At 44.7% G+C, this 251,606-nt stretch overlaps 1 protein-coding gene and 1 long non-coding RNA gene across 2 annotated transcripts; both read right to left on the bottom strand.

Annotated features, from left to right (window-relative positions):
• Positions 1-20,867: 20,867 nt before the first annotated feature.
• On the bottom strand, positions 20,868-186,720 carry CTNNBL1 (catenin beta like 1). The gene is made up of 16 exons (XM_061437551.1): positions 186,509-186,720; positions 152,167-152,355; positions 147,962-148,068; positions 137,204-137,343; positions 126,649-126,746; positions 119,928-120,021; positions 116,577-116,668; positions 107,723-107,795; positions 107,426-107,484; positions 105,773-105,921; positions 86,865-87,046; positions 47,988-48,085; positions 46,237-46,317; positions 31,789-31,926; positions 31,475-31,547; positions 20,868-21,049 (listed from the first exon to the last, which is right to left on the bottom strand). Exons 1-16 carry the CDS (start codon positions 186,536-186,538, stop codon positions 20,961-20,963), a joined length of 1,692 nt encoding a protein of 563 aa, XP_061293535.1. The 5' UTR covers positions 186,539-186,720; the 3' UTR covers positions 20,868-20,960.
• Positions 186,721-202,529: 15,809 nt separating this feature from the next.
• Positions 202,530-203,351, bottom strand: LOC133258862 (uncharacterized). Its single transcript, XR_009740181.1, has 2 exons — positions 203,143-203,351; positions 202,530-202,690 (listed from the first exon to the last, which is right to left on the bottom strand). It is a non-coding gene; the product is annotated as an uncharacterized LOC133258862 (long non-coding RNA).
• Between the last annotated feature and the right edge of the window lie 48,255 nt (positions 203,352-251,606).

The following is a 251,606-nucleotide window of genomic DNA, read 5'->3' as shown; positions in this document are numbered from 1 at the left end:
AGGTTCAAGAGGGAGGGGACCTATGCATACCTAAGGCTGATTCATGTTGATGCATGGCAGAAACCAACACAACACTGTAAAGCAATTATCCTCCAATTAAAAAGAAATAAAATTGTCAAAAAGAATCACCCACCATTGCCACATTGTATAGATCGGGAAGCTGAGACCCAGAGAAGGGTGAAGACAAGCCTAAGACCTCACAGGGAGGAAATGGCAGAGCCAGACCAAGGACTCAGGGCTCCAGGCCCAGGGCCTTTCCTCCCCATGTTGTGAGACGAGGAACCTCTGCAACCAGGCAGCTCCTCCAGAGGTGTTCCCCTCTGGGGGTTCCCAAAGGGGGCACCACTCTGAGGTCTGGAGAACCCTCCACTTAGGCCTTGGCCCTCTGATTTGAACCCAAGCCTGTAAACTGTGCTCTACCAAGGCCGGGAGAACTCACACTAGATGCGTATCTGTGTTGTCCCAGCAAGGAGCCTGATGATAATTCCCATCAAAGGCAATTAATTGCATCAGAAAGACGGGGTTCCTAGGGCCCTTCACCCTGTGAACCGGGTGCTTATTAAACACGACAGGACAACAGGGTCTCTGCCAATTTTGAAACTCTGCTTGTGGGAGTGTTTTAAAAATCCTGAAATGACTTTAATGGTGTGGTTAATGCCAGTCTAAATATGCCATGGCTGTGAGTAATTAGCTAGACCAATGCTGTCCAGTAGAAATCAAATTTGAGCTGCATATGAAATTTCAATACTCCCGTTGGTGGTCTCGTGGCTAAGACTCTGCACTTTTAGTGCTGAGAACTCAGGTTCAGTTCCTTGTCGGGGAACTAAGATCCCACAAGCTTCATGGTGTGGCAAAAAAAAAAAAAAAGCGGGTAAAGAACATGTCTGCAAAGCAAGAGACACAGGAGACACAGGTTCGATCCTTGGGTTGGGAAGATCCCCTGGAGAATGAAATGGCAATCCACTCCAGTATCCTTGCCTGGGAAATCCCATGGACAGAGGAGCCTGGAGGGCTATAGTCCAGTGAGTTGAAAAGAGTGGAACACGACTGAGCACACACACATATATGTACATGCGTGTGTGTGTGCCTGCATCCTCAGTCATGTCTGACTCTTTGCGACCCCATGGACTCTAGCCTGCCAGACTCCTCTGTCCGTGAAATTCTCCTAGCAGGAACAGTAGAATGGGTTGCCATTTCCTACTCCAAGGGATCTTCCCGATCCAGGGATCGAACCTGTGTCTCCTGCCCTGGCAGGCAGATTCTTCACCACCACATCACCTGGGAAGCCACATACATGACAATAAATAAATAAATAAAAACTTCTAGTAGTCACAATACAGAAAAGTAAAAAGAAACACTGCTCAGCAGTAAGGAATCCACCTGCAATGCAGGAGACTTGCAAGAAATGTGGGTTCAATCCCTGGGTTGGGATGATCCCTTGGAGAAGGAAATGGCAACCCATTCTAGTATTCTTGCCTGGGAAGTCCCATGGACAGAGGAGCCTGGTGGCTGCAGTCCGTGGCATTGCAAAGAGTCGGATGCAACTGAGCGACTAAAAAAACAACAAAAAGAAACAGGTGAAATTAATAATATATTTCATGTAATACCCAAGTGTTATTTCAATGGGCAATCAATATAAAACATTATTCATGAGCTGCTTTACATTCCTTTTACATTTAAGCCATTAGGATCCAGTGTGTCTCTCACACTGATGGCACACGTCTATTTGGACTGTCCCCATTTCCAGTGTTCAGTAGCCCCCCCAGAACACAGTTATTTCAGACCTTCCAGTCTCTGATCAAATGCCTCCCCAACCATTTAATATAAAACCGCAGCCCCCACCCCTCCGAAGCCCCTGACTTTTCTGTCTTTCTGAACAGTGACCATTATCTGTCACATTACATGTCTATTTCTTGACTCTTTGCTGCCCTCACTACAATGAAAACCCCATGAGAACAAGGGCAGCGGATGTCTTGCTTTCCAGCCTGGGTCCTGGTGCAGAGCGGGTGCTCAAGAACTAATTACTGAATGAACACACAAATGTGCTTTTTGAAACTTGTTCCTGCTGGTCTCCACCATGGACTGGGATGTTTCTGAGGGAGAGGCCAAGCTGCTTTTGCTCATGACTTTGCTCCTGCAGGGCCAAGCACACAGTGGGCCCTCAGCCACTACTGGCTGAATGGACCTGGACACACCACACCCCGGGAAGGGGTATAACCTCTGTGCTATCATGACCTGCAAGCTTTCGTTTGCCGAGGGTCTAGAAGGTGCCAGTTCATATGTCAAGTGCTTACCTGTCTTTCCTTTAAATCCTCCTAATGCTGAAAGATAGATATTTCATACCCATTTCGCAGATGAGGAAACTCAAGGCTTGAGAGGTGCTCTAGGTCTTCTAGCTGACAAGTGTGGATCTGGGATCCCACTCGGCTCTTCCTGGCCTCCAAATAGGAAATAACACTTGCTGTGCATGTCCTGATGGGCACAGACCATGGTCACTCTCTTCCTCGCAGTCACAGAGACCCTGGGAGGTCCCACCACGGACATCTCTGCTTTTATTTATTTATTTATTTTTGGCTGTGCTAGGTCTTCGTTGCTGCTCGGGCTTTTCTCTAGTTGCAGCGAGCGGGGTCCACTCTTCATTGCGGTCCACGGGCTTCTCATTGCGGTGGCTTCTCTTGTTGCAGAGTCCAGGCTGTAGGCGCGTGCCAGCTTCAGCAGCTGCAGCACAGCACTTGGGCTCAGTAGTTGCGGCACGTTGGCTTAGGTGCTCTGCGGCCTGTGCAGTCTTCCTGGACCAAGAATCAAACCTGTGTCCCTTGCACTGGCATGCAGATTTTTATCCACAGGACCACCAGGAAGTCCTGACATCCCTGCTTAAAGATGAGCAGCCTGAGACTTAGAGTGATCAGACTGTACCAAAGATGTCACAGCTGGTGGCCGAGAGACCTGTCTGTAGGGCCTGAATAGCAAAAAGTTCCTTCAGTTTCAAGAGCATCATTTGAGGCCAAAATCTCTGTTGACTGGAGGGGAGGGGGTCCGCCTGGCCCATTCCTGCTGATCTTGGGGTTGGGTCCCTTCCATCAGGTGGACCTGGGGGTCGAGTGTGCCTGGCCCTTGCCAGGCCCTCTTCCCCTGCATTCTAAGTCACCCCTGGCAGCCATCCTCCTCTCTGCACCACAGTCCTTCCCATCTCGAGAGCAGGAGGGTATAATTCGATCTTCACTACAGAGCCCTTCCAGATCCACACTCTAGAAGGAAATGAAGACTTGTGATTTGACCAAAGCATGCATTTCCAACGTAGATTACTTTAGATACCTGGGCTGTTGTTCTCCACGCTGAAGGAAATGCCCTTTAAAGCCAGAACTCTGGTGTTAAACCAAAGGAGTGGCATTCTAATGGTGAAATTTCAGGCAAGGATGGAGGTAGGGACAAGTCTTGACGAACTTGACCCAGGGTCCTGGGGCTGGGATGGGGCAGAGGGGCTTCCTCGGAGGTCCCTGCCAAAGTGGAAGCCTCACCAGGCACCCCGGGTCTCTCATATCAATGATCTATTGGGAGAACCCAGTGGAGGTGCCGGGTAATTCTATTTAAACGGCTGCAACCTGCTCCAGGGTTTCACGGCACTCGCCAAGGCTTGTAAATCATGCCACAGCAGCTCAGGGAGGGGATAAATTCCCTTCTAATTCAGGAATATCTTTAGCTATGATCTTGAATGCAGCGTAGCATCTAGGGGAGGGGGTGCTTTCAGCGCCTGGTAGACAGTGGCTCAGGCTTAGGCAAGGTGGCAGCGAGGCCCGATTTCCCTCGTGGCTGGTCTGGTTTGGTGGATGTTCTCCAGGTGGGCTCAGCTCAGGTGTGGAGGTGCTGATTGGTGAAGGAAGCTGACAGTCAGGCCTCAAGGCCCTCAGGGGGCTTCCAGCTCCACTGACACCAGAGGTCAGTGGACCAGGCCACGTGGCCGCTGGTAGGGCTGAGAGGAGGGTACAGCCTAGAACTAGGAAGGGGCTGGGCTGCCCTGATCTCTCCAGCCCTGGTCTCCCCCAGCCCTGCCCTGACTCTTCTGCGCCTTTAAAGAGGGACACTGACTCACTGGCAGGGAACAGAGTGTCAGGAGGGGAGCCTGCAGACCACACATTTTCTCCCGGGTGAGTTCATCAGCCTCTGGGGGACACAAATCTGGCTCTGTCAGTCCTGACCCAAGCATTTCCCTGCCTAGAGCCCATCTCCTCTTGAATGGCTCTCAAACCCAGCACGTCCCACCTTCACCAGAATTCCTATCTTCTCCTCAAGTCTTGCCCTCTTCTAAACTTCCCGTCTCAGGAGCAGTCCCCAGCCATCCCTCTATCCTGCCTCTGAGATGGGATCGCTCTCCCCGGGAGATGGGATCCATCCTAGCTCTCCCAGATGGGATCCATCCCCCCAGAGATGGGATCCTTCTCCCCAAGATGGGATCCATCCCCTTAGAGGGGGAATCCTTCCCCGAGCCCTGCACCCCAAGTGAACATCTTCTGAACCCCTTCCCCTAACTTAAAACTCTAAATGCTTCCCACGCTTAGAATAAAACCCAAACAGCTTTCTTCTGTGACATCACCACCCGTGGGCTCCCCCTCACTCTCCCTCCTAGCCACTTGGCCTTCTGGAGGTTTCTATAATGTACCTACTCCCTCCTACCACACTTCCCTCTGCCAGGAACACTCCCATATCTCTCCCAGAGTCTGGCATTAGTGCTACTTCCTGGAGGGGTCCATGGTCCCTCTTGAGGCCTCTTCTTAGCCCCTCACTCCTCTTCTTTGCAGCCCTGCCACCCCAAGTGCTCAACTGGGCTTGAGCACCCAAGGGTGTGGTCTGATTCTCCTCACTCATATTCTCTGAGCCTAGCACTTGGTGAATCTCATTGACTGAATAAGTAAGGGAGATAATGGATACATAAATGAAGAGTTGACTCTTTAGCTTGGGGAGCCAAAGACGTGACCATAGATGAGGTGGGGGGCCTGATCACTGTAGGGGAGCCTGGGCCTTGCACTGACCCCAGCTCACTGTGTCTCTGGGGTATTGGTCCCTCAGTTTCCCTGGAAGAATGAGGAAGTTGGGTGAGGTGACCTCTAAGGTTCCTCCTCACCCTGAGTTGGGGAGGGGGTCTGTGTTCTGGAATGTAGAAGGAAGCGGACAAATGACCAAGCCAGGGCCTAGAGGTGGGGCTGGAGGGAGTCAGGTCAGGCCCACTTAAGGACAAATGTTCCCACAGTCAGAGCTGTCCTACCACCAGATGAATAGCCTCAGGAGGAAGTGAGCTCACCATTGCTGGAGGTGTGTAAGCATGGGGTGCTATGGGGAAGACCCCCATACTGCCTGGGCGGTTGGACACATGACCAGGCGCACAGCCTGGAATTGGGAGAGATGCAGACTCTAGAGGTCAGTCTCAGCTCCATCCTTATTAGCTGTGTGACCTTGGGCGAGTTGGTTAGGTCTCTGAATCTCCCAGAGCACTTAATTTAGAAATACATATAGCCTTGACCTTGCATGGTTTTGAGAAGCTACGTAGAGCCTGGAGCTGTGTAAGTGTTTGGTAAGCGTCAGCATCTTCTCTAGCCCAGCCCGCACATTGAGGATTTGACTTCTGGCTGAACACAGGACAAGCTAGCTTCTTCTTCCTGAGTCCAGCAAGGCCTGGACCCCAGTTCCAGAGTCTCATGGAGTGCTCACTTGGGCCCTCATGCCGGGGGGCCTTGGTCTTGACCCTGGGGCCTAGGAGAAAGGCAGCTTAGACTGGGCACCTCACCTCCCTGGGTGCCCCCTACAAATTCACTGGCCAGTGGATTTTTCCCTCTGCCCTCCTCCTCCGTCCCCTCCCTGCAGGGAGCCCCATCCTTTCCACGCCTCCCAATCACGGCAAACTGCCTCATCAATCATGTTCTCTCTAATTAACTTCTAATTTACCTCTTTAGTCAAATCTATTTACAATCAGAGACAAGAAAACACGCAGCAGCTCAAAGTGCGGACATGGCACCAGCTCTGGGGACCATGGAGGATCCATCAGCCCTAGACCAGGATCAAAGCCCAGTGAGGGCTGAGGGCTCTGAGGGGCAGGGGTAGGGGTACCACTCGGCCCAGTGTCCAGCCCGCAAAAGCCTGGCATCCAGCCCCTGGCATCACCTTGCATCTCCCAGAGGCCTTTCCTGCTGGGCGCCCCCAGCCACAAATCACCAGCCGCCCCTGCCCTCCCCACTCTGTGTTTCCCTCTCTCTGGTTTCCCTGCCTCACTGGATGAGAGCTCCCCGTGGACAGGCATCCAGCTGCTCACTGGCTGCATGGCCTCAGAAAATGACTGGACAGCTCTGAGCTTCTGTCTCCAGTTTTGCACAGTGTGGGGCAAAACCACATCGCCCACCTTGCCGGCGGCAGCCCGGCCAGCCGTGCCTGGACCCTGAGCCCAGGGTGATGGACCACAGACCTTGTTTGCTAGTTTTTGTTTCTGTATTTTGGATGTTTTAAATTTTTAAAATTTTGAACAAATCTCCAACATCCAGAAAGTGAAAGTGTTAGTCGCTCAGTTGTGTCCGACTCTTTGCAACCCCATGGATTGTAGCCCACCATGGCTCGTCTGTCTATGGGATTTCCCAGGCAAGAACACTGGAATGGGTTGCTATTTCCTTCTCCAGGGGACCTTTCCCACCCACGGGTCAAACCCCGGTCTCCTTCCTGCACTGCAGGCAGATTCTTTACCATTGGAACCACCAGAGAAGCCCTTACAGAAAAGCTGCGGGCATGGTTTGTGATATGCCATTACCTCCAAATTTCAGTGTGTGTTTTCTAAAGACATATTCTTACATAACCACAGTATAACCTGAGGAATTGAGAGATTTGTGTGGAAATATCACTGTTGTCTAAGCTCAGCCAGGGCCTGGATTTTAAGCCCACTGTGTCACTCACTGGCTGTGTGACTCTGGCCAAGTCACAGGGCCCCTCTGAGGCCCCTTTCTGCATCTGTAAGTGGGTGGTCATGGTAACAATCTCATCTCTATCTTGCAGGGCTGCTGTGGGTGTGAACTCAACGAGCTGCTGGGTGATGGGTAGAAAATAGCATGGTAGAGGGGTGGGGGTACTGCCCCATCTCTATGCTCCAGGCAGAAAGGAAAGCTAAGGGGGACCAATAACTTGCTGCAGGTCACAAAGCACGAAAACTGAGGTCACAGCCCTGGAAGATCCTGGCCTGGAAGAGTCAGAACCCTGGGATGGAGGACCGGAGACTCAGAAAGCCCAGTGGCTTCGGCCCTACGATAAGGTGGAAAATGGTGCATTCCCTGATGGTCCAGTGGTTAGGGGGGCTTCCAAGGTGGTGCTGGTGGTAAAGAATTCCCCTGCCAGTGCAGGAGACACAGGTTTGATCCCTGGATCGGAAAGAGCCCCTGGAGTAGGAAATGGCAACCCACTCCAGTATTCTTGCCTGCAAAATTCCATGGACAGAGGAACCTGGCGGGCTGCAGTCCATGGGGTCGCAAAGAGTCAGACACGACTGAGCAGCAGAGAGTGCCAGTGGTTGGGACTCAGCGCTATCACTGCCTGGGCTTGCATTCAATCTCTGGTTAGGGCACTAAGATGCCGCAAGCTGAGCAGCCTGGCCAAAAATAATCAAAGGTGGAAAGTGGAGAGCGGAGGGGCAGGTGAGGGGTAATGATTATTAATGGTGCACCAATAATACTAACAGTAACCAATGAGCAAGTCACCTTGGAGAGGCCTCTCCTGGGGCCTGCGGGAGATGAGGGTGGAGGGGAGCTGTCCCAACACTGGGGGCACCAGGCTGGTTCGTGGGACTCTCAGAGGGGCCTGTGAGCCATACTGGGGGGGACACCTACTTGGCCCTGGCTCCCGGCCTGTTTGCTCACAGAAGACCCCCTCCTCCTCATTCACGTGTACATCCATCCACTGGCTCATTCTGTTCACGCTCCATGTTCCCTCTGCCTGGAACATTCTTCCAGCTCCACCCTTGGCTGCCCCTGCCCACCTCTCAGGTCTCGGCTGGAGTATCACCTCCTTGGAGGGGGCCCTCCAGAACCATCTCATTTCCAGTAGAACCCCCTCCCCCCAGCAACACACTGTCTAATTTGCTCTTTATCTCATTACCTTATTTTGTTCATCGCACCTATTTCTATCTGAAATTATATCATCTCATTCTCTTCTTTTGGTTACTTTGCGCCTGTCTCTTTCCACTCATGAGTTTCTTAAAAGCAGAGACGTTTAAATTCCCCGGCGCTCCAGTGGTTAGGGACCCATGCTGCCACTGCAGGAGGCACTGGTTCCATGCCTGGTCGGGGAACTAAGATCCCACAAACTCCAGGTGTGCTGAAAAAAAAAGAGCAGAGATCTTTGTTTTGTTCCTTCCCATCACCTCAGCGCCCAGCCGGGACACAAGGAGATGCTGGATAAATACGGCAGAATGAACTTGGAATTCACCCGATCATTAGTGCCTGCCCTGGTGCCTGTCGATGTGGGGAATGCAGAAATGGAATCAGACTGGGGTTCCGCCCTCACCTGCTCATAACCTGTCCAATGTCTAGTTGGGCAGCAAAGCCCAGCCTCCTGCCCCTAACACTACTGGTGGGGACAAAATCTCCTGGAACAGCCCTCCTGGGGGGTTGGTCAAAGGACAAGCAGTGCTCGATCATATCCAGGACGGAGCTTTGGGGCCACGTGAGTGTGGGGTCCAGCGCAAGCTCGGCCCCGATGACCCCAGCTGGCGACCTGAAATGACACCAGTTTTCCATGGGGCTCTGGAGGCTGAGAGAAGGGGCAATGCTCCAGCCCGGTGTGCACAGGCTCCAGTTTGTCTCTTTGTGGGGGTGGTGGTGTATGCCGGGGAGCCCCCTCCTGGGGAGCAGGGATTTTATTCAAGGACTGGGAGAGGCCTGGGGTCTGGAGACCTCGGGGGGATGGGGTGACGGGGAGATGGCCCTGTGGTCTCCCTGCTCTGTTTGTTCACAAGTCTATATTCCTGCCCATGTTCCTCATTTCAGCCTGTGTAATTAGGTGTCCAGGGGTGTCTCCGACTCTGTTTCGATAGAATTTGCCTTGTTTAATAGGTAACAGGATGGCTGCCTCTGACAGCTGTTTTTCCCAGGAAAAAAAAAAAAAAAAACAGGGCTATTTGGGATGAGGTGAGTCAGGAAGCAGCAGAAATCGGGCTTCTTGGCTTAAATTCACCTTTGTCACAGTCTTGCAGGCAACACCAGTGCCTGTCCCTTCTTCTCCCTGGGCCTTCAGTTTGCCCGTCTGTAAAACGAGGGGAGTCAGACACTGTGACCCCGCTCAGCTGGGACCCTGAGACATGGAGGCTGGAGGTGGAGCCATAGCGGGGTGGGGGGTGGGCTGAGTTCGCATCACTCGTGGGGAAGCCAGAAGAGAAGAGGCACTTAAATCCAAGGTGGCATTTTTATCTCTGTGTTCTTAATTGTAATTGCCATTTAATTAGATTAATGATAATTAATAACACGAATAATGTACTGTCCTTTGTCTGGGACAATGACAATGCCGATCTACCATCCCGAAGCAGAGCTGGACTGCACTGAGCCCTCCCCTCTCCTCTCCCTGCCGTCTCCAGGACCCCTCCTCCCAACTTTGTCTCCCTTTTCACACGTGCTTGGCACACTGGCTTGTGACCACCTCTGGGCATGGTGTTCTCCCCGTTATGACTGTGAAGTGCTCCAGGGGTCTAGGGACTGGTTCAAGCATCCCAAGCCCTCCCTCCACCCTGCAGAACATGGAGGGACCCGTCCAGAGAGGGGACTGATACTTGCTGGATGGAAGGAAGGGTAAGTGAGGGGTTGGGTGGATGGATGGGTGGAGATGGATAAATGCATTAATGGATGGCTTTAGCCTCCAGCCAGGGAGGTGATGGAGCTACCCGACCCCCTAGGGGACCCACCTCTGCTCTCAACCCCCCTTCTCTCTGACCAAGCCCAGCCCACTCTCACTCCATCACACCTTTCGGATATGTCTCCTCTTCTTCATCCTCAAGGTCACCTCCCCTGCCTGAAGCCCCAGCACACTGGCCTAGACAACAGTACCAGCAGGTCCCCTGCCCTCACAGTCTCCTGACTTAGCCCTTTTCCACCCATCGTGCCCCAAACCGGAAAGTCTTTCAGACTCACGGACGTATACGACCTGCCTGTCTTTGGTTGAGAACCCTTCCAGAGCCCCTCTTGGACTTCCAAAAAGAGTACAAGTGCGTGGCCTTGGCCCTGGAGCATTCCTTTTTTTTTTTAAAGTATTTATTCATCAGGCTGCACTGGGTCTTAGTGGCGGTATGTGGGGTCTTCGATCCTCGTTGCCATGTGGGATCTAGTTCCCTGACTGGTGGGCCAAAGGACGGGAGGGGGCCCTGGGCTGGGCACGGCAGAGCAGAAATGGGTGAAATGCGGCCTCCGCCCTCAAGCAGCTCACAGGGCACGTGGGGAAATAGGGGGGTGTGGAAGAGGAATGAGGGGGCCCTCAGGGGTGAGGGCAGAGTGTGTGGTTCTCGATCCCACTGCTTACCAGGCTCTTGCTGATGGGCATTGTATCTGCCTCTGTCTCTCCCGTGAGTCCAGGAGCCCCTGAAGGCAGGACTTGTACTCTTGCTTCCAGAGAGGGAGCTAGTCTGGAGGCTCTGCAGGGGTTTGAGACGTGGAAAGCAGGACAGATCATAGAGAAGGAAGGCCGTGGACAAGGGCCTGGGGTGGCCGAGTATCAGTGCAGGCTATAGGCAGTGGCTGGCCGCTGTTTATTCCCCCTTTGTTCCTAGAGGATCTCTGCTGAAGGCTTCCCTGGTGGTCCAGTGGTTAAGAGTCCACCTTGCAATGCAGGGGACACGGGTTTGATCCCTGGCCTGGGAAGATCCCTCATGCCTCGGAGCAGCTAATCCTGTGCACCGCAACTACTCAGGCCTGTGTGCGTTAGGATCCTTGCTCTGCAATGAGAGAAGCCACCGCAATGCAAAGCCCCCACTCACCACAACTTGAGAAAGCCCACACGCACCAACAAACCAGCACAGCCAAAAATAACTAACTAAATAAAATTATTAAAAAAAAATAATGAATCTTGCCTTGGATGTTTGTTGATGATGGATTGATGCCCTCATGGGTTTGCTCTTTCATTCTGAAAGGCAGAAGCAAAGATGACTCAGCTGCCAGCCAGTCCAGTGGGGAAGGTGAGCAAGAATGCCCAATAAGATGCGGATATAGAGAAGAATGATACGACCACTGACCAGCACATTACAGCACTTCCTGCGTATCAGTTTGTTGCCGGTCTAGACAGTGAGTTGTATTGTATAGCATGATCATTTTACAGGGGAGGAAACTGAGGCTCTGGCAGGTGAAGTGACCCATCCAGGGTCACAAAGCTGGGGCAAGCAGGGCTAGATTTGAATTCAGTTAGTCTGTCTCTGCTAAATAGCTAAGTGATACAGTAGGCATTAACCTGGCTTCCCTGGTGGGTCAGTGGTAAAGAATCTGCCTGCCAGTGTAGGAGATGCAGGTTTGATCCCTGGATCAGGAAGATCCCCTGGAGAAGGGAATGGCAGCCCACTCCAGTTCTTACCTGGAGAATCCCATGGACAGAGGAACCTGGTGGGCTACAGTCCATAGGGTCACAAGAGTCGGACATGACTTAGCAACTAAACAGCAAAAGCCTGCCTCTATCATCCTTGCCCAGTGTGGGTCCACGGGGCCAGCCTGGTGAAATTTGTTTGTACATCTTTACATTTACCCCAGTTATAGAGAGACTTTTGCTTGCAGCTGCTAAAAGCAAGAACCTGTCCTCAGGCCTTGCTCCCAAGAGGGCCAGAGTAAGGTGGGGGTCAGGGAGAGAAGACAGCCAGCCCAGGTCATGTCCTGCCATGGCTACTTAATGAGCTTAACTGATAACCATGGGCCCAGGCAGGCTGCCAGCTGGGTCTGTGCATTTGGCCAGGCTTCCTGGCCTTACACCCACTGGCTGGGGGAGGGTGGCAGGGGGCCAAGGGAGGGGCCTGAGGAGCTCCATTGTGTGAGCACTGGCAGCCAAGGCCAGCATCAGTGACCTTGGGCAAATTCCTTGAGCTCTCTGAACTTCCTTTCCTTATTTGTAAGACGGAGGTGAGCATGGCCCCTTGGAGGATGCTATAGGGATGCAGCAAGTTGCAGCATCCCAGTCCTACCACATTTGAATAAAGCAGAAAAAGGTTGCAGTGAGAGACTGGAGACCTGGACTCTCCTGACTGTCACTAACTGAGGGGGTGAACCAGATCCTAGCTCTCTCTGGGCCTCAGTGTTCTCATCTGCAAAATGGTACGATCTCTTTCTCACGGATGTCGGGAGGATTCCAGGAGTCAGGCATTTACTCAGTTCCATCATGCTGACACCAGGGTAGTTTTGGAGGGCTGGGCCTGCAGATCCCGTTAGGTCCTAGGACATTCCCCTACTTTCTGGAGCCTCTGTTTTCTCATTTGTGAAACATCTGACCCCAAAGTCTGCTCTCCCCCAGCTCTGTTGTTCCAGGAGTTCAGCAGTGGATTTTTTGTTTGTTTAATATTTATTTATTTGACAGTACCAAGTCTTCCTAAGTGGTTCACTGGTAAAGAATCCACTTGCAATGTAGAAGACTCAGGTTCAATCCCTGGGTTGGAAAGATCCCCTGGAGAAGGAAATGGCAACCCACTCCAGTATTCTTGCCTGGAGAATCCCATGGACAGAGGAGCCTGGCAGGCTATAGTCCATAGGAGTCGCAAGAGAGTCGGACATGACTTAGTGACTAAACAACAACCACCATGTCTTGGTTGCGGTATGTGGGATGTGGTTCCCTGACCAGGGATGGAACCCAGGCCCCCTGCATTGGGAGGGCAGAGTCTTAGCTGCTGGACCACCAGGGAAGTCCAGCAGTGTTGGTTACTGCTTCCACTGAAACTCAACTCATCTGCATTAGATGCGGATAGAGTAAAATCCTTGTGTCCAGGGGCGAGGGCTTAAAGGTGGGGACAGGAATTTTGTGCCTATTTCCCAGGTAAAGAGAGTAAGGCCCCTGGATTTTAGTGGCAGGTCACATAACCCTGCCCGCTGCTGCCTCGTGCCTGTTCAAGTCGTGGGGCTGGCCGGGGAAGGACCAGACTCCCCTGGGCCCCAGGAAGGCCTGAGGAGGAGGACCTGGGTCTGGACCCTCCAGGGAGTGAGGCTGTGTCTGCTCGGAGTGGAGGCAGGGCCTGGGGGTTGGGGGGGGCAGATTTATTGCAGCCATTCCTCTCCCCCTGCAGCGCCTGCTTCTAATGAAATTTTACGGCAGGTGGAAATGATATGACTCCGCCAGCCCTAAAAGCACTTCTATTTATTCATTAAAGATATTTATATACTGAGCAGCTCTCGGCCGGCCCCACCTGACTCCTGCTGGGCCGGTAAACTTGCTCCCAGTCCTCAGTGCTGGGGGAAGGCTCCACTGGGTGGGGCCCCTCCCTGCAGAGTGACCGGCTGGCTCTGCCTCGGCCACACCCCCAGCCCTTGTCTCTAACCTGCTCCCTCCTCTTGGTCCAAAGCACCAGAATCTCTTCTTGGATCACCTGCCTCCATTCTGGGTTCCGCAGCGTGTCCTCCATCAAACCTTCAAAGGGATCTCTTTGAAACCAGATCACGTCCCTTGCAAGCTCAAAACCCTTCCGTGGCCCTCCAAGAGCACCTGCCCCCTCTCTGGCCTTTTCCCGCACCAGCCTCTGGCTCACACATGGGCCACTGAGACTTCTTCTGGCTGTTTTCTGAAGCATGATGGTGCTCCCTCTCTCTGCCCCAGGACCTTTGCACCTATGTTTTTGCTTAGACCCCTCTTCCCTCAGCTCTTGGGCTGCCCCACTCCTCGGCATCATTCGGAGCTCAGCTCAAAGGCACCTCATCAAAGAGAACTTCTCAGGACACCCGTCCTCAGGATCGCCTGTTATCTAGTCTCCATCACTTTGCACTGAGTTTGCCCCTTGATAATGCTCTGTGATCACTCTGCGTCTTTGTTTACTTGTTTATTGTCTGTCCCACGAGGACACGAGCTCCTGGGGCAGGGACAATGTCTGTTTTGTTTCCGGCTATGGTGAGTGTCCAGTAAGTGATGGGGGCGGGTGGTGGTGGCTGATGAACACCCAGGTACCGTGAGCTGGTCACAGATGTGGACTTCCCCAGGCTAGCACCTCAGTCCCCAAATGAAGGAGAGCCAAGATCCCAAGAGGGAGAGGGATGTTCTAAGGTCTCACGGAGGCTGGGCTGGGGGTCCCGGTTCCTGTCCCCTGTCTTCTGGGTGTTTCCTGGATGGGCAGGATTCCTGAGGCCCCTGGAGCTGGAGCCTGGCTGCTGGAACCTTCCTCAGCTGTGACCAGACCATGGCATGGTTTCTGTGGACCCGACTCTGGTGGCTCTTCCCCAGCTGCTCCCTATGGCTTCAAGAGCAAAGCCTCTTCCCAGGGGCTGTGGGCCTCCCACAGCCTTCCCACTGCCCTAGGGGTGGTGGCCTCTTACCCAGGTCCTGGGTGCTTTCTGGATGAACCTGTGAGGTCAGATCTTGCTTGAGGAGTCAGAATGGAGGCTTCATCCCCATCCAGTGGAATCTGCTTCCCCATCACTCAGGAACTGTGGAGACTTGAACTGGAACAAGCTGTGACTCTGGACAAATGTGACCCCTGATCTCCCAGGAAGTCACCCTGCATATGGTTCTGTCAGGTTCTGCAGCAGTGAGGAGCTCATTCACCCCCCAGGGCAGCCAATGAGGTAAACGTGAAACCCCCACATGCCCAAGGGCCCCATCCCATGCAGTTCCCTTGGCTTTGAGTGATGTCCTGCCTCTTGGGCATTGAGACTCATGGCCCTCCTAGGTTCCCGTGAAAGTCACTCAAGACACAGTGATGGTGCCAGTCCCATTTCTCCCCATCTGTCCTGCCAGGTTTGGGGGCCCCTCACCTCTGCTGAAGCCCATCACTGCTCTCTTGTGACACCCTGTTTGGCCACCATGGGGGTGTTCAAACTGCCTTTCAAATTGGAGTGCACGGTTCCAGAGCCCAGCATGGGGCCTGGCACAGAGCAGGTGCTCAGCAGACATCTCCCAGGAGATGACTAGAAGGAGGCAACGTGGGATGAGGAGCGCGGAGCGGGGAGGTACTGGGTGAGGGGTGGGCGGGCAGAGGCAGAGATGGTGGGGAAGGCAGGCAAGGAGCCTCACCCAAGGGTGCCTGAAGGTGGCTCCTCCTCCCTGCTGTGGTGGGAAAGCCTAACCTTCCAGACGTTTCTCGATTTCCCTCTTTATGGGAAGGGCAGCCAGGGAGCCTGGCCCCAGGGCTCCGCATGCAGGTGAGTGTTGCCGCCACCGCTCAGATGGCACGTGAGAGACACAGGGAGAGAACAAGGGCCTGCAGGGCTTCTGAGGGCTTCAGTCTTGGGGCTGTTTCTCTGGCGTTTCTGCTTCCAGTGGTGCGATAAGGCGGGGCCCTGTCTCTGCCACATGGTTGGGGGCCAGTGTGGCTCTGGGGTTGATGAGTGTAGGCTTTGGAACCACTTTGCTTATGTTCCCTCCCAGCTCTGTCTCTTTGTGAGCCACTGATCCTCTCAATCTGCTTTCCGCATCTGTGAAATGGGTTGATGATAAAAAGTACCTACACCGCAGGAATGATGGTTCCACGTGCTCATCTGAGCATCTTAGCTCATACATAGCAAGGGCTCCATGAGCACAGCTCACATGGCACTTAATACATCCATCCTTGTGAAACACTGAATGACTTCACTCATAAGAGAAACGCAAATTAAGACAACAAACTCCGTTCCCTGTTCAGACAGGCAGAGCTGAAAATGGCTAACAGGGGCACAGAGACAGTGGGGCTGGGGGTTGGAGTGGCCCTCACGTACACCATTGATGGAAGGAGGGCAACGTGACAATCTGTATCACAGTGAAAAACGCACATCCTCTCTGACTTAGCAATTCTGCTTGGGAATTTAAACTCACACATGTGTGAAATGATGTTCTATACAAGGATGTTCACTGCAGCATTGTAATAGCCAAAGATCGAAGACAACCTAAATGTCCATTAACAGGATTAACTAAATTATCGTACAGCTCTGCCATGGAGCTCGGCTATTAAAGGAGTGGGTGGTGGGTGGGATACTCTGTGCATCGGGTGAGTGTAGAGTGAAAAGCGAGGTGCAGAACAGAGAACAGGAGATGCCACCCTTTGTGTTAGCTATATTTTTATTCACTTGCAAACACCTAAGACCGCCTCTGAAGGGCTACTCCAGCTCACTAGCACTGGCTGCTTGTGGGGAGAGGCTGGGGTGGCCCGGAGACGCAGCTGGTAGGGAGATTTATGTTCTGAATCCCCTTCTGTACCTTCTGAAGTTTATGCTAAGGGCATGTATTAGCTAATCAAGGGAAAGGTGACTGGAGGAGAGCTTGCCATTTTCCTGGCACAGATAACGAAGGCCCACTGCTGCGATACCAACCACTTTCCATGTGTACCAGGGAGCAGGACAGATTGAAAAATGTGGCTCCGCTTTTACCTCTACTGTGGAGTAAGAAAATCTAATCAAGAAGTTTTTGCCTTCAGGAAAGCGAGTCTCGTTTCCCTGTTGACACTAAATCGACGCTCTTGGTAATGGCAGGAGATGCCACCTGGGCACTGGTGCTGCTGTGGGGGTGACTGAAGGATGCCTGCCAGCCTCCCTGACAATGCCTTTTCCCCAGATAAAGAAGGAACGCAGACTGCATGCAAATCTCTCTAAATTAGACACAGCCCATCTTGCTGCCGCTGAATTCAGGCAGACCACCACAAACAGAGCAGCAAGCTGCGAAGAAAGAGGAAAATGAAATCTTCATTCCTTTCATGAAGAAATTCTGGCTAACAGTGAATAAAGAAAGTGAAAAAAAAAGTGTTAGTCACGAGGTCATGTCCAACTCTTTGTGATTCCATGGACTGTAGCCCACTAGGCTCCTCTGTCCATGGGATTCTCCAGGCAAGAATACTGGAGTGGTTTGCTATTTCCTACTCTAGGGGATCTTCCCTACCTAGGCAAGGATCAAACCCAGGTCTCATGCTTTGCAGGCAGATTCTTTACCATCTGAATCACTATTTTATTGCCAAGTTTAGATGGGAAAAGGAATACTGCTCACTAGGGTGCAATGTCCTGCACGCAGCTATGAACACAAGATGGACATGAAGGGGCGTTGTTTGAAGGGCGGAGCTTGGGAAGCCTGAGTGGTGGAAACAAGAATCAAGTTCAGAACCACAGGGCAAATGCAGCCTTTATTTGAGCCCAAGAAGCCCTCCTGGAGGGGCGAGGCTGCTCGGTGAGGCAGAGTCTCCGCCGTGAGCAGGCTCCAGAGGTAGAACCAGGCCCCAGGAGCCTAAGGGTGAAGAAAATCAGTAATGAGGGGCTTTCCCTTGCTCCTAAGTCTTAGCCCCGAGTGACAGGTTGTTAAAAATAGCCGAGTTTAGAGGTTTCTCCTCATCCCATCTCCTTGTTTCCCCAGCTTCTAGAACTCTACACTCTTTCTGATCTTCAGTTCAGTTCAGTTCAGTCACTCAGTCGTGTCTCTTTGCGACCCCATGAATTGCAGCACGCCAGGCCTCCTTGTCTATCACCAACTCCCGGAGTTCACTCAGACTCACGTCCATCGAGTCAGTGATGCCATCCAGCCATCTCATCCTCCGTCGTCCCTTTCTCCTCCCGCCCCCAATCCCTCCTAGCATCAGAGTCTTTTCCAATGAGTCAACTCTTCGCATGAGGTGGCCAAAGTACTGGAGCTTCAGCTTCAGCATCATTCCCTCCAAAGAAATCCCAGGGCTGATCTCCTTCAGAATGGACTGGTTGGATCTCCTTGCAGTCCAAGGGACTCTCAAGAGTCTTCTCCAACACCACAGTTCAAAAGCATCAATTCTTCGGCGCTCAGCCTTCTTCACAGTCCAACTCTCATACCTATACATTCTGATCTTAAGGGATGATAAATCACATTTCCCCCACCCTCCCCCCCACAAAACTGCTGGAGAAGGGGACATTTTCCTCATTTGAAAGTGAAGGTGTGGGTCCAAACTTGATTTTCTTACATGGACTTGTTGGACAAACGAAATCCCAGGAGGCAGTCCAACATAGGAAGCAGGAGGACTGCAGGAGGGAGTGAGTGCCTGGAGCCCTACCCGTCTTCTCTTCTTCTTTTAAAATATTTATTCAGCTGTGCCGGGTGGAGCTTGTTTTCGGCACGTGAGATCTTCAGTCTTTGCGGTGGCATGCATGATCTTTAGTTGCAGCATGTAGGATCTAGCTGCCTGACCAGGGATCGAACCTGGGCCCCCAGCATTAGGAGCGTGGAGTCTTAGCCACTGGACCACCAGGGAAGTCCCCACCTTCTCGTCTATGTTGGCTTCTGATGCACTTGTAGCAAGCCTGTGGCTCAGGGTAGAATACAGCAGAAAGCGGCTAGACAGAACCTCTCTGAAAGGATAATCGGGTGACCCCGGTTGCGTCCAGAGGATAGGGAGGAGGCCTGGGGCAGGGGTGGATGGGAGGGGAGACTCCTCACTACGAATGTATTGTTGAAATCTGAACTTCTGTACCATGTACAAGCATTTGCTTGTGCTTGGGCATGCTTAGTTGTATCTGACTCTTTGTGACCCCACAGACTGTAGCCTGCTAGGCTCCTCTGTCCAAGGGATTTTTCAAGCAAGAATACTGGGAGTGGGTTGCCATTTCCTCCTCTAGGGGATCTTCGAGACCCAGGGATCGAACCCGCATCTCCTGTGTCTCCTACATTGCAGGTGTATCCTTTACCACTGAGCCATCAGCAAGTGCCTTGTACAAGCATTACCTGGGTAAAAAGAAAATTTAAAAAGAAAAGCCAAAGGACTAATGATATAAATGAAAACCTTAGTTCAAAAAGTTTAAGATTCTGAACTTATTTATAAAACAGAAACAGACTCACAGATATAAAGAACAGACTTGTGATTGCTGAGGGGGAGGAGGAAGAGGGAAGGATGGACTGGGAGCCAAGAATCAGCAGATGCAAACTATTCCATAAAGGATGGATAAACAAGGCCTGACGGTACAGCACAGGGAACTACATTCAATATCCTGTAATAGACCATAATGGAGGGACTGCCCCGCGGTCCAGTGGTTAAGACCTCCCCTTCCAGTGCAGTGAGTGTGGGTTCAGTTCCTGGTTGGGGAGCTAAGGTTCCCCACGCCTTTCAGCCAAAAAACCAAAACACAGAACAAAAGCAATATTGTTACAAATTCAATAAAGACTTTAAAAATGGCCCAATCAAAAAAAGGAGAAAAGAATATGAAAAAGAAAAAAAAAATATATATATATACACACACACACACCCTGGTGGCTTGGATGGTAAAGAACCTGCCTGCAGTGTAGGAGACCTGGGTTTGATCCTTGGGTTGGGAAGATCCCCTGGAGAAGGGAATGGCTACCCACTCCAGTATTCTTGCCTGGAGAATCCCATGACAGAGGAGCCTGGCGGGCTACAGTCCATGGGGTCACAAAGAGTAAGACATGACTGAGCGGCTAACTTCACTTGTATAACTGAATCACTTTGCTGTACACCAGAAACTAACATAACATTGTAAACTTATTTCAGTAAAAATAAATTGTAAAAGGTGTAAGATTCCACAGGTTACATTCTGTGTGAATTCATTAAATCCCTTGGACAGTAGAACCGATTGAAGTGGACTGCTTCAGTCAGTGACCTGTGACGGTCTCTTGATGGAGGCTGCTGGGGGAGAGCAGAGCCTGGGCTGTGGAGTTGGACAGACTTCGCTTTGAATGTGGGCTCTGTGTGTACTGGCCCCGGGGCCTCACACAAGTTATTTACCCTCTGGGACCTCAGTCTCGGCTTCAGTAAACCGGGAATAATGACTTTGCCAGCAGTGCTGCTGCACAGGTTAGAAAGCATGGATGTAGAGGGCATGTCAGCTCTGGCCAGATGGCAGCGGCCACCAGGAGCCCCGTCCCTGGGGCCTCACTGAGCAGCCAGAGCACTCTGACTGAATGGCGGCCACAGGCACTGCACGGGGCGGGCGGCGTCCCTTGCAGTCTACCAGCTGACTCCGGGCTAACACTTCATTCTAGGTCGGCTGTCCTACTCCTCATAGTGAGGACTCTATGCTCTGGGACAGACTGAAACCATGCCAAAGGGCTGCTGACTTCCATAAAGGAGGAGACCAACTTTCTCATAGTCTCTGGGAAAGGGGTGAGACTGCAGTTCTGAAGCCACAGACTTGGGAGGGAAGGACGAAAGAAATCCCCACGTGGGGATTATTACCCCCACTTCGCAGATGAAGGAAATGAAATTCAAGAGGGTAAAGTTATTTATCCAGACAGTCCCATCTGGTGAACAATGAAGTTGGGCTCTAAAGCAGTGGCTCTTGGAACTACCTGGGGGCTTAGAACAGCGCCAGCGCCACAGATTCTGACTTCGTCCTTCTGGGGTGGGGCCAACATGGATACATACTTCTAGGTCCCCTCCCCAACCAGAGCAACTCTGATGTGTGGTTGAGTTCAGACCGCTGCTCGGAGGATGGCACACTCTGTGGCCAGCCTTGCAGCGCCACAGAAGCCCTTCCACATGAGCCACGTGCCCCATTATAGGCTCAGCCCCAGAGAGACCCCCAGTCCACGCCTGCACCTTCCCAGCTGCAGACGGGCAGCCTCCCCACGACCCGCAGGGCAGCAGAGTGGCCACCTCATCACTGATGATCACCTCATCGTCTGCTCTCAGAGCCTCTGGTTTCTCACTGGAAGGGTGAGGCCCACCATCAAGCTTCCTTGGCCGTGTCCTGTGAGCGCTGCGGGGAGAGGTGTCGGCTAAAGGTCAGACGGTACAAAGAACACCAGCCCGGGGATACCAAAACTAGCTTTAATTTGTCCAAAAGTCACATTGAGCTCCACAAAGAGTTTCCGGAGGAGCCCCAGGGTGGCCCCGCTGCTGAGCCGGCCTAGAAGTTCTCCAGCAAGGCCAGGATGCGCTTCTGCTCACTCTCCCGGAACTCCGGGCTCCGGCCGTCCCCGATGTTCTCCGCGTACTCTGGGGAGACAAAGGCAGGGTCAGGGGGAGTCTGGGGAGCGGGGGCCATCGTGGCTGGGTCATGTCGCACCTCTCCCTGAACCCTGGCACCTGGGGGTGTGTGCCTCCAGGGGCACCCACAGCGGTGGCTGTGCCCAGACTCCTTGGGTCCTGACCGCGAGGTCCATGGTAGACCAACTCCCTGGCCCCTGCTCGCGTTCCTCTCCAGGCCGAGCCTTCCTCCACTTAACACACACAGTGTTAACTATGGGCAGGCACTGCCCCAGAGCCAGTGGTTCTGAGTATGACCCCAACCACCAGCAGCAACGTCATGTAGGAACTTGTTAGAAATGCTGATGTCGGGAGCTCCCCAGTGGTCCAGTGGTGAGGACTCGGCACTTTCACTGCTGAAGCAGGTGTGCAGGGGAGTATCTGGGAGCGAGCGGCAGGGGGCAAGCAGAGCTGGGGCTTCAGTGGGGAGCAGACCTAGTCCCGCTGAAAGGGGAGCAGGCGGGGCGGGCATGGGGCAGGCGGGCCCCTGTCGGCACTTCCCCAGAGATGAGAAGTTATGAGAGCTGTAAGCAGAGGAATGACATGATCTGTCTGTTCACCAGCGCTCACTCTAGCTGCCGCAAGGAAGACACAGTGAAGGGGCCAAGGGCAGAAAGAAGGGGATGTGATTTGATGGTGGTCTGGCCCAAGGTCACGGTGGAGGAGAGATGTCTTCAGATTTCAGATGTATCCTGACAGTGCCTCCAGCAGGATGGGGTGGGAGAGGAAGAGACGTGGATACTGAAGTCACCAAGAAATACAGCAGGAGAGGTGGAGATGGTGGAGAGGGTGACAGTGAGCTCGAACTCCTCCAAGGGATGAGGGCTTGTCCACGCCACAAGGACGGGAGCTGGGGTACAGTCCACTGCTGCTGAGATTCAAACCAATGGGTGTTTTCTGGGAAAAAGGGAGGAGGAATAGTCTAGAGGTGCCCAGGAGAAACCTGGAAGACCCGTCTCCCATCTTCACCAGCAGACGGCCTGTGAGAGAAAGCACGTACCACCTGAGTGGGCCCATCCCAGGGAGACACAGTTTCAGTCAGACCAGGAAGATACAGGAACTAACGTCTAGAGAGAATGGGAATGCAGGACACGATGCTGATGACAGGACATCATCAGAGCTGTAAGGTGGGAAAACGTATCCAGTTTACCTGTTACCCCAGCACAACACGTAACACTCCTTCATTTTATTCTTGAAAGTGTCCAGGCCCCCAGGTTATGTGGGCAGCTGGTTTTAGGAGGTGGGAGGGAGTGGGATATGGCACAGACATGATGTGCGGAGCTCTGGGACGAGAGGGCAGGGCTGGGTGGTGAGTGGCGCCCCGGGCTTCCTGGGGTGACTCCCACGAGCAGGGGCACAGAGCCTGGTGGACGGCAGTCCTGCTCCTCTGAGCGCTGACCGTGCCCTGCCCCTGCCCTCGGGAGATGCTGCGACATCATCAGGTTTGAATCCTGACCCTGACTCACAGTCCCAGGGGGCCTTGCATGGTCTCCCCTCTGAAAATGCATGTAAAGAGCTTAGTGATAACACATGTTTCAGAAACACCGGCTCCCTTCTCCAGCCTGCTTTGCTCAGGCCAGTAACGTCTCTCACTGCTATCCCACACAAGTCCCACCAAGTCACCTCTGACTCCCGCTCCCCTCCTCGGGCCTCTGTCTCCCGTCACAGGCCTGACTTCTGGATGATCCTCTACTTGTCCCTCCATCCAGACTGGCAGCTTTATGAAGGCAGGGGCTTTTGCCTCACTTTCAGCTAAATTCCCAGCAGAGCCGGGCTGACAGCCAACTCCTGGCTGTTTAGTGAATAAACTCCCAGAGCAGTGAATCAGGACGAGTACCTGCGTGTCTGCCCCCAGCCCCCTGTCTGGGGTGGCCAGAGGTGGAACAATAGAAAATTCTCCTGCAAAAGGCATCTGCATAATAAAACATCTGCAGATCCAAATCTGACAAAGACTTGGGGAAAGGAGGAAAGCCTGCAAACCTCCCCCACCTCCCTTCCCCCACCCCCTTCCCCCAACCTCCTTCCCCCACCGTGCTGGGGCAATCCTCTTGCTCCTGCCACTTTTGCATGTCTCCGTCCTCTTTATGACTCTGGACATGTGCCGGAAGAGGCGATACGGGATTCAGACATGTGCCAGCTGTGTGTCCCTCCTCTCCCGAAATCATCCTCTCCTGTGAGGCCCATCCATCACCTCCAACAGCAAATGGCTGTGATTCCTTCCATGAAGGCTCCTTAAAGGGAGGGCTGGGGTGATGGGAGAACAGGAAGTGGGTGGTGGGAGAAGGCTCTGGGCTGGTATCTTTTTACTCTCATGTGAATGATCTAGTCGCTGCCCCAGGAGAGAGAGAAATGACCATTATAGCATTTAATACCCTCAAAGGCCTGCCCTGAAAGCAAGAATCTTAATGGACTGAACTAACACTTTGTTCTCCTAATGGATTCTCAGACCCAGGAGAGAAGGAAGTGAGACACAGCCTGATCCTTTGGGGCAATGCTTTTCCAAGAAAAGCCAGCTTCCCTGGAGGGACCTTATTGCTTTCCAGGTATGCGGAGAGTACAGCACCAATGTCTGTATCAGTCCCCTTGCTGAATCGCCGCTACCAAGGCTGTAAAAAAAACGCCTGCCACCACGGTACACAGAACACCCATCAACGGACAAGTCTCCTTGGATGCTCCACATGCGGAGAAGGAGGAAACAGTCAGATTACCTGCTCTCTGGAGACGGGCTGTGAAGAAGGGAGTAAAATGAGGAAGAGGGGCTGTCCTGCACAGAGTGGAATGGGACCTCACACGTGGGCAACACTGTTGATGTGCCAGGCATTTATATATGTTGTCTCACTGAATCTTTGCAGCAATCCTACAAGGCAAAGAGCACCTTCTCTGTTTACAGATGGGGAAACTGAGGCTTATTTGAGAGCTGAAGCAACCTGCCCAGGTGCAGCATGGCAGAGGGGCTGAGATTCAAACCAAGAACATGTGCGAGAAGTCAAGAGGGCACCTCCAAAGGCACTGGGGGGCGGGGGAGCTGGTCCCGAAAGTGGCATCCTTTTCTCTAGGCAGTTCCCTACCCTGCCTGTTCCCCATCCTTTGTGGAAAAAAGTCTCCAAGGCAGTCCAGCTCTGGCAGGGCATCTGGTGTCAATATCCTCATAACAGGTAAGGCTCTGGAGGGGATGTCCCGGGGTCAAGGGGCCTCAGCAATCAGAAGAGACGTGGAGTACTGGCTGGGGCCACGCTCCCTCGTGCCCGGTCACTAAATGTCAGGGCTGACAGGGCTCTCAGAAATGTACAGCAACCCAGAGGGACAGGTGAGCGGCCAGGGGCCCACAGCGAGCCGGCCCTAGAAGCAGACCTGACAAGCCCTGAGTGCTCTCCCACTGGCCCTGGCAGCTGGTACCAGCCGTGCACCTCACATCTCACCCTCCACCCCTGACCCTGACTTGTTCTTTGTTTCCAGAGTGGAATCCTATTTGGAGCAAACCGTGGTGGTGCCAGCTACCTCCGGTTATTATGGCTGCTGCAGCAGTTTATAAATATTGAACAGATCCTTCCCAGAGGTCTTGGGAAAGAGTTCTCTTTGCTGTGTGTGTGTAAGAAAGGGAGAGACTGGAGGGGAAAAAAGAGATGCTAGATGAAGGGACAACTTCGGGGTTAGGGAGAGGGAGGGGGAGAGAGTGAGTCGGTCTAGAGAGTGAGAAAGACGGGGCAGATACATCCACTCCCTTCTCTCCTTCCCCAGCATTTTCAAATGCTCTTATAATAAAGGCTTTGATTGAGCTTAGAAACAGGCAGCAGCGTTGAACGCATACATATTAAAGCAAACTTTAGACAGCAGGTTTACTGTTCAGACATGGAATCTGAGCTATTCTGTTTATGTTAAGAGGGAGAGGGAGGGGTACCCCGACTGGAAGACGGGGAAGAACTGTTGTCCAGGACACAGACTGGGACCGGCGCTCACAAGCCCGGTTCAGATCCCTGGACCTTCAGCCTTAAATGCTCACCTCTGAAAAAGTGCAGGAGGAAGGGTGAGTGGGGAGAAGAGGAATGTCAGCATTTTTACACTGATAACCCTTGAAGACATAGAAATAATAATGAAATAGAAACTAGGAGAGTAAGGCCCTTGAGGTCTAACAGAGATTCCTCAGCGACAAGGATAGATGCGGAAGGACTAACGTGGCTTCTCTGGAGGAGAATGTTGTGCTGGGGCTGCAAGTGGGGGTGTAAGTTTCATCAGGGACATCATGACAGTGCAACTTACTTAAGGAGAAACAGAAGGAAGCTTATTCTTTGCTTACGATGCTAACAGGGTCACATCCCCATGGACTGTTTTCCCACAGACATTTCAGCTGTCTGGAAAAGCACCACCACCCCGCCCGCCCCACCAGGCCTTGAAGAGTGAGGTCTGGGTTGGGCTTTCCTGACTGCCTCTGAGTCCAGGCTGTTGCCAGCACCGGTGAAAGGATGAGGGCAGGGAAGGGAAGGAAGGAATCTGCATTTACTGAGCAAGTATTCTGTCCCAGGTCCCCAGCTGCATCTCTATCTCAGCCATCCTTGGGGGCAATCTTCACTTTCCGTGTGCTTTTTACAGAGGAGGAAACCCAGGCTCACACATGTTATCTACTAACTTACCCCAAGTTACAGAGAGCCAGAATCCTGCTGGATTGTGCATCTCAGTTCTACCTCTTCCCACGTAAGCTGGGACTCAAGCCACACCAGTAAAGGTAGCTAATGTCATCAGACACTTATCATGTGCCAACATGGAAGCCCTTTACTGCAGAACCTCATCTAATTCTCACAGCAAACTTTGGAGGCGGGTTATCCATCTCCATCTTATAGATGCAGGAACTGCTTGGGGGGAGGGCACGTAGCTGCCCGAGGTTAAAGAGGCCCCTCTTCAGGATCCTTTCCCACCTCCCTAAATCCTAGAGGCTCCAGCAGCAAAGGCCTGGTGGAAGTCACACACACACGAACATGTCATCAAAGAGAAATCCCAGCAGCTTCTGTAGCTTGCAAATCACAGAGGCCAAGCTCAGGTTACCAAGTGCTCCAAATTAATACGGGAACACATGTTTAGGAGCTCCTGAGAAAGGACTTCAAGCCATAAGGAACACAAGCAAATCAAAGGGCCAGGAGCCAATCTCTGAAAGCGTTCTGAAGTCTTTGGCTCAGACTTTTCACCACCACTGAGAGTTTTTTGAGTCAGTAATCCTCTAAGCTTTCCTCTGCCAAACAGCCTACCACCACATGGTCTTAACTTTCACCAGTGACTGAAACATTCAAGAGATTCACTGGAGGCTTCCACAGTAAGCCCTGGCACAAGTATTTATACTCAAAGTATTTCCAGGTCACAGGTCCTACTCCATATCCAACGAGGGGACCACTCAGTGTACCCCTGTGTCTACCTATGGAGGTGTCAGGTTTCGAGAAGCCACGTTCTTATTTAGTCATCAGCTTCATGGGGACAGAACATGCAAGGGTGGCTGCCAGAGGCTAGGGGAGGGGGGAATGGGGAGTGAAGGGTTTAATGGGTACAGCCTTTCAATTCTGCTGAAATGAAAGTAAGTTCTGTGGACAGGTGATGGTGATGGCTGCGATGGTTAAGATGGTAACTCCTGTGCATGTTGTACAATTAAAAAACAAAAACAAGCACCTCTTCTTGTAGCCTCTCTGGGTCTTCAGGCTCTCTCTCCATCTCCTGCAGAATTAACTGTGCTTTCTTGATTCCCACTCCATCTCTTAGCACTGACTTCAGTCTGCTTTGTGTAGCGATTATTTATTCCTCATGTGATGGGACTGAATCCCCCTGGGGACAGGGTCTCCTTGGTGTGTCTAGGGAGCCCACCGAGTGCCCTGTGATGCCGCTGGGTGCTCTGAAAAGATTGCCACCCTGAATTTTCTTTCTTGAAATGCTTGAGGAGTGTATCAGCCAACTGGTTAGAGCTTTCCTTTCTGCCAGATGGAAAGACCGACTTAGTCTGGATCCAGTTTTCCTGCATTAAGAGCGACTCGGGTAATGCCGCTTAACCTCCGCAGGTCCTGGCTTCCTTGTGGGCACAATGGAGAGTGTAATCCTGCTTTTAGGGCTTTTGTGAGAACCGGAGAACAAACATTAGAAGCCTGGCACAGAGGATGTGCTTGGGAGTGACCACTCTACCTACTGTGACCCTGATTTCAGGAACACCATAAAGAAGCCTGAAGTGCATCCCCAGTAAACATTAGCCGAGCCCCTTCTCTGTGGCATGCGTGGCCTAGGCACCAGAAGATAAAAGGCAGGACCACTGTCACTGCCCGTGTGGAGCACGTGGTCCTTCTCTAGTACGGAGACCGCTGCCCCCCAGGTGGGTGCCACAGGCATCAGGCCAGAGCGGCTACCCGCTCAGGGAAGGCTGGACTTCAGGAGCACTGAGTATGCAGCCTGCAGACCGAGGCACTTTAATGAGCCATCAATTATTTCTAGCTCTCGTGGCACCCCCAGTACAAAAGGAGGGAGGGAAACTGTGAGAAAGGGGACAGAAATAAAATGGGAAGAGTCCCCTGCTGGGCCTGCCTCATCAGCGTTTTCCTGAGACCCCAAGGGATCCATCAGCTGTCATCCTGCCAGCAAAACTTGGGAAATATGTAGGCCATAAAATCAAAGAAAAAAGCTTGCATCTAATTAGTATGATAAAAAAAAAAAAGGGAAGCAACCCAAACCGAAAAACAAAATTAAAATCAAAGAGGACAGACTGATGAGCTGGTTTTCTTTATGAGGCTTTGTTTTTTCGTGCATTTTGATGGAATGAAGGCTGGGGGAGGGAGTGAAGGCTTTTAAGAGGTGGGCCTAAAAGCAGAAGCCCAGTCATCGCCCCCGACCTAGTCCCGTGGTAGCCTCACCCCTTTTCAACCTCAGCACTGTCTGGAGAGTGCTTGCTGGACCGCATTCACAGGCTGAGGTGGACCGTGGTACAGCTCTGCCACCCAACACCGCAGACAGACGGGTTCCTGGGGCCTGTGTGAGCCCTTTATTATAACCTTAGCCTTCCATCTGGAGAGAACGCTTTTTTGTTTGTTTGTTTTTTGTGGTCAGCATCCTCTGAGGACATCTTTGACCTGGGCAGTGGCATCTGATTCCCTGGCTTTAAATATCACCTCCCTTGTAAAGACTTACAGTCGTCCAAACTAGCACTTTTCCTGCCCGAATGAGAATGTCTGCTCTCTGCTGGCCAACAAAGGGGTGCAGGCACTGCCTGTCCCCCCAAACTCACCGTGTACCCAACAGAACTTGAGAGCCTTGTCCAGAAACACTCCCAACCCCACCTGATGCTCCAGCCTCCCGCATCCCTGCGTGGCCTCCCCTGATGGGGGAGACCCTGTATGAAGGCCACTGACGTCCTGTTCCAACTCAGGCCTCTGCTCCCACTGCCTGGGATATGCTTCCCCCCCACCCGGACACCCTTCCCAGTCCTGAGAGCATCCTCTCTCTTCCCTGGGATTCCCGGGTGTGGCCTGTGCCTCCATTACTGCCTCCTTATCACTCCTTTAACACTCTGTTCACAACTTCAACACAGCACTTATCACGTTATAATTAGTTTCAAGTCTTTCTCCCACTAGACCATGAACCCTTAGGACAGGGATCTTGCTGATTCTTCCCTGTCTCTCTAGTCCTGGATACAGAGCCTGGCACCCAGCAATACTGGCTGAGTAGTTGCTGAAGCATGTATTTTGTTTGGCTCAGTGGTAAAGAATCTGCCTACCAAACAGGAGACGTGGGTTCGATCCCTGGGTGGGGAAGACCCCCTGGAGAAGGAAATGGCAACCCACGCCAGCATTCTTGCCCGGATAATCTCATGGACAGAGGAGCCTGGCGGGCTAAGGTTCATGGGGTTGCAGAGAGTCAGACAGGACTTAGCGACTAAACCATGTCCCCCCAAAAGACTAAAAACTCTATGAGGGCAGGAGCTGTGTGACACCTCAGTAGTACAGTATTAGCACTGTGCTGAGCCCTGGGGAGTCTCAGTAAATATCTGCCAATTTAAATGCACACAAGGGTAGGGCTGAATTCAACAACGTTTAAAATATTCCCTGGGTGTCCACTATGCGCCTGGCATTGCTCTAGGTGCTGAGGAGACACGGGGATCAAGCCAATGGCCCTGCATCACGGAGCTTACATTTTAATGCATGAGACACACAGAACAAATAAACAGAGACATAAATAAAAATAATTACAGACTGTGATAAGGGCTAGGAAAGAAAGAAACACGCTGCTATGATGGGAAATAACAGACGGAGAGAAGTGGATTGATTCCGGATTGAGGCTGGAGGCAGGAATGGCAGATTTACTAAGGGACTGGCTGTGAAGGGGGCTGGAGAGAGAGCTGAAGGGCCGGACCTGGGTCTGGAAAGAGGGACCTGAGAGCCTGGACAGTGGGGGAAAGAAAGCGACTGGGGAGAGGAACAAGAGTGGTGGAATGAACGCAGCATCTGTGTAGGCTGTTCACCTGCTCACCCGGCCAGACAATCAACAAATGTGTACTCAGCACCCAGTACGCGCCCAGCACTTTAACAGGCACTCGGGGAATAAATCGGGCTCTAAGGGGCACTGAGGCTGGCTCGCAACAACTGAAAATCCTGAATAACCTCGGGTACACACGTTAGGATGTCAGGAAGAAAAGCATCCCCCTACTAGCTGTTAAAAACACTCTTCCTTTCTCAAAAGATCACTATTTTGATCGTGGGGATGGAGGTGCAGGGAGAAGCTTAAATGCAAGACAGCGGAGCTGAGAGTCACAAAAAGTTCTAATTGAACGTGTGGGCATTGAAAATGAATGTCCTTTAGAGGCTGGGCTTTCTCATCGCCACAGCCGCACCTGAGGGAGGAGGCGGCGTGACACCTGAAGCAGTAACTCACGCGACTGTGACACTGACGGGGAGAAGGGAGCACCCAGGATGCCACTACGGGAGACGCTAGGTGAGGCTCATGAACGGGTTCCCCCTTTCCTTTTTATCAGGGGGAAGACAATAAATTCCAGTGCTTCATAGGCTCCATCTGCAAAATGGGCACAAGATTTACCATCCCCACGCGCCGGGAAGTGCAGTGATGATCATGTGGCTTCCAGTCCTAGGTTTTCACCCACACGGTTTCTTTGTTTTGGAATGTCTAAGACCCAGCTCAATGTTCCTACTCCCACACAGCTTCCCATGGGATATTAGTCCTGCCTCACTTGTAACACTGCTGACGATAGTTATCATCACATTTCATAATACTCACAATAGCATTTACCAAGCAAATAGCAAATACTCGGCTAGCATTTACCAAGAACTTATGAACTGGAGATACTTTCCATACATCATCTCATTTAATCCTTTTACCTATGCTAGGAGGTCTCTGAGCAATTGGATATCTTGCCTGATGTAGCACCGCAAACAGAAGGAACAGGATTCACTTCCAGGAGCCAGATCCCAGAACCCAGGGCTCTTAACGTCTCCTCGCTCTATTATATATATCATTTATCTTCACATTTCATCTCCCACCTGTAATGGGAGTTATAAGCCACTTATCCGCACACCCTTCAAGTAAATCTAGCCTAATTCCTCAGCTAAGAAGTGGGCAGAACGAGGGTCAGAGAGAGACACGATGTGGCTGCGGTCCCGTCCACCATGACTCTGAACTCTGGTGTTATCAGTAAAGTCCAGCACAGGCTCCCGCTGCCACGTGGGCTGGTCTGTGCTGAGTGGTCCAAGGGCGGGCGCTGCACCACAAAGCTGACTGAGAGCATGCTCACCGACCAGGGGCCTCCCGGGAGCCGCTCCAGCTGAGTCAGGTCCAGCCAAAGAGGCAACAGTGTTTGAGGGGCCCGCTGGGCAAGGTGAAGGAAATTCACCCGAGCATTTCCTGTGTGCTGGCCACCAGGCTGGATGCTGTCATGTAGCATCTCATGAACTTTTCCAAATTTCTTCTAGATCTCGCTCACACAGCTGGGGGAAGGCAGAGCTAGCACTGGAAAGCACGCATGCTTTTTCTCCTGCCTCAAACTCACTTCTTTCTGCCTTAATTCCAGGTAGTTCTTATTAGTTTTTTTTTTTTTTCCCCTAAGAAAGCAATTTCCTTTCACTACATGCAGTTTGGACCTGGGTTTTTGTGTGTTTGTGTGTGTGTGTGTCTTAATTTCCAATCCCTAGTGCTTCTTGTTTGTGTTTTTAAAATTCTGGAAGTGGAGAATCAGAGGCAGAGATTAACTAGGTTAGTCTTTGGTATTCTGACAGGATGATCTGGACACAGACCGAACTGGACAACACACTTAAGCCTGCAGTGCAGAGAATGCTATGCACCAAATTCCAGGCATATAGACACAGATGGAAAGAAAGCATCATCTAATTAATTCCCTGGAGCCCCAGACACAAGCAACATCCAACTCACCCTTGATGACGTGCCTGACGATTTTGATGGAGCTTCCACGCATATTCAGGATCTGGTGAACCCTCTGGCGAATCTAATAAGGAAAAGAAAGAGTGGACAGAGAAAGAAAGAGCATCGTTTGTCCTGGTAGACATCAGAATACATCACATTGCAAGTATTCACTTCACCCCCCATCCCTGAGAAAGAGGCCCCACGTAGAGTGAAGGAATTCAAGGAGTGTGTGATCCACTTCCTTCTTTGAGAGACTCTCCCCTAAGCCGGTGGCAGGCAAGGAGGCAGGGATGGATGGGCCCACCCAGGGCAGCCCCTCCTACCTGGGGCACGTTGGCATTGCAGATCTCTGCCATGATGTAGCAGATGTGCTGGAGGACAAAGAGCCCAGCATCCAAGCGCCGGAGGTAGAACTCATCCTCGATGTCATTGTCTATGATCTCTCCACGCCGGACCATGTCCTAGAAAGGAATGAACATTGGGGAACAAAAGTCAGACGGTGAGTGGAGGAGGAAAGAATAGGTTTCTAGTCCTCTCACGATTCACAAAAGAATAGTAACGACAACTACAACAACAAAAGAAAACCACTCTGCCTTCATTTGCCTCCTGCTCGTCTCCTTATTCTAAAGCATCTTACGTTCTCATTGTTAACCGACTAGAGGCGCACGGAGTCAAGACTAAAGTCCATTATTTTGTCTATACAATGACTCAAGGCCAAAATGATCTCATCCACACATTCAACCTGAAAAAAATAAGCTGATGGGGACATAAATCTATATATCTGCTTCTACTCATTCTTTACTCTTTGGTTCCCGCCTCCATCAGTAACCTCTCTACAAGATATACTTAACTCTCTTATTCTTCCAAATTAAATTAACCTAGGGAGGAGAGGTCCACTTTCTCTATATCTGTTTTGGTGCCCTTCTGATGGTGCAGGTACCCATTCTACGTGTCCCTTTTGGCTTATATTTCGTTAGATACAAAACACCAACCTTTCCGTTTCATTCCACGAGTTCAATACTTCCTCAAGGTCAAAGAGCTAATCTCTTTCCTCTTTAGGGAATCTCTTTCCTAAAGTTTTGTAACCCAGACATATCAGACTTGCTCTCCCCATATATATTCTTATATAGTTGATTGTTTAAAAAACAAACCTAGGTTATCCAGATACAATTGATGTACCGTAGTATTCAACCATTTAAAGCAACAGTTCTGCGTGTAGTCAGTTATGCAACCACCACCACAGTCACTGTGGCGTATTTTCATCCCACTCCACCCCAAAGCCCCCCATCCAGAGGATTACCACCTCTGCCAAGACAGCTCTTCTTCCCGTCTCAGGGCATTTATGCCTTGCTTCCTAAGGGTTCTGGGATATCTCTCATGCCAACACTATAAAGCAACCTCTCCTACAGAGCCTTCCTTGATCATTTAAGGATAACAATATTCCTTTCCAAAATTCCGGACAGCACCCTTGCAGGCCACTCCACGGCACGCTGTCTTCTGGCCCACCATATCCACACTGATTTCAGTTACCATCAGCTCCCTGTTTCTATAACTCCCTCTGTTTCATGAGGGTGGGCTGTGAGCTCTGTGAAAGTGGGGACTGAATTCTGTCTTTACATCCCCGGCTCAGTAAACATCCACGCGGTGAATGAGAGGAAAGAGACATAACTGCTTCAGGCTGTCAAGAGTCGGAACTGGGTGAGGGACTCGTTCTGCACGACTAGCAGATTGGTCTAAGAAGACAGGTGTGAATACATGCTTCTGATGACAACAATCCATTTCTTAATTCTGTCAGTGGTTTTATGGCCATGGTTCCCTCTGACAATTCAGGCACCTGTCACTGATGGAAGCCCTGGGGACCCTGCTTTCCACTCTCCCAAACTCGAAGGACTTACCACCGTGGTCATCAATCTCCAACCAGCATCCTTCAGAGACTATTTAGACGCAGATAACGCGCTTCTTTATTTGCCCAGGGGGCCTGCCTGTAGCTACTTTTCATCTTGTTCCTAAAGGCCTCTGTCTGTGAGGCAAAAGAAGGCTCTAGGTTTGCCAGGCCCGGCGCTGCCTGGTAAAGCACCGCCACTAATTCAGAGTGTTGTGTAGTAGCAAGTTCCTTGGTGATCTGGTGATAGTGTTAATAGTCATGAGGTAGTCACGGAGCACCAGACTGATGTCCAAGGAGTTTAAAAATAGAAGGGCCTCTTCAGCTTCTCATTTGTTCATAATCATAGCTTCCTGCTCCACAACTCCTAAGTGTTCAACAGCTGGGGGCACAGGAAGGAAAATTACTCTTTGACTTCCACTCATGCAAAAAGCATTTGCGGCTAATACTTCACATTTCTATAATGCGGTGGAGTTTAAAGTGTTATTATATATATGGTCCTTATTACCAAATTTAAAGCGAGCAGGGAAGGGATATTAATCCCATTGTACAAATTAGAATCCAAGGCACACAGAGGTTAAGTAAGTTGTTCATAATTACATAATTATCAGTTCCTCGAATATGGACTCCCCAGGGACAGGAATCCTGTCTGATTCATCTCTGAGGTGGAAATGATTAACATGAAGCGGTGTGCTCAGATCCGGACCCTGCTCAACTGCCCTGTGGCAAGAACACCATTCCAAGCACTGAGTTAAGGCAGAAAAAGGAGTAAGAATGAAGCTAAGGGGATGTGCTGGTCTTAGTCACCAAGGAGCTGCCAGTCTGACTGGGAAGATCACAGCAACACATCAAATGATCAAAAAGTAAAGGGATACAGTGCGTCTACAGGTTTAAAGTAATTACAAGTGGTGGGTGCTAATCAGGGTTGGTTATAAGACACTGGGAAGAAGTGACTTTTGGATAAGGCTTCAAGGCTTCTGACCGGCAGACGCAGTAGGACAGATGACTTAAGAATGAAGGCAGGGACTCCCCTGGCGGTCCAGGGGCTACGACTCTGTGCTCCCAAGACAGGGGGCCCAGATTTGATCCCGGGTCAGGGAACTAGATCCCACACATGGCAACTAAGAATTTGCATGCTGCAACTAAAGATGCCATGCGCTGCAACTAAGATCGGAGATTCCGTGTGCTGCAACTACGACCCGGTGCAGCCAGAGAAATATATATTTAAAAAAAAACAACTGAAGGCATTTTTGTGGCCTGAAGCCTTATGCAAAATGCATTATGCTGTTCATACTTTCTGCTCGTTGGCCGTCCCCCCCGCAACACACACAGCATAAACAGGCCTGCCCTCCCTTTTCTGGCCCCCTCACGGTTGCTTGTAATGTTGGTACTCTTCCCACATCCCAATCTCTATCATAATATATTTAAAGTCTAAAATGTGATATTCCTTATAAAATTTTTCCTGAGATATTTAAAAACTTGTACCCTACAAAGCACCTTGCATATTACTTTCTGCAAAGCAGACTCTTGAAAAGCATTTGTGAATCTGTCAGCCAGAGAAGTGAGACAGGATGAGCTGCAGACTATGCTGTGCGGGAAAGTGAATGAGGATGTGTGAACACCTGTCTGACGGACACGGTGGCTTCAAGTGTTGAGAGGTAGGCAAAGTGTACAGCTCGTAGGTTGCACAGTGTCAGCCTATATGAGAAGCAGATCAGATGGAGAAGAGAAGAGGGATGGAGGGGGAGAGAGAAGAGAGACCAATCCCTCAGTGCAAACCTGGGAACTTGGGGAGAAACATATTCATCCATCCACTGGTAAAGAACACTAGCTCAGTGTTTCTGAACACTAACTATGAACCAGCTATTATATGATGTGCTGGGGGCAGCAAAGATAAATAGGACAGTCTACAGAATCAAGGAGATTAAAGGCTAATGAGGTTAACAGGTATGAACAAACTTCTTTTTTAAATGTAGTAATGGCCATTATGAAGGACCTTGCAAATTGTACTGAGTGCCAGAAGGAGAGGCTACATTTGTTTTGTTTGGGTTATCAGGAGAGTTCCAGGAAAATATAACATTTGAGCTGGATTCTGAAGAAGCATGACAAGCTGGAAAGCACACTCTAAGCAGAGGGAGCAACAACAGCATGGGTCAGCTTGGTGAGGGTGGAAGTATCCCTAACAGAGATAGAAGGGAGTGTTTCTTTGCTTATTAGATCTTAGCTCCTGGCACATCATAGTTTTTGATTGATTACTAAATACCAGGCATTGTGTGAGGCAGTCTGAATAGTAACCATTGCCACCACCATCTACCTGCCTTGCGGGAGAAGCTTGTGTTTGCTGAGGGCTTAGTATAGTGCCAAGTGCTTTACCTACACCGACTCCATTACTTCCCACAAATACTGTGAATGAGATGCTTAGATAGCATCACTAACTCAATGGACATGATTCTGAGCAAACTCTGGGAGATAGAGGAGCCTGGCATGCTACAGTCCATCAGGACGCAAAGAGTCAAAAACGACTTAGTGGCTGAACAACGACAACAATAGGGATCATCGCCCCTATTTCCAATGAGGAAACTGACTCAGGCCGAACAACCTCCCTAAGGTTAGTGGGAAGGAGGACAGGGGACTCAAACCCAAGTCTGTGCTCTCTCTTCATGCTACCACGTCTGCAGAGGCATGACAGATTTTAGAGCTGTTTGGAGAACAAAGGAAGATACTAAATTAGAGTGGTAGAATGGCTTAGGAACAGAGCTGAGCAAAATTAAATTTCTCCAATTACGTCAGAGGTGCCCTGGTAGTTTTTCCTTTTCACACTCTTCCCGATAATCTGACCCTCTTTTAACCAGACGTACTGTACTTTCCAGTTTCTCCAAATGTTGTCATGTGGAAAGGATGGACCCAAGAGAGCACTGCCAAACCCTATTTTTTCCTCCTTCCCCAGAACTTCAAGACTCTGACAACGTTCACTTCGACATTCTACTTTTAGACATGAGGCCGCATGATTTGAAAGTGAAATTTTCAAATGCAGATCTGAGACAGGATTGCAGTTCATTTCCAGGAGAGGCATCACCATAACTGCACTGAACACACACAAAGATGAAACAGAGATTGGCTTCGAAGATGGGAGTTTCTGCCCTGACAGTTTTAGAAGCATCAGAGAAACCAGCACGGAGAGATGGTGACTGCTGTCAGGACAGCACCTAATCTAGCCTGTTACAACTCTGTGGCATGGAATATTTGCTGCTGAGTGGATTCAGGGAAGGTGAGCACAAGTGTGTACCTCATGTTTAAAGGGAAATTTAAAAAAAGCAAGGTGATTATGTATTATTCTGATGGAAAATAAGGAAGTTTGGGTAACAGTTGTTTAAGGCACATCTTCTTAAGTTCTGGTCTTTTAAAAAAAAAAGTAGGATGGTATGTCACCTTTATTATCCACGCCTGTCTTACTGTGTGTGAACAGAGCCAACTTTTTATAAATGGATTAATGAATTTCTGGCTCCTTTTCTTGGTTTCTAAGATACTAGATAACAATTTGATCTTGTGATAAGACCTGATACTGTTCTTTGGATTTCTGAGTGTGAGGAAAAAGAGCTAGACATCTGAAAGAACTAAGCAAACGGGATCAGATCTCAACTCAAATTACTAGGGTCCATAGGCAAGTCATTTACATTTTTTGGCCGCGGCTTCTTTGCTTGGAAACTAGAAGCCTGAACTGTATCTGCGAAGGGAAATAGGGTTCCTGAGCGCCAACTCTAATCCACTAGAATGGCTATAGAGAACCATATTGGCAAAGTATTGTGAGGCCAAGCTGGAGCTTAGTTGGGGAAGAACACTGAAATCTACTGGCACTGTAAACTCCAGTCTCAGGCTGGGGAGTGTACAGGGCTGACTTCTGTCTTCCCTGATTTCTTTCCCTGATCTTCCTGAAGTGTCTCTTAGCTTTGACAACCTGTGGCAAATCTAGGACTGAAGCACTTTAACAGCCAGAAGCAATGGGTTTTTGCCCACATATGGGTAAATTGATAGACTAGAGCTGTTGACAGGCAGTGCTCCGAGACAGTCAGAAGAGCCACTGGGAAACATGCCTCCAGTAGTCGTCACCTCAACAGCAAGTGCTGAGCACTGACAATTAGCTCATCCTGTCAACAAAGTAACTTCCCTGTAAGAAAGAGACAACTCTTGGATTTGCTGGTATATTAGAAGGGCTATTTTAAAACAATATGAGTGTGTAAATTGAATGCTCTTAAGTGGGAACATGATTAATAGAGATTAAAGAGAAATTCCCCCAAACCAGTAGCCTCCTTAAGTATGGTAAAGATATTGTACTTTACCCAATTTCTAAGTGAAAATCTATATACATGTCCAACTATATTTGAAATAGGGCATGAGAGTTAAGATTTAAAGGATGTCTTCCACAAGCTAATGCATTCAACTTTCACGTTTGAGAAGACGGGAGGTGACCGTCTTCTCTGTGAAGCAATGACAACTCAACATCCATGTATGGCATTTTTTTACTCTTCAGAGCAGAGGACCTGCATTAACCTCACTTGCTGTAGGTTGTCTGTGCACAGGAAATACCATTTTCAGATTTCACAGATGGAAAAACTGAGATAGACATCAAATGACTGTCACTGAGTTTTGCTTAGAGACTTTAGTGGGATATGATTTCCTAGTCTCAGACCTTTTCCTGTTAGTCCTTTCACTCTGACGAAGGATGGGCGAGGGACTTCTCTGGTGGTCCAGTGGTGAAGAATCTGTCTTGCAATGCAGGGGACATGAGTTCAATCCCCAGTCAGGGAACTAAGATCCCACATGCTATGGAGGAACTAAGCCCGCATCACAGCTAGAGAGTCTGTGCACCACAGTGAAAGACTCTGAATGATGCAACAAAGATCCCACATACTGCAACTAAGACACAAACAAATAAATAAATATGGGGGGAGGGAAGGCTGGGCGGGAAAAATGGAATAAAAATGGCAAAATTTCCTGGGTCCTCACTGTTTATCAGGCACTGTGCTTAGCACAGTGAATTTCTTGAATTCTCACTTTCATGAATTTCTCACTTTTCCTTAAACCCCAAGAGGTAATAAGAATCATAACTATTTCCACTTTAAATAAGAAATTGAGGTTTAAAGAGGGGAGAATTCTCCCACGGTCACAAAGCTCAGAGCTGAGTAAGTGTTGGAGACAGGATAAAAACCCACATGAGTCTGGCTCCAAGCCTGTGATCACTTCCCTAGTTCAAAATGTCTTTGTTTTATAGACCTTTTCCAGGATTAGCCTATGAGCAAATAGATGGGGTTTTTCTTCATGCTGTATCTGGGAACCACTGCAAATGACCAGCATTAAATGTAAGGTCATCTAGCTCTTTTGCCTTTTTCTTATAAATTGAAGAAACTGAAAAAAACAAAAAAACAAAAACCGAGGAGGGATCTCTAGCTAGACTAGCAAATTCCACGTGTAATTCAGGAGAGTTAAAAAAACAAAAAAAGACAATCTGAAAGGTTTTATTTTGTTCATTCCATAAGGGAGGACTGAATAAAAACTTAGATGGTTATTCAGTGAATAGCACATTAAGTAGAACAGACTGCAATTCAGGGCAGCATAAGCCTGTTTGGGGGCTGCTAAAATAAACAGATTCATCTCCAAAGACACACACAAGGAGGTGGTGCGTGTGGCATCAAGGTGCCATTGCTGCAGGGCTGTGTGTGTGTTCCCCCACCCCCCGCCACATCCTCACTTTAAATGTTAATCTGTCTTCAGAGTGCTACCAAATCACTACCTTGCCAGGTGCCTCTATCTCTCTCCGCAGGCAAGTTGCAAGCCTCCAAATGAGCGCGTGGATGCCACGCTCTAATCTGCCCCTGACAGGCGGCCAGCTGCCCCTCGCTGATGGAAGGAGACAGTCATAAAAGAAGCTGCTATGAAGCAATAGGAATCCCTCTTTCCTTAGTAAGCGGGACATGGCTCAGAACCGCAGCGGGGGTCACTGCTACTATGTAGTCACGTGTAGTCATGGACAGGAACTGCCCTGCCACTGAGAACAGGCCAATTTCCCTTTTTCTTCCAGAGTAAAGGGAGAAACAGGAAAGTGGAGAAGGAGGAGGCACAAACAACAGCCAAACAAAATCTTCTTCCAAGAGCTTCTGAAACAGGGCAGACTGAGAGAAGGAGACGAGGGACTGCAAGTCATTTTCAGCAGGGGAAACAGGCTGGAGAATTACTGAAAGGGATTTTTTTCTTTTTTTTTTTCTGAGAATTTGCAGCTAACTGATAGCAGCTCTGATAAGAATCCAAGGATATCAGGCCAGAGTTTGCAAAGAGAAAAGAGACTATGTGTTAGGCCAGCCTTAACACATGAGCATGTGCCCCTCTAATAAAGCTACCATGAAAACTAAAACACACACATATACACACCAGGTAAGGCATTTTCCAAAAGAATGGAATTTGTGTGTGGCAGAGCTGGGATTTAAACCTGGGCTATATGATGTCAGGGTTCATGTTCCTTCTATGGTAGCATGACGCCTCCATCACACGTGGCGTCACATCAACCACCTAAATTTAAAAACAAACAAGCAGACTGCTAGACCACTCATTCACTGAATTCTGACAACATATAAGACAGCCTTGTGGCTCTGTGGTAAAATATCTGCCTGCCAATGCAGGAGATGAAATAGATGCAGGTTTGATCCCTGGGTTGGGAAGATCCCCTGGAATAGGAAGTGGCAACCTGCTCCAGTATTCTTGCCTGGAAAATCCCATGGACAGAGGAGCCTCGTGGGCTACAGTCCACGTGGTTGCAAAGAGTTGGACACGACTGAGCACACACACACTCTCCCAAGCCAGCCTCGAGAAAACCAGGGCTTCTGTGAAGTGCTGTGGGAGAGACTGTGAGCCCCCTGAGAGAGGAGGACAGAGAGGATGAGAAAAGCAAAGCAGAGTGCTCAGGGCCAGGGACTTCCCTGGCGGTCCTGTGGTTCAGACTTCACTTTCCAATGCAGGGGGTACGGGTTCGATCCCTGGTCAGGGAGCTAAGATCCCACAGGCCTTGTGGCCAAAAAAAACCCAACACATAAAACAGAAATAATACTGTAACAAATTCAATAAAGACTTTTAAAATGGTCCACATTAAAAAAAAATTCTTTAAAAGAATGCTCAAGGCCATACTGCAAGGGAAGAGGCAGAGGAGTTGGGCCAGGACCCAAGTCCCCCAGCTTCTCCTCTAACGGTAGAAAGGATGATTGTGATTGGGAAGGGGGCAAACAGGGAGGGAGGAGAGAGCAGGGAGTGGGCATTTGGCTAAATCTGCCTCTAGGAAAGAGGGAAGCAGGAGGGAGGGGAAAGCACTGCTCCATCCCCTCCCCCACCAGCTCCGGCTTCTACTGCATGTGCTGTAAGCTGTGGTCTGCCAAATTCATAGACTGAGAAGTTTGGGAACCACTGTTCAAGGAACAGCTGAGAGGAGCTCTCAGCAGGATTCCCTTTTTTTTCTGGCTTGCCCAGAAGCTTCCAGCACAGTTAGCAGAAGACCTGACTGCAGTCTCACACTTCCATTATCTACACAGCTCGGTAGGCGTGCTTTATGATCACGGACCCCACTCCTTTGCTCCTGCACTTTTCCTCCTCTGTACAAATCTATACATGAGGGTCAGATGCTAAGGAAATCGTCAAAGTCTCTCTCAGCCATCAAGTCCTGTGGATGCTGTTTCATTACAAGAAGTCCGTCTTTTTCTTTCCAGGATAAAGCCTGGGATGATATAACTGTGGCAAAATTAGCTTGCAATTTGTACGTCATTACGGTGCAAAGTATGTGGCGAGAAGGTTTTATTGAATAAACCTGCTGAGAATAATTTTCCCAGGAACTAAAAAAAGGAAAACCTCTCTCCAAGGCTCTTTCCTTCCTCTTTTAAAATCCCTGCCAGTACCTAAATAATTATCTCTTATTTCTGACATGCAGAAGCCTGGCATCCCTGTACACTGAACCAGCAGAAGCCAGAGAAGTCAGGACATCTGCCCAACAACAGGGACCTTGGTATTTTCTGGGCTTCTTGTTGCTTGGGGAGTCAGGTGAAATCTGCTGAGACAAGCACCCTGGGTATTTACAGACCACAGAGAACTGCTGCTCACTCCAAGAGTCTCAAGAATTACATGCCCTTTAAAAGTTCAGGTCAAATCTTGTTAACCAGGAAGCCCCAGGGTATGTTCAGATACTCTGTGGCCCTGGAGTCTCACGGACACTGAATATAACATGAGAAAGCAGTGGACAACTGCCCAGGATGTGGAAGTCTTTGCTAGTTAACAGATTCTTGCAGTAACGCAACTGGAACCAAGTCTGTATATAATACAATTATCAGTCTGTCCTGCAGACGCTTCTAAATAAGAGGGTTTTAATATAGGTACAGGTATGCCACAGAATGTACACAGTTGTAGAAAATATTTTTTTTGATGATGGGGCTATTCAGAGAAAATACAAATTAGGGTTAACAGTGAGAGTTTAGATATAATGTAGGAAACTCTGGACTCTCTATCTTCCTGATACCCACAGACAAATATTAATTTTAACTCACGAGTAGTTGTCTTTCATTTACCACATGTTAATCACTGAGTAGGTCCTAAGAACATGATGAACAAGAGGGATGAGAGTCACAGAGAGAGAGAGAGTCAGCAAATGTATAAAGTAATCACAGGTCAGGAAGAAGCACTGGCAGCTGGGGGGCGCTGCTTCACACGTGGCAGGGGGGTCACTCTGAGGGTCTGACATTTAGGCTGAGACCTGAAGGCGGAAGGAGGCACCGGCTTGAGAAGAGGCAGGACAGAGGGAGAAGCAAAGACTATGAGACAGGAAGCTAAGGCACAGCAGCAGGAGAGGAAGGAGGAGAAGTGGGGGTGGGGGTGGGTCTGAGATCCCACAAAACCACGTAGCACAAGGGAAGGAAGAAAATACATGTATGCGGAGGCCTGGTGGTAGAAACAGTCCTCACAGAGAAAAAAGGAAAGGTTCTCTCGCAACTCTCCATGCCAGGACCTGTGAAAGCAGCTTTCACCTGTGTGATATCTATGTCACTGAATTCTGAAATGTGTAATTCCTCACACACCCACAGGTTGAGATGTGCACCTCAAAAAAACAGAACACCAGAAAGGAAGAAAAGAAAGCTGGAGAAATGAGGCTGTGTGTCTGCAGTCGGAGAACCCGAAGCTGCCTGGCTCTAAAGTCCATGCTCCCCCATCACACCTTCTGTTCCTGGAATATAACTTAACAGTGGCCCCCAAACTTAACTTGGCCTCCCGCTGCTGCTGCTTTGCTCCTGCTCCTGGAAATGCCCTGTATGCCCCCTGTGAGGTGCAGCTCGGCTTCTGCCTCATCCGCAGGACTGTTCAGGGTGACACGAGGTGCAGATGGCTCCCCCGCGCCCTGGATTCGTCCAGCCCTCGGCAGCAGTAGCAGTGCTCCCTGGGCCCCTTTTTCTCTCGACACTTGAACCTGCGCTCACCCCAAGCCGGTGTCGAGCTGACAGTGCCTGCACAGAGCAGGTGCCTGAGAAACACGTGCCACATGACGGGATTCTTTTCGGTGCGTCCTGGTCAACTGTAAACCCGTGGACGTCTGCACGGTGCCCTTGGCAGTCTGAAGTCTGCAGGGACAGCCGTGGCTCCGAGACACTCAGACTGTCAATACCTGATCCCCCTTCTCTTGGTCAATTTATTTAAGGTGTTTTTGTTGCAGGCCTGGCACAATATATGAGATATTTATTCCTTACAGATCTGATAGTCAACGTTATCAAGAAAAACAAGGATTCAATTCTGGTCAACAAATATTTGCTGAATTCCTAGTAGGTGTAGAACATTCAAGTTTAAAGGGAGTAGGGTGGAGTGAGGCAACAAACGGTCTGTGACTTGCGGGAGGAGACCGCATGAAGGAGAGACAGGAGAGAGGCTGTTGGTTCCAAGTCCCTTTACGCCTGGGAGGCAGCTTCACCTGGCAGGAGGAGCCTGAGTGCTGGCGGAGCGCGCTGCTCACAAACGCACCCCTCGCCCCCCAGCCCGCCCTGACTCCCTGAGCAACACCAAGGCTGCTGGGCACTGACAGCCTTGGAATGTTTGCCAGGGCCCAGCTGAACGGCCTTGGCATCAAGGAGACAGATGTTTGTCAGGGAATGGCAGGGCCCCACACCTGTGGCACACGGAAGCACTGGGAATGCTGGGGAGAATGGCTGTAGTCGTTTCTCTCCATCAGTGCTAATCAATTTCATACTCTCTTCAATGCTGATAATAGATAATCTTGTGGGAAGCAGGCCAAGTTTCCTAACAGCTCCATGCAAGCTGCTCCAGAATGCTCAACAGCTTACTCTGGTCTCTCTCAGAAAACAAAACAATACCCCTTCAAAAAAAAAGAAAAAACAACAACAAGCAAAAACCAAAGCTTATTCCAGCTTAGCCTCAGACAAAGCACCGGATGGTGCCAATGCTCTGGTCTGCTAGGACAGCTCCTTCTGGGTTATTTGGGAAGGAGGATGCTCTTAGGAACAGGGGGGCCTGGCTTACTTAACAGTTACACAGGAATTTCAAAGGAAGCTAGGAAAATCTAGTAACAGCAGCAGCTAAGTACTGAGCAAGGTACTGACATACTTTATGCTTGGTCTTCATAACAGCACCGAAAGGGAGGTGTTACATCCATTTTACAGATGAGAACATCAAAGCTCAGAGAGGGGACTTCCCTGTAAGTCCAGTGGTTAAGAAGCTGCCTGCCAACATAGGGGACATCGGTTTGAACCCTGGTTCGGGAAGATCACACATGCCGCGGAGCAACTAAGCCTCTTGAGTCCTAGCTCTGCAACGAGAGAAGCCACTACGATGAGAAGCCCTCACTCTGCAACGGAAACTAACCCCAGCTCACTACAACCAGCCTGTGTGCAGCCAAAAAAAAAAAAAGGTTGGGGGAGGTCAACTCATTTGTCCAAGGTCTCAGAGCTAGGAAGCAGCAGAGCTCAAGTTCAAATCCAGGCTTATCTGGCTCCCTACGCCTCACACTTAACTTTCCACTAGACTGCTGCTCTTCTATACAGAAGACAGCAGCTAATCAACCTCTTACTATGCTTTTCATTTATTCCATTTTCAAAAAATGGCAGAGTTACCAAAGTATGTTCACCTGAACCTGAGGGAAAACATTAAGTTGGAGGGGACTTGAGAGACCCCTTTTGCTGAAGCCATGTTATAGCTAAGAACCCGGGCTACATGAGGCGTGGTGACGAGATGAGGCAAGGGGTGAATTTGAGGTAGGTGCCTGCACTCAAATCCTAGTCCTCGGACTCCCAGGTGTTCCTGCTACCAGCCCTGAAAATCTCCTTCAGCAGATAACTTGGGGGATGCCATCAGAGCTGGAGTTCTAGTTGTCCTGGGGCTGTCTCCCTACAAAAGTCTAGGGAAAGTTCAATCTGTTTCTAATTACCGTTCAGTCTAAGAAAAAGAATACATTACTCTGGCATTTTAACAATCACTCAGTATCGACCATGTACAAGCTGCTGTAAAGGGAAGAAAAGATGGAAGAGGAAAGTTTAAGCAAAGAATAAAATAGAGGGGGTGAATACAGGACTGTGTGTAGAATATGCTGGTATCTGAAGTCCAGCCTCAGAATTTAGTCTCTGCCGCTTGTCTTGTAGTAGTCTCATCATATAAAAGACGACAGTCCCAGTCAATCAATCCAATCAATCAACAAACATCTGAGGATGCACGAGGTTCAGAGAGCACAAGGAAACCACAAGAATGACACACACGGTTACTGTCTCCTGCTATTTATAAACGAAGGTATATTTTGTGAAAGGGAATGGGTAGCTAAGAAGGACACAGACAACAAGGTCACTGTCTTCCCCAAGCTCTAGTCTCTCATCCTGGCCTGAGGCACAGCTTGAGGGAAGATGCTTGTGTGATTCCCAATGCACACAGCTCTGCCTCATGGCTGGCTTGCCCCAACAACACAGAAGTGGGGGCTGCGGAGGCGCACGCTCCCACCAGTGAGGCTCCAAAGCCTCAAGTGTGTCTTTAAGGCAAGAAGAGTGAAAAAAGAGAGTGATACAGCAAACCAAGATCACAAAGAAAACGACTCTGAAAAAAGCAAGAAAAGGATCATTTTGTAGCCTGACCAAAGACTGAGGAATGTCTTGTAGGGAAGAGAATACAAATCGGACATTAACCAACAGATATGAGAACCTGTCCTGATTAAAGAGACAGATGAGAAAGCTACCGAGGCCAGAGACGGCAGAGAACAAAACAGAAGGAGGTGAAAATACAGGAGGTAGGGTATCATCCCTGCTAAGTCCGGCCCCTCAGGAAAGACAGCCTGCAGGTTTCACCTCTCCCAGCAACCATCGCATCAGACAGTGCGGCTCAGTCACTGTGACCCGGTGTGCGGGCCAGGCCGCACAGCTCTGAGTTCCCTTCTCTAGGTCTCCAGGTTCCATCTGCAAATGCAGGAAGTGGATTCAATGACCTCCCAGTTTCCTTCCAGTGCCTCGCTGTGACTACTGAAGCCAGCAAGTGCGTGTGCCAAGACACACTCTGCCAGGGTGGTACCAAGTCACAGCACTGTGCCTTGGTCAGGTTTTCAAGGAGGAGCTCTTGTCAGGGGTACTTGCGCTACCACCCAGACTCCCAGGTCAGCCCTGGCTCGACCGTACACATCCGCCCTCTTTAGGGACTTCAATCCTGTTAGAAGAGCAGTTATAACCACTGGCAGACCACCCCCTGCTCAGGATGACATGCTAACTGGCACATGAGGGCAGGTGGCATCTTTGTCCTGGACTGTCCAGTGAGAAGACACGGGGTGCAAAGGGACCCAAATGGAGTGCAAGTCAAGAAGAGCTGGCAAGAGACAGGCAGGGATACATACGTGCTTTTCCCCTTCAATCTTCTTGTCGGCCACCTGCACTGCATCCAGATATTTAAAATGCAATTCCATCAGCCTGTCAACCTGAAAGAGAGGTGTTTCACAGGCGTGAGTGAGAAGGGAAGAGAATACCAGGGCAAGAGAACAGCAGAGCTCCTATTCATCTCACTGTCGCTCTACACAAAGGGAGAGCCCCTCTACCAGTTCTCACTCTGGATCTGAGCTTTGCCTTGGAATGGATCAGGAATGGATCAAACAGCTGGGGCAGAACAAAGCAAATGCTTAGCATGGATACTGAACACAGGTCCATTCCCGAAGGACATCATGTGTTCCCAGCCCTCCTTGGACTCCCCTGAATTCAAGCTGTTAAAAACAAATAAATCCATAAAAATTCAAGACCCTTCTTGCAAAGAAGAGGAGCTTGAAGTTACATACTTGATATTCACTCAGAACTTTACTGAAACTTCTTTTTTTCAAACTCAAACCTTTCATGTTCGGATTCTGCCCCAGAGCTAATCTTTTTTTAAAAAGGTCTGAGTAAAATCTCTTTAGTTGCTTTTGAGTGAGAACAGAGCGCAAGAAAAACTCCTTCAGCAACTTAAAAAAAGCCCTGACTTTTGCTTAGCAGTAACCTAAAAACCAGTTTCAAACTTCACAAAAGTCGCTTCAAATATGGCCCAAGGAACACTCAGTAGGTTTGAAAAAGTTTCTGTTTTTTTTTTTCCCCCTTAGACTTCCAAGAGATTGAAGGAACACTGTGAAGCCAGCCTAGACTTCTGACCTCTTTTTACTGGGTTGGCACCACCACGGCTGTTGGTAACCCTGGAATTTACCCAGTGTGTCTTGTGTGTGTGTGTCCGTGTGCATGCATGAGCACTCCATCACTTAGCTGTGTCCAGCTCTTTGTGACCCCATGGACTGTAGCCCACCAGGCTCCTCTGTTCATGGGATTCTCCTGGCAAGAATACTGGAGTGGGTTGCCATTTTCTCCTCCAGGGGATCTTCCTGCCCAGGGACTGAAACAGCATCTATTGTGTCTCCTGTATTGGCAGGTGGATTCTTTTATTACTGAGCCACTTGGGAAGCCTATTTACCCATGGGCTGGTATTAATAATAGATGTTGCTTCAACATGGCATCAGACAGGAAGACTGTGCCCACACCTTCCCTGGTTAACAAGGAAGACCCTTAAATCTTAAAGGTTTCAGTTTACCAAGTATTCTCATATCCACTATTTCCTTAAACATTAGAAAAACCTGATAAGGTAGGCAGGGAAGCTAGAGAGCAATCCTAATTTTAAAGACGAGGAAACTAACACACAGACATTAGATGGTGTCACCAGGGTGACACGACTGCTAAGATGTTCTCTGTCCTAACCTGATGGCCTTTTTCTTTTTTTTCAGACAACAGTTGCATTTATTTCTATTACTTATATGGGAGCAAATGGTTTCACTGCATGTTAAGAATTTTTAAAGCACTGACTTCATCTTTTCCTCCTCGTCTTAATGATCCATAATGGTACATTAGTGCATACAGAAATGGTTTCAAAATATTTGGGGATGGGGAAATTGCATTTGGAAATGAGAGGCAGGACAACCAGAAAACTCTCTGAGACCCAGAGCAATGGGGCCCAGATGCTGGAGAGGACATTTTAGGGCAGGATCATTCTACCCAGCACTCCTCAGATCGCATTGGGGAGACAGCCCTTTTCTCCCCTTGGGTCCTGGCCCCATCGTATAGTCCACTAAACACCTACCTTCTCACTGTCATTTTCAGTGAATTTATTCAGAAGCCGGGTCCGCTGCTGCCCTCTCAGGTTCCGCAGGAGGGAAGCGAGGATCGAACAGACATGCTCTGGGTTGGGAAGGAGAAAAGAGAACATGCTGTGATCAGAGCAGTAATTATTACCTCTCTTCAAGGCTGATCTGGTTCTATTGAAGGAGGAATAAGTAGGCCTTCCCTGACTGCTGCTATTGATTAATAAGACAAGAACCTAAACTGTGTCAATGGAAAACTAAACTGATTTTCACAGACAGCACAAGAAATATATTCAAAGGGGATTACATCCCCAAGGACAACTTGAGCAACTGAATCAAAACTAAGTTAGAATTTCTGTTCTGCCTGGAATTAATTGAGTTCTATTGTCCACAACAGAACCTCAAACTAATCTCCCCATTTACAGAAATAACCTGTGAACAGTGTATGAATACTAACCATGAGGGGAGCACACGATGAACAAATAAGACACGTTCTATCATATTCTCAAATCATCTTAAAACTTTCCCAAGCAAATATCCCAGAATTAAATCAGAAATATGATGGGGTCCCAGAGCTATCACTTACATTCTGGTGCAGCTATAATCCTTACCTGTTTAAAGACAGCTGGATAGTAAGTACTTCAAAACGATAACTGTTTTTTTTCAGTTCACATAACCTATGGGCTTCTATTATGAGATACTATTATTCTAGCCAGGGCAGAAGAGGGTAATTGAAGGGTATATTATAGGCTTCAGCTGTTAAGAGGTTCTTTTCTTTAAAAAGAATTTTTAAAAATCAAGAATAATGACCTTGAAATGGAGATGGCAGAAAAACGTTTATTTTGAAATAAAATGCCCACAGTGTGGGCAACAAACATTCTGTTTTGAAAATGGAATTACCGTGAGTTCTCAAAAAGTCACTTGATTATTAAAGTCACAAGGAAGAATTCTTATGGTAGCACGGATACAATTTTGTATTTGTTTTTTTCCTCACTTATATCAGAAGCATTCCTCACTACTTCATTTCCCCAGTCTCCTAATGTGAGAGTTATTCACCTTCTTCTAGCCACATTCACCTCCCTGGGGATCTCATCTAGTCCCGTAGCTTTAAAGACCAGTTGCCTGCGTGTGTGCCCAGTTGTGTCCGACTTTTTGTGATCCCATGAACTGTAGCCTGCCAGGCTCCTCTGTCCATGGGATTTTCCTAGGCAATAATACTTGAGTGGGTTGCCACTTCCTACTCCAGGGGATCTTCCTGACTCAGGGATCGAACCAGCCTCTCTTGTGTCTCTTGTGTTGGCAGGAGGACTCTTTACCACTGTGCCACTTACATGCTGACTACTCCCCAACTCTACAGGTCAGTTCTGTTCTCTGAACACAGGTTCATGCATTCATCTGTCTACCTGCTCTCTCCACCTGGTTGTCTAACAGGTCCTTTAAACTGAACATGTCCAAAAACAAGCTCCTGACCTTTCTCCTTAGACCTGTGCCCACAGTCTTATCCGCTGAGTTAACGGCAACCATGCTCTCCAGTTTCTCAAGTCAAACACAGTGGCGATACCCCTGATTCTCCTCTTTCTCACACATCCCACAGAAACCTTGTCAGCGGTACCTTCAGTTACATCCAGAATTCCATCTCTTCTTGCTGCTGCCCCCCAACGCCCTTCATAACTCTGGCACGCAGTAGTGGGAATACTCAACAGCCTGCTGTGGGACTCTGCATCCACCCTTGCCCCCTTCGCCTTGATCTCCATAGAGCGGTCAGTTAAAACCCAAGTCACACCCTATCACTGCTCTGTGTAAAACCCTCTACTGAGCCCCAACTCACTCAGACTAAATGCTGTTTTCTAACGCCAGACACGCTCCTGTCCTGGGGCCTCTGTGCCTACTGTTCTCCCTGCCTGAGACACTCCTCACCAGGATATCTGCGTGGCTCAATCCTCAGACCCAGTCCTACTCAACTGTCCTCTTCTCAGTGAGGCTTATCTTTGGCCACCCTATTTAAAAATGAAAAGCCCCAGTGCTGCCTAGTTCCAAGTCTTACCTGCTTTATTTTTCCCTTCAGCATGCATTATCTTCTAACATGCTGTGCAAGTTACTTGTTTTGTTTACTGCTGCCTATCAATTAGAATATAAGCTCCTTGAAGGAAGGGATTTTAGTCTGCTTTGTTCACTTATATATCCCTGGCCTCACAACAATGCCTGGCACATAGTAGGTGTTTCAGAAATACTTGCTGAATGTATGGGAAGAAAGCAGGTTTTCAGTGCAAGTTTTTGGTGGTAGTGGTGGGAGGTGGGGAGAACGAGACAAACAAACCACTCTTGAATTCTTGGTATTTTTCAAATGCCTTTGTATAGCTTTCACCTCTTGTACACAGTGCCTATCCCAAGTTCAGAGTAAGAGCACCTATGCATTGGTAATATACTCATCAGTTACAAAATGGTCCTTAAAGATATTCTGCATTTGGGAATGAGTGGATGACTTTTTCCTAGGGAGCCATGAGTTTGAATAAAAGATCTCTAATTAGTAGATTCACTTTTTTAAGTATAAAGTTTTTCATAAAATACGCTGTAGACAGAGAGGTATCAAACAGCTTCTCAAGGTGACTCCTGAGTCACCCCAGTATCTTTCTGCTAACTTCTGTCGTGAAGCTGGGATTGAGGTGCTTTAATCTCCATCCTGAACAAAAAGGAAGGGAAAGGGAACAGGAGTGGGGCGAGATGAAAAAAACATCCTGAACTTAAGGTAAGGACAGTGAACCAAGACGGCTCAGCTCAGGGTGACAAAGTAGAACAAGAAACGATGTCTCTGGAGGCTCATGGCAGAAGGAAAAAAAAACAAAACACAAACGACTTCTGTGTATATCAAGGGGAAAAGATTACAGGAAAGAAGACGGGGGTATATAATCAGTTCTGTAATCTTGTGCCAAACAACCGGATGTGCCTCTGATCTCTTCAGCTGGTGAACAGATGTGGGACAGGTCATAATAAAAGTAGTGAATTTTAACAAGCTTAGTTCTGAAACTTTGAAATTACTCAGCCTGACGACTGTTAACAACCTCCATGTATGTGTGTGTGTGTGTGTGTGTGTGTGTGTATATATATATATGTATGTATGTATGTACGACAATCTGACAACCATAGAGGAAGGAAAAACAAGATCAGCCCAGAGATCTCACAGATTATCCGGGCCAAATCTCTCATTGTACTGATAGAAAAATTGAGGTTCAGAGAGAAGTGACTTGTCCACACAGCTAACTGGTGAAAGAGGTAGAACTCAAACTTCAGATGACTCACTCAGTCATTCACTGACCACTTATCTCTGTGCTTGACAAGCACTTGGTGATCAGAGCTTCCAAACAACACAATATCCCTAACCTTAAGGACGTGCTTATATCATGGGGAAAACAAAACAAGAACTACAGTGCAGTGTGACAAGTTTCATCACTGAGGTAGGCAGAGGGGAAGCGAGGAGCACAGACGAAGCACAGTGGACCTAGAGGGATTCCCACTGGAGGTAAGGAACAGCTGAAAATCATAAAAGCACACAAAACAAACAAGTCATGGCTGACAACTAGGTAGAGAAGATAGAGCACTCCGGGAAGAAGGAGCCATATATGCAAAGGCCAGTTTGGATGGAGTGTTACATACACATGAGGGAGGCGAGGCCAGTCAGGTGGGGAAGAGTCTGGAGAGAAAAGTCACAAAAATCCACAAATGAATTTTAAGCTGGAGACAGACAACTAGATAAGAGTTTAGCCCAATCCTTGGCTGCTAGATTCCTTTCAGAGATCAAGATCAGGAAAACATGTCTCTTTCCTGATGAGTTTTTTGTTTACCTGAGTTCCTGCTTTGCCTTGGCTACCAGGAAGCTCAAAGATGAGTCTATATTCACTTACAGGAATCAATTTTTAAAAATTGCTTTACTATTGATTCCTTCTGTCCTCCACCAAAGAATTTTTAAAATCAAAGCGATGGATGCATCATTAATGGTTATATACTTATGGTTAAAAATGAAACTATACAAAAAGGTATAAATGTCCTTAACAGTTATTCACTGAGCATGTACTAATACATTCCGCCCCCCTACTCCTTTCACTACCCTGTTCATCTCTTCCAAATGACAAAAAACTACTAAGTATCTTGTGTATACTTACAGGGGAGGGGAAAAAATGTATCTACACACACACACACACGTTTTCTCTTCTTTATCTTTCCGTATCAACACATTTTTTATTTTAAATAGTTATGCAGAACTTCACTTAACTTATTTATCATAATTTAACTAATGTCCCCAATCGTGGTTATTTCACATGGTTTCCAGTTTTGGGTTGTTTTGTTTTTGCTGTGAGAAATAATGCCACAATGAACATCCATAAACACACATTCCGGCGCTTATACCTTTATTTCTGGCATGGATACACTTTTGCATGCGCCCGTGTTCTTGCCTGGAGAATCCCAGGGACGGGGGAGCCTGGTGGGCTACCATCTATGGGGTCGTACAGTCAGACACGACTGAAGTGACTTAGCAGCAGCAGCAGCAGCAGCAGCACTGGAAGCGGGTGAGGCAAAAGCTACTGATACATAATGTTGAAAAACTAAAAGCAAGCACAGGTGGACTGACCTAGGGCCCCTGCGATTACAGCAGGAAGAGACATCACTTCTACATGCACAAGGTTGCGGTGGTGGGTGGGTGGAGGAAGGGGATACTGAAGACAGAAACACACTGGTCTGTTTTTACTGTATATATTGTTTCCTAGAAGCTGGAGATAACTTGGTCTACAAAATAGTTCAAAAAGAAGCCCAAACTATTACCAAGCCAATTCAACTAAGGTATAGAGATTTGCCTATAGTAAATAAAGGACTGAGGAACCCAGAAAAAAAACTGTTTTTGGAAAGACACTGACAACTGGTCTTCCAAGAAGGCTGTACCAACTGACTCTCACTCTCAGTGTGTGTATGTATGCACCGTATACATATAAGCAGCTTGGATGATTGCCTTTATTGTGCGGGAAGCATGTAACTTAGTAGGAAAAGCTTACGTTTTGGAGTCGGACAACATGGTTCACATCTAAGCTCCCACCACTTGCTCAAGAACGTGGCCTTAAGTAAGTTAATCAACCAGGATGTGCACGTGGGCATGTGCTGTGTAACATGAACACACACATATCACATATACACACCGAGAATGGAAGGATATTGTAAAAGAGTATCTGTTTTCTCATATCCTCACTCAGATTGGGTATTGTCCAACTTAGAAATTATGACAACCTGGTAGGTGAAAAATGGAATCTTCTTTTGATTAGCACGTTTTTGTTCTTGTTATGAATAAGGTCAAACTCCTTTGCTGATGTTTACTGACCATTTGTATTGCTCTCTGGGTGAAGTGCCTGGCCTTACATCCTTTGCCAATTTTGATTTCTATGAGCTCTTTATGAATTAAGAATATTACCCTTTTGTCTTTTACACTGCAAATGTTTCCCCCAGTTTGACATCTGTCTTGACAAATTCTTACTCAAAGACAAGATTTAGCATCGCCACATTGTTTTGCTGTAACTTGCTTCAAAATCCTATCTGAAAGTAAAAGCAAGCAGGGTGCAGTAATAACTGTCACCAGTTGACTGTGTATCTGTAACAGTAGGATTGAGTCTGTATACAATATTTTCAATGAATCTTCACTAGTAAGCTATGAGAAAGGTACTACTCCTATTTCTCTATCATAATGCAGAATCCAAATGTCACTGCAATTAATCAACTTACTTAAGGTCATGTCCTTCAGAGAGCGGTGGGAGCTTAGATTTGAGCTCATGTTGTCTGACTCCAAAATGTAAACTTTTCCTAATAGGTTACATGCTTCCCACATGTAAAAGGTAATCCAAAGCTTTTAAAGAAGGAAAATAAGAGATCAGAAACTAAACTGTGCAAAGCCCAAAAATGTGCTTCATGAGGGGCTCACTGAGTCCAAAAGGTAGGCACTATGCAACCGTGGATGAAGAAAAAACTCAGCAGTTCCAATGAGAGGAAAATGAAGTGAAAGGCCATCTGCAGGTAGACATGACTAACAACCCCTCTTTTCTTTTTACTGAATCACTTTCCAGAAGTAATTTCTGCTGCTGCTGCTGCTAAGTCGCTTCAGTCGTGTCCGACTCTGTGCAACCCCAGAGACGGCAGCCCACCAGGCTCCTCTGTCCCTGGAATTCTCCAGGCAAGAACACTGGAGTGGGTTGCCACTGCCTTCTCCAATGCATGAAAGTGAAAAGTGAAAGTGAAGTCGCTCAGTCGTGTCTGACTCCTAACAACCCCATGGACTGCAGCCTACCAGGCTCCTCCGTCCGTGGGATTTTCCAGGCAAGAATACTGGAGTGGGGTGTCATTGCCTTCTCCGGAAGTAATTTCTAGTAGAGTCCAAATAAAGAATGGAGCAGTTCTACAAAATACTGAACCAGAACTTCTCAGTAATTCCCTTGTTTCATCTTCCTGATTAAGATGGATGAGGAACTGTAAGTAAATGTTCCTCTTCTTGGGTGGGCCTAGCGGCCTGCAGGATCTTAGTTCTCTGACCAGGGATCAAACTCGGGGCCCTGTTAGCAGAATCCTAAGTTCCAAAGACTAGCAAGGAGAGATAAGAAAGCCTTCCTCAGCGATCAATGTAAAGAAATAGAGGAAACAATAGAATGGGAAAGACTAGAGATCTCTTCAACAAAATTAGAGATATTAAGCGAACATTTCATGCAAAGATGGGCTCGATAAAGGACAGAAATGGAATGGACCTAACAGAACCAGAAGATATTAAGAAGAGGTGGCAAGAATCACAGAACTGTACAAAAAAGATCTTCACGACCCAGATAATCACGATGGTGTGATCACTCACCTAGAGCCAGAAATCCTGGAATGTGAAGTCAAGTGCACCTTAGGAAGCATCACTATGAACAAAGCTAGTGCAGGTGACAGAATTCCAGTTGAGCTATTTCAAATTCTAAAAGATGATGCTGTGAAAGTGCTGCATTCAATATGCCAGCAAATTTGGAAAACTCAGCAGTGGCCACAGGACTGAAAAAGGTCAGCTTTCATTCCAATCCCAAAGAAAGGCAATGCCAAAGAATGTTCAAATTACTGCACAATTGCACTCATCTCACACGCTAGCAAAACAATGCTCAAAAGTCTCCAAGCCAGGCTTCAACAGTACCATGAACCGTGAACTTCCAAATGTTCAAGCTGTTTTAGAAAAGGCAGAGGAACCAGAGATCAAATTGCCAACATTTGCTGGATCATCGAAAAAGCAAGAGAGTTCCAGAAAAACATCTATTTCTGCTTTATTGACTATGCCAAAGCCTTTGACTGTGTGGATCACAACAAACTGTGGAAAATTCTGAAAGAGATTGGAATACCAGACCCCCTGACCTGCCTCTTCAGAAACCTGTTTGCAGGTCAGGAAGCAACAGTTAGAACTGGGCATGGAAAAACAGACTGGTTCCAAATAGGGAAAGGGTTATGTCAAGGCTGTATATTGTCACCCTGCTTATTTAACTTATATGCAGAGTACATCATGAGAAACGCTGGGCTGGATGAAGCACAAGCTGGAATCAAGACTGCTGGAGAAATATCAATAACCTCAGATATGCAGATGACACCACCCATATGGCAGAAAGTGAAGAACTGAAGAACCTCTTGATGAAAGTGAAAGAGGAGAGTGAAAAATATGGGTTAAAGTTCAACAGTCAGAAAACGAAGATCATGGCATCGGGTCCCATCACTTCATGGCAAATAGATGGGGAAACAGTGGAAAGAGTGGCAGACTTTGTGTTTTTGGGCTCCAAAATCACTGTAGATGATGATTGCAGCCATGAAATTAAATGATGCTTACTCCTTGGAAGGAAAGTTATGACCAACCTAGATAGCATGTTGAAAAGCAGAGACATTACTTTGCCAACAAAGGTCCGTCTAGTCAAGGCTATGGTTTTTCCAGTGGTCATGTATGGATGTGAGAGGTGGACTATAAAGAAAGCTGAGAGCCAAAGAATTGATGCTTTTGAACTGTGCTGTTGGAGAAGACTTTTGAGAGACCCTTGGACTGCAAGGAGATCCAACCAGTCCATCCTAAAGGAGATCAGTCCTGAGTGTTCATTCGAAGGACTGATGTTGAAGCTGAAACTCCAATACTTTGGCCACCTGATGCGAAGAACTGACTTACTGGAAAAGACTCTAATGCTGGGAAAGATTAAAGACAGGAGGAAAAGGGGACGACAGAGGATGAGATGGTTGGATGGCATCACCAACTCAATGGATATGAGTTTGGGTAGACTCTGGGAGTTGGTGACGGACAGGGAGGCCTGGCATGCTGTAGTCCATGGCGTTGCAAAGAGTCGGACATGACTAAGCGACTGAACTGAACTGAACTGAACTGACCCACTGGATGGTCAAGGAATTCCCAAGAGAATGTTCTTTGTATGTCTCAACAAGATGAGGTGTGGGGTGCTGGTGGCACAGACAAAGTATCAGGAGCTGTAATTTTCACAAAAGAAAATGTAATAAACAGAAGAATCATTTTTTCTGGAACTAGATAATATTAACATGCATTTCCATAACTCATCACAGCCTGGAGCAGCAGATACCTTGACCAATCGCAGTGGTGCACTAAGAACAAATGACATATACCTGTTGGCTTGGGATTTTTACGTAAAGGACAGGTTGCCCATTTCAGGAGACCTGAATCTGTCTATGTTCTTTCTGTCTCTCTCTTTCTCTGAGTGTTGTGGTTGGCTATAGGTCACTGGTGCCTGCCAGATAGGAAAATACTTCATCCACCCCAAGTTTTGTGCCTGTACATGAGCACAAACACACACACATGGTTTCATTAGCCACTAATAAATGTAGCTTCCCTAGGAATAGATTTCAGCCCAAGGTGGTGTCAATTTTTCATGGACCAAGGAGATGGGGAGAGCTGCTGGCACAGAAAGCAGGGGAGATAACAGGTTTATCTGCTGGCCAACACCGCTCAGCTGCTCTGTCATTTCGACAGGATAAAATGGAGGTGAAGGATGGCTATGGAGCTGTCAACACGGACAGGGCAGATGTGGTGGCTCCACTGCAGAGAACAATCTATACGGCAGGGCCCAGGAAGAAAAGAACATATGATTTAGAGGGGTGGCTCTGGCCCATTCTTCCCCTAGATCAACTCTTCAGGGTCTCTCAAGAGTTATTAGCAATGAGTTAGATGCCCCCTGGGTATAGTAAAAAAAAAAAAAAGTCACTCAGTTGTGTCCGACTCTTTGAGACCCTATGGACTATAGCCTGCCAGGCTCCTCTGTCCATGGAATTCTCCAGGTAAGAATACTGGAGTGGGTTGTCATTCCCTTCTCCAGGGGACCTTCCAGACCCAGGGATTGAACCCAGGTCTCCTGCATAGCAGGCGGATTCTTCATCAGCTGAGTCACCAGGGAAGCTCTGGTGCATATACAAGGTATCAGTTCAGTTCAGTTCAGTCACTCAGTCGTGTCCAACTCTTTGAGACCTCATGAATCGCAGCACGCTAGGCCTCCCTGTCCATCACCAACTCCCAGAGTTCACCCAAACTCATGTCCATTGAGTCAGTGATACCATCCAGCCATCTCATCCTCTGTCATCCCCTTCTCCTCCTGCTCCCAATCCCTCCCAGCATCAGAGTCTTTTCCAATGAGTCAACTCTTCCCATGACGTGGCCAAAGTATTGGAGTTTCAGCTTCAGCATCAATCCTTCCAATGAACACCCAGGACTGATTTCCTTTAGAATGGACTGGTTGGATCTCCTTGCAGTCCAAGGGACTCTCAAGAGTCTTCTCCAATACCACAGTTCAAAAGCATCAATTCTTCAGTGCTCAGCTTTCTTCACAGTCCAACTCTCACATCCATACATGACCACTGGAAAAACCATGACCTTGACTAGATGGACCTTAAATAACTCCAGAAAGAATGAAGGGATGGAGCAAAAACAATACCCAGTTGTGGATGTGACTGGTAATAGAAGCAAGGGTCCGATGCTGTAAAGAGCAATATTGCATAGGAACCTGGAATGTTGGGTCCATGAATCAAGGCAAATTGGAAGTGGTCAAACAGGAGATGGCAAGGGTGAACATCGACATTCTCGGAATCAGCAAACTAAAATGGACTGGAATGGGTGAATTTAACTGAGATGACCATTATATCTACTACTGTGGGCAGGAATCCCTTAGAAGAAATGCAGGAGCCATCATGGTCAACAAAAGAGTCTGAAATGCAGTACTTGGATGCAATCTCAAAAACGACAGAATGATCTCTGTTCGTTTCCAAGGCAAACCATTCAATATCACAGTAATCCAAGCCTATGCCCCAATCAGTAATGCTGAAGAAGTTGAAGTTGAACAGTTCTATGAAGACCTACAAGACCTTTTAGAACTAACACCCAAAAAAGATGTCCTTTTCATTATAGGGGACTGGAATGCAAAAGTAGGAAGTCAAGAAACACCTGGGGTAACAGGCAAATTTGGCCTTGGAATACGGAATGAAGCAGGGCAAAGGCTAGTAGAGTTTTGCTAAGAGAACGCACTGGTCATAGCAAACACCCTCTTCCAACAATACAAGAGAAGACTCTACACATGGACTTCACCAGATGGTCAACACTGAAATCAGATTGATTATATTCTTTGCAGCCAAAGATGGAGAAGCTCTATACAGTTAGCAAAAATAAGACTGGGAGCTGACTGTGGCTCAGATCATGAACTCCTTATTGCCAAATTCAGACTTAAATTGAAGAAAGTAGGGAAAACCACTAGACCATTCAGGTATGACCTAAATCAAATGCCTTATTATTATACAGTGGAAGTGAGAAATAGATTTAAGGGCCTAGATCTGATAGATAGAGTGCCTGATGAACTATGGACGGAGGTTCGTGACATTGTACAGGAGACAGGGATTGAGACCATCCCCATGGAAAAGAAATGCAAGGTATAAGCCTTGGTATATGCAAGGGGGCTAAAAGTTTGATTCTCTAGGGTCAGTTAGAATTCTGTAATTTTCAGAGCTGAAAGGAGAATCAGAAATCTTCAGTTCAATTCCTCTCGGATTTCGAGTATAGAAACAATAGCCTAGATAAAGGATGTGATTTGCTTCTGGTCAAAAGTCATTTGGCAAAACCAATACAATAGTGTAAAGTTTAAAAATAAAATAAAATAAAAAAGGAAAAAAAAAAAAGTCACTTTCCAGGCCACTGAAATCTAGATCTGCAATTTGAGGCACCCCCCCCCCCAACTCCCACCACATTTTTTTCTTCTTAAAATCATGATAAACACTTTTGAGAATCTGATGAACCCTTATGTATGCTATTGTCTGACTCTCACTCTCTCTCACACACACACACACACACGTCAGAGTGTTCTCATCTCTTAGGGTTGACTCTTTGGGTTAAGAACCCAGATAAGAAGTCTTTCCAGAATGGCACAGACTGTGGCCATCGCTCTAACCAGCCTCTTACATGCTGCTGCTGCTGCTAAGTCACTTCAGTCATGTCCGACTCTGTGCGACCCCGTAGATGGCAGCCCATCAGGCTCCCCCATCCCTGGGATTCTCCAGGCAAGAACACTGGAGTGGGTTGCCATTTCCTTCTTTACTCTTACATGCAGTGTGTGCCAATTTTGTAGAGAGTAAGATGGAACTGCATTTCCCACCCTTATTCTTAAAGAAGAATGGTCCAAACCCCAATAGGCCAACATCAGCTCTCTCTGTGCAGACAGCTGCTCAGCCACCCAGGCCTGTACACAAGTCAGTCTATCAGCGTCTACTGCCGAGAGGGATGCTGAGGGGACTAACTTCTGGGACCTCCCCCAGAAACGTCAAGTGAATGAATGAACAACTGATGTGGAGCTTTATGATCACACGGACTTGGATTCAAATCTTGCCTCTGGCACTCACTAGCTGGTTAAACTAAACCATGGGCATGCTGTCTAATTTCTGAGCCTCAGTTCTCTTATTTGTAAAATGGGGCTGTACCTTCTATCTATTAAGTCCATTGTATCAGATGAGCCATGTGCACAGTAGGCACTCAACAGACATCGGTTTGAGACCCGCTGCACTGAAAAAGAGCATCACAAGAGATTCTCTCACCTAGGCACCTGCCAAAATTGTCACCTTGCTCCTTCCATGTTGCATCCTGATCACATGTTGGCCTCTGAACATGTTTCAGTCAGCCTGGGTTATTCTAACTAGCTCCTGCTGAGAAAAATAGGAACTTGAATCACTTGACTTTCTCAGCTGGTAGGGCTATTTTCTACAACTCGAGATTTGTTCTAACCCTACAATGGAACAGGGCCAACTTCACTCAGACTCTTTAATCCCACAATAAATTAAAATAAAGAGCTTTATGTGTGGTTGCCTTTATAGAAGCCAAATAATACATGATTATGGGAGACCTGTGGGCAGCCCTGAGGTGCGTAGTGGCTATTTACCAGTAGGCTGAAGGACACGGCACATCTAAGCAGAGATGGTCCTTTCTTTTAATAAAACTAAACATACTTTGCCATGGTAATCATTTGCCTTTTGATCTTGCTGCAAGAGCTGAAAACACAACACATGATCTGCAGAGGCAATGAAAAAGATGTTCTCCTTTATGAGTTTCATAATCACAGACAACTAATCGCAGGGCACAAAGTAGTACACACACCAACCATTCCTTTACTCACACTTCTGAGTGCCCACTATGTGCCAGGCAATGTACTAAACACTGGGACTGCAGAGATGAAGGAAGATGGTCCCCTCTAGAGAAGCTGTTCTGCATCGTCTTATGAGCAAGGCCGGGTGTATTACATGGCAAGGAAACGTCTGTGAGCTCACAGCTCCAAGTGTTCTGTGCTAAAGTTGGTAGACCGAAGCTAGGATCTTGGGTTCTAGGAGCACATTTAATTCCTTAAGCACAGATCTGGACCACATTCTTGAATCCTGGGACAAATGGACTACTATTTACATTAACGAGTCTCCCAAGGTGGGGACTGGGGTGGGAAGGGAAAACAGGGAAGGAGGTGACAAGGTGAACAGTAACAATCTCCAAGGGTGACTTCCTCCTCTCTCCATGACTCTGGATTTCGCGCAGGCCCCGCTTGCATCTCTGTTGGCGTTTTGGTCCCAGGAGGCAGGGGAAGATCATATTCACCAGAAAGGAAGAGGAGGCACTAACCAGCTGAGCTGGGCCACACGACGGTCTTTGGCATAGGAACGGACACTAATTCATTTATTCATAAGACAGACTCCTACAACGTACAAGATGTAGAGTTTGGGGACCGAGACAATCAGACAAGAATTCTGCCCTCTAGGTGACTCAGGTATATTACGTCTAAAATTACTTGACAGAAAGTGACAGTGAAGGGGAAAGGGGCAGAAACTACTAGTGAGGCAAATACTCTGCCAGCGAGGATACCTGGGGCAACTGGTAGGCACGACGGCACTTGGGCTGAGCCTTGAAGAGAAGCAGGAAAGAGAAGAGCAATGGGAGCAGTGGTATTCCGAGCAGATGGCCAAGCATGATGCAAAGGCATGAAGCTGGAGTGCACGGGGTACAGGCCAAGAACTGGGACGAGATCAGCGTGGGGGGAGTGAAGGGGGATGAAAGGTAATGAGTGTGGCAGCCTGGGTGGGAGCAGGGTCGGGGAGAGGATGGATACATGTGTATGTTTGGCTGAGTCCCTTTGCTGCTCACCTGAAACTCTCACGACATCGTTAATCGGCTATACACCAATAAAAAAAAGTCGGAAAAAAAAAAAGAGGTAATCAGGTTGGCAAGGTCAGGGAGGGGTGCAGATCAAGGATAAATAGACATACTGGACCATGGAAAGCGGACCCTAACCAATATTCTGATGGCCTGGCATTTAAATGTTGGCCTAGCATGGCTCATGGGAGAATAAATTCAGGGCTGCTCTGCCTACCCAGCTTCAGAGCCTGCATCTCCTTCCAGCAGCCCAAATGGTTAAGAATGATATGGGTCAGCCAGAGTTCTATTCTTAGCATGGAAATGGTCCCTGGACTTCAACCATCAGGCCCATGTCAAGGCAAGATTCTGCAGGGCCAGTTTAAAATTCCAGGCCATGCTGCAGAGCTGCCTTTGTTTCCATGGAACATTTGAGGCCATTAGCTCTTTTGTTTTAAGGAAATCACACCGAAGTGGTCTTCCCTCATTTCTAAAATTAAAACCATCTCTGTTTTATTGCTGAACCTTGCTGCCCACCTCCCCTCTGAGCTCCCCCAGATGGAGAGACATCCTGCTTTCTGGTAAGACTCTAGATGCAAACAGGATGTTTAAAATACCCTAATTAGATCGATCTTGATTTCAGTAGGGGTGTGCTGGAATACAGATTAATCTGTTCCATGCCTGGCACTGGCAGCTGAAGTAGCAGGAGGCCCTGTCAAATCAAGCCATAACATCACACTCCTCTGTCTCTGTTATTATTTTTTTCCCTTTTTACATTTCATTATAATGGACATCTGCCTAGCAGGGGATGTGGTAACCCTAGAAGAGTCACGCGTGTGTGCTCAGCCACTCCAGTTGAATATTGATGCAAGTCAAATCGAACACTTTTCTCAAGACAGATGGATCTGTGTTAGCATCTATATATAGTCCCTTTTAACGCATACACAAAATACATACATTCCTATTCTTCACAAACTTTTGCTGAATGCTGGCAGGCACTGGGCTAGAGACTGGGGACTTAAACAGGCAACATTTACTGTAAACCTACTATGTGCCTCTGTGTGCTCTGCATGTATTACTTTATTTAATCCTCACAACAATCCTTTGAAACATGTTTATTATTCTCCCCATTTTACAGGTATGAAACTAGAGACTCAGGAAGGAAAAATTGGTCTCCCAGAGTTTCTCAGCTATTAATAACTAGGAAGTGACCTCATTAGTTCCACTATAATACAACTTGATTATTTTCCTCAAGAGTTAAAAAAAAATACCCAGTAAGAATACTAAAAAAGCACTCAGCTTTCTTAGCAGTACCAATAAAATCATGAGATAGTTTCATTTGATAAAGTTTTCAAAATACCTGACGCCTGGAAGGCTGTGGGGAGGGGAGCCCCCTGCGCTGCTGGCCCACGAATACTGTGGACGCAGGACTGAAACCACTCTTGCTGTGTGCATCTCCCCAACAGATGGTGCGCTCCTCCAGGGCAGGGACCACATCTTATTCACTGCCACACCTTCAGTGCCTAGCCTCATGCTAGGCATTCAACTAATACTGAATTTGACATCCTAACTAAACAGCATGGTAAGAGTTAGCTATCAGAGATATATCTGTATAAAAAAGAAATAATAACTGACTCCCTGACAGGGTCTGGATGAGCCAAACTGAAGGATGAGAAGGAATTTATCAGAGAGACAAAGGCAGGAACGGCATTCCAGACAAGAGATTTAAAGGCATGGAGGCAGAAATGAACATGACACAGGACAGGCTGCAGGGGGTGGGTGAGGAAATGGCAGGTGAGGGAAGAGAGGTGAGCAAGACCCTCGCAGACTCAACTAGAGTCTGGACTTTATCCTGCAGGACCTACAGAATTGACAGAAAACAGGCAGCATGACTAGTTTTCTGTCCCAGAAAGATCATCCTGGAAGACATGTAGGAATGTACACTGGAGGAGAAGCAGGATTGGATCCAGATTATCACAGAAACATATGTAATAAACACAACATATTGCATTTGGGTATATCTAACAGGTAATTCTCCCTAAGCAAAACCTGAAATAGTTAATGATCTTTCAGAAAGAAGCCCAATTTCCCTGCCCCCTTTCTGGGGGAAGAAAGGAGGTGCAACATAAAGGTCACCAGAGTAAAGAGATATAGGTTTCCAGTCCATACTCAGAGGAAAATCTTCTATGTGACATGAGACAAACCTCTAACAAGGTCTCTTGTCCACCTACTCTCTGGGCCTCAATCTCCGTGACTGTAAAACGAAAGAAGTAGCTTGGAAGATATACAAGGTTCTCCCTCAATTCAATGACAAGATTCTAGTTATCAAAAAAACCATGAATGATTACCAAATGACCCAGCAATTCCACTCCTTGGTATCTACTCAAGAGAGAATGAAAACATACGACTAGAAAGACTTGCACAAGAATGCTCATCGCAGCTCTATTCATCATCGCCCTACTCTTGAAACAGTTTGTCAACAGGAAGAATGGAAAAAGACATCCATCGTGTGTTTGGGTGGCTCTCAAACACAGTGCTGAGGGAAAGCTTTGCCCTGAAGAGAATACACTGCCTGAGGCCATGGATACGAGGTTCCAGATGAGGTTATTTGATGGTGAAAAACTCAGAACAGATACCTTTGTGAAGCGGGGGAAGGGATCTGACTGGAAAAGGGCATGAGGGAACTTTCTGGTGTGGTGGTAAAGTCCTGTACCTTGACAAGAGTATAAGGAAGGAAGGAAGTGTCAGTCGCTCAGTGGTGTCCGACCCTTTGCGACGCCATGCACTGTAGGCCGCCAGGCTCCTCAGTCCATGGGATTTCCCAGGCAAGAATACTGGAGTGAGTTGTTGCTATTTCCTTCTCCAGGGGAACTTCCCGACCCAGGGATTGAACCGGGGTCTCCCGCATCACAGGCAGGTTCTTTACCATTTGAGTCACCAGAGAAGCCCTGACAGAGTATGTATTTGCTCAAATCTATCAAATGCTGCGTTCAAGATAGGGGCGTTTCACTCTATGCAATTTTATTAAAAAACAAACAAAATGCCTGAACTCTAGGTTACTGATACTCATACTGAAGAGCTAAGCATGAACTGTACTGATGTCTGCAATTTACTTCATGCATCAAAAAGTCAAATGGATGGATGGGAGACAGAGATGGACAGACACATGACAAAGCGAATACAACAGAATGTAAACTGTACAATCTAGGTGCTGGGGACGTGAGCATCTGCTGCACCGTTCTTTCAACTTTTCTGTATACTTGAAAATTTCCTTTAGGAACTGTTGGGAGAAAGGAGGCAAGAAAAAAAAGAGAGATGTGAACTTGGAATATATTATAAATGATGAGATCCCTAAAGGCCATTTTTCCAAAAAGTGGCCTTTTAATACGTCTGTTGTTTGAGATTTTGAATGCATTTTCCACTGATACAGGCCCACTGAAACCCATTTAACCTGAAATATGGCCAAAATTAATTCAGTATTCTCATTTTCCAGTTGCAGTGAGATTCTACAAAGTGTCTAAGCATCTACTGAGTGCAAAGCAATATGACACGTGTTGCTTTTTAAAAACTTACGTCCACTTTCCCATGGGATTTCTTTCCTGCCTTTCAGGGTTCCAGTAGCACTACAGATTTAAGAAAGTGTTTAGGTGCTAGCTTAACTAATTTACAGACTTGCATCTGTGGGAAAATGGGCCTTACAGCAGGAAAGGGCTATACGTATGCCCAAGAAATGCTTCTTTCTACTATACATTCTCACTACATATTCTCCAAGGACTCAGAGTGGGAAAAAAAACCCAAAAAACCCCCGAAGGATGTGGCATCTAACACTCCTACTCAGGGCTTAAGCTGAAAGCATGAAAGCTCCCAAAGTCTGAGGTTCATCTGTCAGGGAAGGTCCATATCTCAGATGAGCTGAAAGAGAGGGCCATGAAGCTCTAAGTGCCTGCCACGTGAGTAAGCGACTATCTCCTGTGGAAATGACTCGGTCTGTCGTTCTCTATGGCTCCCACAAGGTGCTCTGTCAGTGGACCAGCCCTATCACTCCAGCAGCGGCAGTGTGGTCCGGGAAGGCAGCTGGTTCTGGGGAGCACCATGAAGGATGAGCTGGGCACCTGTGGCCTCAGACCTCTGGGGCGGCCTGGACAAGCTCTGCCCAAGACAGATGCTCTGTACCAAGCGGCAGCAACCTGACTGGTTGAGACTGCCAGCTGCCTAGCCGATCTCTCCTCTTATTTCGTACTAATAGAACCTGTATTTATTTGGTAATATGCCCAGCTTAAAGAAACAAACCACCTCTTCCCTTATAGCTAGGTATGACTGTGTGACTAACTTTGGGTTAAGACTTAAGGTGAACTAGTACTTGGGACTTCCAGGAGGGGACATGCCCCCTTCTGCCTGTTCCCTCCTCTTTTTGCTCTCCTGCGGTATGGGATACACAGTAACCAGAACTTGAGGAACCATCTGAGACCAGGAGGCAACCTTGGAAACAGAAGCCAGGCATTTTATAAAAGAAGGAGTTTGGGGCACATGAACAAGCAAACAAGCCCGGCCCTGTGATGCGGGAATAGAAAGACAGAAGGCTAGGCTCCGGATGGCACTGTGAGGGTGCAGCCAGTCCTGCAGACCTCTGAGCTGACTTTACGAGAAATAAAGCCCCATGTGTTCTGCAACTGCAGTTCCTAACTGATATACTAGTCCTTTTCCAGGAAGCCCAAAGACAGACTGCATTCTGGATTTACCCCGAGAAGCTGAGTGGACAGTCTTACTCATTTTTGGAGCCAGCCATACTAGCCAGTGGGGAAAGTCCTAGAACAAGGAGTAACTGCTGGTAAAAAGGTACATTTCCTTCTTTTCACTTCACTGTCTTGAAGAACCTCCTTAAGACACTTTCCTATTAGGTTCTGAAGAACCTGGCTGGCAGGACTGATACAACTTACAGAATTTTTTTTTATATATTAAAAAAATTAACCCTCATCCATATAATGGCAGAAATAAATGCCTGGAGTTCCAGCACCTCTGTTTTCTCTGCATTCCCCGCAATGCTCACGGAAGCAGCACTCACACCTGGCAATATTCTGAAGAACTGGGATGCGATGGAGCTCAGATGCGTGGTTTCTGACTCACAAGCCTGAGTCCTTCGCTGATCCCACTCGATGAAGCCATCTGAACCTCAGGGGTGGCTGGTTACAGTTCCCTTTCCTTTAGCACATCACTTAGAAGTATTTCATCTAAATTAAACGGACTCTGTGGCCAAGAAGCTCTTCCGGGGTTAAAAGGGTAAATTATAGAGTTCCCACTCCTCTCTCCACCCACGCCCTGCCAAAAAACCTTTAGATCCAAAAATGAGACAATCTCTGTGGATATTTGTGCTGCGACTTTTTTTTTAGAGTCCTTTTCAATGCTCAGCTTACTGTATTCTCAGATAGGCCTAGAAGGTTAGGCGAGCCCAGCAGAACCCTGTCACAGCATGGACACACGAGGGTGAGCACAAGTGCCAGAACTCTCTCCCACTCTCCCCTTCCTTCATCAGCGGTTTCTTCCCTATCCCAGTTCCCCGCTTTCCAAGTATCAACCTGCCCCGGCGCAGGAGAGCTGATCAACACAGCCCCAAAGCAAGGGAAGTGTTTTCACACTGCTCTCAGAGCCATCCCTGGATGCCTGCTTTAGATCAGAAATTCAGTTTAGAAAAAAAAAAAAAAGAAAGAAAGACCTGTTTTCAGGGCCTTCAGGGAATGATCTAAACCTACGTCAGTGCTACTTTGATCTTATTCACTAGTCCTGCCTTTGCACTCTTCAAACAGCCACCGGCTCCTCCTCCCATTCTTCCCACATTTTAGCAGCAGAGTCCTCCTTTAAGCTGCTGCAGCCTCACCAACTGTTGGGCTCCACACACTCTACCTTCAGACTCCAGGGTTTCGGCGGATTGCCACAGAAACCAGAAAAAACCTGCTCACAGACCCAAGGTGGCCTTATGTTCATTTTCTTGAAGTCTGACTTCTTAACCCTTCTTCCATCAGCCAGTAATACAGCAGTGCAAGTACAGAAGGAATTTCAGAGCTGCACTAACACAGCTCTTTCATTTCCAGTGTGAGACTAAGGAACTGAACCATTCTGCAATCTTGCACAGACCAAAAACCACTGGGAAAACATGTAGTCATCTCTGCGAAAATGCTTCAGAACCATATTCTAACTGGTATTAGACTCAAAACAGGGAGGTGATAAAGGAACCTGACTAATCCTAAAAAACAGTGCCATTTGTGAAGATTGATTCCATGTTGTTTTACGATTAAGACATAATCAACAATTGGCAGATATATGGAGTACTTTGCCATCATCATTTTCTCAAAAGTTAATTTTTCCAGATACTCAGTGCAACCATTTTGGTGGTGGTGGTTTAGTTGCTAAGTCGTGTCCGACTCATGAGACCCCACAGACTGTAGCCCGCCAGGCTTCCCTGTCCATGGGATTCCTCAGGCAAGAATGCTGGAGTGGGTTGCCGTTGTCGGACAAGTGAAGAACTAAGGGCCTGAGAGATCTACGTCCCTTTCCTAACGGGTCATTTTTATTTTGGCCATGTGGTTTGCAGGTTCTCAGTTCCCAACCAGGGACTGAACCTGGGCCACCGCTGTGAAAGCCTGGAGCCCTAGCCCCTACGGCACCAGGGAACTCCCCAAGGAGTCTTTCTTACAAGGAAAAAACACATTTATCAGCATCACATGCCTCGTTACTGCACTAGGTGCTTTGCATACTCTTTCTTACTTCATGTTCATAACCACACTGGAATGAATTATTCTCCTCATTTTATAGATGAGGAGAAAAAAAAAAAAAGGCCCAGAGAGGTTATATGTCCTATTCAAGTTCTCAGAGATAGTAAGAGCCAGAGAGGTTATACATCCTATTCACCTATTTTTAGTGGTGAACTGAATTTTGCAACACCCAAATTTCTGAGATACTGCTTAGCAAACTGAGTTGTGAGAAATAAGCAGGGAGCCCATTTTGAACAAAGCTACTAACTTACAAAGCAGAAGGCTTCTGGGGAAAAAAACAAACTGACTTCAAAGTAATTTCTGTGAAGCAAATCTTACTTGTTTACCACTACAGAACCCAAGATGCATTCCCAAGGAAAGAATCTCCCGGACTGCTTCGTCATAAATATTTGGTAAAGGGGAACGATGGGCGCCTTGGCAGATGCTGGGCACGGCTGCAGATTAGCAGTGGCGTGTCCTTGCCAGATCTCCTGGCAGCCTGGCTCTGCGGCCCTCCTGCTCAGTGAGATGCCCCCACCAGGACCACAGGGAGTCTTCCTGAGCTTGGGGGGCCTCTGACCTCACTCTGGTGGCTTCTAGAAACTGTGTGTAAGAGAGTAGGATGCATGCTGGCGTGGGGATTGGAAAACAGCTTGTCTTCTCCAGCTTGGCACGAATAAGCACAGTAATACTCAGAAAGGCATGCTTCCTTTCCGGGACTCAGTTTCCCAACTGTCCACTGAATAGTCAGTCCTCTGAGCTCTCAGCATCTCTCAAATTCTTCCCTCTTTGTCAGCGGTTCTCAATAGAGGGGTGGACTGGGAGGAAGATTCTATTGTCTGAGGTATTTGGCAGGTTTTCTGTGGGTGTTTCCCCTGGAAGAAGAAATGGCAACCCATTTCAGTATTCTTGCCCGGAAAATCCCAAGGACAGAGGAGCCTGGTGGGCTATAGTTCATGGGGTCACAGTGAGTTGGAAACAACTGAGAGACTAAATAACAACAAAAGACTGGGGCGGGGGGGAAGGTCCTACTGGCATTTAATGGGAAGAAGCCAGGGATGCTGCTGAACAACGTACAGTGCCGGAAGGACACCTCCCCTCCACTCCCGGGCAACAGAGTTATCTGGTCCCAAGTGGTAAGAGTGCCAAGGTTGAAAAACCTGGATATTAGCTACTTCTGCTGTCTAATGGTTATGAGGCTGAACTATCAACAAATATTTATATATATATATATGTATGTATGTATGTATATTCTAGCTTGAAAAATGCCTAAATCCAAGGCTCTCATTCATATACATTATTTTGTAAATTAAACATTCCATATCCGAGGTAAAATTACATGATATCTAGGGTTGCCTTAAAATATTTCAGGAAAAAAAAAAAAGGGACCTGCTCCCCCCACCACCTGCCAACACACACACACACAAAGCATAAGACACGCTCCTTGACCTGGCAGAGCTCACAGCTGAGTGGAAACAAGCCAGCCAACAACCTCCACACACAAGGGATGCTATTTGGGAGCATAAGAAAGAAGTGAAAAGTGAAGTGAAAGTGAAAGTCGCTCAGTCGTGTCCAACTCTTTGCGACCCCTTGGACTATACAGTCCATGGAATTCTCCAGCCTTCTCCAGGGGATCTTCCCAACCCAGGGATCAAACCAAGGTCTCCAGCATTGCAGGCGTATTCTTTACTGTCTGAACTACTAGAGAAGCCTGAAGAAGCATAAGAAAGGGACCACTCTAAAAACAGAAGTGGAAAAGCCAGGAAGGGATTCAAGAAGGAAGCAAGATGGGAGGAAAGTCCAGAGAAAAACTAGTCAGTCTCACAGAGACGGGAGTAAAGAAGTGTCTCAGTTAAACAAAGCAAGAGGTGTCAACACATGTGCATGCCAAGTTGCTTCAGTCGTGTCCAACTCTCTATGGACTGCAGCCTGCCAGCCTCCTCTGTCCATGGGATTCTCCAGGCAAGAATACTGGAGTGGGTTGCCATGCCCTCCTCCAGGGGATCTTCCCCATCCAGGGTTCAATCCCACATCTCCTCTGTCTCCTGCGTTGCCAGGCAGGTTCTTTACCACTTAGCGCCACCTGAGACACAGAGGGACTGCACTAGCTCAGGCTAAGGGCAGGTAATTTCAAGAGGGGGACAGCAAGAGAAAGCCAAACGGCCAGGTCTTCTACAGCATACTAAGGAGTCTAGATGCCTCCCTTGACCTGTATTAAGAAGCTCTTAAAAGACTGAGCAGCAGAGTCACATGATCATATTTTAAAGGAACTTGAGGCAGTTTATCTGTGTGTTTCAAGACTGGGGAAGAAAAGGGACTAGAGAGAGGCGAGAATTCCAGTACTGAGTCAGGGAAGAAAAATGGTGCAACCATCTGAGAAAGGAACTAAGAGGAATGAGGGTTAGTAGGGATGATAGGAATGACAAGAAGATTAAATTCAAGAGATAATTTATGATTATAACTGATGTCATCGAAAGAACTCCAAAGTAGAGATCAGAGAAGTTTGCCTATGGAGACCAAAATTGGGATTATCAGAGAAGAATGTACAAAAGGACTTAAAAAAAAAATCAAATGAATTTAGTAGATTTATAGATGATGGCCAAGGAAGAGGCTGAAGCTCCTTCCATTCTCAGATTTTGAAGATTTTAGGCACATACGATAGATATGATACTGTAGCTGGGAGTGTCTGCTGGGCTGCTGTAGGAGAAGGCTGCCCTGGTCCAGCTGTCTTGGTTACCCCTACTGGCCTTGACAAATACAGTCAGCAGTCTGGCTCACTAAGCTTAGTCTCTAACCACAACGCTGTAATTCTTGCCTTTTCCAGAGTTCCATCAAATTCTCAGTTGCCATTCTATATGCCGTTCTCTCTGGCTAAGAGTTCTTCTCTTTCTTGTTCATTTTGGACATTCCTACTCACTTCAATCTTTCTAGTCCCCTCAAGGAAGATTTCCAAGTGGACTGGAAGCCTGTTTCTTCCTTCAATGCCTCCATCTGCAACCTGTACCCACCTCCTTTATAATCTTCACAGTATTATACTGTAATCATCATGTGCATGTCGCCTGGAAGCTGAGCTGCCGCCAGGGCACACGTGTTCCCAGGATCTGACACCCTGTCTGATACTATCAGGTATTCAACAAATAATGGCTACAGAACTGTAGAGCGAATGAATTCGCGGAAGAGGTCAGGGGAGGATTCCTTTGGGCCACCTTACAAAGGTTTTCACAGAGTTCCTAAGTGACTCCTAGCTCTGGGCAAACACCTCAAGATGACCTCCTAAGTCACCAAGCTATATTCACATGTGATTAAGCTCATTTCAAAGCTTAATCCTGAGCTTATTACTTGTGACATGTCTTCTGTAGCCTGGAACTTTTGACAGAGATAAGACAGGCTGGGAATACATGTTTCCAGAAGTACATCTTAAACAAAAGCCATGTTTGTTTATGGAAGGAAAAGGCAAAAGGGCTAACATTTGTTAAGCACCTACTATAAGCCACAATGAATCCGAGAGGCAGACACCTTAGTGAGCTCGCTGGGCAGGATGTCGGTCTCATGTCCCCATTGTTCTAGTGTTTTGGAGCGTGTCTGTGTTTCTGCTGTGTGGTTTTGTTGTGAAGCAAGCCTGCTTGATTTTGTGGTTAAGCAAACCTGCTTTCTTGAGTGGATCATTACAGGGGTCTTCCATACTTCCCTCTCTACTTACAATCCCCTAGTGTGATTAACTAATTAATCACCTACTTTGCCCCTTTACTCTGTCCCTATCGGTGTTATAGGGCTTCCTTGGTGGCTCAGATGGTAAAGAATCCTTCCGCAATGTTGGAGACCTGTGTTTGATCCCTGGGTTGGGAAAATCCCCTGGAGAAGGGAACAGCTACCCACTCCAGTATTCTGGCCTGGAGAATTCCATGGACTGTATAGTCAATGGGGTTGCAAAGAGTTGGACTTGACTGAGTGACTTTCGCTTTCACTTTTGGAACTGTGAGAGAATACATTTCTGATAGTAGGGTTTCCCTGGTGGCTCAGATGGTAGAGTCTGCCTGCGATGTGGGAGACCCAGGGTCGATCCCTGGGTCAGGAAGATCCCCTGGAGAAGGAAATGGCAACCCACTCCAGTGGTCTTGCCAGGAAAATCCCTTGGATGGAGAAGCCTGGCAGGCTACAGTCCATGGGTCACAAAGAGTCGGACATGACTGAGCGACATCACTTTTCACTTTCATCAGTATTATAGACTCCTGCTCCTTGAAGTGTGGTCAGAGGACCACGAGCAGCAGCAGCACCTGGGAGCTGGTTATAAATACCCAATGTCAGGCCTCACCCACACCTACCGAAGCAGACAGTGTTTTTAAAAGATCCCAGGTCATCTGTCTGCAATATAAACACTGAGAAGCACTGTTGTAGATGCAGTATATCTGGGATCAGTGAAGTTAATTAATGTGCCTAAGGTTACTGTGATATTGTGATTTATAATAAGAATTATTATATTTGGTCTTTGTCCCAGTTTCTGGCAAAGAACTCCTAAAACCCTTGGAATTTCCTAAGGGATGAAAGTCATAATGGTGTCTCTTGTTATGTTAATATTATGTTGCTAACAGAACCAACCAAGATATTAGAGCGATTAGAGGGTTTCAACTTTCAGTCCCAACAACAGACCTGGGAGGGGAGAGGGGCTATAGATTTAATCAGTCACAAACAGCCAATGATGTAATCAATCACACTTTGGTAATAATGGCTCCATAAAACCCCAAAGGATGGGTTTGGAGAGCTTTCCAAGTGCCGAGAGAGTGGCGTGCCCGGAGACGGCATGGAAGCTATGTGCCCTCTCCCCACACTTTTCCTTCACACCTTATGTTCGGCTGTTCCTGAGTTACATCTTTTTATAATATACCAGTGTGAGTGTGTGCTAAGTCACTCAGTCATGTCTGACTCTGTGGACCCTATGGACTGTAGCCTGCCAGGCTCCTCTGTCCATGGGATTCTCCTAAGAATACTGGAGTGGGTCGCCATGCCCTCCTCTAGGGGATCTTCCTGACCCAGGGATCAGGCCTGCATGGCAGACAGGTTCTTCACCACCAGTACCACCTGGGAACCTGATTTCAGGTAAGTAAGACGTTTCACTGAGCTCTGTGAGCTGCTCCAGCAAATTGATTGAACCCAAGGAATAGGTCTTGGAAACTTCTGATTTATAACCAGTTGGTCCGAAGCACGGGTAACAACCTGGACTTTAGAGTGGTGTCAGAAGGGAACGGGGTGGTCTTGTGAGACAAAGCCCTCAACCTGTGGAAATCTGTTGTCTCCAGGTCTACAGAGTCAGAACTCCAGTGAATTCTAGGACGGCCTTCTGGTGTTCCCGAACTCCTTGGTGGTATGAGGAAACCACCCCACCTCTGCCTTGGAAACTGAGCCTCAAAGCACCTAGTTTAGTTACACAACTGGTATAAGCTGGGATTTGAACTCACGCCTGCATGTTCTATAAGCTTTCCCCATACACTGCTATTAAGATCTATGCCAAGCTTACGACTTAGAAAAACACATCTAACTTACTAGAAAATATATAGAAAAAACCTTAGGATAACAAGATTCATCGTTTCAAAAATTTAGGCTGACATTATAAAAAAATTTTCACATCCCACAATGCAGAAATGCTCCCCCTCCCACCACTCACCTTCTACTTAATACAAAAAAACTTAGTAATAGAACTTTTCTGCCTTGCCCTGCCATGCCAATATTATAAATTTTCCTATTTATTTCTAGAAATAACTAAAGGTTGCTTTGATGATTAAAAGTCACTTAACTCTGGCTTTCAGATGTCTCCTTGAGAGACTTAAAGCACAGGATCACAAACATGGGCTTTGGGTTCTGCTGCTAAGTCGCTTCAGTCGTGTCTGACTCTGTGCGACCCCATAGACGGCAGCCCACCAGGCTCCCCCGTCCCTGGGAATCTCCAGGCAAGAACACTGGAGTGGGTTGCCATTTCCTTCTCCAGTGTATGAAAGTGAAAAGTGAAAGTGAAGTCGCTCAGTCATGTCTGACTCTTAGTGACCCCATGGACTGCAGCCTACCAGGGTCCTTCATCCATGGGATTTTCCAGGCAAGAGTACTGGAGTGGGGTGCCATTGCCTTCTCCGCAGACGTTCGTTTAAACTGTGCATGATTTGAGAAAGTACTTTACTTCTTGGGGGCTGTTTCCTCAGCAATAAAGCAGGCTAATGATACGCCACACGGAGCTGATCGCAGGGATAATGACATCATGGATAAACTGAACACAGCAAACACTTAATAAATGTGAGGCACCATGGCAGCCATCATTGTCCATGGTAACCTCAGACTGGCTGGTACATCATCAGGAGAATCAGCCTGCTAACGAGGCAAGCAAACATTGTTATTCCACAAGTTCGCCAGCCAGCAGGCATGCTTAACAGAGACATGATTTATTAGTAATCAATACATTTAAGAAAGTTGTAGGCATATTTTTAGTGATTATCAAAATGATACGCTTAATTTATTTTATGGTAACCCTGCAGCAAATATGGAATAAATTAACCATCATTTTCTTTCTATTTTGGAGCCAGAGACAAGGGAGAAAAATGTTACAAGGGGGAAGAAAATGTAAGGGATGTAGAAGAGACAAGGGAGAAACACTGATTGTAATATATACCAGTACCATGGCCATATTGTACAGGGGCAAAATCTTCCAGTATACGAAGCACTTCCCCACGCCTTATCTTATCCAGTTCTCACACACTGTGAAATAGTGTAATCTCCCTCTTTAAAGGTGGGGAAACTGAGGTTCAGAGCGTAAATGACTTGCCGAAGTCACAGAGCTGTGGTATAAACACCCATCTAGACCTTGTGAACCCAGCCCAGGGCTCCTTTGTAATAGGCTATGCAGACAGAGGTGCTTAGCCTCAGAAAATTACCCCATGATGGTTCACTGCAAGGCTGTCTGTCCAGCCCCAACCCCAGGCTGACCTCCCCAGCTCAACACAGAGATCCTTTAATAAACCCACATCTTAAAGAGAAAAGATCTGCTTCTCTATAACCTGATACCTGAGAATAATTTGTGTTTGGGGATCCTTTGTTTGGCTACCAGAAAAGAATATTCAACATCTTTTCAACCTCCTTCTTATGCTAATTACAGCTCATCAGCATCTGGACACCCACAAGCAAAAGCAATCTGACTATAAAAGAAGCCAAAGACATTTTCTTACCATAAAGAAAACAAACAGGTAAGGCTGCAACATGATTAAATACACAGAGCCATTTCCCCAGCAACCTGCAAGCTGCTGTGTATAGAAATCACATCCAACATCACAAGAATCCAGGAAGGTGGACATTAACAAACATTTCACATGTGTATTCTTTATGAGCAGTGAAATGTATACGGGTCTATTTTCAGTTTATCTCCTTCTACACTATATCCGCTGTTAGATGCCAACATGTATAACACCTTAAAATACTCATATGTTTAAAAAAACATTTGAAAGGCATCTTCACTTCTCTTAGAACCAAGTGAACTGAGATGCATTAGCCTTTAGTCCGCACCTCCTTTCCGTGCCATACTGAAGTCCCAGCACATTCACAACTTGGAAGAGCCAGCCTCACCATCCAAGCCCAGCTCACCCCTTCCAAAACGCTATCACCTCTATAGCCTAATCATTTCACCTGAAATCTATCCTGCCTTCTAAAAATATACAGTCCAGTTTCCTAATTGTATTAAAAGACACCCCTGTCAAGTATGCCCAAGACACACTGAGTAAAAACAGGTTACAAAATAGCATATACACCATGCTTCCAATTATACAAAATTATATTCACATATATTCAAGCCCCATCCCTAATGCAGAAGTTTGAATGGAGAGTGTCCACGATACTTCTAGTGATTAACTCTGGGTGGTGAAATTGGGAGCAGATTTTTACTTTCCCTCCTTTCTTTTCCACAATGCTTGACCTTTCTACACTAGGTTAATTATTCATACTCAGAAAAAGTATTAAGATATATCTAACAAGCCTTCCCCTAAGATCCACCATGTCAAGGATCTTCTCTTGGCCCAAAGAGAAAGTCAAAATATGCTCACCAAGGCTTATGCTCTGAACATTTTAGCCAGTGAGTCTCAGCACTAACTGAGCAACAGGCTCTGGAGCTTCTAAAAATTACAGAGGTTTGGAGTTTTGATCCTTAGAATTCCTGGGGGTGGGGCCCAGGCATGTGTATTCTGTTAAAGCCCTTCAAGCCTTACTCACCATCGGTGAGGGTTGAAAACTACACATTCATGTCTCTTTCTCCAGGAGTCAACAGAGGGAGAAAACAGGCCAGAGTGCTGAGTGAAGGGTTCAAGGGCAGACAACTGCAAAGGAAGCAGATTGCAATGTGTAGGAACAGAAACTGAAGGCTGAAGCGGTGCTGAGCTTCAGGCCTGAGAGGCCTGAAGAGAAGAGACTATCAGGGGACAAATACCCCCGAAAACTGGAAGCCAAGAAGAGGTGAACAAAGTGTGGCAGGACGAAATGTTTGGAATTGACAGAGTTTATGCAGTACTGGATGCAGGACTACTGATGACTGAGAAGAAATCAAATAGGCAAAGATACCACAGAGCAGTTTAAATCAGGCCCACTACTACTGGGCAAGTTCTGATTTATGATTAAAAGAAGAATTAGAAGAGCACTGCATAGGATTCAATTTTCAGAAACCATGGAAAAATCTTAGCTTAAAATCCTAGTAAGGCCATGTACTAGCTGTGTCTTTGGAAAATGACAACTTCCTTATGCCTCAGTGTTCTCACTTGTAAAATGTAGGTAATAATACATGGCTCACAGGGCTCTTGTGAGATTAGGTAAAACAATATAATGAATTGTTTTTACCTGATAGGCTTTTGCCTATCAGAGCACTCAACAAAAAAAGCCCCCAAATAGTAAGATTAAGAAGCATATCATGGTAAAGATGTGAAGAGCAAACTCATTGGAAGAGACCCTCTCTGATGCTGGGAAAGATTGAAGGCAAAAGAAGAGGGCAGCAGAGGATGAAATGGTTAGAGAGCATCACCTTTCAATGGACACGCTGTTGTTGTTCAGTCACTCAGTCGTGTCTGATGTTTTGTGACCCCATGGACTGCAGCACTCCAGGCTTCCCTGTCCTTCACTACGTCCCGGAGTTTGCTCAAACTCACGTCCATGGAGTCAGTGATGCCACCCAACCATCTCATCCTCTGTTGCCCGCTTCTCCTCCTACCCTCAGTCTTTCCCAGTATTGGGGTCTTTTCCAATGAGTTGGCTCTTTGCATCAGGTGGCCAAAGTACTGGAACTTTAACTTCAGCATCAGTCCTTCCACTGAATATTCAGGGTTGATTTCCTTTAGGATTGACTGATTTGATCTCCTTGCTGTCCAAGGGACTCTCAAGAGTCTTCTCCAGCACCACAGCTCGAAAGCATCAATTCTTTGGTGCTCAGCCTTCTTTATGGTCCAAATTTCACATCTGTACATGACTACTGTAAAAATTATAGCTATGACTATACAGACCTTTGGTGGCAAAGTGATGTCTCCGCTTTTTAATACGCTATCTAGGTTTGTTATATCTTTTCTTCCAATGGATATGAATTTGAGCAATCTCCGGGAGAAAGTGGAGGACAGAGCAGCCTGGCGTGCTACAGTCCATGGGGTTGCAGACAGTCATACACGACTTAGCAACTGAACAACACAGAAAAGATTATGTGTTGAATTTTAATAAACCAGGTTATTATAAGCCAGGTTTAACAAACCACTTAATTACTGTCTAGCTTCTAAGTTATTCCTCATTTTGGCACCACCCAACGCTAAAGAAATAACCTATAAAGGTTTGGCTGTTTCTTGACTGCTGTTTCCACATTCCTGGTATTGGTTTTACTTCTATAAAGGAGATATGCTGCATACTAAACTATTTCTATAAAATTTAATCAAGATAATAAATGAAAACTAACAGAGTCATATTGACAAAATAATAAATGTACCAGTGGAAAATTCTATATCTAAAATAAGAATTCAGCTAATGCTGCCACTGAAGAACTAAGTTTCTCCCTGGCAAAATGAAAACGCAGAAGAAAAATAGTGATAAATGTTTCTCCTTCATTCTTTCCACCCAGGCCCTCAATATCAAAATTGAGTTTATGCTAAATTAGCTGAAATAGTCAAAATAATTAAAATTAGTACTATACCTATGACATATAAAAATTTGGAGGAGGCTTTTTTTTTATCATAATATAAGAACAGCAATAACTATCAATATTAATGAATGCTTACCATGTGCCAAGTACTGTCTTAAGCACTGTACATGTATTAACTCAGTCGGTCCTCACAACAGCTCTGCAGAGTCCTCCAAGGTCTGGCTTCTGTTTAACTAGTCTAATCTTCTGCTCCATGCTCTTCTTACCAAGGGCTGGTGCCAGACTGGTCTCAGAGGGTACTCGTGGCAAGCTTAACAAAGTACAGATCCACCAATATAATGTAGACTGGTGGAATCAGAAACTCTGAAACATGTTCCAGAAGGCTACATTTTAAACAAGTTTCCATATGATTCTGAGGGGCGGTGAGGTTTAAGGCTCACTATAGCCTGTGCCTCCCATCTTTTATTTTATATATGGTGCTTTTTTTCATTTAACATTCCTTCACCTGGCTAACTCAGATCTAAGGTTGGCTCAAGAGCCACACTGCTAAGGTAGAGCTATTTCTAACCTTCATCTGTTCTTCCACTGCCTAGGAGCCCCTGATCTGTGCTCTCTTCTATCATTTTCCCTTGTACTATAAACACACGTTTCCATGTCTCCCTAACTGGACTGTGAGCTTATTCACCTTCCATCTACAGCACCAAGCCTGGCGCAAAGAAGAGCTAGTGGCTTGTTTGATAAAAGAATGAAGCCTCACTCATCTACCTTTAGGGCTCTTATCCACAGAGCATCAGATGGAAATAGAAAGGTCTGGTACTTCATTCAAGGTGTGATAAATTTTGACAGGAGCAGCACAACCAGGATTATACCTAAGGGCCCTGATTGCCAGGCCATCACGATAAACTGGCCTTCTCATCTCTTGGTAGCTCTTGTTATAACCCAGCCTCCCCACATATGGAGTCCTGGTCCACAACTGGGCTTCAAACCCACAAAAGTCAAGGAGACTGCACTTGACATGTAAATATAAATGTGAAATCAGAGAGGTAAGGATGACTATTTTTGAAAGGAAGCGGAGACACAGTAACTATTTGACCATTTAGTAAATGTCTACTTGCTAGAGACTATATAGGACACTCATGATCATTATTGTTCCCACAGCAATTTGAGGAAGGTTTTTATCTGGCTTGTTGACCGAAGAGGAATGGAAGATCTAGAAAGAATAACTTCCCTAAGGCCACCAGCTAGTTTGGGGGCAGAGCTGGGATGTGAAGCCAGGTTGTCTCACAAAGACAGTCCTCCTTTTCCCTTCGCTCTGTTGCCTCTGGGTACCAACCAGAAGACCACTGGAGCCACCCTGGTGTTAGAAGAAGCTTTAGAAGCAGACTGGGCTCAAATCCTGCTTTGCCACTCACTTGTTGAAAGGTATTTGGTAATTAACAAACTCCCTGAGACTCATCTATAAAAAGATGATAGAAATGCCTAATTCATAAAGTATATACACCTATAACACCCTTGGTATATCAGTACAAGGGCTTCCTAGGTGGCTCAGAGGTAAAGAATCTACCTGCCAATGCAGGAGACCTGGGTTCAATCCCTGGGTCGGGAAGATCAGATGCCCAATAAAATGAGAGCTGGCCATGACCTTCTTCCCACAAAAGGGCAGGAGCAGTTTCCAGGATACTAAATATATCCACTGCTTTACTGTCTTCCTCAGTGGCAAGCTACTACGCTGTGCTCTACTTGAGAAAGGCCTGTGGGTTGTTACTCCTTCATATGACTGGAACCAGTTAGCAAACCAGCTGTGCAACAATCAGAATCATTCCCTGAAGCCTGATGAGGAAGCCTTAAGAGGAACCCCTTAAGTCCAAACACATTGCTTATTTCAGCATCCTTATGTTTTGTCATCTGAGGTCAGCAATGAGACAAGTAGCTGGAGGGAGAGAAAAGAAATGGATCCAGGAACTATTCAGTTAGAAGGTTTTCGGATGGCAAAAAAAAAACAACAGCCAGACATTTCCATCCTTGTTTAACACAAAAGTGCCTGTTAGTAGATGGCTTAATGCTACTCTTAAAATTAAATACCATTTACTCTTCACTTGCTCATTGTTCTGATCACTATAATCAACTCTGGGATTTTCAAGCTTAAGGAACACACAAAAAAGTGTGTGTGGGGGGAATCTTTGAATTCTCTGTTTACATGATATGGAGCAGTGGGGGTCTGGGGCTCCCCAGTCATACCCTCTGTGGGGGAGGTCTTGTCTCATCAAGACTGGGATGTTTACATCTATTCCTTAAATGGCAGACTCAGGGGGAAAAGGATTTCATCTGGAGGGTACTTTTAATTAAAACTACCAAGAGAGGGGAGTTTTCTGGTGGTCCAGTGGCTAAGACTCCAAGCTCCCAATGCAGGAGGCCTGGGTTTGATCCCTGGTCAGGGAACTAGATCTCACATGCCGCAACTAAAGATGTCGTGTGCCACCATTAAGACCTGGCGCGGTCAAAATAAACAAAACAAAAAAAACTACCAACAGTGTAGAAAGAAGAGGAACACAAAGAGGAAACCTACCCGCATCCCAGCCACTAGTATTAGTGAAGCAGGCACAGTGTTAAGCAGTTGATCAGTATTATTTCACTTAATCCTCGCATAGCAACCTCATAAAAAGATAGATTTCAATATTATCCCAATTTTACAGTTGAGGAAATTCAGACTCAGGGAGGTCAAGGAACATTCCCAAAGTCATAAAGCTAGTAAAATGACAGGACCAAGACACCAACGCAAGTCTTGTTGTGTACATGTGGGGAATATTAAGAATTAAGCGTGGTGTGTTGCTTTCTGCCTTGGGTGGTGGAGTAGAAGTGGTGCCATTTACCAGTATAGGAAAAGCAGAAGAGACTTGGAAGGAATGAGTATGGTTTTGAATGAGCTGAGTTTGAGTACCTGGGGCAGCTGTCTTCTGGTTAACTAGCTGTGTTGATTACAGCCTGGGAAAGAGACAAGGCTGAAGACTTGGAAATCAGTGGCAAACAGATAGAGGTTAAAGCTGCAGGTAGTAGATGAGATCAAGGAGAGTGTGAGGAACTGAAAAACAAGAAAAAGAATTGGGGACGACACCACCAATGCATGTGAGGGATAGGCTGAAGCAAAGAATCTGGAGATGGAAGCCTGGGAAACCCTATTATCCTGTCACATAATAGGCCTGTTAAATTTTGGACATAGTATGAGGCCCTATAAAATTAAAAGTCAGCCCTAAACAATGCCATGTCATTACCACAGCTCACCATGGACACGATACAAATTTTTTTTGCCTGTGTTGGCTAAGCTCCCTTCTTTTCTGACTGCAGGAAAGCTTTTGCTATTTCCCTCTTCTAACCCTGGTAGGTGGTGGGAGCTCTGGTCTGCAGGTCCTCACTGTCAGGACCCTGTAAGTACCAGGCAACTGCATACCTCCTGACTTGAGGAGTCCCCCAGAATCACTTAGAATTCTTTGCAGATGACAGAAAAGTATTCTTTAAAGCAGTGACCTGTGCTCAACTGCTGTCATTGTTGATGAGCTAAAAGGTGCACATACACCTACCATGCACACTGCACACCTACACACTGCTTGGTAGCTCCCCCCTGAAAGCCGCTAATAGCCTCCAGGGGACCATGTTAAAACAGCGCAATTAACTAGAACTGCTATCAACTCAATAACTCACCTACCTAATGAAGCAATACATGGAAAACTGGACCTATTTTAATAAGAATTTTTAAAAGAGACAAGAAGTAAAGGTCAAATGCCATTTCTGGATCCCAGCTCTGTTCTTCTTCCCTCATATTCTGAAGCAGTTAATTCCAAGGAGACAATACATGCTGTGCTATTCTCTATAAAACCAAGGCGGCAGCCAATCATGCTGTTGTACCCAAGGGCAAATTTTTTCTTCCCAACCTGTCCCCCAAGCTAAGTGCCTCCCCTGATCTATTTCAGAAGGTTTTATTATGTGAACCTGAATGTGTTTCAATTACAATAATTCTTTTCCCTCTTCATCCCAACTCACAAAAGAAGAACTACATTCCCAGCAATTCTAGGTTATAAGAGTGGTCTCTGCTTCTTCCCTTCTCTCTCTAGAGTCAGCTTAATCTAGAGACTGTCCTCTCTCAACCCCTTCTGTTGGCTTGGGGAACATAAAACATGGTTGTTTTTATGCCACTCCTCTATTTAGCATATCATGACTCCTGACAGTCCCGTCAAGAATGAGTCTGCCTATTCTCTAGAAGCTATCACGTGGCAATTAGACTGCAGGCCAATAAAACCCACACTCTCCCAACCTGGGGTGTGGGCAAGTCTCTTTACCTGGCTTCCCAGTGACCTCCTAGAAGAATGAGTATGTGTGACTAAGGCCAGGTTGGGCAGAACCGGAGACAGATTTAGTGGAGAACCTACACTTCCTGAAGCGCCCACCATATTCTAGAGTCCACACTACGCTTGTATTTGTCACTTCACCTGACCCTCACAACCACCCTCAGTGGTAGACCTAGCATTTTACATATGGGGCAAGAATTCACTGGAAAAGACCCTGATGCTGGGAAAGACTGAAGGCAAAAGGAGAAGACGGCAGCAGAGGATGAGATGATTAGACAGCATCACTGACTCAATGGACTTGAATGTGAGCAAACTCAGGGAAATAGTGAAGGACAGAGAAACCCGGAGTGCTGCAGTCCATGGGGTTGCACAGAGTCAAACACAACTTAACAACAAGGCTCGGAGAGTTTAAAAATTAACCCCGTGGATAAGCAGTGGATCCTTCTGTACCACACCAGGCTATATTGCTATCGTATGAGTTTGGGAAAGTTTTGAGAAGTGACAGGGGCTGAGACTGGACCAGGATGAACTTAATCCTGAATTTGACAAGAAAGGGAAGCTTACAGGGCAGCCGTTCAGAGGTTCTGGACAGGCAAGCTGACTCCCAGCCCACAGTGCTTTATTAGGAGTTGCTAGATTACCAGAAGGAGTTTGTCATAGGGTGGCCTCACCTCTAGGGAAGTTCTATCCATGACAGGGCTCTGAAAGGCACAGCTCTAAAGTAGAGAAGAGAAGTTCTGCCATAATTTCTAAGCACACACTGCTGCTGCTGCTGCTGCTAAGTCGCTTCAGTCGTGTTCGACTCTGTGCGACCCCATAGATGGCAGCCCACCAGGCTCCTCTGTCCCTGGGATTCACCAGGCAAGAACACTGGAATGGGTTGCCTTTTCCTTCTCCAATGCATGAAAGTGAAAAGTGAAAGTGAAGTCGCTCAGTCGTGTCCGACTCCTAGCGATGCCATGGACTGTAGCCCACCAGGCTCCTCCGTCCATGGGATTTTCCAGGCAAGAGTACTGGAGTGGGTTGCCATTTCCTTCTCCATCTAAGCACGAGACAAAGAAAAACTTAAGGCTAGGAACCCTCTTGGTTTTGCTTCCAAACAAGCTGGGAGAAAAACCACTCGCTCCAGGGGCATGATCAACAACTGTCAACTGTACTGACTCAACCCTGCAAGGTTCTGGAGAGCCCCAAATCCATGTTTGTCTTTAATGAGCAGTCTTTTAGGGAAGCAATTATCCATTCACACGGTCCATGAACATACACTGTGCATCCACCACATGCCAAAAACAGGGCTAGGCCCTGGGATCCAGAATTGACAACGTTATTAGTTCCATAATCTTCAGGGCTATGAAGTCAAAGTCCAGGGTTCAAGAGTTCACTTCAGAAGAGGTTCTATTCTAGCCCCGGGGCTCATGTTATGTTTCCCTGAGCAAGTGACATCAAAACTGAGGACTTGAAGGATGACTAAAAGGCAGTCAAGTGCACAGGTCAGAGAAAATTGTTAAGACGGAGGCAAGAGCATGGTCGAAACCTGGGGCTGGGCATGTTCGCAAACACTCCTGATGCTGGAGGCTGCTGTGCTCCAGCTTACCACACACACCTGGTCCACTTGCTTCAGAAGGGTGAGCATGTGCACAGGGACCCAGAAGACAGGACAGAGAAACCTTGCACAAGGCGCCCATGCTCCGCCCTGCCTGCCTTCTCACCCTACTGCTCACGACCAGGAGCAGAGGCAGCTAGGCGGGGTGGGAGAAGGGCCGGGGCTGTGTTTCCTCCTCGGGGTTCACTGCTCTTTGGGTGCCGGTGTATTCAGGATGCAGAGCTCATCCTCCCCAGCCCATTATAGTCCAAACATGCCTTCCAGGAGCTGTCTTCCCAAGCCATTGCCCTCACTAACACAATGTTATCAAATTCCTAATGCGGGTACTCTAAAGCAAATGTACTGTTACCAGCACGCCACCGGGCACATTTTTCAGAAGGAAAACAGCTGCTCACTGAATCTGTCACTTGTCTTCTCAGCGTCACGCACACAAGGCAAGAGCCCGCGAAGGGCTTGTTTTCCTTCATTTTCTTCACGCATGCTCATGGTGCAGGAAGCACCAAGCCTCTCTGTACAACCCAGCAGGTCAGCCACACACAGTCCTTGAGGAGTTTCCTGGATTACAGGACAGAGCCTTGACAACCAGGGCCTGCGCCTCAGGACCTAAGGTACCGATATCAGAGCTTCTATTTCACTACTCTAGTTTCCACATCTTACAGAACAGGAAGGAAAATGCAGTCCAGAGAAGTTAAGTAAAGTGTCTAAAGTCACACAGCTACTTAGCTGTAGAATCACAGCTTGGTTCCTTCCTCAGTTGATCTCCTCATCTAAAGAACAAGGATACCACCATCTATTTCATGGGTTGTGAGGTCCAAATGGGGCTTCCAAGGTAGAGCTAGTGGTGAAGAACCCGCCTGCCAATGCAGGAGATGTAAGAGACATGGGGTTGATCCCTGGATTAGGAAGATCCCCTGGAGGAGGGGATGACAACTCACTCCAGTATTTCTTGCCTGGAGAATCCCATGGACAGAGAAGCCTGCTAGGCTATAGTCCATAGGGTCACAAAGAGCCAGACACAAATCAAGTGACTGAGCACGCACTCGTAAGGCCCAAATAAGGTAGCACATAATGCAGCCGTGCTAGGAATGTGGCAGGATTTCAATGAATCGTGACAGTCTCCTAAATTTTATTTCCAAGATCTTCAAGACCATCCATTCTCTCTCCCATGCATAAATTTCCATTGAGGAAAGAAAAAAGACCAGCAATGGGGTTAACATGCTCACAGCTGGTGTTTCAACAGCTGGGGTTTCAGTCAGTACCTGGTTTGAGGTGACCTGAACTTTCTATGTGTTGTCAGACCTCCAGCCTGTAGTTCTTCCCTGCCAGACTTTTTGCTGGGTCTGGAGAGGGGATTCCGTCAAAGAAGGTATCCCTGGTGGTAACCACTGAAGACATGCCACACCACCTTCCTTTTAGCCATTTCAAGTTGGTAGAGACTAAGTCAAGTCAAGATGAAAAGAGACAGACAGGAACTCTCAAACTTTTATCTAGGAGGGTATGGAATAAAAAAGATTTTGCAGACATCTATGCTATTCTACTAATCACTGATAAAAAAGAAAAATCAAATCATGGGACAGATGTTAACTTCTGATAAGATGACTAAATTAGCCAGTCAGCCAGCCCAGGTCCTCCTCTTTTGCACACACCACCACCTCATCGCCCCTGTAGCCCTTTCTCCATACTTTAAAATAACCACCCAACCATGTAAATTTCCTCTGCAAGTGTTTGTTAGCCTCCAGCAGAACCGTCAGTGCTCATAAATCCGGGGCCCTCCAGATTGCGCTGCCGTCATTTATTTGGAGAGGGAAGCAGCAGGCCTCTAGACAATAGCGGGGCAGGACTGGTCTAGCAGCAACTACTCTGCTTCCAGCACCGCGATTCATGGCACTTTGCTGGTAGTGCGCACCATCAGGGAGGAGAAACATAAAAAGGGGCACCTGGGCTGTAAATAGTTTATTTCGGCAATTCCTGATGTTGGCTGAATCATACTTTAATACAGAAATACATGAAAGCGCTACTCCGGAGGTGACGTGTGTTGCTACCTCATTACTCTTTTCAAAAGGGTCTTCCATCAGAGAGACACCTCGCTACAAATTATAGTGAAGAAAACAAAACCCTCACGCAACCAGCTTATTAACAGGCCAGCAGGGAATGGAACCACCAGAAGCAGCGTGACAAAGGCCATCTGTGACCAGGGGTCACTGGGTTGCTTTTCCAGGCACAGAAAATACGCAGATAAAAAAGAAAAAGGTAGCACACTTCCACCTGAGAGTCGACTCCTCAGCTGCACAGCACTTCGCCAAAGCAGCTCTCATCTCCCCCATTTCTCCTAACACCTTTAAGTGAGGCTGACTTCTCCGGCGAACCCTACCTTCATGCTCCTTCTCAGTGGTTCCCACTTTCTTGATCTTCCTGGGAGACTTCATAAAAAGGGGAAAGATGGTCCGTAAGCCAAGAATGTCAACAAACTTGTGGCAGTTGTCTGTGCCCTCGGGCCCGATCATGGCGTGGTCCAGCACTTTCAGGGCACTGCTCCGGGAGATCTTCTTTTCTCTGGGAACAAAAGAGGCTTTACATAAGCATTTCAGGAGCATGGTCTAGTCTTAAAAAAGAAAAAGTGTATTTTCTACAAAATTCATTACAATGGAAAAAAGAAAAATAAAAGCAAAAACAATTTAAAGGTCCACCAGTCAAAATATTATTACATTATAGTATATCTACATGCAATATTACACACTTATTAACAATCAGGAGAGTAGGTGTTAGAATCAACAAGTTCTTAAGATCAGAATGGTAAGCATGAAAACTAATATTCAAAACTCCATATGAAGCATTACCTCATGTAAAAATATGTAAAAAATATGCATTAGAAGACACCGGAAAGAAACAGATCAAAATACTAACAGGTCATTTCAAGGTGGTAGGATTATGGATCACCTATTCTTCCTTTTTCTTTCTCTTTAACAGCTTTATCAAGATAGAGTTGACACACCATACAATTCACCCATTTAAAATGTCCAATTCAATGGATCTTAGAATATTCAGAAATGTGCTACCATCACCTTAGGCAATTATAGAACACTGTCATCGTTGCCAAATCCAACGTCATGAAGATGTAAACCTATGTTTTCTTCTAAGAGTGTACTAGTTTTAGTTCTTACATTTAGATCTTTATTTTTGAACTAATCTGTGTATGTGGTATTAGTTAAGGATCCAACTGCATCCATTTGCACGTGGGTATCCAATTGTGACATCTGAACTGAGTCTGAAGTATGATTACTTGCCAGGCAGAGAAGAGAAAGCCATGATATTGGTAGCGGTAAGCAGCATATGCAAAGGTACAGGAGGTCTGTAAGAGCGTGTCACTTGGAGGGATTGGAAGTAGCTTTGAATGATGGGGGGTGGGGGAGACGACTGAGGGGAAGTGGGCAGGAACAGGTCACGACAGGCCCTGGCTGTGCTGCCCAAGGGACCTGGGCTCCATGCCACTGATGCTGAAGAAGCCGTGATATGTTTAAGAAAAGGAGGGCGCTACATAAATAGATTTTTGAAAGCTTAATCTGGCAGTAGCGTGATGAAGGGCCTGGAGGGACAGAGCTTGGGGTCAGGAGGCACCTTTAAGAGACTACGACAAGAGTGCAAGTGAAAACAAGAGCTCTGATTATGGCAGGGCATCAAAAAGGCCTATTTGTGAGACATGGAATCTTAAATATCAGGAGGAGGGTAAATAAGATTTCTAAATTCAGCAGGGAGAGGTTTTTCTGCATCAAAATAAAATTCTGAAAGGAAACTAGACAAACAATATATTTGTTTTCACTGAAGCTGGACTTCAGCATCCCACTCTACAAACTTAAATTTACAAAGGTTATGACTAGGGCATGTAACCATGTGAGGAGAAATTAGGAAACTGAAATACAACATCCTTACTGTTTAGCCACTCAGAAAAAGTCCTCTCGAAATGAATGACGGTCATGTAACAGGGCACCTTCCAGTTACCATTCCGCATACATTCAAACCATTTCACATATAACAGAATTGTTTGAAATGCTAAAGGTAAAGGATGCTGCTTTAGCCAAGTCTCTCTTTTTTCCCTGCCTAAGCAAATTCAACAAACAAAAGATTTTAAAAGTAAAATCCTTTTCCAGATAGGCAGTGTAAGACGCCTTTAAAGGGGGCAGTAATTGCATATTGATCACCATTTAGGCAAGCTGCATGGAGGTGAACTTTGGAATATTCACTGGGCTCAAGTTCAGGCTTTTAGCAATCAATAGCTGTTTGGCCTGACTTTCTTGGGTTGGCTTTATTTGAAATATTTATTCTACTTGAGGACAAGTAGTTTATCTTAGTCTTGGCTGGGTTCATCAGGTTGTCGGTCATGCCAGGCCCAATGTGGATGCTGGCTGCTAGAAAATGGGAGCTGGTGGGAAAGGACTGAGTCATCTACTCTTCTACCAAGGTGAACCTTCTGAGGAGGCAGAAAGGGGAAGACAGGGAAGTTTCCACTTAGGCTTAATTAGACAGAAACTCTTTCTTTTTTTTTTAAGACAGAAACACTTTCGTAATAAACATGCATTTTGAGTATGTTCTTTCATCAAATATTTATGAAGCACCTAACAAGTGCCAGATATTAAGCTGAGATGTAAAGAGAGGCACAGCTCATGCTTCTGAGGAGTGCGGTTCACAAGGGAGAAAGATGTGCAGACCATGGTATACTGAGAAGAGCCATGTGCTACAGTGGAGGTGTGTGCAGAGGAGAAAGTGAATGCAGGGAGGAGGGCGAGGAGTCAGGGAGGCCTCACAACGGGGATGATGCCTGAACCAAGGTGCACTGGATGGCTTTCTCAGATCGGCAAAAAAGATAAGGGTATTTAGAGCAGAAGGAAACAGCCAAGGCATGAATAAGCATGCTACATTCAGGAGAGTGGTGCATGGTCCTGTGAGAACATTAAGAGCCAGAGAGGCAGCAGGAAAAAAATGAAGCCAGTTGATTCTGTGTATTAGAAAGACCATACTTGCCACAGTGGGTTGGACTGTATCAAGGGAGGGGAAAAGGAAGAAGTAGAAGAAAGAGTGGAAATACATGGAAGGCAGAGACACTGGTAAAAAAGGCGAAGTAACAAGAGACTATGGGTGAAAAGAGGTGAGTTCAGATTGATCCTGGGTGTTGGTGAGACACCAGCTTAGACTTACCGCTTTGCAGTCCAGGAATGAGATTAAAAATAGAGGGAAATGGACTTCCCTGGTGGTACAGTGGATGGCAGACTGCCTGCCAATGCACGGGACATGGGTTTGATCCCTGGTCTGGGAGGATTCCACATGTTGCAGAGCAACTGGGCCCAGGAGCCACAACCACTGAGCCCTGCATGCTGCACTGCTGAAGCCAGAGCCCCGAGAGCCTGTGCTTCACAGGAGAAGCCACCACAGTGAGAAGCCTGTGCACCACAGCTAGAGAATAGTCCTGGCTCTCAGCAACTATGAAAGCCCATGTGCAGCAACGAAGACCAAGCGCAACCAAACACAAATTAATAAATAAATAAAGTTATTTTTTAAAAATGGAGGGAAATGCACGTGCTCAGTCACTTCCAACTCTTTTGTGACCCCATGTGTAAGAATGATTAAATCTATGGCTAGTAATTGAATCAATGATGTGAAGATTACCCTAAGAGGGTGAACAAAATATGCAGAAAAGAGGGATTAAACCCCGAAGGAAACTTATTCGAAAGACAAGTAAAAGAGTTAAAGTCCACTCCCTTCTCAACCAGAAGACTGTGAGGAATCAAGAAAAAAAAGTGATAGGCAGTGACAGTCTTCTTTAAAAGATACTGTGAACCATAAACTTATTTCTGCAAAAAAACGTGGATAATGACATATGAGATCATTTTTGTTTGCTTTAAAATGTACATGATTACGTTCATTTCCCTTTAGCTCCCCAAATATATCACTTTCCGGGATCCAGGATTCCTATGAATTAGACATAAGATCAACATGACTAAGTTCACAGGTGCTCTCAAAGTACAGTGCCGAAGAACACTAGTGCTGTGGCAGACGCTAAGAGATATTCCACCTCTAAAACAGAACAGTGGCAGTCTTCTATATCGCTAAATTCATTTTTTTCAATTTCTACTCCCATTCATTTTTTATAAACTACTAGTACCAACCATTTCTTGACTGCCTGTGCCAGAAAATGAAACAAATATGTAGAAAACAAAGGTAAGATTTTTGTTTCTAGCACTATAGTAGACATAAAAAAACACAGTAAAAATAAAAAACAGAAAGACATGTGGGAGACTTCTCCGGCAGTCCAGTGATTGACTCCATGCTTCCCCTGCACAGCAATGAAGACCCAGCACAGCCAAAAATAAACAAATAAAATTACATACATATATATATATATATATATATATATATATATATAAAGATTCTACCCTTCCAACACAAGGGATGAGGGTTTGATCCTTCCTCGGGGAACTAAGATCCCCCCACCCCCCCATGCTATGAAGTATGGCCAAAAGAAAAAAAAAAAGGGAGGAAATTCCCAAATATTTTAAAACTAAATAATACACTTCTAAATATATCATGAGTCAAAGATGAAGTATGGAACAGTCTTATGGACTCTGTAGGAGAGGGAGAGGGTGGGAAGATTTGGGAGAATGGCATTGAAACATGTAAAATATCATGTATGAAACGAGATGCCAGTCCAGGTTCAATGCACGATACTGGATGCTTGGGGCTAGTGCACTGGGACGACCCAGAGGGATGGTATGGGGAGGGAGGAGGGAGGAGGGTTCAGGATGGGGAGCACATGTATACCTGTGATGGATTCATTTTGATATTTGGCAAAACTAATACAATTATGTAAAGTTTAAAAATAAAATAAAATTAAAAATAATAATAATAATAATAAAACTCAACATTCAGAAAACGAAAAAAAAAAAAAAGAGAATTGGAAGGTGTTTTGAACTGAAAATACAACATATTAAAATGTGTGTAACACGGTTTAAAGCAGCAATTAGAGGGAAATTTATACCATTAAATATATATTAGAAAATTCAAGAAAGATGTCAGGTCAGCGATCTCGAATTCCCTTCTTGAGGAATCAGAATAGCATATTAAACCCCAAGCAATCAGAAGAAAAGAAATAAAGAAGATCAGAGTAGAAATCACTGAAACAGAAAACAAACAAAAAACCAGTAGAAATCAATGACAACAAAAACTGATTCTTTGAAAAGATGACACAAATGACTAACATTAGAAATAGCAGAAGGCATATCTCCCTGCAGATTATATAGGAGTTAAAAGGATAATAAGGGGATATTCCAGAACAACTTTATGCCAAAAAATTGTACCACTTAGATAAAATGAAGTCCTTAAAAGACACAAACTACCCAAGTTTACTTAAAGAGAAAAAAAGAAAAAGAAAAAAGATCACTGGAACAAGTGAAAAAATTTTACTTTATCAAAATTTAAAACTTCTCTGGGAATTCCCTGGAAGTCCAGTGGTTAGGACTTGGGGATTTCACTGTGGTGGCCTGGGTTCAATTCCTGGTTGGGAAACTAAAATCCTGTAAGATGCGTGGTGCGGTGACTGCCACCCCCCCAATCCCCAATTAAAACATTTTTTTAAATATAAATTTATTTATTTTAATTGGAGGCTAATTACTTTACAATATTGTATTGGTTTTGCCACACATCAACATGAATCCGCCACAGGTATACACATGTTCTTCATCCTGAACCCCCCTCACACCTCCCTCCCTGTACCATCCCTCTGGGTCATCCCAGTGCACCAGGCCCAAGTATCCTGTATCATGCATTGAACCTGGACTGGCGATTTGTTTCATATATGATATTATACATGTTTCAATGCCCAATTAAAACTTTTCAAAAGACTATGCTATGAAAATGAAAAGGTAACCTATGGACTGGAAGAAAATATCTGTAAAACAAATATCTGACATGAGAGTATCTATGACACAGAAAGAAATGTTAATAATAAGACAACCACTCTTACCCCTGCTCAAAATGGGCAAAAGATTTGATCATACACTACCAAAGAAGATATGTAGATGGCAAATAAGCACATGAAAAGACACTCAATATCACTAGCCATGAGGGAAATTCAAATTAAAACCACAAGACACCTATATACACGCACTAGAATGACTAAAATACAAAACACTATATACACCTATCATATGATCCAGATATGATAGGATCAACTATTATACTGATCCTAGATATGATTCAACTCATAGATATCTATCCAAAAGAAATGAAAAATGTTGTTCACTCAAAGATTTTATTCATGAATATTAACAGTAGCTTTGTTCTTAAAAGCAAAAAAGTGAAAATCTAAATGTCCATCAACAAATGAATGAACAAACTGATGTATTCTTAAATGGAATACTATCCAGCAAAGAAAAAGGGACAAACAATTGTTACATGTGGCAGAATCTCAAAATAATTATAGTGAGTTAAACAGTTAAACTGAAAGAAAAAAAAACAACTCAAGATTAAAAAAAAAAATTGATGGTTCCTAAAATGGATGTATGAATGAATGTACCCTTCTCTTTCCTTTTTTTTTTTTCCCTTTTGGCCTATACAGTTAATAATCAGCATGGGTTCACTGTATTTCTGCTACACAACCCCAAGCTGCAATTGTACACATCCCTTGGGATCACGGTGGTCTCTTCTTTTTCTAAGTGGAACAGGGTTTTACAACAGAAGTAATAAGCTTCATGTCAACGTTTTCAAGGAAACTGACAATGTAATTCTTCTGTCTCCCACTGGCTTTGTTGTTTCTCAGAGAACACTGAACCATTTGATAAAAGGACATACTGTTAAAAAGTGCTCTGTGGAGGCAAGAAGCAAACGCTTCGGAGCACAGTCTGTAATTAAACCCGGTATATTGAAATCTTAAATTTGCAGCAACAGCTTACCAAAGACAGACTTCTGTAACCAAGCACAAAGAAATGGCAAACCAGTCTCCATCCAGGGGCAATGATGCCGTCTTTACAGCTCCACCCTCATTTTCTGCTAAATTCTAAGATGGCCATGGCCCCATAGGTATAATTTAGTCTTATTTCTGTGAATTGGACCCTATAAATCTCATCACCTTGTTAAACTGCACGATAAACTGTAACTCTCCCAAATTTTATTTTTCTCTCAACTATTCCTGACTACCAAAATACCACTTGGTTTATGTTCCTATCTTAACTCTCTGGCTGCCAGCCAAGGATCACCCAAATATCCTCTTTGTACCCTAGTTCTTCCCAGGTGGCTCAGATGTAAAGAATCTGGCTGCTGATGTGGGAGATGAGAGTTTGATCCCAGGCTCAGGAAGATCCCCTGGAAAAGGGAAATGCCAACCCACTCTAGTATTCTTCCCTGGAAAATCTCATGGTCAGAGGAGCCTGGCGGGCTACAGTCTAGGGGGTCACAAAAGAGTCAGACACGACTTAGTGACTAGACAACAACCACCACCCTAACTCTTGACTACCAAGCCAAAAGAATGAGGGAAGATAGCCGAAATTCAGGGCCTCTGGTTTTCTCTTCCTTTCAGAAGAGTTCTCCACCACCCAAGGGGCTCTGTGGGTCCCACCCTCACCTCATATTCTCTCTTTCCTTATCAAAAAACAACGGCCAAATGAGAAATCCTTTTTTTTTGAGTTCTTATACTCTAGGATGGCTACCTGCTGTTTCTTTCACAGCATGAGTTCCAGTTTTAAATATCACCTCAGCAATCCTTTTTCTTCTTTTTCAAAATGTCTTCATCTATTCTTTGGCAGAGAGAGAAAAAAACAAACAAAAAATAGCCTTTTTTCCCTTATTGATTCTGTCAAGCACTGTGAAATCCAGACACTCTCAACACAGGAATGAAAAAGTCATCTGACAACTAAACTAACAGTGGGATGGAGGGGAAAGAAGAGGGCAAAGGCCTGTGAGGGAAGGGCTAAGAGGTCCCAGACCTCCAAACAGGGCTCAGAAACAAAAGCTGAAACTCAGCTACAAATCTACACGAAGGGCTTCTTTGAACCTTGAGTAGAAAGGTTGTAAGAAATAAATACCTAAACCATAACCCTAAAATATCTAGGAGGAGGATGGAAGAAGAGAGCTGAGAGGGTCAAGTGTTCCAAGGGGGGATAAACTGAAGTGTAGACACTTGCATTGGCTTTGCTCTGGAGCCCAGCACGGCACAAGCCAAACCGGGCAGTGAGCCCAGGACTACAGCTGATGCCTGGATTTCCTGGAGTCTTGAAGATCAGGTTCACCACCACCCTATTTTATATGCCTCACACACCAAAAAATTTCACACGGGCAAACAGGACTAAATGTCTCTTGACGGGAGACTACATTCTCAGCTACATGGCTTTTAATAAATCATTCCTCATTCTTTGAGTCTATCTATCTACAGGATCTGCCGGCAATTCTATGACCCAATGATTCTAAAAAGCAAAAATATTTCTCAAGACTTTTCTTATTCATTTAGAAAATATTTACTGAGCGCCTAATAGGTATTATTGCTAGATTCTGGGGATACAGAGAGGAAAACCTGGTTCCTGCTCTCAAGAGTCTTATAGTACAGCCAGGGACAAAGAGGTGCTTGCCACACAGGATGGTAAGTGCTCCCACAGTGGGGGATGCCCGAACCTAATCTCTGAAATCAAGAGGGGGTGTGTGGGTGTAAGGACAGGGCAAGGGGAAGTGATATAGGGACAGAGGCTTCTTAAAAGAACTTTAGCCTAAGTATCAAGGGTGAGGTACCCAGAGAAAATAAAGAAATGTGTTAAGGAATCTAAAATAGTTTGGTTTAGAGAACAGAAAGTACATGTGTGGGAAAAGGAGAATGAGCGGAGATGGCCACAGGAGAATTAGGCAGAGGACAGATCCTGAAGGGACTTGGTACCACTCCAAATGTTCATAAACAAATAAATCAAGCTTCATTTTTCAAAAAGTAAATTACACTAACAGAAAAGAAATGGAATAAATTGCTTAGTTTCCCACAGAAGGAAAATGAAAGAACTAAAAGACAAAGCAAAATAAAATCTTCAAGAAAACCATTGGAACAAAATAGAGAGAAGGAAAGGGCCAAACACAATAGTCACTGTAATAGAAACAAGTACATTAAATTCATCTGCTTAAAAACAAACTCTCACATTGGACTAAAAATCCAAAAAAACAGCTACATGCTCTTAATAGGAGTCACATATAATATAAAATGACATAAAAAGTTAAAACAAAACCATAGGAGGGGATACGATAGATAAATACAAAATTATAAAAGAATTCAAAACCAATTCATTACATGCAACAAAGAGGACTATTTAATACTAACAAAGATATACAATTCAAGATTAAAATAAAAGAGTTAGCATTTATTTCCTGAGTAAACAATGTAGAATATAATGAGCAAAAGAGTCAAGAATAAAAGGAAAAAAAAAAGCCAGTTATATTAAGATATCAATATTACTCTCTAAGTTTGACAGATTAGTTTTTTTAAATGAATATGGAAGAGTTAAAATATATTTTAAAAATTGATTTAGGAGTTATGTACAGCACTTTATACTCTAGGAACACAAACTCTAAGTGTCCATGGAATATACACAAAAACTAGCCATCTACAAGGCCACAAATAAAGTTTGAAATTAGAAAAGCAGATACTATTCAGCCTATATTTTCTATTAAGGTAGTAAGAAAACAAGACTTAACCACTTGAAACTGTGTGATGAGGCTGAGCCATTTTAAGAGGAAAATTTTAACCTTCAAGTCTGTTTGTTTGTTGTTGCTGCTCTCCCCTGTGTCTGTGCCACAAGGCTTGTGGGATCTTAATTCCCTGACCAGGGACTGAACCCAGGCCCTTGGCAGTGAGAGCACAGAGTCCTAACCACTGGCCCGCCAGGGAATTCCTGAATGTTTTTATTTTCAAATAAAAGGATTATTTTTAAGAGCATTAACCATTCAACTCAGGTATTTAGAAAAGGGCAACACAATAAATGGAAATAAAGAAGAAAATAGGAATTAAAGACAAACAAATTTGTGAGAAGGCAAAAAGTATACAAACCAACAAAATGCCAAACCAAAAGCAAAGACAATCTCAATCACTTTTAACAAAGTTGACTGAGTAAGAAAGCAGGGAAATTTAAATAGATAACATTAGCAGTTATAAAGAAGACATAATGAGCAGAAAATGAAAAAGATGAAATGGAAGATATAGAACAGAATTACACAAATACAAGGACAACTTCTATCAATAAACTTGGAAGTCTATGAAACTGAAAATTTCTAAGAAAATACAAAATATCAAGTTGTCTTTAAAAATCAGAACACCGATGAAAGAATAAAAGACCTAAATAAATGGAGAAATATACCATGTGCATGGATTGGGAGTCTCACTGTGGCAAAGATGTGCATTCTCCCCAGAAGAATCTAGAATCATTAGAATGCCAATTAAAACCCTAGCAGTTTTTCTAGAAATTTATATATGAAGAAACTATAGAACTAGAATAGTTAAAAGTCCTTAAAAAGACATTAAGACAATTCACATCACATAATTTCAAGACTCAACCGTACAGTCAGAACAGGGTTGTGTTGGCAAAAAGACAGACACGTAGATCAATGAGGCAGAATAGAAAGCACAAAAAGTAGACCCACACATGTAAGATAATTAATTTCTGACAAACGTGTAAAGGTGATTAACTGGAAAGGGCACGATCTTTGCAATAAATAGTGCCAGAATTGGATATATGGGTTTGGGTGAACTCCGGGAGTTGGTGATGGACAGGGAGGCCTGGCGTGCTGCGGTTCATGGGGTTGCAAAGAGTCTGACACGACTGAGTGACTGAACTGAACTGCTGCAAAAATAATAAATAAAGCCAAGAACCTCAATTCATACCTAATACCAAATATGAAAATTAATTTAAAATCGATCACAGATCTATAAATGTAAAACATAAAACTGAAAATTCTAAAAAAAAGATGAAAGAAACACTTTGAGACCCTGCTTAGGGAAACATAGTCTATATGTCATACCAAAAGCACAATTAAATATATATATATATATATTTTAAAATTAGACTTTATCAGTAAAACTTTTGCTCTTTAAAAAGACACTGCTAAAAAATGAAAAGGCAAGCCACAGACTAGGAAAAACATATTTCCAAAACATGTCTCTGACAAAAACTTCTTTCTAGAATAAAGAACACTTAAAACTCAATAACACAACCCAAATAAAATTTAGACAATAAGTCTGAACAAAGGGTTGACTAAACAAAAGATGTGAGAACCGTCAACATGAAAAGATGTTTAACAGCCTCGTGCACGCCTATGTGCTAAATTGCTGCAGTCGTGCACGACTCTTTGCGACCCTGTGGACTGTAGCTCACCAGGCTCCTCTGTCCATGGGATTCTCCAGGCAAGAATACTGGAGTGGGTTGCCATTTCCTCCTCCAGGGGACCTTCAGCAATACGTGAAGATCCACAATACGTCAGGCTTCAGCAATACATGAACTGTGAACTTCCAGATGTTCAAGCTGGTTTTAGAAAAGGCAGAGGAACCAGAGATCAAATTGCCAACATCTGCTGGATACTTCTCCTTTATTGACTATGCCAAAGCCTTTGACTGTGTGGATCACAACAAACTGTGGAAAATTCTTCAAGAGATTGGAATACCAGACCCCCTGACCTGCCTCTTCAGAAACCTGTATGCAGGTCAGGAAGCAACAGTTAGAACTGGACATGGAACAACAGACTGGTTCCAAATAGGAAAAGGAGTATGTCAAGGCTGTATATTGTCACCCTGCTTATTTAACTTATATGCAGAATACATCATGAGAAACGCTGGGCTGGATGAAGCACAAGCTGGAATCAAGATTGCCGGGAGAAATATCAATAGCCTCAGATATGCAGATGACACCACCCTTATGGCAGAAAGTGAAGAGGAACTAAAAAGCCTCTTGATGAAAGTGAAAGAGGAGAGTGAAAAAGTTGGCTTAAAACTCAACATTCAGAAAATGAAGATCATGGCATCCAGTCTCATCACTTCATGGGAAATGGATGGGGAAACAGTGGAAACAGTGAGAGACTTTATTTTTCTGGGCTCCAAAATCACTACAGATGGTGACTGCAGCCATGAAATTAAAAGACACTTACTCCTTGGAAGGAAAGTTATGACCAACCTAGACAGCGTATTAAAAAGCAGAGACATTACTTTGTCAACAAAGGTCCATCTAGTCAAGGCTATGGTTTTTCCAGTGGTCATGTATGGATGTGAGAGTTGGACTATAAAGAAAGCTGAGCGCTGAAGAATTGATGCTTTTAAAGTGTGGTGTTGGAGAAGGCTCTCGAGAGTCCCTTGGACTGCAAGGAGATCCAACCAGTCCATCCTAAAGCAGATCAGTCCTGGGTGTTCATTGGTAGGACTGATGTTGAAGCTGAAACTCCAATACTTTGGCCACCTGATGCGAAGAGCTGACTCATTTGAAAAGACCCTGATGCTGGGAAAGATTGAGGGCAGGAGGAAAAGGGGACGACAGAGAATGAGATGGTTGTATGGCATCACTGTCTCAATGGACATGGGTTTGGATGGACTCCGGGAGTTGGTGATGGACAGGGAGGCCTGGTGTGCTGCGGTTCATGGGGTTGCAAAGAGTCAGACACAACTGAACAACTGAACTGAACTGAACTAAGCATAAGAAAGAAACACACTACTGATACATGCAAAGTAAATGAACCTCAAAAACAACCTATTGAGTTAAATAAGCTAAACAAAACACATACTGTATGATTTATTTATATGAAATTCTAGAAAGATAATGGTTGACTGGGGCCAAAGCTGGATTGATGGGAATTGATTGTAAAAGGGATCAAATCAATTTCAGAGGGTAATAAAAATGATCTATACATGCGTTATCCAATATGGTAGCCACTAGCCACATACAGCCATGGAATATTTGAAATACAGCTAAATTTCAGATTTAAGTTTAAAAATTGATACTTGATTCAGTTATTGGGAAATATTTAAGTATGTTTGGAATAAGTATATTTAAGTATGGGAATCTACTTTTTCAACTGTGAATTGCATGAAATCTAAATAAAAACCAAGTACTTTAATGAAAACCTAGCATTGAATTCAGATGTAAATGTAAAATGCACACTGGATTTTAAAGAGTTAGTACAAAAAATGAATGTAAAATAGATTAATAATATTTTTTATTGATAAATAATATTGGTTACTTTTCCCCTTTGGTAACCATATGCTCATTTTCTATGTCTGTGAGTCCATTTCTATGTTGTAAATAAGTTCATTTGTTTCATTTTTTTAAGATTCTACACATAAGTGACTTAATGTAATTGTCTTTGACTTCACTTAGAATGATAATCTCTAGGTTCACCCATGTTGCTGCAAATGACAATATTTTATTCTCTTTTATGAGAGAGAATATGGCTCTATCATTATTTTTATGGCTGAGTAATATTCCATTGTATGTATATATAACCACATCTTCTTTATCCATTCATCTGTTGATGGACACAAGTGGCTTCCATGTCTTGGTTATTGTTTAAGTAATGTGGCTAAGAAACACCGTGCTGCGTGCATCTTTTCAGATTACAGTTTTCGTCTTTTCCAGATATATGCCCAAAAGTTTTGGATTGCCGGATCATATGGTAACTCGATTTTTAGTTTTTTAAGCAACCTCTATCTTGTTGGGCCTGCACCAATTTATATTCCCACTAGCTTCCCACTGTGCTTCCCGGGTGGCGTTAGCGGTAAAGAACCTGACTGCCAACGCAGGAGACATAAGACATGCGGTTTTGATCGCAGTGTCAGGAAGATCCCCTAGCGAATGAAATGGCTACCCACTCCAGTATTCTTACCTGAAGAATCCCATGGACAGAGAAGGCGGGCAGGCTACAGTTCATAGGGTCACAAAGAGCTGGACACGATGGAAGGGACTGAGCACACACACACCAGCATTGCAGGAGGGCTCCCTTTTTTCCACACCTTCTCAGCATTTATTACTTGTAGACTGTCTGACAATGGCCATTCTGACTGGTGTGAGGTGGTACCTCACTTCAGTTTTGACTTGCATTTCTATAATAATTAGTAATGTTGAAGATCTTTTCATGCACCTGTTGACTATCTTGGCTATCTCTACTGTATGTCTTCTTTGGAAAAGTGCCTATATAGGTCTTCTGCCCAGTTTCTGACTGGGTTGTTATTTTTTTTTTTTTTTGACATTGAGCAGTAAGAGCTGTTTGTGTATTTTGGAAATTAAGCCCTTGTCTGCTGCATCATTTGCAAATATTTTCTCCCATTCTGGAGGCTGTCCCTTCGTTTTATTTCCTTTGCTGTGCAAAAGCTTTTTTGCTTGATTAGGTCCCATTTGTTTATTTTTGCTTTTATTTCTTTTGCATTGGGAAACTGACCTAAGAAAACACTGCTATGATTTATGTCACAGTGCTCTGCCTGTGTTCTCTCCTAGGAGTTCTATGGTGTCATGTCTTTATTAATGTCTTTAAGCCATTTTTGTGTATGGTGTGAGGACAGGAGAAGATTTTCTGGGCCTAATTTCTTGCATCCTCTCCTATCTAGGAAAGCAATAAAATCATTAATGGAGACATCTGCTCCTCATGATTAGCAGCAACACCATGCCAAAATGGTACACATATCTCCCTTCACCAAAATTACACATAAACTGACTTCTCCACTTCCTCTTCAGAGCAGTTCCTCAGAGCTACATGAGATGCTGTCTCCCAGGCAATAGTCCTCATTTTGCCCCAAATAAAACCTAACTCACAGCTCTCATGTTGTGCGTGTTTTTCAGTCGACAGTATCTTACATCTTCCTTGTGGTGAAAATAAAGGTATACACATTTGTCAAAATTAAAACTCTATACTTAAAATGAGTGTCTGATTATATATTATTTATGCCTTGATAAAGCAACTTCACTTTCACTTTTCACTTTCATGCATTGGAGAAGGAAATGGCAACCCACTCCAATGTTCTTGCCTGGAGAATCCCAGGGACGGGGGAACCTGGTGGGCTGCCATCTATGGGGTCACACAGAGTCGGACACGACTGAAGCGACTTAGCAGCAGCAGCAGCAAAGATGATAAAAATATTAAAATTGAATCATATATATGTATGTGTGGTGTGTACATAAGTGTATAAATGACTATCTTGTTGGTGATCGTTCCTTATCAATAATCAGAAACATAAAAAAACTCACAGGCTGTGGACATGCAAAATTCACTGTTACTCTTAACAGTCAATACATTAAATTATATTAGTTATTTACTGTCGGCCTCCATCACGACCTACTGAATTTCTTGAAGGCAAGAATCCTGTCTTGTTCATGTCTGTGATAAGCCTAGCACTTAACACAGTAAGTGAACATAGCACTTTATCAATGTTTTAATAACTGCAGAGCTGTCCCAGACAATTTGTAGTCTAATTCCCACAAAATCCCTGGAAATTTGGAAATGGAAATCCCTCCCATTTTTCAGATGAAAAAAGGGAGAATCAGAGGACAGAAAGGTTAGAATAACTCACCAAACATCCAGAACTAGTCATTGAAAGAGCTGTGTTCCAAATCCATATCTCCCTTAACTCTAAACCCCATTCTTTAACACTACACCATATTGCTACCTCTCCAGGTGGGCATTTCATTAACTGTTTGATGAATGCTTGAATTCAAATAAAAATCAGTATTTAGGGGCAGTGGAACCAGAGGAATTTTCCTGAACTTCTAGTGTTATAGCTGCAGTTTTTAAATGGGTTCCCTTGAGACAGAGAGCAACTTGGCAGCTCTTGCTAGAAGATCAGGAAGGATGGATCTACTAGGGAGAAACAACTCCCTCCCAATTAAACTTCTCATTTGGGAGTCTGAAGAAAAAAAATTACAGAGAACAAAGAGCATGGGAAAGGAAAAAAAAAAAAAAAGCTGAATCTGCTGATATAGCTAATTAATGTAAAAGAATTAATTTAACAGTAACTTCAGCATTCAAAAATGAAAAGTTAGGAGATCCTAGAAAGGTGCTATTTCTACATCTTTTAGAGCTCCTTTTTAAATTAGGCTCCCAGAACCTCAGCATTCCTGCTTGAATAATCCATACTTCTGGTTATTTATTCAGCTCCCCACTGCTGCACATTTCCAAGCCATATGCTACAGGAATACATCACCTCATATTTGCACTCAAACATCCAAAGACACTGGCGGTTCAGACCTTTAAGAAGCTTAGAAGCAAGTCCGTATAGCATATAGTTTTAAGGTTAAAAGGCCCAGGAAGCCAAATGCATCTTCTTTATATGCTATGTGCTTGAGAGAAGGTGGGTCATTTCAACAAAAGGACAGGCAATTAGAAGGGTAAAGGAAATAAACAAAAGACTCAAGAGAGTAAAGCCAGCAAAAATCAGCTGAACACTAAAGGCCTCTGAATAATTACAATGCCCCTCTCTGTACTTTAAAATAAAGTTTTTAAAACAATTCCACCAAGGAAGATTTTTCAATCAATCCAAGGTCTGGTACACACTGGACAAAGCAAGAGGTCTACTGTGCCCCGGGCCTACACAAGCCTTTAAAGAGAAGGTGTTTTCAAAACACATACCCTGACGATCTTAAGTACAAACATAGCTTTAAGCACAAAAATCTGTAGAATCTGTCACTGGAGAATTTTTTATAACAACAAAACATTGGAAATAACTACAATATCAGTAACAAAGAAAGACCAAGTAAGTCATATTCCCTTAGAGTCACCATTATTCAATTATTGAAAACTGTCATGAAGATTATGTCACAACATGGGAAACAGCACGTTTAGTTAAAAAAATTAACAGAACAGAAACTTACAAGTGTGGTAGGCCCAAAAAGCTGTTAAAAATAGAAAACAATCATGGGGGAAAAGACTCCAAGGAATCCTCATCCAAAGATGGATTGTGTTTTTAGCTTCTAAAACTAAAAATACAGGAGACAGGAATCCTACCATTCATTTCTGTACAAGCCAAGCACTTAACACATTACCGTATCAGTGCTTTAACAGTTTTGTATGTCTATATTCTAAGTTATATTTAAGAGGTATGTATCAAATTTATTAAAAATTTTTTTCACTGAAATTTTCAATCTATCCAGATATGTTTCCAAACAGCAGACTTGGGCTCAGTTTCATAAAGAATAATCCCATAATGCTCAGACCTCCAACCAATCAAACATGCTCTGACATCTCTCAATTTAAAAAACTGACCATTGTCAACTAAACACCCCACTCTGGTTACCCCTTCACCCTATATCTCTAATCCGCTTCCAAGCCAGATTTCTCAAGAGTTATCAATTACAAGCTATCTCCCATTTACTTCCAGATTCTGTGAATTACACTAATATGAAACCTACTTTAAGTATTTCAAGAAATGAATGCACAAATAATAAGATATGAAAGTGAACGGAAAGTGACAGTCACTCAGTCATGTCAGACTCTTTGCAACCCCATGGACTGGAGCCTGCCAGGCTCCTCTTCCATGGAATTCTCCAGGCAAGAATACTGGAATGGGTTGCCATTCCCTTCTCCAGGGGATCTTACTGACCCAGGGATCAAACCAAGGTCTCCCGCACTGCAGGCAGATTGTTTACTGTTTGAGCTTTAAATTAGACCTAGGTATTTCCAGGAGAAATATCAATAACCTCAGATATGCAGATGACACCACCCTTATGGCAGAAAGTGAAGAGGAACTAAAAAGCCTCTTGATCAAAGTGAAAGAAGAGAGTGAAAAGTTGGCTTAAAGCTCAACATTCAGAAAACGAAGATCACGGCATCTGGTCCCATCACTTCATGGTAAATAGATGGGGAAGCAGTGGACACAGGGTCAGACTTTATTTTTTTGGGCTCCAAAATCACTGCAGATGGTGATTGCAGCCATGAAATTAAAAGACGCTTACTCCTTGGAAGGAAAGTTATGACCAACCTAGATGGCATATTCAAAAGCAGAGACAATACTTTGCCAACAAAGGTTTGTCTAGTCAAGGCTATGGTTTTTCTGTGGTCATGTATGGATGTGAGAGCTGGACTCTCACATCCATACAGTGAAGAAAGCTGAGCACCGAAGAATTGATGCTTTTGAACTTTGGTGTTGGAGAAGACTCTTGAGAGTCCCTTGGACTGCAAGGAGATCCAACCAGTCCATTCTAAAGGAGATCAGTCCTGGGTGTTCTTTGGAAGGAATGATGCTAAAGCTGAAACTCCAGTACTTTGGCCACCTCATGTGAAGAGCTGACTCATTGGAAAAGACTCTGATGCTGGAAGGGATTGGGGGCAGGAAGAGAAGGGGACGACAGAGGATGAGATGGCTGGATGGCATCAACTCAATGCCATCGTCCATTGATGACCGACTTGATGGACGTGAGTTTGAGTGAACTCCGGGAGTTGGTGATGGACAGGGAGGCCTGGCGTGCTGTGATTCATGGGGTCACAAAGAGCTGGACACGACTGAGTGACTGAACTGAACTGATACAAGGAAGGAATTATGAAGAAAGTTCTAGCACTGTCTTGCACATTTTCGTATCTCCTATGCTAGCCACATGGCAAGGTACAACTCGTTACTGAAAATAATATATAATGAAAAGTATGTATAAATGAAAAATAGGAATTACATTCTGCTGTCAATAGTAAAGGATGTTAGTCGCTCAGTCATGTCTGACTCTGCTATCCCATGGACTGTAGCCTGCCAGGCTCCTCTGTCCATGAAATTCTCCAGGCAAGAATACTGGAGTGGGTTGTCATTTCCTTCTCCAGGGGATCTTCCTGACCCAGGGATCGAACCTGGTCCTCCCGCCTTGTGGGCAGATTCTTTACCACCTGAGCCACCAGATTTTTGTCAATAGTAAAAATATGGACAAACATATGGCATAGATAGGTCTACATAAGATAAAAAGAAAATTGGGCTAAGTTTAGAAATTAACATAGGGTATGTTTAGAAATTAATGACCAGATTTCCCCAAACCAACACACTATGAGAAGGAACAACAACAAAAAAATTTCCCTTCAATGGAGTGGTCCTATTTCCAAATGACATAACAACAGGGTACAAACAGACCAAAACATACTCTGTATTCATCCAAACGAACTTCAGGAAAGACTACAGACTCACCTTAAGACTGCTGTTTCACATATCCAGGAAACTCAACGGAATAAAAGACCATAGCTAGCTACGTTCTCAAATCCAGGCTAACAGTGAGGAGTTGGACAAAAAAAGATGGACAGCTAGGACATGATAGGAGATGAGAAGCATACCTTAGCATGAGATTCATCAGCTGAAGACCCTCGCCTTTCAGGAAGCGCTCACGATTGGAACTCAGCATTAGGCAGGAACAGAGGGAATCAAACAGATTTTCCATCATCTCCTGCTCCTCGGCCGTGCTAGGATTGTGTCTTTTAAACACCTGTCAAGCAAAAATATCAGAAGGCACAGAATCATAAGAGAAGGTCTTTTCATCAACCAGCATTCAACAATTTCCGAAGCCTGTCTACTCCAATAACCCTACAACTGAAGAAGCAGAGCCTTATCAAACAAAATTCTCATCTGTTTCCATTTTAGAGAAACTGGGCTGATTCACAGGTACTAAATAAATGGCTATCATGCAAAAACAAAAAACAAACAAAAACCCCCACAAAAACAATAACAACAGAAAACCACTCAACTGACCATTAGGTCCAGGAGTGATTCACAGTTTCAAGGAGGCAGATTTAACAAAAACCAACAAAATCTTTTTATTATGAAACATATTTACAGAAAACTCTATAACACGTACAGCTAAATGAGTAAGGTGAACACCCCTGAAACCATCACCCAGATCGAGAAACAACTTTGCCAGCTACCCCCACCCCAAAGCTCTCCACTTGGCCCAACCGACCACAACACGTTTCTTCCCCTTCTAAAACAACCACAGTTCTGAAGGGCAAATCCTGGCCCCAAATAAGGAACAGTTTCCTAGTCATCAGGGTTAATGAACTGCCTTACAGACCATTTGTGGCTCTAAGTCGTGGGAATGGCTTCAAGCAGCTTTTATCTTTGCCAGAAATACATGGCATGTTAAGAGGAAAGCTTCTTAACAGTGTATGCATACCCATACAGTCTGCTACAAAATGATCAATCTTACAGGAGCAGGACTAAGCACTTTCCCAGAACTGGGAAGAGATTCACATTTCAAAGCTCTGTTTTTTGGGGTGAAGGCCAAACCACTCAGGCTGCTGGCACCAGGATGGAAGCTGTATGCAAACTGACATCTCAGACACTCCCAACACTCTAAAGATTTTATCCAAATGATCTATTTTCAGTCTTGGTTTTGGAATAGCACAGATGAGACTGGTTAGGGAAAAAAAATCTTAACAGTATTTTCAGAATGCCAGCAGAACATTTCGATGGGATTTACATTTCTCACACTGAGCAAATGGCAACTTCTAATTTATTTTTCCAGCCTCCAGTGCCACATCCTCCCCCTATCCTCCTCTTTGACCTCTATCCTGTTGCACTGGAACTTGTACACATGAAGCTTACCTGGATCCTAAATGAACGGACTCCAATTTAGTGGCAGACTGACAGAAAAGAAAGTGAATAATCTTGGGAGTGGGTCAACTGAAAATAATGTGGCATTCTTGGCTCAAAAATATATACTTAAGTGGAAAGCACATGTCTTTGGGACTGACAAACATCAGGAGCCTGAGAAAGTCCACACCAGATACATGGTGCTATCTGGTCATAAAGAGCAAACAAACTACGAAAGGAGGCAAACCATGTGCCTCCAGTGTGACCTGAAGCCTGCCAACACACCCCATATGGCTTGCATCACATGGTTGATTCCTTCCCACAATCTCCAGCTCCACCTCCCATTTAAAGATACAAGCCATGTATCTTCATGGCAGACAGGAAGCATAAGAATTACTCACGGATAACTGCTGAAGAAGCACATCGATTCCATCCAGCTCCCCAAGCAATTCCCTGTTTTCTAAAAGGGGGAAAAAATAGAAGAAGAAAAAAAAATGAAGCTAACTGTCAGATTTTACAGCCGTCTAACACTGATACATCAGCAAACAAAATCAATACAGCTTGACAGAGTACAAAAGCTGCACAGAGAGCGAGAGGGAGAGCAAGGGGATGCCAAAGGCAGGAGAGCTTGCTGTCATGATCTGAAACAAGCCTGGCTCCTATCCTAACAGAATGTCAATACCGAGAGGGAGCCTCACCATCGTTGTCCTGGAGCAATATGGCCAGCACTTCACTACAATACAGTTTGTTGGCATCGAAAGGCATCTTTGCCTGTGGGAAAACAGGAGAAAGGAGAAATATGTTAAGGGCCCTTGTTTCTTTCCCCAGGACAATTTTTTCCACAAGTATTAGGATCTGAGCTGGAGAGATGGAGAAGTGAGAACAGGAAAAGGTAGGTTATGGGTAAAAAAAAGTCTGCCTCTGCTCTCAAGAGACCAGACTCAAGTACAATGTAGGAAAACCATAAACAGTATTATGTACACAGCAGTCCTCACCCTTCTAATGCCCAGATACAAATGTCACCTCCTCTGTGAAGCCATCCTAGATTCCCCATTGTGAGTCTAGGGACTATGGTCGAGCACATAATATGTACTCAAATGCAAAGTAGATGAATGAAAGTTTTTAAGACTAAAATCTATCATGAAGCTTCAGTCACGAGTGACGGTCATAAAATTAGGCTGTAAATTAGCCTATGGACAGATGATCAGAGAAGCTGAAAAGAAAGCCAGTTCTTATTTAGATTAGCTGAATGTCTTTGTAACAAAGTAGTTCCTTTTTGGATTTTTAAATTTTTTTTAATGCTTAAAATTTAATTTGAAACCATAAACCTATCTGCTCATGGGCCATAATCTGCCTACTATTTAAAAAGGAAACCACATTAAATATGCAGAAATGTGTTAATATTTTAACACCCAAATTACTACCCACAATTCTTTCCCTGCTGCATGCTCTGCTACTTGGAGTCGCAGAGGGGACACACGCACTGCAGAGCCCATCTTTCACGGTCACCCACATTGTTGCTCCTGAGCGAGACTCAAGTGCCTCACCATTAACGATACCCCGTGGATAAAGGGACACAGAGAGGAGCGTGAGCCTCATCCATGTGTTTTTATTTACTGGACCCTCGATCCTTAAAATGCAGGCACAATAACAGCTGTTAATCAGCAGCAACCCTGCTACCTATCTAGGTTTTTGAACTGAGAAATAATTACTGTACCTGGAAAGGACAGGAGAGGTGTTTATCTTGAAGCTAATACCGCCATCCCCTTAGCACCATTCACAGTTCTGTTTGGACATTGATTTTGCACTTAAGAACGAAGACTGGCCCCTAATGAAGCAACACCCAGCGTCTTTTCAGCTCTCTCTGCACGTCTTCCTCATCGAGCCTATGTGCACCCCACAGGGCTCCAGGAGGCTGACCAGGTATGACCCATCTCAGGTTAAAAGATCTGTAAATACAAGGTCTTACGTGTGCTGACTGCAAGGTATGCTCCCTGGGCAAGCTTAAGGTCTTGTTTCAGGAAATTCAGTACAACAGCCAGTGTTTAAATGCAAACTGTGGTATTTTTCACTTTAAGAAAAACAGTTTTATACAAATCAAAACACAAAAGTGAAAAGCCAAGGGGTGAGTATCTCTATCATAATGAAGAATCTGCTAATCAAATCACTCAAATTATTTAAGTTATGAGTATTGCTAGTTTGCTGACAAAAGTCCGTTGAGTCAAAGCTATGGTTTTTCCAGTAGTCACATATGGATGTGAGAGTTGGACAGTAAAGAAAGCTGAGCAAGGAAGAATTGATGCTTTTGCACTGTGGTGTTGGAGAAGACTCTTGAGAGTCCCTTGGACTGCAAGGAGATCCAACCAGTCAATCCTCAAGGAAATCAGTCCTGAATATTCAGTGAAAGGACTGAGGCTGAACCTGAAGTTCCAGTACTCTGGCCACCTGATGCAAAGAACTGACTCATTGGAAAAGATCCTGATGCTGGGGAAGATTGAAGGCAGAAGGAGAAGGGGATGACAGAGGATGAGATGGTTGGATGGCATCACTGACTCAATGGACACGAGTTTGAGCAAGCTCTGGGAGTTCATGGTGGACAGGGAAGCCTGGTGCACTGCAGTCCATGGGGTTACAAAGAATCAGACATGACTGAGTGATGGATTTATATATTTATTGCTAGTTGAAGTGATTTAAGCCATACCAACTTACTGCAGCTTTTTAAGGGTCAAGGTTCTTAGTTCAAACAAGATACACTCAACTGAAAGAAGCCAAAAGATATCAGGCCCCTGGAGCAATAGCCTTTCTGTGATTCCAATGACTCTTGGCTTTTACTTGATTGTATAAAATTCTATCTCCAAGGTAGGGGGGAAGGTTTCCCTCTTTTCCCAACAAGTTATTTAGTAGGCACTTGCTAAATGTAAGACAAAAAATTAAACATGACAGCAAACAGAGGTGAATTTGCATGAACCTGATCCACTTATATCATTTAAAGATTACACTGAATTAAAATTAATTTTATCAAGTAATACATGTATATTAAAAAAAAAAAGGACATAAATCTAGGATCAGACACACCTAGATTTCACTCAGAAGCATGCACTATGTATGTAACCCAAAGTCTGCAGTTCCCAAACTGTGTGCCATGGGACACCATACTGAATCCACAGGGGATTCCAAGGATTCACAGTATTTCCAAGAAAAGCACAGTGACATCTGACATCTGTGGAATAGTGAATGCATCAACCATTAGCTCCAGGTACTGTTTTCTTTTGATGACATCCTTTCTTTGACAGGCTGGCTTTGGGTGGTTACTATGATAAAAAAGCTGTGTGAAAATCAACGTGGAGAAGAAACAAAGATGGTGGTGTTCAATCTGATTAAAAGGTTTTAGAAGTTGTGTAGTACTCAAAAGGCACACACATCTATCGGAAAGTAGTTGTGGTATTTAAGAATGAAATAAAAAATATATTTTAATCCAAGCATTTCATTTTTCAAATGGCTACTAAATTCTTAGGACATAAATACGTATGAAATTGTTTGCACCTAACTGCCTTAAATGGGACTATTAGGTCCTTTTTGGCATAGGACCTTATAAAAAAATTACTGAGATATTGATGGCACCATAAATTAAGAATGGTCATCTATGACTGAAGTAATATTCCTGGTCTCAAGTTTCTTTATCTGTAAAATGGAGACAATAAAATAACATCTTCTCTGGAGGGTTACTATAAGAATTAATATGGAAGTTGCTGTTGTTTAGTCACTAAGTTGTGTCTGACTCTTTTGCAACCACATCGATTATAGCCTGCCAGGCTCCCCTGTCCATGGGATTTCCCAGGCAAGAATACCAGAGTGGGTTGCCATTTCCTAATCCAGGGAATCTTCCCAACCCAGGGATTAAACCCAGGTCTCCTGCATTGGCAGGCAGATTCTTTATCATTGAGCCATCAGGGAAGCCCAATATGGAAGTACCTAACACAATATGGAAGTATCAGTAACCACAGATATGCGGATGACACCACCCTTATGGGAGAAAGTGAGAGGAACTAAAGAGCCTCTTTATGAAAATGAAAGAGGAAAGTGAAAAGTTGGCTTAAAACTCAACATTCAGAAAGCTAAGATCATGGCATCTGGTCCCATCACTTCATGGCAAATAGATGGGGAAACAGTGGAAACAGTGAGAGACTTTATTTTGGGGGGCTCCCAAATCACTGCAGATGGTGACTGCAGCCATGAAATTAAAAGATGCTTGCTCCTTGGAAGAAAAGTTATGACCAACCTAGACAGCATATTAAAAAGCAGAGACATTACTTTGTCAACAAAGGTCTGTCTAGTCAAGGATATGGTTTTTCCAGTAGTCATGTATGGATATGAGAGTTGGACTATAAAGAAAGCTGAGCACCGAAGAATTGATGCTTTTGAACTGTGGTATTGGAGAAGACTCTTGAGAGTCCCTTGGACTGCAAAGAGATCCAACCAATCCATCCTAAAAGAAACCAGTCCTGAATATTCATTGAAAGGACTGATGCTGAAGCTGAAACTCCAATACTTTGGCCACCTGATGCAAAGAACTGACTCATTGGAAAAGACCCTGACGCTGGGAAAGATTGGAGGTGGGAGGAGAAGGGGACGACAGAGGATGAGATGGCTGGATGGCATCACCGACTCAATGGACATGAGTCAGAGTAAACTCCGGGAGTTGGTTATGGACAGGGAGGCCTGGCGTGCTGCAGTCCATGGGGTTGCAAAGAGTCGGATATGACTGAGAGACTGAACTGAACTGAACACATAGTAGGTGCTACATGTTTTTCAGATGACTGGGATCAGAAATATCCAGGTTAGAATCTCAGTTCTACACATTAGTTACTACCTATGTGATCTTCGCAAAATTACTCTGCCTCTCTAACCTGCCTGATATCTCCTACGTTGAGTGAAACCGTGGGCTTGATGGGAAAAAAGGAGACTAATCTTTCATGTCTAGCCAAAGACAAAAGTCACCAAGGAAGTTTTATTTCTGTTTAAATCTCACTCAGAGATGACAGTCTCCAAGCCTGCAAAATACCAAACTGCCAAATTACAAGGACATTTAGTCAAAATCCGGAGGAGAGAGAATTCATTTACCAGGTATCTTCTCTTGGATTTTGCAAAGTTACCCAATGGGAGTTGGAGCTTCTGGGGCTCTCCTCCATCCAGGAGCCTGGTGATCCTAAATCTTTCAGCTGTCAGAGTAATTACAGAGTCGAGCATAGGTTTGTACTCAGCACATGCCAGCCCTGAATAAAATTAAACTTCACCTTTTGGGGAGCTGCTGCTTTTTTGGAAAGTACAAGACAATTATGCTACTGCCTGCAGCCAAAAGCTGCAAATTATTTCTGCAGCTTACCTCTGGTACCTGGGGCAGGTTCAGACATGGCTCCAGCCCTGTACAATCGTCAAAGCAACCTGTGCCCTACAAAAATCCCAACTCCTGGTCATAAGAGGCCAAGGACTTAGCGTCAACCGGTTGTACATGTAGTACACTGTAGCCAATTCTCAACTCATGAGCTCAATGCTGAATATTGCAACTGTTTTTGAAGCAGTGATTTCATTGGGAAACAAAAAGGAATCTTAATTTTGTTTCTTTAAAAAAGAAAAAAGTTTTGGTATTATTTTCCATAGTACACAGTATCCTAATAAGTTTCTATTCCCCATCAAAAAGTGAACTATGGTGCAGCGTCTCTCACACTACAGTTATCTGCTTACTTGTTAAACCTTTTAATGCAATCCTATGAAATGGGTTTTATCCCCATTAGCAGCACAAATTAGTAAGGTTTCATTTAGTGAATGAAAAAATCCGTAAGTATCTCTGTATACTGCTAGCGAGGCTACTAGTACCAAAAGGAGACTGACTAATGTGCCATTCACTTAGGGGTTACTCAAGGACTACTGAATAAACAATGGGATGATCAGTTAGGTAGCAAGGTTTTATAAAGCAATGTAAATATAAAAGGGGTTCTCAGACTTCAGCATACATCAGGATCTCCTGGAGGGCTTGTTAAAACACAGATTGCTGGCTCCACTCCAAGCTGGGCAGATTTAGTGAGTCTGGGGTGGGTTCAAGAATGTACATTTCCAATAAGTGGCCAGGCAATTTTGACGCTCCTCGTTGGGAATCACATTCAGAGAACAACGGGGAAGAGATGCACATATGATGGAGTCCTAGTCCTTGCTGTTAAGGAGTTTAAGGATATTTGGAGAAAGACCAGGAGCACACATAATAATATGGAAGTCTCCCAGGTGATGAAGAAAAGATACTCCATGAGGGTATGTTTCACACAGCTATAGGCATATGTTAGAACCCAGATCTGCTAACTCCCAGAAGAGAACCAACATGAAAAAAAAAAAGATTGACATTCAGAAAAGAAAGAGGGCAGTATGGGCAAAGCAGTGCTATGCAAAGAGTACATGAAGAAAGTCTGGAAACTTAGGTTTTAATTCTAGTTCTACCTCTAGCTACATGAATTTGGGCAATCTTAATTGTCTTAATCTCTATACGTCTTGATTTTTAATTTTTTATAGAACTTATAAGATTCCTTCCAGTTCAAAAAATGGTGGTGGCAATATGGAAGAGTAGGGGTTTAAGTTGGTTTAAGAAGGTTATGTACAATTTAGAAATACATAAGGCAGGAGTCATTCCTGGTGGACGGAGGAACAGGAAGAAAGACATAGAGGTCAACAATGTTGACCTTTGCAAAGGTAGAGGGGCATGTCTGAAAACTAAAAGGCCAATGTTTCAAAACTGAGAGATGGAAGGGTCAGATCAGGCCAGGTTAAGCGGCCTTAAAAAGTAGGCAGAGATGGTGGGATCTGATGCAGAGGGCATTAGTATCACTGTAGGAAGGTTCTTGAACAGGGAATGGTATAATGAAAATGAAGTTTTAAATTAGTTTTGGAGCAGTACTGAACAAAAACAGGTAACAAAAATGCTCACATTTCTAGAAACCAGTGGATCTTATACCACTGTACATTTATAGCCACACGTGGAACGTGTCTAAAATACACTGAAGACAGAGACTGAGAAAGTACGTCTGGGAATTTGTATTTTTTTAAAGTCCTACCTGTGAAAGTAAGGATCTGGGTCCATCATTCAATCTGATTCACCAAGATGATTATGATGGTGAAGATTACAGTAAGCACTTCTCCAGATTATGAGAAATAAGAGCAAGGAATTGCTTTTAAAGACATGCCTTCTTGCTGGCCTCACCCTGAAGCAAAACTTTCATTTATGTCTGGTCAGCACAGAATTTTCTAAGAATTTTCACTTACTAGTAAAATAACCAAATAGCATTTTAATGGTTAGATACCCCCAAATTTTGAAAAACTGTTTTAGAGATAACATGGCTATTTGTGCCCCGAGGATCGCATAAACACTACGCCTGAAAGGCAAGAGTCAACAGCTTGCAAGACGGCCAAATGGGCCTCTTTATTACTCTCATAAGAGTAACAGAATCCAACCAAACACCCAAAGGTCTCAATTTCCCCTCCTGTTACCAATTCATAAAAAGACCGGCAAGTTTCAACACCTTTCAAAAGGCAGAAGAGGCCGGATATTCTAGTTTAATGAAGATCCCTGATTCAGTACCAAGCCTCAAGCAACTGGGAAAGATTGGTCCTGACCTCACAAAGACAAAAATTATCGGATTATTTGTATACAATTGTGGCCCCAATCCATTAAGGCCATCCCATTAAGATTCAGGTCCCTGCCATCTAGCCCATCACCTTAGCTCTGTGTTTTACTTTCCTCTCCCCTACTCCTCACCCCCAAAATGTCTCACAGCTTGGCAGAATAAAGTTTTGTTGAATATCAAGGAACGAAGAAACTGAGGGAGATGTGAGTGTAATTCCATGGGGAAACCAAAGGACATAAAGATTCATGAGAGGAGGTCAAAAGGAAGCTGCAAACATGACAATGAATGAGTTAACCAGACTTGACTCTTTCCGGAAAGGAAAGGTGCGGGTGTGTGTGTGTGGATAGGCGGTTGCCATGCGCTGAACTACGCACCAAGTTTATCCTTATACCAGCAAGTGCGCCCCTACCCACCGATGAGAACATACAGGCTAGCTGAGTGTCCTCAAGCCATGCTATGAAAGTCTATGTTACAGATTTAATGGCAACAAAGGGTTAAATAAGAAGGATTTGGGAAGACCTAAATTGTCAGAAATAGAGGGAACCATGTGGACATATGATATCTTAAGCAGAATCTTCCTCCTCACCCCGGCCAAGACAGTGGGAACAGGGGAGGGGGGAAGGCGGGGGAGAGGGGGAGGCAGGGGTGGGGATAAATTGGACCTGATGTACCTCAGAGTTTCTGCATCTCTATGACCCTCTGGAGCTCAGCAAGGCCAGGACTACCTAAAGAATCATTCCAGCCACAGACAAGCTTTCTCACTGAAAAGCTGGGAATCCTTGCTTGCCCAGAATATTTCAGTACTACAGTATTAAGTAGTTCCAAACCTCCTCCCAGCATGTCTTTGGTTAACACTATCCTGAGAGAAGCCCTGACCTCTCCCTTTCCTAATTCACTCTACGGTACAGGCACTAAATGGTCAAAAGATGATCAAAGGACTATGCTAACAAGAAAAGTGAATGAATGATCCAACAGATCAATGAGCCAACAGATCAACAGATCAATGAATGATCCAACAGAAATATGAACAAAGCACATAAACAGGAAGCTAGAAGAGATGAATACAACTGGCTAATAAACAGGTGAAAGCCAGCACCTGTACTTGATTTTAAAATTCCAAATTAAAAGAAAATACCAGTTTTCTCTTATCAAATTAACAAAATTTTAAGTTTGACAATGCCCAATATCGCTAGGGGAAATAGACATCTCAACTCAGTGGAGCAACTGATAGAGGACAATTCTGCAAAATTTACCAAAAATGTTAATGTGCATACCCTTTAACATTACAATTCTATTTCTAGGAATTTATCCTACAGATAAACTGACACAAGTGTGCAAAAAAAAAAAAAAAGAAAACAAAACAGTGTGTGTGTACATGGGGATACTCACTATTGTGCTGTTTTAAGAGTAAAAAACTGTTATGAACAGGGGAATGGTTACATTAATTTGGCACAACCATAAAACAGAATACTAGGCAGCCACTAGTTCAGTGAAAAAAAATCAACTTGCAAAAGAAAATAATGTATGATTCCATTTGTGAAACACATATAAACACACACATATACTCCTATTTACAGAGACAATTTCTGGAAGGATAGATAAAACATTGTTAACAGTGGCTGTCTCTGAGAAGTGGAACTAGAAGGAATCAGCAGAGGAGAGCTTCTATTTCCGGTATAAACCTTCTGTACTATGTGAATTTGTGTTGACAACATGTTTATATTATTTTCGGGGCTATTAAAGGCTATTTTTAAAACAAATGGAAGAAGAGAAGCAAAGAAAGAGGCAACATTTGCCAAAAGATTCCCAAATGAGATCACACAGCACAGGAATAACAACCTGTGCCAATGACCCAGCATGAGCCATGCACACTGCAAAGATTTACCTTCAGCCTCTTCAACAGCCACTGCAGAAGGCCCTGCTGGGCGGCCTCTGTGCACATCTCCGGCCGGAACTCGGCCATGTTTTCCACAATAGCTGCAGAGAGACAGACACCAGTCATTTGGGAGGGCAACTTTGTTTCCATCTGTAGCCTGCTTCCCATGCCAGACATTATATTCCTCTTCCCACTTGCCTGTATTCCTCCCAGCCAGATGCTGTGTTGTCATTCTTAGATTAACTAGGGACATGCTATGTTGTTTTTTTTTTCCCTTCAAGTTATGTTACAAGTAAAACTCATAACTGAACTTGTCAGAATTCACTAAAGGAATAGTGAAAGGTTTTCTGCTGTGTAGAACACTGCAGCAGAATACACAAAGTGTGAGTATCTGCCTAACAAGGCCCTCTTACTGTCACAGTACTACGATCCCTGAGACCTGTGATGGAAGACACAGGGGGCTAGGCAGAAGCCTTATAGGGAAAAATAAGTGGAAGAATTCAGAGCCTCTTCCTCTCCTGATTCACCCACTTTCAGATCTCTTTCTTCAGATACTACAAGGGAAGCAAGCATGATCTTCTTAATTGAACAAAACAAGGTGTATAGACAGGAAAGGCCATGCTGGCAGAGGTAACGGTCAGGTACTCAGAAGCAAATATACTTGGTCCTGCTACCTCCTACAACAAGCACATTGCCATTTAATAGAAAAATTTTAAATAAGGAGGCCAAAAAAAAAAAAAAAGTGATTGTATGATTATGAGACTAAAAAAAAGGCCATTAAAAAAAAAAAAAAAAAACAACTACAGACTTCCCTCATGGTCCAGTGGTTAGGAGTTGACTTTCTAATGCAGGGGATGCAGGTTCAATCCCTGGCTGGGGAACTAAGACCCCCACACACCACAGGGCAACTAAGCCTGCTTGCTGCAACTAGAGAGCCCATGCACAACTAGAGTCTGTGCTGCAGGCAGGGAAGCACCTTTGCACTGTCGAGAAGAGCCCATATGCCACTACGAAGACCTAGCACAGCCAAGAACAAACGCAACTATACAAACCAAACCCTCATTCGAATACGTTCAGTGCTTTCCTTTCCCTCAGGCCCCTGCTGCTCCCCATGCCAGGATATGTTACTACCAGAAAGCAGATGGAGCTCTGAGCTCTCTAAACACAACGCCCAGAGCCTTTAGGAGAAAGAGCTGAAGGAAGCAATACACCTCTTTCCTCCTCACTCTTCAGCCCATGTCGGCCTCGCCAATGGCTACTTAAAGGATGTCCAGGCAGCACCCCAGGGAGTAGACACAAAGCTGTGAGAGCAGAGTAGTAACGAGACCGCTGAGAGATGGAGACCATTTGAATACCTTAAATTACTTTTGATGTTTTCTAAGAAATTGGCTCATTCTTTTTAATCTCCGAAGCCCTTATCTTACTCTGCTTACCCTCTGCTTACCCTTTAGGTGGCTTTCTATTGAACACTAGAATCAAATCCAAACATCTTGCCAAGGTTTAGAAGGTCTTTCATAGTCTGGATGAACTTACTCCTCTGGTCCCATCTCCTACCATCTTCACCTCTCGCTGCCATAGCACATTTCTAGTCTTTCCCCAAAGCCCTTACCCATTCATGACTTGACAAACGATACTGCCCTGCCTGAGGGTCTGGCTCACATTTCTCCATCAAAATGCACCTCTTCATATTCAGCCTCAATCAGCTACCTGCTCCTACCCAAGCCACTTGGAGACCCTTCCTCTTCTCTTCCGTAGGGCTCCCCACTGACTCCTATTATACTCCTATTGCAATACCCTGTATTATCCCTCCTTTCTGTTCAAGACTTTCCCATCAGTCTGATTCTTAAGAGGAACTGTGCCTAATTCATCTTTAATGTACCCAGTGGCCTAGAACAGTGCCTGACAAACATCACATGCTTAGTAGGGAAGAGAGGGATGAATCTCTTGAGCTGCTTGCTGGTAAGGGACCAAGTTGAAACTACACAGATCTTCACAGATTGACAGGCTGGTGCTTTTCCCATTACATCAGGCTCTTTTTATAAACAGTCCGTTAAGACTTCTGATAAGCCTTCTATTCAGCAAAATTCAGCATTAGGCTAACAGATGGCAATGCCAAATTCTGGCTCTAGACTACAGCCAACCCCCAGATCACAGACTGTTGTGTTCTCTCTTCTCTTACTCCCTAGGTGCTATGTCTTCCTCCTTCTTTATGGTAATTTCCCAGGAGAGAGTATAAAACTACAATGGAAATATGTGGTAGACACAAAGGAGCTGGGAGAAAATCTAACCTCATCAAAATTTCTACTTCTGCTGGGCCTTCTTCATTTCTTAAGCTCTGCTTACAGATACGTCACCTTTGGTTTTATAAGATAGCAAATGGTGATAAACAGAGCTACCCCAAACTATTTTTAAACAGACTATTGGTTAATCAACTTTGCAGAGGGAAAGACTGGGGAGACTTGAGGAGGAGGAGGGGAAATATTGCAGAAGAATCTACTTAAAGGAACATATGATAAAGGGACAGCCAAGTTAACAGCAATATTTCAACTCACAGTTTACACGGCAAAGTACACATAAGAAGGGAAGGAAATACTAACTATTTTTCAAATAAAATGTCCTATAAAGGCATAGGTGTACCTTGGAGATATTGTGGGTTTGGTTCCAGACCATTGCAATAAAGTGAATATCACAATAAAGTGAGAATCACATGAATTTTTTGGTTTCCAAGTGCATATAAAAGTTATACTATATTGTAATCTACTAAGTGTGCAATAGCATTATGTCTAAAAAACAATGTGCATACCTTAATTTTAAAAATATCATATTAGTAAATAATGCTATCATCTGATAATGCAGGGTTGCCACACATTTTCAATTTGTAAAAATGTAACATCTGCAAAGCACAATAAAGCACACACACACAAAATGAGGTATGCCTATGCACAGTGGTTCAAAAGCTTGTAGTTCCACTGAAGAGAAATGGGAAGAAAAACCACTAGAAGGGGATTCAAAAATCCTAAAATACATACTTTCCAAAGGAAAAAAAAAAAAAATTCATCCTGCATAGACTTTATCCTGACTTTTAGAGGCAGAGGCAAAAGGCCTATTCAGAGAAGCCAGCCGTTTTTGTCCAGGAAGGTCACCTACTTAGTGGATTTCTGCTTTTATTGCCTGCAAGCCCAACCAAAGCAGCAGTTATATGAAATTTACACAAGGGTCTTCATTTCTGAACAGGCAGTTTGGGAGCAGAAAAAAGGAAAACCCTCTGGCTGTTGACTCTATTATAAAGGAAGAAGGAAATGAATGCCAACCTCCAAAACCAACAAAAACTCAGGAAGTGCTGGCCACTCTCCCCCTTACCCAGAGTGTTGTGGACGCCGTCCGCCTCTTCCTTCACAGACTCGTCTAGACGCTCCAGATTCTGCACGAGCAATGCGACCACCTGCCCGTCCACCTGTGCATCAGGGTGGCAAGAGAAAGGGGTACATGTCACAGGATGGTCCCCAGAACGTTCCCACTCCTGTACCCCCCTCTCTACTGAAGGAGCAAAGTAAACAGCCTCCACTTGTGGTCTGAAGGGTGCTTTCCCATCGCAAGATCTCTTTTGACTTGTGCAGTGACCCAGAGGCAAAGAAACAGCAGGCCTCATTATCCCTCATTGAAGCTTAAGGGGACAAGGTAAAATCCAAGGTAACAGTGAGTGAGTTACACGCTAGCACTTGAACCTCGGCCTTCTGAAATCAAGTCGTGTGCTCCCTCTACTTCTAGAGAGTATGAAACACCTTACGAAAATGCCTTCTCGAGTCACAAGTTCGTTCAAGTGAGAAGCACATTTCTCAACTACAGCACCAAGAGATATTCAGTAGGAAAGTTTACTTGCCGTATTTGACACTGATCTCAAAACTTCAGGTTAAACTCAAACCGTTTCTAAGTTTCCATAACCAAGCTTTTATGAAACTATTACCTTTGATGAACTTCTGACCCCTTCTCAAAAAGAATCTTAACATAATAAAATGTCTTATGTTTTATTATATATAATGCCTAAAAAGCAATTTTATTTCTCTCATTTGATTCATATAACCACATATCACTTACAAGAAATTTTCAGTAGCCATGTCATACAGATGATATTCAAGAGATTAGTGACCTGGCCGAGACCACACGTTTACTAAGCAGTGGCAGCAGAAGCAAAAACCAAGCTTCCTTCTTAGATGAAACAATGTTTCCACCATTCCATGCTACCTTCTGACACAATGTGTGCCCAACACAGAGACTGCCACTGGGGAACCCAGGAGCACCCCGAGGAAGGTAAGTAAGGAAACAGAAACACCTAATAATCAAGAAGTGATTATCTGCCTGGTAATAAATTTCCAAGTCGCAGCCAATAAGTAAACCTATACCGGTCGACAAGATCTGCTGCGTACCCATGGTGCTCCTTTCTCTCACTGCCCCAGCTTCTTCACTTAGGAAATGGGAATGAGTTAAGAGTAAATGAAACTAAAAAAAAAAAAAAAAAGAGTAAATGAAACTATACGGCATGCCTTACCCTGGGTCTGGTTCAAAAATTAAGCAGATAGCCCTTTCCTTCTTCTGATACCTGGTTATTCACTGTTCCATCTCTTGCACGGGCTAAGAAAACTCAAATTTTCTGAAGGCAGACGCTGCACCCTCACTTATCTTGGTACACTCTTCAAAGTCAAGTGCAACACTACACATACCGGACATTCGGTAATTTTGCTAAATTTAAATAAACTGACAAAACATTTACTTTGTGTACTGTAATTGTATTTCTACATACACTGCTTCATTTACCCTCAAGTATCGCTCACAGCTTTTACATGTGAGAATACATAGGTCCAGAAGGGTTAATCAGCCTGGTCAAAGTCACAGAGCTTGTGGCAGAAGTGACCAACTCCAAGACTTTTTCCATCACATCCTGTCGCTTCTAGTGAGGAGAAAAAGAGAAGAGAAAGGACAGGAAAGAAATGATCTCATCGACTGATGCTTCCTGAACACTTCTGCACAAGGCACTCTACAGACAATTCAAACTGAGCCTGAGGATGGAACAATGGCAAGAAAGACACATCTTGAAATAAGGCCTCTACTCTTTCTGGGCAAGACTTGAGGGAAGCATCCAGATGGGGGAGAAGTTGAAACTATTGACTAACTGGGGATACCTGCATCACCAAGGAAGCAGATTTGCTAGGCTCTCCTTTCTGCCCCGCTGTGAGGACCCTAGCTGCAGACTGGAGGAGATACTGATGCCAGAATTGAGAGCTCCTATAAATACGAGAAAGAGCTGTTTCCCCCTCTTATGTATTAAGGAGATATACAATCTTGCTCTCAAATCTCACAGCCAGCAAAAGCTTCAAAGAAATCCACTGCAGTGTTTTCCTTAATTAATTGGACAATTTGGGTGTGTGAGAGAAAACAGAAAAACATCTGGGGGAAAACGTGAACCATGTCACAGTTTGTTTTCCCCTAAATCACCCTGATTGACTTGTAATCTCCCTGAATCCTACAGCAGCAGACACTGCAACTCCGCCGGGTATCACACTGCTTGTCAGTTCTGTGAACTGCCTCGCCACTCTCAATTGCTTACCACTGCCATGTCTGCATTATTTTCCCTCCCTTTCCTCGATTCTTAATTCTGTTACCAGAGTCGGCTGTCTGGAAGGTTGTGGGGACAACGCATGCATGCTCAGTTGCTCAGTCATACCCGACTCTTTGCAACACCATGGACTGTAGCCCGCCAGGCTCTTCTGTCTGTGGGAGTTTTCAGGCAAGAATACTGGAGTGGGTTGCCATTTCCTCCTCTGGGGGATCTTCCCGACCCAGGGGTCGAACCTGTGTCTCCTCCGTTTCCTGCACTGGCAGGTGGATTCTTTACCACTGAGCCAGGCAGTAAGCAACACACTCAAATTCCAGAACTAGATGGTTATTGGTAATGGGTCTGGCTGGAGAAAATCTTTTTTCCTTGCTACAAAAATCTAACTTCTAACAAACAGCCTTATTAAGCTTGCAAAGTGTGAAACTTTATGTTTAGCTGGGTTAAATGCAATTTTATCTGATTGCAGGAGGGTCAAAGCAGTCAAAATACATTTAGCTGAGAAAACCCTCGGAAAAATATTTATATTATGCATAGCTCCGGATATCACCTAGTAAGAAGCACAGATTAGCATTCTGTCCCTCTACACTCTTGGGTCTACCACCTTCATGCCTATTTTTTTTGGACCTGTGACTAACTCTGAAACTAAAAACAAATTCTTCTTAGGGATTAAAGCATCAGCTACAGCAACACTGCCCTTGGAAATCGTGACTGTCTTAAGTCTGATGTTTTCTGATAAGTCATTGGGTATTTCCACTTGTTAGCATACCTGCCAAACAATATTCCACCAGATTCTACCAAGACAAAGTTCAGGGGCAAAAATCAGTCGTATTTTTCCGCTTGTGCAGAGACAGTAGATACACGAGAAAAGGAGGAAATAAGAAAGGGACAGATGAGCGGAGATGAGAGGGTTTGAAGGATTCTTTTTCTATCTTCCACAATCTGCCAACAAGGTTTCTTGAGTTTGACTGGGGTTTTTCTACCTACTATGAGTTCTGGAAATTTCATATTAAAAAAACAATAATAAACCCTCTCCCCGACCCCTACATACACACCCACACCCACTGAATCTTGACCAAGCAGTAAGTTTTGAAAATACACATGGTAATATGGTTATAATGCAAAACGTAGGCCTGCTGGAACCTCTCTCATATACAGACCTACTACTACTCTTCCCACTTTACAGAAGGAGCTGAGCGCAGAGAGGTTAGGTAACCTTTCCAAGGTTACACACTGGTAAGTGACAGAGCACCACTGTGGCCCCTCCCCTGCTGGGGAGCACATCTCAGGAGACAAGCTTCTAACAAGATGTCTATAAGCCAATGTGACGAGTGCCAGGATGTACCATGAAGCAGAGGAACACAAATTCTGCTGAGGTGATGAGTCTGAAATAAGACTCAGGAGACATGAGGTTTAAGTGAGGCTTTAAAGGATGAATAGGAGTATTCCAAATAGCCCAGGGGAAGCCAGGCTTGCCAAGCTGAAGGGAGATGTGAGCAAAGACATGGGATTGCCAAGTGCGTGGCAAATTTTGGGGACTAGTAAGTGGGGAAATGACTGTAATTTAATCATGACTCTCAAGGACTCTTCTTTAGAGAGGCATGCCAGAGGAACTGCCATCCAAGCAAATAATCTGTGTTTCCACTCTCCAGAAAAGAGTCTATTTTCCAGGCTACCAAGTCAACTTGTTACAAAGCACAAATATTCGCCTCTGTATAAGTAATAGCAGTGGAAGTAAACCAAATTTTAAACCCCGAAGATCCCTGAGAATGCCAGGACCGCACTCTCTCTCCACAAATGTGCTGTTCTATTGCCTAGGACCTCCAGCTGGGAAAAAGACCAAGGCAATAACTGCAAACTGCACATCACAATAAATTCTGCTATATGCCCTCTAGCCTCCGCTCGTGCAATTCCAGGCCTCCGATATTGGCCCCAAATTAAAACTACGAGGACAACTCAACCCTTATAATATGAGAATATTTATCAACCTTCTTCTTGAATGCAGCACAAGGGTAGGAAGACACAGATGAAGACCACCTACCAGTTCTGCTGTCTGACATTTACTGATGGCTGCTGACTGGCTGCAGATCAGCAAATAATATATGGGAGTCTAGAAATATTCACTTGTTTGTGATTCATGCCAGCCCCACCAGTATAAAGCTGTAAGAGTCAAAACTTTAAAATAATATAATAAAACAGAAACTAAACAAAACAAACAGAAAACCCCGTACAGCAGCTACTTAATGGTTCCCCGGACTGAGGATGAACCGTTTCTTCCGAAACAAACAATAAAATCTGCAAGATCCAGCTTTTGCCGGTGGGCCTGGCAACATAGAAGACACAAAGGGGGCTTTTGTGTGAACTGCTGTTTCTAGGTACGCTTTACAGGCAGCAGACCAGCTAGCTGATCCTTTCGTCTCCTCTATTCACACAGGCAGAGGATGATAATTAAAATCGGTCTAGGGACCAGGCAGGAAGGCTCATTCAGGGCCACTGTAATTAACCTCTGGAAGGCAAGACGACACAGATGACACTGTGGGGACATGAGAAGGAGCAAGTGCCACAGCCTTCCTTCAGATGCTGCTCAGAACAAAAGACCCCCACGCCATCCTTTCCTTTCTGCACGGCGGTTCAAAGGGAAAATAAAGGTCCTGGATTCGACAAAAGTGGCAGTTCGCTCCAGGAAGGAGCTTGAGAGAAAAATGGCCATAGAAATTTTCATCATACTCAGTCACAAATGGCCCTGCTGGACTCCAGCCTCTCTCTCTGTAAGAGACAGTCCTTCATATCCAGTGGGTTCACAACCCCTTCATGCACACCAAATGCCAGCTGCGAGCATGGCACATGGGAAATTTCTCGTGTCAAGAAGCTTGAAAGAGAAGGGTGAGGAGGGGCTGGGCAGTGTAGCAATGGGGTCTCAGAATCATCTGGGGTCCCAGCCCCAGCCATTCTAATTCAGCAGGTCTTGGATGGGGCCAGAAAGTAGCCTAACCAAGCACCTCAGGTGCTTCTAATCCAAGGAGCTATACCGATCTTTGATGAACTCTGCACACTGCAACAAAACCAGTGCTTAGGGCTTCCCTGGTGGCTCAGTGGTAAAGAACACGCCTGCCAGTGCAGGAGACGTGGGTTTCGATCCCTGATCGGAGAGGATCCCACGTGACACAGAGCAACTAAGTCTGTGTGCCAGAACTGCTGAGCCTGAGCTCTAGAGGCCAGGAACTGCAACTGCTGACCCTATGGGCTAGGGAACCCACGCCCCAAAACAAGAGAAATCACCACAATGAGAAGCCTGAGCACCGCAACTAGAGAGTAGCCCCCACTCTCCACAACTAGAGAAAAGCCTGCGCAGCAATGAAGAACCCAGCACAGTACAAAATAAGTAAATAAATAAACTTATTATTAAAAAAAAAATAAAACACCCAAAAAACAAAACCGAAAACCCCGTACTTACTAACATTCTTAACCAGAGAGAAAAGATCAGACAGTAGAAGACAAGAGAAACGATGGAAACTTGAGGATGAGATAGCTTGATGGGTTAGATAAGAGGTCGATAGGTGGTATCAGGGTAAGAGGCTGGACTAGCCCTGCCACCGGCCCTCTGGCGAGAGAGGGAAGCTGGTGTCATGGGCCAGGATGGTAGAGGGGACCGCAACATGCAGGAGCTCATCTTTGCTATTACAGGGGCTGGCTGAGTGACGTGGGGGAAGGCTTCCCTTCTGCAGCTGGGCTTCCTCATGGGTAGAGTGGGCTGATGAGACGACATCAGTTCACTTCACATATAAACTCTTGCAAGTGGCTGCTGCCTGGAATAACAGCCTAGGCTCCAAAAAACGGGACACAGAAATCAGCTGACCCTGACTTCTGCAGTCAAGGGCTGCTCCTCGGGCCGGGGTAAGCTAGAAAGTTTGTTCTTGCTTTTAACATTCTCTGATTCCCTATCTGTAAAACAAGTAATAATGATACCTGTCCTCACCAGCACTTGAGAGTACAAAGCCTAGAGCCCAGAGCAGAAAAGAAACTCTTTTCTGCAAAAACTCCTCGTAAAAGAGGTTAGAAGCAGCATGGTGAGGGTGGGCGAGCTGGAATTGGAGTCAAAGAGAACAGAGGTTCAAATCCCAGCCGTGGGACCACAGACAGGTTTGTTTTGTCTCTCAAAGCCTCAGCTCCACGGCTAAGTGGGAATAGTAGCAGTAACACCCTTCTGAGGGGACACGGTGAAGAGCAAATAAAGTGTAAAGGCCTGCCTAGAGCAGATAGTCAACAAATGCCAGGACTCTACGCCCCCTGCCCTAATACAGTTCCACAGAATAAGGTACCCCAAGGTTGCATTCTACTTTCATATCCTCCTTATTCAGTCCAGCCTTCTGCCACAGAGCTCTCTGTCTCCGATACCACTCACAGAGACGACGGTGGGGATGGTGTGGACACCATATGCACAGCTGCAAAACCCCAGAGGGCCGCGCGACTTACCAGAGCATCAGTGAGCACTTCCGCTCCTTCTTCACTCTCGTGGAGAGTGTCTATGTCTGTTAATTCCTGAAGCAAATCAACCACTGCTATGGACACATGTGAAGAATGTTAAGGGTAACACGCACATATGAAAACCCTAGTGACATTTTATTAAAATATTTGGCTCCCGGCCACTTCCTGGTCAATTGCTTCACCACCGTTTACCTTTAATACACTCTAGTTTTATAAACATCTCTTCAACAAGGTTCTAATCACAGTGGCTGTTCAATACATGTTGGTAACTGCTTCACTTAGGCTATTTCCCTTATGCCGCCTTCCTGGCAACTTATTCCATAGGTTCACTACATCTTCATAAATTTCACAGCTTCAAGTAGATCACTTGGGTGGTCGCTTTTCCAGTGAGAAATAGGCCAACACCCTTAACCTTACCTCATAATTTAAATTCTTGGAACTGAGTAAGGATAATCTTAACTACCTTGTGTACTTTACCTTCAAAGACAGTAATGATTTTTTCTGAGATTAGATGGCTGGTGTTCACCAAGGAGTCTTCAGAAATCAGGGCATGACAAACAGATTTAGATTGTAGAGGGAAGGATTTATGTTGGACTGTGCTGGACTCCACCAACCTCCCTTCCCCTTAAATATGCTTCTGCTTTGGACACAAAAGGAAAGTAAACAATGATGATTACAGACTAGGCAAAAGAGAGGGGGGGGGGGGACACATAAGAGAAAGGACACACAAAGAAGAGAAAAAAGGAGTTATGTTTGGTAACTGGTAAACTGGTAGCCCGACCTAAGGGCTTCCCTAGTAGCTCAGTGGTAAAGAATCCACCTGAAAAGAGACACGAGTTTGATCCCTAGGTCAGGAAGATCCCCTGGAGGAGGAAATGGCAACACATTCCAATATTCTTGCCTGGGAAATCCCATGGACAGAGGATCCTGGCAGCTACAGTCCATGGGGTCTCAGAGTTGGAAATGACTTAGTGACTAAACAACAACAAGAAGCCTGAACTAAACTAAGTTTCCCATACATACAGACACACACATACACATGAACACACACCACTTGCTGTTAGTCAGCATCTACTGAATGCTTACGATGAATAAAGCATTGTGATAGAGACAAAGGCAAATCCATTCACTCTGGGCCTCAGTTTCCTCATCAATAAAATGAGGAAGTTAAGGTAATTAAAGACATTTAAACAATTATCCAGGCTTGTCTAGCGGCTGAGATGGTAAAGAATCTGCCTGCAATGTGGGAGCCCTGGGTTTGATCCCTGGGTTGGGAAGATCCCCCGGAGAAAGGAATGGCTACCCACTCCAGTATCCTTGCCTGGAGAATTTCATGGACAGAGGAGCCTGGCAAGCTACAGTTCAAGGGATCACAAAGAGTCGGGCACAACTGAGTGACTAACACTTTCACTTTCACACAATTATACACCACAGGCAATTATCAATGTGTAACAAATGAGGAATACGGACAACTTGAACCGCAGACATCCTTAAAAAATGGAGCAATCAAATTGAACTGGGAAATCAGGAAAGATTTGCTAGAAGAAGACTGGTCAGAAAAGAGGCAACTAAAAAGATGAGGGAAGGTAAACTAGAAAGCAAAACATCAGGAGTATAGGCAGAGAGATTCGAACGTAAGAGGGTATATGAAGAGGAGAAGAAAGAGGACTGGGGAAGCAGGGAGGGGAGAATATTAGAATCATATGAAGAAAATAATGTCTTGGAAGAATAACCTAACAGCTATGTGCAGGAAGCACTAAACAGCACTGTGAGGGTTGGGAGTGGGCAGACGTGGGGTGCGGGGAAACGTCAAGCCTGAAGGAGCAAAACCTGTTCTGAAGCTACCACACACACAAGGGTCCAGAAGCAAGACGATGAAGGTCTTATTAGGGCAGGGCAGTTTCAGTACAAACTGGAAAGAAAAAGATAATAAGAAAGATACAGGACCTGTTAACAAGAATGACAGGACTTGCTCACTGCCAACTGATGTTACAGATATCTTATGAACACCTTTTGCTAAAAGAAAAATTATTCAGAGCTTTGTTTTTATCTATAACTGACCAGTTGGCTATCATGAATAAGCTTTCTGTGTTTTATTCTCTCGCACTTTAAAGTAATATTTGTGCAAAACATGGGTGTGCTATGAAACTCAATGTGTATGAAAAGAGAAAAGGTCTCTGGACAAAATTCCTTCATGCTTATACAGTCTTTACTAACAAAGTAACTAGAAAGCTTTTGACATAACAGACCAGGTATCATAAGTGACATATAGTAAACCAAAATACATAAACTGAATTAATTTTTTTAAAAAAGGGCTAATCAAACTAACCTCTAGAAATGCTGAGCGTTAGGAATTAGTAGTTCTCCCTTTCTAAACACTGCAGTAGATACCATCATAATCACTAGCATTTTTTAAGTCATCATTATGCCAAGCACCGTGCTGCTGAATTCTCACAACGACATGATCCCTATTTTACAGACAGGAAAGTGAAAGCTCAGAGTGGTTAAGTAACTTACCTAAAGGTCACTGCAACGGTAAGGGAGAATGTTATGTTCGCATGATTCCAAAAACAGTATCTCTGCCACTACTCTTCATATTAATGCAGAGGGGAATATACACCAGCTTTAACTACAACTAAATCCTAGCTAATGACCCTACTATAATAACAGAGAAAAGAACTGTCATTTATTTCCATTATAAATTATTAAAGTTCCAGGAAAAAGGACAAAATGCTGACAACACCCCCGTCATTCTCCTCATCTAAAAAGCTCCCATACTGATTCTCTTGAACAGTTTTTACATATGAGATGTAAAAATACTATTATTTATCCATCTGTTTATTTAATAAGCATGACGACATTTCATCCATCCATCCATCCAACCACGGTGGAGTCAAATGTCTATAGGACAAGGATGTGAATCAGGCATGCAATAGGTACTATCCTTACATTCCCAACATCATGCCCCACTAAGTACTTACTAACCTGATATGTGATGATTATTAATTAAACATTAACCTCAACAAACATGTGGGATATATGTGAAATAACAGATGAAGAGTCACAGCAAACTCAAGGATGGGGCCACATCATATTTATCTTTGATTCCTATCTTTAGTGAACCAAACTATTGCCAAATTATTAATACTATGGAATCTTGCTCAAGCTTCTTTATTTCCATATAGCTTATATGCCTCATCTGAATAAGGTGGTAATGATCTCTGCCCAGCCTATCTCACACAGTAACTATAAGGAATAAATGACATCATAAGGTCAAAGGGCAATTAAATCAAAGTACTGAGAAAACAAGACAGCACTATAACAAACGTTGTTAGTCAATTCTTCCCACAGAATGGTCACACCTTCACTATTGCTTTCATTTTTCTAAAACTTCTAAAATCTAAAATTTAAGCTAACAACAACACAATCCTCCCTTTTGGGTTACATTGGGTTGAAAATCTAATTTTATATTTCAGCTATGCCACAGAAATTCAGATTGATCAAGTCCTTTTTCGGCCTCTAAGGTTTCATGGGACAGGCAGGTATCATATTTTTCTTTGATTATTCTTATACCATCCTTACAAATGGGTCATAGTAAACCTGGAGAAAAAAGGAAAAGAAAATTTGATAATGGTGGTGGTTTTATTTAGGAACAGAACAAATGTCTAACTCTTATCGAGAGCAGGTATTTCTTCTAATGGGCCAGTGGATAACTCCTTGCCTACATTCCTGCCTCAGTTGAGAAATCAAACAAGAAACAAGTTACCAGCTACCAGGTCTGGCAAACAACTCAGCAATTCTAGCACTAACTGATTTTATGTAAATTCTCAACTTTCACCAAATAGCATTTCAGCAAGGCAGTAAATGAGTCCATAATTGTAATCGACTCCTGAGTAATATAATATGACCCATAAGATGGAGGTCATTTGAGGACCAGAAAGAAGAATAAGAAGCAAACTAAAGACAGACAGATGAACTCTCAATCTTGATGAGAAAATTCAGCATGGTCTGCCACCCATCCAGCATTTTTTCACAAGCAGACTCTGGGCATGGGTGATAGGTTTTTCCACTGTAGTTACAATTTCATTTCACAAGGTAAAAGGCTCTCCCATCCAAGTGTAATAGGAAAACAGAGAGCCTGTCTCTCTGTGAATTACTAAAACACAGTTTGTGACAGCCTATTCTGCCAAGTCAGGTAGAAAGGCCACCCCATTCACTCCCTCAGCACCTGCCCACTAGGGGGGCAATAAGCTAGTATAATAAGAAGTGAAGTAGAAAAGACCAGCTGGGCACAAAATGGTCCACAACCCAGTGGCTTTTTACAAAAAGAGGGGTGTTGGCTTTTATTTTTTGGTTCTAGATACTTGTTTTTGGCCTGATCTCATGGAGAGTCTTAGGACAGAAACAGAGTGTTAATTTCATTAATCTCCAATGAAATATGGCCATAGGAACAAAATTATTAAAAAAAAAGATAAAGACAAATAAAATATATTAAGCAGATGGCTTTTTTAAAAAAGTCATTTCAATAACATGTCTTAAGACAAATGACCAGTCTAGAGTCACAGTATATAACTGATTTAATGGAACAAATCTGGGTGGGTTTTTTTTTAAGTCTTTTTAAAATTTTATTCCTAGGACAATGCTTAGATATAGCTCATCTAATGTAGATGAATTTCTAAACAGACAAAATGGTCTTTTCCTCCTTTTCTAGCAGTTGAAAGAGAACTACCTAGAATGAATCTAGGCCTTTAATTTTATCCCAATCCTTCATCTAAATAACATGAGTGGGGGAAATGCTCTCATTCTTCATTTACTAGGTACCCAATAAATGTTATTGGGCACTACTACAGCACAGGGGAAATGTCCCAAGCAGGCCACAACCACCCTAACCTTCCAAAGACATGGAATTCACCTAAAACTCATAAGCAAGATCAAAAGTTACATTAAGAGATGCTTTTCCTAGACCGCCATTTTGGTACTTTTCATCTGATCTGATTTATTTCAGAGCATATTGAAACAGCTCCAAAAAATGAGTGTTTGGTTTATCAGTACAGATTATCAGGGAAGTTGGACGATGAATGAGGAAAAGAAGTAAATTCTTTTCCATGTAATTTTGATTCTAGAAATATCAAGATGAGAATAGCTCCCAGCAAAACAACAGCTTGAGATACAGAAGTCTTGTTAGACAGTGCTTGCAGGAAAGTACTGGAGCAATAACCAACTCCCTTCCAGTCCAACTAGAAGAAAATTCTGAGGAGGTGCAAACCCTTCCCAGCCCTATTCCTGCTCATCAGCATGGAGGCTCAAACACGAGGCACTCCTTGTACACACCTTCTGGAATAATATGCTATGTCACAGTCACAGACTCAGATTGCTCAAGTTCAACAATCCCTGCTGGTCTTTATTAAAAACAAACAAACAAACAAACAAACAAACAAAAAACTCCACCTGCTCTTTATTTTCCAGTTCCCACAGCAATTTTTCACAAAATCCAACAGGATAACTTCACGCAAGTTTTCCTGGCTTGCTAGGGTCTGAGAAAACTAAGCAGTAATTTAGAAAAGAATAGTGCTAACGACCACTCCCTATTTCAGACCAAGTAGCACTGCCCCATCAGCACCAATAATCCACTCTGCAACTAACAAAACGAAACCCCCCTTCCTAGGAGCACACAACCTACTGTACTGACGCCCTGAGTCAACAGTACAACGTGTGCTGAGTGCTACGTGGCTGCAGTCATGTTGGACTCTTTGCGACCTCATGGGCCGTAGCCCTCCAGGCTCCTCTGTCGGTGATATTCTCCAGGCAAGAATACTGGAGTGGTTGCCATGCCCTCCTCCAGGGGATCTTCCTGATTCAAGATGGAACCCACATCTCTATGTCTTCTCCATTAGCAAGTGGGTTCTTAACCACTAGCACCACCTGAGAAGCTCACTCAGAAGTATAATGAGACCTTATTTTTCTGAATCACAAATGGGTGGAGAGAAAGCAGATTTGAAAAAAAATTTTTTTGGTTTGGATTACTCAATAGTTTTTAAATTAAAGAAGAGGCTATTTAGATGGGGGCAGTTGTCATGACTCTAAAAATAAAGCCATGGACCTGATATCCATGTAAATCTGGGGTGACTACATGGCCACATCAGCTCCCAGCACGTGAGGAATGGCAATCTCCATTGCCAAGGTAGACACTGTAAAAATACACTTAAAATGCATACTAATCCCTAATCTATCAAAAGCTTATGCATCTCCAATGCCCAATTCTCTAATCACTGCCAAGCCAGAGATGATGTGTGTTTTCTCAGAACTCCAGTGGTATTTTCTGTGCAAAACACTCCAAGGGTACTTACCACACAGCAAGGTGAGTGTTTTTGCTATCAACTGGAGTTATTATTTCTTGCCACCCTAATAGCACCCAACAGGGCTTATCATACAAAGGAAGAACCCAGTAAATGCCATGATCTATCACAGAACTTTAGAAAGGATTCCACTGACTCGTCCCTCAAGTTGAGAACACAGCAGATGACATGCGAAAATCAGACATTTATGGATTTTGTGCTTAGATTTTTTTTTTCCTTTGGTCATAGCAGCAGAGGTAGCCATCATCTGGGGTTCTGTCTTCCTCTTGTTTTAGTCCTCCTTGTTCCTTTAGGCAAATTGAGTAAACCTGGGCCACAGAACTGATTGTTTAGCACTACCTTAAGAAAATACTGATATCTTTAAATGTACCTTTGATTTCATTTTTCTGTAGAAACACTCCAAAAGGTTCACCAAAAGGGCTCTAAACATGTTTAAATGATTTACTTTAAAGGAAAAATTGTTTTTAAAAGCCCGATTTCTGAAAGGCAACAGCTGTTGGATCCCACCTCGTGTTCCCTCCTAATGCATTCAGAGTGACTCTTCAGTACTGCGTGAGGGGTGTGCTCCCCCTCCCCCGCACCCCCAGAGGTGCTCTTCACAGACCAGAATTCCTCTCCGCAGCCAACCGACGGCTGAGCTGCAGCCTCTCGAGGCGGGGAGATGAGGCCCAGAAGCGCTGACAAGCCCTCCCCAGCAGCAGTGATGCAGAGCGCCAGAATAAACTCTGAAGCGGCTTCTCACGGTTGAAAGGACAAGACTCAAGCTGTTTTCTCACATCCTCTGCCTCTTAAGGTTACAACAGACCAGCCTCTGATCCAATTAAAATCCCTATAGTTTATGTTTTCGCAAAGAAGGACAAAGCAAAAATGACCTGTGCTTGCTGGCAACATAACCAGCCATGTATGGCTGTGGTTGATAAATGAAGAGTTAAAAAAGATTAAAAATTTAAGTCATGACTGCCACGAAATTGTTTATTCATGGTAAGGTGTTTTGGGCAGTTACAGCTGTACAACAGTAAATTGTTAACAACCGTTTCCTGAAGAAAAATTTCCATTATAGATCACAGATAAGACAAGAAACAGAGTGCAGTGCCACTGGGAGATCAACGCTCCAACAGATTGAGAATGTGTTAGATGCAAGTCAAGAGGGCTGACTCTTCCCTGAAACCACGCCCAAGAAAAATGGTACTAGGAGGAAGATGACATTTACCCTAGTTGCTGCATCTGATTAAAATTAGGTAATTTTTAAAATTTCAAGTGCACTTTAAATTTGATGTAAGGCGTAATTAAAAAATCAGATTAAAAAAAATATAATTAGGGCAGCAGGGTGAAGATTAGCAGCAAGAGGGGAAAAAACAGTTTAGCTTGGAGAAAACAGGAGGGAAATGGCAGTCTGTCAAATTTATTACAGGGGGACTTGTTTTTTTTTTTTTTCCTTTTTAAAGACCAGAACTTAACAACTTGGAACATCTGTGCCCTTGCCTTTCCCAAGTATGCCATGTCGAGCACACTTCTTGCGTCAGTCTTCTCCCCAGCAGGAACCAGGCTGGTGAATCAGCAAAATGTCAGTATCTTCAGAAAGCTGCCACTATTATTTTGAGTTGGCAGGAACAGAAAAAAGAAATCAGAGTTGTGTTTCCAGAAACAAAACAGGTGATGGCTGTATCAACACACAAGGTAATGGGTGACACGGCAACTCTGTCAGGGGTGCAGTGAACCCTATAGGGAAAGACTCAGGGTGTGCTAGAAAAGGACACTGGACTGGAAACCCCCCACCCCAACAGCCAGTGGTTCAACATCTGGACCTCAGACATACTACTAACTAAACAAATACGGCTCTGGATGAAGTCATCTCTAAAGTCCGTTTGGATTCTGAAAATCTACCCTTCTATAGTTAAGCTGAAATGTGAAGTCACAATTAGAACTCTTGGTTGCTAACTCTGGGAGGGCCAGTTACCTTAAATAGGTATCCTGAAGTCCAGTATCCTAAATAGGACTTATGCTAGACATCCACTATGTTTACTGACGGATGCTGCTTGAGCATCACTGCAGCCTGCGGTTCCTGGGGGTTGAACACAGTGCCTGATAAGCACTCAGAGCCATGCTTCTCAAATGAATTCACGAGACCCGTATCGAGCTCACTCAAAATAAACTAACTGACTGGGGTTCTCGTACCACCCAGAACCGCCCAGTGAATCCTGGGGAATATTCTCATCAATCCGGATACTGACAGAGAGATTCTCCAGACTGTCTAACATTACATGAAGTATCAGAAACGGCTTAAGATCACCCTTCAAGAAGCCTGAGTTAAAATTATTCACTGATTTATTTCTATGAGAATTATCAGGCAGGAAAGAACCTAGTCAGACATGCTCTCAGGAGAGAGATTACCAGAAAGATGAAAATAACATGAAGCAGCAGCAGATCTCCCATGAATATCACTCAAGCAGACGAACTACATTTGTCTCTTACCTTCGGAAATCTGGATTCAAACAGAACAACTACTGAAGAGAATTTGCTTTAATGACCATGACCACGACTACAGGCACATCAAACACCTTTTCCACTAAAGCGGTTTTGAATCTGATAACAAAGTGTAGAAAGGTTTTGGAAGTCATGATTCAGCTTCAGTTAAAAGCATTATTTACTAAATACCTACTGTGAAGTTGCTCATTCGTGTCTGACTCTTAGTGACCCCATGGACTGCAGCCTACCAGGCTCCTCGGATTTTCCAGGCAAGAGTACTGGAGTGGGGTGCCATTGCCTTCTCCTAAATACCTACTAAGTATCAGAAATTGCTTAGCACTCATATGAACTCCTGGAGAAGGCAATGGCATCCCACTCCAGTACTCTTGCCTGGAAAATCCCATGGACGGAGGAGCCTGGTAGGCTGCGGTCCATGGGGTCACGAAGAGTCGGACACTTACTGAGTAACTTCACTTTCACTTTCATGCATTGGAGAAGGAAATGGCAACCCATTCCAGTGTCTTGCCTAGAGAATCCCAGGGATGGCAGAGCCTGGTGGGCTGCTGTCTATGGGGTACTTAGCAGCAGCAGCAGCATATGAACTCCCTTAATCCTCTCAACAACACTGAAAGGCAAATGTTTATACACACACACACACACATACACACACAGGATAGGATGTGAGTTTGAGCAAACTCAGAACAACAATGAAGGATAGGGAAGCCTGGAGCGCCTCAGTTCATGGGGTCTCAAAGAGTCAGACAGACTGAGCGACTGAACAACAACACAGAGGAGCCTGGTGGGCTACAGCCCAGGGGGACACAAAGATTCAGACACGACTGAGTGAGTGCACGCACGCACACACGCACATACACACACATATATTTTTAAATGCCATCTATGAATATACACAGTATCATACCCACAGAACAGTCTATACCATTTAAGTCTTGAAATCAAGCTGAGAAACTAAATTCACAATTTTTAGATCCTTCAATGATTTAATGTTCTATGCCCTTAAGACTGTTAGACCTTAAGGCACCCAAGTCTGGTTATGTCCCAGTGACATAACTCATCTACTTTTGCAGATGAGAATACTAAGGGCCGGAGGTGGGGGGAGGGCACCAAATTTCATACTAGAAATAAAGCTGGGAGTCAAACCTAGATTGCCTATTTATGTCTAATGACCAGTTAACAAACATTAAATGTCATGTGCACTCAGTCCTCTTTAAAGGAATTGGGACTATAGCAGTAGACAAAGTAGATAAAAATCCCTGTCTTCCTGGACAATAAATGTGAAGCTAAAGGAAGGTTCATGGTCTCCTCTAGGCTCGGCTCCACTGGGCCATCTGTTAACAAAATGATGTCTAGATCAACAGATGCAAATCCTGCCTGGTCTTGCCTATATAATGGGCCCCCAAATCAAGATCCTAAAAAATTAATGCTGTTAATATAAGAACAGATACATCACGATGAATTCTAATACTAATAAGAGCAAATAGGACAATTAAGGGTTGCCCAAGATTTGTTAATAGATTAAAAACCAGACTTCCGAATGAGTAAAAAGCACCGTGTGTTTCAAGAAGGGAGATAATTAGAATGGAAATAGAACACCAGACGTGACAGCAGACATCAGCAGAGACAAACAGGAGAAGAGAGTAAACAGCACTCCCCCACCACATCCGTCCGCCTTCCCACTGAGGACAGATCTGAAAGGATATCTGTGTTATCATGTCCAAGCAGCCCGAGAAGAGACTGAACAGCATTCAGCTCTACCAGAAGGTGGTACAGGTCTGGCATGGTGGCCACCACGTGCATCTCCTGAATGATGTCATTGAGGTCCAGCTCGGACTCCATAAACCTAGGAAGGGAAAACAAGACAGTGTCACTGCAGGGGAAGGGGTGCAATCAGTGGTGAGGAACAGACAGCAACATAATCCAGACAGAGACAATCTGTCAAAGCATCTTCAACAGACCAACCAAGAAGAATGCTCATCCAAACATCACAGTGTCACACAACTTCCCTGGGAAATCGATTTCCTCATTACAAAAATCAATTCTGGATTCAGACCTCGTTACAGGGTTCCCCTCACCCTTGCAGTCACAAGTTCCCTTTGAGAGGCTCTGAAAGCATTCTGCCGCATTCAGTGATCTATCTGCCCACCAGTTCTGTGGATTAGTTACCATTACTCCTTGGAATGGCAATTCACTTTGTTGCCCTGAAGGTAGGCATCTTGCTAATCCAAAAAGGACTTCTCTTTCCTGTCACTTCAGATCAAGGGCCAATTATCCCCTTACCCAAAGGAAAATACAGATTCTGCTACCATCCAGAAATACCTTCCCCTCCCCACCCCCTTTCCAATGAGCTGTTGAAGAGGAACATCCCAAAGTAAAGCAGGTAAAGTCTGGCATTCCATAACCCCATACCTTAAGTAGCATAATACTTCACTCACATTTCCACACCTGAACCTTTCAGCCAACCTACACCCCGGCACTAAGAAAGAACTGCTTTGCATTCACCCCTGCATGCCCTTCCCAAGTGTCTGACATTGAAGAAATGCCCACTAAGCTTTTGATGAGCAGGACAGGAAAGTTTGTTCTGAGAACACAATGCGGGATCCATGTAGAGCAACTGAACAATACCTGACTGAGGAATCAGTGGTTAAACAGACTGGAGCCAGACGGCCTGGCTCTGAACCTCACTTACCCACTTACTTAGCCTCTCTATGCCTCAGTTTCTTCATCTGTATAATAAATAGAATAATAAAGTTACCTATCTCACAGGCTACTGTAAAAAGTTAATGAACACACACACATAAAGCACTTTAAAAGTGTTTGCCGTGCAAAAAGCACAATATGTGTGCTCTCATTTCCATTACTACAATTATTATTTATAATATGTCTACCTTCCCTTCTAGGATGTAAGCTTCTTAGAAACAGGAATTATAAGAATGGATACATGTATATGTATGGCTGAGTCTCTTTGCTGTTCACCTGAAACCATCACAACATTGTTAATCAGCTATACTCCAATACAAAATAAAGAGTTTAATAAAAAATAAATACAACACACCAAATAAACCAGAAATTAGATCTTTTGTCTCTACATATCCACTGCTGCTGCTGCTGCTAAGTCACTTCAGTCGTGTCCGACTCTGTGTGACCCCATAGACGGCAGCCCACCAGGCTCCTCCATCCATGGGATTTTCCAGGCAGGAGTACTGGAGTGGGGTGCCATTGCCTTCTCCCTACATATCCACAGATGCCTGCTAAAGAAAAGGAACACAAGCAGGGATTCTTGAAGTCATTGACTCATCAACAATAGATACCGAGGAGCTGGGCAAACACTGTCTCTCCAGAACTTGGGAGATCGTGCAAGAACAAAATCTAGAGACTACCATTTTTAAAAACATGTCCATATTTTATACAATATCTTACCACTGTTTCTCTCCATTACTATTTTTAACCATAACATTTATATATATATTTTCTGATGATAAAACATTACTTTTCGTAAAAAACTGGGGAAAGATAAGCCCTCAAAAAGTAAACAGAGATCTTAAAAGTGACAAAAATAAAGAAAAGTAAACAGAAATCATCTATAACCTTATTAGCCAGAAATAACCACTGATAATACTCTGGTAAGTTTAAGTCATTGTTCGCAACTTTTGGCCTTCCCCCTACCCAAAAGTAGCCTACATAGTATATAGTTCTAAGTACGATTTTTGCTTATTGTTGTCAGCAGAGGCTGAACAATTTCTCTTATCGTTAAACATTCCACAACAGGAAAAGTCAGTGTCCAGCACACCTCCCAGTCCTTCTTCTCCCAGGGCAAAATTCCACACTGAGCACAGCATCGCCCCTGCGGAGCCCAGACAAGACTTCAGAATCCTTCTCAACACAGCGTTTCAGTGACAACAAATGATATTAAGATACATGTGTTCATATTTTTGTGTTAAGATAACTCCCAGGAAGGAAAAGTACCAAGTCAAAGAGTATGCATAACTTAACAGGTTTTGATATATCCTGCCAGAAAGGTACCAACAGTGTATAAGTTTATTTCCCCTCATCCTGTTCAAAACAAGTATTATCTATTTAAAATCTCCAATTTGAGATGGGAAATGCAGCTTTTTAAAATCTTGCATTTCTGATATCACAATGGTTAAAATTAAATTGCTGTTTACTAGCTATCTGTATTTCTTCTTTGCCCATTTTTCTATCAGGGTGTTCATCTTATTTATTGATTTATAAGTACTCTATATATTAAAGAAATTAATCTCTGTCACACATTGCAAAAAAAAAAAAAAACAGAGAAAAATATTTGCCCTTTACTTTGTACATTGTGCTTTTTGATACAAAGGTTTTTAATTAGGGAAAGTTTTGCCTCACGAATTCTATTTTACATGTATTCTGAGCAAGGTTTTCTCTATGCTAAGATCAGATATATTTTATGGTGTGCTTTTATGTTTATACATTTTTAAATGTTTAAGAGTAATAAAACTAAGATTTATTTCAGAGTATAATACAGGACAAAGATCTAACTTTATTTCTGCAAATGTCTGGCCCATTGCCCCAGTACCATAATCTATCTTTTATCCACAGATTTGAAGAAATGCCACCTCTATCATACACTAAATTTTAATGCATACTCTAATCTGTTTATGGGCTTTTCACTCCATTTCATTGATTTGTCTGCAAATTCCTGAGCCAGGACCACACTTTCCATAGTGTTACAGTATATTTTATGTCTGTTACTGCAAAACACTCCCATACTAGCCTTCTTTTTAAATGCTCCCTGTCTGTTCTCAATTGTTTATTATTCCAAGTAAATTTTAAAATTATTTTTGTCAAGGTCCCCAGATATCACTTTTTCTAAAAAAGTCTCCTTCCACAGTGCTTACAAACAGATTACCTTTTAAATCACTAGCTCCCCATCACTTCAAGTGTGGAAGCCAAATCAGAATCATGACTTGGAAGAGCTGGTGCAGAATTCAAATAATCTATGGGGCAGGAGATCTATATAATCTTTGAATCTAATGGGCTCAGCAAACCTCTAAGGCTTCTTTGCCTTATGTGGGTAATTAAAAAAAAAAAAATCTGATTTCTTGAGACTAACTTGACAAAAGATTTTTACAGCTCACCAGGAAGAATTAGCAAGGGAGACTGGGCAGCAACTAGTAATACACAAATCATGCTGGATACAAGGAAGCGATCGGGGGACTTGAGTGATAATCAATGAATGAATGTCAGCCTGGAGAGAGGCTTCTGGTGGTACCCTTCAGGGCTCCATCCTTAAGTCTGTTTAAGTATCTTACTGTTATTTTTTGACCCACGACTCAGGTGAAGATACATAAAAGGCAAACTTAACAAATGTCATATAACACAAAGCTTATAGTTAACACAGCAGCTGACAGAATCAATTCAGAAAGTTCCTGACAGGCAATGATGACAGGCCAAATCTAACAGGAGGAAAATTACCTAGGATCCACATGGAGAATAATGCACTGAACCAAAAAGGCAAGAATACATGGATCAGGAAAGACAGTATAATAAGTGGAAAAAAGTGAAAGTCACTCAGTCGTGTCCGACTCTTTGCAATTCCATGGATTGTAGTCCACCAGGCTCCTCTGTCGATAGTAAGTGGACATGTGTGGAAAGGACTTGATGATTTTAAGTCAACAGTAATCATAATACAAATCAGACCATGAGACAGCTCTGCCAGGACACAGACTGCTTCTCAGTCCTCTCTGGACACCTAGCACTGGACACACTCCCTGTCCACTGCAGAAATTCCAAAGGTGCCTGTCAAAGGGAGAAGTGGAAAATTGCTGCCTCAAATGCTACCGTGGTTTTAGGCTGCTTAAAAGAAGACAATAAGATAAGAGAAATGCTGACTATATGGCCTAAAAGTTTGTGACATCTGTTATGGGAATCTACTTTGTGAGGGATCAAAGTGAAAGTGAAAGTCACTCAGTCATGTCCAACTCTTTGCGACCCCATGGACTACACACAGTCCATGGAATTCTCCAGGCCAGAATACTGGAGTGGAGTTATGGAAACTAAATAACTTGGGGAAGCAACTGAAATCATAAGGAGTCTAACTACCCTCTTCCATGAGGATCTGTTGAAATTCTTTTTCATTCTGAGTTGAAATCTAAAGAGTCAGAGCTGTCAAATGATGAAATAGGTTTCTTTGGAAAGTTATACCCTTGTCACTGGGGGTAATTAATAAAGGGTGATATTTTAAAAAATCAATAATTAGAAGGGAGAAATAGACTTGTACTTTCCAGTCCCTTCCAACTTTGAAATTCCTCTTTCACATATGCAATCCTAACCAAGTATCTTTAAGTTTAGAAACTCAGAAAATTATCAAAACAAAATAAAACCAGCAGAAAGTCAACTGTGAGCAGGGATATAGCATAAAAATACCACTGGGGTCCCATGTTACAAGAGTAGCGTGATATGGTGAGAAATGCCTGGACTTGGGAATGAGATTGACCTGGGTCACATCCAGCCTGTGTAACCATTAGCAGTTTGTTACTAAGTATTTATGGGCACATACTAGGTGTCCATATAACAGATAACAATCCCAGTTCTGTCCTCACTGAACTACCCTAGCACAAATATAAATAATCTATTGCATCCAATCAGTAGCAAGAATATCCAGCACTGCCCAAGAAAACTGCCCCTGGAACACAGAGCACCAGACTCCAACCTTGTCAAGGGAGACAGAGAATATTAACTAACCTACTTCTAAAACTCAACTTCCTTCATCTTTCTCTCTGAATTAAAGTGAGGATTAAAAGAGATAAAAAGAAGTTCCTAACAATTGTTGGTAGATAGCAGGCAATCAGTGGATCTAGATTCCATCAAGTTTGCTATGCTATAACAAAGAAAATTCTCTTTTTGCTGACAGAAGTACAAGCTGACTCATTTTTAAGCACACGCTACACTGTTTGCAGATGGCTGTCTAGGGATTAGGCATACCTTCAGCAACAGATGACTCACAGCTGGGGGAGAGGATCAAGTTAGAGGTCAATGGGAAAGCAATAGAGCAACATATTAAAACAGTACCCCAGGCTGAGATGGGGTCACTGATTCCATCTGGTATGACGGAGAATATTCCGCTAGCCTGCTCGTGCACATTTGCTTCGTATCAGCAGGATGCCCTCCTTCAACCACAAAAGTGAATTTTAGCAAGTGACCAGCAGTGTTCAAAAACACTATAAAAGCACCAGAAACCAGTACATGCTCCTGCAATCACAAAACCAGCTATAAGTGCACAGAGAACATGGTGCTTTCTTCACTTGCTTAAAAGCATGGTCCTGAGATTGAAGGGTCAGCGTAGGTGGTGGCTGGGGATCCTTTCAAGGGCCTATAACATCAAAACTATTTTTAGACTAACTCCAAAACATTATTTGCTTCTTTTACTCTCTTTCTCTCGGGAGTATACAGTGGAGTTTTTCAGAGGACTATACAACGTGTGATGCTACCACTGCTCTAATGGCTAATGATATGTGTGCTTGAATATTCTAGAATCTTCTAAGATAAGCACTTTGGGGTACTCAACAATTTATGTGTACAAAAGATGCCTGAGACTAAAAAATTTGAGGGCCACTGAACTAAATAATTCTGCCCCTGCAAAAATGAAGAGAAAAACTACTAAAGGACTTACTGGGGAAATAGCACACTCCACTCTATGTGCTGTTTGGGAGAAAGATCACACAGTGCAGAGCAGAGGCTGCATAAGGAGAATTGTCAATTGAATCTGAAACGCAGCCAAATGAAGAGAGGCATTTTTTGGTATGCAATCAAAATGACAATTGCATATATGGGAAAATAAATTTGAATGTTTCTGATCTCAACCGGAAAGTTTCATTCAAATATGCTCTAGCAATTTTCATCTTAATTGCACCTCGCTGGTCTAGAGAATTATAAAAGACCCTGCACCAGTAAGAATTCAAGAACTCAAGGTTAAAACACAATGTAGTTTCCTGACTGCTTTTGGACATAAAAAAAAAAAGTTCTTTATGCATGATTTCAATTTGCAAATGTTCAGATTTAAAAACTAAAATAGTATATATATTGTCTGAATGACAAACACTGTTGATATTTTTAAATAAAATAACATTTCCTTAAAACCACTTCATGAATTGTAACAATGAATTCATGTAGTACCTACGACGTAGATGGTGAACAAAAGCTGCAGAAACCCACTGCTTTAAAGTATACCCACCAAATGGGCAAAGGCAATACTGGCATTTCAGTAAGTAAACTGAGTTTCTTAAATTTCCAGTGTCATCCATCTATGGCATAGCTGCCTCATAATGTAGCCTGAAGTTCCAAGAAATGGGGATATAGTAAACATGACGTCAACTACGTAAGACCTCTCACGCGTACTGAGTACCTACAGTATGGCCGGCACTGTGCTAGGTACTACAGAGACAAGCAACACACAGTCCACCGAAAAGGAGCACAGAGTTGAATGCAGAAAAACCACTGAGTAAAGAAACAACAATAAAACAAATGGCACAGATGTTAAGGCAGATCAAATTCATTATGGGCAAGAATGCAGGGAAAGAGACCTGCTGATGGAAGAACTAAAGGAGACAGTGGAGGATTTGGCAGTAGCTATCACCCAGGTGGCTCAGTGGTAACGAATTTGCCTGCCGTGCTGGAAATGCAGGAGATGCGGGTGTGATCCCCAGGTTGGGAAGAACCCCTGGAGGAGGAAATGTCTCCGGTCTTCTTGCCTGGAGAATCCCATGGAGAGAGCCTGGCGGGCTACAGTCCATGGCGTCACAAAGAGTTAGACACGACTGAGCACCCATGCACGCATCAAAGTTTAAAATGTTCATGCTTTCAATCTGGGAATTCAATATTTAGATATGTATCCTAGAGAAACACATGGATACCAAGACAAATGTACATACAGGTTCGCTACAGTATTACTCATAAAATTAGTATTACAAATAACATTGTAAATCAACTATGCTTCAATAAAAAAGGGAGACTAAAAAAATAACCAAATGTCCATCTAGAAAAACGTAACAAATAAATCATGGTTATCTCCAAACTACAAAATACTATGCAAACAGCCACAAAGCATAAGGTAAATACGCATATAGTAACATTGAAAGATACTCTGTTTCATGACCAAAAAGTAAAGGTGCAAGATAAGTACAGTATGACTTAGGTGGGAAAAAAATTTTGCATACCTATATATATATATGTAAATCAGTGTACAGAAAATAATGAAAAAGGATACTCACAGAAGTGTTCACAGGTGCTATCTCTAAGTAGGGGAATGGAAAGGGGGTCAGTACAGGGAAAGAAAGCTTCCATTTTTCACATTTTTCATTCTACTTATGCACTGTTGGTATTTTTTATGACGACAGTCTATTTGCGTATTACTTATATAACCAAACACACACACATGCGGAATGACAAGTACAATTACTGCTGTATGGTAGTGGTGGTGGTGCTCAGCTGCTCAGTCGTATCCGACTCTTTGTGACCTTAGAGACTGTAGCCTGTTGTCCATGGATTTTTCCAGGCAAGAATACTGGAGTGCGTTGCCATTCCTCCTCCAGGGGATCTTCCCAATCCAGGGATCGAATCTGCATCTCTTGCATCTTCTGCATTGGCAGGTGGATTTTTTACCACGGAGCCATCAAGGAAGCCCATGTCATTTGGTGGAGGTCAGTGCAAAACCTGATGGGACTCTGGCGCTGGGAAAGCCGAGCTCTGATCCAGCCACTCCTACCATCAAAGGGGGCTGTGGCCTGAGGTCCAGTAACCAGGTTCTCCTCTCTCCACCTCCTCATCTACCATACAGACAGAATGCAGTGGACACCAGCCTTTCCAGGTTGACGTGAGGATAGAAGGCCCTCTGATACCCCTGTGCCTCTGTTCCTGCTGGTCACACTGCCTGGCGTGCCTTTCCCTGTTCTTTTCGACCTAACTAAAATCAAAATCAGCTCAAATACCACTTCTGCTGTGAAGCTCTCAATAAGCTCCAACTATTCACTGCTTCTTCCTCTTGTATTTCTTTTAAAGTATACTTTGTTCTACCATGTATTTACAGTCAGTCTCCCTAGTAATTTTGTTTGTCCATTTGTTTTTAAACCGTTTATTTTATATTGGAGTGGAATACCAGACCACCTGACCTGCCTCTTGAGAAACCTGTATGCAGGTCAGGAAGCAACAGTTAGAACTGGACATGAAACAACAGACTGGTTCCAAATAGGAAAAGGAGTACGTCAAGGCTGTATATTGTCACCCTGCTTATTTAACTTATATGCAGAGAAGGTGATGGCACCCCACTCCAGTACTCTTGCCTGGAAAATCCCATGGACGGAAGAGCCTGGTAGGCTGCTGTCTGTGGGGTCACACAGAGTCGGACAAAACTGAAGTGACTTAGCAGCAGCAGCAGCAGCAGAGTACATCATGAGAAACGCTGGGCTGGAAGAAGCACAAGCTGGAATCAAGATTGCCGGGAGAAATATCAATAACCTCAGATATGCAGATGACACCACCCTTATGGCAGAAAGTGAAGAGGCACTAAAAAGCCTCTTGATGAATGTGAAAGTGGAGAGTGAAAAAGTTGGCTTAAAGCTCAACATTCAGAAAACGAAGATCATGGCATCTGGTCCCATCACTTCATGGGAAATAGATAGGGAAACAGTGGAAGCAGTGTCAGACTTTATTTTTCTGGGCTCCAAAATCATTGCAGATGGTGATTGCAGCCATGAAATTAAAAGACACTCCTTGGAAGGAAAGTTATGACCAACCTAGATAGCATATTCAAAAGCAGAGATATTACTTTGCCAACAAAGGTCTGTCTAGTCAAGGCTATGGTTTTTCCTGTGGTCATGTATGGATATGAGAGTTGAACTGTGAAGAAAGCTGAGTGCCAAAGAATTGATGCTTTTGAACTGTGGTGTTGGAGAAGACTCTTGAGAGTCCCTTGGACTGCAAGGAGATCCAACCAGTTCATCCTAAAGGAGACCAGTCCTGGGTGTTCGTTCATTGGAAGGACTGATGCTGAGGCTGAAACTCCAATCCTTTGGCCACCTCATGAGAAGAGCTGACTCATTGGAAAAGACTCTGATGCTGGGAGGGACTGGGGCAGGAGGAGAAGGGGACAACAGAGGATGAGATGGCTGGATGGCATCACCGACTCGATGCACATGAGTTTGGGTGAACTCTGGGAGTTGGTGATGGATAGGGAGGCCTGGCGTGCTGCGATTCATGGGGTTGCAGAGTCGGACACGATTGAGCGACTGAACTGAACTGAACTGATAGCCAATTAACAATGTTGTAACAGATTCAAGGGGACAGCAAAGGGACTCAGCCATACATACACATGAATCCATTCTCCCCAATCTCTCCTCCCATTCAGGCTGCCACATAACATTGAGCAGAGTTCTTTGTCCCCTAGTAACCTTTAAACTTGAGTGCAAAGACTGTACTATTCAACTCCTCATTGCCTAGGGACAATATTAAGATTCATTAAAAGTGTATGTCCTGGAAGGGAGGAAGGGAGAGAAAGAGAGATTTAGGACATTAAAATCTGTATAAATACGAAAATCTACTTAGGATTCAAAACTGATTGAAAGCTATCAGAGTCTTCATAACAGCACTTCCTAGTGCACTGAGGAGCAAGCAGATAACCATCAGTTCATGAGCACTTACTACATACCGGACACTGAGCTAAACCCTTGCCATTATTCTCATTTATTTCTCACAACAACCCTGTGGAGGAGGTACTATTTCTTTATACAGATGAGACACCTGGGGCTAAGAAAGAAGACCTGACTTGCTGAAGGTCATGTGGGAGTCACACCCATATCTGTCTAACCCCAAAGCCTTTGACATTTTCTCGGTAGTAAAGCTATCGCTAGTGGCAGCCATGGTTAGTTTTCTAGGGGCCTGGAAGAGAAATGCAAAAAAGAGTAAACAGATCCTAGGGTGGCATCTGGGAACCTGGCTTTTGAAACAGTTCCTAAGAGATAAGGTTTGCTTTACCCATCTGGGGCACTGAACATCTGCTTTCCGTCTGTGAGTCTGCAATTTTAGTAGTTGTTGCTGGCAGAGAATGCCATGGTCTGTCTTCAATAAATATCCTGGTCTCAGTCTCAAATGGGCTTCCCTAATAGAAACAGGGCACACGCGATGAGGTATTGCATTGCTGGAAGAAGGAGCCTGTCTGCTGACCCCTCCCGGGGGCGGGAGAAAACACAGGAAGCCTGTTTGTGAATGTCTCCAAACTGCCTGATGTGTCTTTTCCCCTTGCTGATCCTACTGTGTACCCGAGTACCACTGATTCTGAGTCCCAAGAGAACTTCTAGTGATTTCCCAAACATGTGAGTCATCCTGGGACTCCCGACCCAAAGCACAGAAACCAAAGCAGACAAAAAACCAGCAACAAAGCATCTCAGAGGAGAAGGGGCAAAAAACAGCAAAACGAGCCTTACTTCTCTGGGTTGTCTGGAAACTTGATCCGCAACTCTTGGTTTTTGTATGATCTTTTCTCAAATGTCAGGATCATTTTCTTCACTGAGCTTTCATCCAATGGTTCTTCCTGGTGTAAAGAGACAACAATTCAGTCCAAAGGGATTGTTTCTTATTCACTAATCACTACTTCCTTCCCACGGCTTTTACTATGCCACTCTGCCACTCACCTTTCTGGATTAAGTGTACAATACACACATACTCCCCTCCACCCCCTATTAGAATGAGGGTTAAGAGTCTACATCATGTGCTACTTAGTATCATTACCCAGTGCGTCTCACATTTAGCCCAGGAAGTTCAGCTTAAGGTGTTAAAGATTCACTCATTCAACAAATACTTGAGTATACTGTATGGCATTAGAGGAAGCAACAGTAGTAAATGAATATTATATAATATTTATCTTGTCCTTCTCTTCTTTCATACAGATAAGATAACCTTCAGAGTTTTAAAAGAACTTGTTCAAGGTCAAACCCTGAGTCAGTGACAGTGGCCCTCAATCTTCTCCCCACACCAGGGGTCAGGAAATTGTGGTCCACATGTCAAATTCAACTTAGAGCCTATTTTTGTATGCCCGCCCGCAACGTGGGAGACCTGGGTTCAATCCCTGGGTTGGGAAGATCCCCTGGAGGAGGAAATGGCAACCCCCTCCAGTATTCTTGCCTGGAGAATCCCCATGGAAAGAGGAGCCTGATGGGCTATAGTTCACTGTGTCACAAAGAGTCAGTCATGACTGAGTGACTAAGCACACACACACACACACACACACACACACACACACACACACAAGATAAGAATGGTTATTAAGCCGCAACAGTCACTGCTTTGTGTTTCTTATACATTACATTACATTTCTTATACATTACTGTATCTAGCCCATCCTAGCTGCTGAGAAGGGAATCAAACAGGGACCTGGAATCCTGATACAGCAACAAGAATTTAGTAATCTCGCTCAGAGTAAGCATAAAAAACACCCCAGCAGGCCACATAGTTTTCTCACTTCTCATATACTGGAATAATACCTACAAAGGTAAATAAAATGAGTTTTTGAAAACAGAATCATTTCCTCCAAAAAAAAAAAAAATCTACACTAAAATTTCAGAAATGCTTTTTCTTCAGTTTATTTCCCAGTTTAATCTGCTGCAGTTCACTCTGCCTCTCCAACACTCTCCCAACTCCTAGCTTCACAGCTTGATAGTCACTGACCACAACTCACACCGAATGCCATTAAGAGAACCAGAAATAGATCCTTTTGGAAAGCACTGAATCATCTCATAATTCTTTTAAGTTCCCAAAAATGTTAGCTATTATTTTATTAAATTTAGATTCTGACATATTGAGTTTTAAATGGGAGATACCTGTAACATTCATTTGTGCATGACACATTTCTTAGATTTTTAATCAATGACTCCTGGACCCAGAGGGACTCTGTTGGAACCACGCACAACCTGCTTCCCAGTGTCTATGGCTTTACAGAGAAGTTCCCTGACTTGGTAAAAACTGAAGTCAGTGCTCTGGCCCAGTCAGGACTCAGAGCTGTAGCTTCACTACTTACTACTCACGTAGCAATGTCACTTTGCTGAATGTATTATCTTCAAACCCTCACCAAGTCTCATTGATTCTACCTCATATGTGAGTCCATCCACTTGCATTTTGAATAAAATTCCATATTGTTCACATGACCTATATAAGGATGGTCTGGCAGGATCTGGCCCAGTAATCTCCCCAACCCCCAATCCCCGTTGGTGGCCCGTGTCCACTTGTTCACTGTTGACTCTCCAGCACCCAGGACAGGGCCTGGCATACAGGAGGCATCCAGTGAAGATCTGCTGAAGGAAGGAAGGAAGGTAAGCAGAGAGGGGAAAACTATCACCGTTATCTTTCAAGGTCATACAGATGACCTAAAGACATGAAGCACATAAATCTGTTTCATAAACTACATGACACTATACTAATGTAAGCTATTATTGTAACTCGTTGTAGCTTGGTTAGTCGCTAAGTCATGTCTGACTCTTTTGTGACCCCATGGACTGTAGCCCGCCAGGTTCCTCTATCCCTGGGATTTCCCAGGCAAGAATACTGGAGTGGGTTGCCATTTCCATCTCCAGGGGATCTTCTTGACCCAGGGATCAAACCTGTGTCACCTGCTTTGCAGGTGAATTCTTTATCAGTGAGAGACCTGGGAGGCCCTTATTGTAACACTTAGCATGAGTGTTAATGTACCCAACTTATCACTGGGATTTAACTAAAAAATAATTTAAATTTCTAGGAAAGGGTTAAATCACTTTTAAGCAACTTCAATACCCACGGCTCTTCTTTCCCTTAGCTAACATCCTGCCCACCCTGTAGAAGAAAACTTTATTAGTGTTAATAATACAGCTCTCACAGGATTCCCAAAGTCTTAGCCTCTCCAGGGTTTGGCCTTCCCTCCTTTAATCTGTCTCCAACACTGGGGGAAAACTGAATTATCAGTCTTAGTCATCGGCCACAGCAGTATCTCCAATAGCTCAACGTCAGAAACCAGAGGGAGATTTCAGAAAGATGAATGCTGGTGATGTAGCACAAAAAGGACAATCATATTTTACAAGTTCACATGACTTTACAGGGGCAAACATCACTTGTTTTTCATCAGATGGGACTTTGGTGGCAGAGAGAAAATAACTCCTGGACTTGTAGCCCTCCATGTGTCATTTTTACAAAGCGATCTCTCTTTCCCTGTCCCTTCCCGGAAGGGCTGGTCCCACACTGCATTTCTGTCTCCCAGGCTAGAAACCATTTACCCATGACAGCTACTAGCCTAATCCCCCAGTACCAGCAGTGCCCGACACGGGAATTATACCTGCCAATTAACTGCTGCTGCAGGGCTAACAGATTGAGCAGAAGCTAGTGAGGAGGGAGGGCGAGAGGGAAAATGTGCTACACACACTGTTTGTCTAAGGCTGGTAGGACTGCTGTCCTCAGAGAGGAGATTCAGGACTGTCTCCCACCACAGATTTCCAAAGTGTCACCACCTTTTAGGGGCAGACCCCCAAATTAGCACTGGTAGAAATCCTAATGAGGAGAGGGCTACTGTCATAACACAGTAAGGACCTTTTTCAGAATATGAATCAATTTTTTTTTTCCTTCTCAGATTCACACTCCAGCTTCATTTTTTAAAATCCAAACTTAGCATCATGTCTTTGAGGGAACCAAAAAACAGCTGGCTCTTAAGAATCTATTTCCATAATTCATATTGAACAAAATGCCAGGGTGAAATAATATACAAGTTAACACTTCAAGATTTCAAAAGACACAAAGGCAAGGTCATTTGATTTTTAATCGCTGATATTTTACCTCTATTCTTTTCAGCTTCATTCATTTATTCATTCAATAAATATTGGTTAAGGGCTTACACCAAGGGCTAGGCATTGCTTGGAATGCTAGAGATACAGCTGTGAACAAAACCCAGCCCGTCCCCATTTTCAGAGGAGACTGGGGAGAGGACAACAAATGAGTAAAATAACAAATAGGAAGACAGTATGTAAAATAAAGTCGTAAGAGAGTAAGAGAATGATTACTCTCAAGAGGGCACAGAAGGGAGAAGGTTCAGACGCAGGAGTGAGTGCAAAGGCCCGGAGGCCACCTGAGGAACAGCAGACAGAAAGGCTTGGCCAGCTCTTTCCCTAAACAGCATTTTTTCAATCACATATAAACACCCAATCCCTTACCTCCTCCTGTAATTTCTTCAACTTTGTTGCTTTGGTAAGGCTGTTTTAACTGCCTGAAAGGCCCTTCTTCCACTCGTTTGATAAAATTCTATTCCTCTTTCAAAGACTATTGACTGTGCTTAAAAATGAGTGCCATCTATGTGCCCTCAGTATGGGCTAGGAAACCACCGTGATCCTCCTCAGTCCATACCAACAGCCCACAGTTCAGTGCTTGGGCCTCAGTTATAATATATAATCCAGAATAATTTAAAAACTCTATCTGTAATGTTCTTCACACTTTGCAAAATGCCTTCCAAACTCCACTTAACCTTCATACCAACACTGTGAAACAAATACTCTTAACCCCATTTTACAGATTAAGCTGGGAAGCTCAGAGAAACTAAGCATTTAATCCCAAATCATGCTCTACAGACACTGCATCAAGGCTGAGCATCTCAGCCCCCAGCCCATCTCTGCCACCTTACCTCTTCCTCTTCCTCCTCACCCTCTCTGTCGATAATTTGAAGCAGCCGTTTTTTGTCATCATCTGCTTCTTCCACCACAGTCATCTCCTCCTCCCGATAGCGGCCACGCTCTCGGGTACCAGCTTGTCTCCGACGCATCTTCAGCTCTTCCTCTTCGTCATCCCGGGGACGTTTTGTGCCCCTGTTGGGCTAAGAAAGACAAAAAAGAAACACAGGATTTTAGAGCTGGAAAATATGTAGAAGGGAGTACACACCAAATATTCCAAAAGTGTTCAAAAATTCCACAACCGAAAAGCACCATAGCACACAATTTCTACCACAAAATGAAGTAAAGCTCTAAGTCATTATTTTTCAGGCCCTTAGTGATTCTATACATAAAGGGTTACAGTCACCTACAAGATGCTGCTGCTGCTAAGTCGCTTCAGTCATGTTCGACTCTGTGTAACCCCATAGACGGAAGCCCACCAGGCTTCCCCGTCCCTGGGATTCTCCAGGCAAGAACACTGGAGTAGGTTGCCATTTCCTTCTCCAATGCATGAAAGTGAAAAGTGAAAGTGAAGTCACTCAGTCATGTCTGACTCTTAGCGACCCCATGGACTGCAGCCCACCAGGCTCCTCCGTCCATGGGATTTTCCAGGCAAGAGTACTGGAGTGGGGTGCCATTGCCTTCTCCGACCTACAAGATAGTTGGCTTTTATTTGTTACAGAATTTTTTCAAGACACAAAGGTTAGCCCTTCACAAAAGTTCTCGTTTATACAGAAACCACAGGGAACAAAGTCACTTTGAGCTAATTAAGCTCTATTTAATAGTTAGGATTCAGTCGCCAACATCAATCCCTTAGCACATGGTTTTAATTCAGGTCTGAGACAGATTATAGTCACTCACAAGCAGCTCAAACAAAGAATACTACATATATAACTTCCAAGGGTCCACAACACTTTAAATTCCTACTTTACAGGCAAGTATAGTAAGGCCAAAGGTCAATGATTACCCACGGTCACAAAACAGCAGTTTTTACAACTGCTTGACATTCAATCGGAATAAAACAGGGCACTTCGGAAATGGGCTTCAGAACTGAGGGTAATCTTTCTCCTCAGCACTCTACAGCCCTGCAGTAGACACCCAACAGCCCGATGCCTCCATTCAGCTCCAAGTGCTACTGTACAACTTCAGGCACCTCATTTAATGTCTCTAAGCTTTAGTTTTCTCATCTGAAAATGGAGATTCCAACCCTTTTCTCCCTGTGTAGTTAAAAAAAATGTTTCTTTGTGTATCTGAACCATTTTTTTCAGCTTTATTGAGATATAACTGACATTATGTCAGTTAATATAAACTGACATTAAAAACTTAATCACTGTGCAAGTTTAAAGTGTACAAAGTGTACACATGACAACATGAGGTGATTCACACACATATTGTGAATAATACCACAATAAGGTGAGTTAACAACTGTATCACCTCACATAATTACATTTTCCCCCCACCCCCGATGGCAAGGACATTTAAGATCTTAGTAACTTTCAAGTACTAATACAGTATTATTAACTATAATCACTCTGTTATACATTAGATTCCCAGAACTTATTTATCTCATAACTGGAAGTTTGTACCAAATGGCTGCAAACATTAGTGAAAGAATTCTAAATTATTCATATAACAGTACTAGACAAATTAAAATTATTTTTATTGTTTAGTTTCTAAGTCATGTAAGACTCTCTTGAGACCCCATGGACTGTAGCCTGCCAGGCTCCTCTGTCCAGGGGACTTCCCAGGCAAGAATACCGGACCGGGTTGCCATTTCCTTCTCCCGGAGATCTTCCCAACCCAGGGATCGAACCCACGTCTCCTGCTTAGCAGGTGGATTCTTTACCACTGAGCCACCTGGGAAGCATATAAAATTATTTCTGTGAGTTAATTCATCAAATGACTGTGTCTTCCCCAACACAAAACACTTAAGAGTGTTAGACTCTTCAATGAGCTTTTCTTTATCTGTGATACTAATTGCACACACCAAAAGTGTGCTGGGTGCAATGTGGTATGTTATTAGCAAAGTGAGGAAAACGCTGCATTCACTGCCATCCTGCTAAGTTGTTTGGTGATAACAGACAAATTTCTCTTCTACATGTTACACATCTCCTCTTGTGACTTATAAGCCACACTGTTACTGAACTCCTCCACCCCAGTGGTGCAAAGTCTTTCCCCTCTATACTCAAGTACCCTGCTGGGCCCACATACCAGGTGCTTCAGTAAGTCTCAGCATACGACACAGCTTAGAAAACTCACATTAGACAATTTGGTTTGTGGGATACCACCTGCTATTTTTCGCTCTGCTCCTGAGTCTCCCTGGGATAGATTATAATTTCATATGATCACACTCTATTTCCATAAATATAAAAATTACCAAAATTGCTGCCATTATTACCTGTCGACATTTTAAAAAGGAGAAGAAAAAGGAAATCAACATGGCAGTAACCACAGAGCACAAGGAAAAGGAGGTGGTGGTTTTCATGTGAGAAGGAGAAGGAGGTAGTTAGCTCTGAAAGGAGGGCAGGCTCTAAACTGGAAATCTGCAGCTCCCCAGCAGGTAAGGAACTTCAGCCCTCCCGGGAGCACTAATTCTTTCGGGCTCATAAAATAAGCCCTGCTGTGGTTCTGATTAGCGTGAGCCTATTGCAGCAGCCAAGTCAAAGCATGAACTCCATAGTTCTCCACGGAGAGGAGATTTCTGGATTGTTTATCTCAGAGTAGAGAGCAAAGGCAGCGGACCACAGTTAAAGGGGAAAGCTAAATCCAGCCACAGTTAAAAAATGCAAAAAAAAGAATACTGGCAATGGCTCTTTTGCACATCTTCTAATCCACTTCTGTGAAACAAACGTTTCAGAGGTCAGGGAGGAGTTTCATTTTTACCACTGATAATAATAATTTCCAGTGAAATAGCACTTTCCTTCTGCAGAGCTTAAAGCGCTCCTTTTCATCTTCACCCCATCTCTGGGGATGAGAAGTAATTAACAGTTCCATTTTATAAGCAGGGAGACAGGATGCCTGAGATCCTTTAATAAACTCTTGTAACAACAACCTGGCGCCTTCTAAAAGTTGAAACTGATCTCTGGCTAGTTTGCCAATTTCCATGATTCCAGAACCCTAATTGAGACAGATTTGAGGGACTTTCAGGCGAGAACAAATACCCATGAACCTAAGTCATACAAGACCTCGGCCAAGTTAAAATAGTATTTGCTAGGCCATTCATTCAACAAATAACTTATTAAAGATCTCCAAAGCTTGAAGGATCCTCGAGTCATCAGCCTGGCCTAGTACCAGTCCCAGGCTTCCATTAGGGTAATGTCTAAATGGGGACCTGGGATAGACTGTGAGAATGGATTTTAGAGACAAGAATAGCTTTGCTAATCTTCATGAAGAGTTTTAAGCACATTCCTGAGAGGGCAACCTTTAGGTTTACCCACTGCGTCTCCAATTTCCTTCCTGTTCACACAGGGTATTCAGCTTTACCTCCTCTCATGGAGGACAACTCTATGACAGAACAGACACAGGAAAACCCACCGGGATAGTTCAACATGGCTCCTTCACCAACATACCAGCTTCCCATCCCACTCTCCAACAGATGGATAAGTTGTTCAAAGGCCTGGATATGTTTTATTTCAACACTTTTCTCTCCCAAGGCAAAATTTTAAGAACTTCTGTCCTTCATTTCTCTTCTCAACTCTCAATTCTCTCTTTTTCAGATACTGATAATCCTCTAAATAGAGAAATTTCTATTCATTTCTGAAATCTGACCACTCTAAGTAATAAAGGTTAAAAATTCATTTCTTTAACAAATATATAATAAACGCCAACTCCATGTAAGGCACTGTGCTGGGGACTAGCAACACATGTGAAAATAAGACAAACACTGCTTTGCTCTCAAGGGGCTTAAAAGTCTAGGCCACAGCAGTCAGTCAAAATACACTGTAAGCCAAAGACGTAATTTAAAATTTTTTTAGCTGCCAAATTTTAAAAAGTAAAAAGAAATACACAAATTAATTTTAATATATTTTATCTAATCCAATATATCTAAAATATTATCATTTCAACATGCAATGAACATAAAAAATTACTCATGATGTATTTCACTTTTTTTTGTAAGTACTAAGTCTTTGGAATTTGGTGGATGTATTTGATACTCGTGATGCAGCTCAAACAGACCTGGCCCCATTTCAGTGCCCAACAGACATATGCAGCTAGTGGCTACCTTACTGACATCCCAGGTCTAAGGAATTTTCATCTGAGGGGTTCCTGTTCCCTGATAATGTCAAAATAAAATTGGGTTTCTGACAATGAAATAGGCACTCATATTTATGAAATATGAAAGATCACCCATTAAAACCTATGAAGCTAACAACACCCTGACCCAGAAATAAACTTCTAGATTATATTTACCCATATTCACCACTGAGGGAGTGCTCAGTTGCATAAAACAAAGCAAGAATATGCAGGCAGAGAAGAACCGAGGAGCTGTCAAACTGATTTCACTACGGAAGAGCCAACGGGCTCTGGATCCAGAAGGGAAACAGAGCACTCACAGCCTGTCAGAGAGAGGTCAGCAGCTCAGGCCTGAGGTCTCCTTGTGTCTCACACAACCAGTCCCAAGAAGATCAAGCCATTCTTACCAGTCACCTTTGGAGATTAATTTGGGTATCTGAAAGGTGTTTGGAATCCCTCAAGATGAAGGAATGACAAAAGAAACTGTTCTTAATAAAGTCATTTCTCGGCTGCTGCTGCCCACAGCAAAAAAAATGATTAACTTCTAACTTCTGATGTACTAGAACATCAGCCTTTGAGGATTTTTACAGTCTTCTATAATTCCCTGCTTACTCCCAATAGGTGGTGAGTGGAATAAATGCTCACTAAGCGTTTGCCACCAGCCAACTACAGGATACAGCTGGTATCCTTTCTAAGCTACACAAAGGGTTCCCACATGCTCAAAGCCAATAGGAAGCTCCAAGAATACATATTACATATATGTGTATATATATATATATATATGCATATATAAATATATATTCTTAACTTTCCAAAAATCTTAAAAGCCTTGTGTGTTTGTGTATGATAGATGAGAAATATATATACCCATCTGACTAGAAATAAAAATCAAGACATCTTCATGAAAGCTTTGAAAGCATTAAAAAATTAAATAAGCAATCTGCTTAGAATACTCCCTGCATACCCAGACAATATCCAACCTAAAGCTTTAGGTTTCATTTTTCCCCCTCTCTCTTTCTCTGTCTCTCTCTTTTTAATTAAAAAGCAATGAGAAGCTGTAGCTATAATGAGGGGCTGTGGGAAAATGCAGTTATATTGGGCTCAAAGTAATGTACCATAGGAAGAGGCTACCTCACCAGAACGAATCCTAAATTAAAACTCCACTATGAAACCAACTCCATTTCCTCTGAGCATGCAATCTATATTATCGCATTTATGGTCTGTCTCGACCTCAATTAGACTTGGGGATGGGGCGGGGAGAAAGGGGACTTCTATAATAAGCAATAATGGTATCATTATGATAAATTATGAAAACACACAGTGCAATTATTAATGTGAAGAGCACATTTGTACTAGGATATAATGTAGATGCGCATTTGTGGGGGGAACATCTAAATGTAGCTCAATATTCCGAGTTACCTGGCTAAGAAATGGAGTAATTTTCACAAAATGTACTTTGTTGTTAATGGCAGAAAAAATATGTTCAATTTTATTAAGGAAATGGAAAACTCAAAAGGAAAACTGTTAACTTTATAATAAACCAGGAATTCTTCACCTAGCACCAAGCAGGTCACATATCTTCAGAATATGGGCCTTCCAAGTGGGGGCACAAAGGGCCGTTTCCTAAATATCAAACAGTAGGAAAGACTCAGAAATCTGAGCTGAAAGAGATAATCTAGTTTCTCCCGCTTTTTATAGAAATAGGGACATCTGAGCTCAGTGTGTTTAAGCACCTTGTCTGTGGTAGGTAATAACATAAGGCTTCTAATTCCCAATATAGTTCGTTTCCTCCTTTGCCATACTAATCAGTCATTCCTAACCTGTGTGCAGTGGTGATATCCTGTTTGGAGAAGGAATTTTGGAGTCAGATTTTCCTAAATTCAGATCCTGGTCCCTTACTTAGCAGCCCTGGAAAGTAACTTCCTCATTCCAGGTTTGTGTTTTTTCAATCTACAAACTAGGAACAACAACCGCTTTCACACAGACATTTGTGTATAGATGTATGTATACAGATAAAGGCCAGTCTTTCTAAAGTGCTAATCACAGTTTAGCCCACAGAAGACAATACATGTGTCTCTCTTGGACACACATGACTCAAAATCAAAGAAATTCAAGGTTGGAAAGGGTATTGACCATTATCAATTTTTAAAATAAGGATCCCAAAATTCAAGGTTGGAAAGGGTATTGACCATTATCAGTTTTTAAAATAAGGATCCCATTTTTTTTTAATTTAAATTTATTTATTTTAATTGGAGGCTAATTACTTTACAATATTATATTGGTTTTGCCATACATCAACTTGAATCCGCCACGGGTGTACACGTGTTCCCCATCCTGAACCCCCCTCCCACTTCCCTCCCCGAACCATCCCTCTGGGTCATCCCAGTGCACCAGCCCCAAGCATCCTGTATCATGCATCGAACCAGGACTGGGGATTCGTTTCTTATATGATATTATACATATTTTAATGCCATTCTCCCAAATCATCCCCCTCTCCCTCTCCCACAGAGTCCAAAAGACTGTTCTATACATCGGTGTCTCTTTTGCTATCTCGCATACAGGGTTATCATTACCATCTTTCTAAATTCCATATATATGCGTTAGTATACTGTACTGGATCCCATTTTTAATGTCAACATATTTGACAGACCCCATACCCAGCTGCATTTTTTAGTATCCAATGAGTGAGAAAATGCACAATGACAACAGATAGTTTCTACGTATCTGGTAATACTTTTCCACTGAATTTGTGTTTTTAACTCCCACATTTCTGAGAGAGAGAAGAGCAGAGCTGACAGAAATAGAGAGAGAGTGATCAATTTTCAGAGAGATTTTGAGAGACTGAGATTCATTCTACAGAAAATGCTTGTATACATCTGGATTCGAAAACTTGTGGAATAATTCTGAGCGCTAGAGACAATCCAGACTTCAGGAACCCTTCATCTAACTGGATTATCTTTCTGAGGTGTGAAGACCCTTTAAAACATTGTGGTATAGGCTGGGGCTTTCCTAACACTTTTGGTGACCAGAAACTTAACCTTCTCCCTAAACTGCACCCCCTCCATCTCCGGATCACTCAGAGAGTTCATTCAATTAAGGAGAAACCTTTCAACTTATAATTTTCTTCCCCAGTCCATAATCTTTCTCCTTAAAGCAATATAAAATTGGTTTAGTCTCACTCTCACATTAAAAAAAAAACAAAAAAAAACTTTAGATTTTAAGACAGTAATCCTATTTCATTCTGCCTCTCCCACTGCCTTTTCTTTTCAAAATAAACACTTTCAATATGAGAGGGGAAGAGTATATGCAACAGGTATGGGAGGTATATACATAATTAAATTCCTTCCTACCTTTATTTTGGGATTTCATAATTTTAAAGCTTTCCGATACCTCTTCAGATATTAGACATATGGAATGCCACAAACCCAAGATTGTGGACGGATTGCTCTAACCAGTTCGAAGTGCTCAGAAATCATCTGCTGTTAACCTCGCCTGATTACATTTTGTCAGAATAAAAAGGAGTTTTCAAACATTCATTTTGACCAGATGGTAGTGAGTGGCCTGACCCAGAAGTTACAGATGAGCTGCGGTAATGAGTTTTCCCTTGCCTTTGCTGGCTGCACATTCACTGGTGACATTTTACAACTAGGGCTTCTGGCTCAATCAATATTTGCAGGCATGAAACCTGCCAAAGTTAACATCAGGGCTCCCTTGCAAATTTGCTTGAGGCACCAGAACTGGAAAAGCTCACAATCTCTAATGCCGCAAGTATCATCAGCCAGAGTTCATAATTAGGGATCAAAGTCATCCGAGACAGAAAATTCTACCCACTCAAAGGGTTGTTGTGATGATTAAAACATCTTACAAAGGGGCTTTGTGTAAACCATAAAGCACTATTATCAACATAAGGGATTATCATAATCACATTTTTAAGAAATATCTCAGTGGCAATTCCAGATATTCACATATAATTATATATTATGCCTTTGCAAGAATCATGGCAATATGCCACCTTTTCTTCTGAAGAAAAACCAGGTACCAAAAACTCCTCAAAATCTCAGCGCAAAGTCAATGCAAATATTAAACAGAACCCTCATTTATTTAACTCCCAATTTAAAAGATTACAGATACTAAGAGCACAGTAATTGCTCAAGAATGTGGGTTTTACCAATGTCCACAAGGGGTGGGGGTGGGGGGGAAATCAATGTATCAGAAAGAAACATCACCAAAGTTTGCACATATGATCTGGAATCTGATTGGCTGACAAGCAACATGGATGTGATTTATGATTTAAATCACCAGTCATGAAGACCCTACTTAACAATTTTTCCTACCAAAAGAATTTTTACTCTTTGTTAAAGCCTGAATATATGTTCATCTCGCTTCCAAAGAGTGTGCATAATTCCTTTTTTGGAAGTACAAACTACTCTTTAGCGTTTGTGATTTACTTTGACATCTTCTCTGATTAATTCTGCAGTTGCATCAGAAAGCCGAATGTTGATTTGGTTTCTTTATTTATCAAGCCTAACAGAGGCAGATACTTGTAAAATCATTGTAAGGTAAACCACCTCCATTTTAACAGACAATATGAATGTTTTGTTAGCTACACCAGAACCATGATCATTCATTCATTCACTCAGAAAGTATTTACTGAGCTAATAAAACCTGAATATCACTCTATTAGGTGCTGGAGGGAATATCAGATATCAAACCAAGAACAACCACCATAGTAGAACTGCACTGAACTAAAAGAAGCAACAGAGTACAATGCAGAGAGGAGACCAATAATCCAAAAAATCTGGGTGCTAGTGAATCACTTAAAAGTCACATGACTTTAGATTAGTCATTGAACCTACTAGCCCTGCATTTATAAAAATGCTCTGCCCTTGCTCTGTTACCTCACGGGATTGTCTTTAATCAGGCAAGGGAGAGTAAGAGTAAGTAAAATAAAGATACAGCACTTTGAAAAGAAAACAGAGCCTAGGATTCAATTTCTTTTAATGACAGCTAACCGCAAAGTCCTACATATACAACAGACTTTTACAATTACTTTTGACGCAGAATATAATCACAATTATATTTCTCTGTCTGCCCACGTGAGTGACTTTGTGAAAGGTTTTGTTGAGATAAAGATACTCTGTAGTATTGTAAACCCTTAGCCTTAGTCAGGAGTAACAGTATCAAGGGACTACAACCAGTTGGGCGTGACTTGTTCTGCAGGATTCCCTGCTAGCTTCTCCTTCCCCCTCCCCCAATTGTGTGCATAACCGTACCATTTTGCCAAATTTATTTCAGATCTTTTTTTTAAGCATAAAATATTATACAATTAAAGTGTCCTACGTACCCTTCTCTAATCCCATGTCACTGTGTACCTCTCCTTAATCCGGGTTCTTTATCCCCCTTCTTAGAAGTGATCACTATCCTAAACTAGGTGTGTGGTAGTACAGACAGGTAGAATCCTAACTGGTTGAACAGAAAGAGTATGAGCAGGCTCAAGTCCTCTGTTTAACTTCAAAATAGTAAATACATAAAGTCCCTGCCAGGGGATATATGACTTCAGAGCTGACAGTTTTAGCAAACGTCTTTTTCAACAGGATGGCCAACTTAAATTTTTTAAAAACTGAATGCACGTTAAGGGTGCACTATTAGAAGTAAATATCCAATTTGGCTACAGTCCCATAGAACAGAGTTAGCCACCACATTTTAAAAGAGGCACTGTAATCTCAATATTGCATAAGCAGGGTAACACAGGGTCTGAACCCTTGCTACAGAAAAACAAACAATAAGGGAGTGAGAGAAGAATCTGGAACGGACCCAGGAGTCACCTTCAGTTATTCAAATGATGCCTTGGAATGGATACATAGTGCTACCATGAAGAACAGAGCACCCTCCTTTCTCGTTTCATTCCAGCTAGAGAAATCCTACTCAGCCTTAAACCCCAACTCAAAGGTCACCCTCTCTAAAAGTCATCCAAATGCTGCCCAGGAAGACCTCTGAGCTTCCTCAGCACTGTATCATATCATACCTCTATCAGTACACAACATGTGCATTAATAAATCTCCTTCTCCACCACTAAATCAAGGCTAGGTCCTCTAGGGTAGGTGTCCTGAGATCTAACCTTGCTGCTAACACACTCAGCATCCAACAGCATCCAGCTCATAGCAGGTACTTAACCCATGTTGCTAAATCAATGAGAGATGACAAGGGAAGGAGACCTAAACCAATGTACTACTCAAGAATCGTAATTCACTACTGGCAATCCTAAAGGAAATCAATCCTGAATATTCATGGGAAGGACTAATGCTGAAATTGAAGCTCTAATATCTTGGCCACCTGATGAGAAGAGCTGATTCATTAGAAAAGAGCCTGATGCTGGGAAAGATTGAAGGCAGAAGGGGATGACAGAGGATGAGACGGTTGGATGGCATCACTGACTCGATGCACGTTGAGTTTGAGCAAACTCCGGGAGATGGTGAAGGACACGAAAGAGCCTGGCATGCTGCATGCAGTCCATGAGGTCACAGAGAGTCAGACATGACTGAGCAACTGAACAACAATAATTAGCAAATGTATACAATGTATGCATATTCTCAGAATTACCTGGATCATTAGATAACAGCAACCAGGCAGAATTCGTCTATTCTGTATTTACATCTTTAATCATTTTATGCCCCTCTGGGCCACAGCTTAGCAAATTTTCTCATGGTAGTACCAAGTGGTATTCAGAGGGTAAGAACAGTAAAGTGTCTGTGTAACCTCATAATTTACAGATGAATAAACTATGACTCAAGGAAGTGACAAGACTTGAGCCTGAAGCCATAGATCTGGGTCTGAACTCTAACTCCCACTTTGACAGCAGCAGTATACACAACCCCTCAATCCACTTTCCTTAGTCACAACTTCAGAAACTATTACCTCAAAGGTAGTAATTTGCATCATCTTTCCCTGCTGCCATCATCATTCAACTAACACTAAGATCTCTTCTGTCACTTTCCTGCCCATGCCTCTAGCCAGGAAAGCTCTTTTCTATAGTTGCTCCTTGCCTGTTTGAAAGCTCACTGACCAGAAGAGCTTACTGTCAACTGTCTATATGGAGATTTCTGTAAAACTCCTTCTCCTAGATCATCTGGGCAACCAACACTGAGCCCAGTGGGTATCTACTATGAACATCAGTCCACTCTTAATCTTTAAACATTAAATAACAAATTAATATAGCAACGTTCAGATTATTCATAGTTTTAGACCGAAGGCTCAGATATAAGACTCAAAACTGCGTTCCTCTTTCAAACAGAAAGAGTGGTTGTGATATGGGGGGAGAGGATATACTAGCAGAAAGACAGATAGGAATGAAAAAGTGAAGATATTTTTAGAAAATGGGGAGAGGGAAATATTCAGAGTATACTAAATGGCCTGAGACTGACTGAGTGAGAACCAGATCGTAAGTGAGAAATGTCATGTTATTCATTTACAAAGTCTAACTCTTTCACAACTGCTTATTATTTCCTTAAGGGTTTTGACATGATTTTGATCTCTGGAGTCCAGGACATCAGATATTACCATTATTTCTTTTAAAGCTTAAAATTTATCCACACAAATCTGTTACACAATGGCTGCTGCATTTATTTGAAGGAGACAGAACTCACGTGAAACTTTACCCTGAGCATCTTGTGAAAGATATTGGCTTAAAACTCAACATTCAAAATAAGATCATGGCATCTGGTCCCATCATTTCATGGCAAATAGATGGGGAAACAATGGAAACAGTGACACATTTTATTTTCTTGGGCTCCATAATCACTGCAGATGGTGAATGCAGCCATGAAATTAAAAGACACTTGCTCCTTAGAAGAAAAGCTATGACCAACCTAGACAGCATACTAAAAAGCAGAGACATTACTTTGCCAACAAAGGTCCATCTAGTAAAAGCTATGGTTTTTCCAGTAGTCACGTATGGATGTGAGAGTTGGAGTATGAAGAAAGCTGAGCGCAGAAGAATTGATGCTTTTGAACTGTGGTGTTGGGGAAGACTCTTGAGAGTCTTGGACTGCAAGGAGATCCAACCAGTCAATCCTCAAGGAAATCAGTCTTGAATATTCATTGGAAGGACTGATGCTGAAGCTCCAATACTTTGGCCACCTGATGAGAAGAACTAACTCACTGCAAAAGATCCTGATGCTGGGAAAGACTGAGGGCAGGAGGAGAAAGGGACGACAGACAATGAGACGGTTGGATAGCATGACCAACTCAATGGACATGAGTTTGAGCAAGCTCTGGGAGTTGGTGATGGACAGGGGGCCTGGCGTGCTGCAGTCCACGGGGTCACAAAGAGTTGGACACGACTGAGCGACTGAACTGGAGAAAGCAATGGCACCCCACTCCAGCACTCTTGCCTGGAAAATCCTATGGATGGAGAAGCCTGGTAGGCTGCAGTCCATGGGGTCACAAAGAGTTGGACTGAGCGACTTGACTTTCACTTTTCACTTTCATGCATTGGAGAAGGAAATGGCAACCCACTCCAGTGTTCTTGCCTGGAGAATCCCAGGGATGGGGGAGCCTGGTGGGCTGCCGTCTATGGGGTTGCACAGAGTTGGACACAACTGAAGTGACTTAGCAGCAGAGCAGCTGAACTATCTTGTCAAAGAGTATTTTTCAACATTATGAATAACATTTTGAAGTCTGCAAATGTAGCACGATTTTACAATACACTTTCCTGCACTGGAGTGCCAATTTACCTTTCACTCTCGGCTTGAATGAAGTATCTGGTATTATGGCCTCAACACATGCCTGTTGATGAGTCCATCAAAAACAACGAAAAGAGACGGCTTCATGTCTGCTTTTGTCTAGGATGCACTTTATTTTCCTCAACTCAAAGGTTTTACTATTTCTAGAAGCTTTACAGACCACTAAAGTTAGCAAAATACCTCCATTCCCAATAAAGACAAGGATGGTAAGTGAGTTCGAGTCAGAAACATTTCTTATACCCAGAAAACAGAGGGAACCAATGACCGTGTGGAAAACGATCTAACGGAATTCTTTGGTAACCTGGGTGAATGCCTCCTGGGAACCTACAAATTCCCCCTACAAGCTCTATCCCCACCAGCACAATGCTCTCAGAAAGAATATAAAAGTGGCTTCAAGGTGATTTTAAACTAGTAACTGCTCACCTCAAAAACAGTTTAGGATACTTAAGTTTCCTAGCAGTACTGTCTAGTAAACTAGATAAGGCAAAATGCATACCTTATTGTGCAGGAAAAAACTCCACCAAGGATCAAGATAATTAAATAATGTTTTATACAGAAAAAAAATTAAATACATGGCAGAATAAAATAACTGTTTTGAACCGTCTCTCTCCTTTTTAAAGTTTTCTTGGAAGCTTGGTAGGCTTTTAGCATTTAAAAAAAAACAACTTAATTGAGCTCCTTTAAAAAAAGTGAAAGTTGCTCAGTCGTATCCAACTCTTTGCAACCCCATGGACTATTTATTCAGTCCATGGAATTCTCCAGGCCAGAATACTGGAGTGGGTAGCCTTTCCCTTTTCCAGGGAATCTTCCCAACCCAGGTCTCCCGCATTACAGAAGGATTCTTTACCAGCTAAGGCACAAGGGAAGCCCAAGAATACTGGAGTGGGTAGCCTATCCCTTCTCCAGCGGATCTTCCCGACCCAGGAATCAAACCGGGGTCTCCGGCGTTGCAGGCGGATTCTTTACCAACTGAGCTATCAGGGAAGTCTTTAAAAAAAGCTTTACCTTAAAACAGTGCAAAGACACTGTTTTTGTTTGTGTGTGTGTGTGTGTTTATTTTTTGCATCATGTAAAGACATCATTACAAGTTATAATAGCTTTATTTTTTTTATAAAGGAAAGTAAAGTGAATTTTCATAAGAAGGTTTCCTCTGTGGGTGAATCTCTAGCTGGTTACAACCAACTCAGAGAGAGCTATCAAGGCAAACTACCCATTAGCTGTCAATTTAGAATGACTCCAGGAAGCTAGCCCTGGAGCTCCACTGATATCTTTTCAACAACCTCTTAATCTTGTTTATAACACCTGTGTTAAAGCAGCCTGACATCAATCCTACTCTCTCGTCTCAGACTGAAATTACTTAGAAACTTGAGAATTCCAGTAAACATATCAAAAAAACAGAGAGACACTGGCTGAGAAACCTATACACAAGGGAATTCGGCCCTCCTTTAAACAAAGCTGCCTAAGTAAGCCAGGACAGGCCTCAATAGGCCAAGTTGGATATAAACCTTACCAAGAGCTTCTCAAGGAGGCACTTAGGTCAGAGAATCGCGGGGTTTACAGAAACCATAAAGAATTCCTCCTCCAGATCCCTCACCAAGTGATTATCCAAGCTACAGAACAGTGACCATTAACCGTGTGCTTATTATATACCCAGAACTTGACATTTCATTATTTTTTCAATCGTCACACAACCCTGCCAGGTAGGTAAGACCATTCCCCGTTTCTTCAAGTGAGGAAACCAAAGCTCGGGGGGTGGCTTGCATAACAAGCTGCTCAAGGTCAAGGAGCTGGGAAATAGTGGAGACAGGATTCAAGCAGTCAATCTAAGCCCCAAGCTCTCACTCCTGCCAGGGTACCACACTCCTACCATGTGATGGGGAAATTTTCCCACCTTAACTGACTTCTGTGCTTGCTACAGATCTGTGTCCCAAGGCTACTGAAGTGAACTTTTAGCAACTCTACCACCTCCTGTTTCAGAAACCCATGTTTGTCCTCAGCCTGTATAAAATATGCAGTACATTCAAAATGCTGCTGCTGCTGCTGCTAAGTCGCTTCAGTCGTGTCTGACTCTGTGCGACCCCACAGACGGCAGCCCACCAGGCTCTCCCGTCCCTGGGATTCTCCAGGCAAGAACAATGGAGTGGGTTGCCACTGCCTTCTCCAATGCATGAAAGTGAAAAGTGAAAGTGAAGTCGCTCAGTCGTGTCCGACTCCTAGCGACCCCATGGACTGCAGCCTACCAGGCTCCTCCATCCATGGGATTTGCCAAAGTAGTCCAATTTATAGAGGGGGAATAGTGCAGGCAGAAGAGAATGGATTCTAGTGGTCAGACACTTAACTTTGTTGTTACTAGTATGTGACCTTGCTTGGGCAAATTGCTACGTGTCATCCTTGAAAAAGCTCCCACAGCAAGGAAGTGCCTAACCCAGAAAAATAATAAATGTTTAAGGGATAAAAAGTCAAATGGAAATGGATGTGCCAGATATAATCAACATGAAATAAATATTAACCTTGCTGTATTGTTTCCTATCTTTTGCCTATAAGGCTGGGTAAAGAGAAAACAGCAATTACAACCCAAAGTCGCATTGGTATAAATCTTTGGATGGAAAAGGTCAGTTTTCATTCCAATCCCAAAGAAAGGCAATGCCAAAGAATGCTCAAACTACTACACAATTGCACTCATCTCACACGCTACTAAAGTAATGCTCAAAATTCTCCAAGCCAGGCTTCAGCAATACGTGAACCATGAACTTCCAGATGTTCAAGCTGGTTTTAGAAAAGGCAGAGGAACCAGAGATCAAATTGCCAACATCCACTGGATCATCGAAAAAGCAAGAGAGTTCCAGAAAAACATCTATTTCTGCTTTATTGACTATGCCAAAGTCTTTGACTGTGTGGATCACAATAAACTGTGGAAAATTCTGAAAGAGATGGGAATACCAGACCACCTGACCTGCCTCTTCAGAAACCTGTATGCAGTCAGGAAGCAACAGTTAGAACTGGACATAGAACAACAGACTGGTTCCAAATAGGAAAAGGAGTATGTCAAGGCTGTATATCGTCACCCTGCTTATTTAACTTCTATGCAGAGTACATCATGAGAAACGCTGGGCTGGAAGAAGCACAAGCTGGAATCAAGATTGCTGGGAGAAATATCAATAACCTCAGATATGCAGATGACACCACCCTTATGGCAGAAAGTGAAGAAGAACTCAAGAGCCTCTTAATGAAAGTGAAAGAGGAGAGTGAAAAAGTTGGCTTAAAGCTCAACATTCAGAAAACGAAGATCATGGCATCCGGTCCCATCACTTCATGGGAAATAGATGGGGAAACAGTGGAAACAGTGACTGACTTTATTTTTCTGGACTCCAACATCACTGCAGATGGTGACTGCAGCCATGAAATTAAAAGACGCTAACTCCTTGGAAGGAAAGTTATGACCAACCTAGACAGCATGTTCAAAAGGAGACATTACTTTGCCAACAAAGGTCCGTCTAGTCAAGGCTATGGTTTTTCCAGTGGTCATGTATGGATGGGAGAGTTGGACTGTGAAGAAAGCTGAGTGCCAAAAAATTGATGCTTTTAAACTGTGGTGTTGGAGAAGACTCTTGAGAGTCCCTTGGACTGCAAGGAGATCCAACCAGTCCATCCTAAAGGGGATCAGCCCTGGGTGTTCATTGGAAGGTCTAATGTTGAAGGTGAAACTCCAATACTTTGGCCACCTGATGTGAAGAGCTGACTCATTTGAAAAGACCGTCATGCTGGGAAAGATTGAGGAGAAGGGGACGACAGAGGATGAGATGGTTGGATGGCATCACTGACTCGAAGGACATGGGCTTGTGTGGACTCTGGGAGTTGGTGATGGACAGGGAGGCCTGGCATGCTGCGGTTCATGGGGTCGCAAAGAGTCAGACACAACTGAGCGACTGAACTGAACTGAACTGTACTGAAACAAATGATTAGTTTAATCTCTTGTTTTGGAGTAAGAGACAGCACTGATCTTTGAAAAAAAAAAAAAATTCCAACCAACTCTCAGGTTATTACAGTATTGAAATCAGACTTTTATCAAGATCATCAACTGTTAAGTTTCACCCAACCCAGTGAGTCCTATGACCAGGGCCACTAACAATCACAAACTCAGCTTAATCTTCTCTCCATCAAGAAATGAGAGACAAGAAAGAGAAGGCAACTGAGAGGGTGCCAAGTCTTCACATAAAAAGATACCTGGAAGAAACCCAAATTCAGCCACCTGATCACTGATTCACTGCTTCATTCATTCACCTTCATTCTTTTTTTTCTTCAGTCAAGACACATTCACTGAGTATTTATTATACAGTAGGTACAGTATAGTCACTGCCCTGGAGGAAATCAAAGTCCAGTGGGAAGAAAGAGGTAATCAAGTAATTTCAATAAAGAATTGTTGGGAAAGGCAGCTTCATGCATGCAGTATTTCAAATCCCACTCAGTCACATAAAAATGGGCCTTGGGCCTGGAATACTTCTTTACAAGAGATAAGGAACCCAAATGGCCAATGCCTGGTTTGTCACTTTGTACGGGAATATCTTTCCCTGTCTGAGGCTCAGCAAGTGTTCCTTTGTCCTGCTTAAGTATGACTACCAACGGCCCTGAGTCGTACCACACCTTTCAGGTCTGGGTCCTTCTGCTGCTCTAAGAAAGAGGGTTGCACACAGGCCAGCCATCCATCATGGGAGTGGGGGGGGGGACCCTGCTGGCCACCAGGGACTGACGCGCACCACTGGAGCTGATCCTCTCTGTCTCTCCTCTTTGTGAGCAAAGCATTGCTCCATCCAGTGCTTGACTGTGTTGTGCCTTCCTTGGCAGCTCCAATACCAAGATGCCAGGGCAGCATTTGAAGTCTTCCCCGGGGACTGCTAACTGATGAACGGTGTTCTTCCACCCTGGATTTGATAACCGGTGTGTGGCGCTCTACTGGGCAGGAATGATACACGTGGCCGAGCACAGGTGAATACAAGGCAGGGTGATGGCAGCATTCTGCTGCATTCTCGTCTTTAGGGTGTTTCTTTTTTTAAGCTACCTCCATCCACTGAAGCCCTCAATTAGGAAAAAGATTCTACCACCTACTTCTTGGCTATCTTTGAGCAAGTCACTAAACCTCTGTGAACTTTCTTTCCTCACCTATGTAATAGAAATAAGAATACTATCTTCCTGGACTTGCCTTTAGGATGTGACAGAATGACAAATCAAATAGCTCAATGCCTGGCTCTTCAATACGTTGTGGTTCCCAATCTTCTATCTTGTTCTTTTCCTTGGTGACACAGGAAGGAGAAAACACATATTCTTTTATTTCATTGAAAGTACGACAGTTTCTACAAGCTCCTCTATGAGCTGTTTTTCATTCGCTTCAAATCAGGAACATACTAACCCTTTTTTTTTTTTTTTTTTTTTATTCTTCCAATTTTATTTTATTTTTAAACTTTACATAATTGTATTAGTTTTGCCAAATATCAAAATGAATCCGCCACAGGTATACATGTGTTCCCCATCCCGAACCCTCCTCCCTCCTCCCTCCCCATACCATCCCTCTGGGCCGTCCCAGTGCACCAGCCCCAAGCATCCAGCATCATGCATCGAACCTGAACTGGCAACTCGTTTCCTACATGATATTTTACATGTTTCATTGCCATTCTCCCACATCTTCCCACCCTCTCCCTCTCCCACAGAGTCCATAAGACTGTTCTATACATCAGTGTCTCTTTTGCTGTCTCGTACACAGGGTTATTGTTAACCCTTTAAGTGACCCCCTTCTCCGACAGACACAAAGGTAATCTGTCAACTGAAGGCAACTCTGCCTCTAATGTAGAGGCAGTACTTCCAGACCAGCTGCACACCACCTCCTGATGTTATCCTGTTAGATTTGGTGTCAAGCTCCTAAAACAAGGTATACTCCCCATACTCAGCAATCAAAGTGCCTCCACCTCACACAACATGAACAGCTAAAAACTGCTTCTTTTTTTTTTCCAATTAAAATAAGAATTCATCAACATCTTGCCAACAGGACAACTAGAATATGGAGCCCAATATCAGACTGTTAACCAGTCTCCATCTTGCTCTAATGGTGGTTTTAAGCACACAGAAAAGTAAGGGGGAAAATTACTCATTTAAACATAATGTTTAAACCTCTAATTATGGGGCAGATACCAAGAAGATGGAAAGCGATTTGCAATCTTCATTATGGAATCCAACCACTCGTACAAGTCACGTCAGCCAGAAGGCAGACACCATCTCTTTTCCCCCCACTGAGCCCTCTGTGTCCTTTTAAGTTCTGTGGGGATGGAAGAAGAAATCTTTGGAAAAAGAGAAAAATGAGGGACAAGAATCAGAATTTCTGTCTCCTTATGTTCATTATGCTGAATGAGGTATAAGGATCCCCAGTGAGAAGCCAGGAAGATAATATTCAGGGACTACATTGGCAGGCTAAGCAGCCTGAGGGTCTTTGAAACTCTCAAGTCTTGTAAAAACTGCCCAGCTCGGGTGGTGCTTAAGCAATTCTTTTTATTTGCAGAAAAGTCCTGTCATCAGTGGTAAGAGATGCACAGAAAATTAGATGGTGCCCACCAACAGCACCTCTGGTCAGAAGGAAATCTGTTCCTCTGCAGATAGGCCTGTACCATTGCTAATTTGTGTTATCTCTGCCCGTTCAGATCTCTACGTGCTAACTCAGGAAAAAAAGTCCTTGCCAACTAACTGTGACAAGTCTGATGGCAGAACTCCCACTGGAAGAATCAGCAGAGACGGCAAAGTCAGGCAATTATTCCCCCTTGTTAGAGAGAGTTCTTTTCAAGTTGTGTTTTCAGTTTTGTTTTTTGTTTTTTTTTAAATTTTGAAAACAAAGAGTAGCCATTCACAACCACTGCTCACAGCAGTCAGTCATAAAACTGGCAGAAACTGAAATTCCCCTCAAGCCAAGTGAAAAAGATGTCCTGAAAGTAACCAGAAAGGCGGTGCCCCTTAATTACTCACTGTAATGTAAAACCAGACATGGAGAGGATGGCCACAGCAGAGCAGATCTGGGCAAAACAGTGGTGATATTTAATCATCCGTCCAGACCATCTGCAACTGTTTTGCAGAGGCACATAAAGTTTATGGATTCCAAAGCTTCCTACAAGTACCAGGTGCTGAGGGTAACCTGCATTGTCCTCAGGTCCACCAGAGGCTGCTTTCTTCATTCTCTCCAGGCCAGGGTGCTCAACACAAGGCACCATGCCCACATTTTCCCTGCCAAGCCTGGCACTAGGAAAAGTGCTGCTTCTTGATTAAGCCAGAACACAGATTAAATGTTTAGAATTGGGAGATTCTGAAAACAACCTAGGCGGGAAAGCAATTATTCTAGTGAGAGCACAGCTTCAGCTGCGGCCCTCTGCAGCACAAAGGTGAATTCCACCCTCTGAACAATGAAGCCAGCCAGATTGCTCCCCAACAATCCAGCCTCCATTCCACAGATGTAGTGGCCTTTTAAAACATAATCATATTGTATCACTCCACAGCTTCAATCCCCCAATCGCTTCCCGATGTACTGACAATAACATCTGAACATTTTAGGGTTTCCCATCCTCCCCAGGAGAACTGCTTTTGAACTGCAGTGTTGGAGAAGTCTCTTGGACTGCAAGGAGATCAAACCAGTCAATCCTGAAGGAAATTAGTCCTGAATATTCACTGGAAGGACTGACGCTGAAGCTGAAACTCCAATATTTTGGCCACCTGATGCAAAGAGCCGACTCATTGGAAAAGACCCTGATGCTGGGAAAGATTGAAGGCAGGAGGAGAAAGGGACGACAGAGGACAAGATGGTTGGATGGTGTTACCAACTCGATGCATGTGAGTTTGAGCAAGCTCTGGGAGTTGGTGATGGACAGGAAGGCCTGGTGTGTTGCAGTCCATGGAGTCACAAAGAGTCTGACTGAGCGAATGAACTGAACTGATCCTCCCCAGAGCAGACCGCTCCGTCCTTACCCTCCTCACTCACCATGCTCTACCTATACTGCCTCAAACATGACAAGCTTGTTCCCACCTTAGGGCTTTTGTAGTGGTTTTCCCCTTGGCTTACGTTGCTATTCCCACAGCTCTTCATGTGGTTGGATCCTGCTCGTTATTCATATTCAGTCTCAACGTTAGCTCCTTAGAGAGCCCTTCTGGAACTTATGGTGGTCCCCCATCACTCCATTACATCAGCCCTTTTCCCCCTTCATATCTCTATTTAAAGTTATCTTGTTTTTATTTCACTAGCATTATTTGTTTGCATGTTTAGGTGCTCTTATTTATATTTGTTTCTCTTTATTTTCTGTCTTGGTTCCCTGGGTATAAGTTCTCTAAAGACTAGAGACTGCAACTGTCTCATGTATCACTCCATTCCTGGTGTCTACAAAAACATCCTGCATTTAGTAGGCATTTCATAAATGTGTTGAATAATTCAAAGATGAAAGGCTCAATAAGGATTCAGTTCAGTTCAGTTCAGTCGCTCAGTCGTGTCCAACTCTTTGTGACCCCATGAATCGCAGCATGCCAGGCCTCCCTGTCCATCCCCAACTCCCAGAGTTCACCCAGACTCATGTCCATCGAGTCAGTGATGCCATCCAGCCATCTCATCCTCTGTCGTCCCCTTCTCCTCCTGCCCTCAATCCCTCCCAGCATCAGAGTCTTTTCCAATGAGTCAACTCTTCGCATGAGGTGGCCAAAGTACTGGAGTTTCAGCTTTAACATCATTCCCTCCAAAGAAATCCTAGCGCTGATCTCCTTCAGAATGGACTGGTTGGATCTCCTTGCAGTCCAAGGGACTCTCAAGAGTCTTCTCCAACACCACAGTTCAAAAGCATCAATTCTTTGGCACTCAGCTTTCTTCACAGTTCAACTCTCATATCCATACATGACCACAGGAAAAACCATAGCCTTGACTAGACGGATCTTTGTTGGCAAAGTAACGTCTCTGCTTTTGAATATGCTATCTAGGTTGGTCATAACTTTCCTTCCAAGGAGTAAGCGTCTTTTAATTTCATGGCTGCAGTCACCATCTGCAGTGATGTTGGAGCCCCCCAAAATAAAGTCTAACACTGTTTCCACTGTTTCCCCATCTATTTCCCATGAAGTGATGGGACCGGATGCCATGATCTTCGTTTTCTGAATGTTGAGCTTTAAGCCAACTTTTTCACTCTCCTCTTTCACTTTAATCAAGAGGCTTTTGAGTTCCTCTTCACTTTCTGCCATAAGGGTGGTGTCATCTGCATATCTGAGGTTATTGATATTTCTCCCAGCAATCTTGATTCCAGCTTGTGCTTCTTCCAGCGTTTCTCATGATGTACTCTGCATACAAGTTAAATAAGCAGGGTGACGATATACAGCCTTGACGTACTCCTTTTCCTATTTGGAACCAGTCTGTTGTTCCATGTCCAGTTCTAACTGTTGCTTCCTGACCTGCGTACAGATTTCTCAAGAGGCAGGTCAGATGGTCTGGTATTCCCATCTCTTTCAGAATTTTCCACAGTTTATTGTAATCCATGCAGTCAAAGGTTTTGGCATAGTCAATAAAGCAGAAATAGATGTTTTTCTGGAATTCTCTTGCTTTTTTGATGATCCAGCAGATGTTGGCAATTTGATCTCTGGTTCCTCTGCCTTTTCTAAAACCTTACCAATTCGAACAAAATTTAGGTATTAAATCACTTCAGTCGTGTCTGACTCTTTGTGACCCTATGGACTGTAGCCTGCCAGGCTCCTCTGTCCATGGGATTCTCTAGGCAAGAATACTGGGGTGGGTTGCCATTTCCTCCTCCAGGTGATCTTCCCGACCCAGGGATCGAACCTGAGTCTCTTGCATCTCTTGTGTTGGCAGGCAAGTTCTTTACCACTAGCGCCACCTGGGAAGCCCCAATGAAATTTACCAGCCCTCAAAAATCTGGATTGGCTCACAGCCTGACTGTGAGCGTGTGTCATAATACCCTAAAAACATACAATACACCAGCAGAGGGCTGATGGACTGTTAATGGTTAAGTCTATTGAAGATTGAATCCAAAAGTGATTCTAAACTTAGTTGCTCTTAACTGGAGCAGGGATGTCAAATAAAAATGTAATCAATCCTCAATATTATGTACTAACAGAATGAGCCCATGAATAATGCCAAAGTGTTCAATAATTGATCATACCTGTCTTTGGAATACAGCCAGACACAGTCAGAGAGAAGCATCATAATACTCTGTGCTCTATTTCAAATCCTTCTCAGTTCAGTCCCTGACTTTGGTCACCGATGGGTACTTGAAGGAAAGTCTGAGGAGCCAAAGTAGACAATCTGCTTACAGGCAACTGATCATCTAAAATGAGTTAAGAGATGAAATTGTCCTGCGGCAGTCTTACTAGACCTTTCACTGAACTCACAAGGAAGGTAATTCAGTTTCTATTTACCAACTCACAATGGAGCTGGGATTCCAAAGTTTAGGCCAACAGGCTCCAGGAACTCCGTGGAAAAGAAAATGTTCTTTAACTATTCAGCTGAAATACTAGAATCAAATGGCTGGTCTTGGAGAAGGTAAGAGAATTCCTGCTGTATCTCCTCCTGATTCCATTTTTTCTACAGCTGTACAAGACTCAGACCAAAACCAATTACTTCCTTCAGGAACATTAAGGGGAAAAAAGAAAGGAATAATTTGTAAATGAGATTCCTGGCACTAGAAAAGAGGAAAGCTGAGATATCTTAGTAATATTAAAGAGACATGGGAAAAAGAATTACTGTGTTGATGATATAATTCTTGATATCAGTGGCTGCTAACTGTGGTAGAATAGGGTTATACTTTAATCTATTGAGAACAGTTCTACACGTTGGCATGTGTGTGTGACAAACTGTTCCCATTTCCTTTTATAGCATTCTAAACCTTAATCTCCAAGGGACTGGTGACCTTGGGAATTCTAAGGCAGCTTTGCAGAATTCGAGAAAAACATTTTTTCCTTCTGCTATACCATCGGTGTTTATAATTATATCAATCATAAAACTAACAGCTAGCATGTACTGGACACTTTACCATATGCCAGGCACTATACTACTTAGCACTTCCCACACTGTCTCATTTGATCCTGTATCTTCAAAAAAGATGGTGAAGTGGAGCTTTTTAAAAAGATGGTGGGGCAGAGACAGACTCTATTATATAATCTGTATTTTAAAGATGAAGACCTGAGGCTTAACGAGATTAATTAAAGTCACATAGCTATCAAGTAGCAGAGGTGGAATTCAAATACAGGCAGTCTGTCTAACCCAGAGTGAAGGTTCACCCACCACACTAAACATTAAAAGATGTCTAAAATGAGCACATTCAGAAGGGCATGTGTTTGAACTATTTTCTCCAACAGAGCTATTTTGAACCATCCACATTCTCCAAAGCAGTCATTGTTACGTGTGGCAACTTCTCTATCCGGGTCTTATAAATGCAATCCCCCAATTTAAAGTGACATCTAGTGAAAGACTGCAGAAAGCTATGGCTTCCTTAAGTTCACCTCCAAAATTAGGCATCTCAATAAGACCTATCTCCAAGGAAGTGGAAATAGGTAGGGCTGGCAGCCATGATCAGAGCAGGCTCATGGAGGAAACAAACCAACATTTATCATGCCAGTATAAGATCTATTAGAAAAAAACTTTTTTGACAAAGTCCCAAGAGTCTAAACTAAGATGGTGGTGACTGAAATAGAAAGGATAGAGAGAAGGCTCCTAAAGAAGCCACAACTCCCTTGCAAAGCCTCTCCAACTTCCCAATGGCGGGACTGCTCCTGCCTCTTTGGCCCGACTTCCTGTTCACTCAGTGGTACCGCATACTGTTTGCTGTTGTTCAGTTACTCAGTCATGTCCCATTCTCTGTGACCCCATGGACTGCAGCCCGCCAGACACCTCTGTTATCAATTCTCAAATCTGTGAGGCGCTTCCCTTTAGACTGTAAGCTCCATGACAGCTGGTCGTTGTCGTGTCGTGAAGTCACTCAGTCATGTCCGACTCTTTGTGACCCCATGGACTATAGCCCACCAGGCTCCTCTATCCATGGAATTTTCTAGGCAAGAGTACTGGAGTGGATTGCCATGACAGCCAGAACAGTGGCTTAAGCATTTTCAGATCCTAGCACCCTCCTGACTCCTGAGAGAGGAGCTAGCCCCCCAATTGAAAATTCATGTTTTCCATACAGAAAAGAACCTTGTCTTTCATCTTTGAGAAATAGGTCCAGGGCTTTTCTCAAGTCAGCCGGAGGCAGCTACACCCTTGATTGAAATGCAGAACCGGGGGTAGGTGATAAGGGGGCTGGTGGAGAGACGCAGGGGATTATGTGATACCAGAGCATCTGGTTAGAAGGTTCAGCAGACACATGAAAGCTAAATCAGGGCTAGTGCGCCAAGAGTTTATATAATGCTGCTGAAGGACAAAAGACTGGATGAGTTCCTCTAAACTGAGGAACCGGGTTACAGAATCAAATTCTAGTGAAGAGTCAAGACTAATGAGGCTCTAGAGGTTATCATACTAAGTGAAGTAAGTCAGAAGGGGAAAGACAAATACCACATGACAGCACTTACACGTGGAGTCTCAAATACGATACAAATGAACTTATTTACAAAACAGACTCACAGACAGAAAACAAATTTAAGGTTACCAAAGGGGAAAGGGGGTGGGAAGGGATAAATGAGAAGTTTGGGATTAGCAGGTACAAACTACTATACCTAAAATAGATAAACAACAAGGTTCTACTATATAGCACAGGGAACTATATTCAGGGTCCTATAATAAACCACGATGGAAAATATATACATGTACACATACACATGTTTTAACTGAATCACTTTGCTGTAAACCAGAAACTACAACAATATTGTAAATCATCCATACTTCAATAAAAAAATAATTAAAAAAGAAAGCATTTACAAGATATGTTAGAAAACAAAACAAACAAAACAAACAAAACTGGTGACATTTAAGACTGTATGTTTGTTATCAGTATACAAATGTTAATTTCCTGATTTTGACCACTGTGCTCTGGTTGTATAACTTTAAGGGAAGTTATTTGAGGAGCATATGGGAACTCTCCATACTATTTTTGCAAAACTTCTGTAAGTTTAAAGTTAGATCAAAATTAAAAGTTTTGTTTTTTTTTTTCTTAAAAAAGAATGTAGGTTTTGTAGCAAGAGGAGCAAGACATGATAAGGAAGCAGAGGACAATTTAGTAACTGAAGTAATGGATTTAAAACAAACTTTCTCGAAGTCTAACATGAAAGCAAAGAGATACAAGCCAGCAAGCAGACAAGATATTAGAACAAAAGCTTTCCAAAAGGCATATTTAAAGCCACGTACTAGTTCATTCACTCCATCGTTAGATGATCATTTATTAGGTATCAATTATGAGTGAGACACTCTGGCGCTGGTCCCTGCCTCTCCGTTCACTGCCTAGTGTGCAAGGAGGCACATAAAAACAATGTATTTTATGAGTATAAAAGGAACTCACCAGGGTAAAGAGAGAAGGTAAGATCACAAAGGGAGGGAGGGAGCATTAACAAAAAAGTGACCCAGAAGATGAAACAGAAAACACCTTGAAATGGGAATATCAATACCAATAGCAATTTGTTATTTATAGTCCCACCAACAATGAGTAACTTCGAAAAGCACTAGTCTCAACCGTCATGCAAAAAGAGCCTATTTCACGATGCTGTAAGAGACATCATGATTAGGATAATATTCTCAGAGTTCTTGGGTAAAATGGGGCTACCAAAGAAAAGATACATTTGAGCAGTGTCCAGTCTTCTGAAATTTTTTCATCAACAAAAAACACAACAGAAAAGCACAGTTATAAACTACAACTCTAGGAAAAAGAAGCAGATGATAAGAAGTACAAACGATAAACAAAGGGAAAAAATGCTTATTAAAGCAAATGAACTAACACTTTATATACTTACTAGATTAATGAGAAAAAATAAATTATGACAACTAGTAGTTGTCAAGATTGCAGTAAAACTGGAACACACACCACTGATGTCAACTGATAAGGGATTAATCCCACATGAGCACTGTGTCCTGCTTGAACTTCTGCAGCTGAGGCAAACCCGTCATTTCCCGCCACTCCTCTTGAGTTGCTCAACGCTCTGTACATTTCACTGAGGGCTTTTGTACTCCCTAATCATAGTCAAGAATGACTCCTTAGCCCCCTTCACTCATCAGGGCTGAGATTCCAATATCTTCTCCTTTTCCTCAACAACCAAACCAAATCCATTTCCAGCATCCCCTCTCCAGGCATATCCAATCATTTGATAATTACTACAGCAGATGTGAGGGGGAAATGCTACCTGAATAAAGAAGTTCACAGCAATATTATCTCCAAGAACAAAACCTGGAAACCACCTAAGTACTCGATTATAGAAGAACAATTTAGGAGAAAATGGTTTGCCTATGACTTGAGCAAAAAAAAAAAAAAAAAAAGTTTGCAGACATTAAAAATAACATGCAGAAACAAAAAATATTTCTGGCAATGTTAAAACATAGAACACAAAACAGTATATATTCAATAGATATAGTCATGAAAAACACAAAAGTCCTCTGGGAATATGAAAATATTTATAGGATTAGGGGTAATAGTTTCCTTTTTCTTGAACACTTTCTTTTAATACTACTCCTGTCAAATTACTGTCATTAAAATTTTTTATTTCAAAAGAAAGAAATAAGGGTGAAGGAGAAAGATGCTAGATTCCAACAAGCCATTGCAATCTCAGGAACTGTTATATTACTGACTGATAAGTAACAAGAGGAGTGGGTGTCTGCAACACTGCCAAAACCAAGGGTCCTCGACCCCAATCTGCCTCAAAGAGAATACTCTCATGTCACAAAGCGAGTCATTCCCACTGAGCCAAACTGCACTAAACGAGAATTCTTTATTGGAAAACTTCAGAGGTAAGAACTTTTTCCAGACATCTGTGGAATTAGTATTAATGAGAATGCCCTGGAGTTCATACACGCGTCTATGCAGCAGAAACTTCTCAGCCAAGGAACTGCTGGGCACACTTCTTGATGAGATGTCTAAGCCTGAAGGCATCAAAAAAGTACATTTCCATATTGGGAACATAACTAGTTTCCTCTTTAAGACTTTTTCCACCACCTCCTGTCCACATTGTAATTCTCCTGTCTTCTCAAATGAATAGTTAACATATGTCAAGGATATAAGGCATATACTGAGGCGCTCGCTGCCTAACTCTATTATTAGAAGAACCAATCTCAGTAGAAAATTGCAATCTTCCCACCAAGCTGCCCCAAAAGTGAGACTTTGTAAGCACTCAAAAAATGTCAAATACTTTTAATAAACATCTTGACGTTACAGATTTTCTTTATTTACCTTAGTCTTTGAATTTTAGGAAAGGAAAGAATGAGAAGTCATAGAGCTCAATCTCATTGTGTATTAATCATGATTTAAAAAAAAAATGATGTACAGAGAAGAAAACGACTTATCCTGAGTCACTCGGATAAATAATGATAAAGGTAGGATTAAAACTCAAGTCTCCCAGATTTTCAGCCCCAGTTCATCCTTCTATGTCAAGCTTTTTTTATCCCTTGAAATCTCTGGCACTCTTGGCCTAAATAATTAGTTATCACAGAATTTTAAAGCTAGAAGGGAGCTCAGAGGAACTTACTTAATCTTCCATCATTAGTCATATGAGGAAACTGAGGCCCAGAAAGATTAACTGATTTGTTCTCAATATCTTAGATGGCAGGGGGAAAAGTACAGCTTACACTCAAAATACTGCAAACTAATGGCCATGAAAAGGGAGGTGAAATGTCTCAGTTGAAGAAAATTTTAAGAGGAATGTAGATCATTCTAGGCCGGGGGGGTCTCAAAGTGGGGTCCCTGGCCCCACAGCTTAAGCATCACCTGGCATCTTGTTAGAAATGCAAATGCTAAGGTCTCATGGGAGACTTACTGAATCAAACTCTGGGGGTGGGGATGTTCAAATCAGACCGCTTTGTCCCTGAGAAATGAACACTAGTGGTCATGCTCAGTCTATTTTGTAAATGACAACTAAAATCAAAAGCACTTAAGATTCGCGCATTCGTCTATACGTGTACCATAGTTCAATTTTAAAAGTTTTTTTTTTTAATTGGAAAACTAGATTTGGGTATTCAATTGGTTCCAGTTCTAGCTCTCCTCCTTACTGTTTCATCTTGGGCAGGTAACTGACCCCTCCAGCTTGAGTTTCCTTTTCTATAAAACGGGCTTGCCACCTACCTCAAAGAGCATGTTGAGAATTAATGTAAGGACGTATCTAAAAGCAGGTTAGTTCAGCCCAGCACCGTGGGTAGGAGCTCCAGCTCTGGGGCAGGCACCTTTTTGTACCTCAGTTCTCTCATTTGTATAGCAGAGATTTAAAACAGCCCTCCACATAGGGTTGTTATATTTAGAGATAGGATGCAAGCATGCAATCCATCTTTCATGTCTATAAAAACTTCCCGTTTTCAAAGAGCTTTTGCAGCTGTTAACTTGGGTGATCCTCATGACTTTCCACAAGAGGATGGGTGCGTCTGATTTATCATGGACTGGATTCCAGACTGACCATCTTTTAGGAACAGGAGGAGTGGACACTGATCTTACAGAAAGAAAACTGCATGAACAGTGCCATGTAGAGAATGAACAGAGCTGGAAATAAGATCAGGATTCTGGTTTTGACTCCGGCCACTACCTTGGCCCACAACCTTTGGGAAGTCCCTTTACCAAAATGGGGTTCACTTTTCATTTGTACACATGTGGGTTGAATGAGGGTGTCTGTAACAACTCTCAAAATGGAATTCAAACTCCTTATTATGGCCCACAGCAAGGCCTCCATAGCTGGTCATCTGCCTACATCTCCAATTTCATCGCTTTTCATTCCCCTGCTCATTTACCAAGTTCCAGCTACATCAGTCCTCTTCCTGATCCTCTAACAGGTTGCACCACCTTCTACTTCAGAGTCTATGTACTTACTATTCCCTCTGTTTTGATTATTCTGTGCTTTTCACATGATTGATTCCTTCTCAACCATCTTACCATGTCCATTCTTCAAAGTCTTTCCCAGACCATATTATCTAAAAATAATAGGTCCTCTCTCCCACTTCCGTGGGTTATTTTCTTTAATGGTGCTGTCTGGGGCTTCCCTGGTGTCCAGTGGTTAGGACTCTGCACTTCCACTGCAGAGGGTACAGGTTCAAAATCTGGTCGGGCAACTCTAAGATTTCACATGCTGTGCAGTGCAGCCCAACAATTTAAAAAATAAATAAATAAAGACAAAAAACACCATCGCTGTCCAACAAAAATATATTGAAAGCCATAAGATTATATATAACTTTATGCATATATAACTTTAAATTTTCTAGTAGCCACATTTTAAATATGGCAAATATAACTTTAAATATATATATGACTTTTGCATATGATGCATATATAACTTTAAATTTTCCAGTAGCCACATTTTAAATTTAAAAACATTTTAAATGTTTTTAAGACGATAATACTAGTTTTAATAATTTTCTTTAAGTCAATATACCCTAAGCATCATTTCAGCATGGAATCAATATAAAAATAATATACTTTAGTCACCTTTTCATCACTTCCTTCACACATCTTGAAAATCCAGTGTATACTTTACATGGGTAGCGGACCTCAACTCAAACTAGCCACATTTCAAGAGTTCACTAGTAACATGTCACCAGTGGCTGTATCAGACAGCCCAGTTCCATAGTATATCCTGTGTATCCTTCAAAGCACTTACCATGACCTGAACTTCTCATTCATTTACTCTTATCTTGCTACTTCCCCACCAGATTATAAGCTCCACAAAGCAAGAACCTTGTCTGTTTTGTTCAGTGCTGTATATCAATGGATACAGTGCCTTGCAAAGTACATACTCAATAAATATTTGTTGAGCAAATAAATGAACCTTTTCAAGCTTTAATGTTCTATGAGTGCTCTGCCACCTTAGTTGTGTCCAGCTCTTTGGAACCCATGGACTGCAGCCCACCAGGCTTCTCTGTCCATGGGATTATCCCAGCAAGAATACTGGAATGAGTTGTCAATTTCCTCTTCCAAAGGATCTTCCAGACCCAGGGATTGAACCTGAGTCTCCTGTGTCTTCTGCATTGGCAGGCACATCCTTTACCACTTGAGCCACCTGGGAAGCCCATTTTATGAGTAGTGTGCTCATGTGTAGGCCAAACAGGCATCAAAGTGAAAGAGTTAGTTGCTCAGTCATGTCCAACTCTTTGGGACTCAATGGACTGCCTTAGTTGTGTCCAACTCTTTGGAACCCATGGACTGCAGCCCACTAGGCTTCTCTGCCCATGGGATCCTCCAGGCAAGAATACTGGAATGGGTTGCCACTCCTTTCTCTAGAGGATCTTCCCGACCCAGGGATTGAATCCAGTTCTCCAACACTGCAGGCAGATTCTTTACCATCTGAGCTACCAGAGATATAACCACTCATTCAACCCACCTATCTCCATTCTTCTTTCACATCCAATTACTGTCTTAAAAAGGAAATCTCTTGGCTATATACTTCCTATTGCTTACAAGTTCTTTCTCATGATGTCCGAGTCTCCAAGGTCAGTACTATGTACAATATATTGGCTGAGGGAATTGCATGAATATAATTGCTAACATTCTTCAAACGTTTATTCTGTGACAAGCATTGCTCCAAACACTTCACATTTCACAACAGCTTCACAACAGACTTTTATGATAGACACTTTCATTGCCCTCACTTATAAGATGAGGAAACCAAGGCAGAGAGAAGTTAAATATTTTGTTCCAGGTCACAGCAGTCAGGGAGCAGCAAAACAGGGATGCCAAGCAACAGAGCTCCAGACACATGGTTCCTAGTCCCCTATTCTCTACTGCAGAGCTGTCCAAGGAAAATGAAAAGCCAGCTATATATGTAATTTTAGTAGCCACACTAAAAGGCCAGTAGCAACATTTAAAGTCAACAGAAATAGGTAAAATTTATTTTGAATATATTTTATTTTGCCCATTACCCATATATGATTATTTAATCAATATGATCAATAGTCAAAGTAATTGATATGATCATGTAATCAATATTAAAATTTTACTTTTTTATACTGATTATTCTAAGAGTCAGTCAGTTCAGTTCAGTTGCTCAGTCATGTCCGACTCTTTGCGACCCCATGAATTGCAGCACGCCAGGCCTCCCTGTCCATCACTATCTCCTGGAGTTTACCCAAACTCATGTCCATTGAGTTGGTGATGCCATCCAACCATCTCATCCTCTGTCGTCCCCTTCTCCTCCTGCCTTCAATCTTTCCCAACATCAGGGTCTTTTCAAATGAGTCAGCTCTTGGCATCAGGTGGCCAAAGTATTGGAGCCTCTGCTTCAACATCAGTCCTTCCAATGAACACCCAGGACTGATCTCCTTTAGGACGGACTGGTTGGATCTCCTTGTAGTCCAAGGGACTCTCAAGAGTCTTCTCCAACACCACAATTCAAAAGCATCAATTTATCGGCGCTCAGCTTTCTTCACAGTACAACTCTCACATCCATACATGACTACTGGAAAAACCATAGCCTTGACTAGACAGATCTTTGTTGGCAAAGTAATGTCTCTGCTTTTTAATACACTATCTAGGTTGGTCATAACTTTCCTTCCAAGGAATAAGCGTCTTCTAATTTCATGGCTGCAATCACCATCTGCGGTGATTTTGGAGCCCCAAAAAAATAAAGTCTGACACTGTGTCCACTGTTTCCCCATCTATTTGCCATAAAGTGATGGGACCAGATGCCATGATCTTAGTTTTCTGAACGTTGAGCTTTAAGCCAACTTTTCCACTCTCCTCTTTCACTTTAATCAAGAGGCTTTTTAGTTCCTCTTCACTTTCTGCCATAAGGGTGGTGTCATCTGCATATCTGAGGTTATTAATATTTCTCCCAGCACAGTAAACTGTGGAAAATTCTGAAAGAGATGGAAATACCAGACCACCTGACCTTCCTCTTCAGAAAGCTATATGCAGGTCAGGAAGCAACAGTTAGAACTTGACATGGAACAAGAGACTGGTTCCAAATAGGAAAAGGAGTACGTCAAGGCTGTATATTGTCACCCTGCTTATTTAACTTATATGCAGAGTACGTCATGAGAAACACTGGAAGAAGCACAAGCTGGACTCAAGATTGCCGGGAGAAATATCAATAACCTCAGATATGCAGATGACACCACCTTACCTTACGGCAGAAAGTGTAATTTAACGCAATTCAGACTAGTCTCATTTCAAGTGTTCAACAGCTGTATGTGGCTAGTGGCTACCATACTGGACATTTAAGAAGACCAAAGAAAGGTAAAACGGTTGAGCTGGGAGCCAAAAGACCTCACCTCTAATCAAAGCTCTTATTGAGTGACTTTGGAAAAGTCTTTTTTTACCCTCTGGGTCAGTTTCCCCACATGTATTCTGAGCAAATGGGACAAGAAGAGTCCTAGGGATCCATCACATGTGAGAAAGTCAAACATCTGCCAACAACTGCAATTAACATGTGTCCAACTTTCTGCACTTTAAAATCAGCTTTCATACTCATTGATTACAGTCCTCAAACTACCCTGCTGCTAAGTCACTTCAGTCGTGTCCCACTCTGTGCAACCCCATAGACGGCAGCCCACCAGGGTCCCCCGTCCCTGGGATTCTCCAGGCAAGAACACTGGAGTGTTCTTCTCCAATGCATGAAAGTGAAAAGTGAAAGTGAAGTCGCTCAGTCCTGTTCGATCCTCAGCGACCCCATGGACTGCAGCCTTCCAGGCTTCTCCGTCCATGGGATTTTCCAGGCAAGAGTACTGGAGTGGGGTGCCATTGCCTTCCCCGCAAACTACCCTAATAGGTAGCTATTACTGTCTCTGTTCTATACATACAGAAGTTGAGGCTCCAAGAAGACAACAGAACTTGTCCCAAAGCCACAGAGTCGATCAGTAGAGAAGCTGATACTCAAATGCAAGAAAGGCCAATGCTCTCCCACCACGATCATCAACTCAGTGACTTGAAGAAGAGAATTAAAGGGGAATGGTTGTGAAGATAGTCTGGGGCCTTCAGAAAAGTGAAAGGCAGTCAAGTCTCAGGGTAGGGTGAGAAGAGGCCCAGACTGAAGTTAAGAAGAGATTCGGGCCTTGAGGATCGTAATGAATTGAAAGAACCCAGGAGAAATTCGAGGGAGGGACCCGGTTGACACGAGAAGTGAGAGGACCCAGGCCCAGGGAAGAGATGGGAGAAAGTGATATGAAGGAACTCTGGTCCTGCGATTCCTGCCTGGGTGAGAGGACGGTCCCCCCAGCCCTCCTCGACCCTCATACCTGGTAGCTCAGAAGTTCCCCAACGTCCATGGTTGCAGTCTCAGTCAACACTGGCTACTCGGATTCCCTCCACTCACGACCAAACCGCGGCCCCCAGAGCAGCAGCTCCAGCCACACTGCCGTAAAGCGCCTGGAGCAGGGGCCGCAGAGCCAATGAAGTAGAAGTGCGCGCGACAAGCAAGCCGGCCACACTGCAGTAAAATACAGCGATACTGCAAAGCGCCCTGCTTTTAACAGCACTACTTCCGCCCGGAACCTGAAGGGGGCGGGGAAAGGGGCGGAGACTTGAAGGGGGCGGTGCGTTAAAAGAAAAGAGTAAAGGAAGCAAGATTTATTGCGCGCCCCCTACGTGCTGGGCGGAGTGCTGGGCAGAATGCACGGTGTTTCCCTTGTCCTCTCTTAATCCATTCAGTGACCTAGGCAGTTTTATTCTTCATTTTATTCTCAGTTCACAGAGAAAACTGAGGCATTGAACTGCGCTGTCCAGTACTCTACCTACTAACCACATGTGGTTACTGAGGGCTTGAACTATGGCTAGTCTGAATTAAAATGTGCTCTAAGTGTAAAGAAAATACCCATCTGATTTCTAAGACTTGCGTTGATTACATGTTGAAGTTATACTTAGGGTCAAATAAAATATAAAATTTAATTTCACTTTACTATTTACTTCACCATTTCTGTTTACTTTTTAAAATGTGGTTAGTAGAAAATGTAAAGTACTCGTGTGGCTCTCTTTGTGGCTTCCATTCCATTTCTGTTGGACAGCACTGGCTCAGAAAGTGTAGTGTCCAAGACCAGACAGTTGTTAGTGCCTGCGAAACAGTTGGTGATGACATTTCCTTCTCTGGGCTTCTGTTTATTCATCTATGCAAAGGCCAGTGGAAACTGGATAATCCTGTTTCTACTTAAGTGGTGTAAATAGGTTTTCTGTAGGTGAAAGTTGCCCATCATTGGAAAAGAACTATTCAGAGAGTGCATCTGAGCTCCTGGGATTTAAATGTTTCTGTATTCAAAGAGAGCTAAGCCTCTCTGCTAGTTCCCTTGGCTATTAGTCTGGTGCTTTTCATGTTCATGCTGTCTGTTTTAGTCCTTTCAGGCTGCTATGGAAAAAAAAAAAATACAGTGGCTGGCTTATAAACACCAGAAACTTATTTCTCGCAACTCTGGGGGCTGAGAAGTCCTAGATCAAGGCACTGGCAGTTTCCTTGTCTGGTGAGGGCCTGCTTTAGGATTCACAGAAGTGCCTTCTTACTATATCTTCACATGGCAGAAGGGGGTGAGGGATTTTTCTCCCACCTCTTTTACGAAACTAATCAGGAGGGCTCCACTCTTTTGATCTAATCAGTTCATCAAAGCCTCACTTCCTAATACCATCATCTCGGGAGTTAAAATGTCAAATTATGGGTTTCTTGGGGAGACACAAACATTCTGACCATCACAATATTGATAACCATCCTTCTCATCTTACCTTCACTGTCTCCAATTGTACAGAAATTATTTTTATTCCTCAAACTACCAAATCCTCTCCTCTTCTGCCTAGCCACTAGCCCCACACCTCAACCAACTGTTTCTCATCTTTCAGACCTCCAATGTCACTATCTTAGCATAATCTTCCACTACTCATCTTGGGTCCAAGTAAGCAAACCCTCCTCACGATTCTCTTTCCTAGCACCTTCTCTACTTCACTGTGTCTCGGTCTGTCCTTAATGGCTGATTACTTGTTTATTGACAGCCTCATTTACTGGACACAGGCTGCATGGGAGCAGGAATTGTGGATGTCATGTTAACCACTATATCCTATGACAAAAACCCTGATACAGTGTTCGGTACAGGAGGAGGAGTTTCCACAAAAGGGCCTTGTGGGTCATGATAAGGAGATTGGATTTTCTGCTAAGAGCATTAGGAAGATATTGAAAAGGTTTTAAGCAGGGGGGTTGGGGGGGGGGGCGGGTTGTGATTGGGTTTATGGTTTTTAACAATCACCTATGCAATCTGCTTTGAACTGAGTTATCTGAGTGTCTTTTCCTCTCCTACTCAGCTGTGGGGGTAGACTGTGCCTCATTCAGGGATGCAGGACAGAGTAATGGTGGGAGTGTGTACTTTGGAATTGTGTACTCTTTAGAACTATGTCCCAGTTCTTGGTATCTGGAACCAGCTTATGTAGACAGGCTTGCAAGACCCTGGGGTTAAACTTTAAGGAAATTTACAAGCCAGTTGACATCAGGTTGGTTCCTTCAAATCCACCTCAGTGGGCGTATTTACAACATGGAAATCAACATATGCTACAAATCATGACTCTTGGTTTTTCAGTGAGCTGACTGTTAAACCTTTACCAACACATCACTAATTTTGGTTCTAGCCAAAGTTCCACCACAATCACCTCTGTGCTTTTAGACAAGTTACTTTCTCTCTGTCAAAGTTGCAGTCTTCTCATATGTAAGGTGACTCATTCATTTATTCAGGAATTCACTGAGTGCCTGGTCAATGCCAGACACAATTTTAGGCTCTGAGGATATCGAAGTTTGTAAGGAGATAAGTTCCTGCCCTTTTGGGACCTATATCCTAGTTGGGGAGAAAACGTAACAAGGAAGATGAGGATGTAAAATCATCCTCATTTTACAGGTGTAGAGACAGAGGCAAGTGGCTATGTACCTGATTGCCTTCTCCGAAAAGTGGAGATCCAACTGAATTTACATCATAAGATTATGGGGAATTTACAAGAGATGCTGCATGCAAAGCACTTAGCTTGGTGCCTGGCACAGTAAAGTACTCAATCAATATTTGACTAAGAGTTGAGTGGGAATTGGGGGAGAGGGAGTAGGGCGGGGAAAATGAGCTCATTTCTTATATCCTTTCCTTTTAAGGTATTCAGTCAAGTCTGTGTATTTTTAGAAACCAGGCCTTAAAATATAAAATCATAAGGCAAAATCATATGAGAACCATGTTTGGGAAGCACCCTGAAATTAGGATAATATACCTTCCAGGGCGGAGAAGGCAATGGCACCCCACTCCAGTACTTTTGCCTAGAAAATCCCATGGACGGAGGAGCCTGGTAGGCTGCAATCAATGGGGTCACTAGAGTCGGACACGACTAAGCGACTTCACTTTCACTTTTCACTTTCATGCATTGGAGAAGGAAATGGCAACCCACTCCAGTGTTCTTGCCTGGAGAATCCCAGGGACAAGGAAGCCTGGTGGGCTGACATCTATGGAATCGCACAGAGTCGGACACGACTGAAGTGACTTAGTAGTAGCAGTAGCAATACCTTCCAGGGAAGGTTTTCCAGAGAAGGTGCCATTTGGACTAGGGCTTAAAGGATGAGAAGAGTTTGCCAAGAGGACGTGGGGAAAGATGGGTGACCTGGACAGAAGAAACAGCATGGACATAGACAAGGAACTGGACAGGGAATATTGTGTGTGGAGGGAATGGTAAGAAGTAATAGAGGAGAGGGCAGCTGAGCTGAGGAGGAGCACAGAGAGAATTAAGGGATTTAACACATAAAAACATGACACCTGCCGGGGGCCAGCCCAGGCTGATCCAGGGTATTCGAAGGGGAGACGGCTTCGGCGAGGATCAGGATACAATAGCTTCAATTAGATATTAATTAGAGATATAAAGAGTAATAGAATGAGGATAGCTCAGCAGGAAAATTCGGTGGAGAAAAGAGGCTGAGTAGCTTGGTTTACGCGGGAGACCAATAAAACTTCAAGACAAGAAGCTTGCACCACTTACATAGGCCGCAAGCGTCCTTCCGTTCTCCCGAAGGAGAGGAGACACTGAGGCCTCCCTGGTCAGATCTTAGAAGCCCAGGCATAATAAGTAAGCTTGGTGGGTTCCGCGCTCCAGATGGAGACTCAGCCAGAGTTTGAGAGAGAGAGCGACATGGGGAGACCAGTATTTTGAGAAACTGATCCCCATTCTTTATTTTCCAGAGTCTGTTTTTATACACTGACATGTTATACAAAAGTCACGCGGGGACAGCAGTCCTGACTTTTATTAAAGTCAGGTGCTTCATACAAATGTATACAGAGGTCTTAGGGGTGTTACATCATCTTCTGGCCAGGGGGCCTGCTGACAATTTATGACCCTCTCCTTGTGACAGCGGTCAGTCAACCAGAACACTTATTTCTCCAAGGGTGATTATTCTTAAAACAGATGCCACCTTCCGAAGGTACCAGATAAAGTTACATTCCTGTAGGGTGAGGGTGTAGTGGGTTTTAATTAAAGAAGGAATTTGCTTAGCCTAAGGTCTAATGTGATTAATATCAAAGGTTAATACTTATTTCTTCTATATATTCATTAATGTGTATAAGGGCAGGGGATGTGGAGACTTAGCAATAAACATTGGCTCAACAAATGAAAAACCCTTCACCAATACAATTTCTAATCAGCCCACTATACTTGTACTAATGGTTTTCTAACTTTTCTAAAGAACCTGTTTTTAGAAGGTTTAAAGCATCTCATGCCTCTCACAGTTGGGAGGCTGTGAGCAATCACATGTGGCCGGACAAGCCTGTCAGGCAGGCTAGAGAACCTTCAGAGGAGTTTGTAGGTTAAAACACTCTTGTCACGCCCAGGAGTTTTTATTAACTGGAGCTCTAAGTTAACTCCTTCTCCGAAAGAGGTGGTGGGGGACAGCCCCCCGTAAAGTCAGAGGTGTAGGTGAGAGCACAAAGTAGCAAAGTAGGCAGGCTCTGGTTATGGGGGTAGATGCTTGAGAATTTCCAGGGGGACTCCTGAGGCTCGATCCCACCTTTGCGTATGTCGAGCCTCCTTCCTCATGACCTTTGCCACGGGCGGAGTGCCTCACGCCAGCCCCCAACTGACACCCAATCATGTCTGAATTTCAGTTAAATGATAAAAAAGGTTTTAGTATAAATATGTTCCAGAAACTTTCCTGGTGGTCCAGTGGTTAAGACTCTGCATTCCCAATGCAGGGGGCCTGGGTTAGATCCTTGGTCAGGGAACTAGATCCCACATGTCACAATTAAGAGTTTGCATGCTGCAACTAAAGATCCTGCATGCCACAACTAAGCCCAAGTGCAGACAAATAAATAAATATTTTAATAAATAACTAAGTAAATATATAAATATGTTCCATGGAATATGTAGTAACATACCAAAAGCTTTTTGTTGCTTATCTGAAATCCAAGTTTAGCTGGGCATCCTGTATTTTATCTAGCAATCCTCATCATGGAGGATCTTGAATATCACATTGTGATATTTCAATTTTATCTTGATGGGAAGGTCCATTAATAATTCCTTAGGAACCTCCCCAGGGATAAAGGTTGGGGCCCCCATTCTTCAGGTCTCAGCTTAATGTCACCACATCACAGGCATCTTCCTTGACTATGAGATCTATAATAGTCCCTCCCTCCCCTGAAGATTCTCCATCAGGAACTTCTCTGGTGGTCCTTTGGTTAAGAATTTGCCTTGCAATGCAGAGGACACAAGTTTGATCCCTGATCAGGGAACTAAGATCCCACATGCTGTGGAGTAACCAGGCCCTGTGCACTGCAACTCCTGAGACTGCACGTCACAACTAGAGAGTCTTCGTGCCCCAACAAAAGACCCTGCTTGGTAAATCAGCAGCCAAATAAATAAAGACACAAGTAACTTTTTACGAGAAGATTCTCCATCAGCATTCCTGACCATTATCTTCAGAACACTTGTGATTTGTGTTTCTGTATTTATCTTCTTTTCACTCATTGGGGAGGGTCTGTTTTCTCTTTCATACGCTATGCTTCACAAGGCCAGGGATTGCTGCACTGCTCACCACAGCAACCTCAGAACCTAATACAACACCTAGCACTTAACTCGGAGAAGGCAATGGCACCCCACTCCAGTACTCTTGCCTGGAAAATCCCATGGATGGAGGAGCCTGGTAGGTTACACTCCATGGGGTCGCTAAGAGTCGGACACGACTGAGCGACTTCACTTACACTTTTCACTTTCATGCATTGGAGAAGGAAATGGCAAGCCACTCCAGTGTTCTTGCCTGGAGAATCCCAGGGACGGGGAAGCCTGGTGGGCTGCCGTCTATGGGGTCGCAGAGAGTCAGACACGACTGAAGCAAAGCAGCAGCAGCAACAGCACTCAACTGGCACTCCCTACAGTTGCTGATTTAATAGATGAACCAATCAATCTACTGACAAATTGATACAATCCTGGCAATAATACTATCAAATACTTTCAAATCCCTACCCCAAACCCTAACAAAATGCTATTCCAATGCTAAAGATGAGGAAAGTTCAGAAAAGCTGTGTATATGCTAAGTGAACTAAGTCCAACAGAAAAAGCTTAATACCATATGATTTCACTTAGATGTGAAATCTAAAACAAAAGAAAAAAATGGGCTCATGAATACAGGGAACAGATTGATGACTGCCTGACGTGGAGGGGTGGGGAGTGGGCAAAATGGGTGAAGGGGGTCAGAAGGTACACATCTCCAGTTTTAAGATGAATTACTCATGTATTATAGTATATAGCCTGGTGGGTATAATTAATAATACTGTGTGCATATTTGAAAGTAGCTAGATGAACGGATCCTGAATGTTCTCATTACTAGAATAAATAATTTTTGTAATGATGTAGGATGGACTTCCCAAGTGGTTCAGTGGTAAAGAATAAGTCTGCCCATGCAGTAGACATGGCTTTGATCCCTGGGTTAGAAAGATCCCCTGGAGAAGGAAATGGCAACCCACTCCCGTAGTCTTGCCTGGGAAATCTCATGGACAGAGGAGCCTGGCGGGCTATAATCCACAGGGTGACCAAACTGTCAGACGGGCTTAGTGACTAAACAACAAAGATGTTACCTGGACTTATGTGGTGATTGTTTTGCAATATATACAGATATAGAACATTACATGGTACACTAATATGATTTATGTAAAGTATACATAGAAAAACTAACAAAGGAAAAAAAAAAAAGAAGAGCTATGGGTTATGCACCATACAGTCCAAAAACATGTGATAATGATGATGATTTGAGCGTGGCTTCCACAAGAGAGACGGGAGAAGGGCACCACTCTGGAGACCAGCTGCTGGGCTGTAACCTTTTAAAAAATCTAATGTGGAAGAATGATTCCTTCTGGAAAATTTCAAGTAGCTGTGGGCCTCCTAGTTTTCCTTAAACTTCAAGCTTTAGGTGCTCCAAGATGTAATCAGAGTCTCCTCCTCCATCTTTTATTGCCACAATAAATTATTTGTTGGAACAGCCTTTAAGAAAATATCCTCCGAAAAAAAACACTCATAAAGTGTATTTATCACCAATATTGAGCTCCTACCCTGCCGTTATGGACTGATTGGAAACATATGACAGTGTCGAAGAAATCCAGATGCCTCCATTCAGGCACTGAATGAGCGGGGAAGAGTCGCAGAGTAGGCAGTGGAAAGGGGATCTATATTTCCTGGGGAGTAGAATGCAGTTTCTGGGCTTCAAGAGAAGTCTTTGTTCCCTCTGCCTCTCACTCCCCAAGTCCAGGTTCTCAGATCCTGTCTACTCTAGTATTTTAATTTTTTATTTTGGATTTTCTGTTTGCTATCTTTTTTAAAAGATTTGTTTGTTTACTTACTTATTTACTCTTGTCTGTACTGGGTCTTCGTTGTCGAGCTCAGGCTACTCTCTAGTTGGGATGCGTGGGGTTCTCACTGCAATGGTTTCTTCTGTTGCAGAGCAGGGGCTCCAGGCACAGGGGCTTCAGTAGTTGTGGTGCAGGGGCTTAGTTGCCCAATGGCATGTGGAATCTTCCCAGACCAGGGATCAAACTCGTATCCCCTGCATTGGCAGGCAGATTGTTAACCATTGGACCACCAGGGAAATCCTACTCCAATATTTTTAAATAGTGAAAGCTGAAATGTAGAAGGTTTAGTCACTTGCCCACAGCCATAGTATTAGTCATTGGCAGTACTCCAATCCAAGCCTGTCTGACTATGCACTGCACAGTAGGGATTTGAGCTCAGTGAACCTCCCAAACGGTGCTGACACTTATGATCCAAGCACAGATGATTACTGAATGCTGAAGAGTAATTATCTCTCCCAGTAGGCACAGGTCTCAATTAGATACAAGGAGAGTTTGCTTTCTTAGATACACTGGGAGCCAAGTAATAACTCTAACAGTCAGGGAGGTGCAACACAAAGGAATTATTTGGGGGCTTTATTATTGTTAAAGTATGATAATAGAATTGAATTACATTGTCCTAATCTTTGAGAGATACATACTGAAATCTCTGTATGAAATAATGTGATGACAGGAATTTGCTTCAAAATAATCCAAGGTGGGGGGGGTAGGTGTGGGGGTGAGTGTGGGGGATGGATGCGGGTGTGGGTGGAAGCCAGGATGAGAAGTTTATTGGTGAGCTGTTAATTGCTGAAGCTAGGTAATGGATGCATGGGAGCTCATTTTCTTACTCTCCTGGCAACCGAATGGCAGCGGCAGTTCCAGCCACAATAACATCAAAAAGAATAAAAAGGATCATCTTTTCTTGAGGCTTTCTCTTAGGAGGGAGGGAGAAGGAAGAAAGGACGTGGGTAGGGACCAACTGTGTCTATTGCACAAGAAAGGATTCCCTGGTCAAGTGTGTAGGGCTGGGAAAGCCATGAGTGCCAGTACACACAACAGCTCCTAACAGTGTAACAAGTCTCATAAACCCCTAATTCTGAGGGGTTCCCCATCAATGCCTCATACCAATGGTCCCAGTCAGTCAGACCTTGCTGAGAGGCTCTCATAAAAAGGAATGGAGGGACTTCCCTGGTGATCCAATGGCTAAGACTCCATGCTACCAATGCAGGAGGCCCAGGTTCAATCTCTGTTTAGGGAACAAAAGATTTTCATGCCGCAACCAAAGACCTGATTCAGCCAAATAAATAAATAGACATTTTTTAAAAAATCAACTTTATATTAAAAAAAAAAAGGAATAGAGAGAATTCTTAATGCAATCAATATTTGGGGTCAGTGAAAGGACCACTTCTAACTTAGGAAGTAAGCAAGTTCCATAGCCAGTGAGCTGAAGCAGCTGTTTATTACCTACCTTAACACTAAGGGGGCTTCCCAGGTGGCACTAGTGGTAAAAAACCTACCTGCCAATGCAGGAGATGTAGGAGTCATGGGTTCGATCCCTGGGTCAGGAAGAATCCCTGGAGGAACACATGGCAATCCATTTCAGCATTCTCCCTTGGAGAATCCCATGGACAGAGCACCCTGGTGGGCTACGGTCCTTAGGGCTGCACAGAGTCGGACACAACTGAATCGACTTAGCATGCATGCATAGCACTAAGGAGATGGATTAGCTATCTACTGTTGTGTAACAAGTTACCTAAAAGCATAGTGGCTTAAAACAACAATGAACCTTTATTATCTCACACAGTTTCTGTGGATCAGGAATTTGGAAGCAGTTTTAGCAGGATCAAGGTCTTTCTTGAGATTAAAGTCAAGATGTCAATCATTTCCAGGATGGGTCAGTCCCACGCCCAGCAGGTTGATGGTGCCTGATGGCCAGAGACCTCCATTCCTGATCACATGGATCCATCTGACCACCCATGTGTTCTCATAACACGACAGCTGGCATCCCCCAGAGCAAGTGATCCAAGAGAGATCAAGGTGGAAGCTCCAACGTTTTTTGTGACTTCATCCTAGAAGTTATAGTCCATCATTTCTGCAACATCCTATGGGCCGCACAGGTCAGACCAGTTCTTTGTGGGAGAGGATTACACAGGGTGTGAATGTCAGGAAGCGAGTCATTGGGTTCATCTTGGAAGTGGAGCCTCCAGTGCAGTCAAGCTTTCAGGTGGTGCAACCCTGGCTGACATCTTCACTGCAGCCTCTTGAGACACGGGGCACCAGAATCATCCATCTATGCCAGTCCTGACTTCCTCGTCCACAGAAACACCAAGATAATAAATGCTTTGGTATTTTAACCTCCTGAGTTTTTCAGTAATTTGCTATGCACCAATGGATATAAAAAATCGAAGAAGCAGGTGAGGTGCCAAAGAATGACATTCCCATCATTGGCTGCCACCGTGACCTATTGATAAACTGAGCATCTGATTAATACCCCTTTAGACTCCCTGAACCATTCCTGGTAGACATCAATGAGGGCAGAGAATGGACCTGCACACCAGGTCGACATGGAGGGGCAGCTGCTAAGTGTACATCTTCTCTTAGAGGATCACGATGCATGTCAGTATATTAAAAAGCTCCAAGCAGTCTTGTAGGGGAAAACCTGTTTAACTGCTTTACTCAATGCTTTCCAGTCTATTTGACCACAGAAGCCATTTTTCATGCAACATCGGTGGAAGCAGTATTCTGAGAAACACACCTTAAGAAAAACCGCTCTACGTCAACCTCCACAGAAGTTTCAGCAAATCCTCTACTCAGAGTGAGATCTCAAATTTTTGCTTAGAAAAAAAAAAATCTGTGCATATCCATGTATACATTTAAAAGACCTAAATTTTTCCAAGCCTGACCTCCTGAGCACATAAATGATGTCCCATTGACATTATTTAATATTCTCTGACACAGAGCTTCTTCCTACACCAGTCAAAGCAACCCCACCTCACCCAGCCTAATTCTCATAAACAACTGAGTTCTTTCTGAGCGTGCACATACCCACGTACACCCCTGGTTGGTCCTCTCAAAGGACTGACCTCTTAGACTACTCTGGTGGTCCAGGGTTAAGAATCTTCCTGCCAATGCAGGGGACACAGGTTCCAACCCTGATCCAGGAAGATCCCACATGCTGCAGGGCAACAAAGCCTGTGCGCCACAGCCGAGTCCTCTCTCTAGAGGTCACATGCTGCAACTACTGAAGCCCGTGTACTCTAGAGCCCATGCTCTGCAACAAGAGAAGCCACTGCAATGAGAAGCCCACGCACCGCAACTAGAGTAGCCACAACTAGAGAAAGTCCACGTGTTAACAACGAAGACCCAGAGCAGCCATAAATACATAAATGAAATTCAGAAAGAAAGAAAGAAAGGACTGACTGCCTCATTAGCAGCTGTTGCCCCCAAGTAACTTGAAGGGAAGCCTCACCCTCGCCATTGGTACGCTCCTCAGGGTGTTGCTCCCTGGCGCTCCAGAAACTGCAGGACCTGGAGGTGTCACGGGCTCCTGGTTGGGTCCTCAGAGCAGCAGAGCTGGAGTGTGTCCTGCAGAGTTGTAGGGAGTGGGCATCTCTCCTCAGTCTAGGTGGGACTTGCCCTTTGGACGCCAAAGCAGTTCTGCTTGTACCTCGAATCTCACTTCCTCTTTCCATAGCATCTCTCTATAAGAGGGTCAGGCTCCATCCCTGAATGAGACCAAGTGGTAGACAATACCCTGTTCTCCCAACTCCCCATCTACCCTCAGATGCCCACAAAACCTCAAAAGATTCTTTTCTTTCCCATTGCTCCCTTCCCTACTTCTCTTCCTCCTGTTCTTTTCTTCTTGTTCCTCTTCTTCATCACCCTCATCACCTGGTTGGGGGCGTTAATTAGTCCATCAGATTCTATTAGAATCTAAAGTCCTATTAGATCAGCTGGGACCCCCTTCTCTGAATCTTACATACATGTGTGCATGTGTGCTAAGTCGCTTCAGTTGTGTCCGATTCTGTGCGACCCTGTGGACCATAGCCCACCAGGATCCTCTGTCCATGGGATTCTCCAGGCAAGAATACTGGCATGGGTTGCCATCCTCTCCTCCAGGTGATCTTTCCAACCCAGGGATCAAACCCATGTCCCTTATGTCTCCTTCACTGGCAAGTGGGTTCTTTACCACCAGCGCCACCTGGGAAGCCCGGATCTTACATGAAGAAGATGCAAAGGCTATGTGATGTCAGTGGTGATGCTCTCTGAGGAGTGGGCTATGAGTGGCTTTAATTTTCTTCTTTTTGTTTTTGTTGTTTATTTGCATTTTCTCAATTTCTATCCTTAACAAGTATTATAGAAGTAAATAATAAATATATAAAATATATAAGTATTTACAAAGGCAATAAAATAAAACTGTTTTTTATGTCCATGCCATGTGTTAGTTATTTGTAATGCCACACCTTAAGCTTTGTAAAATGACATGGTTTCTATTCTCTTTGGATGCTCCCCTCCCCCAACGCACCTCTAACCATCCTATTTCTCTCCATGATAAATAACCACTGTTGGTATTTTTGGAATAGGTTTTTATGGAGCTTATTACATTTTCTATTTATGTGTTTTTGCTTATACCATCACCTTATTCCTGGTGATTTAGGAAGAAAGGATTTAAAGTGACTTAAGAAGATACATAGCTTCCCTGGTAGCTCAGCTGGTAAAGAATCCGCCTGCAATGCACGAGACCTGGGTTTGATCCCTCGATTGGGAAGATTCCCTGGAGAAGGGCATGGCAACCCACTCCAGTATTCTGGCCTGGAGAATCCTCATGGACAGAGGAGCCTGGCGGGCTACAGTCCATGGGGTCGCAAAGAGTCGGACACGACTGAGCAACTAAGCACAAGAAGATACATAAAACACAACAAGGTAGCCTAAATTAAAAGAAGGTTTAAGAAAAAGGAAAGAAACACGGAGAAGAGCATACAACAGAGATAAAAAATGAAGCTAATACAAAAACACACAGAGTCCTATTGGCTTGCTCCAGGGAGGCCACTAGTTGGTTTTAAGTAACTAGCAAATACAGGAAGAGCAACTTGCCCATTAATTGGTCTCTCCTACTCCAGCCACTCATCTAGTGGTTTTCAAATTATGGTCCTATGGAACCCTTTCATGAACTGCTCCCAGCTGTTCCAAAATCCAGTTGTGGAAAACTGGCAGTTATAGGCCAACTCGTGGAGGGAAGGGTTAATGGGTAGAATTACCTTCATTGGTCATTTTCCCTCAGTGCATGTCCCCCAGCTGTAGCACCTGCCTTCACTTCTTATGGCAGAGCCCTATACAAGATAGTATTTGATTTTAGCATAAAATTATATATTTACTCATTAAAAAAAATTAATTTGCCACCATTTCACGCTATTTTGCAAGAAGGACAATGATTTCAAGGTGTTGCTCTACCACCTAAAAAAGCTGGGGAAAGCCCAGCTGGGGGAAGGTGCTATATATAAGGGCTTCCCAGGGCTTCCTCCTGCCAATGCAGGAGACGCAGGAGACACGGGTTCTATCCCTGGGTCAGGAAAATCCCCTGGAGGAGGAAATGGCAACCCATTTCAGGATTCTTGCCTGGAGAATCCCATGCACAGGGGAGCTGAGCAGGCTACATACAATCCATGGGGTCAAAAGGAGTTGGACACGACTGAATGACCGAGCACACAGGCACACTATCTACAAGAATTCAGTTGAGCAGCCTTGCTCTGGCCACTGGAACATGCTTTGACTGTCTGTGGAGCAGGTCAGAGGTGTCAGAGAATTAACAGTCCACCCTATCCTCCCACTCCAGAGCAGCTCTCAGCCTGATAGAACTTAGTACATAAATGCCCAGCTCCCTCACTCCTCAGGTGGGGTAACTCTGAGCTATGGTGTTGTTCACTAGCTCCCAGAGGTCTGGCCAGTGTTTCCTGGGGTCATATTCCAAATAAACTCTGTATATATGAATTCTTATCTCAGGCTTTGGGGAGATCCCAAATAAGATAGTGTATCATAAGGACAACAGGTTTGAGTATTGCAGGGGAGGATGGGTAGACCAGTTGTCCAGGCAGGAGGTGCTTGGGGCTTGAACTGGGTGTGCTAGGGGTGGGCAAAAGCTGGAGAAAAATCAGCAGAGCCAAGATACACACTGGATGTGCTGGAAAAGGAAGAAGGTGATGTGAAGGCTGCCTCCTGGGCTTTGTCCTCCCTGGAAGGGAGGGCAAGGGGAAAGGTCAAGAATACATATGTTAATAATTTTGTGCATGTCACAGAACAGCTTGTAATCACCAGATTTTCTGGAACTCTCTGCTGTCTTCTTGCCCTGCCCCGACTCATCAGACTCTAGAACAACCTAGCTGCCATTGTCAGGGGAAGTCTGCATTTTCTCCTGCAGGGCAGGATCCAATAACAGTGTTCTCATCCAATAAAGGTGGCTGGCGCACAGGGACAAAATATTGAATTAAAAACAATACCAGTGCTGCTGAGCTCGCGCCACCCCTGAACTGCCTGTGCGCGCCTTTGCTCTGCAAATTGGTAATGGGAGCCCCAGGGAAATACTGTCCAGGAGCGCGAGGAGGAGGGAAGGTGGGGGAGACGGGGAAGCAAAGTCAACTCTTAGCCTCAGTTGGCAGAGCCAGCGCTCAGGAGCAAGGAGTCAGCTGCCCGAAAACCAGCCCTGAGCTGGTGCCCTGGCCTTGGTCCTGTCTCCATAAAGCCACCTTCAGTGAGAAACTTGGATCCTCTGGGATCAGGTATTCTTGGCTTTGAAGCCTGCCTCCACCTTATTGCATCTCTACTAACTCTGGTGATTCAGACAGTAAAGAATCTGCCTGCAATGCAGGAGACCCAGGTTTGATCCCTGGATCGAGAAGATTCCCTAGAGGAGGAAATGGCAACCCACTCCAGTATTCTTGTCTGGAGAATTTCAAGAACAGAGGAGTCTGGTGGTCTACAGTCCATGGGGTTGCAGAGTCTCAGACATGACTGAGGGATTAACACTTCCACTTTCTTTCCACCCTATTGCTTGACTCTGTGACCTTGGGTTAAATCCTTAGATAACTCTGACTTCAGTTTTCTGGTGGCATTATTTCAAGGCCCAGCACATGCCAGCACTGTGCTTAACATTTATTTAATCCTAACAAGGACTCTACTTCCATTTTACAGTTGATGGAACCAAAGCTCAAAGGAGTCAGGTAACTTACCCAGGGTCACATGGCCAGGTATAGCCAGATTTCAGATAAAGTGGTATAAACACTGCACGGGCCCTGTTAACCATTACAGACTACTCCACTTCAGATAGGAAATCTCCTATTTTCAAGCTGTTGCGGGCATCCCCATGCCATTAGAGGGAGGGGCTCTCTCTGTAATACAGAATCTAGTCTCATAGCTTGCTGTATTCTCTTTCACCCTCCCCCTCTCCCCACTCCCAAGTCTTCTTATTTTTTTCCTCCAACCTTTTCCTAGCCCAGATTACAAATTCCGCCCTTTGGTTCTTGGCCAGCAGTTTACCACAACCATATCATCACCTTTTAGCCACCACACTTGGCATCTTAGCGCCTGCTCACATCCATGCCCAAATGGGCCTCACCTGTCTCCAAGGAAGCTTATCAAAGTATTCCCCCAACCCAAACAGTTGTTTTCAGGAAGAATCCTGATGCCCACTGTTACAGTGATCAATATGTCTCCACCATGCTTCAAAGCCTGAAGCTCAGATGGGGTCCTAGGGGTCCTAGGTCTGTCCTTAGAACAGACCTAGGGGTTTGGACATAGTAAGTACACTGGGGTTGTCGAGGCTAAGCTGCGGAAGTGAACAGGGCTGCCCAGGGAGAGTGAGTGGAGTAAGAAGGGCAACCTTGTCCCTTTCCTTCTCCTCCTCCAGATTCAGGAATGCAATTCCAGGACCTTGAAATCTACATAACCACCGGCATTATGGGAACTGGATTTGGTAATTAGAGATCAGAAGAGTCCAGTCATAGGGTAAGTTTGGGGTGAGTGTAGAGGCTTCCACAGAGGCAAAAAAAAAAAAAAAATCAATGATGACCATAGCAACAACCAGAACTGGTATGAAATAGTGAGTACTTACTATACACCCTGCACAGTCCAAAGCAGCCCTTTCTGTATATTACTTTATGTTATTGTCAAAGTCCTATGGTATGAGTTTTCTCCTCCCCAGGAACTGACTCTCACAGGCATTAACTGAGACATTAACATTACAACTTGTCCAAGGTCGCAGTTAGGAAGCAGTTAGCTGGGACTTGAATCGGCTCTGTCTGACTGCAAAGCCAGCACCTTAAGCCCTCCCAGGCCTGGGCAATGAAGACAACCACTTGGCTTGGCATCCTTTTATCCTCTTGTATCAGTCAGAATGCTTTGGGCTGCAAAAATGGAACCACCAACTTAGTTGATTAACAATGAGAAAAATGTATCAACTCAAAGATTAAGTTTCAAGGTTTAATGGCTGCAGGAGTCATTAATTCAGCAGCTCAATGAAGTCCCTTCCAACTTCCCATGATGTCATCATTAATGTGTTTGTTCACCTTCCTGGTCACAAAATAGCTGCTACATCTCCAGATATCACGTACAAAACACGACCACATCCTGCAAAAGAAGAGGGATTTTTTTTTTTTTTTGCAGCAAGAAAACCTTTCCCAGAAGTACTTGAGAAAATATTCCTTTTACTTTATTGGCCGGAATTGTTCCTATTCCTGTTTCCAAACCAATCAGCCACAGGGCAAATAGAAAGTTCATGAATGGCTTAATTTTTGTTCACGTTCATTTGTAGGAGGATGGATTATCCCCCAAATTGAGTTTCTATTAGAAAGGAGAAAGAAGGCAATGACAGCTTTTGAGTAAACAAACAAAAATGTACGCTATTCTTCTCTTTTCTCTTCCCAACCCCCAATGTCCTCTTTCTCTATCAGTTAACATTTTATTCACCCTTCAAGAATCAACTCAAATATTTCTGCTGGGCAGTCTTCCCTGATTTTTTCCCCATCAGATTAATTACTCTCTTTACTGTGCTTCCAAGGAGTTTGGCACATGCTACTTACGTGGTCTTCACTACATCCTCATGGAGAGAGCCAGGCTTTGGAGTAACTAGACTCAAGTTTGAATCCCAGGTCTGCCACTTCCTTCACAGAGGACTTTAGGTATAGCACTTTCTTCCTTTAAGCCTCAGCTTCCTCATCTGTATAGTCTGCATTCCTTTTTAGGCAGTTTTGAGGACTAAGGCAGATAATATGTCTGGGATTATTCAATGATCTCCTTGGAACAAAGAAAGGGAGGAAGGAAAGACACTATCAGGCTGGACTAGGCAAAACGGAACTTTTAGCAAGAAAAGCAAAAGTCATTCCAAGGTGCCAACCACACGGCCCCCTTCCTGTGAAGTTCCCCTCCCCCCGGTTCTCCCAAGAAAGTCATTTTTCATCCCCAAAGCCATTTGGTCTAGAGAGAAGGGGGAGATGCAGTGGAAGGGTCTGTATTGTGCCTGCCCTGGCACCATCCATCACCCAGCCGACAGGAACTCACCTCCCACAAATAAAGTTATGACAAGCGTCCCCAACCCATTCTTTCAGCCGTTGCCTCCCTGTTTCCATCATCTCTGACATTATAAGCCATCAGCCAAGCTGTTTGTCATGCCTCTGACAGGGCCTTGGCATCACAAGCAGGAGAGGCTGTGCTAAGGTACAGCTGGATTCAAGGGTGGGTGTCCCACCCCCAGCCCCACCTGCCATTGGTGATCTTGAGTTATTCCACATGGGCTCTCAGAAAGCATTTCTCCCCCGAGGGGCAGGGGTCCAGAAGTGGAGCAGAACTGGAGGGGACTATGCATCCATTTATCCGCTTGGTGAACAGGAGTGAATATTCTACTGTCCTGACCCTGTGTTAGGCACAGCTGCAGCCACAGAGAGAAATTAAAACACATGCCTTGCCCTTGAGGCGTGCCCAGTATAGGGAGAGTGGAAAACAAGTCATTTCAACAGACAGTGCCAGCACAACTGTGGCAGCGTCAGTCTAAGGGTTATGGGAGCACAGAGAAGGGTAGGAACATAGGGAAGGCTTCCTGGAGGAGGTGACATTTGAGCTGAGATCTACAGGAGAAAGAAAAAAAAGACATGTGATGGGGCAGAGTGAGTGATACCTTGAAAGGTTCCCTTTCTTCTCTGCAGATTTATCTACTTATAAGCCCTAAAGGGCAGAGTGGAGCGGAGATACGAGAGAGAGAATCATATTCCATGGAGGCCGATGACATCAGCAAGGTCCCTTCCCTTTTGCTTCCAGTAGGGTCTGGCCAATGGGAAGCAAGAGCAAGCAATCAGAAGGAGGGAGTAGAGACAGGTAGATTGTTTCTCTTTCCCAGGTCCCTCCCTGTAAGCTCCCTCCACCAAAGGCCCCAGTTCCTGCCAGGCAGAAGCCTCTTGGAGCCACAGCTACTCTCCCTGGATTCCAGTAACCATATCTGGCTCTTGCCCTTCAGACTAGGGGTGCCAAAGGCTCCATTGTCTAGCCCAGAGGAGCTGCATCATCCTTTGTTGGATTCCCGAGGCTATCGTAATTCCCTAAACACAATAGCTCCTTTATTATAGTCTCCTGAAATTACAGCTCCAGTGCCTCTGTCTCCTTCAAGGACCCTGCCTGTTACACCCCAGCAGCTCAAGGCTCTGCTTGACCCTCTTCTGGTGGTAAGTCAGTCCCATGTGGTGGCCCTCAGTGATCCACATCTGCCATTATTTGTGCCCTTGGGCGTCCCCTCCTACAGCGAACACTGGACTTGGCCATGTGATTGGCTTTGAGCAATGGAATGTTAGCATAGATGAGGCAAGAAGAGGCTTCAGAAGCACTTGAGCATCTGTGCTTGACGTTTTGGAATGCTCCCTCTTGGAATCCTGCTGCCGTACCGAAAGGAATACTGGGGTATCTTGATGTAGAGTGGAAACCTCGTGGAAAGTTCCAGGAAGATGACCTGCCATATGAGAAAAAAGGCAACACAGGGCAGAACTGAGGTTCCCCAACTAATAGTCATCACAGAGGTTCCAGACCCTAAGCGAGAGACTTTGTCAAAGGGGGGATGGCAGTCTGCCCTAGAAGTGTGGGTGTTTAACTCAAACATTGTTTAGAATCGTCAGCATTGGGTGGTAAAAAGCAGACTGACTTTTAACCAATGTTAACTATCATTTTGGGACTTCCCAGGTGGTTGAGAGGTAAAGGACCTGCCTGCCAATGCAGGAGACTTGAATTCAGTCCCTGGTCTAGAATGATCCCACTAGAGAAGGGAACAGCAATCCACTCCAGTATTCTTGCCTGGAAAACCCCATAGACAGAGGAGCCTGGTGGGCTACAGTCCATGGGTCTCAAAAGACTCAGATACAACTTAGAGACTAAAATGGCAACAACAACAATGATTATTAAACTTTTTGCAAAAACTGCTTTTCCTTTTTGTCAGCACCTAGCGTGGACCACCTCCCACCCCCAACTCACCTCCCCACTCCCACTCTATTGGTCCTGGGCCTTTCTAGTACAGTCACAGCTGAATGCAGCCACATGAGTGGCCCCAGCCAACATCATGTGCAGCAGAAGCACCACTGCCACCCTACAGAATCTTGGGAAATAATAAATCATTGCTGCTTCACTCCCAAGTTTTGGGGTGGTTTGTTACACACCAATGAATAACTGAAACATACTGGCAGCTCCAGTTCTATTGCAAGTTCAAGGGCAACAAGAACTTTTCTGGCAGCTCCCCTAAGAGTCAGAGTCCTGGAATCACTTTGATTGGTTTCCCCTGGGTCATATGCCAGCTACGAACTAATGGCCTGGCCTGCTGCTGCTGCTAAGTTGCTTCAGTCGTGTGTCCGACTCTATGGGAGCCCACCAGGCTCCCCCGTCCCTGGGATTCTCCAGGCAAGAACACTGGAGTGGGTTGCCATTGCCTTCTCCAATGGCCTGGCCAGGGGAACATAATACACTGATTGGCTCCTCCTTTATTCTGGTGCAGGAGGTGGAGCCCCACTTGGACCTCTGGACTGACTGACAGTGGGGAGGGGATTCCTAAAGGAAGATGGGGGAAAAGAAGTCTGGCTGCTAAAGACACTTGATGGAGGTGAAATTTGGGGAAGATTATCCTTGGTGTTCCCCATCCAGTTACTGTTTGTGCCTATAAGAAATGGATAGGGAAATTCCCTGGTGGTCCAGTGGTTAACACTCGGCGCTATTTCTGCTGTGGGTCCAGGTTTCATCCCTGGTTGGAGAACTGAGGTCACACAAGCTGCACTGCATGGCAAAAAAAAAAAAAACAAGAATGTATATATGGATGGCTGAGTCCCTTCACTATTCGTCTGAAACTACCACACCATTGTTAATCACTATACCCTAATTCAAAATGAAAAGTTTAAAGTTAAATAAAGAAAAGGGTAAAAATGGATCCCCAATATAAAAATGTAAAAGACCCCTATGATGTGATAAGCAAAAGTGTTAGTCACTCAGTCATGTCAGACTCTTTGCAATCCCATGGACTATAGTCCACCAATCTCCACTGTCCATGGAATTATCCAGGCAAGAATACTGGAGTGGGTTGCCACACCCTTCTCCAGGGGATCTTCCCAACCCAGGGATCAAACCCAGGTCTCCTGCATTACAGGTAGATTCTTTACCATCTGAGCCACCAGGGAAGCCCATGATGTGATAAGGAGACCATAAGACTTTGGCCATGGACAGACCTGGTTTCTAACTCTCACTTTCTTTTTAGAAGTTGCTTTGGGCAAGCTGCTCAACCTCTATGAACTCATCTATAAAATAAGCTAGTTAATTCCTGCACTAGCATAGAGCAGGCGGTGGGGGTGGGGGAGGTTTCAATTAGATTATGGCAGTGAAGTGAAAGTCACTCAGTTGTGTTTCTTTGTGACCCCATGGACTATAGTCCATGGAATTCTCCAGGCCAGCATACTGGAGTGGACAGCCTTTTCCTTCTCCAGGGACCCTCCCAACCCAGGAATCGAAACCATGTCTCCCGCATTGCAGGCAGATTCTTTACCAGCTGAGCCACCAGGGAAGCCCAAGAATACTGGAGTGGGTAGCCTATCCCTTCTCCAGCAGATCTTCCCAACCCAGGAATCGAACCAGAGTCTCCTGCATTGCAAGCGGATTCTTTACCAACTGAGCTATCAGGGAAGCCCTATTATGGCAGAGGTGGTGGACAAAGAGAGAGGCTGCCCAGATACCCGCTTTAAGAAAGGGCTTGCTGCCCAGTGTGGGGAGTATGGCAGCAAACAGCTGTCAGCCCTTCCAGGTCTGCCTCAGCCGCAGCGAGCCACCTGGCCTTCGGTCACACCCTTCCCGGGACAGCCTGCATCTGGTCACTGGGTGAGCCAGGGTTTTAAGGCCTGACGAAGAGCCACACTGCCAGGCAATGCTCATTCCAGAGCTCCCTGCTGGGCTGCCTGAGGCTTTGTAGAACCTGCATCAGTTGACTTCTCCCCCCATCCAACCCTGCTGTCTCCTCCTCCTTTCACAGGTGTTAATCTCTAATAAATACCTCGCATCCTAACTCTGCTTCTGGAAATCCCAATCTGTGAAGCAACGCTCAGCACTTAGTATCTTCTTTTTTTAATTAGTGAATATATTTTTAAATTATTTATTTATTTGGTTGTGCCCAGTCTTAGTTGCAGCAGGTGGGATCTAGTTCCCTGACCAGGGATCAAAGAAGTGTCCCCTGCATTGGCAGCCTCTGGAGTGCCACACAAGTCCCAGGAGCCTGTTGATAAAGGATTGCCGAGTGAAAACTGGCTCCTTGCTCAGGAGAATGAGAAATGGGAAACAGTTGGTGCGGGCGACAGAGGCTGGCACAGGGACTGCCAGGCATTAAATAGCTGTTGTGGAGGAAGGGGCTGGGGGGCTGGCAGAGGCAATTGCTTCCTCAAATGGGAGAGGAGGGTCTCTCCAGGGCACCCCCTCCCCACTCCACCCCTACGCATCTGCAGCCCCCTGCTCACCAAGCAACTGGATCAATTATGAACGAGACCGCACATGTGCTGGTAGATGGGAAGACAGGCAAGTCAGGGCTCTCCTCCAGGCTGGGCCTGGCCTCAAGTGGTCTGTCTGGGGTCCTGCGGCCTGGGGGCCCTTGGCAAGGTAGCAGAGACTGCTCAAGTCCTAAAGCAAAAGCTTCCTCCTCTTTTTGTAGAATCTTAAGTGTTCCAGAATCTTAGAAGGAGAGATTCAATATTCCAGGACGATCATCATCATCCAGCTGGAAACGGCTCTAGACGGTCTTGGGACACAGGACTGTCCCAAGGGACAGTCTTGGGACACTCACTCTTTGCGACTCCATGGACTGTAGCTCTCCAAGGTCCTCCGTCCATAGGATTCTCCAGGCAAGAATATTGGAGTGGGTAGCCATTCTCTTCCCCAAGGGATCTTCCTGACCCAGGGATCTAACCCAGGTCTCCTGCATTGCAGGTAGATTCTTTACCATCTGAGCCACCAGGGAAGTCCCTGGAACAAAAGAGTCCCTGGTTTAAAGGATCCTGGTATTTGCAGGCTAGAAGGGGCCAGGCAGCCTCTTCATTTGAGCATTTCTCTCTGAGCATTTCTCTGAGTGCAGACCCTAATTGCATGGTGTGGTCTGGAAGCACTTACCACATTCCTCTAAGTGCACAGGAGCAGGTGGTGGTCCAGTGGTTGACTCTGCACTTCCACAGCAGGGGATGCGGGTTTGATCCCTAGTTGGGGAACTAAGATCCCACATGCTGCTTGGCATGGCCAAAAATTTAAAAATAATAATAGTAAAATGCATTTAAGTGCACAGGAGAAGAAACAGACCCTACAGGAGCGGGGTGGGGACGGTAACTGAGACCAGAAGGAGGGTGTCATAGATGGAAAAAAAACCAGTGTGTAAGGATGGGATGAGGAACAGCAGTTGTGTGGGAGGGACTGTCTTTATGAAAGTGAGGGCTTCAGATGAAACAACACATGTAAAGCATCTGAACAGCACATAATAAATGTTACTTCACTTGCCTTTTTCTTCTGCTAACAATTCTCTGTTCCCTATATTTCTGAATTATCCACATTCACAGTGAGGAGTTTGGGGAAAATGCAAGGTTCTCTGAAAGGAAGACTGAACTGACTCCCCCCCACCCAGAAAGAATCCTCCATCACAACGTATGGGGACAGGTGCTCAGTACAGGCCAGGACTTTCTGCAACAGGAACAGGAGGATGGATGACTGATCACAGAGAGTAATCCAGGAAGGGGATATTTGAACAGGGTTTTGAGAGTAAAAGAGGAATTCACTGTGCAGAGAGGATGGAGGGGGTGGGGGTGTGGATTCCACATACTTTCTGTGCTTTCAAAATGAATTGCTAAGGCCTCCCCCTTTCTAATCCACACCTTAGGTACAAATTCAAGCAGCTACCCACTCTGACTTTACAGATGGAAAAATTGCTGAATATGGACAGATCAAAGCAATCCTCACCTTTCTTTCCTGTTTCTAAAATCCCTGAGGCAGAAATACAAGGAAATAACAGTGTGTCCTAAAACCCAAGTTAGCCCTTGAGATGGAGAGATGTTTTCAAGAGTAAGGGCCAATATGAGGGCATTTTTGATACAACTAAGTTTATTTCACTTAAAGGTCAGTCTTTATTCCAAGATCATGGCCTTCCTACTTTAACGGTGTTTAAGATGGCTTTATGTTTATGAAATTAGGGTGATAGTAAATGATCTTTGTAAGTCAGATTTTGTGTGTGTGTTTTTACTTGGCAAAATAAGAAGTTAATAACCCTACATTGGTTCTCACAACAAAAACGTTTTATATCATGCCACTTTCTGAAACCTCAGTTTCAGAACCGCGGAGTGAGAAGCCATTGGTGGTAGGAGGTCCCATCTCATCGTTTGGGCTCTGCTTTATATCACTGCCCAGAGGGACCCTCCCTGGCAATCCTGAGATGGCTTCTCTCTCCCTCCCCAGGTTTTCTCTCTGCTCCTTGTTTCTTCTATTCAGAACACTTCCTCTCTGAAAGCATCCTCTTGTTCATTTGCACATACACTTATTTATAGCATTTTCTCTATTTGAATACATGCTGTCAGGTCAGGAACCATGTCTATCTTTTTCACCCACTCTTCCTAGCACCTAGCACTGTTTTTAGTGTATAAAAACTGGGGGAGTGTTTGTGGAACGAATGAGGGGAAAATGAAAGGGAGAAAGAGAGGATGAAAGGAAGAAAGGAGGAAGGAAGGGAGAAAAGGCCATGGAGCTTGGACACTCAGGCTGGAGAACATCAGGGGCAGTAGAGGGCGGAAGATGCTGTGGGTACCCCATGTCAGAGCCCCTCACCCCACCTTTCAGCCGCAGCCCTGGTGAACAGCACCCATGCACACTGGCAATATCTTCCCACAAGTACCCACCCAGTCTCTTAATTTTTCCACCCAAGGCTTTCTTGGGAGCCCTGAGCCCTTGCTCAACCCACCCATAGGCACAGTCCAGAGGTACAAAGGGGTTCATGCCCCCTGCGGAGATGCTTAACCCCTGGGGGAATGTAAGTTGGTGGATAAGAGCCCCTGCCTCCCATCCTTGGGGTGAATGATTGTGCCTGGTACTCAGAGGGTCCTCCGGGGTCTGAGTCCCAGGTACCCACAGCAGCAACCAACTCCTTCCCCATCTCCCCACTCTCTCACCCCTGCTTGCCATGCTCACCTCGCAAGGAAATTACATGCCCTAAGTCCTCGTCTCAGGCTCTGCTTTGGGAGAGAATCTAGTCTTAAGACAGGCTGGGTCACTCCCCTGCACCTCAGAAATTCCCTTTCTCCTCTCTGAACCCCAAGTTCCACCTGCTCTGCTGGTCCCGGGTGACTCCTAGAGAGCCACCCCTCCTCCCCCGCCAGGCAGGTCAGCTGGCAGGTCTTGACCATCTTCCAACCCAGTCTCTGTTCTGAGAAATTTCAATGAAGGGACCTGGCACAGCACATGGGGGTCCAGGTGCTTTGGAGACAGTCAGGGAGGAAAAGGCCTCTCTAAATGAGCCTGTGATGATTAAATCATCGGCTGTTCCTGTGCTCCGCCCCACCTCTTGTGCTTTGGTTGAGACGTTATCTCTAATCCATTATCTTTCTTTTCTTCTCTCAGCCTCCCCAGTCTGCAGCCACCTCTGCGGGAAGGCTGAGCAGCTCTGAAACAGGACAGCCAGATCTAGCGGGCAGGAACTTTATAGTTTACAAAGAACTTTACAGGCTTAGAGGTGTTTATAAAGTCTTTTCTATTCACAAGACAATTCATTAGCATTATTGAGGTTGTTTTTCCCCCCCATAAAGAGAAGCCTTTTCCTTTTTTTTAAAATTTATTTTTAATTGCTTTACAATGTTACTTTAGTTTCTGCTGTACAACATGAATCAGCTGTAAGAATACATATATCCCCACCCTCTTGAGCCTCCCTCCTGCTCCATCCCACCACATCCCACCCTGCTAGGTCATCACAGAGCACCAAGTCGAGCTCCCCATGTTATACAGCAGCTTCCCACTAGCTGTCTGTTACACATAAAAAGTGAAAGTGTTAGGGGCTCAGCTGTGTCTGACTCTTTGTGACCCCAGGAACTGTAGCCCATCAGGCTCCCCTGTCCATGGAATTCTCCAGGCAAAAATACTGGAGTGGATTGCCATTTCCTTCCCCAGGGGATCTTCCTGACCCAGGGATCGAACCCAGGTTCTCCTACATTGCAGGCAGATTCTTTACCATCTGAGCCACCAGGGAAGCATATATGTCAATGCTACTCTATCAACATGTCTCACCTTCTTTCCCCACTGTGACCACAAGTCCATTCTCCACACCTCTATCTCTATTCTTGCCCTGCAAAGAGGTTCATCGACGAAATTCACTCATTCATTCTCCTTTTGGTTCCTTCTCTGTGTCCAGGCCCTGGGGATACAAGACGGTGACCTTCCCACCAGGAGCTTGGAGCCCTGGTAGGGGAGTACTTGAGTCTGTGTCTAAGCAGGAAACACTTGAATATTAACAAAATAGGAACTCTAATCCAGGAAATGAAAGGTGATGGAAGAGCTGAGAAGCCAACTGGACGCAGTGAAGGAGCCCAAAAAGGAGTAACAGCCAGTGGCTGCCACCACCCACAGACCTGAGGGACAGAGGGAGATGAGGTGCCAAAAAATATTTGTAGAGCATTTCCTCTGTGCTGGCCATTCTAGATGCTGAGTATAAAGGATGACCAGGACAGCCATGGGACTTGCTGCCATGGAGCTGACAGTCTAGGAGAAACAGACCCTAAAAAACTTACTAGAAACGATTGTGTGAACACCCATAGTGGGTTAGGTGCTATGACCAAGCCCATCCTGGTTGTAAAAGGATAACCTAACTTAGTCTGGTGTGGGTAGGGGGGAGTCAAGGAAGGCTTCCTGGAGGAGGTGACAGTTAAGCTGAGAGTGAATGATGAACAGGCATTATTTAGATCCCATGTCACAAACTTTAGCTTCTACAGGGGACTGCAATCAAGTGCTTGACCATGCTGCATGTCCAGCTTGGACCAAACCCCCAGTATCCCCCAGAGGCCCCACCTCTGGCCAGACACGCTTGGACACCCTCTTGACTGGATGGTAGCCTAGCCCACTACTGGGCTTGGCATTACCTCCTAGACCACCGTTGATGAGGGATTCCTGCCAGGGCTAGAGCACCTGGAATGCATTGGAGCTCAGCACAAGCCAGTGCCTTCAGGAAGAGCCTGATCAGCACTGAGGCTTGTCCTCCAGGCCTTACCGGCTGCCTGGAGCCTTGGCAGACAGTCAGGAGGAGGTGGCTGGGAGGGAAAGACAAAGAGAATTCGATTTCCATTTTGCTCCTGGTTCCCTGTTTTCAGTCCAGATGCCTCCAGATCTAATTCCAAATAAATAATTGTACTGAGTTACCCGGGTCCCTTGGTGATTAAGTAAACACGCCGAGGCGGTGGAAATTGAATTAGTGCGGTGTGCTCAGCCATTATTACCCGCCCCTTCTCATGAATATTAATGAGTGGTTATTAAGAAATGTAAATGCTGCCTCAGGGGGTGGGAAGATGGTGGGGGAGGTCAGGGCGAGAGGACAGACCGTTCAGAAGGCAGCGTGATTGAAGGCATTTTAAAAATTATGTCGGATCTTTCTCTTCAGCACCGTGGCAATGTTTCCGGACCCTTCATTTTTATTAAAACAAGGATAAAGGAACAAATTTTAATTGGAGGATAAAATTAGCGTTTTCCAAGCAATGTTGGCGGCAGCAAGAACATATTTTGCCAGAAAATGGACATTTGGGGCGGGAGGTGCGGGTTTGGGGGAGCAGTGGCTGATGGACGATTACTTCTCTCAGTTCATCTCCAGGCAAGGGAGTAAACAAATTAATCTCTGAACGAGGAGCAGCCTGGAAAATGATGGAAGCCTGGAGGATCCAGCAGTGTCTTTGCTGGGAAGCCAGAAAGTGCCAAGGCCTCGGATCTTTGTTACTGCTGGTTCAGAGAGGTTAGGCACTTGTGTGAGGTCACACAGCGAGGGAGGGTGCTCTGGCTGGGTTCTTTGGGCAAGTTGGGAATGAACTGCCTCTGAGGCAGCCCCTCCTCTCACCCTTATCCCTTGATCTCCAGGACCCCCTCTGGTTGTCCCACCTCTATGGCTCCAGCTTCTACCCTCACCATTCCTTCCCAGTCTGTACTGTCAGATTCATGTCCCCACTTGCACTATATTCTGCTTCTGCTCTACAACCTTCAATAGCTTACTATTGCCCTCCGGCTGAAGGTTACGTTCCTACCTTTCACAGAGAAGTCCCTCCAGGATCTGACCACAAATCCACTTTTCCAATTTAAGTATCCACTGCCCCTCACAGCTGCAATCAGATGCATCTAGGAAAATGGAGAAGGCGCAATGGCACCCCACTCCAGTACTCTTGCCTGGAAAATCCCATGGACGGAGGAGCCTGGGAGGCTGCAGTCCGTGGGGTCGCTAAGAGTCTGACATGACTGAGCAACTTCACTTTCACTTTTCACTTTCATGCATTGGAGAAGGAAATGGCGACCCACTCCAGTGTTTTTGCCTGGAGAATCCCAGGGACGGGGGAGCCTGGTGGGCTGCAGTCCATGGGGTCGCTGAGGGTCGGACACGACTGAGCGACTTCACTTTCACTTTTCAGTTTCATGCATTGGAGAAGGAAATGGCAACCCACTCCACTGTTCTTGCCTGGAGAATCCCAGGGACGGGGGAGCCTGGTGGGCTGCCGTCTATGGGGTTGCACAGAGTCAGACACGACTGAAGTGACTTAGCAGCAGCAGCAGGAAGGAGAGAAAGTGAAAAGAAAGGAGAAGAAAAGAAGGTGGGAAGACAGAAAAGAAGGGAGAAAGGAAGTGAGGGAAAGAGGAAGGAAGAAGAAACTAATATCAAGTTTCAAAATATTCCAGGTTTGCAGGACTTCCCTGGTGGTCCAGTGACAGACTCTACCCCCCAGTGCAAGGGGCCCGGGTCCCACTCCTGGTCAGGGAACTAGACCCCACACGCCGCAGTGAATACTGAAGATCCCGACTACCCCCCAGTGCAAGGGGCCCGGGTCCCACTCCTGGTCAGGGAACTAGACCCCACACGCCGCAGTGAATACTGAAGATCCCGACTACCCCCCAGTGCAAGGGGCCCGGGTCCCACTCCTGGTCAGGGAACTAGACCCCACACGCCGCAATGAATACTGAAGATCCCGAATGCCGCAACTAACACCCACTGCAGCCAAATATATTAAAAAGAAAAATAGTTTAAAAAAAATATTCTAGGTTTGCTAAATATTTTACATAAGAATAATGGTGATGATGAGGATATCTGTAGTAACTGCTGTCATCTATTGAGTTCTCCCGCTAAGCCAGCCCCCAGTTTAACACCACTTAATCCTCCCATTGTCACTGTGAGGTGGGTATTGTTATCTCCATTCTACAGAGGAGGAAACAGACATCACACACTTTGTAAATGACAGAAACAGCCTGTTGGACACTGAAATCTGAATTCTCGACTATTGCACCTCCCACCTCACATGGCAGACGTTATCAGCCCCATTTTACAGATGGAGACAGGAGGCTCAGTGAAGTTAAGTGATTTGTCCTACAAATACCTGAAAGAAACAAACAGAAATGAGAGGATTCAAAAGTCTCTGAGCCAGCCTTGCCCCATCGTCGTGAGCACAGTTCCTGGAGAATCCAGGTAAAATGCACTGAACAGCCTGGCCCCCGCTTCCCACAGTCAATGGCACCAGGCACTCTGGAGGAAACTCAAAAGCTTGCAAAGACCTAGTTGAGCTGTGCCCCCAACTATGTCCACCAGGTGAGGCCTGCAAGCTGGGTCTGTTGGTTCCCGGAGGTGTCCTCACCCAGATCTGTGAACCCCAGACCGGTGGAACGAAGTCCAGATGCTGGTTCAAGCATTCAGCCCCCTATGCTCTGCTCTGCACAGGAAAGAGTGAATACGATCAAACTCATGCATTTTAACAACTTCTTCAGCCTGCTTCACTCCATGCGCTCACAGGAATAAAGGCTGACAGGTGCAGCTGAGTTAATCAGAGTGGATAATAGAGGAAAAGACAGGAATCACTGGCCAAATTGCAGTGAGAAAAATGGGGTGAAATCATAAGACACAAGTCAAAGGTATCCAATTAAAGTGTGATGATGTTTAAAGGGCAAGAACCCCATTCTCAGTCCCTTGGAAGTTCTTACCATGAAGATGCGTGGAACAGTGGCACATGAGATAATTTCTGGTGGTACACAGATGAACAATTTTTTAATTTGAATAATTTCTGGCAGTACACAGATGAACAATTTTGTAATTTGAATAAGGATGTTTGATGTGTGTTAGAAAAAATACAACTAGAACATAAAATTCATAACTAGCACATAAAATTTGATGTCTAGAATGAATCTAAACCTCACCCAAAGAAGTCATTTAATTGCTAGCCAATTAAAAGAAAAAATATTTTTTAAATAGGATAGATGGAAGAAGAATATAACAAAAAATATGAAGTGGGCAGTTATGTGACTGAAGTTTGGGAAGTAATATAATAGTTCTTTATCACTCGAAGTGGAGTCCATGGATCAGTAGCAGCACAATCAAGTTTGTGAGAAATGTAGAATCTCAAGAACCTCCTTAGACCAATGGAAGCAGCACCTGCATTTTAATGAGATTCCCTGATGATTTGCATACCTTGTTCATGTATACTTTGTTTAAAAAGGGCTGATCTGTCTTATTTATCACTGGGGACAATGAAGAGCTTTTCAGATTTGGTCCTAGGGAAAGAGCACTGGACTAGGATTCCATTCTAGCCATGACACTCTTTGACTCTAAGAGTTTAAAATTTTGTAATTATAGAAGAGGAGACTGAGATCTAGAAAAGGCTGCAGTGTGTGATTTTTGTCAATTTCGGAGCCAGTCCGGGTCCCCAAACATCTTGTCTTGTGCAGGAGGAAATGGTTGACATCAGAATTGCTGTCAACAATGTGATGTGACTTTTAAAAAATTGATTGTTAAAGACGTCTGCTGCTGCTAAGTCGCTTCAGTTGTGTCCGACTCTGTGCGACCCCAAAGATGGCAGCCCACCAGGCTTCCCCATCCCTGGGATTCTCCAGGCAAGAACAGTGGAGTGGGTTGCCATTTCCTTCTCCAATGCATGAAAGTGAAAAGTGAAAGTGAAGTCGCTCAGTCGTGTCCGATTCTTAGCGACCCCATGGACTGTAGCCCACCAGGCTCCTCCGTTCATGGGATTTTCCAGGCAAGAGTACTGGAGTGGGGTGCCATTGCCTTCTCCAGTTAAAGACATTACAAGGAAAAGAAAACTATAGAACAATGTATGAATGAATACTGATATAAAAATCTCAATAAAATACTAGCAAAGCAAATATAGCAACATATAAAAAAGATTATATGATATGACCAAGTGGAATTTATTCCAGGAGTACAAGGTTGGGTTAACATGAAAATCAATTAATACAATACACCATAGCAATAGAATAAAGAACAAAACCCACATGATCATCTCTATATATGCAGGAAAAGCATTCAACAAAATCCAACACCCTTGCATTATAAGGAACACTCAACAAAATAGGAAAAGAAGAGAACTTCCTCAATCCACTAAAGGCCATCTAAAAAAAACACCTAATATATTCAATGTGGTCAAACCCATTTTCTTCCTAAGATGAGTGACAAGCAAAGATACTTGCTCTCACCCAGTCTATTCAAAATTATACTGGAGGTTCTAGCCATGGCACTTAGGCAAGAAAAAGAAACAAAACCTTCCAGACTGGAAAAGAAAAGTGAAACTGTTTCTAATTGTAGATGACATGATCTTATATAGAGAAAATCCTAGGAAATCCCTATTAAAAAAAAAAAAAGAAAACTATTAGAATAAATGAATTCAGCAAGGTCATGGGATAAAAGATTTTCAAAAGTTAATTGTGTTTGTATACACTGGCAATGAACAATCCAAAAATGAAATTAATAAAACAATTCCACTTACAATAGCAGCAAAAAGAATAAAATTCTTAGGAATAACTTTAACAAAAGAAGAGTAAAGCTTGCACTCTGAAAACTACAAAATGTTGTTGAAGTATATTAAAGAAGGTTTAAATAAATGGAAAGACATCACATGCTCATGGATCAGAAGATTTAATATTGTTAAGATGGCAGTACCGCCTAAACTGAAATACAGACTCGATGCAACTTCTACCAGAATTACAGCTGGATTTATTTACTAATTTTTTTTTTTTTTTTGGCACAAAATGGAAAGGTGATTCTAAAAATCATATGGGATTACAGGGAGCTTCAAATAGCCAAAACAACTTTGGAAAAGAATGAAATGAAAGGAGTCACATTTCCTGATTTCAAAACTTCTGATAAAGCTGCAGTAATCAAGACAGCATGACAGTGGAAAGACGTATAGATCAATGGAACAAAACTGGGAGTTCAGAAAAAAACCCTTACATTTACAGTAAATTGACGTTCCACAAAGTGCCAATAGGAAGGAATAGTCTTTCTAACAAATGGTGCTGTAACTGGATAACCACACCCCTAGCTCACACCATATGCAAAAACTAACTCACAATGGATTATAGAGCTAAGTATATGAGCTAAAACTATAAAACTTTTAGAATAAGTGAACAATAAGAGCAAATTTTCATCACTTTGAGTTGGTCTCTAAGAGCACCGAGAGCACAAGTGACTAAGAAAAACTAGTTAAATTTCTTCAAAACCGAAAACGTTTGTGCTGCACATGATACCATCACGAAAGTAAAAAGACAGCCCAAAGAATGGGAGAAAATATTTGCAAATCTTGCGTCTGATAAGGGACTTGGAACCAGACTATATCAAGAACTCTTCTAACTCAATAATAAAATGATAACTCAAGTTTTTTAAATGGACAAAAAATCTGAATAGGCATTTCACTAAAGATATATAAATGGCTCAGAGCACATAAAAAGATGCCCAACATCATTAACCACTATGAAAACAGAAATGAAAACCAGGAGATAACTACTTTATACCTACTAGATAGTTACTGAAAAAAAAAAAAAAGACAGAAAACAACAAGTGTTGGTGAGGATGTGGAGAAACTGGAACCCTCATTCACCACTAGTGGGGATGTAAGATGGTACAGCTGCTTTGGAAAATAGTCCGGTGATTCCTCAAATCTTAAGTTGTCATACGATGCATTAATTCCAACTCTATGTATATAACTAAGAGAAATATAAGCATGTTCACACAAAAATGTGCTCTCGAATGTTTATAGCAGCATGATTTATAGTAGTCAAAAAAGTGGAAACAACCCATACGTCTATTACATAATGGAATGATGAATGGATAAATAAAATGTGATATAATGCCTGCAATGGAATATCATTTGACAGTAAAAAGGAGTAAAATAGTGATGCCTGTACAATACTATGCTAAGTGAAAGAAGCCAGTCTCAGAGTACTGCGTATTATTTGATTCCATTTATATGAAATGTTCAATCGGCAAATCTATCATGGCAGAAAATAGACTAATGGTTGCCTGGGGCCGGAGAAGGGGAGGATCTGTGTGGAACTAGGAGTAAATGGGGTGACTGTTAATAGGTTTAGTTTGTCTTTTGGGGGTTATGAAAAATGTTCAAAAATTGAAGTGGTGATGGTCTCCAGGTATTCTGTGAATATAGTAAAAAACCATTGAGTTGTATACTTTAAATGGTGAATTGTATGGTACAGGGCCCCTAAAAGGTGTCTGCGCCCTAGTCCCTGGAACCTCTGAATATGGTAGGTTACGTGGCAAACAAGAATTAAGAATGCAGGTGGTGGAATTCCTTGGCCATCCAGCAGTTGGACTTTGCCTTCCAATTCAGGGGGTGCAGGTTCCATCCCTGGTCAGGAAGCTAAGATCCCACATGCCTCACAGTCAAGGGACCAAAGCATAAAACAGAAGCAATATTGTAACAAAGCCAATAAAGGATTTTAAAATGGCCCACATCAAAAAAAAGAAGAAGAATTCGAGTGGGATTAAAGTTGTTGATTACCTGACTTCGCTGCTGCTGCTGCTGCTAAGTCGCTTCAGTCGTGTCTGACTCTGTGCGACCCCATAGACGGCAGCCCACCAGGCTTCCCCATCCGTGGGATTATCCAGGCAAGAACAGTGGAGTGGGTTGCCATTTCCTTCTCCAATGCATGAAAGTGAAAAGTGAAAGTGAAGTTGCTCAGTCGTGTCCGACTCTAGCGACCCCATGGACTGCAGCCTCCCAGGCTCCTCCGTCCGTGGGATTTTCTAGGCAAAAGTTCTGGAGTGGTGTGCCATTGCCTTCTCCGGATCACCTGACTTTAGAATAGAATAAAATAAAAATAAACCAGGGAGATTATCCTATATTATCCAGTGGGCCCAATGTAACCTCAAGGGACTTTAAACAACGGAAGAGGGACTCTGAGAAGAGAACCAGAGAGATGGCATTGTGAGAAGGAGTCATCCCAACATTGCTGGCTTTGAAGATGGAAGAAGGGAACCACAATCCAAGGAATGCAGGCAAGCTCCAGAAGGTAGAAAACGTAAGAAAACGGATTCTCCCCTAGAGAGCTTAGGAAACACAGCCCTGCTGATACCTTAATCCTAGCCTAGTGAGATGTACATCAGATTTCTGATCTACAGACGTATAAGATAATGCATTTTTATTATTTAAATTTGTGACAATGTGTTGCAGCAGCAGTACAAAACGAATACATATGATATATCAGTTATATCTCAATAAAACTGTTTTTAGAATGATTACTGTCTTAGACTACATAAATAGAAGCATGGTGTCTAGAGGGAGGAAATGATGGTCTGCTTGCAATCTAAGTGAGACTGACTGGAGCTCAGCATCAATGTCACCCTGGAGGAGGGATGTGGGAAAAGCAGGGTGGGTCCACAGAAAGGTCACTGTGTTAGTGAAAAGACTCAAGATGATGTTGGATGAGGAATTCACTAAGGTGGGATGAGGTTAGTGGGGATGAGAAGACAGATCCGGGAGCAATGGGGTATGTGACCTACAGGCAGGGTTCAGCTTGAGAAGAAGATGAGTTTTCTTTTTCTTTGCTTTTATCCTCTGTTTGTCTTTTTGTTTGTTTGTTCTTTTGGCTACACCATGCAGCATGCAGGGTCTTATTTCCCTGACCAGGGATGGAACCTGCACCCCTGGCATTAGAAGCATGGAGTCTTAACCACTGGACCACCAGGGAAGTCCCCTCTTCTTTGTTTCAAAAAAATATTTTATTTAACCCCAATACATGTTTGGACTTCCCTGGTGGCTCAGGCTATAAAGAATCTGCCTGCAACCCAGGAGACCTGGGTTTTCAATCCCTGAGTTGGAAAGATCCCCTGGAGAAGGAAATGGCTACCCACTCCAGTATTCTTGCCTGGAGAATCCCATGGACAGAGGAGCCTGGCAGGCTATAGTTCATGGGGTCAAAAAGAGACAAGACCAGGCAACTAATACTTTCAGTACATGTTTTACCTAGAAAAACTAGAAAATACAGTTAAGTAAGAAGGAAAAATGAATAACCAAATAGTCACATGCCATTTTGTTGCAAGTTATTAATGCTTCCAGCACTGGGAAGGTAAAACCAAGTCTTTTATTGTTATGTTCCCAGAATCTGGCTCAAGGTAGACGATCATGGAACGCTTATTGAATGAATACATAATGCACACACACATTTTTAACTTACAAAAATAAAACCCTACTGTATATATTGCTTTATAACCTTCTTTTCCTCCATTACTGATATATTATGGGCTTCTTTCCAGTTCAATAAATATACATTTACATTAGGGATGTAATAGATACTGCCAGACTGCAAATAGAATTCAGGGGGTCTGTGAATTTGAACAGGGAAAAAATTATGTCCTTATTTTCCCTAACCTCTAACTGAAATTTCTCATTTCCTTCAACTTGAACGTAGGCAACAAGCCAGAGTAGTATTAGCAGTATTCTTGCCATCAGAAGTGATCATAGATGTTTTCATAGTAAATTACCATTGTTGCTTGAAATATTGTTTATACTCATCTTTCTTTTGAAACGCCAACAGTTATTATACTGGCTGCAAGCACTTGTTAGTGAATATAATAAAGAAGCATGAGTCCTACTGTATCAGAAATTTTAAAATATTTAAATAACTGTATTTTAATATAATTAGTCTTCTTGGAAAGATTCAACATCTTATTTTACATGTTTAAAGTCATTATTCTTGCAAAAGTGGCCATGGGCCTCACCTTAAAGGTCTATGGCACAGCAAGGGTTAAGAAGGAACTCTGACCTACACTCACCTTTTTTCTTAATTTTTATTCTGGAATAATTTTAAATTTACAGAAACATTGCAAAAATAGTACACACACTCCTCACCCAGCTTTCTCTAACGTTAACACATTAGGGACTTCCCTGTTGGTCCAACGGTTAAGACTTCACCTTCCAATGTAGGGTGTGTGGGTTCGACTCCTGGTCAGGGAGCTAAGATGCCACATGCCTTGCAGCCAAAAAACCAAAACAGAAACAATATCATAACAAATTCAATAAAGACTTTAAGAATTGTGCACATTAAAAAAAAATCTTAAAAGAAACAAGTTACATAATCGTAAAATAATTGTTGAAAGCAGGAAATTAACATTGATAACATTATTATAAAGCAATCTTCAAACTGAATTTGAATTTTGCCTGTATTTCCACTGTCTTTTTTCTGTTCCAAGATCTTCCATTGTATATAGTGGTCAGGCCTCCTTAGTCTCCTCCAGTCTGTTGTAATTTCTCAGTCTTTCCTTGTTTCTCATGATCTTAACACTTTCTAAAAACTGTTGGTCAGTTAATTTGCAGACTGTCCATCAATTTGGATTTGTCTGATAGCTTCTCACGATTCGATGGAGAGCATGCATTTTTTGTAGGAATCGCACAGGAGGGATGCTGTGACCTCTGCCAGCATCACATCAGAGGAGCATGATGTAGACATGTGTTATTTGTGTACATAGTGGCTGCAGCATATTCATTATGTATTTAATTGTATGTAACATACAATTTACTTAATTGGTCCCCTTCCAATGGACTTTTGGCATATTTTCAATTTAGGGCAGTTACAAATAGCGCCATGATGGAAAAAGAAGTACAGGGCAGGGCAGCCTGAAGGAGCAGCCAGCAGCCAGGAGTGGAGATGAGTATCCTGTCCCTGGAGGCATGCAACAGCAGAGTGGCACCAGACACCATTTCCATTTCCCCAGAAAGAGCATCTGGTGGCCCAGAAGACTAGTAAAATGCACAGGGACAATAAGAAAGGATGCTCTCCTCCCCTGGGTCTGCATTCATTAGCAAGGTGAGGCCTCAGCCCAGGTGGAGGGTAAGAAATGCTCTCCACAATAGACGACGACGACGACTAGTTAGTATTCTGAGCTCCCGGCTCCACTGACGGCTAATTGCCCCTAAGAGCTGAGATCACTGGAGGGGAAAATGCAAGGTGGCCTAACCTTTGCTGGGCTCAGAGAGCCAGCCAGCCTCCCAGCAGAAAGGTCTGCCCTGCCACTCAGCTCAGTAGCTCCTTTCTCTGCCCTGATTGCTAATGTTGGAGGGTGGCTGCCACAGGGTAGCTCTGGGGCCCAGCCCCCAGCAGTGGAGTAGCTTTGTGACTTAACCAATCTCAGGAGGTTTGGAGGCGGCAGGGGAGACAGTGCTGAAACTTCCAGCTGCTGGGTTCCTAAAATGTATGAGTTACAACTGTTTTGGAACAGTGTTTGTCAGTATCTGGGAAAGCTAACTGCATATGTAGTCTGCTCCTAGGTACGTGTTGTGCTAAGTCACTTTAGTCATGTCCCACTCTTTGTGACCCTATGGACTGCAGCCTGCCAGGCTCCTCTGTCAATGGGGACTCTCCAGGCAAGAATACTAGAGTGGGTTGCCATGTCCTCCTCTAGGGGATCTTCCCGACCCAGGGATTGAACCCTTGTCTCTTTATGTCTCCTGCACTGGCAGGCAGGTTCTTTACCACTAGGGCCACCTGGGACGCTCCTAGGTATATACCCAACAAAATAAATGCTTACATCTACCAAAGAATGTTTATATAAGCTCTATGCACAATCACCAAAACCTGGAAACAACTCAAATGCCTATCAGCAGTTCAGTTCAGTTCAGTTCATTCGCTCAGTCATGTCCGACTCTTCATGACCCCATGGACTGCAGCATGCCAGGTTTCCCTGTCTATCACTAACTCCTGGAGCTTGCTCAAACTCTTGCCCATCGAGTCAGTGATGCCATCCAACCATCTCATCCTCTTTTGTCCCCTTGTCCTCCCACCTTCAATCTTCCCCAGCAGAAGAGATAAACAAATCATGATCTAGTCATATAATGGAATCATACATGGCAATAAAGTCAAAAAACAAGCTATTGCTAAATGCAATAGCATGGATGAATTGCCAGATAATGTGTTGAGTGAGACAAATGAGGTCATAGTGTATGAGTCCTTTATGCAAACTATGGTGATAGAATTGAGACTAGGGTTCCCCTTGGAAGGGGGGTGGTGTTGACTAGGAAGGGGTCCACTGTGAGGGGGCTTCTAGTATGCTGTTCTACAACTCAGTAGGGGTAGGGGTTCTGTGAGTGTGAAAGAAACTGAAAGTGAAGTCGCTCAGTCGTGTCTGATTCTTTGTGACCTCATGTACTATAGCCTCGTAGGCTTCTCCGTCCATGGGATTTTTCCAGGTGAGAGTACTGGAGTGGGTTGCCATTTCCTTCTCCAGGGGATCTTCCCAACCCAGGGATCACACCCGGGTCTCCCACATTGCAGGCAGATGCTTTACTGTCTGAGCCACCAGGAAAGCCCTCTGTGAGTGTATACCTAAGTAAAAATTCATCAAGAGTACACTTACATTTTTATGGCATATAAATTACGCTTTAATTTAACAACAACATTAACAAAGAAATGGGTGCAGGCCAGAGCAGGCTCTGCTGGCCCAGAGAGGTGAGAAAGAGGGCAAAGAGGAAGTGACAGATCCCAGCCCTCTGAGGACTCGCTTCGTGACCTGGGCCACCAGATTAAGTGCTTCAGGTTCTTCTGCTGGGGAGATGCTGATACTGCCTACTGCCCCTGCCATGTTATTGGGAAGAGAATTTGGGGAGGTGTATCAGAAACCAGCTTCTAAATAAAAAACTGATGCATAAGGACTTCCCTGGTGGTCCAGGGGCTACGATTCCACGCTCCCAATGTAGGGGGGCCAGGTTCAATCCCTGTTCAGGGAAGTAGATCCCACGTGCCACAACTAAAGATTCTGAATGCCACAATTAAGACCTATTGGAAGGACTGATGTTGAAGCTGAAACTCCAAAACTTTGGCCACCTGATGCGAAGAGCTGACTCATTGGAAAAGAGCCTGATGCTGGGAAAGATTGAGGGCAGGAGGAGAAGGGGAGACGACAGAGGATGAGATGGTTGGATGGCATCACCGACTCAATGGACATGAGTTTGGGTAGGCTCCAGGAGTTGGTGATGGACAGGGAGGCCTGGCGTGCTGCAGTTCATGGGGTTGCAAAGAGTCAGACACAACTGAGCAACTGAACTAAACTGAACTGAACAGCCAAATAAAAACATAAACATATATGTTTTAAAGTGATGCCTGTATTGACTCCTTCAGTATGTATTAAGCACCTCAGTCATGCAGGCAGATTAGATTCAGTCCCGGCCCTGGCAGGAAGTCTCAGACTAAGCAGGGATAAAGGCCACCAACCCCTAAACAAACAATTATAAGCTATGATGAGTTACAGAAAGGCCAGTGGGTATGGAGATGGTAAATAACCGAGCAGTGGGATAAGGAATTCATTAGTGTGGGGAGATGGGGATGACCTCTCAGAAGAGATGACTCAGAAGCAGAGACTTTAAAGGACAGGAAGGAGCCAGGCCTGCAGAAGGACATTTCAGGCAGAGGAATCTGAGAGGGCAGAGATAGAATTCACAGCTGGAAAGTGTCATGTGTGGCCAGAGAGGGCGAGCCAGAGATGGGTTCCTGGAGGGGCAGACCATGCACAGCCTGGTGGGCAGGGTAAGGGTTTGAGGCTTTTATCAGAAGCTTATTAGAAAGGGGCCAGGGGTCTTTTAATCAAGAAATGACGTGATCTGATTTGTGACTTTAAAAGATGACTTCAATAACTAATGATTCTTTGTGACCCCATGGACTGTAGCTCACCAGACTCCTCTGTTCGTGGAATTCTCCAGGCAAGAATACTGGAGTGGGTAGCCATTCCCTTCACCAGGGGACCTTCCTGACCCAGGGAGCAAACCTGAGTCTCCTGCAATGCAGCCAGATTTTTTACCATCTGAGCCACCAGGGAAGCCCAACCAGAGAGGAGCCAAACATAGAAGATTATATACTTGATAATTCTATTTATGTGAAATTCAGAGATCTCCCCAAACTAACCAGAAGTGATGGAAATCAAAATAGTGGTCAGCTTTGAGAACTGTGGTCTTGGAGCTGAAGGGTTGGAAATGTCCCTTATCCTGATGTATCAATAGATGGGAGGTACAAAAATGTAAAAAGTTGTCACAATATACACATAAGATTGGTACACTTCATGGAGTAACTAGACTATTTGTGCACCATACACCTCAACGAAAAAGCAAAATAAAATTTAAAATCACTAACATTTTTATTGGCTAACATCATTTTTTAAAGTGAGGATTATCGAGATATAATCTTCATGCAATCACACCTCCCCCTTTAAAGTACATAGCTGGATGAGTTTTGACAGATGCATACGCCAGCTTAACTGCCACAAACAAGATATAGGACATTTCCAGCCCCCTCCTAAAGGTGCCTTGTGCCCCTCTGCAATTGATTCCCACCTGTCCTCCCCGTCCCTGCGCTCTAGCTCCTGGCAACCACTGGTTTCATTTCTGTGCTTAGAGTCTGGCCTTTTCCAAACTGTCATTAAATGGAATCATTTAGCATTTAACCTTTTGAGTCATCTGCTTCTTTCACGAAGCAGAATACTTTTGAGATTTAACATGCTGTTGGGGACAAGTTATTTCTTTATTATTCTTTATTTATTTTTGGCTGTACTAGGTCTTTGTTGCTGCACGCGGGCTTTCCCTAGTTGGCAAGCAGGGGCTACTCTCTAATTGCAGTGCACAGGCTTCTCATTGCCGTGACTTTTCTTGTTGGAGAGCATGGGCTCCAATAGTTTGCTTCTTTTTACAGCCGAGGCATTTGCCTAGTATGGATGTACTGTGATTCATTTACCCATTTACCAACTGATGAACCTTTGGGTTGCTTCCAGTTTGGGACAGCTTCCCAGTTTGGACAAACACTTGCAGATGGGTCTTTGGTATACCAGGGTTTTCGTTTCTCTCAAAGAAATACATTAGTATTGGGATGATCAGGATATATGATAAGCACACTTTAATGTTGTAAGACACTGCCACAGTGGTTTTCGAAGTCGTTTCCAGGTACTAAATACATTATCTCATTTTCTTCTCAGAATAGGTGAGGAAAGTGAGGGTCAGAGAGGCTGAGCTATTTGCCCAGGGCTTCCCTGGTGACTCAGATGGTAAGGAATCTGCCTGCAGTGCAGGAGACCAGGGTTTGATCCCTGAGTTGAGAAGATTCCAGGGAGAAGGGAATGGCAACCCACTCCCATATTCTTGCCTGGAGAATTTCATGGAAAAAGGAGCCTAACATGCTACAGTCCAGACTGAGAGACTAATTTTTTCATTTCCCAGGTAGTGCTAATGGTAAAGAACCCAAAGCAGGAGACTAAGAGATGCCGGGTTTGATCCCTGGGTAGGGAAGATCTCCTGGAGGAGGAAATGGCAACCCACTCCAGTATTCTTGCCTGGAGAATCCCATGGACAGAGGAGCCTGGCCGGCTACAGTCCATAGGTCACAAAGACTTGGACACGACTGAAGTGACTCAGCACACACGCGTGCAAGCTATCTGCCCAAGGCCCCACAGTAAGGAGGTGACAGTGCTGGATCCCCAGGTCCCCACAGGGAAACCCTGCTCTCAAGCTCTTCCAAAGGGGCTGCCCTCATGAGCAGGGCTGGTTCGCCCAGAGCCAAACTCAGACAAGGTCCAGACTAAAACTTAGAAGCGTGACAGACGAGATGGCAGCAAACCGTGTAACCCCTCCAAGTAAGAAAATAATGAAAGAAGAAGGAAGAGCCAGGCAACATGAAAGCGGAGAAAATTGTCAGCTACAAGCCAAGCATTAATTCATTTGAAGTCAGCCGTTCGCCTCTGCTTCCAAGTCCCTTGGTCCTCTGGCAAGTTTTCAAATTAAAGCACCGAAGATTCCCTCACTCCCCTGACCCCCCAGATGATGAGGGCTGGCAGGGCAGGGGGTTGGGGCCAGAATATTGTCTGGAACTAGCAAATCAGAACCCCCACCCTACCCCCAACCTCAGATAGAACCTGGACCCCTGCTGGCTGGGAGGTGGCCTCCCCAAGCCCAAGACAGCTCTGACCCCCGCAGGGCCACAGGGGGAATGGAGGTTAATGAGATTTTGATGAACCTGCAGTTTCCATTTTGCGAGGGAAAAGGCTCAGACCCTTGCTAATTAAAGGGAACTGACCTGTAAAATGAGTCTGGGGATGAATGACAGGGCAGGAGGGCCAGCTGAGGGAGGAAGGGAGGAGAAGCGAGACCCCAACAGCTTTGTCAACACAATCCAGTCTGATGGGGGGAGCAGGCCCAGAGACTGAAAGGGATTTGCCCAAAGACACACAGCAAATCAGACTAGACTTGGATCCTGAAATAGGTAAGCATGAGAATGGAGGGGGGGAAACTAAAAACATGGAGATAGACAAAGAAACATACTGAAAGAGACCAAAAGGCTGCATCTTCAATGATAATATCTAACCTTCCTTGCAGCCCATCATCTCATTTAATCCTTACAACTCCAGATTGTGCTCAGTCGCTCAGTTATGTCCAACTCTGCAACCCCAAGGACTGTAGCCTGCCAGGCTCCTCTGTCCATGGGATTCTCCAGGCAAGCATGCTGGAGTGGGTTACCATTTCCTTCTCCAAGGGTTCTTCCCGAATTAGGGATCAAACAAACCCATGTCTCTTGTGTCTCCTGCATTGGTAGGCGGGTTCTGTACTACTAGGGCCACCTGGAACTCCAGGAGATAGACATTATTATGCCCATATGTGGAAACTGAGGTTCAGAGAAGTGAAGCAACTGGCTCAAGAGCACGCAGCCAGCCAAATCTACCCAACTCCATACCCTTATTCCCATCCCCTATGCTTGGGGTGGCCCTGGGTCCCAGTTTACACATGCTGTTCCAGTTTTAGTATTAAAACACCCCTTTCACTGTCCAAAGTGACTCAGTTTAAGCCAAATATTATATAACCTCTGTACCTAGGCTACATCTTATAAGTTGCTTCCTATGTGACATGCATAGCCCAGGATCTGACACACAAACAGTCAAACCTAGGCACAGAGTCATGTCTCAGCATGTCTCAGTAATGAGGCAGAGAGCACAGTGGTAAGAAACCAGCTCTGGAGCTAGCCAAACTGAGGCTCAAACCCAGCAGTATGACTTTGGGTTAGTCACTTGACCTCTCTGGGCCTCAGTTTGTTCTTCTGGAAAGCGGGGATAACCATGGTTACTCCCCCAAGTTATGGAGATGATATGAAGAGAGAAGTATAAAGTACCAGTGCACGTTTGCTATAATTTCATGGTACATCTACAGTTTCAGCCTGCCCCCTTTCTGCTACACCCTGTGCATTTCCATAGCATGTACTTGGTTTGTGTTTGCTGGGCTTGTTTATAGACCTTTCTCTCCTGACTCACCTGGCAGTTCCCTGCCCCAGGACCTTTGTACATACTGGGGTTTTCATTTGCCTGTTTAACTTAAAATCGTGTGCTAGCCACCATGCTAAGCATATTGCATATGTTAACTTACTTCATCCTCACAATAATCCTGTGTTTATAAATGAGGAATCTGAGGCATGGAGGGGCCAATCACCTTGTCCACAATCACACAGCTAGTTAGCAGCAGAACTGGGATTCAAACCCAATCAGCCTGACTTAAGGATCAACCCTATATAGTACCTTCCTCTGTCCAGAAGGTGCTCCCCTACTCCTACCACTGACCCCTCCACTGCCTGTGCCTGAATAACTCCTACCCACCCTGCCTTTGCTGGAATATCACTTTCTCCAGGAGACACACTGATTGCTCAGCCTAAATCACATTTCCCACCCCTGCCCGTGGAATAGTCACTCATCCCATTCTTTCCCTTCTTTCAAAGCTGAATTCAGTTTGTTATTCTCTATTTATGTGCTCATTTGTCTTCCTCACTAGACAGTTGCATTCCAGGAGGGCAAAGACCATTTTTGTGCCCCAAGCATCGAGCAACAGACATATGGTAGGTCTTCAATAAATATCGGTTGAAGGGAGGAATAAAGGAAAGGAAGAAGGAAGGAGGAATTAGAAACCCCCTAAGGACAGGAGCTGTTCCTGATGGTGTTTTATTGTCCCAGGAGCCCGTCCCAGGGTCTCCAAGCACACAGGAGGGCTCTCAGTGTTTGCTGACCCCAACTATATCGGCCACCGTGGCCGATCCCCCCCCCACCCCTTTGGGCCCCGGGGCTGTGGGCGGCCAGATGGAGCAGGGCTGGCACCCAGCCCTCTTTAGCCACCAGCATTTCCCCTCTGACTACACCCACCTCCCCCGACACCCAACCCCTCCCTTCTCCCTTCTCCCTTCTTCTTCGCCTTTCTGAGATGAAGCGGTGAAATGATTTTTCTACTTGAGCAGTTTTCAATTTAGATTAAGAAAAATGTGGTCTGCAGTCACTCGGCAAAAGGCCGTGGCAGCCCTGTCCCTTCTGGGACCAGGGGTTTCTCAGCCGTTGACAGCAGAGCTGGTTCTGGGGAGGGGGGATTGTGGAGGGGACTTCCCAGCCCCTCTGCGTCCCCTCAACACTCATCCTCGTCACTTGGCCTCCTCCTGTCTTCCTGGGTAAGAGACCAGGGTCCAGAATCAAACAGAACTGGGTGGGTTCAGGCTCTAACCCATGCATACTGTGTGACCTTAGGCAGGTTCTGCACCTCTCTGAGTCTTCTTGTTCCATCCATAATGTGGGTCGACGGTAAACCCTCTAATTTGGTCCCTGCCTATTAGATCAAAAGGCTCCCTCTTAGCCTTCCAGATTGTGGAAGAATAAATAGCAAGAACAACATGAGGACGTTTAGCTGGGCTATGCCAAGGTGGACAGAGCCTCAGAAACCCCAGGGCCAGAGCACACAACAGGTGAAACATGCTGATGGCAAGGGAGGCTTGAGCAGCACAAGAATAGATGGAAGTTTCTAAAGAGGCCCCCAAGGAGCCAGAGGTAAGAGACAAGGGTGGGTCGGCCGGCAGAGGAGGAAGGAGGCCGAACTCTGGGACCACTTAACTCCTTCCTAATTCTGAAATCTTTATGCCTGGGATAAATTTTGTGCTGCTTGTTAATGTCGCCTTTTGAAATGGAAATACTTTTGTTCATCTGGGTAAATAAAGGGCATATATTAACCCTAGTTAATGGCACCAATTCTGGAGTCAAGAATACCAGGGTCTCATCTCCCGCTCCTCCCTTCAGTAGCTGTGTGATCTTAGGCAAGTTACTGAACTTCTCTGAACCTCTCCAAAATATGTAATTTTCACACTGGTCTGTTTCTTAGGTTTGGTTTTTTGGTAAATCAACTTTACAAAAATGATGTAACTTACAAATGATAAAATGTATGCATTTTAAGTGTACATTTCAATGAGTTTTGACAAATGAATATCGATGTATTACACTCAGGTAACTGCCACTGTGATCAAGAAACTGAACATCTTGATTATACTAAAAAGTTCTCTTGTGCCTCCTTCTGAGTCCTGTTGTTTTTAATGTAAAAATAATAGGTTCTGCAGGCCCCATGATAACACATCTTGGCATCAAAATAAACATCCTAGGACGTCCCTGGTGGTCCAGTGGTAAAGAATCCGCTTGCCAAAGGAGGGGACACAGGTTCCATCCCTGGCCCAGGAAGATCCCACATGCCACGGGGCAACTAAAGCCTGTGCACCACAGCTACTGAAGCCTGCACGCCTAGAGCTTGGGCTCTGCAACAAGAGAAGCCATTGGAATGAGAAGCCCGTGCACTGCAACTAGACAGTAGCCCCCGCTCCACAAAACCAGAGAAAGCTCAAGCGCAGCCATAAACAAATAAATTTTAAAGAAAATAAACATCCTAGGAAGGTGTGTGGTGTTTACACTGTGATTCTGCCTCTCTGCTCCCCACCCCCGCCTTCACACACACACACACACACACACACACACATACACACACACTGTCGGGGAGACCCAGAGGCGCTCAATTCAAGCCCAGAATCACAGGATTCAAGGTGGACTCCCGCATGCCAACTGCCAGTGGTGAGCCACTAGACAGCCCAGCCCTCCCTCCACAGACGGCCAACTGACAACTGGCCTCCCCGGGGCCACTCGCCACGTGTCTTTGTATCTGACACCTCCAGGAGCTGAGAGCTGCTCCAGGGAGGGCACCTGGCTGTCGCCTGTCATCGACCACTGTGTATTCAGTGCCCCAAAGGGGCCTGGTGCACAGTAGGTGCTCCATAACTAGGAGTAGAATGAATGAATGAAGAGAGGGACGGCCAGCCTGAGGACCCCTGACAAGCAGTGAGGATCTTTGTACACCTACCCGAGCGTTGCCCAAACATCTGCCCTTCAAGTCCGACTTTCACAAGAACCAGGCACTATTATTTAATATTCTTTAAATTGGCTCAATTAGTTTTTACTCTCTCTGTGTTTGCTTTGCCTTAAGCAACCATGAAATCATGGTTTGATTTGATTTGTATATAGAACTTTCCATTTTAATATAATTTTTTTTTTGACTGTGCCTTGGGACTTGCGGGATCTTAGTTACCTGACCAAGGATGGAACCCCGGGCCCTCAGCAGTGAAAGCACAGTCTTAACCACTGGACTGCCAGGGCATTCCCTAATACGATTTTAAACTTTACAGAAAAGTTGCAAAGAACATCCATACAGATGTTTTTTCACCAAGATTCACCAGTAATACACATTTTTCCCCATTTGATTTATCTTTATATCTCTCTCTCTCTAACTTACGTCTGCATCATGTGTGTTAGTTGCTCAATCGTGTCCAACTCTTTGCAACCCCCTGGACTGTAGCCCACCAGGCTCTTCTGTCCATAGGGTTCTCTAGGCAAGAATACTGGAGTGGGTGGCCATTTCCTTCTCCAGGGGATCTTCCCACCCAGGGATCAAACCCAGATCTCCTGCATTGCACACAGATTCTTTACCGTCTGAGCCACCAGGAAAGCTCTACATCTGCATAGTTCTATTTTTTTCTAGTACACCTTAACATAAACACTATACAACATTACTATAAAAAAATAGTAAAACTTATGGGACTTCCCTGCTGGTCCAGTGGTTCAGAATTCTCCTTGCGATGCATGACACGTGGGTGTGATCCCCGGTCAGGGAGCTAAGATGTCACACGCTGTGGGGCAACTAAGCCTGTGAGCCACAACTAGGGAAGCCTCCATGCCACAACAAAGACCCAATGCAGCCAAAAAATATACAAAATAAAATTTAAAGAAACAACAACATTTTTAAAACAACAATACTTGTTGCCCTCCTTACCAGGTCCCTCCCTGCAAAGGACTGTAGCTCCTACCTCCCGGCCACCAGGTTTGGCCACGTGGCCTGCTTTGCCTCCTGAATTGTAAGCAGAGCTGTGTGTGTCACCTCTGCGTGGAAGCTCTCACGCCATCACGTGCTTCCGCCACTGGTCCTCTCTTGCTGCCACCCAACCAGCAGCGTTGTGGGCAGGGGCTGCCCCTTTAGCTTCATCCTCAGCATGATGTTACGGAGTAGAATCAGAGCGGACCCGTGGCGGACACGCAGTGTGAACAAGAAATAAAACCCTATTGTTGAAAGCTATTGAGATTTGGGGGAGGGTCATTTGTCACCACAGTATAACATTATTTAAGCTGACTGATACAAATGCATCACTATTAAAATGAAAAATGTTTCTACACCACCTGCAAATACACGGCAAATTTGAAAAACGTGGAGTTGGCCACGGTGGCCCTGAAAGGTACGGCTTAATAACCCACGTGATGAAGAAGGAAACTGAGGCTCACAGCGACCATGTTGTTTGCTCAAAGCCTCTCAGTCAGGGAAGACGGCAGAGACGATTATTCTGGGTACTGCCGTCCGGCCTCGGTTGAAGGAGAGGCAATGGAATTGTCCTTTGGCAAGTCAGTTCTGTCAGGGATCTTTCTTCTGCACAATCATCTCTCCTTTCAGAGCCCCTTTCTTCTGCCCATGGTTCCCCAAGACCAGCAGGAAGCACTCCTGACCCCATCTTCTTGAAGCCAAATGCCAGGTGATCCCCTTGAAGGAGTTAGCTGCTAACTAAAGGTGTTAACTGCTAATGAAAGTGCCAGCACTAACTAAGGTATTAGCTAATAAGCATTAACACCTCTCAAGGTGTTGGCATATTAATAAGGAACTTCAGAAAAATCCAAACAATTTCAAGAATCAGAGGAACAAAGCTCAAAAGGTGGCAGAATAATTCAGTTCCACAATTCTTCTTGCCCCTATTACAAGCTGAGCCCTGAGCTAAGACCTACATCTAATACAGTGCATACATATAAAGCTTTGCAGTATGCATGATATTCAATAGTCTGCAAAGCACTTCAGTTTACAGGCCACTTTCTTATTCATCGTGTCCCTGCTCTTCCCATCAACCCAGTGAGGGAAGTTTTGCTATCTCCAATCTGCCAATGAGGGAGCTGAGGTCCAGAGAGCGGGAGTGACTTATTCAAGGTTACAGGCTAGTGAGTAAGGGACTGGAGTCGTCTCCTGCACTGTCAGACTCTCAGCCTGGTGCTCCTCCCATGGACCCCAAACCCCTAACACAAGTGAAGGAGTAACAAACGGGGACCAGAGCATTTCAGTTCACATCTGCCTTCCTCCTGGGCCTAAAGTGGACTGTGACCCCCCCAAGGAGTCAGAGCCAAGGCCAGGCTAGTCCAGGCTAGTTCTTGGGAGACTCATGCCTGTAGGCCCCCTCTTTTCTGCTAACTCTTGTTCATCTTTCCAAGCTCAACTCCTTTCTCAGGCATCACCTCCTCCTGGACACCTTCCCAGATGGTCATGGGCCATCTCTCTTTGAGCTCCCAACACACAGGGCATATCTTGATCCTACAGATTGCACTGGAATGGTGCCTTTACAGGTTGGAGAAATCGGTGTCCCTGTGCCAGGCATGCGGCACAGAACAGAGGAAGCAGCTATAAATGCTTGTTGAGTGAATGAATGAACAATGCCCATGGTTGGTACAGAGAACTCATGAAAGTGAACCACATTGCCAGCCCTCCCAGGAACAGATTTGAACAAACTGTAGTAATTTAAAAGTAAGAGATGAGCTGTTTCAATTTCTTAAAGCCCGATTAATATTTTACTATACAGCAGTAGTAGTTATTTGTATCGTTGTTTATCTCTCTATCTCTGTGTGAGCATGTATACAAGCCATCAGGGGAAAAAAGAGGGAAGTTTCAAGACCAGATAAGTTTGGAAAGCTCTGGGTTTAAGAGGGGTGTACTGTAGGACTTTTCAGAGCCTTTAAGAGTAGCATTTATGGAGCATTTACTATATGCCAGGCACTACGCTAAGTGCTTTACATTTATTGCCTTATTCCTTTATAGTTCAATCAACCCATTAACTTATATTCTACTAGATTATAAGTTCCGTGAGGACAGAAGCATATTAGTTAATTAGTATGCCCAATTGATAGATGAAGGAACTGACTATAACCTTGCTGCTAGTCTTCAATATAGTAACTAGTGAGCCTGGCAGATCTGCAGGGCAGAGTGCTTGCACTTAGCATTTCTAGTCTTTATTTGGCTCTGAGCATCTTTTTCAAGAAGGATCTGGAAGGACAGTACCTTGAGGAACATACTCTATGAAATGATACTCTAGGCTCCGCAGGCTCTAATGGCAGACTCTGTCTTCTTTTGTCTCCTCAGACCATAGCACATGAAGACTGGAGGGAGAAAGGAAGGAGAAGTCAGGGTATTCTTTCTGTTCTTTGTACTCTTTTTAGGAAGTAAGGGGAGAGAAAGGGGGGTGAGGAAGAAAAAAAGAGAAAGGAATGAGGAAGGAAGGGAAAGGAAAGAGAGAAAGAAGGAAAGGGGAAGGAAACAAAGAAGATAAATGGATAAGGAGGAGCAGGGCTAGACATATGGGTGAATGGATGGATAGATGGATGAAGAATGGGTGGATTAGAAGATGGATAGATAGAAGGATAGATAGATGGATGGATGGAAGGACGGATGGATGGGTGGATGGATGGAAGGATGGATGGATGGATGGGAGGATGGATAGTAAACAAATAAGGGGCTGGATGAATGGATGTGTAGATAGATAAGAGTACACAGGGACAATGAGATATTGACGCCCAACAGTTTCTATGTGGGTGCAACCGACCAGTTGGAAGGGAGGCTTGACATTATATTTGCAGAACATGTTACAAAAGATTCAGAAACTATCAGTTGTCCATGCAAAAGAAACAAGGAAGAGGTGGCAGAAATTATAGAGTTAGATTTAAATTAAAGCCCCCCTAAGCCACCCCTTCGTATTCCCTCTGCAGGTGTGACTTTAATAGTCTATAACAGTGAGCTGAAAATCCATGTCCCTTAGAAGATTCAAAGGTTTCGAGGTTCTATGTCCCTAAGACCGAAAATGTAAGACTCTGTGTCCTTAAGGGCTCTTTATCTCTGCTCACATAGTGAGAGAAGTACTCTGTGCCAGGGAGTGTTCTAAGTACTCTACAAAGAGCAGCTCCTTTCATCTGCCACCCATGGAGTAGACATTACTATCGTCCTCAAAATGAGACACAGCGATATGAAGTAATTTGCCTTCGATCACACAGCTGGTAAGCAACAGGACTGGGACCGGAAGCCAAGAAGGCTAGGTAGCATCCACAGTCCATGCTTTCAACCACCACGTGTCTTGCCTCAAGGCAGTGAGGATTCTGTCTGCATCTAATTTTCGAAGATTTGGTGCTCGAAGCTTGAGGAGTCTGCAATTCTAGGACTCTGAGTGTCTCCATGCTTAGGCAAGAAGGAGCCTTCAAAGGCGGAGGGAAAAAGGAGGCGGGGGTGGGGATGGTGCCTGGCTGGCTCCTGTAAGCACCAGCCCCGCTGATGTCAGGCACCTGGCTGTCACTCTTTCTGTTAACCCTGGGGGGAAAACACATTTGTGGCAGATAACAGGCACGAGGGTGTGTCAGCCCTCCGCCCGCTCCTGGGCCTGATGGATGGGCTACACGGGGCCCCCCTGACCTGTGTGTGTACCGTTATCTGCTCGGCCAAGGGAGGCTGTTCATCATGCCGACAGCTTGGCAAGGCACACCTGCTGGGCCTGCGTCAGCTAGAGCTGCCAGCGTCCCAGGAGGAGCGAGGAGAGATAATGGGAGGGGTGGGGCAGGAGAGACACAGAGAGGAGAACCAAGGACCCCATGACGGCAGCATCCCTAGGCCCAGGATTGGCCCAGAGGGTGGCACTGATTGCCAGGCGTGATGCTGTTTCTGGTGGTACTGTGGATATTGTGTGTGACTTTGGACTAGTCACTTAACCTCTCTGGGCTATAAAATAACATTAAGATTTGCCAGAGGAGGGGAGAAAGGACAGGGTGGGATGTTTGGAGAGAGTAACATGGAAAATACATTACCATATGTAAAACAGATAGCCAATGGGAATTTGCTGTATGACTCAGGGAACTCAAACCAGGGCTCTGTAATGACCTAGAAGGGTGGGATGGGGAGGGAGGTGGGAAGAAGGTTCAAGAGGGAGGGGACATGGATATACCTACAGCTGATTCATATTGATATCTGGCAGAAACCAACACAATACAGTTAAGCAGTTATCTTTCAATTAAAAATAAATTTTTAAAAATAGAGTACTGGAGTGGGGTGCCATTGCCTTCTCCAAAATAGATAACAAAGAAAGAAATAGGCAGTACTTAATAAATCATTTAAAAAGTAAAAAACAAAAAGATTTGCCAGATACCAGAGGGCCCTCTTTTCTTCTCCTTCTCTTCATGTTCCACATCCAGTCACTAGGTCTTATTGGTTTTACCTCTGAGTCTGTCCATTTTTCATCATCATCTCCACTGGGACCACCTTGGTCCAGGCCACCACCATCATCTCTTGTCTGAGCTCCTGCTTTCCCTTCCTGACCCTGCACTCCACTGTACACCCAGCAGCAGGAGAATCTTTACTATAGAATCATGTCAGATCACTCCCCTGTTTCAGACCCACCAGTGATGCCCTGCACAGTGAGAAATGAACCCAAACTCCAGAGCTCTGCAAAAGCTGGCCTTCTCTCCCTGCCCATCATCACCTTGTACCTTCTTGTCCATTTGCTTACCACCTTCCAACTACACTGCCAAGTCCTTTTCTGTCTCCTAGTCTTTGCATATGCTGTTTCTTCTGATGCAAAAGCTCTCTTCTCAGTTCCTTGCACGACCAGCCAACTCTTTCTCAACCACAGATCTCAGCTATCAATGGTCACTTCCTCAAAGAGGTCTTCCCAGCCTGAAATAATACCCCACCCTCCCTCTAAGCTCACTTTATCAAAGCACCAATGTATGCCCTTCCCAGCCCTTATTACAACCACAAAGTAGGCTGTTTATTTATTTGTGCATTTACTTATTGTCTGTCTTCTCCACTAGAAAGTGAGCTCTAAAAAGTCATGGGTGTGGAGGCCATCCCTGGTCATCCAGTCATTGGGACTCTGAGCTCCCAATGCAGGGGCACAGATTTGACCCCTGGTCCGGGAGCTAAGATCCTGCATGCCACGTGGTGTGGCCAAAACAAACAAACAATCAAAAACAACAACCAAAAAGGTCATAGGTTTTTGTCTTATTCACCACTGTGTCCCTGAATGTTTCCCCACTGCCAGGCTAGATGGTCCTCCCCACCCCAGGGTCTTTGCACCAACCATCCCTCTGCTTAGAATCCTCTTCCCTCTCTCCTTGCCCTATTTAATGCCTACTCATCTTTCAGATCTATGGGAGACTGCATTTTCCAAGGATGGTCGCATCCTTCGTGTTGTTCATCAGATATAACCTTGACATCCTCCCGCTCCACTTGAGGGTGGGCTCACAACTTGACTTTAACCGATAGGATGCAACAGAGGCAACAATGGAACACTTCTGCGTTGAGGTTGAAGACACTGACTCTGGAGCCCTGAGCTGCCAACTAAGCAGCATGACTGTCTGGAGGACACCATGCTATGAGAAAAGCCAAGCTAACCACACAGAGAAACCCTGAGAGCACAGGCAGAGAAAGAAAGAGACACTCAGAAGCCCCCAGCTGCACCAACCCCAGCCACCACCTGACTGAACCTTCTTCTTTAAAAAAAAAAAATTTACTTCTTTGTTTGGCTGTTTCAGGTCTTAGTCTTGGCATGTGGAATTCTTAGTGGTGGAATGCAAGATCTTTAGTTGTGGCATGGGAACTTTTAGTTGCAGTATGTGGGATCTAGTTTCCTGACCAGGGATCGAACCTGGGCCCCTTGGATTTGGAGTGCAGAGTCTTAGCCATTGGACCATGAGGGAAGTCATGTATAAGCTATTCTCATTACTGCCTTTCATGAGAGAAAATAGGAGGCAGGGTCAAGATTTGAATCCAGATCCATCCATACCAGAACTCCTTCCAGGATGGCCTCCTGCCTCGACAAGAGCTAAGGGAAATTTGAGGCCCCATTAAAAAGGGAAATCAAGGCAGGGGGCATGGAGGAGGAAGCACCAGAGTTGGGTCTTGAAGGAAGCCGTGGAATTTCTAAAGACTGAGCTGGGGAGAGCATTCCAGGTAGAGAAGGAGAACACGGGAAAGGCTGGAGGTGGGAGAGGTAGGCCCGTGTGCTGGCTGAGGTTGGAGGGGTGGGCTGTGCCGGGCCTTGGCAGCCACGGCTAGGACAGGATCCTGCTGTTCCTGCCCCTCACCGCCTCTGCCACCCCCGGTCACCTTCCTCGACACCCACCCTCCAGCCCCCCACCTCAGCCAGAGAGAAGGCTGGAAAATAAATGAGTCTGTTTATGAAGCCCATAATGTTGCCAGCAAAACAAGGCACTCAGCAGAGCAGCTCGGGGCCTCTAATGGGATATTATTTATGTCATTTTCCTCCTGGCGCTGGAGCCATTATCGCCCAGGATGGTGCTCCGTCACCCTCCACTCCCCCAGCGATGTTCCAATGTCACGCTGAAGGATGTGAGCTGCAGTCATCTCGGCTGGACCTGGGGGAGGGAGACGCTGAGGGCGATGGGGCAGCCCCCCACTCTCTGCCAATGGTATCTAGCTCGTCCTGAGCTGCTCTTGGTGCCGGCCAGTCGGCCAGGCATTAAGGATGCTCCCACGTCTCCCCACTGCCCTGCAGATCAAGCCCCATTTCTCCCATCAAGCAGTAAGGTTTCTGGGCTTTGGCTGCTACCCAGTTCCCCAGCCTCAGCTCCAACCACTTGTGCATCAGTTCCAGAATCAGGCAGACCTGGTACCCCAGACCCAGTTTATGCATCTTCTCTGATTGACTCGGTCCCACCTGGTCCCCTCTTGCTCTGCGGTGAGCCTGGCCTCTGCCTTTGCCTAGCCCAGCTGCCTCAGTCTCCTCTGGGTGAGGACCAGCCTGCAGCATCGCCTCCATCACGTTCGCCAGGGTCCAACACTTGGGTTCAACCCAGTCTGAGGGAGACTCTGGCTCTTTCGTGCTCAGATAAAACACCATGTGCGAGGCATGGGGTCTGGTTCCCCCAGTGGCTTCCTGGAGATGCCGAGTAACAGCGCTCCGTGGAGTGAATGAACTAATGACCAGGAGAGAGGACAAAGCCACACACAATGAACTATTTCAAAGAATGGAGGCTCACGTGGCTTGTGGATGTGCTGCCCCACATGACCTAGCCCCCTGCTGCATTGGCTCTAAGCTGGGGCCAGCTCGGAAACATACCATCATGTATTTCCCTCCTTCTCTCTATCTCACTTCCCCTTCCCCCTCATTCTTACTGTCCCAGAATCACATCCCCATAAAGGATGTAAGCTTTGCCTCAGCCTTCAAGTTCAACCCCAACGTCTTCAATTCCTGCTGAAGAATCGAGGAGATGTTAAGGAACTTCTCTGAGACTTAATCCCCTCGACTACAAATGGAGATAATAATAGTCTCTCCCTCCTGGGTTGTTGTAAGTACTCAGTGAATGTCAGGGATGCTTGTTTCTCCTTCTGGGGCATAACTTGTCTTGCGTCAACACTGGTACGTGCTATTTTCATCGCCAGGAACACTCTTACGGACAACCCCATTTATCCACCTTAGATATCAGCTCCTGGGAGAATACTTCCTGCTCCCTCTGGATGCCCCAGTCGCCCTGTGCTTCCTCCCTGATTTCACCGGACATCATACTGCTTTTGCCTTTTTCACTAGACTGAAGACTCCCCGAGGGCAGGGCTGTGTGTTTTGCTTCCCTTTGTTCCCCTGGTACTGAGCACAGTGCCTGGAATATAGGATGCACTTGTGCCACACATTTTTCTTGAGTGAATGAATGAATGATCTTATTTCAGTCTTGCCACAGCTCTACTTTGTAAGGGTTATCATCTTCATCTCATTTTCTGATTCATCCATTTCTTCTTCGATCTTTTAAAATTCTTTTCATTTTATTTTTTTTAATTTTTATTTATTTTTGGCTATGCTGGGTCTTTGCTGCTGTGTGTGGACTTTCTCTAGTTGCAGTGACAGGGGGCTGGCTACCCTCTAGTTGCAGCATACGGGCTTCTCATTGCAGTGGCTTCTCCCATTGAAGAGCACGGGCTTTAGGCACGTGGGCTTCCGACGTTGTGGCACACAGGTTTAGTTGCCTCAAGACATGTGGAATCCTCCAGGACCAGGGGCCAAACCTGTGTCCCCTGCATTGGCAGGCAGATTCTTAACCACTGGACCACCGAGGATGTCCCCTTCTTTCTATTTCCTTTGGACTTCTTTTGTCATATTTCTACTATCTTTAGTGTAAGAAAATTAAAGTTTTCAATCTTGCTTTCTAATAAATGCATTACCTGCTAAAAATCTCCCCCTGAATATTTTCTTGTCTACATGCCACCAGTGGGGATAAGACACACTCTCATTGCCCTTCGGTTCTGAATGGCTTGCATTTTATTTCCATTTTAAATAAGGAAAGTGAAAGTCAAAGGGGTGAAGAGGCCACAAAATGAGAAAGGGCCAGAGCTGGGATTCGAACCCAGGATGCTCTAGACCCCATCCTCTGCCTCAGTATATGTAGGTGGTATGTGTGTGTCTGTCTCTGCCCCTCTGTTTTCAAGTAAACCTTTATTTTGAGGTAATTGTACATTCAAATGCAGTTGGAAGACATAGTCCATTGAGATAACATGCACCCTTTACAGTTTTCCCCAATGATGACATCTTGCAAAACTACTGTACAATATTCCAACCAGGACATGGACATACAATCTACTAATCTTATTCCGATTTCTCCAGTTTTACTTGTATTCACATGTGTATGTGTTTCTATACAATTCGATTACCAATGCTCTTTGCATTTTAAGAGCAATGTATTAATACCAATGGTCTTGGGATTGTAAAATGGTACCTCTTAGTACATCAGGTTTCTGAGCATCTTTCTGCCAAGCTAGGGCTTTCACACTCTGTTCCAGGAACAAGTCACACTCTTTTAACTGTGTCCTTTCCTCTTCCCCTGGGTCTGAACCTCAGCTGAGCCTCCCTTCAGGGGCCCCAGCCCTCTACACTCAACTGTACTTGGAGCCCCACCCTATACTCGGGGAGTTGGCAGCTGACTGCTGCTGCTGCTGCTAAGTCGCTTCAGTCGTGTCCGATTCTGTGCGACCCCATAGATGGCAGCCCACCAGGCCCCACCATCCTTGGGATTCTCTAGGCAAGAACACTGGAGTGGGTTGCCATTTCCTCCTCCAATGCATGAAAGTGAAAAGTGAAAGTGAAGTCGCTCAGTCGTGTCCGACTCTTAGCGACCCCATGGACTGCCCCCTACCAGGCTCCTCTGTCCATGGGATTTTCCAGGCAAGAGTACTGGAGTGGGTTGCAATTGCCTTCTCCATGGCAACTGACAGTCATCTCTAAAGTCTCCTCGCTCACCTGTCCACCTCTCATCATCCCCTCCTGTAGACCACCATGAAGCCAACCCCTCCCTTTGCAGGTCACTGGTTCATGGAGGGATGAAGCTGGGAGCCTGCTTTGGGTGGTTTGGGAAGATCTAAACAGCCCCTCCCACATCAACAGCTGTCATGGGAGCTGAGGGTCAGACTTGACCTTCCAGTGAGAGATCTTCCGGTGCCGTCTTCTTGTTTTACAAGGGGAGAAACAGTAGCTGAAGTTACTTTCTAGTTAAGTTGCTCAGTCGTGTCCAACTCTTTGCGATCCCAGACTGTAGCTCACCAGACTCCTCTGTCCTTAGAATTCTCTAGGCAAGAATACTGGGGTGAGTTGCCATTTCCTTCTCCAGGGGATCTTCCTGACCCATGAATTGAATCCTGGTCTCCTGCACTGCAGGCAAATTCTTTACGGTCTGAGCCATCAGGTAAGCCCAGTTATTTTGCTGTGCACCTATTATGTACCTAGCACTTTCAAACTCAGTGCCATTTATTTTCATTATTTTGCAGTGATGCACAATTTATGGGTGAGGAACTAAGGTTCAGAGAAGGAAACTGACTTGCCCTGGACCATAAAACTAATACATTGTGAAGCTGAGATGAAAACATAAAGTCGGTGCAATTCAACAGGCCATGAGGTTTCTGCTACCCTTCATTTTAAGACAGGAGTCAAGAGCATCTCAGACCCTGGAACCAGACCGCCTGGTTCCACCACTTCTCTTCTCTGAGCCTCAGTGTCCCAGTCTGTAAAATAGGAATAAGATGCAATCAACATCTAATCCCAGCATTTATATGGGATTAGCCCCATATAAAGCTTCATGTGAAATCCCTATAACTCCCAGGGGAAGAGGCATTTCCTCTGTGAGTGGCGGACCTGGTATAGAGTAGGGACTTGTGGTTTATTCCCTTCTCAGCCTTCCCCCATGGTCCAGGTAAAGGGGCAGATCCAGAGGGTGAAGTGGCTTGGCCAAGGTCATGCCACTGCCACTAGGTAGGTAGTGGAGCTGGGATTTCCACCCATGGAGCTGAGTGGGTGATTGAGGTCTCTGAAAGTCAGAGACATTTTAGGAAAGGACTAGGGACATATATCCCAGGTTCTTCTCCTCTTTTCTTCCCTGGAACCCTCCTGAGGATCAGGAGTGGGTGTCAGGGTGGGACCCCGGAGTGGGGTGCCATTGCCTTCTCTGCCACCTGCCTCTATGCTAAATCAGGCTTCCCTCGTAGTTCAGCTGGTAAAGAGTCTGCCTGCAATGCAGGACACCCTGGGTTGGGAAGATACCCTGGAGAAGGGATAGGCTACCCACTCCAGGATTCTTGGGCTTCCCTGGTAGCTCAGACGGTAAAGAAACTGCCCTCAATGCAGGAGACCTGGGTTTGATCCCTGGGTTGGGAAGATCCCCTGGAGAAGGGAACAGCTACCCACTCTAGTATTCTTGCCTGGAGAATTCTGTGAACAGAGGAGCCTGACAGGCTACAGTCCATGGGGTCGCAAAGAGTCAGACACAACTGAGCAACTTCCACACACACACTATGCTAAATCACATTTGAATGCATGCCCTCACTGACTCCTTATAACACCTTTGACCATTCCCACTTTACAGATGAGGAAACCAAGGCTCAGAGGTACAGGAAATTCTCCCGAGGTCACATACCAAGTAAGCTCAAGCATTCTGACTCCACAGTCAGTAATCACAGCTCCTTTGTTGTGCCACTTTGCTGAATCCCCCACCTGAAGGGCAGAGATGGGAGCTGGGTGGTTCATTTAGATGCCACTAGCACTTCACCCCTGGATGGCAGCCCACTCCAGTACTCTTGCCTGGAAAATCCCATGGACAGAGGAGCCTGGTAGGCTGCAGTCCATGGGGTCGCTAAGAGTCGGACACGACTGAGCGACTTCACTTTCACTTTTCACTTTCATGCATTGGAGAAGGAAATGGCAACCCAGTCCAGTGTTCTTGCCTGGAGAATCCCAGGGATGGGGAAGCCTGGTGGGCTGCGGTCTATGGGGTCGCACAGAGTCGTACACAACTGAAGCGACTTAGCAGCAGCAGCAGCAGCAGCACTTCACCCCTGTGCCTGGAACCGATTTGTTCACTTATTACCATCAATATGCTTTGAAAGAAGTATGAGACAGCCAAGAGTAGCGGAGTGCATACATACATCCTGTGCTTTACTGAGCACCTACTAAGCACTGGGTGCTCTTCTAGGTGCTAGGAATAGGGCAGTAAGCAAAACACTAAACCTCTGCCCTCAGGGAGCCTGGTGAGAGGAGACCACGTTCTGGGGAGAAGCAGGCAACAACAAAAAAATTAATACAGGATCAGGATGTCAGATGGTGAAAAGGGCTGTGGAGAGAAAGCCGGGAGGGGCGGGTGACAGCAGGCACAGGGGTGCATCTATAGTGGAGGACAAGGGTCCGTCTTCCAAGGTTCAGGGAGAAGTTGATCCAAGAGGAGACAGGTCTCCACTGGGGGTTGAAGGGCAGCCTGGCGGGGCAGGGTGGGAGAGCTGCACTGGATGGGGAGGGGAGGGGGAACGGGGGCAGGAGAAGGGGCGGAGGGTGGCGAGTAGAGAGGGAGGGCCCCCCATCCCAGGTCCTGATCTGTCTTCCCCCACGTGCCCTCGCCCTCACTCCCCTCACCTCCCTGCCTGGCATCTAACAGGCTCAGAAAGAAACGGCCCATGGGAGGAGCCATCCAACGTCCCCCTACAGCCTCGGCTGTGACAGTGGCGGCACTAAAAGTAGCAGCGTGACGGGAAATGGCCGTCGAATTACTGCCTCCTCGTTGGCCTTATTTATGGCCCGTGCTGTCTTCGCTCCTGCCTGCTAGTATGGAGGGTGGAGGGTGTTGGAGGGAGGGGGATTTGGAGGGAAGGAGAGGGGGTTGCGTCAGGGAGGGCACCGCCTGACGCCAGATGACCTTGGGAACAGTGTCCTCCAGGGTCCCCAGGAGAGGGGTGGGTTCGGGAACCTGGGTCACTGCCTTTCCTGTGGCAGCCCCAATATGAAGGTCACCTCCTCTATCTAGAAAGCCTCAGACAGCTCAGTCCCACTAAAGGCGAGCGTGAGAGGAGGCTGACCTTTATTGAGACCGCCATGCCAGACATTTGTTAAAAAATAATTTGCATTTATTTAGTTTTGGCTGTGCTGGGTCTTTGTTGCTGCGAGTGCTTTTCTCTAGTTGCAGTGAGCAGGAGGCTACTCTCTAATTGTGGTGGGGCCTCTAGTCTTGTGGAACACAGGCTCCAGGACACTCAGGCTTCAGTAGCTGCAGCTCCTGAATTCTAGAGCAGATGCTCTATAGTTGTGGTGCACGGGCTTAGTTGCTTTGCTGTGTGTCTTTCTGACCCAGGGATCGAACCCATGTCTCCTGCACTGGCAAGCGGATTCTTCACCATTGAGCCACCAGGGAAGCCCTGTGCTGGATACTTCATGCACAGCTTCCTTCAGCCCTCACAATCATCCTATTGCTCCCTCTTAGGAGAGAAAATTGAGGCTCAGAGAGGTTCATTAATGGGCCCAAGGTCATACAGCTAGTCAAAAGCAGATCAGGATTTGAACTCAGGTTGGTCTGACTCAAAGGCCTTCATTTTTCCCTCTAGAACTCTGGTCCTCAAGGTCACTTTTTATTTCTCTGGCACCTCTTGGCCAAGCCCACTGCAAATCATTAGCAGGCTGCAGACAGAGCAGAGTAAGATCTCATAGCAGCGTGGACTCTGAAACCAGAGAAGCCTTGATGTCCAGTCCTGACTGTGCCACGTCATAACTCTGAGACTCCAAGCTAGTCCCTTTCCCACTCTGGGCCTCGGTTTCCCCATCAAGAGCCTTCCTCTTGACCTGTTGTTTAAGGGTGGATGAGATGCCAGCCAAGATCATCTTTGGAGAAGGTGCCATTTGGAGACAGTGCAGTCATGGTACGAGCAAAATCCAGGAGAGGGTTAATGAGAAAGGAGCTTTTATCATTCCGGCAGTGGTGGCGGCATCTTTGCAGCAAACTTCACCTGTTTACAGTCCATTAGAAGCCATTATTGCTGTGTCTGGGGTAGATGCACACCTCTGACCTTGACGCGTGTCTGACAGCTGCAGGCAGCAATCTGGAGAGCAGGAGTCATTTTGGCCGCATTTAAATGGCCACGAGAGGCTGAAGGCCTCTTCCAGTGCCCTTCTCCCTCCCCACTCCTGGGCCACAACCTCTGAGAACCAGAGGGCCAAGAGAGGGGCCCAGCCTGGGTTCCAGACCTCTCAAGGGTTCCCCTCTTTGCCCTCCGATTACCACCTTGAGTTTGCAACCTTAATAAAGCAGTAGTGAGCAAAGAAGAAACAAATAGACAGCTAGGGCCGCAGGGGCTCAGAGAAATTGAGTCCAGGCCTTCCCTCGTATGTAAGAAAGGAAAGGACATGCCCAAGGTCAGAAAAAGAGAGTCGGAATTAGAACTGAGCTCCTGGGACTAGCCTCAGCTTGGAGATACTAATGGTGGGAATTTTAGGCAGTGACCACTGACATGTAGGCAGCAGGACTGGGCAGAGAGGAAGATTTTATATCATGTTACATAGACAGCTGCCAGCTCTGGCTTCAAGAAAGGCAGACCCTGGGCAAGGGTGGCTCCAAATCAAGTTTTTACTCCCAGCTTCCAAAGTTTTCTTGAGAGAGGGAGAGAAGCCATAGAGAAGATGGGGCCACTACTGCAGATGCAAAATCAAGGTTTTCTCAAAGCTCTTGCTTTCATTTTCTGCCTAATTCCCTTCTCTAGTTTTCTTTTCTTTCCATTTTTTTTTTTTTACAAATAACTTTTCTTCTTCAAAGTATTTATTGCCCCCAGACTTTTTGATTCCCCTTCTCTCAAAAAAGGATTAAAATCTCATTCATACTCAAGTGTAAATGACTGACAACAGCTCTAAGGCAGCGGAACTCCCTTTAGCAGGACTGTAAGAAAGGGGTAGGAACAAAGCTACACATCCCTGCTTCCCCACCTAATTACTCTTAATGTTAAGACTTGTACTCAAAAGGCTCTCTTCCAGGAAGCCTTCCTTCACCTCCAGGGACCTGATTCCCTCTATTATACCCCCTCACAGAACTGAGTTCCTTCTATTCAGAGACCTTTGTCTTTTGGTGTGATTATTTGATGACCTTCTGTCACTCACACTTGATTACAAGGTCCCTGAGGGCATCTTTTGCTCTCCAATGGTTTCTCCAGAGCCTAGGAAAGTCTCTGGACCAAAAGAGATGCTCATTAAACACTTTCAGAGTGAATATATTGAGTGAGTGAAACTTGAGGCAACTATAAAGTCTGGACTCTGCCTTCATTCCATGAAGAATAACCTCCCAGTCCCCTGAAAGCAATGAGTTTCTCCTAAGATGTTAAGATGGGTCTTGTTGGCACAGCTATCCAGACCCCCTTTCCCACGCAAGCTTTCTCATCCCCCTGTCACTGACGGGGCACCTCTTCTGGGAGGTTACACCCCCTCCCCATCTCCTACCCAGGGGCAGCTCAGAGCCAGTGATGACTGACACTCCAGAGCCCCCTGTGGATAACCTGAGATGACATCTGTGCTTGTCCCTTCTCCTTTCCCTCTCCTGCTTCCCGCCCTCCTTTACTCAGTTCAGTTCAGTCACTCAGTCATGTCTGACTCTTTGTGACCCCACGAATCGCAGCACGCCAGGCCTCCCTGTCCATCACCAACTCCCAGAGTTCACTCAAACTCACACCCATTGAGTCGGTGATGCCATCCAGCCACCTCATCCTCTGTTGTCCCCTTCTCCTCCTGCCCCCAATCCCTCCCAGCATCAGTCTTTTCCAATGAGTCAACTCTTCGCATGAGGTGGCCAAAGTACTGGAGTTTCAGCTTTAGCATCATTCCTTCCAAAGAACACCCAGGACTGATCTCCTTTAGAATGGACTGGTTGGATCTCCTTGCAGTCTAAGGGACTCTCAAGAGTCTTCTCCAACACCACAGTTCAAAAGCATCAATTCTTCGGTGCTCAGCCTTCTTCACAGTCCAACTCTCACATCCATACATGACCACAGGAAAAACCATAGCCTTGACTAGACAGACCTTTGTTGGCAAAGTAATGTCTGGTTTTACTTAAAAGCACTTCTTCAACAAATCCCATGAGCCAAATCCCTCTCACGATCTGCTTCTAGGACTCCAACCAGAAGTAGGCACTTCCCATCTTCCATAGGCTCTAGCTTAACAACATCACCCTAGGAACTAACATTTATTAAGCATCTTCTGTGTGCTAGAGTCCATGCTAGATGCTTTACATCTAGCATCTAATCCTCACCACCACCGGTTGAGATGGGTCCTATTATTATCCCCGTGTTTTAGAGGAAAAGACCAAGGTTCAGAGAGAGTACATGACTTGTTCAAGATCACACAGTTGATAAATGGTGGGCCAGGGCTTTGAACCCAGTTCTAGCAAGTGAGGTGATGACGGCTACTGACCATTGTAATATAGGATGACTACAGTGGGGCTTCCCTGGTGGCTCAGCTGGTAAAGAATCTGCCTGCAATGCAGGAGACCTGGGTTCGATCCCTGGGTTGGGAAGATCCTCTGGAGAAGGGAATGGCTACCCACTCTAGTATTCTTGTCTGGAGAATTCCATGGACAGAGGATCCTGGAGGGCTACAGTCCATGGGGTCACAAAAGAGTCAGACACCAGTGAGTGACTAACACTCACTTTTTTCATAGTTATAATAGCAAATAAAAAAAGAGAAATCAACATTGTAGGGAGTTATGGAGGATGGTGAAAACTTTCTCTAAGTAGAAAACATTTGCGTCTTGAAGAAGATAAAGAAGATGGAAGGCCTGCAAGGCAGAGGGAACAGCGTGGGCAAAAGCAAGAAGGCAGACATCCATGAAACATGCGTTTCATGTAGATCCAACAAAAGAGTGTGAGGTACATGGAGGGACGGGCTACAGACAGAGGCCAGGGTTAGGGTTAAACCAGATCTTAAATGGCTTGGGTACTAAGATAAGGAAATGGGACTCTGTCCTAGAGGAAGTTAGATGCCACTGTTGGGTTTTAAGAAGAGGGATAATAATATGGTATGTTTCTACTTAGGAAGATTACTCATGTTCAGGCTGGAAGATGGATGGGAGAGAAAAACTGGAGCCCAGAAGGATGTTTAGGGGAAAGAAGGTGAGATCATAAAAGAAGCAAGATTATGTTTTAAGGCCACAGGGATACAGAAAAGTAAGTAAATTCAAAAGAGAATGATTTATGAGATAAAAATAGCAGGATTAGGGATCTGGAACATGGGAGTTGAGGAAGAAGGAGAAGTCTGGGATAGTGCCCATGTATCTGTCATAGGTAGTATCACTTGCCAAAGTGAGAAAAAAAGGGTAGATTTGGATACAAGCATGATGAGCTCAGTTTTTGACACGCCGAATCAGGTTTCTCAGGGACAGTGTTCAGGAGATTGCAGATAAATGGCCAACCTCTCCTGTAGCTCAGGGCTTCCCTGGTGGCTCAGATGGTTAAGACTCTGCCTGCAATTCAGGAGACCTGGGTTCAATCCTGGGTCGGGAGGTCCCCTGGAGAAGGGAAGGGCTACCCACTCCAATATTCTTGGGCTTCCCTGGTGGCTCAGATAGTAAAGAATCCACCTGCAATGCAGGAGACCCGGGTTCAATCTCTGGGTCGGCACGATCTCTTGGAGAAGGGAATGGCTACCCATTCCAGTATTCTTGCCTGGAGAATCCCATGGACAGAGGAGCCTCGCGGACTATGGTCCACAGGGACACAAAGAGTCAGATAACACGTTCCTGTAGCTCAAGGGAGAGGTGGGAGGTGAAGTTCTGTATCAGAAACTCTGATTGGCTCTTTGTGACATTATAGAAATGGAGAAGGGGTGGTAAAAGAAGCCCTTGACCATGAAAATACTGAGAGTAACTGGTCTAACCTAGTCTTCCATGTTGAACTTCCTGTCCCAGGTGAGCTTGCCAGAATTGAATTCTTTCAACTAAGCTCTTTGGACTTTTTCAAATTCTTTAGGATCACAAGCTTCCTGCTGCCAGGGCCCTGCATCCCCCGCCCCCCACCTCCCCCAGCAACCCCATCCTTTATCCACCCCTCCTCCACACTGCCTTTCCAAAAAAAGAAAGGAAAAAACGGTGGAATGGATGATTTGGGAGCTGCAAACCTCCAAATGGAGAGGTTATATTCTCAAGACAGCAGCATCAATCACCACATTTTCATTATTAAGTAACATCGAGGTATGCAGAGCCGATTCGGCACCTTATCTGAACCTAGCAGCTGTGCCCTAAATTCCAGCCGTGGCGCCTGTCTGCAGGAATTCAGTTGCCTGTGTTTAAAATGAGTGTTAGCATCTATCATTTCCCCACACCAAATGCTTTTGTGTCGGTGGTTGGCAGCACTAATCCGTCACCAGGGTTCTCCACTGCCCGGCTCGATACCCTCTTCGTCACTGTTGGGGGGAGAGGAATGAGAGGCCCCCAGGATGGGGGAAATGTCACTGTGAGGACAACTGCAACATTTGGGACTCTTTCACCAAAAAAAAAAGCAGGAGGGAGAGGAAAAAATGTCCATATCTATTGCAGGGCTGACTTCTTTTTTTTCTTTTTTTTTAGGGCTGACTTCCTATCTCACGGATTCTAGGTAGTCAAGGGTCTTCCATCATCCATTCTTTCATTGTTTGGTCGCTAAGCTGTGTCTGACTCTTTGTGAACCTGTGGACTGTAGCCCGCCGGGGTCCTCTGTCCATGGGATTTCCCAGGCAAAAATACTGGAGTGGATTGACTTTTCCTTCTCCAGGGGACCTTCCCAACACAGGTATCGAACTTGCGTCT

Source organism: Bos javanicus, chromosome 13 (genome assembly GCF_032452875.1).
Source record: "Bos javanicus breed banteng chromosome 13, ARS-OSU_banteng_1.0, whole genome shotgun sequence".
Taxonomy (NCBI): Eukaryota; Metazoa; Chordata; class Mammalia; order Artiodactyla; family Bovidae; genus Bos; species Bos javanicus.
Note: the sequence above shows the minus strand (reverse complement) of the source record. Positions and strands in the feature narration are given on the sequence as shown.

Coding starts and splice junctions, on each gene's coding strand:
- CTNNBL1 (XM_061437551.1), bottom strand. CDS start 186,538: ATGGACGTTGGGGAACTTCTGAGCTACCAG. Junction 46,318..47,987: donor CTGAAAATGACAGTGAGAAG/GTAGGTGTTTAG, acceptor CCTCTCTTTCAG/GTTGACAGGCTGATGGAATT. Junction 31,927..46,236: donor AGATTGAAGGGGAAAAGCAC/GTATGTATCCCT, acceptor ATTCCTTTCTAG/GACATGGTCCGGCGTGGAGA.